We start from the raw sequence: 288,358 nt of genomic DNA, 5'->3' as shown, positions 1-288,358 counted from the left end.
AAACTGCTTGAGATTCTCTCTCTCGCTCTCTCTCTCTCTCTCCCCACTCTGCCCCTCCCCTGGTCTCTCATTCTCTCTGTCTCTCTTAAAAAAATACTTAGGGATAAACTTAACCAAAAAAGTACAAGACTTGTACACTCTGAATCATTGTTAAAATAAGTTAGAGATGGTCTACGTAAATCTAACCACATCCTGTGTTCAGTGTCTGGAGAGTTTAATATTGTTAAGATGGCAATACTTGCCAAATTGATCTCCAGACTCAGTGCAATCCCTGTCAAAAATGCTTTTTTTTTTTTTCCAGAAATGAGCAAGCTGATCCTAAATTTCAAATAAAGCAAGGGACCAAGAATAACCTGTAAAACAGTCTTAAGAAAGGACAAAGCTGAAAGACTCACACTTCTCAATTTCAAAATTTGCTACAAAGTTACAGTAATCAAAATAGTGTGGTACTGGTGTAAGGAGACCTATAGACCTATGGAGTAGAATTGAGAGTCTAAAAACAAACTCATATACTTATGGTCAGTTGATTTTTTAAATTAATTAATTAATTAATTAATTTTTAAAATGTTTTTATTTATTTTTGAGACAGAGAGAGACCGAGCATGAGCAGGGGAGGGGCAGAGAGAGAGGGAGACACAGAATCGGAAGCAGGCTCCAGGCTCTGAGCCATCAGCCCAGAGCCCGACGCGGGGCTCGAACTCGCGGACTGTGAGATCATGACCTGAGCTGAAGTCAGACGCTTAACTGACTGAGCCACCCAGGCGCCCCCGGTCAGTTGATTTTTGACAAAGGTGCCAAGACAGCTCAATGGGGAAATTTTTTTTTCAACAAATGATGCTGGGACAAGTGGACATCCACATGCAAAAGAATGAATTTGGACTTCTATCTTATGTCATCTACAAATCTTAACTCAAAATAGTTCAAAGATCTAAATAAAAGAACTGAAAGTAGACAGCTTTTAGAAGGAAACACAGGTGAAACTCCACATGGTTTCAGATTAGGCAATGATTTCCTAGAACACCAAAAGCACAAATAAAGAAAAAAATATATCAATGCGACTTTATCAAAATTAAAAATTTTTGTGGGTTTAGGGTGCCTGGGTGGCTCAGTTGGTTGACCGTCTGACTCTCAATTTTGGCTCAGGTCATAATCCCAGGGTCGTGGGATCAAGCTCCATGTTGGGCTCTGAGCTGAGCATGAAGCCTGCTTAAGATTCTCTCTCTCAATCTCTCTCTCTCTCTCCCCCTCCACTCTTCCCCCACCCTAAAATAAAAAAAAAAAGTGTGTGTGTCAAAGGACGCTAACAAGAAAGTGACAAGACAATAGAATTAGAGCAAATATATGCAAATCATATATCTGATAAGGGTCTAGTATCCAGAATATATAAAAAACCTCTGACAGCTCAGCAATAAAAAGAAAACCCAAGTAAAAAATGGGCAAGAGATTTGAATAAGCATTTCTCCAAAGATATACAAGGGGCCAATAAACACATGAAAAAATGCTCAATGTCATTAGTTATTAGGAAAATGCAAATCAAAACCTCGAGACACCACCTCACACCCACTAGAATAGTTATAATAATAATAGTAATTACAAAAAGGAAAATAACAGGTGCTAGTGAGAAGGTAGAGGAATCGGAATCCTCTTACACTGCTATTGGGAATGTAAATTGGTTCAGCAGCTGTGGAAAACAGTTTGGCAATTCTTCAAAAGTTTATAGAATCACCGTACGACCCTGTGATTCCATTCCTGGGTATACGCCTGGAAGAATTGATAACACGTTCACACAAAAACTTGTACATGAATGTTCAGAGCAGCATTACCCACAATAGCCAAAAAAGTAGAACCAATACACTGTTCGTCAGGTCATTAATAGACAAAATGTGATATAGCCATGTGATGGAATATTATGCAGCCATAAAAAGGATTGCAGTATTGAGGCCAGCTACAACACGGGAGAACCTGGAAAACATGATGCTAAGAGAAAGAAGCCAACCCTAAAAGACCACATACTGTGCGGTTTCATTGATAGAAAATGTCCAGAATAGGCAAATCCTTAGAGACAGAAAGTAGATCAGCAGTTGCCAAGGGATGGGGGAAGGAAGGAATTTGGACTAACTGCTAATAGGTGTGGGGTTTCTTTTTGAGATGACAGAGACGTTTTGGAATCAGTAATGCTGGTTACATAACATAGTAAATATACTAAAACCTCTGCAGTATATCCCGTAAAATGGTGAATTTTATGTTACATGAATCATATCTCAATGAAAATGTTAAAACAAAACAAAGCCAATCCATGTGACCACCTTTGCCCTCTAGAGTCAGAGGATCTGCTAGGAGTTGGGAGGAGGAAGCAGTTTCTGGGACACGCTGCCTATTTCTATGTGAACGTGTTGGAAAGAATGTAACCTTGGTGACTGCAATTTGAATCACGGTGAAAATATTTTCTACTTCCTTCAACACTGAATTGGATTCAGGAGGCATATCGAAGGCTGTCAGTGGTTCTCTGTGAATTGAAGTGTTCAAACTAGCATTCGTGTGATGCAAACAATAATCACCTTTATTGAGCACTTTCTGTCTGCTAGACATTGTCCTGAGCACTTCGGATGTATTTCTTCACTGACCTTTACCAGAACTGTATGAAACAGGAATTATTATTATGATTACTATCATAACCATTCCCCTTTTTTAGAGGGAAAGAACCTGAAGCATGGAGGAGTATAACTTCTTTCATTACGATTTCAACTTCCTGCCTTCTTGCTCCCGAAGTCAGTGCTCCATCTGTACTAATGCCAATGTGCCTCTTTCATTCACAAAATGATCTCTGGTGACACAAAATAATTTTTCTCTTGTGGCAGGGAAGTTTAGAGGTAAGGAGAACAAAAATTCATGGACTGTTTTGCCACCATACGTGTCGTCTCTACTCTAAAAGCAATGTCACGGTCCGCGTGTCAGGATTTTAGCCAACTCCGAAGAGACATGAATACTAGTGTGCATTCAGGATGGTGACTACTCTTGTATCCCGTTTGCCAGTTATGTGATACCCAACAGTAGTATTTGCTAAAGCTGCTTTCTCTCTGAGTATTTATGTCATTAACTTCACAACTGGTTTGTCTGTCTTCTCTGTTGTGTGACTTGTACCTGTATTTGCTCTGAGGAGTGAGGACAACTTGGAGTGATGTGCTATATTTTTGGTGCCTTTTTCTGCCTTTGGCACAAAATTAAAATTTTATTCTGGGAAGTGCTAGTGTGTGCTTATTTTGAAAAAAAAATCATTAGGCTCTAAGTTTTGATGACTTTGAGCCATGATTTGACATTTCACAGCTTGATAAAGCTTTGGGGACAAGGGGTGAATAGTCAATAAAACCTAGTTTCCAGATAATCTTTGTGGTAGCTCCTATCTGCAGTTTCTTTTTTGCTTATTGTGCAAAATACTCACTCTGACATTTTTCTTTGTCTCAGTACATGTAAACATATTATGTTCCCACTGAAATCCTGCTCACTGTTTATGGATGACATTGTTCTGAGTTGTCAGATCTATATTACTATCTTCATTGCTACTTTTATGACTCCAGAAAGAACTTTGAACCATTAATGACTTTTTTTGTAATTTGGGGATAAAACATAGCACAACAGTCTGAACACATAAAGTACTTTTAAAACCTAAGCAAAAACATGCATAAACTGGTCCCTTGAATGAAAGCAGTCCTGAAATCTTTAGAAATGTAATAATTGTTAACATGAGAGATCTGTGACAGCCATAATCAATGCTGTATTTCAAATTTGTGAAAGATAGGGAACAAAATTGTTTATCACGTTTTCCCCTGAAACTGCCAGTCTACAGTTGATAAAACTGCCCTTGGAAACATTTCACTGCTCCAAGAGATTTTATTTTATTTTTTATTTTATTTATTTATTTATTTATTTATTTATTATGAAATTTATTGTCAGATTGGTTTCCATACAACACCCGGTGCTCATTCCAAAAGGTGCCCTCCTCACTACCCATCACCCACCCTCCCCTCCCTCCCACCCCCCATCAGCCCTCAGTTTGTTCTCAGTTTTTAAGAGCCTCTTATGCTTTGGCTCTCCAAGAGATTTTATTTATTTATTTTTTTAAGAAGTTTTTTTTTTAATGTTTTTATTTATTTTTGAAGGAGAGAGAGAGACAGAGCATGAGCGGGGGAGGAGCAGAGAGAGAGGGAGACACAGAATTCGAAGCAAGCTCCAGGCTCTAAGCTGTCAGCACAGAGCCTGATTCGATGCGGGGCTCAAAACCGCAAACTGTGAGATCTTGACCTGAACCGAAGCCGGATGCTCAACCGACTGAGCCCCCCTCCCCGCCCCCCCCCCCCCGCCCAGGCGCCCCTGCTCCACGAGATTTTAAATTCCAAAGAGATGAGCTGCGGGGATGGTGATTGAAGGATAAATGGTAGACAAAGGCCCCGGGAAGCATTGAGGGTAGACTCCCAGGGTGGATTCAAGCACCTTCCCACCTTCCCAGGAATCATGCATTTCCTCCTCTGGCCTGGGGGGTCCTTATGCCAGAGTTACAGCCCACCACCAGGGGGCACTGTACAACCAGGGACGCCAGCCATGTTTCTTCTTGGGTCTATTTAGAGTTCTTTGTTTTCCTCCAGGCGTTCCTGAACGCTACCCAAGCCTCAGCAATTTAATCATATTCATCTCATTTTTCTCCTTTATATTCAGGGTTCTGAACCTGGGGACTGTGGTCAGGCTTCTGATGGTCAGTGATCATCTAGAATTTATATATAAAATTTGCGTGCCTGTGATGAGCTAGCTGTGTTTTTCTAGTTAGAGGAAAGTTTTATAGTTTTAGTCAAACTTTCAAAGGGATCTGTGACGTTCCCCCACCCCGGACCCCCAAAAAGCAATAGTATTCCCTTGAAGGTGTAGAATGTAATGGTGTCAGGTACTAATTTGTTGACATCTACTAGTGGCAAACACCTAATATACACTTAATATAATGTTATTTAACATAATCCTGAAAAACACCTTGTAAGATATCTTCACTTCACAGATAAAGAAACTGAAGTTCAAAGAGGGGAATGTACTTTGCTCCAGGTCACACAGCTGCTTCACGGGGAGGCTGGGATTTAATTCCAGGCGTGGTTGATTCTCACTGCGCTATTGATACTCTGAGCAAAAAGCAAGGGAAACTCACCAGCACATATGCAGGAGGTACTGGCTTGTGTCCAGTGGTGTGCTGGGTGCCAGGGACAGAGCGGGGAACCAATAGACTTGCTGCTTGTCGTCCTCAAGCTCAGCTGCTAGTGGTGGTCATGTTCATGGGAAACAGACAGTAAACAAATACGCCTTCAGTTGCACATTAAGAAAAGTGCTGGAAAGGAAATAAATAGGGGACAGCGACATAGAAAAATGGGGAAATCTCCAGATAGGTTGGCCAGGGAAGGCCTGAGGAAATAGCATGTCAGCTCAGACTAAAGGGTGAAGGAGCCTGCCTTGGGAAGGGGCAGAGACGGAGCCCTCCAGGGAGGGAAGAGCCTGGCCTGGGTGTGCATCTGATGGATTGCTGGCGTGGCTGAGCAGGGGACCATGAGCAGAGGTGAGGGTGACAGGGAAGCAGAAGTCGTAGTCTCAGAGAAATGAGAGGCCATCGTGGGGTTTAAAACAGGCGAGAAACACCAGCTAATTTATGTTTTTCTTATTTTACTTTTAATTGTAAAATGAAACACATAAAATAAAATTTACTGTCTTAACCACTTTGTAAGCTTACAGCTCAGTAGTTTAAGTGCATTCAGATTGTGCATTCCATTTCTAGAAGTGTTTTCATTTCGCAAAACTAAAACTCTACACCCATTAAATAACAGGCCTTCTCCCACCTACTTCCCGGCCTCTGGCAATCACCATTCTACTTCCTGTCTCTGTGAATTTGACGAGGCTAAGTGCCTCCTGTAAGTGGAATCGTACAAGACACAAATATACGGTATTTTCTAGTGACCGGCTTATTTCACTCAGCATTATGTCCTCAGGGTTCATCCATGTTGAGGCATGTGTCAGAATTTCCTTCCATTTTGACGCTGACTAATCATCTTCTGTATGTGTACCCCGTTAGGTTTACCTAGTCATCTGTCAGTGGACACTTGTGTGACTTCCACCTTTTGACTAGTGTGAGTAATGCTGCTGTGACCATGAGCGTCCAAATATCTCTTCAGGACCATGCTTTCCGTTGTTTTTCTTTTCTTTTTAATTCATGTGTTAGAAGTGATAATATATGAGTTTGACACGAATTTCAAAAGATACAAAATCACTGTGTCTGGGGTGGAGGAGCATTGGAGCCAGTCAAAAGTGCGAGGATGTTATATGGTCCAGGTTGGCCACGGGGTGGCCTGGCCTGCGGTGGTGACCTGCTGATGGAGAACAGTGGACAATATCGGTCCATTCTTAAAGTCCTGGGAGGCCTTCAAGGAGCCACGTCAAATAGGCAGTCTTGTGGGCAGGAGTCGTGGTGACATAGATGATATCTGAGGTTGTGAGGTTGGTGAAGATGGCTGAGGCAGAGCGAACTGGAGAAGACGGGGGCCTGGGACCAGATCTGGATGTTCAGTTGGGTAAGAGGAGGAAGCTGAAGAGGAGACAAAGGACTAGAAGGAGGGGGGGAAGCATGGGCCCCAGGGGGTGAGAGGAGGGAGTGATCAACTATGGGGTCCTGGTGGTGACAATGGGAGGGCAGAGGGGCAGCGCCCCCTGGATGTGAACAAGAGTAGTTCCAGCCCAAGCTGGGGGCAGAGGCCAGCAGAAGCAAGAACAGGGGTGCAGGAGTGCAGACAGCAAGGGCAGACAGCTCTATCAAGAAGCTGGGTTCTGAAGATCAACAGAGAAATGGGCAGTCCTGAGCTAGAGGGATGTGGAGAAAGAGCTGGGTTTTTGGTAGTTGTTTGGGCTTTTAAAATGCCTTCCACTATGGAAAACAGTATGGAGGTTCCTCAAAAATTTTAAAATAGAAGTAGCGTTGGGATCCAGTAATTCCACTGTTGGGTATTTACTCAAAGAAAATGAAAACACTAATCAAAAAGATATAGGCAACCCATGTTTACCACAGCATTATTTACAATAGCCAAGGTAAGGAAGCAACCTAAGTGTCCACCAACAGATGAATGGATAAAGAAGATGTGGTGTGTATATACATACCATGAATATTACTCAACCATCAAAAGAATGATATCTCGCCATTTGCAACAACATGGATGGACCTAGAGGGTGTTATGCTAAGTGAAATAAATCAGAGAAAGACAAATACCATATAATTTCACTTATGTGGAATCAAAAAAACAAATGAACAAATGAACAGAAACAGACTCATAAATACAGAGAACAAACCAGTAGTTGCCAGAAGGGAAGGGGTGAAGAGACACAAACTTGCAACTATAAAATCATGGGGATGAAAAGCATAGGAAATGCAGTCAATATTATCATGATAACTTTGTATGGTGACAGGCGGTAACTATGCTTAATCACGGTGAGCATTCATAATAGAATTGTGGAATTGCTATGTTGTACACCTGAAACGAATACAATGGTATGCGTCAACTGTACCTCAATAAAAATAAAAATAAAAATAAAGAAAATTTAACTAGAAAGCAAATGCATGTATAAGACCATGATTGATGTTGAAGGGAATGATGGGGGTGGCAGAGAGAATGAAGACAGCAGCTGTCAGAGTGGGGATAGCAGGGGAAATCAACAAGATGGATCCAGGGCTCCTGTGGATGGCTGGTTTTGGGGAAGAGGGACTCTTCCCCTGTGGTATCAGGAAAGGAAAAGGAGATGGGGTCCGGTGTTGGTGGGTGAATTTGGTCCCAACAGGTTGAGAAAGCTCCTGTCTGCTGGCTCTATGTTCTGAGGAAGTGAGAAAAAAGCTTTCAGGTGAAATTCAGGAGGGTCAGGGCCAGGAGCAGGTTTGAGGGGCAAGGACAATGCGAGAGGGAGCTTGCTTCAGAAACATCTTAGGATCATTGGCTGCTCCTGGGGCCCCGCTGGAGGGTGGCGGGCAAGAAGTCATAGCAACATCATCCGCCTGGTTGATGTGGTTTCTCCAGCAATGTCTGACTCTGTTTGTGTGGCCTGGAGAAGTTCATCCAGAGCTGAGGTTTTGTTAGCCGAGTATGATGGGAGGAAAAGAGGAGATTGAGGATTTGTGAGTGGATCTAATGAGGATCCATTGACCGTCTCTTGGTGGAGAGGGAAGAGAAGCCAGAGGAGGGGCGACAGGCTGGAGGTCTCTGTGACACCAACGGATTGGTTTGTAGGTAGTCTGTGAGCAGGTGGCCCGAGCTGGGATGACGGCACAGGTGCTTGGGGAGGCGGGGCAGTTTCAGGTTGGAGATAAGATCCAGGGTGTGCTGAGGGGGAGGAATTTGTCATCACAAAGGAAGAGGAAAAGAGAGGCCGCAGTGATGGCAGGTCATGTGTGTGGATGTGGAGGCCCTGGAAGAATGGGAGGAGTGAGGTGGAAAGCAGGGTGGGGACCAGGGGCTGAGCCTTTAGGGAAGGAAGGGGAGTGGCCAGGAGGCCAGAAGATGGCAGCAAGAGGGAGGACAGGGTGCTAAAGCTGGATGCCCAGATTCTTCAAGGACGTTTCGAAGGGGTGGCAGGGCTGGTGGTGGGACATAACTTCTGGAAGCAGCCATGAAAAGCCAGAAGGGCGCCAACTCACTTCTGGCCCCTAACGTATGTGGGGAATGTGAGCATATGTTCAAGGCTGGATTTGAAGAAGAGATTTCTGACCTTGCCGGGCGGGGTGTGTGGCACGAAGACTGGCAGCTAAAGGAGTCCTAGGAGGTGTCTTTTCTTCCAGGACAGGTTGAGAAGCGGAACTGTCCCCACCCCCAATCCTTCATTTCCCTATCTCGCAATCTTTCTGAAGCCTGTTAGGGGCTGTCTGGCCTCATGTGCTGGAGAGATTTCATCCATTCCACACAATTCTACTGAGCCACAGATATGTAGTCTGTTCTAGGCACTGCAGAGACAGAGAAAAAAAAACAAAAACAGAGAAACATAACAGAGAAAAGAAACCCCTGTCCCCTCGAGCTGGCTGCCTAGCAGGGGGATTTGTTTAGTTTTTTTTTTCTGACGCAAAAGCTACCAGCAGGGTAAATTACTCACGAGTTCTGGAATCTGGATGTGGAATGAGTTAAGAGAGTGAGTCTCTTTTGCTTCTGGGGTGTAGGAAGAGATGGGGTGACTGGAGAGACACGGAAAGAGCACCAGGGCTTGGTGTTCCAAGGGCTGGGGGCAGTGCGACCTTGAATAAGTCATTTACTTTTTTTTTTTAAAACTCATCCTGTTGGCTGATCTGCAAAACGGGAATAATCTCTCATTCCTTGGATTGTTGTGGAACTGAACGAAAGCGTTGTCTACATAATTAAGTTGTCTACAAATTGTCATCATGCTATGAAGTCTTTCTTTCTTTCTCCGAGTATGGACACATAACAGCACCTGCTTCACCCAGGGTGGCTGTGGGTATTTAAATAAAATGAGGCACATTAAAAGGCTTAGCAAGATGTCTGGTACATGTGCTGGATCAATGTTGGCCACTGTCATCAGTCCCCAGTTCATCTTCAGAGAATTCTTTGCTGTCTGAGGATCAAGCTCAGCCGGGAAGGGGAAATGGGTAATTGTGCCAGGCTGAGGGCGGGGGTTGAGGATGCTGGGGGCCAGGCGTGGGATCCCCCTGGGCCTGACATGGTGAGCAGATGATGGAGACAAGGGAGCTCAGGGTGGTGTCTCAGTTCCTTGGAGATAAAGGGAAGGGGAAGAGGCCCACTGATGAGGAAGTCTTGTGAGATTTCTAGGGGTAAGGGTAGCTGGAGGAGTGGATGGGGACCCCTGCTTTCCTTTTGCCTGCTCCCTTCTCCCTGTGGGACAAAGTCCTTCACCCATTCATTCATTTGGTACGTTTTCATGGAGGGCCTACTGTGTGAAAACCCTGCGTTTAGAGGGGGGTGAGGGGTGGCCAGCCTGACAAGCAGGCTCACTGTTCTCGCAGGCCCACATCCCGGGTGTGGACAGAGATGGATAGGAGTGGCAGGTGGTAGGCTAGGTCGCTGGTCTTCTCCCTGGAATCTAAGGGTATTTCTGGTCTTTCCTCTCGGAGGTTGGGGTGGCTGGGTAGGCCCCCCCAGCTTCCAGCTCCAATTTGGCATTGGCGTGGGTCCCCGAGCAAGGCCAGAAACTCATCTTTTAAAAGCACAATGTAAAAAAAAAAAAAAAAAAAAAAAAAAAAAAATCACAAAGTGTTGGGAGAGAGAGAGGGAAAGAGATCCCCCCCCCCAACTTTTTATTTTGCAAATGCTCCTCTCTACAAGAAAATGAAGAAAGCCCCACAAGGAACCCCATACAGCCTTCAGTTGGCTTCCCTGGAAGCATCCCGTGGGGGCTAGGTCGCGGGCGGGGCGGCGGGCGCGGGGACCCAGGCGGGGCGTCCCTGCTGGCCGCGAGGGGGCGCCGCTGGCCGGCCGGAGGGGCCAGAGCCCGCCCCGTGGGGCCGCGGCGCCCGAGGGTGACTCAACGCGGCGGTGGGAGGATGAGTCAGCTGTCCTCCGACTTCCCGCGCCGCGTCCGGGCCTCGCTTTCCCCCCCTCGGCCTTCCCTGACCGCGCGCACCAAGCTGACCCTGGGAGGGGGCCGGGCCCCGGGGCGCCGCCCTGTAGGCGTGCCAGCTCTCCGCCCGGGCCTCTGGGGACTCGGTTTGGGCCCAGGCCAGGGGCCCCAGGCCTTCCCCGAGGCCGGGGGTGCGCGCTCGGCCCAGCAGCCCGCATTTTCTCTCTGTGGAACTAGGGCTTCAGGAGGAGACTCTGTGCTTGCTGGGGCCCTGGCCTGCCCGGTCCCCTGACGCCCCCCTCCCTGGATCCCGGGGCCGCCGCCCCACCCGGGTTCCCCGAGGCGCTGGCTGCCCTGAGGGGGTTCTGGGACTGAGCCCAGGTGGCATTTCCTGCGGGGAAGAGTGGCCCTCACCCTCCTGTCGGGAATTGCTTCCCTCTGGAAGGGGGCTCAGGGCCCCGCCTGGGCCTGGACCGGGATCTGTGGGCCTTCTCTGCGTGCCAGGGCTGGGCCGCGGGCGTAGCGCAGAGGGAAACATGCCCCCTGCCAAAACCGCACGGGAAAGAGCCTGCTCTGTTTCTTGGGTGTGCCCGGGTGTTTTCAGCTCTTCTCAGAGCAGGTCAGAAAGGATAGGAGCCCCTGGGTCCTAGCTGCAGGTTGAAGAAGGTGCCCTGGGAGGGTCTCGCTCAGACCCTTAGGCTGCAAAGGCTTCAGGAGACATCGCAGAGCCTGGGCTATCAGCCTCTCTTTGGGGATCCCTCTCAGGGAGGGAAGTGACTTGTTCCAGGGCCTCAGAGAGGGAGCCCAGAGCTCCTGGGTCTGGGCCTCCCACTCACCAGGTGCATGGAAAGTGACTAAAATAGTGCTTGGCACATAGTCAGCCCTAATATATATACCGCTAATCTTTATGGGGCATTTATGGCATGCCAGGTATTGTTCCAAGTGTTCTCCACATGTTAATGATCTTATCTGACCTCACAACTACACTAAGACATAAATACTATTGTGTCCATATGACAGCTGAGAAAACAGAAGCTCAGAGAACTTAGGTAATTTGCACAAGATCACACAGCTAGGAAGTACAGGGTAGGATTAAACCCAGACCCCTTGACTTTAGAGACTGTGTACATGAGACTGACTTTAAATATTGATGGCATCGGGTAATACACTAAATGGTTTGCATTCAGGGTCTCTGAAGAGGAGAGTGTTAAACCCAGTGCCAGAGGGAGGAGCCATTTTCCTCTAGCCTTATTAGCTCTGCCCCTCCTGCCAGAGGCCCAAGCTCTATAGCCTTCTTTCTCTGTAGCCACAGGCCAGAAGAGAATCACTGAGTAGCGCTCTTGTCCCACTGTTGACCATCTGTGTTGTCCCAGTACCTGGTCTCCTGCCTCCACCATTATCCCCGCTGGTTGGGTAGGCCACACTTTCGCCTTTAAGGAAAGGTGCCTTTAGCAGGGTTTCCCAAATACTTGTCAAAAGAGTGAAGTGGACTTGGGGTTAGAATCAGTTGGGGAGCATGTGAAACACACAGATCCCCAGCCCATTGGAGAGCAGAGATTCTCAGCCTTGCTCATATGCTGATACCCAGTGGACTTGAAGAGAGCCTGGGTTCTACCCTCTAGAGATTCTGATTGAATAGATCTGGGGGTCAGCCTGGACGTTGGGATGATTCTGGTGTGCAGAGGACGTTGAGCACCACTGAGTCTCCAAAGACTGAATCAGCAGGGTTGAGATGGCCCCAGGAATCTGTAATTTTTAAGACGGAGCTCCAGCAATTTTCTTGTGCAGCTACGTTTGCAAACCTCTGGTGTAGAACCCACTTTCTTCTAACTGGCTTTCAATAGTGTCCCCGATTTTTCCAATGGAAGCATCTGGGTCAGTCTTTTGGAGTTGTGTCCCTTCTCAACCTCTCCTGGCCCCTACCTCAGTTTATAGAATTTCTCCCCTTAGCAGGCCGGAGCATTCTCACCCCCACTCCCACCCTGGTGGGGTTCACTTCTCACTGGTCCTGGGCCAGGTGGTTGGTCACTCCTCTGAGCTTGTCACCTGGACCTGGGACCCTTGAACTCTGAGGGCTCAGGCTAGCCATGTTGGCAGCCACAGGATGTTAGTGACCTCTCATATCTGTCTTCTTTCCTCAGATCTCCAATAGACTGTGTTATCAAGACATGTGAGCTGGATAAAGTGATTGCTTCTTCCCTTCCCCTGGGTCACATTGTTGATCCCTCTCTTTCAGTGTCATATTCCACCCTGGAGTAAAGTTATATCTGTCATCTCTGAGCTTGATAGCCTTTTTCGCTTGCCTTTGGATCCCGAGTGTTATCCTGGATGTTAGGTGCACATGCTGTATAGTTGGTGTTGAGCTAGGAGACTAGGGACCTGTGCACTGAATTAACTGTGTGCTCTGGGTCATATCACTTCACCTCTCTGATCCTCAATTTCTGTATCTGTGAAATGGTCACAAGGCTTCCCGTGTGGTTCAAGTGAGGTAGTCTGCAAAGGTGTGCTTTTGTGACTGCAAATCAATCGTGACACCAATGTCATCTATATTCATTGAGTTGGATAAAGTGAGCTTTCTCTTTCCTGGTTGGCAGTATTCATAGGGAATGCTCAAGATGTCAGCAGCTGATAGTAGAGTCCTTGACTATGGTACATCCTAGAAATGTGCCTCCCTTCCTCATTGAATCAGAATATACTCACTGAGAGCTTACCCTATGTACCAGGTGTGGAGTTAGGTGTATGGAGGTTCTGGGCCTTTTGTTGGGAGGTAAGGCCATCTACATAGAAAAAGAAGTGGGTAATGCTGGGTAAACACTGAGTACTATAACCTGTGTATGCTTTGGAATTTCAGAGGGACAGTGTGGCATTAACGACCAGAGAATAAATACTCTTTGGGGGGAAGGCCTGAGGGAGAGAGACTGCATTGACAGGCCACCCCTCACCCTGATTTCTATAGTAACCCAGCTCAGGAGGATCGTCCCAGGCATGGAGGCCTCTTAGGCACCAGCATCAAAAAAGGGTGTCATATAGTGGTCACCAGATGAGGCGATGGCCCCTTCCCTGTTTCTTTGCTTTTTATTATCTATCTATTCATTTATATATTTGTTATTTATTTATTTATTTATTTATTTATTTATTTATTTATTTTAATGTTTATTTATTTTGAAGAGACAGATTGAGAGAGAGTGAGCAGGGGAGGGGCACAGAGAGAGGGAGACAGAGGATTTGAAACAGGCTCTGTGCTGATATCAGCAGAGAGCCAGATGCAGGGCTTGAACTCATGAACCATGAGATCATGACCTGAACCAAAGTCAGACACTTAACTGACCAAGCCACCCAGGTGCCCTGCTTTGTTTCTTTTTTTTAAAGTTTGTTTGTTTGTTTGTTTGTTTATTTATAGAGTGTGGGTGTGCATGAGCTGGGGAAGGGCAGGGAAAGAGAAAGGGAGAGAATCTCAAGCAGGCTCCATGCTGTCAGTGCAGAGGCTGATGTGGGGCTCAATCTCATGAACTGTGAAATCATGACCTGAGCCCAAATCAAGAGTCAGATGCTTAACCAACTGAGCCACCCAGGTGCCCCTGTTCTTCTGTTTTTTTATTTTTTATTTTTTTTAAGCAAAATGCACATCCTTCTTCAAGTAGTTTCCTCTGAAGGGAGAGCTGGTGCCATGCTCTTCTAGAATCTGCTGCTCACTGGTAACCTTTTTTGGTGCACTGAAAAGGAATGACAAGTGAAAGCCTTCCTTTTTCCATTTCACTGGCCGGGGGCAGAGGCAGGGAGCCATGGTTTGATATGTCCTTATGTTGCCAACACAGTAAAAGTTGCTTATTGACGACAGTCTGAACATGTTAGGTTTCCAGATCAGCCTTCACAGATGGCTCCCCCATAACCCGCTCTCTTTCACCCTGGGTTCTCGGGCACCCCCTGTGCCACCTCATTCTGTTATTTCTTCTCCAACGTAACATCATTTGTCCCTGCCCAAATGCACCCCCCCCCCCCCCCCCAGAGCTGCCATCCATTGTTCTCAGAAAAACTCTCTTTGGGAATGGATGCAACAAGGGAAATTACTCTGGGACTGAGGAGGAAGGAAAGAAGGACAGGAATGGAATGGGTGGGTGATGGAAAAAGTGACTTCTAGCCATTCCTGGGGCTTGGGTCTGAAAGGCAATGCAGTGGTTGCCGTGGTGACGGCCAGACAAGCACACTGCTGTTTCCCCTCTTCTCAGGACTGAACAATGTTTGTTGTGCCTTTGTCTTGTACTCTAATACCTCAAGCCCATGCCTGGTATGGAGTACGGATTCTCTAGGTTTAGCTGCTCGTGCCTCAGTTTCCCAGCCTGCCCAAAGGAAGACAAAGAGGGTGTGCTAGATATTCCGTTTGCCCCTCTGTACTCGCTTTCCACCCTTCTCCACCTACTCTGCACCCCAGTGGGCTGACCTTTGTGGACCTCTGCTAGTGAGCTCTTGTCTGGCTTCCAGTCAGCCCACTGGAGGCACCCCAGGACCTGGAGGCTGAGATGAGAATGGGAAGGGCACTCATCCCCCTCCCCTGGCTCACTTGCCACTGGGCTGCTGATTGGCAGTGGTTTCGTTCCTTTCCTGAAGGCCACAGCTCCTGTCAGGTAGCCCTCCCTTGAAGTGCCAGGACTTGCTGGCTCCTGCTCCCTTCCCCTTGCTTCTTTATGCCTCAGAGTGGCAGTGGCTTCTAGCTTTTTCTAGCCCCAGAGTGCTTCACCATCTCTCGTTGGTTTTCTTCAGCCCTGCCTGTTCCTCCATGGTTAGCCTCTGCATCACAGTCTTCTCAGTCACCCCTTCTGGATGCATTCTCTGCTTGCCGCTGAGACCCTGGCTGATATATCTAACAATGAGGAAGGAAGGTAGCTGTCTCAGGACTCCTTTCTTTGTGGTCAGGGCTCCTGCAGGCTGGCTGTGTGGGAGGGGTAGCCGCCTCCGCCTCCGTGTAATCTGAGACATACCCAGAAGTCTACCCTGCTCAGAAATAGCCAGGCTGTAATTCTGAAGTCAGAGGCCATTTCTCTGAATTAAAAAGCTTATCTGTAAAGAGGCCACCCTTCCTAGGAAGGTGAGCACATGATCTAGTCATTCATTTCTCAACGTGTCTTCGTTTCGTCAGATCACAAGTTTGACTAAGCTTCATAAATTCAAGGGCTGTGTTTGTCTTCATTGTGTAGACATGGGTGGCATTTGGGCTGGTGAAGGGTAGGCTTAAATAAATATCTAAATATCTGGTGAATAAATGTATTCACCATTCAGTGACTACTTCCCGAGTACCGACTATGTTCCAGGCACCATTCTAGGTGCTTGGGATATATTCATGAACAAAATAGACAAAGATCCCCCTCAGGCAGAGTGACAGACAATAAATTATATGTATATATAATATTAGAAGATGATGGGTGCCATACAAAAAAAAAAAGAGCAGGATAAAGGAGATAAGAAGTGGCTGGGGCAGGTGTTATTGAAGTGTTATGTGGGGTGTTTGGGGTAAGCCTTATTGAGAAGATGACATTTACGCAGACCTGAAGGAACAGTGAGGTCTCTGAAGTTTTTGGAAGAGGAGAGTGATAAACACAGAGGGAAGAGCCAGGACAAAGGCTCTGTAGCTGGAACCTGCCTGGCACCAGTAAGACACAATAAAAAGCCCAGTTTGTTTGGAGCAGAGTGAACAAGGGGGAAGTGATTTGCTATGACATCTCGCTTTCTTTTCTGTGCCTGACCTAACATTTAGGGTCTCTTGTACCAGCCCTTAGGCCTCCAAGGAAGCCTCTGGAGAGCCCCACTGAACCCCCTGACCCCAACACAAACTTGCTCTGCTTCCACTGCTATTAGCAGCCGAATCTCCTATTGTTTCCTTAGTGTATCTGATCTCATGGGTAGTTGATCAGGAAAGCAAAAGCTCCTAATAAATGCAACAAATGTTGCTCCTAGGAGTCTTTAGAGTGGATCTTTTATAATCAATTCCATATTGGTGAAATTGAATGCAGTGTAACATACTGTATTAAGAACAGTCAGGTTCTGTCTGGTCCAAGATGGCAACATAGGAGGCTCCTGAACTCCCCTCTTCCCATGGACTCACCTAATCTACAGTTACATGTAGAGCAGCTTCCTCTGAAAGAAATCCAGAAATCAAATCAGTGACTTCTATACAGTGGATAAATGGGAAAATACCCACCTCAAAATAGGTTGGAAAGACTGGGGTACACTCTTGCTGTAACCCTTACCTCCCACCGTGGCACAGCAACATGCAGATAGAATTCACAACTCCCAACTTCTCTCCAAGGAGCAAAGGGTTTGGACCCAGTATCTTATACCCTAACTTCTAAGACTTCCACTTGAGGGCTAGGGTCCCAAAATACTTAGCTCTGAAAACCAATGGGGCTTGCATCCATAGGACCCACAAGACTATAGGAAACAAAGCAATGGTCCTTAAGGAGAAACCTCCCCTCCCCTCCCCCAGGGCTCAGTGCAGAGGGAGCAGAGAAAATGTCCACCTCCATATTTCCCAGAAAGAAGCATATTTGGATACTTTAAAATCTGCTGCCTGAGGGTCAGCCTTCTAATTTAGCACACATCTGGGAGCTAACTGTTATCCTCCCAGGAAGTGGAGATGGGAACCCTGGCAAGGCTGTCTCGGTATTCTCCCTCTGGCCTGCTCCAAGTAGCCCGTGTCTCCTTGGAAGGAGCTCGTGTACATGTTTGGTGCCCTGGCTTTTGTAGGTGCCACCTAGAGGACCTGGCCATTGATCATTTGGCTCTGGTGGCCAGCGCTTGTGTTCATGGATCCCACAGGACTGTAGCAAAAAAAGAAGAAAGAAGAAAGAAAGAAAGAAAGAAAGAAAGAAAGAGAAAGAAGAAAGAAGAAAGAAAGAAAGAAAGAAAGAAAGAAAGAAAGAGAGACAGTTCTTAACTAGTTATCCCTTTAGGACTCAGAGAGAGCAGACAGAAATGTCCATCTCTCAGTCTTTCCCTAAGGAGATTTATTTGATGCTTTAAAAGCTGCCAATAAGCTTGCATCTAGGTGCTGATTAAAATCCTCCCCTTTGGGCACTAACAGGTCTTGGCACATGCTAAACTACTGGGAGCCACTAAGAGCAAGGAAGGTGGCTTGGAAAGTCACATAATTTTGAGAGACAACTAAAGGCTCAGGCTGGGTTGAACAATAAGGTTCATCTCCTACCTTACCAATCTTTCAAGACTGGGAATGAAGTCTGTTTTATCTAATGTGCAGAAACCAATGCAAAGAGTCAAGAGGAATAGAGAAACAAAGGAATATGTTGTAAACAAAAGAACAATGCAAAACTCCAGAAACAGACCTTAATGAAATAGAGATAAGGAATTTACTGTATAAACAGTTCCAAAAAAAAAAAAGACCATAAAGATGTTAACTAAAGTTAGAAGAACAATGGATGAACACGGTGAGAATCTCAGTAAAGAGATAGAAAATATAAGGAAGTACTAAACATAAATCATAGAACTGAAGAATACAATTACTGAACTAAAAAATTCAATAGAGTGGTTCAACAGAAGACTAGGTAAATGGAAGAAAGGATCAGCAAACTCAAAAATATGACAATGAAATTCATCCAATCAGAAGAGGAAAAGAAAGAGAGAGAGAAAAGAAAAAGAGTGAAGATAACTTAAAAATTTTTTTAACGTTTATTCATTTTTTGAGAGACAGAGAGTGGTGGGGGGGAGGGGTGGAGAGAGAGGGAGACACAGAATCCAAAGCAGGCTTCAGGCTCTGAACTGAGAACACAGAGCCTGACACGAGGCTCAAAACCACGAACCGTGAGATCATGACCTGAGCCGAAGCCAGAAGCTTAACCGACTGAGCCACCCAGGCGCCCCATCTCTGAGTGAAGATAACTTAAGAGACTTATGGGATACAGTTAAGTAAATCAATATATGCATTATAGAAGTCCCAGGAGGGAAAGAAAGATTGAAAGAGGCAGAAAGATTATTCAAAGAAATAAGGCTGAAAACTTCCCTAACCTAGGGAAAGAAACAGACATTCAGATCCAGGAAGCTCCGAAAGTTCCAGTCAAGAGGAATCCAAAGAGACCCACAATGGGACACATTATAATTGAATTGTCAAAAGTTAAAAACAACAAGAAAATCTTAAGAGCAGCAGAAGAAAAAACTGTTGCATACAAGGGAAGCCCCATAAAACAATGGGTTTTTATTTAGCAGAAACTTTTCACACCAGAAGAAAGTGGCATGTATATTCAAAGTGCTGAAGAAAAAAAATTGCCAACCAAGAACACTCTATCCAGCAACAATGTCCTTTAGAATTGAAGGAGAGAGGGGCACTTGGGTGGCTCAGTCGGTTGAGCGTCCGACTTCGGCTCAGGTCATGAACTCATGGTTTGTGAGTTCGAGCCCCGTGTCGGGCCCTGTGCTGACAGCTCAGAGCCTGGAGCCTGCTTCAGATTCTGTGTCTCCCTCCCTCTGCCCCTCCCCAACTCATGCTTTCTCTCTCTCTCTCTCTCTCTGTCAAAAATAAATAAACATTAAAAAAAATTAAAAAAAAAAAATTGGAGGAGAGAGTTTTCCAGACAAGCAAAAGCTGCTCATCCCCACTGGACTGGCTTTACAAGAAATGTTAAAGGGACGTTTTAAAGCTGAAATGAAAGGATGCTAATTAGCAACAGAAAAACATATGAAAGTATAAATCTTACTGGTATGGATAAACATATAGTTACATTCAGAATACTGTAAAATGGTGGGGGGTAAATCACTTATAAATGTAGTATGAAGGTTAAAAAACAAAATTATTAAAAATAACTATAACAACAATAACTTGTGAATGGGTACCCAAGGGAAAATGATGTAAGTTGTAACATTAAAAACATAAAATGTATGTGAGGGGAGAACAAAAATATAGAGCTTTAGTATGTGTCTAACCTTAAGTTGCTATCAGCTTAAAATAGAGTGCTATAAATTAAGATGTTTGAAGTAAGCCTCATGGTAATCACAAAGCACAACTCTATAGCAAAATACACAAAAGATAAAGAGAAAGGTCGCTAAGCATACCACTAGAGAATATCATCAAATCACAAAGAAGTGAGCAAGAGAAGAAAGAGCAAAAACTTTACAAAACAGCCAGAAAGCAATGAACAAAATTACAATAATAAGTCCTTTTTTATCAATAATTACTTTAAATGTAAATGGACTAAATTTTCTAATCAAATGACATAAAGTGGATGAATCGAATTGAAAAAAAAAAGACCTAGGAGGAGACCTATGTTGCCTCCAAGAGACTCACTTTAGCTTTAAGGACACACACAGACTGAAAGTAAAGTGATGGAAAAAGATATTCCATGCAAATGGAAACCAAAAGAAAGTAGGGGTAGCTATACCTACATCAGACAAAAATAGACATTAGGCCAAAGACTACAATAAGAGACAAAGAAGGTCATTATTTAATAGTAAAGAGAGTCAATCCAACAAGAGGATATAAGATTTGTAAATATTTACGGACCCAATATGGAGGTACCTAAATGTATAAAGCAAATATTAATAGACCTGAAGGGAGAAATAGAGGGAAGTATTATAATAATAGGGGACTTCACTACCTTATTTTTAATAATTGACAAATCATCCAGACAGAAAATCAATATGGAAGCATATGGTACCTAAACTACATGTTAAACAAGATGGACTTAACAGACATTTTACATCATTCTATCAAACAGTGTCAGAATACACATTCTTCTCAAATGCACATGAAATATTTTCCAGGATAGATTATATGCTAGGGCACAAAACAAGTCTTAATAATTTGTAGAAGACTGAAATAATCTCAAGCACCTTTTCCAACCACAATGGTAGGAAACTGGAATCAAAAGAAGAAAACTGGAAAATTCACAAATACGTGAATATTGAAAAACATGGTGCAGAACAACCAATGAGTGAAAGACAAAACCAGGAGAAATTTTAAAAATCTTGAGACAGATGACAATGGAAATACAACATGCTAAAATGTATGGATTTCTAAGAGATAAGTTCATGGTGATAAATACCGACATTAAGGGGAAAATAGGCCTCAATAAACAACTTTATACCTCAAGGAACTAAGAATAAACTAAGCCCAAAGTTAGTAGATGGAAGGCAATAACAATGATCAGAGTGGAAATAAATGAAATAGAGACTAGACAATAGAAAAGGTCAATGAAACTAAGCTGGGTTTTTTTTAAATGTTTATTTATTTTTGAGAGAGACAGAGTGCGAGTGGGGGAGGGGCAGAGAGAGAGGGAGACACAGAATCTGAAGCAGGCTCCAGGCTCTGAGCTGTCAGTATAGAGCCCCACACAGGGGTTTGAACCCACAAACTGAAAGATCATGACCTGAGCCAAAGTCGGAGGATTAACTGAGTCACCCAGGCACCCTAGGAGCTGAGTTTTTTTGAAAAGATTACAAAAATAGACAAAGCTTTAGCTAGATTCAACACAAAAAGGGGACTCAGACAAAATTATAAATGAAAGAGGAAACATTAGAACCAAAATAAATGATCACATAAATACAAATGATCATTAAGAGACTACTGTGGGGGGGGCGCCTGGGTGGCGCAGTCGGTTAAGCGTCCGACTTCAGCCAGGTCACGATCTCGCGGTCCGTGAGTTCGAGCCCTGCGTCAGGCTCTGGGCTGATGGCTCAGAGCCTGGAGCCTGTTTCAAATTCTGTGTCTCCCTCTCTCTCTGCCCCTCCCCCGTTCATGCTCTGTCTCTCTCTGTCCCAAAAATAAATAAATGTTGAAAAAAAAATTAAAAAAAAAAAATAAAAAATAAGAGACTACTGTGGGGGTGCATGGGTGGCTCAGTCAGGTAAGCCTCCAACTCTTAATCTATGTTCAGGTCATGATCTCATGGGGTCGAGCCCTGCCTTGGGCTTTGCACTGACAGCATAGAGCTTGCTTGAGATTCTCTCTCTCCCTCTCCCTCTGCACCTCTTAAAATAAAAAAAAAGTAAACTTTAAAGGAAAGGAAAACAGGATATTGAAGAGATTATCTGCACTGTTCACTGCAGCATCATTTACAACAACTAAGATATGGAAGCAACCGAAGAGTCCATCAGTGGATGAATGGGTAAAGAAGATGTAATATATACGTATAGTGGAATAATATTCAGTCACGAGAAAGAGGGAAATCCTACTGTTTGGAACAACATGTATGGATCTTGAGGGCATTGTGTTAAGTGAAATAAGCCAGACAGAGAAAGACAAATACCATATGATATTACTTCTCTGTGGAATCTTAAAAAGAAAATAAAGTCTGAGGAACTGATATGTAGCCATGGTGACTATAAGTAACTATAATGTATTGTATAATTAAAAGTGATAAGAGTATAACTTAAATGTTCTCACCAAGAAAAAAGAAAAGAAAGAAAAGAAGGAAAAGAAAGAAAAGGAAAGAAAAGAAAAGAAAGAAAAGAAAGGAAAGAAGGAAAAGAAAGAAAAGAAGAGAAAAGAAAAGAAAGAAGGAAGGAAGAAATGAAGGAAGGAAGGAAGAATATGTATGTGCAGTGATGGAGCTGTTAATGAACTAGAATGGGGGGGGGTCCCCTCTCACAGTGTATATGTATATCAAATCACCCTGATGATGTACACCTTAAATGTCTTCCAACTTTTGTATCAACTATACCTAGATAAGGCTGAAATAAAAACATCAGGTACTGTATATGTGTGTGTGTGTATCAGTGTCCTTAGTTGCAAAATGTAGCAGTCATTCTTGTTGTGGTTGGAAAAGGAATTTGTTTTAGAATATTTAATTCCCAGGGAACCTCGGGGAGGACTAGGGAAACTAGTTTGTGGGCAACACAGACCCTATCTCTGACCACATCAGAAGACCATATCAGAGACCAAATCTCTGACCACCCTATCTCTGCCCACCACCCTCCCTGGGTAAGGGCAGTGCATCCCATGCTGCCCAGGCTGGCCCCCCCCCCCCCCCCCCCCGGAGCCTCCAACCCTTCCATCACTAGGGCATGTGTCCCACGTGTTGGCTGCCTCCTTAGGCTCTTTCTTCACCTGCACGGTAGTCCTCATTTAGTTCATCTGGTTGGTGGGACGTGGGTCACATGCCTGGTCCCCAGCTGCAAAGGAGGCTCGTAAAGCCCGTTTCCTGACTTCTCCCTTGGAAAAGAGGAATTCCCCAGACACAGGGAGGGTATTCGAAGGTGTTGGGCAGCAAGAAAACATGACAAATGTCCTCCACTGTAAAGCTATGTGGGGCCTGTGAGATGAGGTCAAGAGAGGGTCACAGCCCCTATCAGTCTGCATTCTTGGTCGCAGCCGACAGAAACGGACTGTCCTTCCTTAAGCGAAAGGAACTTATTGCAGGGAAGAAGGAAGAAGAAAACTACCTGCAGAGGGGAAGGGGTAAAGGTCATTTATGGAGCACCTACTATATGCTTTGTCACACGCATTATTTCTTTTAAGTTTCATGTGGACCCTGTGAATTGGATATTGTTACTCCCACGTCACAGGTCAAGAAACTGAGCCTCAGAGGGGTTAAGTGGCCTGAGATGGAAGAGGTAGTAGGTGGCAGATGTAGAAATAAAATTTAGATCTTTCTGATTTAAAACCCTATGCTGTTTCTGTGGCTTATTTTTCTTTACTTTTTGTGTGCATGGATTGTCCAACATCTCCCAATATTTTTCCTACTGCCGGAGCCCGGCACAGGCAGCAAGTGGGGTGGCTGCCTGAGGCTGTGGTGGCGGAGGAGAGAAGAGGGAGGGCTGTGCCTGTGTGGGCCCTTTGTAGTCAGGTATTTATACATCTGGACCTTCTCCCTTGTAGCAAATATCAGAGATATTTCTTCTGGCTCTTAGACTCGGGGAAGGTGTCCACGCCTCTGTTCCCAGGAACACATCCAGGAGAGGCAGTGCTGGGTGTCAGGTGAGGCCAGGCCAGCCTGGAGGTGCTGGAGACCGCCCTGCCCTCAGCCCTTCTGAGAGAAGTCATCCTGAACCAGGGCCTGGACCGGGGCTTTGGTGTCAGGGCTGTGCCCACACGGGAGGTGCTGGTGATGGGCTGGGCCTTGGGGCAGAGGGGACCCAAGCAGGAAGATGCCCAGAAGGAAGAGAAAAAGAGGCAGCCCATGGGAGAGGTGGTCTGGGCTCGGAGCTCCGGGTGCTGAGCACTGTCCCCCCTGCTGAATTAGAAGGCCCACTTATGGCTGTTCCTGGAATCCTCAGTCTCTTCTCGCTGTAAACTCCTTACGAGAGTCCCCTCTTTTTTGATCTAATTGAGCGAGGATGATTGTGGCAACTGGAAGAAATGCATGTGGGGGCGCCTGGGTGGCTCAGTCAGTTAAGTGTCCGACTTCGGCTCAGGTCATGATCTCGCGGTCTGTGGGTTCGAGCCCTGCGTCGGGCTCTGTGCTGACAGCTCAGAACCTGGAGCCTGTTTCAGATTCTGTGTCTCCCTCTTTCTCTGACTCTCCCCTGTTCATGCGCTCTCTCTCTGTCTCAAAAATAAATAAATGTTAAAAACAAAAAAAATTAAAAAAAAAAAAAAAAGAAATGCATGTGGATAGCCCCAGATCACAGAGCCTGATGTGGTCTGCCCTGCCACACTCACAGGGGTCAGGGCCTGGTGGCCTGTGGTGGCCCATACTTGGGTCACTGGCTCCTGTGGTCCATAGGGATGCCTCAGGGCCAGAGTCTGAAGTAGGGGTAAGATTTGGACCAGAAGCCAGGGAGGAGGGAAAGGAAGGACCAGAAGGACCATGGGGTGGAACCATGAATTTCCAGTCATGACATCACAACATAGCTCGGTCGTGGGGTGGGTTGTGATAGTCAAAGTGCTAGTTTGTATTTTATTTTATTTTATTTTATTTTTTATTTTTTTTTTTTTTTTAAATTTTATCCACAAAGACTTTTTCTTTCTTTTTTTTTTTTTTATGAAATTTATTGACAAATTGGTTTCCATACTAGTTTGTATTTTAAAGCATATATTTACTTACTCAATATTTTCAGATTCAAAAGACACAGGAGGGGGGCACCTGGGTGTCTCAGTTGGTTAAGCCTCAGACTTTGGCTCAGGTCGTGATCTCGCAGTTGGTGAGTTCCAGCCCTACGTCGGGCTCTGTGCTGACAGCTCAGAGCCTGGAGCCTGCTTCGGATTCTGTGTCTGTCTGTCTGTCTGTCTCTCTCAATAAACAAACAAACAAACAAACAAGCAAACAAGCATTAAATTTGTTTTCCAAAAGGCACAGGAGGGAATACACTAAAAAATCTCCCTCCTTCCTGTCTGGCAGCTCCCACCCCTGAGGCAGAGGTTTCTGCCTCCCAGAAATGTTTCATGCACATAAGCAAACACATTCACATACACATTCTTTCCCCCCACTTATTACATAAATGCCAGCATACTATTCCCATTGTCCTGCACCTTGTTTTTTTAATGCATGAATAATTAACTAGCTTCTCCCCTGGAGAGAGCAGATTTGAGATCAACCCTACAGCCAGGTGGCCCTGGCTCATTTGCATTCCGAGGCGCCTTTCTGCAACGGTGAGAGGGGGACCGCCCTTACTTAGGGAGGGGTGTGGGGGGGCACACGCACAAGTGTCGGTGTGGTGTGGGAGTGCACTACCAACAAGGCCAGCAGGAGAGAGTGCAGAGGCCCCACTCAGAAAGCCTGTCTCTGTGTCTGGCGTCTCACTGCCAAGTCAGGGCCTTAACCCCCCTCAGGCTGATTCCTTCCCGCAAAAGGGTGATGGGGAATGTTCCTTGGGGTTGCTGTGGGGTGTGGAATGAAGATGAGGTGAGAAATAGTCCTGTGAATTGTCAAGTCCTCTGAGGTGAGGGGTTATTCTCAGCCTGACTGAATCGGAAGTGGTTTCCTCCATTTTTCTTAAGGGCAGGTCTGCCGTTCTCTGCTTCTCTCCCACTCACCTCCTTATTTTGAGTTGGTGGCAGTCACCTCTAGCTCAGGGAGTAAATAGAAGTCCTCCTGGCCCTCCCACCCACACCCACTTACCCATTTATGGGCATCTACCCCACCTCACTTCCCTCTCACCCTCTCTTGGGCATTTGAAACCTGACTCCTCTCCTGCACTCCCCAAATCTTGAAGCCTCTCTCCTCTGGCTCCTTTTAATCAGTATTTCTTCCTGTCTTAAAAAGCAAACCCTCCCTTGCTTCCCCCATCACCTTCCACTGTTTTCCTCTTCCACTCCAAATTAAATTTTTTTTTTTTTAATTTTTTTTTTTTTTTTTTTTTCCCAACGTTTATTTATTTTTGGGACAGAGAGAGACAGAGCATGAACGGGGGAGGGGCAGAGAGAGAGGGACACACAGAATCGGAAACAGGCTCCAGGCTCTGAGCCATCAGCCCAGAGCCTGACGCGGGGCTCGAACTCACGGACCGCGAGATCGTGACCTGGCTGAAGTCGGACGCTTAACCGACTGCGCCACCCAGGCGCCCCTCCAAATTTTTTGAAAGATTAGCTTACACTCAGTACCATCACCTCCGGTTCCATTCACTCCTTAGCCCTAGTATTTCTAGATCAAACATTTATTGAGCTCTATGTGTCAGGGGCTGCTCTAAGGACTTGCATGTTCTGACCCTTTACAAAATTTTTTTTAATTTAATTTTATTTTTTTAATTTTTTTTTTTTTCAACGTTTATTTATTTTTGGGACAGAGAGAGACAGAGCATGAACGGGGGAGGGGCAGAGAGAGAGGGAGTCACAGAATCGGAAACAGGCTCCAGGCTCTGAGCCATCAGCCCAGAGCCTGACGCGGGGCTCGAACTCACGGACCGCGAGATCGTGACCTGGCTGAAGTCGGACGCTTAACCGACTGCGCCACCCAGGCGCCCTACAAAATTTTTTTTTAGTTTTTAAATTCTCATTTAGTTTTGAGAGAGAGAGAGGGAGGGAGGGAGGGAGGGAGGGAGGGAGAGAGACAGAGGGAGAGAGAGATTGAGAGAGACAACCCAAGCAGGGAAGGGGCAGAGAGAGAGGGAGACACAAGATCTGACCTAGGCTCCAGGCTCTCAGAACCTGACATGGGGCTCGAACTCATGAACCACGAGATCATGACCTGAGCCAAATTTGGACACTTAACCGACTGAGCCACCCAGGCACCCCATGTCCTGACCCCTTTAATCCTCACCACAACAAGCCAAAGAGGTAGGTGCTACTACTAGCCCATTTTATAGATGAAGAAACTGAGGCCAGAAGTTAAAGGCAATCACACTGAGCGCAACCCACGTGCAGGAAGTAAGTAATTCTGGTTTCAAAGCCAGGCCATCTGCCTCCAGAGCCGGCACGCTTAGCCACGTCACTACCTGCCTTCTGGGTGCAGTGGCCTAGTAAACCAATTTGTGCAAGGGCAGTGACCTCTGCTAAAAAACAAAATCCAACTGAGTAAAGCTTTATAAGTATTTTATGAATTGGGCAGCATCCCACCTAGCAAGCAGAGGGGAGCTCCTGGGAGTTGTTCAAAATTGAGGGTTTTTATAGGGAGGAGGGTGGGGCAAGAATATTATTAGCAAAAGCAAAAGATTGTTTCAGGCCAGGTCATCTTCCTTCCTTCCTTTATTTATTTTTTTTTAAGTAATCTCTACACCCAACGTGGGGCTTGAACTCACAACCCGAAGATCAAGAGTCACCTGATCTACTGACTGAGCCAGCGAGGAGCCCCCAGATCATCTTCCTTTAGGGGGTAGGGCAGGGGGGGGTCTGACTAGGTGGATTTCCTCATCTTTTGAGGCATGGAGAGGGCCCGTGGGACACATTACCTCATTGGAGCTGACCAGAAAATTCCAGATTGACTGACTTAAAATTCTACTCCTAGAGGGGTGCCTGGGTGGCTCAGTGGATTGAGCATCTGATTCTTGATCTCAAAGTTGTGAATTCAAGCCCTGTCTTGGGCTCCATGCTGGGTGTGGATCTTATTTTAAAAAAGGAAACAAAAAATTCTACTCTGGAGAAGTTGAAACTGCAGTTAAGTCTTGGTTTGCTGTCCTGGGAGCACTTGACTCTGAGTTTGGCCTGTAGCTGGCCTTCTTTTTAACATCTCTTGGCTCGTACAATGGCACTTTTCAGACATTCTCCAATGGGTGTTTCCTGCTGCATCCCCAATGACTCTGTATCCTGCCTCAGCTTGGAAGACTTCCATGACCAACTCCCATCCTTCACCCTGGCTGCCATCTTCCTTCTGACCCATCTCTTGGCTCTCATGGCTACTCTACCTGCCATCCCACTTGAACATCACAGAGATATTCTAAACTGCCCCAACTGAATGTAGGCCATTGTTAAGAAGTTTGGATTTTTTCATTTGGGCCTGGGAGGCCATGGAGGGCTGCTAGTCAGAGGTGGGGGTGGCAGTGTTTGATCAGATACATGCTTTCAAAAGCCTCTAGCCTTGAACATGCTGTTCACTGGCAGGTGCCTTCCCCACTTATGCCCACTTTCTTAGTCAACTCTTGAAATATGTTTGGTCTCAGCTAAAATGTTACTTTCTCAGGGAAGTATTTCCTAAGACCCCCCCACACCCACCCTTATACATACAACCTAAGCACCCTCACTGTAGATTCTAGGTGTCCCCTTCTGTCTCAGATCCCTTATTTTGGACTGTAATTGCCCATTTTCTTGTCTGTGCACCCCTCCCCCAACGGAACTGTTTGGCAAATTTGTCAAGATTTGGCACGCAGCATAAAACACTCCATTAAATGTGTGCTGAATGACATTTTAATAATGTAGATCTTTCTGCAACTGTGGAAGGGAAAAGAGTTTCAAGGCGGTGGTTTGGTTCAAGAGAAGTCAAAGGGAGAAGCATGGAAACAGAAACATGAGAATGGAGACAGCTGTGTGGGTGTGTGTCTGTGTTCAGGATGTCTCTTACCTTCCCATCTAGGGGTGGTCACAAGAGCACGGGTTTCAAAGCATGGTGGAACTGCGTTCAAATCCCAGCTCCACTAATTATTGTGTGGTGATCTAGAGAAAGTCCCTTAACCTGTTTCTCAATGACGTAGGTTACCTGAAACTTGTCGTGATGTCAGTGGGCCAGGGCTGTGCTCCTGGTTCTGTGCCGAACTGTCCTGTGCAAATAGCCTCTCCTCTCTGTGCCTCTGTTCCCCATCCGCAAAATGAGAGCAATGGCCAGTTTTTCCAGGGGCACTTTCACGTTCGAGCCTCTTTAGCTTGCTGTATACCTCTTGGATTTTACACTCTGGACCTTTGACACCGCAGGGAACATTTCTCCTGGAAGAAGATGGTGATGTTTCACCCAACAATCGTACACCCACAAGAAAGCATGCTCCTGCCCACCAGAGGAGTGATCAGGGAGGTTGTTTACGCAGAAGGGCCAGCCCTCATGACAGAGACCACCATGGCCTCTTAAAGACTGCTTCAGAGTCACATGGACTTTGGTTGCATCCCCACAGCAGGGAGGCTGAAGATCTGATAAGACCCAGGGCTGATATGACCTAACTTTTGTACAAAGCTTATCTCCTTGGTTTCACAGCAGCCCTGTAGGCAAGGGTTGTGACTCTACACTTATAGCATATTGGATATGGTGAGGGGTTTTATTAGTCAGGGCTTTCCAGAGACAGGACCAGTAGGATATGTATGTGTGTGTGTGTGTGTGTGTGTGTGTGTGTGTGTATGTATGTATATATGTATGTGTGTATACACACATACATATATACATACACACACACATGCATATATATATATACATACACAGCCATACATATATACATACACATACATATATACATATGCATACATACATATATATACATACACACATATTTTAAAAAAAATTTTTACATTTATTTATTTTTGATAGACAGAGACAGAGCACAATTGGAGGAGGGACAGAAAAAGAAAGAGACACAGAATCCAAAGCAGACTCCAGGCTCAGAGCTGTCAGCACAGAGCCTGACACGGGGCTCGAACACACAGACTGAGAGATCATGACCTGAGCCAAAGTCGCCCAACCGACTGAGCCACCCAGGCGCCTCTTAATATATAAATAGTGATTTGTTTTTAAACATTGGCTCATGTAATTATGGAGGCTGGCAAGTCCAAAATCTGCATGGTGGGCAGTCAGGATGAAAGTCCAGGAAAGAGCCAAGGTTGTGGTTCATGTCCAAAGGCCATCCGCTGCAGAATTTCTTGCTCAGGGAGGTTAGTCTTTTGTTCTATTCGGGCCTTCAGCTGATTGGATGAGGCCTACTCATATAATGGAGGGCAATCAGCTTTACTCAAAGTACACCAATTTTATTTATTTTTTATTATTAATTTTTTAATTTTTTTAATGTTTATTTTTGAGAGACAGAAAGACAGAGAGTGAACAGGGGAGGGGCAGAGAAAGAGGGAGACACAGAATCTGAAGCAGGCTCCAGGCTCTGAGCTGTCAGCACAGAGCCCAGGGCAGAGATGGAACCCATGAACCACAAGATCACGACCTGAGCTGAAACCAAGAGTCGGACGCCCAATTGACTGAGCCACTCAGCCACCTCTCAAAGTACACCAATTTTAATGTAAATGCTACCCAAAAACACCTTCAGAGAAACACCCAGAATACTGTTTAACCAAATATCTGGGTACTGTGGTCAAGCCAAGTTGACACATAAAACTAACCATCATAGGCGCTTTCTGTTTAATCCCTACGACCTGGGAGGTAGATGTTGGAATCCCTGTTAATGGTGAGAAAATGAAGACTCAGAGGAATGATGAGGTTAACTCAGGGTCACAGAGCTACGGTGGCAGGCAGTCATCAAGGGGCCACCTCCTACATAGTGGACACAAGAATTCTTGCTGGGTGGGATACACGAAAACCAACACCCGGGTGACCAGAGCAGAGATGTGTGAAGTCATGGTTAGAACCAGATGGAAAGTATGAGCATGCTTCTTACCAGAAAGGAGGCTGCTGGGTAGCTGAGTCACTCCACCTCTCAGTGGCGGGATAAGAGTGGCTCCTTCCTTCACCCATGTTGTGGAAAGTCCAGAGTATTCCTCAGGATTTCTGAGATTGCCTGGGGTGGAGGTTGGAATGCATTCCCTTGGTCACTTGGCCCCGAGTTCCTGCTTCTGCCCAGGCAGCCATCTTATCCCTCTTGCCTGAGCAGATCCTGTCTGTCAACCTCGGAACCTTTTTCCTTTATTTCAAAACTCACCTCCTTCCCACACCACCAATAAGTGTCTGTGTGGCAGGTTTTACTGATGGCCTGGGGAGATGGAGAGAATTTACGGAGCGTTGGCGATGACTACGAATTGGATATTAGACCACATGATCTCATACAGGCTTCCTGTAGCCATTTATACAGCCCCAGCACTGCAGTTGCTTTGCATTCTCCCTTCCTCATCTTCCTTCCTCTTCCTTTCTCTGCCCTCTGTTGTTGCTATCCTCTCCCTCTCAGAAATAAAATTTACTCCCTCACGTTTTCCTTCACAGGGGAATTCTACCTTCTTTCACCCAGAGTGTTCCTTTTGGCTCCAGGCCTTCCTTTGGGGGCCCTGGGGGTGGACAGATGCTTTCCAAGAATTCTTTGAGAGTCAGCGGCTTCCCCCTCTCAGGTGCTCTTGCGCCGGTGGGGTCTGGCTCCTTCTCCCACGGGAGCTGGGATGAGACAGTGTCTGAGGCGAACCCAGGCACGGCCCTTCCTGGGACTGGCTAGGTGAGGAGGCCACCTCCATCTGTCTAGCTGGTGGCAGGTGAAACTCGGTTGCCAGGGTAGGTCCCCAATCTACTTCAGCTGAGGGCTCTGGGGCTCCCACACATCTCTGTGGTTTGTCCCTTCTCCCCTGTGATTTGTCAGCAGTGTGTGAGCACCCTGGCCAGAGGGCGGGAGGGTCTGGTCTGAAATGGCACTTGACATTTCAGTGTCTGTCAGACTCTCTGCTCAGGTAAACACCCACCATGAAGCCCACAGTTGCCCTCTCCGCTTTGGGCTTTTGTGTTCAGAACCCCTCCTCTGCCTCTTAGGCATCCGCATGTGCCCTGTTACCTGTTAGGGGCTTTGAAGCATGCACACAAAGCACCGTAGAGTCAGGCTTCCCAGGCCCTGGAGGCCTTGGGGCTTCTGGGAAGCACGGGGTATCGGATGCTGGGGCTGTGGGGTTTGGAGGGCAAACACACATGCTTAAGTCCTGACTCCATTTCCATCACTTATTGTGTTGATTTGGGCCAGTCATTTATCCTTCCTGAGCCTTAGTTTCTTCATTCGTAAAAATGAGGATCACAACACCTTTGTTGTGAGACCTGCTGAGAGGACAAGGAAGGTGAGTTATGGCCAGCACTTTGCACGAGACCCCCATGTTCAGGTCAAGGTCCAGGGAGCAGAGAAGCTAGGCCCTGCACTCGATATGCTCTGGTCTCTAAGAGGAGTGGGGCCTCACCTGGTGCCCCCACCCATCCCCCAGCCTGGCTTCCTCAGGATCTTTGAAAAGCCTCACCTTTGGGAGATGTGGCCTGTGGCTCCAGCTAAGGTCCCTAACGAAGGCAGCGGATACTGTATCATCCATGTGAGTGTTGTAAGTTGACAACCTGAACCATGAGGCCCAGAAAACCCATTCGTAGACGTCAAGATGCTCTGGTCCTCTGAATGATACCCTCAGAGGACCCAGCCCTGGGCATGGACAGGGGCCCCTCTGCTGTCCTCTGTGCCTGTCCCTCTCTGTGAGCTGGCAAACTACACTCAGTGGCAGTGAGCTTCTGTTTAGACGAACGCTTACAGTCTCTTAGTCAGAGTTTGGACAGAAGAGAGAAGGAAAAAAAAATCAAGTTCAGTGTATTCATTCAATAATTTTTAGTGACACATTCTGTGTACAAGCAGTACCACCTTTAGACCTGGCCCCGGCCCCCACTGCCCCAGCTCCCACTGCAGCGTGCCCTCTGACCCTCTATGCCATGCATGAACTTGACCTGAGGAGTCCTGGGGTGGGGTGGGGGGGTGGGGGGAGGGCGATTCTGCAGCCAGGCCTTGGCTCCAGGAGAACAACCTGAGTCTGTTTGCTCCTGATGGCTGGTATGGGATCACAGAAGACTGAGTTCTGAAATGGTGCTGACCTGTTGATTTTGTGTGGCTCAAATTGTTTAACTAGACAGCGGCCCAGAAAAGGAACATTTGCCCAGGACTGCCTTGCCCACTGTTGGGGGTGGCCCTGGTGCTGGGCACCTTGTCAGGCACTGGAACTAAACAGTGTCCTACCCTGCCCACCCCCCACCCTCCCCGCCACCCCAAGCTTATGTTCTGGTCAGGAGAGACAAATTGGGGTGACAGGGGCTATGAAAAGAAAAACAGCAGGTTAAGGAAGATAGATGATGACAAGGAGGGCTGGCTGGGAAGTCCTGAGTGAGGAGCCAGCATTTGAAGAGCTGTGGAGGGACACCTGGGTGGCTCAGTGGGTTAAGTGTCTGACTTCGGCTCAGGTAATGATCTCACAGTTTGTGAGTTCGAGCCCCGTGTCAGGCTCTGTGCTGACAGCTCAGGGCCTGGAGCCTGCTTCAGATTCTGTGTCTCCCTCTCTCTCTGTCCCTCAGCCACTCGTGCTCTCTCTCTCTCTCTCAAAAATAAATAAACATTGAAAAAAAATTTGAAGAGCAGTAGGAAATGTGCCAGGGTGTACCTAGGGGCTGGGCTCTCCAGGCAGAAGGAACAGGAAGTGGAGGCGGGCACAGGCTCAGCCTGAGCCAGAGAGAAAATGATGAGGACAGAGATGTAGTGCGGGCCAGGTGGGGCAGAGAGTCTGCAGACCCTTGAAAAGCCTGGCCCTCACTCCAAGAGAGAGGAAAGCCATTGAGGGGTTTGAGCAGAGGAGTACCTGATCTGACTTATGTTTTTAAAAGGGTGACTCCGTTCATTCCTGTTCCCTGCTATGTAGTATTTCATCCTGCAAAGAAAACAATTTAGTTATCTGCTCTCCTGCAATGCCTGCAATGACCTCTTGGGCCATTCTAGCTCTTCACAACAAGAAACAGCACCGTTGAGAACATTATTTACGCATCTCCGGGTGAGCCCGTGCAGGCATTTCTGTCGAGCAGATACCTAGGAGAGGAATCGCTGAGCTGTATAATGTCATGTTGAAACATCGTGGGAAAAAGGCCGAGTTGTTTCTCAGAGTCGTTGTACCTATTTACACTTCTAACCATATACAGGAGAACCTGTTGCTGTATTTAAATAAAACCTCTTCCCACACATGGTCTTGTCAGGGTTCATCATTATTACCAGTCGAATGATGTCAAATGGTACTTCCTGTGGCCTTGATTTGCATTTCCCTGATTACTAAGGAAGCTGAACACCTCTGTCCTCATGTAACTTGACCCACCAGCAGCACTGGGCTGGGGTCACTGCTCCTTCCTTTCGAAGCACTTTCTCTGCTAGCATTCCTGGATCCTCCACTCTGTCCTCTCCCCTCACAGGCTTCTCCTTCCTGGTCTCCTTTGCCCCTTTGCCTGACCTCCTGGCCCTATCCTGTCCTTGTCTCTCTCCTGTTGTCACGTATTCATAGGCCCTGTCATCTGGACTCATGGCTTTAACAGCAAGCATATGCTAATGTCTCCCAGTTTTAGCTGCTGCCCAGACCTCCTTCTGAACTTCATATATTGAACTTCTGACTATGTCATTCTCTACTTAAATTTCTAATTTGCATCTAAAATTCAACTCCCGGGATGCCTGAGTGGCTCTGACTTTGCCTTAGGTCATGATCTCACAGTTTGTGAGCTTGTGAGACTGAGTCCCCTGTTGGGCTCTGCACTGACAGCGTGGAGCCTGCTTGGGATTCTCTCTCTCTCCCCCCCCCCCCCTCTGTGCCTCTCCCCCCTTCAAAATAAATAAATAAACATAAAAAAAATTTCAACTCCTGATTCCTTCACTCCCTGGACCTCCTCCTAATGTCTTCCTGTATTGGTAAAAGGCAACTTCATACTTAATGTCCCTCAGGCCAAACAACCTTGGGCTCATCCTTGACTTTATCCCATTAGCCAATTTCATTAAGTTAACCTTCAAAATGATACCCACTTTTCACTGCCTCCTCTCCTGGTGGAAGCCACCATCATCTCTCAGCTGGATTAATCCAATAGTATCTTAGCCCACCTGCATCCTCCTCCTTGGTTTCCCTAAAATCTATTTTCTAACCAAAGAGACATTTTTTAGACAGAAGTCAGATCAGAACATGTTCTCTGCTCAAACCCTGTAACGACTGCCCATCTCATTCAGGATAAAACCCAAAGTCCTTGGAATGACCTGAAACCACCTGGCCTCTTGCTACCTTTCTGACTTTTCTCATGTTACCCTCCATTTTGCTCACTCCGATCCAGGCTTGCTGGCCTCTGTGCTGACCCCAGGACCTGTGGGCACCCTGCTGCCTTAGGCTTTTGCACTGGCTGTTGCACTGAAATAGCTTCAATGTTCCTGTTTGTTTACTTACTGTCTGCTTCCTCCTGATAAAAACTCTTTGCAGGCTGAGACTTTCTCTCCTTCCTTTCTCCCTACCTCCTTTCTTTCTTTCTTTCTTTCTTTCTTTCTTTCTTTTTCTTTCTTTCTTTCCTCCCTCTTTCTCCCTCCCTTCCTTCCCTCTCTTTTTCTTTTCTTTCTTTCTTTCTTTCTTTCTTTCTTTCTTTCTCCCTTCCTTCCCTCCCCCTCTTTCTTCTTTCTTTCTTTCCTCCCTCTTTCTCCCTCCCTTCCTTCCCTCTTTCTTTCTTTCTTTCTTTCTTTCTTTCTCTTTCTTTCTTCCCTCCCTCTTTCTCCCTCCCTTCCTTCCCTCTCTTTCTTTCTTTCTTTCTCCCTTCCTTCCCTCCCCCTCTTTCTTCTTTCTTTCTTTCCTCCCTCTTTCTCCCTCCCTTCCTTCCCTCTTTCTTTCTTTCTTTCTTTCTTTCTTTCTTTTTCTTTCTTTCTTTCCTCCCTCTTTCTCCCTCCCTTCCTTCCCTCTCTTTTTCTTTCTTTCTTTCTTTCTCCCTTCCTTCCCTCCCCCTCTTTCTTCTTTCTTTCTTTCCTCCCTCTTTCTCCCTCCCTTCCTTCCCTCTTTCTTTCTTTCTTTCTTTCTTTCTTTCTTTCTTTCTCTTTCTTTCTTCCCTCCCTCTTTCTCCCTCCCTTCCTTCCCTCTCTTTCTTTCTTTCTCCCTTCCTTCCCTCCCCCTCTTTCTTCTTTCTTTCTTTCTTTCTTTCTTTCTTTCTTCCCTCCCTCTTTCTCCCTCCCTTCCTTCCCTCTCTTCCTCTTTCTTTCTTTCTTTCTTTCTTTCTTTCTTCTCTCTTTCTCCCTCCCTTCCTTCTCTTTCTTTCTTTCTTTCTTTCTTTCTTTCCTTCAGTTTTATTTATTTAAGTAATCTCTACACCCAACATGGGGCTCAAACTCATGACCCTGAGATCAAGTGTCACACACTCTTCTGACTGAGCCAGCTGGGCACCCCAGGACCTTTGTTGTCTTTACCGCTGTCTCTAGCACCTACAACAGTGCTGGGCACAGAATGGACAACTATTTCTTGAATGAATCAATTACTGGATTATTATTATGAGCTATGTAATCTAAACCAGACAAAGGAAGTTACATCATGAGGGTGAGAGGCGGGGAGAAGGCGATAAGGGCAATGGTTGGGAGGCTCTGGGTAGGTTTGGGAGATTGTTGGATCTGGGCTATTAGCGACAATGAGTTTCAGTGACATGAAGAGATTAAAGAGTGTAATACCTGGGTTGAGTGGGTGAAGTTTCTCCATTGTTCTACCTCCTTGGCTACTTCACCTCAATCTCCTTCATTGGTTTGTCTTCAGCTTTTTGATTTCCAAAATTGGAGTGAAGTAATATAAATGTTTAGGGCAGTGTTTTTCAAATTGAGAGACGTAGCTCACTAGTGAATCATAAAATTAAGTTAGTGCATCTTAAAAAATGAGGTAGAACAGAAACAGCAAATCACGGGTAAGTATCATATTATAAAACTTTATTTAATTTATGTATGTGTAGACCTAGGTGTTAATATATGATGTGTGTTATACTGAGTCGCATGTATGGTTGGGTCGTGGACAAACAAGTTTGAAAGCCACTGGTCACGAGAGTGGCTGAGGAGGCCAAACAACTGACAGGCCAGGTCGTTGGAAGGATTTTATTGTGAATCCTGAAATCACCAAGACTGTAGGGGTAGCACTGGAGAGAAAGATACTTTACCAGGGTCCAAACTCTTCAAGAAATGTCCTGGAAGTCTGTAGATAATTGCAATGAGGTGGTTCTTATTCCTTCGCTAAGATTTCTAGGTCTTTTTTTTTTTTTTAATGTTTATTTATTTTTGAGAGAGAGAGAGACAGAGTGTGAGACAGGGAGGGGCAGAGAGAGAGGGAGACACAGGATCTGAAGCAGGCCCCAGGCTCTGAGCTGTCAGCACAGAGCCTGACGCGGGCAAAACTCAGGAACTGCGAGATCATGACCTGAGCTGAAGTCAGATGCTTAACCGACTGAGCCACCCAGGTGCGCCAAGACTCCTAGTTCTAACCCTTTCCTGCCCTTCCCCAGCCTGGAGCCTGCTGGCTCTTTTTATCCCCACCGGCACATTCCAACCTGCCTCAGTAGCCCTAGCAAGCTGTTTCTGACTCCTGGGTCACAGCCCCAGGGGCCGGTTTCCTCACTCATCTCTCTGGCCTCTCCAAGCATGCTCATTAGTGATAACAGCGGCACAATATCAAAGCCAGCCAGCATTTACGGAGTCCCTCTCTGTGCTCTAGGGCAACAATGCAAGGTACACATTCCCCTTCGTTTTAAGAAGGGGAGATGGGAGTGCAGAGGTTAAGTGACGTGTGCAAGGTCACTCAGTGGCAGAGTCAAGATTTGAACTCAGGTCTGCTTTCCCTGTGAAGCCTTTGCCAAAACCTCCCCCAAAGGCTGATGGATTCACTCTTACAGACCGTCCTTACAGCATGAAATTCAGATTTCATGCTTCAACACAACTACAAATCACTACATTTCATGGATGTTGGGTTCTATAATTCTGACACAAATTCTGATATGTGGCTTTTTCACCCTACCCTGAGTAATTCTCTGACAGCAGTGGGGTGTCCTACAATTCCACTCAATTCTGACACTGTCTACCCAGAGATAGCATCTGATGCCACAGGTTGAAGACTCAGTCCTACAAGGCTGCCTCCCTGTCTCAGACTCCAATCACAAGCCTGGGTTGTTACTTGTGCTTCTGACCAACTGGCTATAAGTGGGAGGTTCCTATGATCCCCTCTGTGGATTCAATTAATTTGCTAGAGCTGCTCACACAACTCAGGAAACCAGTTTACTTACTAGATTACTAGTTATTACAAAGGATGTTAAAGGACACGAATCAAGAGCTAGATGAAGAGGTACATAGGGTGGGGTCTCCAACCAGGAGTTCCTGTGGAGTTTGGGGCCTGGCACAGTGGCACGTGGATACGTTCTTGCTCACCGACCTGGAACCAAACCCTATCCTTTTGGGTTTTTATGGAGGCTTCATTACATAGGCAAATGGATTAAATCATTGGCAGTCGGTGATTAATTCAACCTCTAGCCTTTCTCCTCTCCCCATATGTCAAGGGGATGGGACTGAAAGGTCCAACCCTCCAATACCATGGCTGGTTCTCCTGGCACCCAACCCCCATCCTTTGGTGCTGTTCCAAAAGTCAACCTCATTAATTTAACCGTAGGTGTGGTTGAAAGGGGGTTGTTATGAGTATCAAGACACCTTTATTGTTCTTATCACTAAGGAAATTCCTAAAGGAGCTCTATGCCAGAAATGGGAGTAATATTAGATATATATTTCTTTTTTTTAATGTTTATTTATTTATTTTGAGAGAGAAAGAGAGAGAGAGAGAGTGCTGCATGCATAAGTGGGAGAGGGACTAAGAGAGAGAGAGAGAGAGAGGGAGAGAGAGAATCCCAAGCAGGCTCTGAGCAGCCAGTGCAGAGCCTGATGTGGGGCTTGATCCCATGAACCAAGAGATCATGACCTGAGCCGAATCCAAGAGTTGGCGTCTTAACTGAGTCACCCAGGTGCCCCTTTATATTTCTTATTACAACTCACAATATCACAGGTTCTTTTAAGAGCTGAAGTACAAACATCAAAATTCTTGAATGGCTATTGTGTCTTATGAATGCTAACCTTGCACCCAGAGCTGTGTTGGGGATATAGGGAAAAAGTGAAGGCCGGGCCCTAGCCTCAGGAGGTTACAATCAGGGGACTTGAGACCTTGGAGATTTTCCACATTTAACAACATGAGTCATAATCCAGGAAAGAATTAGAAGCCTTGGAGTGAGGACAAAGAATTTATAAACTCCCGGGTCATGCTTTATCATTTCTCAAAAGTTTTTCATACTTGGTAAAAAGTCTCTCCAACACTATTGCTATAAAATCTTGTTGGCTTCCAGAATCCAGGTCTCCTGTCCAGTAGTTTATACTTTCCACAGGTTGAGATGACAAAAGGACAGTATGGGGCATATATGAATCTGGCTTACAGTGTTAGGGCCTACCTAATCACCAGGTCCTGCCCCATTCTGGGTGTCCAGAGGCCAGGTGCCCCGAGTGAGACTGTGACCCTTCCTAGCCCTGGGCCTGGGCCCTGGGGAATGAGTCTTATTTAGTCTGACCCACTTATGGTAATTCCACTCCACTTGACTTGATTTAAGAATGAGCAAACGAGGAGGCGGCTGGGAAGAGGATCAAAATTGGTGAAGGAGAATGGGAGGTACAGGCTTCCAGTTATGGAATGAATAAGTCATGGGGATGAAAGGCTCAGCATTGGCCATATAGTCAATTGTATGGTAATAGCCTTGTATGGTGCTAGCTATGCTTGTGGTGAGTGTAGCATAAAGTATAGAGATGTTGAATCACTATGTTGTACACCTGAAACTAATGTAACACTGTGTGTCAACTATACTTTAATTTTTTTAAAAAAAGTTTTTAATTGTTAAAAAGTAGGAGCATTGGAGGGGCACCTGGGTGGCTCAGTGGGTTGAGCGTCCAGCTTTGGCTCAGGTCATGATCTTGCAGTCCATGGGTTTGAAGCCCTGTATCGGGCTCTGTGCTGACAGCTCAGAGCCTGGAGTCTGCTTCAGATTCTGTGTCTCCTTCTCTCTCTGCCCCTCCCCCACTTGCACTCTATGTGTGTCTCTTTCTCTCTGAAACATAAATAAACTTAAAAAAAAAAGTAGGAGCATTGGATAGAAAACAATGAGTCTGTAGTCAACTTTGACCAATGAGATGTGAGGGGATGTCTTCTGAGGGAATCTGGGGAATAATTTTCATGTTCTTAAAAAAAGACACACAGAAGAAATATTTTCCCTTCTATTATTTAAATATAGATGCTATGGGAGGAGATGAAGCCTTGAGTTGTTACAGCCACCTTGTGACCATGAAGGGGACAAACACTAGGGCAAAAACCAGTGTACTGAGGATGGTCAACCATGGAGGTGCCCTCCCTCTGAATTCTTTACCCAGGAGTAAGTTCCTTATTGGTTAAGATTTTTTGAGTTCAGCCTCCTGATACTTGTAGCCCAAAGCATCTTAACCAATCGAGGCAAAATGTGGCATCAGGTGGCCTTGGTTCTGAGCACTGGAGGAGGTCAAGCAAAGCAGGAGTCGGTGGCAGCCAGAGCTGTAGGCTGGCTGCTGTAACACCAGGCTGGCTGCTGGAAACCTGTGTTTAATGCAATACAAACTATTTTCTCCCTGTGTCACTGTCCGTACACAGTCTTATGAAGTCACCCTTTCATGTGGTCATTCTGGGACCCAGGATCCTTTTTTCCTTCTTCTCTGTTCTTGAGATTCTCTCCGTTTAGCCTGTAGGCAGGGATGAGGCAGGTGTGCTTGCTTCTTAAGCACTGCAGGCTGGAAGTTACACTCATTGCTTCTACTTTTGTTCCACGGGCTAGAAGTAGTCACGCAGCCCCTCGTGGTTGCAAGGAGACTGGCTGGGCAGCCCCTTCCAGTAACAACTGCAGGGACATTTGACAGTCGGCAGGCCATCTCTGCCAGAAGCTGTGGTGGCTGGGCCTCCAGAGAGGAGGATCCTGGTGAGGGAGGGAAAGAGGGGCTTTCAGCAGGGGATGGTGGACACAGTGTGTATTAAGGTAAAAAGCTGATTCAAAGGGCACCCGGTTGGAGTAAGCCCTGCATTTGGGGTGGAGAGGTATATAGACTTGAGTAGAGAGACTGAGACCAGAATGCAAAAGGCCCTGAATGTCTGTGTCAATCTATTTTGTTTTGTGTTCCCCAGAGTTGAGTTGGGACTGTTTGTTATGCAGATGCGCTTTGTCTGGGTCCCTACCTGGTGAGCATTGGGATTCAGGAAGAATCCCACAATATTCCATGGCATGGATAAAGAAACAGGCTTTACTTATTTATTGAGGGGTGGGGAAAAAAGAAAATTTACAAGTCCATGGTCAACAAAACTAAGTTGTCATATTCTAATAAAGAGACCCTGGCCCTTTTCATAGGGCAAATACGAAAACAACCTTGCCAATGAAAAAACACACAGGCTGCTTGGGGTCAGCTAGTCTGGGTCTGGGTGCTCACTGTTGGCCATGGACCTTGGGTCCTTGGGATGTTAGGTTGTAGGAAACTGAGTTTAGGGCAGCCCTTCCCACTTGGAGAAGAGGAATCCCCATCCCCGTGAGCTCTCTGCCCACACTACCCAGAGTGGGCTCCCAGGGCCATTTTCCAACAACCCTGGTCCTAGCACCGCTGGGACCTGAGGATTTTGTGATCTTTGGTTGAAGATCTAACATTCTTACGTAACAATGCGAGAGGGGTCAGCGCCCTGGGATTCAGCAATAACAAGACCATTTATTGTGCGTTGACTATGTGCTAGGTGCTTTATAATTGCACTTAGTAGGCAGAACAAGCAGGGCCCATGGGTTTTAACCTTACAGCCACTCTCTTTTGTCTCTCCCTGTTCCTAAATTGTGTTCATTGGGAGCAGTTCATCTTTGTCCAGGATGGATATGTGGCAGTCCTGTGACTGTCCTGACTTTTAAGGTAAAGTCCTAAAGTGGCTTCGAGCTGGCAAAACATAGTCTTCATTCCAGAATTACAAGGTTTAGTCACAGGTGATAGTCAAAACTTCCAATTATAGTTAAAGATATGGCTGCTTTCCCTGTGCTTGGGAAGGAATGTGGCCAGCATTTCTTTCCTTGCTTGGTCTGCTCACCTAATAGCATTTTCTGAGGTCCAACTTGGGGAAGGCTTTGGGAATCCCAGGCCAATGATCAGAGGCATAGAGCCAGCCTCTCCCCAGCCCTCCCAGTGCCAGCAGCAGTGGGTACATGGCCCCTTCTCTGAGCTTCTAGGGTCTGATGGCCTTACCCCTTCCCTCTGTTCCCCCACCCTGTGGTTTTTTCTGCATTCCTTCCTTCTCTTTTCTGATTTTTTCAGTCCTCTAAAGTGTGTTTAACCAACTCCCTGTATTCAGTTCTTCTTGATGAATTACCTATTTTAGATTCTGTCTTCTTGGTCAGACTCTGGTTGTACATTGGTTAATGATTTCCAACCAGCCAAAATTGAAAAAAGATGTGAATTGTATTAAATATAAGTCAATTATTTATGGAGAAAATGTCACATTTGCTTATGTCAGCCAGGGTTTGATAAGGTACTGCTCTCCCTGGGAGTGATTCGTATTAACTGAAGTGCTATGACCTTCCTTCTCTAACTCTTCCCTAAACCCAGAGGGTGCCTGATACGTCACTCATGGACCAAACTATGAATACACCTTCCATCACATTAGCATCATCAGGAGGATATGGGAGTGAGGAGCAGACTCTACTCTCATCCAGAAAGAAATGATATACAGACTGATGGCCACTGAATTTGAGTCTAGGTCTTTCTAGGGCTGGTGGGGGCAGGAGACATGACAGAAGAGAAAAAAAAAATGTTCCCTTGGGTCTCTCATGACATCACAGGGTTGGGTTTGTTTTCAAGTCATTCAGAGGATTCGTAACTTTAATTTGCTGAATATCATCTTTACATTTTGTCTTCATTCTCTGGTTCAGCTGGTTCATTTAATTACCCATGACTGTTTTGAAGAGGAAGAAAAGTGGACCAAGGAGAGTTTGCCCTTCTGTATTTCCACACCAAGGCAAGGTAGCTAGGTAAAGCCCGCTGCCTTCTGTCCAAATGCTAGAACACTTGTCTGTTGGGGCCCCCACTCCTCACTGTCTCATTGGAGGTGTGTGCTCCTCCTCCTTCTCCTCCTTCCTCCTCCTCCCATCCCCCCTCCACTCTCTCTCCCTTCCTCCTCCTTTCCTTGCCTTCCCCCCCTTACCTTCTTCCTTTTCTTCTTCTTCCCTCCCCTTCTCCTCCTCCTCCCTTTACTTCCTCTTCTCCCATCCTCTCCTCCTTCTTCTCCTTCACCTTCATTTCTCTAATGCCTTTTTTTTTTTTTTTTTTTTTTAACAGACGTTGTTTTATGTGTTCCACAGTTTTGGTCAGAAGGTTAAAAAATGTTACTGCCTTCAGTGCACTCTTAAAGCTGTAACTTTACTATCAATCTTGATCAAAGCTGTGCATTCCAACTATCAGAATTGTTACTCTGCAGGCATCCAAATTGGCAAGGAGGAAGTAAAACTCTCACCATATACAGATGATATGATACTGTACATAGAAAACCCTAAAGATTCCATCAAAAAACTACTAGAACTGATAAATGAATTCAGTAATGTTGCAGGACACAAAACCAATATACAGAAATCTGTATTTCTGTACACTAATAATAATAAAGCAGAAAGTGAAATTAAGAAATCAATCCCATTTACAGTTGCACCAAAACCAATAAAGTGTCTAGGAATAAACTTAACCAAAGAGGTGAAAGATCTGTAGTCTGAAAAATATAAAACACTGATGAAAGAAATTTAAGATGATGCAAAGAGAGGGAAAGACATTCCATGCTCATGGGTTGGAAGAACAAATATTGTTTGGTTTTTTTTTTTTTAATTTTTTTTTTAACGTTTATTTATTTTTGAGACAGAGAGAGACAGAGCATGAATGGGGGAGGGTCAGAGAGAGGGAGACACAGAATCGGAAACAGGTTCCAGGCTCCGAGCTGTCAGCACAGAGCCTGACGCGGGGCTCGAACTCACAGACCGCGAGATCGTGACCTGAGCCGAAGTCGGCCGCTCAACCAACTGAGCCACCCAGGCGCCCCAGAACAAATATTGTTAAATGTCTATGCTACGCAAAGCAATCTACAGATTTAATGCAATCCCTATCAAAGGACCAACAACATTTTTCGCAGAGCTAGAATAAACAATCCTAAAATTTGTATGAAACCACAAAAGACCTCGAATAGCCAAAGCAATCTTAAAAAAGAAAGACAAAACTGGAGCTATCACAATTCCAGATTTCAAGTTATATTGCAAAGCAGTAGTAATTATAACAGTAAAATAAATAAACATTTAAAAAAAAGAAAAAGAAAAAGAAACCGGTATGGTACTGGCATAAAAATAGACACATAGACCAATAGAATAGAACAGAAAACCCAGAAATAAACCCACAATTATATGATTAATAATCTTTGACCAAAGAAGAATGAATACACAATGGGAAAAAGACAAACAGTGTTGAGAAAGCTGGACAGCCACATGTAAAAGAATGAAACTTGACCACTTTCACCATATACAAAAATAAACTCAAAATGGATGAAAGACCTAAATGTAAGACCTGAAACCATAAAAATACTTGAAGAGAACACAGGCTCTCTCTGACATTGGCCGTGGCAACATTTTTCTAGATATGTCTCCTGAGGCAAAAGAAATAAAAGCACAAGTAAACTATTGAGACCGTATAAAAATAAAAAGCTTCTACATAGTGAGGGAAAGAATCGACAAAACTAAGAGGCAACTAATGAAATGGGAGAAGATATTTGCAAATGACATTTCCAATACAGAGTTTTATACATATACATATATATAACCTATATATAAAATATATAAAGAACTGATACAACTCAACACACAAAAAACAAATAATCCATCTAAAAAATGGGCAGAAGACATGAACAGACATTTCTCCAAAGAAGACATCCAGATGGTCAACAGACACATGAAAAGATACACAACTTCAGGGAAATGCAAACCTCACACCTGTCAGAATGGCTAAAATCAACAACATAAGAAACAAGTGATGGTGAGGATGTGGAGAAAAAGGAACCCTCATGCACTGTTGGGAACACAGACTGATGCAGTCACTGTGGAAAACAGTATGGAGGTTCCTCAAAAGATTAAAAAAGGAACTACCCTATGGTTCAGGAATTGCTCTACTGGGTATTTACCCCCAAAATACAAAAGCACGAATTCAAAGGAATACGTGAGCCTCTGTGTTTATAGCAGCATTATTTATGATAGCCAAATTATGGAAGCAGCCCAAGTATCCATCAACTGATGAATGGATAAAGAAGATGTGGTGTATATATATATATATATATATATACATATATATATGTATATATGTGTATATATATGTATATATATATATACATATATATATAATGGAATACTAGTCAGCCATCTGAAAGAATGAAATCTTGCCATTTGCAAACAACATGGGTAGGGCTAAAGAGTATTACGCTAAGTGAAACTAGTCAGTCAGAGAAAGACAAATATCACATTATCTCATTCATATGTGGAACTTAGAAAACAAAACAAATGAGCGGGGTGGGGGGAAGTGAGAGAGAAACCAAGAAATAAACTCTTAACTATAGAGAACAAACTGATGGTTACCAGAGGGGAGGTGGGTTGAGGGATGAGGAAAATGAGGGATGGAGGTTAAAGAGTATACTTACCATCATGAAAAATAAAGTAAAATGAAAAAAAAAATCATTGCTCTGGCCTGCATGCCAATGAACAGCCCCCAAATTCATGTGGAAGTTCAGGGAAGCTGCCACCACCCAGTACCACCATGGTAAGTAGGCTCAAGAGTCATGTAACTGGTGTTTAAATGAATCCATAGAAAATTTGCACCTGGCACCCCACTCTGACATCTTATAAGATACATCTTGATGTCTTAGTTGAAACGTCCATGTTATCATCCTGTTACATGCACATTGACATTTTAAAATTGTTAAAAAAATTTTTTTAACATTTATTCATTATTGAGAGACAGAGAGACACAGAGCATGAGCAGGGGAGGGATAGAGAGAGGGGAGACACAGAATCTGAAGCAGGCTCCAGGCTCTGAGCTGTCAGCACAGCCCAACGCGGGGCTTGAACCCATAAACTGTGAGATCATGACCTGAGCCGAAGTCGGTCGCCCAACCGACTGAGCCACCCAGGTGCCCCAATTTTAAAATTGTTTTTTAAATTTTAGACTCTATTTTTAGACCAATTTTAGCAACACTGAATGAGAGTTCCCAACTACCTCTTCCTCCCCTCTGCTCCTTACATATATAACTTTACACACCATCAACATTGACATCGATGTGGTACATTTGTTACAACTGATGAACCATTGCTGACACATTGTCATCACTCCAAGTCTGCAGTTCACCTGAGGGTACCATAGTTTACTTGGGCATTGTACATTCCACGGGTTTTGACAAGTGCACAATGCCATGTACCCATTATTATATATGGTACCATACAGAATAGTTTGACGGCCCTAAAAATCTGTGCTCCACCTATTCATTCTCTCTCCCTTTCTAACCCTTGGCAAATTACCTTTTCACTGTCCCCTTAGTTTTGCCTTTTCCAGAATGTCATATAGTTGGTAGCTTTTTCAGATTGGCTTCTTTCACTTAGGGATATGCATTTAAGGTTTCTCCATGTCTTTTCCACAGCTTGGTAGCTCACTTCTTTCTAATACTTTCGATATGCAAAACTTCCCTGTGAGATAGGTTTTATCAGCTCATACTTACACATGAAGAAACCAAGGCCTATGACGATGCTAGCTGAATGCTAAGGGACGTCCTTTGAACATAGATCTGTTTCAGGGTCTCATTCTGACCTTTCCTCCCTAGCCAATGGGTTTCTCTAGGTTTGTTTGAGCTCTGTGGTCCTGGGCAAGTCACTGCCTCTTTTCTTTGGCCCTCAGTTTCCCCATGTATTAAAAATAGAGAGGGGCACCTGGGTGGCTCACGTCCGACTTTGGCTCAGGTCATGATGTCACAGCTTGTGAATTTGAGCTCTGTGTTGGGCTCTGTGCTGACAGCTCAGAGCCTGGGGCCTGCTTTGGATTCTGTGTCTCTGTCTCTCTCTTCCCCTCCCCTACTTGTGCTGTCTCTCTCTCCCAAAAATAAATAAACGTTAAAAAAGAAAAGAATAGAGAATAATCCTCATGTTTCCCTAACTCCTGGGACAGTGCTGAGGGTCAGTTGGACAGCCCAAACTCTGTGACTGTACTTGCAGGGTATGTTGGAACAACCTCACTGGGTCCCTCACTGCCTTGCTTGGCCAGGTCAGCTCTGGCTCCTAGAGCCCTGGAGAGGAGTAGAGATTCCACATTGGGATAAGATCTGATTCTGTCTGCACAGCTAGAGGGGAAGCAGATGGTTTGGGGAAATCCAATTTAAAAGTAAAGAAATTGAATTAGCTCTCCAGGGGTCTGCTGGCCAATGATTGAGTAAAAACTATTACATTAGCTTCTCAGGCATCTCCAAGCTAGCATAAAAACTGAGGGCGGGTGGGGTGGCCTGAGGAGAGGAGAGGAGAGAAGAGAACTTAGCTTGGTGGTAGAAAAGTCCTTAGCCGCTGATGATCCCTGGCCTGGGACTGATGAAGCTGTATCTGCCTCTGCCATTGACTTTTCATGGGTCACAGACTCTTTCTGTAACTTTCCTTTCTCAGAGACCCACACGCATAATCCTACCTCTCTTGGAGTGTGGTCACACCTGCTGAAGGAGAACAACCTCAACAAGTGTAATTACTCAGAGAATCTCATTGGAGATTGACCTTCTTGGTTTTTCTCCCCTTTGTATCCTCAAACCCCTACCCCTCTCCTTAGCTCATGTAAGCATCATGTTGCTTGGCTGTCTTTGGAATTTCCATGTCTCTGTGAATTCCCTGTATGTATGCTATTAAATCTGATTGTATCCTATTAATCTGTCACATGCCAATTTGATTCTTAATCCAGCTGGAAGGATCTTGAAGGGCAGAGTAAATTCTTCCACCCCAACACTGAGTATTTGCTTGGAGACTTACATCTTCATAAGATTTTAGAGATGGGAGGGATGTAGGAGTTCCTCAAGGCCCCACTGGTGCAGGAATTGGCACACCCCATCTCCAGCCTCTCCTGGAGCCTCCTTCACACTTTGGGGCCCACTACTCTGTTGAATAGTCCAAGGTTCTAAGGAGTTTTCTTTGTATTGAGGCAACATCTGTTCCCTGTGAACTCCACACAAGTTCTCACTGTGGCCTCTGGGACAACATATGCTGCTGGACCACCTTATAGCACTTTAGATATTTGAAAACCAAGATTGTTGTGTTGTTGGTTCCCCCCACCCCACCCAGGTTAGAATCCCTTGGTCTTTCACTCTCCTTTTGGATGACATGGTTTTAGGCCCCTCCCTAATAAGGTCTCCCTCATCTCCAGCTGCCTTACTTTTTGAGGAGAGGCCCCCCCCAGACTGGAGCATCATACTGCCTTAGGGTCTGACTGCTGCATTTGTTGTGGCTGTATTATCTCCCTGCATCTGGACACCTATCTCTCCGGATGGAGCCCCAGATAGCCTCACCTCACAGTTTTGGCTTCTGTTAAGTTTGTGGTAAGCTACATTTCCTTGTCTTTTTTCAAATGAGATTCTTTCTCCATCCTGAATTTATGTAACGAGTTATTTTAATCAAGAGGTTCCAGTGTGTTCCAAGGGGTGCCTGGATGGCTCAGTCAGTTAAGCGTCCAACTTTGGCTCAGGTCATGATCTCGCAGCTTGTGAGTTCAAGTCCCGCATCGGCTCCGTGCTGACAACTCGGAGCCTGGAGCCTGCTTCGGATTCTGTGTCTCCCTCTCTCTCTGCCCCTCCCTGCTTGTGCTCCGTCTCTCTTTCTCTTTCTTTCAAAAATAAATAAACTTTTTTAAAAAAAGAAGAGGTTCCAGTGTGTTTCTGTTAAAAAAATCCCTCTTATGATGTTAATCCTGGAGGCACCACTGTGTAAAATGTGCAATAAGACTGGAGAAAAACAGAACTGGATTCAAATCTGTATTCAATATATTAACTGTATGATCCTGGGGCAAATACTTAACTTCTCCAAACCTTATGTCCTCCCAGTTTAAAATGGAATAAAAACACCCGTAACTCATTCGTCCCTTGTCCACCTTCTTTGTATCTAAGATTGGAACAATTAAATACTCATTTTCTCTGCTTCCCTTGTATCTGAGTACTCATGTGACAGATTTTGGTCAATGATGCACACATGGAAGCCAGCTTCCAGTCTTCTGGGGGAAGCCTTGGCATTTTAGATAAAAGGGGTAGATGTAGCAAGTATTTGCCCTTCTCCCCTACTTTCTTCTGTGAATATAGAGATGTTTGGAGCTGTGGCAGCTACCTTGTGACAGAGTGGGAGAAGCCAAGAGAATCACAGAAATGCCATCTTTGATATAGTGCCTCACTGCTAACTCAACACCTGAGGTTGCCTCAAGACTTAATATATAAGGGGGAAAAACCCCCATCATCTAGCCAGCCAAACATGCAATTCACGTATTATTCAGCTACAAGTGTAAGGAGGAGGACCTGTGTTAAAATACATTATGTAGATTGCTTGATTTCATTTACTTAATTACTTCTGTTAAGATATAACCTTTGGGTGTCATAATCCATTATTCCAGATCCTAACATCTCTTTGAACTATAATTTTGTTACTCACATTACTGGGTATTCCTCAGAGCTTTGGGACACCTATAATATTTGATAATATTCCAAGTTATTTAAAACATTGATGGGGATAGAGCAAAGCAGGGCCCCCAGCCTACCAATAGATCTCTGCTCTTGCATGGGAGTGTTCACCCAGCTATGGATCTGCCTCATGGTGCTGTAAGTCCACCACTACTGCTCTATCCTGGGCCCAAGCAGCTCATGAGGTGTCCTAATTTTCAGTGGAACAAAAATACACTGTCCTTTCGGAGTGTCCTAATGCACTGGTTAAAACCTCTTCCCACGGGAAATGGCAGCAGCATGGAATGAGTGCCAGGATGCCTGCGGTCTTGCCTCCACCCTTGCAACGCTCAGCTCCAGCCTAGAAGGCACAGAGTTTGGGGATTTTAAAGCACTTTCAGTCCTTGAAGGGCACCAGGTAAAGTAATAACCTTTAATAACCTTTACTACCCACCTTATATTCAAACTTGTAGCCCCTGCACTGCCTTTCACAGCTGAACCAAGAGGCCAATACACCCAGCTGTGTATTCATTCCTCTTTTGCTCAAGGAGGTTCCTTCTGGACCCACAGCTATTAATGCTGTTGGCAGTCTCTTGCCCTTTTGTGACTAAAACTTCCTAAAGGCCTTTGTTCCACAAGCCCTTCAGGCCCTGAGAGCCAGGACCGTCTTGGTTTTGCCTTAATTGCAGAGCGTCAACTAGACTCACCCACCAGGAGTCAGAGCAAGCTTGTTGGGCTGGATCAAGGGCTCTGTGGACCAGCTGGCTCCTTTCTGGGTGTCTGCCAGCTCTCAGCGATCCCTCCTATTCTGGTTGTAGGCTCCGTCTATAGGTCAAAGGGTGGCCAAGTCTTTACTACACGCGCTCCTTCCCCGAGCTGCCCGCTGAGGAGTCAGGGATAGATAATCCACTGAAAACTGGGTCAGATTTTCTCTCCCAGACGTTGAGAGAGGTCACTGGACGTTGTCTGTGTGAACTTGGGGGTTCAAGCCTAGTGCTTTTTCCAACCCATGTGGACTGAGTAGCAGAGACAAGTATACTTGTCTCTTTGGAGAGCAAAACACAGCACTCAGAAGTGCAGAGCTGCAGGGAATCCTAGTCCACAGTTCCAGGAACCTCCTATGGCTCAACTGTGTTTCCGTTCTTGGGTTCCGTGGGCACCACCTCAAGCTTTCGCTTAAGCTAGCCAATTGGTCCTTTATTTATGACAAACTGAAGAGACAGGATACAACCCTGAAGTGTTCCTCGATTGAAGCAGTAGCAAGCTGTTACACTCTTGAATTCATCCACTTTTCAGCGAGGCAGCAGAGTGGAAAGTGTGTGGATGGGACCCGCTTTTCCTAGAGGGAGCTGGCAGTCACAAACAGGGCAGGAATTAGAGCTAATCGGGGATTGTGATGCCTGAGTGAAGACAGTCTCATTCACACTGTCATAAAAAGAACAGTTGGCCTGTTATTTCCACATTGAAACGGTACAGTTAGCTCTCAAATGCTCAGATTAATAGGGCTCCTGGGGCCACAGAACAGCAAGGAGATGCAAGCCTGCTACGCTGATTTCTCCCCCTCCTCACAGGGGAGGCCTTGATGGAAATGAGGCGGCATTTTCAAGTTCACACAAAACGGTTGCTTTTATGAGGGCTCATGTCTGCTTCTTGAGCTCCTGGCCAGTGTGTGTTTAGCTCCACTACATAGGGTCCTGGCCTCTGTAGGACCCACACCACCATCAGAGGAATAAGAATTGATATAGATTTGTCTGTCCTCATGGGTGCTAACTCATGTTCGACTTCTGGCCTGTTCTTGCTCTCCCCAACTACATCCATCTTCTTGCCTTCCCGACTGTCTGCCCTGTGGGCTTCAAGATCCAGTGTCAAATGCAAAAACAATGGATTTTATTTATTTATTTATTTATTTATTTATTAAACTCCAGGCTGGAACTCACCACCCTGAGATCAAGACCTGAGATGAGATCAAGAGTCAGAAGCTTAACTGACTGAAGCACCGAGGAACCCCGCAAAGACAATGGTCTTTTTTTTTTTTTTTTTAATTTTTTTTTTTTTTCAATGTTTATTTATTTTTGGGACAGAGAGAGACAGAGCATGAACGGGGGAGGGGCAGAGAGAGAGGGAGACACAGAATCGGAAACAGGCTCCAGGCTCTGAGCCATCAGCCCAGAGCCTGACGCGGGGCTCGAACTCCCGGACCGCGAGATTGTGACCTGGCTGAAGTCGGACGCTTAACCGACTGTGCCACCCAGGTGCCCCTATGGTCTTAAAGAAACTGTGTAAGCAACTCCAATGATTGTCCAAGGTCAAATCCCTGTAGCAAATTATACACACAGACACACACACATTATAAATATGTATTATATATTATATGTATTATATATAATGGATATATAGGATGGAAATTATATATAATATTTAACATCAGTATTTTGCTTCCCTGATCAAACCCCGATGTGTATGCTCTCATTTATTCAACCAATGAATATTAATGGATAACAAATACTTACTGAGCACCTACTATGCACTAGACAATAGGTTCTAGGTGCTTGGGGCACAGCAGTGAATAAAACAAAGTCCCTCCCATCAGGGAGTCGCGTTTACTGTTGCCCCCCCCCCAAGATACAACCTAATGCTACAAGGAGGAGTCGTGGGCTAGGTTCTGGTGTGGACTCCACACCAGGCGCCCCAATTCAGAGCTAAATAAATGTTAATAATTGTGTGATCTTGGATCAAAATCCCTTCATCTCTTGCTTTCTTCATTAGTCACGTAGGGAGACCAACCTCCCAACCTATTTCTCATATAAATGCAGTTAGACAAAACAGCAGTTGAAAGACATGTGAAAAATAAATAGCTGTAAAAAAATAAAGGAAGCAAAAACCAAAAACGAGTCAAGGATATTGTCATCATCATTTATTATGTATCAAATTGTCTTCAACATAAGTTACAACCTGATTAAGTTTGATAGACATTTTTTTATCTATTTAAAGACAAAAAAAATTCTCTTTATGTACAATATCTTTTGTCTAGAGTCTAGCAAATATAGTACCTTTCATTGCAGGATTTCTGCTTAACATAATAAGCAAAAACAAACAACCAAAAAAATGTAAACCAAAGCAAACCAAATCCCCAAATCTCTCAACTACAAATACCAATATTGAATAAAGCATTAAAAACACAAACATGGAATAACTTTTGTTTAGCAATGCGGAATGAATACTAACGTTAGTGGCAAAAAAATAAAAAAAAAAACAAAAACAATACAACACCAAAAAAAAACCCCAAACAACCCCCCCCCCCCCAAAACACAATAAAACAAAACCCCAGGAAAATAAGCAACAATTTTTAGGGGTGGGCTTTCCTGCTCAGGGGTACAAGCTGACTCTAGACCATCTCTCGGCTCCTGCGGATAGCACAGCACAGGATCATACTGAAGATCATGCCAAATATCTAGAAGACAGAAAGGAACATGAGGAACAGGGTGGCATGGCTCAGGGAAGGTTGAGGGACAGGAAAGACGGGAGTCATTCGGGCCAAGACAAACGAGAAGAATGGTGACTGCATGGTCAGGCATGTACAGTGTGCCAAAGCAGGAGAGACGGAGGCTAGCTGGCTCTAATGGGGGGAGCCGCTGACTGGTGGATTCTGAGGGTCTGCAGCCACTTGTCAATGTAAACTGCACAAGCAACTTCCCTGAAGAACTTCCAGAGTGTGACAAATAAGCTCAGAGCTAAATTTAGAATTAAAAAAAAAAAAAGTTTTATTTTGTTTTGAGAGAGCGTGAATGGGGTGGGGGGCAGCGGGGGGGGGGGGGGGGGACAGACGATTGGAAGAGGGCTCACTTGCTGTCAGCAGGGGTTGATGAGGGGCTTGAACTTACAAACTGTGAGATCATGACCCGAGTTGAAGTCAGCCGCTCAGCCAACTGAGCCACCCAGGCGCCCCAATTCAGAGCTAAATTTAATGCTCAAATGCCAGACGTTCCGATAATCCACATAGGCTTGTACTTCCCATCTTTGTGAATGTCTGTTTTATATTCTATTTTAAAAGGTATTATTACACGCCTTTTACTGAAAGCTGCCTCAAAGCCTTTCTTAGGTGTAAATAACCACTAAGAAAGGAAAGAAATCTCACTTTCTCGGGATAGTCTTACTGGGGCAGAGGAAGGTCCCTCTTGGGGAATGAGGGAGTAACCCCAGGGAACCTTGTTTGCACTTAATGGTTTCTAGGGCTGATTAGCAAGACAGTAGATTTTTTGAAGCCTGGAATCCTCCCTCTGGTTGTCCACCTTTGCATGCCTTTCAGACTATGGGTGTGATGTGTGTGTGTGAAGTAATTCCTGTCCATGTAACTTTCACTGAACTACTTTCTCTGGGAAAAGAAAAGCAGGCACATAACAAAAACAAGTCCTAAAGATTACCTCAGGATCACTAACAGGGCTGGGTGATCTACACCCTTGCTACTCAAAGCGTGGTTCATGGACCAGCAGGACCAGCATCCCCTCACATTTGCCCCCTGAACCCTAAGGGTTAGAAGAATGCATTCTGGAGACGCACAGAGCTCAAATCCCAGATGCTTCACTCACGAGCTCAGAGGCTTTGATCAACTCGACCTGTCCCTCCACTCCCTGGTCTGTAAAATGGGAATACTAACAGTTCCCATCTCATAAGAACGGTGAGGATTAAATTAGTTGATGAATGAATTGATTCATTAAAACAGTGCCTGGGCAGACTATGTGCTTCACAGATGTTAATCGCTGTGACATCATTCCCTCCCCACGTCCTCAATACTCACCATCACCACGGCAATCCCAATGCCCACTGCGCCGATGATGTGGAATTTGTTGTGAAAGACTTCTTTGATGGCCTCAGGGCAGGGCTTAGGGGGGCAAACCAAGACTCGGGTCACACACAATCCCTGCTCCAGGCACACCTCCCCCCTCCCACAGCGCCTGTGTCACACCAGGACATTGGGGATCCGGGAGAAAGGGCCGAGGACAGGAGTGCTCAGGTGTCCTCACTGGCGGATGGAAAGGAGAACCAAGAGATACGGAGGTGGGTCCTTAAAGTCTGGGTAAGAAATAAGGGAAGGAAGAAGGGGAAACACCTGCTTTGGGGCCTATTTCTTATCAGGCCATCAGGCTACTTCCTATTATTCTGAAGTGTGGACATGAGCTCTAGCTTACAGTCGTGAGCTGTTTGTACGTCTAAGAAGCGGGAGTGCAGAATTCAGAGCACAGGTGGGGGAGGTGGGATAGAAGCCAGCAGCTGGCAGATCCAGGTGCCACTAGAACACTTTGCTGTTTCCCTGGTCTGGCCTTTGTTTTGCTGCCCTGGAGGAAACAGAGGCCCCAGGGAGGGGAAGAAAGACATGGCTGCCACGGAGCTCTTCCGCAGGTGGAAGGCGTAGTTCTGAAGCACTTAGATGCCTGTCTTCCCAGAACGAGAGGGCAAGGTTTCACTTCAACCCTTGTGGGATTTGTCCAGAGCAGCGGGGCCAGGGCGCAACAGTTTACCTTCATTGGGTTTTTAAGTTTACCTTCACTGTGATGGATGACAGTATATCCTTTTGGGGGCAGATGTCGGAGATAAACTGTTCTACTCCACCAGCCAAACCACAGCAGTCCAGCTGCAGGGGGAAGTGCAGGGATGGGGCGAGAGAAACAAACAAAAAAGGATGATTGGAATGGAGATGCACAGGCTGGTGCAACCAGTACCCCGTGTGCACGTGCGTTCTGACGGAAGGTCAGCGAGGGTCGCGGTGTTGGCACAGGTGACATACCGCATAGTGGATGGCTTTCAGGGTGTCCCGCTGGGGCTCGTCCTTGGATTTCAGCTTGTTGTAGGTGTCCTTGTAAAACTCCTGGACTTCCTGAATCACCTACGACGGGCGGACGAGAGCGGGGCAGATATGGCTTTTTCAAGAACATATAAACGTCACCTGTTCCATCTTGTTCACGCTCAGCCAACAAATTCTTGTGCTTGGAAAACGTCACTGAGCAGACTGAAGCCACCAGACTGGTCCTGCCTCTCCCAGCACCTCCGGCGCCCTTCTCGTCTCCTCCCACGTCCCTAGGAACCCAATCCGGTTTTCCCTTCTTCTCTTGCACCTTTGGCAGGTCCCTCCCGCCCCAGTTGGCAACTTCTCCTCTACTTGTGCACCGAATGCACTCTCCTCAATCTAAAGAACAACAATAATAATAAAAAAAATTCTACTCCTGACCGGGCTAGTTCCTCAGGCTTGCAGCTTTTCTTTTTCACTTAGAGGCTGTGTGACTTTTGGCAAGTTACTAAACCTCTCTGTACTTCAGTTTCTGCATATGTAGGATGGAGATTATAAGAGTCCGTGCCTCAGTGGTTATTGTGAGGACTTAAATGAGATGCTGCATGATAAGCCCTTAGTGCAGTGTCTGGCACAGAGTACTGGGTACCTCAGTACACCCTAGTTTAACAAACGCCTGTCCCTCGCCCCCCCGCCCCAATCAGTTAATTAACTGACCAACATCCAGAATTTCTCCAGCAGCTGTCGTGATCATCCCACCCTCTTTCTTCAGTTGTAGCATTTATATCTGGATAATTAAATCTTTTTTTTTTTTTAAACAGGGTTCCTGCATCCAGTCTCTCGTCTCTTCTCTCTCTTGCTAAACATGCCAAGACTGCCTTTCCTAATACACGGTTCTGATATGGCCCATCCTGGCCCACAACTCCTCCCTCAGTGGCTCCCCATCGGAACCCACATTCAGCTGTCTCTGCCGGAAAGTACTGGGTCTCCCACCAACTTTCCTCCTGAAATCCTTTCTCTCATCCAAGATTTAGGTGAGTGTCCCCTTCTCCATGAAGCCAGAAGAGATTTCCTGTTGGCATGCCGCCTTCTCAAACCCCATGGAACTTCTGGATATAAATGACTTCTAGGACACTTCTCCTAGTGCATATTTGCATATATGCATTCTCCAAATGCATATTTGGGTGGAAAGTGCGGGGACCACAGCTTGTGTATCACTGGACCCACACTGGGTCTGGCCAGCACTTGGCTCATGGTGGCACATATTCATAGACTAGGTGAAGGAGCAGGGGGCTCCAGCCCTCGCAGAGGCTCGTTTTCCTAAGCCATCCTTCCAGAGGAGTCGGGGACAGGGCTGCTGAGGTGTGAGACACATACACACACAGACCTGATGAGTATTTCTTGAATATCTGCTGCGTGCCAGCACCATTCAGGGAACTGGAAGCTGTGGCTGGCACCACACCCACATCGCCTGCCCTGGGGGAGCTCACACTCTGCTGGGCATGTGGGAGCGTGGTGAAGTAGGAGCATGTTTGATGGCTGAAAGCTGACCAAAGTGGCCAGCTGAGACACCTGTCACTCTCATCATTCCCACCCCCGAATTCCGAAACCTGTATCACTCCCGAGAGATCTTATGGGAGACACCTACCTCATCTTTGTGGGAATAGCCCCAGATGGCCGCAGCTATTTCAATGGCAAATATCACCAAGAGGAAGCCAAAGAACTAGAAGGCAAAGAAGGGGTAAGATGAGGGGAAATCCCAGCCAGCCAACCACAAAGGGTATTCCGGAGGATAAGGAGGAATAACTCCCTGGGAGTTGGGCATCTGGGGGTGCAAATGAACAGCCTGGAAGGGATGGAAGAAATTTATGGAACTGTGAGCATGGAGCCAAGGTGAGGAGTGAAAGCAGTAGTAGGAAGAGATTCCCATTCAGGAGGAAAGAATGGGGCACAGCTGACCCCAGAATTGATATTCCTAAGGTGTTAATTAAGAGTCAGTGATAAGATACGATCGCTCACTCACGCTCTTTATTTGAGGAAATAAAGAAAGTGAATGCACTCTGGAATTTGAAGAAAATTGTTAACAAATTTTAAAATAAGAGAAGGCGAAGGTACCTGTGGATTCAGGGAAAAAAAGCAAACGTGGTCCTCGAAAAGGGGGAAAACAAAGTCCTGGCATTTAGTCGCCTAAAGGAAGTGATAAGACAGAGAGGCTCCAGAACAGAAGAGAAGCAAGGCATCACTACAGGGGAGGAGGGCAAGATGGCTACCTGGCTAGGAGGCTGGGGTGGGGCCTGGAATGGAGCAACACTGTGGGGGCTGAGGATAGCTCATGCCTTTAAGGTACCCTCTGGACCCCATCCCACCCCATCTGTTCTATGAGATCTTGGGGGCGGGGCCCTTGGGTCAGAGTGGCTGTGGGGAGCAGAAGGGGTACTCACCAATCCCAGCATGCACTGGGACTCTTGCACGGCCCCACAGCAGCCCAGGAAACCCACCAGCATCATGAGGGCACCAGCTCCAATCAGAATATAAACTCCTGAGGACAGAGAGCAGAGGGCAAGGCATGGGGTCATTATTGTTGAGACCCAGACATATGCTGCAATTCTTTTTCCCCCCTCTAAGAATCTGTGCTGCCCCCATCCTTAAAAACAGCCTCCTTGGGGCTCCTGGGTGGCTCAGTCAGTTAAGCACCCGACTTCGGCTCAGGTCATGATCTCGCAGTTCCTGAGTTTGAGCCCCACATCGGGCTCTGTGCTGACAGCTCAGAGCCTGCGGCCTGCTTCAGATTCTGTGTCTCCCTCTCTCTCTGCCCCTTCCCCACTCATGTTCTGTCTCTGTCTCTCTCTCAAAAATAAACATTAAAAAATAAAACAACAACAACAACAACAAAAAACAGCCTCTTCCACCTCTGCTTTTAAGTCTCCTCCCCACCAATCTCTTTTCTAGGACCCCACCCCATTAAGCCCTCACCCCTCTCTTACCCTCACCTTCCTGGAAGGTGCTCATTACCTTCTATAACCAGGACAAAGATACCCATGGGAATCCCTAGGTTTGACTCAGGATGTGAACTGACCCAGTTTGTCAGCTGTTTCCAGCAAGATGAATCCATTCACACTAACTGAAATAGACCCTCCAAACTGGGGCTAACTTCTTGGGACTCTGATGAGACTTCTGCTGGCCTCTACCTGACAGAAGAGTCTGTCAGAGCAAGTTTTCCAAAGGAAAGGGGTTGTGTACACTTAGACATCCATGCTCAGGTGGACCAGCTCTGCCTCATTCCCAGAAGGGATGCCTCTCTGCCCTGCTTCCAGGTGGCGGTGAGGCATGTGCAGTTAGTAACACCCAGGGGCACAGGTTGGCAAAGGTAGGGGTACTTGCTCTAGTGCAAAGAACACAGCCCTGGTGTCAGAAGACCCTTGTTTTGATCTCAACATTGCTACTAACTGCTGTGTGATCATGGGGAAGATGCTCTCCCTCTCTGGGCCTCGGTTTCTTTATCATTAGAATGAGAGGTTGGTGGCTAGAACATTTCAAAACATCCCTTAGAGTGCCCTAAAGAGATCTTACAGTTGCAATTCATTTGCTCCAGGTGAAGGCTGAAAAGGATCCTCCTTTAAAGGGAGGGTGAGTGAATGACCCTGTTTCTAAGTCGTCAGTTTGAGTAACTGATGGGGGGAGAGGGAGGCGGTGAGAAGGGAGTGACTTCTGCCTAGGCCCAACATGAAGCAAACCCCTGGGAGGGGAACACACTGGAGCCTGGCCTTCGTCATCCTATAACCCCCCAGGGGATGCCCAGACGGACCCATCTTGCAGTTATATTCTTGAAAAGCCGCAGCTGTCCTGCAGGGACCACACCCTTTCCCAGCTCCCCAACATGCAGGACCCATGGGGACACTGGCAGAGCAATCCCGTGTGCCTCCCTGTCTTGCAGGCATATTCTGTCCAACCTTGGGAAGGACTCCTGTCGCATGGTGAGAGCATGTCTGGATGTGAAAGCCAGCTCTGTGACCCTGGGGAAGCTGCTTAATCTCTCTGTGCAATAACTTTCTATCTGCAAAACGGGGATGGTACTAATGCCTGCCTCAAGGATCGTTGTAAAGATTAAGTGATCTAACCCAAATGTGCACAACAAATGCTAGCTACTGTTAGCCTTAGTAATACGGAGGATGAATGACAATTATTAATAACCACAGTGATGAATTTTTACATACTCGCGGAACCCTCCCTACGAACTGGGACTAGGCAGACTTCCTTGAAATGCAGGACTGAAGCTGAGAGAGAGTGTCTGCGATGTTTCCACACAATACACAACAGGGTACTGCAGTGAGAACCTTGGCAGGTGTCACAGTGACCTCACTGTCCCACATCTGCACCCCTAGTCCCGGGGCCGAGGCTTTGCAGGCAACAAACCGTGCAGTCTGCCTGCAGCTGAGGTTCACGGGCAGCACCCAGCAGAGCACACACAAGGGAGCATTTGTGTCTCTGCCTTTTCCCCCCACATCTGTCGTGATGTCAGGTCACGTGGGTTTACTGGCAACCCCCTATGTTGTATGAATATGGGTATTGTTCCCATGCATGCCTGGCCCAGACTGGGCAAGGGGACAAATGCAGCCTGTCCTGGAGTCAAGTCCTATCCTCCTGGGCCGTTTGATACTGTGGGGCCACGGGTGCACTGCATGGGTGCTGTGGGAGGGGCGGCCTCCCTCAGCTTCGGGCTCTGCCATGGGGCCACCAGTGAGCTGCAGCAGTCAGTCAGATGGCCCTGGTTTCTCCCCATCTCACTGGGGCAAGACAACGAAGGATGAGGGTCACTCCTTTGAGCTCTGCGGCAGGGGCTGAATAAATAGGGCGTATTAAGAGATCAAAAGGATTTACAAGCACATGGAATAGAGTCAGTGGGAATGAACAGACATGTTTTCTCTAAGTCCAGACCCCAGTTCATAAGCCGGGACAGCCCTGGCAGAAGTCAGGAGAGTTGGATAAGCAGCAGTAGGGAGCTACACTAAAGGAAAAAGCTTTCCCATGCACAGAGAGAGAGAGAGGGAGAGAGGGGGAGAGGGAGAGGGAGGGAGGGGGAGAGAGAGAGAGAGAGAGAGAGGACATTCTCCTCCTAATGGGCTTCTTGGTTAATTATAAACATCCATTTCTTGGGCTCAGCAGATGAAGCTTGTAGGACAAAGGGTCTTGTTGGGTTTAAATCTTGCTCAGGTAGCTGCCAATCTGGGGTGTCTTGGCTTACCCTCTTCAGCCAGGGATGAAGACAAGCAACCCCCTGGTGGCTGTCCATGGGGATTTTAGCACCGGCCATCAAACTGGAGCGGGGGGCTCATCTGCAAGCCACACCTCCCCCCCCCCCGCCCCCCCCCCCCCCCCCCCCCGCCAGAAGCCACAAAACCACTGGAAGGCTTGGCGGCCTCTTACAGGGCCACGCAGGGCTTCCCTTTGGGAAGGCTCCTCCTCGCCTGCATCCTGAGCTTGTTAGCAAAGGCCAGCAATGATAAATGACAACGTGTTCCCCTTTATAAAACAAGTGAATGTTAGCTTTCTGTCTGACTCATGGAAAAAATTATTTGTCACGGAGCCTTCTCCAGGATTACTGTATTAATTTGCTTAAGGGCTGTTTATTCTTCCTTTTTCAGGCTGACAGTGCAGGCCTAGCCAGAGAGAAAAAGCCTTTGGTGCAGCAGAAGCAAATGCCCGGGTGTCCTTTTATACACGAAACTGAGCATTCTTTTCCCCTGTGTATCAGGACTCTGGGCTTCAGCGACAGAGTGACACATCAGACTCTTGGCATCACCCCAAGCCCATCTCACAACTTAGAACAGTTTATTGTCTCCAAAGACTCAGTCGGGGGTTCAAAGGAACCCTACGCGGCTCCCCACTGGCTCTCTCTCTCGGTCCTGCTTCCTTCCACTGATGGCCGTTCACACTAACAAGCCAAGCCCAGTAGGTAGTTCTCTGTCTCAGAGAGGTGTGGGGTGTGTAAGCTCTGCCAGTTTCAGGATGGGAAGAACCAGGCACAGGGCAACAAAACAAACTGTCCGAGGCCGCTAACTGCCCTAGCTCACAGAGGGCAAAAGCCATGTATTCTGGAAATTATCAGGTGCCTTGTCATAAAGAAAGGAATGATCCTGGGGAGGGGTGGCCATCTGTGGCCTCTGGCTGGAGCCCCCAGGTGTCCTCATTTAGTGGTGATGGTTCTGGAAGGACACCAAGGAGTTAAGAAGGGCTGCTGGCCCCGGACCAAGAAAATGAAGTTCCCCAACACGTTTGCGGCCTAGGATTACAGATACTGCTGACGGGCTGAATCTCCCAGGGCCTGAATTGGAGAGAAGGCCCATATAAGGCTGTCAGCTGTTCTGGATTCACTACTGACTGTTCTGAATGTTGGAAAGTTTCATTTTTAACTTGCTTCTCTGCCTGGTTACGTGTTCTTTCTTTATTTTAGAAGCTGTTGCCCCCCTGGAGAAAAGACACCCCTGGGTCCTTCAGGTTTTCTGAAGGGCCAGTTGTGTGGTCAGGCTGGCCTGGGGGCTGCCCCGCAGATGGTTAGTGCCCCAGTGCCAGGTACGGTCACCCCACGATGCTGGGAATATCGGCAGGGGTGGAGCTGACACTCTGCTGGAAGAGGGGCCATGGGCCAATACAAAGGCTGGTGTCACAGCTCAAGGGGGAAGGGGACACACAGAATGAAGCCTCCTTGGCCCTTTGCCCATGGATGACAATGACTCAGTTTCCCAGAGCACTTGGTGAATTGCAAGACCTAGCCAAACCCAGGTGGTCACTCGTCTGACTGATGTTCTAGTGTCACCTGAATTACCCTCCTTTGCTTGGGCTTCTGCAAGCAGAATACAATCACCAAAGTGGAGCCCTTTCCTAGGGAAGCAAAGCGTCAACAGTCCTCTGTTAGATCCGAGGGGGTGATGGCCACTGGCCTCCAACTAGAAATCCCTGAGTGTCTTTGGGACTGTGCCTTCAAGTCACCTTCCTGGTCACTTCAGGTAGGAACACTGGCCTCCTGCATCTTGTGAGATTCCCAGAGGCAGGCTGTGCCTCCTCCACCCGTGTGCTCATCACTCTTCTGCCACCCTGTGCACCTTCTCCACCCCATCTGTCATCGGCTGGCTAGGGCCACCAGCGTTGGTGACCTCTCTCTCCCAACTACAGTTTGGGTGAGGTCAAAGGCCAAGGTTCCCCCAACAGGGAACATCTAGTCGGTGGAGATCACTTCTATTCCCACATGGGGCATCCTCCCCACAATCTAGCATGGGTAATACAAGAAGCAGCTTTTGGGGGCACCTGTGTGGCTCAGTCAGTTAAGCCTCTGATATCAGGTCAGGTTCATGAGTTTGAGCCCTGCGCTGGGCTCTGTGCTGACAGCTCAAAGCCTGGAGGCTGTTTCGGATTCTGTGTCTCCCTCTCTCTCTCTGCTCTTCCCCTGCTCATATTCTGTCTCTCAAAAATAAATAAACGTTAAAAAAAAGGGGGGGGGGCACCTGGGTGGCTCAGTCAGTTAAACATCAGAGTTCGGCTCAGGTCATGATCTCATGGTCCATGAGTTTGAGCCCCACATCGGGCTCTATGCTGACAGCTCAGGGCCTGGAGCCTGCTTCAGATTCTGTGTCTCCCTCTCTCTCTGCCCCTCCCCTGCTCACACACACACACTCTCTCTCAAAAACAAATAAAGATTAAACAATAAATAAAAATAAAAATAAAAAATATTATTAAAAAAAAAAAAGCAGCAGCTTTGGTAGGCCTGGGTTCGAATCCCAGCCCTGCCTCTTAAGGGGTACGAGCTTGGGCAAGTTCTTTAACCTCTCTAGGCCTTGCTTTCTTCATTGAGAAGATGCTAATCATTCCATGTACCCTACGGAATTATGAGGATTAAATCACATAACAATATACATGAGAGTGTGAGCGACACATAAAGGAGGAGTTGTCTCCCTCCTAATATGTCCACTTGCCAGTGAGATTTTTGCTGCCCACATCTAAAAAACACTTAGAATTAGTCAGAGTCCTAGAGACTGAAAGATAGAACCAGGGCTGTGGGGCCGCTGGGAGAGGTGGGGCCACTGGGAAAGGTGCAGCCAGGCACCCTGCCCAGAACGGTGCAGACAGAGCAGGAGGCCAGGCTGTCCTCAGGACAACTGGTCCCAACAGGATGCCACTCGCTTCCACATGTGTGCAGATATGCTCTCCCCTCTCCCCTAGAGGGTTCACAGCTCCCTGGTGCGGCGAGGGGGTGCTCCAGGTCCCCCCCTCAGCACAGTACCCTCGTGCTGCTCTCTCTCCACAGGGCCACATTCCAGGCTCCCAGCCGCAGACCTGCAAAAATGCTGTTGCTAAAACAAGTCAGGGCACTATGGAAACCTGCTTCCTAAAACCTTGTGTGCGTGCATGTGTGTGTGTGTGTGTGTGTGTGTGTAGTTTTTTTGTTTTTGTTGTTTTTTTTTTTTTCAAAAAACATACTTGTGCTTTTCTTTCCTTCACTTTCTTTCTGGAAATAGGGACACACACCCTAAAAAACAACAGCAACAAGCAATACAAGCAGGGAAACATCCAGAGGGCCTGGGTGCGTGTGGCTAAGCAGGCTGGGCAGGCCCGGCCCAGGTGGCCTCTGGGAGGTGGGAAGGGGGTGCATGTGTCCGCCAGCCACCTTGTCCTTCCAGAAGGCCTGGGGAATAACTCTCTTCAGCCTGTGTTTTCCATCTTTTTTTAAAAATAACTCCTTTGGTGGGTGGGAAGGAAGTGACCAAACTTACACTTTGAGCCTGATGACATGACAGTGTAATCCTAAAAATAGGGGGCTCCTCCGTTTCTCGTAAATGAAGTGTTTCCTACCTCCAACACAGAAAGAAGGGCTACGGATTTTGTGTCGACTAGAAACTGGGGGTGAGCCTTGGTGGTGACCCAGCAGGTGAAAAGGACAGACTAATGGTAGAAAAGACAAAAGAATGCCCAGGAGCCATGTGTAACCTGCTAAGCCTATTTGTGTTTAAACTGGAAACTTTTGCCCTAAAGCAAAAGCACTTTAGAAAACACACAAATAGGGGCGCCTGGGTGGCTCAGTTGGTTAAGTGGCCGATTTTGGCTCAGGTCATGAGGTCATGATCTCGCTGTTCGTGAGTTCGAGCCCTGCCAGCTCTTGTGCTGACAGCTCGGAGCGTGGAGCCTGTTTTGGATTCTGTGTCTCCCTCTCTCTCTGCTCCTCCCCCACTCATGCTCTGTCTCTGTCTTTGTCTCAAAAATAAACATTAAAAGGGGCGCCTGGGTGGCGCAGTCAGTTAAGCGTCCGACTTCAGCCAGGTCACGATCTCGCGGTCCGTGAGTTCGAGCCCCGCGTCGGGCTCTGAGCTGATGGCTCAGAGCCTGGAGCCTGTTTCCGATTCTGTGTCTCCCTCTCTCTCTGCCCCTCCCCCGTTCATGCTCTGTCTCTCTCTGTCCCAAAAATAAATAAACGTTGAAAAAAAAATTTTTAAACATTAAAAAAGAAAACAAATAAAACCAAATACCCTGTGGCATTTACCAGCACTAAGGGTCTGACTCTCTTATTAATCCTGACTGTACTATGCAGGAGACAGGTATTTTGGGTCTCAGAGCCCCTATCTGTACAGTGGGGAGGACTCACCCCTCCTACTCCTGGGACTCTGGATCCCCAGGACAAAGTTTTTTGAATTAAAGAAATGATCAAGCCTAAGGAGACATGACATTAGAGAGGGTCAGGGACAAGAACAGAGGTTCTTAAACCCTCAAGAGTGGCAGTAACTTTGGCAAAGCCCATTTCCTATTGGGGGAATGGTCAGAATGCCAGACTTAGTCAGCATGAAGAAACCAACCACATCAGTCCGATGCAAATTTGCGGCACATGCAATACCAAGCATGGCTGGAAAGGGACGTGACAGGCCAGTATGGCCAGAGCAAAAGTCTTTCCCCAGGCCCATCCCTGGATCAACACAGAATCTCCACGGTTGGAGGAAGTACTGTCTCCCCCTGCTCACCTGTGTAGAAGCTGGAAGGTTGACTGTCTTGCTCGAAGATGCTCTTGGTCTGAGAGTCGAATCGGAGCCATAGTCCAACAGCAAGGACCGCGATCCCAGCAAGCTGCAGGATATACAGGATGTGGACATCAGTCCTGGCTGCTGATAGGAGCACAGCCCCACAACACTAAAGGGGACACTTCCAAAGGGTTCTGTGACCACCCTTGGTGGTCCCTGCCTCTCACCGTGCACCTGGTAGTAACAGGGGCCCAGTGTGGGAATCAGTCCATTTGCTAAAAATATCAGCAAGCTGGGAACAATTACTTACTAGTAGTCCAGCCGGTAGAATGGATACTTCATGGACACTAGAATACTCCACAGCAGTGAAAAATGAGCCACTGTAGCTACGTGCAATACTATGAGTGCATCTCATGATGCCAAACAACAGCAGCAAGACACACCAAAAAAACATACAATGTGATGCCTTATAGTTAAGAACTGCTCTGCTTTTCAGAGGTACATATAAATGACCAAGATAAAGAAAAGAATTAACATAGAGTCAAGTGTGCGGTGCCCTGTAGGGGAAGGAAGGGATTTCTGATAAGGGAATAGCACTTGTGAGAGCAGGGTCTAGGGCACTGGCAATATTCTAGCTCTTAACTTCGGTGGTGGTGACGCGGATATTCCCTTCCTGATTATTCTTTAATCTGTTGATGTTTCAGATGTACTCTGTATATGTACCATATGATAAAAAAGAAGCAGGTTGCTCAAGGGGCACAGCCATGCACCAATGAGGTCGATTCCTTACAAAATCACATGGCTCATTAAGTGACATAGACCAGCATCTTCCCTAAGTGGCCGACATTTGTCCCTTCCCTTTCACCCTGGGAAACCTCACAGGCTGACCCCCTCCCATTCCAGGTTTTAGATGCCTGCTTCCTTACGAGTGATCCTTACATAAACATCAGATAAGACACTTCTGAGTAATCTCCCAATCTTCTGAAAATCCCATTTTGTAGGTGGGCAAGTTGAGATACTGGACCCTAAAGGGCAGCCCTTCCTACCAAGGGACAGAACCGAGGTGCCAAATCCCAGCTTGGCACTGTTGAACTAGAGGCCTGTGCAGGCGGCACCCCCTGCCAAGTTGTCCTTGACCCCCAGGGCCAGCTGGTCTCCCCACACTCTCGCTCGGACCAGGGTTTGCATGAGAGTGATTCCCATGGATGCCTCCTCAACAGAGGCGCCCTATGTCAGAGCCCTGCTCCTGAGAGAGCTTGGTTCTCTGCCCTGAGAGCTGGGACGGCCCACCGTGTGGCCAGGCCTCTCTTTCTTTAATTGTTTGTTCCACTTCTTTTCCCCAGGACTTGGTGGTGGGTGTAGACGTGTCGGGTGGAGGTGGAGGTGGAGGTGGCGACGGTGGAAAGGACGACCTAGGGCCTCAGCCTGCCATAGGGTCAAAACTGTGCCCATGCCTCCAGTGGTGTATTTCCACAGCGAGGCTCTGGATTTCCTGGCTCAGAGCCCTATTGCCTCAGTTTTCCCATCTGTAGAACAGGAATGGCGAGATGTGGCCCTTCCTTGCTTTTTAAGTATGGCTAACAGTAAAGGAGATCATATTAGAAGTACTTCCGAAAGAGGAACCCAACGGGCTCTGTGAGAAGAACTTTATCAGCACCCCAGTCACCAGCATCACACTCCTCCCCGCGGAGGAGAGTCATTCCGCATCTCCCCAGATCTCTTAGGCTTCATGTGACAGAAGGCAACCACCAAACATCGGTAGGAAGTACATACCCCCAGGTGCCCCATGGCAGACAGTGCAGGAAAGAAAAACTCATGGTTGCCAGGCTTTCCTTCTTATTCACAGGACACTTGCAGGTGAGTGAGGGTCTCCTGGCCTAATTCCAAGACAGCAGACATGGCTCCGTGGGGAAAAGTAGGAGTCTCCCTCCCCATTTCTAGCCTGGATGCTCTGGCACAGACTGGGTTCTCCTGACTCATGAGTGCCACTGTTGGGGCAGGGACACAGTGGGGCCAGGCTGGGACCTCCCTGTAAACTGAGTACAGGACAAGCACACACTAAGTGGGTCCTGACTCTGGTGGGCGGGCTCTGGCCTAGCTCCCCCCTGGGCTCCTGGAGAGTTAAAAGAAAGAAGGCAATACTTCCTCCTCTCCCCACAACATATGAAGGCCCAGTGAGGCCCCTGGACAATGGGAAACTGAGGCTGCTGGCTTCCCTATGGACATGACAGTGTTAATCTGAGAATGCTGTGGGCAGGGACTAAACATGCACTGGAGGTACAGACAGCACTTGCCACAAACCTTGTCCTCAGTCCTCCCTCTTGTTGACAACACCTGGGACCTAAGGGAGGTCCGTGTCCCTTACTGTCATTTCTGCTCTACGCTTGTGCTTATCAAAGAATTAGCCTTGGGATGCCTGGGTAGTTCAATCGGTTAAGTGTCTGACTCTTGTTCTTAGCTTAGGTCATGATCTCAGGGTTGTGAGTTCAAGCCCTGTGTTGGGCTTCATGCTGGGTGTGAAGCCTACTTAAAAAAGCAGAAACAGGGGTGCCTGGGTGGCTCAGGCAGTTAAGCCACCAACTTTGGCTCAGGTCACAATCTTGTGGTTCATGAGTTCGAGCCCCACATCGGGCTCTATGCTGACAGCTCAGAGGCTGGAGCCTGCTTCAGATTCTGTGTCTCCCTCTCTCTCTGCCTCTCCCCGACTTGCACTCTGTCTGTCTGTCTCTCTCTCTCAAAAATAAACATTAATTTTTTTTTTAAAAAAAACAAAAACAAGTTAGCCTCAATTATTTCTCTTTGGGTATGATTCCATGGATAACAAGAGGGTACCCACCTAAAGCCTGAAATGGTGAGGCCTCTTCCATTTTATAATTTCAAGGAGCCTGAGCCAATCTGTAAAAGTCCAGTCATTTATCTGGTCTATACACACATGTGTCAAAAAGGACACTGTACTGGAGAATTGGAACCAGGAGAGAAAGGACTTCAGGTCTCACCCTGGCTAAGGACAAGGCCAGACAGAGTCGGGAGTCCATGTTTGGACCCCACCCAAAACCTGGCCTCACACTGCTTGGTTGTCAAAGCCACAACACTTTACTAAAAGGAGAAAGAAAAAGCAGCTGGCTCTGGAGAAATGGAAAAAGCAGTAATGATCTCAGTTTCTTACGCCTATAAACTCACCAAAAGAGACAAGGAGGAAGGTCTAAGAAACCCAGGTGGAGGAGAGGGTCAGGGGCAGAACCGGGAGCACATAGTTCACAAAAATCAGAGGAATGAGCCCTGCTGCTCTTTTGGATTGAATTACTCAGTTAATTGGCCTGAGGGGAAGATATGTAAGCCATTAGCTGCCCCATTTTCTGTAATGCTATTGGAGAAATGGCTTTATCGGCCGGGTAACCGATGGATGGTTCAGGGTTACAGGGCCACATATAATGGGTGTCACCTAATAATGGCTCATGGTTGTGCAGGCAGTATTATCTAAGGAGCTCGAGAGTTACTTTCTAGAAGAGTTCACTTTTTGGTGTGGCACTGAGGCGGGTCCCAGGCCCCCACCTGGCTCTCACCCCTAGCTATGTGGAATACTAGGAGAAAACAAATGGCAAGAACCAGGGAGAACTTTACCTGTGACAAAACTGTCACACTGAGTCGCTTATGAAGGGACTCCATGAAGTAAGAAATCGGGGATCTGGGAGGCCAAGAAGTTGCTGGTTTCCTCCCAGGTTAGTTAGCTGATGTGTGGCAGGAACGTTGGCCACACAGTCGTCATGGTGGCCGCCTTGCTTTGTAACAGTGCAGGATCTGAGCAGGTCTGATGTAGACGTTCAGTTAGCCGATTCCTGATCACAGGCCCCCCTCCCCCACCATGTAAAGGACAGCAATCAGCCTCAGACCACCAGCTGGGTGGTGGGGATGGATGTGAAAAGTCCAGAGCCTCTACTCCTAGCCTGAGGCACTGCCCAGTCTGCCTGCTTACCTCATTCTCAAAGGAAGCCAAAGGAAAACCTTCCGGTTTGGCTGAGAAAAGGTCCTTTGCCTTCAGGCCAAAAATGGTCCCATCTATCTGACAGTGCAGGGAAAAAAAGGATAGCCTTTCCCCATTGTTTTATTGGAAATTCTTAAATTCTTCGCGCATGTTCCTTTTGTTTTTAGAAGACAGCCATGAGAAAAACCTAAACTGAGGACATTCTACAAAATACTTGCTCGTCAGCACTTCTCAGAACTGCTAAGGTTATGAGAAACCAGGGAAGACAGAAACGGTCACAAATCATAGACGGAGAAGTATGACAACCATCATGTGGTACCACGGATGGGACCCTGGCACAGAAAGAGGACATGACTGGTAAAACAAGTGAAATCTGAGTGAGTTTAGTTTAGTTGACAGCAACATTATCAGTGTTGGTTTCTTAGCTGTGACAAATGTGATGTGGTAATTAGAGGTGCTAACCACGGGGGAAATTCTTGGGACATAGGGGGTTTGCTATACTGTCTTTGCAAACTTTCTGCAGATCTGAAACTGTTCTAAAACTAAGAACGTATATACATGTGTGTGCACATGTATATACATATTTATCAAGCCGGGGCTTCTCTTCCAAAGCTTCTAGGTCTCTCTATCCTAAAATTCCCAACAGAAATGAACCCTCTCTTCTTCCAGGCTCACTGCTCCTTCTGGTTGCCCTGTGCACTCACCCCTGAGCTGGTGGCTTACCCCTCTCCAGGTCCCCACAAAGTGGTCACGGTATAATGCACCCAGCCCTCCATGTGGACAGCAGCCATGTCCCTGAAAGGCTTAGGTCAGTCGCTCAGTTTTAAGATTTCAGGTGTTAGCTGTGTCTTCATGTATTCTGATCTCTCTGCAGCAGGACACCACGGAACCCTGGATCCCACCTTCTCCTTACCGGCCCCTTAGATGGAATCACTCAGGTTCCCAAATAAGTCCCCTGCATCCTCGCCTCGGCTCATGCCAGCCCTTCCTTCTGGAATGCTGTCCTGGCCACCCGGGCCTGCTGCTTCCCCACCAAGACGTCCTCAGTCTCTGGAGGAAACGCAATCCCACCAGCTGCAGCATCATCACACACGCCCTTTTTCTCGAGGGTGTTCTGGGCTAGGGTCTCACTAGAGTTCAAGTTCCTTCAGGGCAGGGCTGCTTCTCAGTCATTCTGGCAGCTCACCCACCCCATCCATACTTTGGACACAACAGTGAATAAATTCTAAATTCATGAATAAATGGTCAGTCGACCAACAAATAATCATCCGACAAATGAGAGGATTGCTGAATGGGAGAGAGTCTCTGAAATCCACCAGAATCCGCTCTCTCTGCTCCTCTTCTCTTCAATAAGCTTCCTCTCCCTTCTGGCCTTTCCTTCAGATTCAGCTTCTAGTTTCTCGCTAGAAACTGCCAAGTCAGAAACTGCCAAGAACAATAACCTGAGAAAGACCCACCACGGCATGTGATGAGTATCGCAGTGAGATTCAGGGACAAATCCATAGAAAGTCTTTTGAAAACGAGAGTTTATGAAAAGTCCATGAGTCACTGTCCTCACCCCATGAATAAGTCCAGTTCGACACTCCAATCTTTGGTGAGCACACAGGTAACCCCGTCACCCGGGGCTTATGCCAATTCCAGGGGCCATGAAAACCCAGCAGGGCCCAAGCTCAGGCTCACAGAGAACCATTTTCTGGTCACCCCTCTGCCGCCACGGAAAGCACCACTCAGGAAAAAGGCAGCCACGCGAAGCCGAGTGCTTCAACGAGTCACGCCATGAATCTCACTAGAGGGCCAGGCCCAGGGATCCTACACTAAAACACACCTAGAGTTAAAGGAAGTGTCTTTAATTCCAAAGGAAGATTGAAAACAAATCAAAGCATAATGCCACTTAGGGGCACCTGGTTGCTCTGGACCCGGTGCCAAGTTTGCAAAACTGGTTCCAGTTAGGACCTGGGGAACTATTTACATGCAGGCAGCCCCACTGACGGAAACATTTGAATGACGCCTGCAGAAAGATGTGACAAGAAGGGCAGCTGCGTGTGTGTGTGTGTGTGTGTGTGCGTGCATGTGTGTGCATGTGCATGTGGTGCTGTGTCCTACCCCTCTACAGGAAACAGCCCTGTTTGCCTTGGACAAATCCCACTTCAAAGAAAAATCTCATGGCAAACAAACTGGGTGGTCTTGGCTAGACCCCCCCTTTCCTCCAGGTCCCCTTCTTTTGTAATATGACCTGACCAGTCACACATTTTGTTAAAGGACAAAACATTCATCATGCTTTCTCTATCCAACTGCCTTAGAAAGCCCGGAAGGGGGAGGGTGGATCATTCTCCACCAGCAGTTTCTCTCTAAGGCTGACCTCAGATTTTAAGTGGTCACATCTGCACTTTTGGGGGGTTGCAGGTAGGCCGTAGTAAGAGGACAGGGGTAGGGTAAGGAGGGGTGCTGGCCTTCCTGCTTCTCGCTGTCCTTCTGGAAAAGCAATGGCCATGCGGTTACTTTGGTGAGCCGGTGGTCAGTAAGATGCTATAACATTCTTCAGTGCGGGGCAGAAAGAATGACAAAGCAAAGGAGTAGGAGGCCCTGGTTCTGTCACCTGTCATTTGCATGCATGTGCCAACCAGACCTGGTCTACATGGTGTGGATGTCAGAATCACCTGGGGAATTCTACATGTGCATCTGTCTCAGCACCCCCCTCCTCCAGGGTGTTTTCTGGCACACCTCTGCTGAGAAGCCCCAGATTAGCAGACAGCCATGGACTCTGGGTGTAACTCTGGTCTGCCACCTAGATGCTGTTTCATACTAAGCACTTTCCTTAGCTTCTCCAACCCTTAGAGTTCTCATTTGGGCACAAGATTGCAGGACGCCTGTCCTGCCTTTAATCTAGCTTGAAGGGGAGGATAAATGATGTAACCCATGTACTACACTCTGCAGACCACAAATGACCACAATGTGGCATAGCCAGCCAGATTCCGTAGGGAAAATAAGGACGGTAGTAAGAATAATAAACCTTGAGAAAGACACAACACGACAGGGGGGCAATTCATGGCAGTCGGTGGCTATCAGTTGTGTCCCTCTACAATTGGAGAGGGTGGTTGGGCAGGAGGGAACAGGGCAATCTAGGACACTGGGGTTCTGGTTTCTGTGGGTCTGTGCGAGTTGCGGTGCGGTGGAGGATGATGGATAAATTTACCTCCTCCACACCCACACTGGCCACCCGCAGACAGGAATGGCCAAAGGAAAGTGGGGAAGGAAGGTTGAAGGGGACAGTCAGCTCTGTCCCGGGATCACAGGCTACTTCCCTGGGTGAATTAAAAAAGCAGATCAGAGAAGGAGGGGATTTTATCTCTTTACTTTCCTCCTTCAGTAAGATACACATCAACCCTCGTTATTTACTTATTTTTTTTTAAAGGACTAAGCATGTGAGACCTGTAGGCATAGTTCCCCATGGCACCTGGGAAGTCGGTAACAAACTGAATACCAAGGATGTGAGTTTCCCCTACCGGCCTTTTCTGGGCCCCCGAATACCAGTCAAGCTTTAAGAAAGCCTCAGAAGCAGAGATAAGGGCCTCTATGTTCACACAGGCCTCAACATTTAAAAACAAGTCAGGCCACCCAGACCTGTGGGCTCGAGCCTCACCCGTCTCCATGGCAACCCTGGCTCACCGCTGACTGCCAAGCCTCGGATGGGCTGATTCACCCGTCAGGAGGCTGGGCCCGGCGCTGGCAGCATGCACCAACAGGAGTCTAGTCCTCACCACCTCTTCTGATCCTCTCCTGGCACCCTCCGCTCCCACCTCCAGATGAAGGCTGAGGCTGTCACCTTTGGAAGGACAAAGACGCCTGGCAGGAGCGGAGGTTGGAGTCCTCCTGTACCCAGTCCTACCACGCAGGAAAACAATGACAAAAACCAAACTCCACTCTCCTGAGTGGAGAAAAAACTACCATGACTTGCCTTCAATTAAGGATCACAAGTAAAATGTTACTTCCTGGCAGAATTTAAAGATAGCAGCAAGGGACCTGTTATTAACTTTAGTTTTATTAGAGAGGAGTTGAAAAGCTGCAGAGGTGACAGTCCTGGAGAATAAGTCCCTCTGTGAGTATGATCGTCCTGGGGGGTCATCTCGTCCCTCTGGACAACTTCTGCTCTGAGGCTTTGACCAAGCCACTGATCTGGGGGCAGTGCTCAGATTGACAGAAGCTGGGCCACTGGGAAACTTATCTCTAGGCCAGCGGGTCGCCACGTGTGGTCACCAGACCAGCAGCAGCACCTGGGAATTTGTTAGACATGAAAATCACTGCCCCCATCCATCCTAGACTTACTGAATTAGAAATGGGTGCGGTGGGGCCCAGCAATCCCCCCAGATGATTCTGATGCTTGCTCAAGTTTGAGAACCACTGTTCTGGACCTTTATGTAAACACCAAACAATCGGATGACATGGAGAAGCTTTCCTCTGGGCACAGAGACTAGCTTCCTTTTTCTTTCTTTCTTCTTTTAATTAAAAAAATTTTTTTAAACATTTATTTATTTTGTTAAATAGAGACAGAGTGGCAAGCGGGGGAGGCACAGAGAGAGAGGGAGATACAGAATCTGAAGCAGGCTCCAGGCTCCGAGCTGTCAGCACAGAGCCCGACGCGGGGCTTGAACTCATGAACCTTGAGATCATGACCTGAGCCGAAGTCAGACGCTTAACCAACTGAGCCACCCAGGCGCCCCCATGAGCCACCCAGGCACGCCCAGAGACTAGCTTTCTAAATGCCAGTGGTGAAGGTCAGGAAGCCATGGCGTGGGGCGGGGGGTAGGAGCTTTCTCTGGGGTCAGCCCTTACGTGGAACAGTGTTTCGCCATTCTACTTTACACTAATCTGGAGAGTATGGGCTCAACTCTTCCACCTAGTGCTGTAGAGCCATGCGACTGGGCCTCATGCTGCATGGTGATAGTCAAAGGGAGGACACAGGTCAGGTAAGTGGGAAGGAAGCAAGAGGTAAGAAAGAGATAATGGCTGGACAACTCTATCTTGAACCCACGGAGCCTAGGCACTCATAGTAAATGGTTCAAGTTAGAACCTGCATTTGGCTTCCAAATAAGTATTCATCACACAAGCTCAGCCCTGTGAACTCTCCTCTCCAAGAAGCCAAAATGACTCCCACAGCCTCCGCAGCAGGGCGGTCTTGGTAAAAAATTCCTCCTCCTCCTGATTTCTGCAGCCTGAGTTCTCCCTAGGCTGGACAGCCATTAGGTACGAGTGGATTCTTTTCCTCAACTAATTATAAATTTTAGGGGGCAAAACTTTATTTTTTTTTGTAAAGAATATATGCAGAGGCTGATGGTCAACGATGTCATAGGTTAGTGTTGAGTTGACTTCTGGCAGGCTTTTCTGTCCATGAGCAACTCCTCCAGAGGCTACAGAAGGGAAAATCAATAATACAATAATAGGAATAGTTACTCTCTATGGGCGTCCATGCACGTCTCACATTATAGGAGGTGAATGACATACATCATCTCATTTAATCCTCTCATCACCTTTAGAGATAAAACAGGTTCCAAGAGGTTAAGTAACAACTCACTTGAGAGGACATGGCAGCAAGAGGCAACATTCACACTGAACCAGATCCACACAGACAACTCAAAGCTGCCTCTTCCTGACACCGTGCTCTCTCCCTGGCCAGCTGGTGAATGGGAAGACTAGGAACCCCTAGGAACTTTTCTCGGGGAATGAGAAGGTCATCTGGACATGCTGAATTTAGCAAAATGCTCTGACCTAAACCTTAATTTGTCTGCTGTGGTGAAGTGATTCAGACTCAGGGTGCCAACCCCAGCCTAGGGGAAAGCCAAGAGGGACGGAGCTCACTGACCACTAACTTCTCCTTGGGGTTTGTTCTCTCTCTCTCCTTTCCCTTCCCCTCTGTTGAGGCTGGGAGAGGTGGTGGTTTCAATCCACCATCACCGGGTGCCAGGGAAAACGCACCCTTTGGGGCCAGCTCTGCCTTCTTTCCCCTTCCTGTGGGGTCCACATAGAAGCAATGGTGACTTTGGCTCTGCCCCACTCTGAGACCTGGCTTCAAGGTGTCAAGAAAGTTCTAGATAAGAGGAATCTACCTCTTCCTGGGAAGCACAAGAAGTGAACAGGAGAGGTGTCGAGGCTATCCTTCCTGGTTTGGAGGAAGGGCAGATTTCTTCCTCTTATGGCTATTGTTGAATTCCCAGTTCGACTCCACAAGGGGAGGGGGGCCCTCTGCCAAATGGCCCTGATGCTGGGGCCACTCCCATCTATGTGCAAAACTGGTCCCTCTCCTCACCCACCTTTCCCATACTGGGGAAATCTCTAAAATGGGCATTTTGTGGACAGATGGAAAGACAAGTCCTCTAATTCACCTTCTAAAAGGGATAAAACCTAGGGGTAAAGGTTCAGCCTTGAACAATCCAGCGTGATGTGGCTTTACAGAACTGAGGCGAGAAGACATGGGTGAATGTGACTCTTTAGGACAGCTTCAATCTCTGAAACATTCCGAGAGGCAGTACTAACAGTAACTATAGCAGTAGCTGCCGGAACTAACACCCGAGTTCTTGCTTGGAGCCAGGCACTGCGAGAAGCTTTTTACATTAAATATGCCATCATTTCTAACAACCCTAAGACTTTGGGGGTGTTACCTTCATTACTCAAACAAGGAAAGTGTGGCTTAAGGAGAGTCACTGATTTCCCCCAGGAATCTGCATTTCTGAAAGTCAACTCCTCCCACACCCAACAATCGCTGTGTCATAAAGGGCCCTGCTACCATGTGCTCTTCTTTAACACCACACCAGGGCACATCAGAAAGTCAACAACAAGCCCAATGGTCCTGAGAAGCCAGGTCCTTGGGGAGGCACACTGCTGCCTCTTGTGACCATTTACAGCCCTAAATACCGAGGAAATTATGGCACCTACCCCATATAATTCAATATTTTAAAAAATCAGTATTATAAAATAAATATAAAGAAGGTCAGAAAAGTTCTTATTTTCTCCATGATTCCTTGGGCTTACCTGCATTGCTGACATCCTAAGCACCTGTTTGGCCTGCTCACTGAGCTTGCAGGGGTTCACTTTCTGGGGATTCCAGTGCACTTGGAGGGGGGGGGTCTCTTGGGTGGAAGGGTGAAAGTGGTTCAATAGCTATAGCCTATGGGTGCCATCAGTTTGCTAAGAGTGGCTCTGTTGGGCCAGTGTGTGTTCCAGTGTGACTTCAGGCTAATGGGAACGTGCCCTATAGGAGTGACAGTGGGATTTCCCAGGGAGACGAGGAATGTGAGGGAGCTAGATTTCTACAGTAAGGTCCTGCTGCCCCTTGTGAATCTAAGAGGACTGGTAGGACTGCCTTATACACTTAGAGGTAGTTCTGATCATCCCAGTTTGAGATGAGGAAACAGGCTCAGAGAGGTAGTTACTTCCCCAAAGTCACAGAGCAGGTATAGAGCAAGTCAACCATCAACTCTCTCCCTCTGTCACATGCACAGCACGTGCCATGTAGAGGTTAATTACTCGACTGCCTGTCTCATCCCTGGTGGAAGGGAGCTAGCGTGGTCCCCTCTCTGGGGTGTGGCAGAAGGTGAAGGGCCTTGTAAGCTTTTTCTCAGCACACCTTAATGATAATTAGGCAGTGACCTGCTCGGAACAAGCTCAAGAGTTGAGAAATCCTCCCTTCCAAGGACATCACCATCAGTTAAAAACCAGAGCTCTTATTCTGCCCAAGAGAGGAGAAAAATTTCAGCTGATATGATGGGTTAGTAGTAAGGGGATAAAGGATAGAGAGGGAGGGCCTCTGCCCAAGATAACCTCTTTCTAAACAAGAAACCTCATTTCAAGTTTCCACTGCCTGCTTGCCAGACATGCAGCATACATCAGCCAGCCCATAAATCTGTTTTCTGCTGAAAGCAGGCATTCTGATCTTAACCAAAATCATCTGATGTGGGGGATTGTTTGGGGGATGTTTTGCTTTAAATTCCAGAATACCACACATTTGTTTTCCATTGTGTATGCCTAAGACACTTGGTGATTACACACACACACACACACACACTCTCTCTCTCTCTCTCTCTCTCTCTCTCTCTCTCTCTCTCTTATTTTAGCCATGTGGACCAGTTAGCTTTCATTCCATCTGTGGGAACAGTTGCCACTTGCTTGCATGGCCCTGAATGGTGGGAGATGCCCCTTTTTTTTATACCTTTGAAACAATGCCATGTGGCATGTGGATTAGCAGTGTTGGCAAAAGGCATGCCCAGGACCGCTCAGTTAAATGGCCCTCCTTCCCCAACATGGTGCATTCTGAGCACAGAGCCAGGAAACAAGCAAGAGCCAAGGTCCCCAACTGTTGTGTCTGACCTATTATCTATCCTATCCCTTTGCCATGATCCCTGCCTACATTTTAGGTCTCTTAATTATAGCTCCCATTTGCATAACATGGGTTTCAACTCATACACAAGTCCAACCATATGCAGATTTTTTTGATAAATACAGTACAGTCTTGTGAATGTATCTTCTCTTCCTTATGATCTTCTTAATAACATTTTCATTTCTCTTGATTATCTTATTGTAAGAACACAGTATATATAATACATATAACATACAGAGCATGTGCTAATTGACTTATCAGTTAGGCTTCTGGTCAACAGGAGGCTATTAGTAGTTAAGTTTTGGGGAAGTCAAAAGTTATAAAGAGATTTTTGACTGCATGGGGGTTGGTGCCCCTAACCCCCGCATTGTTCAGGGGTCAACTGTATGTCACTGGACAGCTAGCACGACAACACAGCACTTCACCTGTAGTATTTCATTTTCACGGTAGACCCACCAAGTAGGTACTATTTACTTTCATTTTTTAGATGAGAAAACTTGGGCACAGAAGCAGCTTGTCTGAGATCACATAGCAAATAAGTGGCTGGGTTAGAACTTGAACCGTGGACAGTCTGACTACAAAGCCCATATTCTCAATCATTTTGCTAAACTGTCTTTTAGATCAGTTTCATTGATTTCAGAGCCAGAATTTTTCACTTTTGTGCTGTCTCCCTCCTAGCCACATCTGATCCCATTTCAAAAGGGTACCTTCTATCCTTAAAGGTCCCAAGAGAGCCCACCAAAGGGCTTTACCTTCTCAGGACAGACCAACACCTGCAACAGCCACCTGGCCGCAGGTGCCCCGTGAACCTGGCCTCTCTCCGAGGCCAGCTGCCTGATGGACAGTCTAGAGAGAGAATGCACTTCCTCCTGCTGGCCTCTGGCCCAAGAGTGGCGTCCACACCCTTGCTGCACTGGCCAGAAAATCTGTGTGGACACAAGCACTGCTCTGGGAAACAGATTCCCCACAGTAACTTGGCATGTTTTCTTCTTATCCCAACTTCGCTACTGTCACAAACCTGGCAAGTGCAGACACTGTTAGATCTGCCCAGTGGCCACTGTCCTTGCATCCCCTATAGGAATGGCACCAAGGTGAGGCCCAGAACCTCTGCCCTTTCCCCACAGCACCATCCTGCCAGCAAAGGGCACGAGAGGGCATGACCGCAGGCCTGTGTTGCAGCCCCAGCCATGGGGTCCTGAGAGGCACCAGCCACATGAGGATAATGCCAGCTTCCCACACTGATGGTCCCTCCCCAGCACCGGATGAGAATCTAATTCCTATCTGAAATAAGCTTTCTGGGTCTCTTAAGGGTTGTGTCTTAGGGACTCAGAGCTATAATATAGGGGGGGGGGGGACAAGGGAAAGTAGGGGATGTGGAGATGTTCCCAGGCTTGCAGAAAGGAGGCTTTAGAAAGCCTGAGCATAATAGTAACAGATTTAAATGTGCAGCCCCCTACTGCAAGAAGCAACGTGAAGCATTCATACTGCGTGGGGGAGAGCGGGAGACCGTCTTAGTGGGAAGGGTTTCTTGTGTCTGGACTGTGCATTCTGCTCCAGGAGCAGAGCTGCTGTGGGGGGTGAGGAGGCCTGCCACCCACCGGAGGGGGACACCAATGTGAGCTGTGTGTACAATCACTCACCTAGGCGGGAAGAGGTGATTTTGATTTGAACATATAAATAGCTATGTCTGAGTCCATTTGGGCTGCTATGACCAAATACCATCGACGGGGTGTCTTAACAAGAAATTATTGCTCACAGTTCTGGAGGCTGGGAACTCTGAGATCAAGGTACCAACAGACTTGGGGTCTGGTGAGGAGTTGCTTCCTGGTTCACAGAGGGCTGTCTTCTTGCTATAATCTCACATGGTAGAAGGAAGGAGGATGCTCTCTGGGGCCTCTTCTTTTATAAGAGCACCAATCCTATTCATGAGAGTGAGTCAATCACCCTGAAAGCCCCTACCTCCAAATACCATCATGCTGGGTTTTAGAACTTAACATATACATTTTGGGGCGGGGGGGAACACCTTCCAGTGTATAGCAAACTATCTTTTAAAAACACCAAACTTCTGTTGACTTGGAAAGCAATGCGTTCACAATTAAGTAGGGGTTTGCTGATCTTTTCATTTAAAGTTTTAATAAATCAATTTTATCATTTATCATGCTATTGATTTGATCAACGTAGGTTTAAAGATAAAACCGGAGTGTTATATAGAAATTTGTTTTGAATTCAGTGAAACTGTCTGATTTACTTGATTGTATTTTTGAAGCCCTGGTCAAGGATTTGCTGCTACGATCCATGTGTTGTGCTGTTTTTACACTTGGACACTGACATGTAGCTCATGCTGGGAACAGAAGCAAGGGACTGTGTCCTGAGCGCAGGAGGCGAGGGCTTGGTAGAAGTCACGGGCCATTGGCCTGCCCGGCCAGAGAGGTGTTCAGTGGAACCTGGAATCTACGTTGAACATAAGACAAACAGGATTAAGCTTTGGAGGGTTTCTTTTGTAACAGCACCAGCAAGAGTCACTGTTTCAGCTCCCCTGCACAATGCCTGCCAAGAGGATTGAACACGCAGGATCTTTAAAACACAGATTTCTGATTTTTCTCCAAGTCAACAGTTCCCAAACCTCTCTACCCAGGGATCTTTGCTACAATCAAATGAATCCAGTCCCCTCTCCAAGTCAGAGGGCTTCACCCTCCTCTGCTATTCAGCCAGACTGAGTATCATCTCCTCAGGAGTCCAAATCCCCAAATGATCCCCCAGAGATACCCTTCCCTTTCCAAAGTCCTCAAGGGCAAGGCCAGGGAAGGTTGGCTGATTTTAGTCTCCATTGGGTGGGAAGGAGGAGGGGGGAAAGACAGAACTCAGTACTTCCTAAACAAATACAAATCACCCAAGCTATGGGAAACCTAACCCAAGAAGCAAAACTTGGCTAGAAGCTCATAAAGTTGGATTCTTCATGTGGACTAGAAATACAGAACACTCATTAAATTAATCGAGAGTCAAAGCCACTCCCTGGGCAATGATTAAGCTGAGAGTCAGAGCAAGTATGGGTGGGGAGGCTAGCTCTTCAGTCTACACTGTTGTTGATCATCAGGGAACTTAGCCTTTCTCAAATCACCCCCAATTCCCCCACATAGTCCTTGGGCAACCCACTACTCATGGCTGAAACAAGGGATTCAGAATAGAGAAGAGGTTGCTTGGAAAATAAGAGAGAAAAACTAAAATGAGGTGTTCATTACCTAAGGTCCATTGGCCTCCAGAAAAAAAAGCAAAAACAGAAACCAAACCAAACCAAACCAAACCAAACAAAACAAAACAACAACAAAAAGGCCTAACATTTTTCTGGAGGCCGGTCCTACTGATTTTGTGGGATTCCCTAAAAATCTGGTTAAGCTCCATGAATCTAGGACGATAGCACACAGTACTTACAAACTATCTAGAACCAAGTACTTTTTTGGGGTGGTGGTTGGGGGTCGGGGGAGTTGGAATTACGGGTGGATGTAATTGTTATAAAATTATCTCATCTGGAGGCAGGATGCTGCTTTCCACAGCTGGATGCCATCACTTGATGGAAAATGAAAATGTCCCTGGACCAGCACGACTTTTTCCACAGAATGAAACAGGCAAGTGATCTGCAGTCAGACTTCAAAAACATAAATTTAAAAAATGTATTATTGAGATCAGCTCTTCTGGTCTCCTGAATTCCCCGTAGTTGAGAGCACGGGGCCAACAGGCCCTTCCCCAGGTTTTCAGAACCCTAAAACAACGAAGTCATCACCCTCCTGTATGGAAGAGATGGAAAGGTGGTTTCTGAAGGGCTTTGGTTGAAAAGACCTGTGGAAGGAAGTCCTACTGACTCCCACCTGGGGAGGGGGGATCACAGAAAATAAACACGCAGCTCCTCAAACTTCACTGTCTTCTCCCCAGCTGGACACAGTTCTATTGAGAATATCCAGCTACCAAGGAGACAACAGGTTACAGGAGCCACGATGACCCATGACCTGCGGTCCCTTATCCTTGCAGCCGGGCACACCCAGGAAAGAACTGTCAAGGCTGTGTTCTTTAGAAGAAAAGGTGCTTTGGCAAGTTCAAGGTGTATTATTAAGTTGCAGACTGTGTGACCAAAAGCCACACCTCCTTATAAAATTGAATCGAACCGGAAAACAAACACGGTACACACAGCTCTGCGTCTAACAGGGAAGATTCACGTGTAATACCAAAGGGTGTGAGAGCACTGACTTGTGAGGTTTGAAACCACAGATGCCTCATTTGGCAGAGTTAAGTGCTCTGGCAGGGATGGCCCTCCGTGGGGCTGCTTATCAAAGTGGATCCAAATTCAGGTCTTAACCAGCAACCTCTTCCTTGGAGTACAAAAGAGTAAGGTCTGGAACGGTGCCATGGGGCACTTTGAAAGCGAAGGGGGAGAGAGAGACAGACAAAGAGAGAGAGTGAGCGTGTGTGTGTGTGTGTGTGTGTGTGTGTGTGTGTGTAGAGGAATCCCCTTCCCCCCAAATCAGGAGTCAGGTCTTTGTTGTTGACAACCAATGCAGGGAAAAGTGCGGGGAAAGCCATCAAGATTCTGGGCAGGGGACAAAGGGAGAAGTCCTATTTTCCTTAGCAGATGCAGACACCTGGCCTCAACTCACCTCTCCCCAAACCTGCCAGCCTCAGTACAAACACAGCCAGCTTTCCCAGAGCTCTGGCTGTCTGCATGCCAAAGTTGGGGAGCCATTTTAGGGAACAGTCCTAGCTGCTTGCTCGGCCCCACGCTGAAGGTCAACAGCTTCTGGGGGAATTGGCAAGTTGGGTGGGAAGGGCTTCTGCCACCGCCACCCGCCTAGGTCCATACCCCTCCCTGACCCCGAAGCCTGATGTCTTAGGGTTCCTGTGCTGTGTAGTTTATTTTCAGAAGTGGGGTGCCGCCCCATAATCAAACGTGTAGCCACACATAAAATGGAGTGGGTGTCCCAAAGCGGGAATCATTGAGGCGGGGTGGATCATGAGGCTGGCAGTGATGCAAGAAGAGAAGGAAAGGAAGGTGGGGGGGGCGGAATGTGTGTGGATTCTGAATGTGGATTCCTGCCTATGTCCCTGGTTTCAATTTCCACACTTCTTGCTTAGGGAAGTGCTCCCACCCTCCCCACTGCTTCCATCTACCTCCAACAGAGGAGCAACCACAGCTGGAGTAAACAGAAAGTTAAGGCTACTATGCCAAGTGCAGCACATACATTCTCTCATTTTGCCTACAACAACGCCATGGGGTAGACGCTGGCTCCATCCGGTGATGGGGAGACTGAACCCAGGGTGGCACGCTGGTCAGTGGGCAGGACTACCACAAATGGCTGAGGGCAGGGAAAACAGAGAGCCCCCAAACATAGGGACCCCATCCAGGGCAAGAGAGGGGAAAATGTGAGGTTAACAGGAAAGAGACCAAGAATCAGGCTCCAGAGGTAAAGACCCAAATGAAGCCAGGCTCCGAGGACAAGCCTTCATAGCCACTGCACATGTCCATCCCCCAACTCTGATTTTGATTTTGGGTTGTGTGGGGAAGTCCTATTGCTGTAGGTACTCGGGGTGGGGCCAGGCTCATAGACTGAGCTGAAGGGATTTCTGTGACCATTTGTTTCAACCCATCATCATTTCCTCAGATGAGGAAACTGAGGTCTGGAGCACAAAAGCAACCTCCCCAAGGTTTCAAAGTGACATGAGGACAAAGCTAGACTGAGACCCAGGTCCCTGTCCAGGTTCCCACTGTTTTTTTTGTGGGGGGGTGGGGTGGGTGGGTAGGTAGGGCGGTCTGGAGGAAATACAGAAACACTGAAACAGAGCCAAGAAGTTAGCGTTGTGAGGGTGCTGGATGAACAGGGTGCTTGGTCTGGCAGTAAGCACTGGAGGCCCCACTTGGGGAGGGCAGGGGTGCAGGCTCAGCTGTCACTGAGGGTTCCCCAGGGCTGAAGACAGGGCCAGAGAAGAGGTGTACCCTCTCCCCACCCTCCTAAGCCCACCGCCACTGAGGTGGGCTTTTCTCTGGGTCCCTGCGAAGCTACCCCTCTCAGCATCCTTTGTTCAGGAGGTGCTGGTGGCTCCTGGCCTCACAACTCCTATTTTTCAAGGCCCATATCAGATCCCAAATGCTAAGTTTATAAATCTCTGGTCTCAAAAAAAGGTACCTGGTACCTTTCATCCCAGGTAATTGGGATGAAAAGTACATTGGACTTTAGGCCAACCAGACCTGCCTTCAAACTTACTTCTCGTGCTATCCTGCCACATGACCCTGGATAAGTCATTTAACTTCTCTGGGGACTCTTTTCCTGGTCATCAGTACAATGGGGATGATGCTTCCTGCTCTGGCTAGATCATGAGACTTGGAAAGGGCCTTTGCAGGCTGCACAAGTGGATCCTGATACCCCTTTATTCCATCATCTCTACAGGGCCCTTGATACAACACTACTGAACAATAGTTAATTCAGGAGAACGTAGCTATCCCCCCTACACCAGCTCTTTTGCCAGGTCCCCTTGTTGGTTTCATGATGGAGACAGAAGAGGATGGGACTCAAGCAAGGGACACAAGGGTTGTGGTATTGGTTCGGTCTCTGTGATCCTGGGCCAGTCATCCCTCTCTGGTTCTCTGCTTCTTCATTATGAATACTAGGGCCAGACTGGATGATCACTAGAGCCCTTCCTAATTCTGGACCCAAACATTCCCAGAGTGAGTCATTTCTGTTTCAGATGACATAGCTGATCAGCAGCACCTAGCCCAGGCCCGGGCAGCTCTGAATGTGGGTGGGGTGGTAGGCTGGAGACAATAAGAGACAGCAGATCCCAGAGGAGCCCTGGAGCCTCCCATCAGGCTCCTGCATGTGCTACAGGGCAGACGTGGGGTATGAAGGCCCATGGTAGTCTGTGGTTCCTTCCCAGCCTGAAACCCTGATGCAGCCTAGGCAGATAGCTGAGGACTAACCAACAGACGGGCGGGGCGGGAGGGGTGTGTGTGTGTGTGTGTGGTGGAGGTTGTGCTGGGGAGGGGAGAGGAAAACTCCCCAAAGGACAAGGGTGGGGTGGGGCGGGGCTAACCCGCCTTCTCACATTCTTTTCTGGTGCCAGCGGTTAGGGAGAGGAGGAAGCCAAGCCTGGGAGCTAGCTGGCAGCCTGGCTGCTGGGGGCTGGTGGGAACACCGGGAGGAAGTAATGCCCACCACCAGGAGGTCTCCCTAAAACAGGCCAAGTGTTGGGCAGGGGCACATCTATGTGCCATCCTCACTAGAACATGTGTTAGGTATGGTAACTCTTGCAAGGGCAAGAGTCAGCTCCAGAGAGAGGATTAAAATCTCAAGAGGTTTGTCCCAAGGTTCCTGGGGACCCCCCAGTGACCAGCTCCAGGGGAATAAGTACAGTATATTTTTTTGTTACAAGGCTCTGGTGGCATGCCTGTTTCTACAGCCATCTCTCGAGTGGCATAAGGGCTGCCTTTCCAAATCCCCTTCTGACTGCAAAGGAGCAAATATTGCCCATCTGTGTGCAAGGGATGTAGTCCTCAGACTATTCCTTGCTTCTTTTCTGTCTCTGGGTGGTCCCTTAATCCTCCAAGAGAAAGTGTGGAGGGGACATCCCCTTTTCTGCTGCTTCCCTCTGGCATTCCATTTGCAGAAAGGCTGAGTGTGGCCAGCAGTGGGAGTCAGGTAGCTTCCTGGCCTGGTGTCCTCTCCAGGTGAACTTCCACTCTCCGTGGCCCCGCCTTGCCACTGGGTGGGCTGGCATGGGGGCGTAGGCGAGGCCGGAGGCCCTGGGCTGGCAGTGGGCGGCAGGCACCTGATCTTCCCCCGGAAATGGAGAAACACTGGACTAAAAGCGCCAACAGGCATCTGCCCCTCCTCTCCCCAACTCTCCCAGAGTTCTCTCCAGTTCAGATACTTATCGCCTTCGGAAAAAAAAAAAAAAATCAAGACAAGCTAGTCTTTCAGGTAGTTTCGAGACAGTTTGGACTTTCTCACGGTGGCGGCTCAGAATCAAGCCCGCAGGTACCTCCTCGAGGGTGGACGGGGTCCTAGTCCTCCCTCCCTCTCCCTTTCCAGTGTAAAAGTGTCAACAGCTCCAGGCTGAGCTCTCCCGGCGCCGCTGAAGTCCTCAGTGCGCCTTCATCCCCCCTCCTCGAGGCCCCTGCCACTTGTGAGACCCCACCCAGATCACGAACTGTACTGCCCTCCACAGTCCTCCTTGGCCATGGCCCCAAGTTCCCAGAAGAGGGGTGCTCCGTTTCTCTCTGCCGTCTTCCCCCTCCTGCACTCGGAGGAGTTTGGGGTGGGAACAGACACAAACCCCACCCCAAACCCTTGGCGAAAGAAAGGGCTGGGGCCAGTCTCCGCGCCCCAGCTCGCTAGGGCCCCCCGCGTCCCCCTGCCAGCTCGGCTTCGGAGGAGTCTTCTACGATCGTGCCCACCCAGCTCGTCCTCGGACCCCGTCGAGGAGCCAGCTGGCGACCGCAGTGCCTTTTCTCTTCCCGCCCGGAGTCCACCCGGCGCGGGCAGCGCCAGTTACCAGCACTTCCGACCGCGGACGGGGTTCCCGGGACGAACAGGTGGCCCCGCAGAGGAGCGCGCGGCAGTCGCACTCACTCACCCAGAAGATGAAATTAAATCCGAAGAGCAGGTATTTGATACACTTGGTGCCTCCTTTGACCGGCATCGTGCGGGCTAGACGGGCCTGGACCGGACTGGTGAGGGACTGGGGGGACGCGCGGCCGGAACGAGCGGCACCAGGATAAGACCGAGGTGTCGGCGGCTGCGGGCTGGCCTCCGGGCTGCACTTTTAAAAAGTGCCACTCCTTACTGCGCGCGAGGGCTGCGGTGCGCATGTGCCGTGGACCCCGCCCCCGGCCGACCCCGCCCCTGGCCCCACCTGCCCCGCCAATGCCGGCCGGCCGGCTACTGCCCAGGTTCCGGGGACTCCGGCTCAGCAGTCCCGGAGCCCGCACTCTCATTTCTCCTCCCGCCTCCCGCACAGCCCTCTTTCCCCCTAATCGGCCATACCCTCCTTCCCGCCACAGACCTCCCGCTTTCCTCTCAACCGTCCAGGGATCACTCCAGACTGACACCGTCCCCCCTCCCCCCCCACCCCCCCCACTCCCGCCGCTTTTACCTAGGAGTTCTATGGAGGCCTCGCCCTTCGCCCTTTGGTTCTCGCTTTGTTGATTCTGGGCTTCCTGCCTGAGTCCTCTTTGGGGAGATTTTCCTCGGGTCGTTGGGGTAGAGTCCCCTTGCCCGCAGAATGAGGGCTCTTCTTGCTCAGGGCTCCCCTTGAAGAGAAGCTGCCTGGCTTTATTTCTCCTTGAGGTGGCTCCTTGCAAACTTTCATTTGGAGTACACTTACTTGGCACATCATGCGGAGTAGGAGGAATTAGAAGCTGGCAATCCAGGTGGGAAGAGAGGTTGGAGGCTTATGGGAGTAATTTTCAAATATAATCACCGAATGGTAATATGGCTGAGAATCGGGTGGTCTTGGAGTGCTTCCTGGCCTTGAGGTTTAAATGCCCTGAGAGGAGGAGAGTTTGTAGCCAGGCTTCTGTACTTGCCTCTACTCCATATCACCCTCTGTCTTGCCCTTTGGCCTCGGGATGCTGAGTTCTGAGCCTGTCTCTCCTCCACCCAAAAACTTTCAAAAACTTCTCCCCATTCAATGACCCAAGTTGAAATTCCCCATACTGCATTCAGCTACTTGTGCTGAACACTGCTCTACCTGGAACACACTGCCCCATTCACTCCTCACCTCTGCCTGGCCTTGCATGTGGTGTGTGCCCTCTGGTTGGCTGGCCCTGCCCTCTTCAGATGTAGACACTCTGAGGCTCCTTTAACATTCCTTTCCTGTTTCTCACTAAAGGACGAGGAGAGTCTTTTCAAGTCCCAAGAACCCCTTTATTTAAGTTTTTCAAAACAAATTATCGTTTGGAAAAGCAAGAAACATCAGAAAATACCAACAAGCAAAAAAAGAATATAACTCAATTTCACCCACTAGAAACAGAGGGGGTCAGCACTTTGTAGCTCTTATCTTGCTGTTTATTATCACTGTCATATTTGGCTCATTGATTCATTCATTCAAAAACATTCTTCAGTGTCTACTTATAAGGGGGCTCATTAGGGGCAGGGGCTGGGTGTCCACTGGTGGAGGGATTCAGGCATCCAGACAATGAGGGAGAGTGCTATTTGGGTGTCATAGCTCTGAACAGATTGGTAAGTAATGCTGCAGAACCACAGGGAAAGTTGTAATCACTGGAGAACATTGGGCAAAGCCTGGGGCTGGAGCTGTCTGGGGTCTGGGCTGGAGCTCACGGTTGGGGAAGGTACGTGGGAGGTGAAGGTGGAGACCCAGCTGGGGTGAGGTGAAAGGGAGCCTCCCCTCCGCACTTTGCACCCTCAGGTAAGGGGTCGCCCACTGAAGGGTTCAGGCAGGGAATGGGTTCCATCTGTTGTGTGATTTAGGTTGATGGCTACCTGTATTTTAGGCAGCTGGGTGGGGGAGGGCAGGAGGTACAGGCATTTGGCCCCTTGAAGTTAAGGGCTATTGTTTGTGCAGACCTTGGCTCAGAGCTTTGGGGGATTATGTGGAAGGTGACAGGTGACAAGTTGTTGTATGGGGTGGGGGGGCCCTGCAACTGGGTAGTGTGAGGGGAGCATGGGACACAAAAGGTGAGGTGAGGTGAGAACATATGGAGAGCAGTTAGGAGGCTCTAGAATAGTTCAGGTGAGAGACAAAGAAATGGATGGGGGGGGGCGGGGGGCGGCGGGGAGGGGCTGGAGAGTGCAAGCAAAACCAGAAGAGGGGACAGTGTGTGTGTGTGTGTGTGAGCATGGGGGGGGTGGGGGTGGTGGTGCGTGGTGAGGAGAGATCCCAGCCAGAACAGCAAGAGACAGATTATGGAGGATCCATGCATGGGTTCTAGTGCTTCTCAGGAGCCCACTATGCCTTGGACTACACTGTATACTGAGATGGAGGGAGCTCTGATCCTCACAGAAGAATCTCCATGCAGGGCAGGTAAGTGTGAGCTCAGGGAATCTTGGCTCAGGGGAGATGTGGTCTAGGAACAAGGGGCGACACAGGGTGCATCCCCAAGCCTGCTAGAGTCAGGAGAGGCTTCTCAGTGCAGGGAACACAGCAGCAGCTGACTTTGGGAGGCGGGGTGGAGAGAATTCCAGGCCTAAGGAACTGTATATGCAAAGGCACAGAGCAGGAAACTACAGGCGGCTGGCCACTCTGGGGAAACTGCCACTAGTGGATGAGAAGGAGAAGGAAGGATGAACAGGAAGGAGGAGCCAGGAAAACAGGGCTCCCTACAGTTTACACAGGACCGAGAGCAGTCAAGTGGAGGAATTTTGGTAATGCTCTACCTCAGTCACTCACCGTAATCTAGTGTCCACTGAGGATGATTGGGGCAGGGCAGTATGTGGGGGTGGTGAAGAAAACAATGTCCCATTGTGTTGCTCTCAGGCAGAGGCTACCTATCTAGGGAGAACTGGTCTAACGAAAGAAGATTTTATCTTTTTATATTCTTCTCTCCTCGCCTCCCCTCACCCCAACCTGTTCACAAGCAAAGGTGGGAGGAGTTCAGTAAATATTTAAGCTTATAGTAGAAACTACTTCCTAGGGTAATGTGCATATTGAATGAGGTAATCCACTAGGAGGGCCTGGTACAGTGCCTGCCACACAAGTGCTCAAGAAATGTTATCTATTGTTACTATTACTATTATTATTTATACTCAAGAAACAACGGAGGGGGGCATAGTTAAGCTCCCAATTACAATCAAGGGGGTCCTTATCATGTGAGTGTGGAGATAGATCTGAATTCTTCATCTGAACTTTTGGTTTATTTTGGACAAGTCCCTTCCTCTCTCTGGGCCTCAAGTTCCGCACCTGTAGGAACATTTTGGATTAGGAGACGGCGGGGCTCCTGCATTGTGACATGCTATGATGCAACAAGCCTCTGGGCCAAAGTGTGTTTATTACACACAGTTAGTTCTGCAGGCAACCAGGAAAAGCAGAGATGGAAAAAATATGGTTTGCTTTAGCTGAAAGGGGAAAATCTGGGTAAGCCCCTGAGTCAGAGATCACATGGAGGCAGAGAGGGCTTCCAGCCTTTGTGGCGCTGGGAGTGGGAAACTTTTCCTCCCTTCCCTCAGGGCATCCTGTTTCTGGAAAAACCCAGATTCAGGCTGAAGGTCCGCTTTGGCTTTTGTGCGCCCCCTGGTGTTAAGATTGGAAGCCTCAGGGGCGAGGCGAGTTAATGAACCCGCCACACCCATCTCCAGCTGTGGGTCGCAACAGGCAGGACCCACAATCTCTGTCCACTAACGCCCTCCTGGCCGCCAGGATCACACCAGTGATCATTCTGTGGCTTGTTTTCTCCTAGATGCTGCTGTAGCATTTCATGCTGCTGACCATCCCTTCTTTCTGGACATTTCTCCCTTGGTGTTCCTGGTGCTGTACCATCTTGGTTCACTCCCTTCACTTCTAGAAACTTCTTTCCTGCTCCTCTTACTAAGCTCAAATGCCACCGTTTCATGAAGTCTTCCTTGAACATCCCAGTCTTTCCCTCCGTGGATTACCTTGTTTGAATCTTCCTCACGTGTGACTCATTGACCTTTATCATGTTCTCTTGTGGGTACACATTTTGGTGGTGAGCTTCTCTAAAGGATCCTTCACTTGATTAATTTCTGGGCTCTCCATAGCTCCCAGTCCCTTGGTGGCCCATCCAGGTCCTCTGGATACGTGTGTGGAAAAACTGCAGAGGACTGGTTTTTCTCAGGCTTTAGTCCCCTGCCCTCTGCTCCCCTCTAGACTCTCTCTGAATACTCACCTCCCTCACCATTTCTCTTTTGAGCTGACCTCTCCCTAAACTCGTCATGATATCCAAGGGCCTGTTGGGCATTTCTACTTTAATGGCCCCTCACATCCTAATCCCCCAAATCTGTGAAGATGTCACCTTACACGTCAGAGGGCATTTTGCACACATGATTAACTTAGGGATCTTGAGTTGGATTACGCTAGTGAGTCAGGTGTGATCATGAGAGTCCTTACGAGAAAAGACAGGAGGGTCAGAGTCACAAAAGGAGATGTGAAGGTGGAAGCAGAGGTCCGAGTGGCGTGGGGCCACGCGCCAAGGGACACAGGTAGCTGACAACAGCAAGGAAGCCAATTCTCCCATATAGCGGCCAGAAGGAACAGCTCACTTTAGATTTCAGGCCTTAATGTGTTACAGAAGCAAGAGGAGTCTCAAAACTAACATCCAGATCAGAATTCATGACCTCGAGGGCCTCCCTGCACCGGAAGCCTTTCTCCTCACCCTCTCATCTGTCAGCCCGGAAGTTCATGTCACCTGTGACTGCTTGTCCCTCCAGTCCCACACCTGCTTCAAGAATGTGGTGCTTGCTTCTGGGTGTCTCTCATGCCACTGCTGGCAGTTACCACAGAGGCTGTCCAATTTAGAGATACGGAAGCAAGGGTAAGGCAGGAGACAGTGATTTGTGGCAAAGATCAGGCCTCAGGCCTTCTGCCTCCAGCTCCGAGGGGGTTTCTCAGACTTCATTCCTCCTGCCTCCTGTGGGCCATGCCCTCAAAACTCTTCCTCAACCCAACAACCGTCCCACCCTCCTCCAACCCCTTGTCTTCGCCTATCCAGTCTGCACACATTGCTTGACTGGCCTTGTGCTGTCACTGGGCTTGGGCTGCTCCACGCCTATGCCCACCTTCTTTCCATTGCATTAAACACACACACGGTCAACGGGAGACCACCCATGAAGATGCCATGGAGAGTTGGCTGTGAAGAGTTGGATGAGGAATGAGAGCTCACAGGCCAGAGAACACCTTCTTTTATTTTTAAAAAATGTTTACTTTTAGAGAATGCAAGGGAGGGAAGGTCAGAGAGAGAGAGAGAGAGAGAGCGAGCGAGCTACCTGGGTCTCGATTCCATGAACTGTGGGATCACTTGAGCCGAAATGAAGAGGCAGATGCTTAACTGACTGAGCCACCCATTCGCCCCAGAGAGAACACCATTCTAAAATCCCTTTCAGGATGTCTCTTTCTTCAAGCTTGCATTCTGTGGCAGGCACTCCTGCCTTGTCCCCTGCCCCTGGCACAGCCCTGCCAGCCTTCTCTCCATTTGGAGCAATGGAGCACTCGGCATTTCCAGTTTGTAGCCTCCACTCCCACTACTACCCCAGCTTGGCAAAGCAAGTCGTATTTCTCAGGATCTGTCCTCTTTAAAAGACTGGGAGGCGGGGAGGGGTTGTAAGTAATGGATATTTAATCAACTTTTGTCATACTCCTAAAGCTTTGCTTTGCTCTTCCCTACTCATTTTTCCTGCTTGAAAACCTCCCAACTGCCCCTGCGTCTACACTGTTTTCCTCGGCACTGTCACTTTCTAACAGAATGGGGACTTTTCTTAGTGTGTGTACTGTCACTGTCTGCCTCCACCTGCTGGAAGGAATATAAGCTCCAGCAGAGTGGGGTGTTTGGACTGTCCTGTTCGCAGACGTGTCCCAAGTGCCTTGAACAGTGCCTGACACACAGCAGATACTTGGGAAATATTTATTTATTGAACGTATGAAAAGCTAATGTTCCAATTCTGAAATCATCACTAAGGCCCTGGGCCCTCTTAACTGAAACTTACAATTCTGATATTTATAATTCTCTTAGGATCCGTGCTCACTCCTGCATCTATGCCCGAGCTCCCACCTCCTCTGTCCTCAGCTGGGACATCCTCCTCTCTTCCCTTGTGTGCAGCTGACATGGCTTGAGGCCAATGGGGCCTCAGTACCCTTGGTCACCGCAGGCTGCTCTGACCACCGCCCCCCCCCCCCCCCCCCCGCCACACCTCAGTACTCTTGTAGCAGTTTTCTTCTGAATCACCCACTAGACTTGTTCAGACATTGTCCCAGATGGTAATATCACATTTCATGAGTCTTTAAGAAAAATCTCCCAACCAGATTATCAGCTCCTGTGGTACCCACTGTAGGTGCTCTACAGATACTCAGTGAAAAACAGTCCAAAGAATAACTCTTAGATGGGCACATGTGATGTGCTAGGTGCTGTTCTACCTGCTATAGAAACTCATTAAGCCCACAAATAGCCCTCTGGGTCAATAGTCTTATTACCTCCCCTTTACAAATGGGTAAACTGAGGTACAAGGAGGTTAATTAACTTGTTAGGAAGCAGCAAAGCCAGGATTTGAACTCCCATGGACCAGCTCCAGAGACCAGTGGATGTGTTAACACTTTTTGCCTTTGATCGTGGCAGAGGGTGAAGGGGGTGCAGGTGACGCCCCAAGGGCTGGGCCATCCCGAAGGTGCCTCTGAGCAAGCTGACTCCCTGAGTCTTAGGGGCTGACCACAGGTGAAATTTGCACCTTGGCTGGCCTCTGCTAGCGTCTGTCTTTCTGAGCCTCCCTTTCCACAGGTGTGGAGCTGGGCGATTTACTGCTTTTCCTCTGCCATGCGGAGTGAAGATGACTGCTGACTTCTGTTCTGGGTGGTAGTTCCGGATTCAGGAGAAGGGTCAGAGGCTGGACACAGGCTCCTCCCAGAGGAGGTGTGTGTGTGTGTGTGTGTGTGTGTGTGTGTGTGTGTGTGTGTAAGACCTGGGACCCTAGTGTGTGTGGGTTCGGGCAGATATGGGCAGGTGTAATACACTTAAGGTAAGCCTAGGGGTAAGAAGCTGTCACTACTGTCTGCCTGGGGCCTGTGAGAAGGGTTGCGAGAGGGAGAATATTGCCACAGGGTCATTGCCTGAAGATTGATAAAGTCTGGACCCCCCTGCACAATGCAGGAGGTTATCTGGCCTATACTGATGTCTGTCACTCATTTCCCCACTTCTAGAACCTGATGTGCTCTAGACATTTTGCTCTACTTTTCTTTTTTTCTTACTCTCTTTCTTGATAGCCTTTTAAAGTCCGGAATAACTCTAGGGTTACAGAAAAGTTGTAAAAATAGTACAGCTTCCCCCTAATGTTAACATCTTATGTTACCATGGGATGTTTGTCCAAACTAAGAAGTTAACACTGGTACAGTACTATTAACTGAACAGATTTTATTCGGATTTCATCAGTTTTTCCACTCATGTCCATTTCCTGTTCCAGTATCCAATCCAAGATCTCACAGTGATTTAGTATCTTGCATTTCTTTTAATTCTCTGAATTCACTGGGCTCATGCCGGTCTGTTTGCCTTGGAGCCTGCCATTTTCTTTCTCACAGTAACTTTCCTGCTCACAGCAAATTCTTATTCATCCTGCAGTAACCCTTTTTTTTGAGTCAAAAATAATGTGGGGAACTTGGTAGGAGTGGGATTTGGGTATCTGGCCCTTCACAGTACTGAGTGGGGGAAAATGCCACTCCCCTTTCCACGCCCAGGATCTCATTTGACTCTCACTTGGGTTTTATATATCCTTCTTTACACAAATGCAAACAAATACTAACGCATATTACTACTCATTCCCCCTTCTCCCAGCCGTGGTTACTCAAGGTCCACAGGTGACTTTCATAGGACAGCATAGTTGGCCGGTGGCAGAGGGGGAACCTGAACCCAAGTCTCTGAGTTCCAGTTTCATCGGCTGGCTGCCTGGATCCTTCATGCGTGTCCTGTCTCTGCTGTCCTTGGTTGTCCAATCTGGGTATGCCTCGGTATAACACTTGGCACAGTGTGGTGGATGGTGGGCATCCTGTGGATTCTCACCTCTGTGCATATTTAAAGTGATTGTATCATCCTTGGCTTTGGGGACTTTCCTCAGGTTACTCCAGTCTATGTTGTGGCTGGTGTCCCCAACACCCATCAACCCACCTCTGCCCAACAGTCCAGGAAAGCCTCCAGGATGCCAGACCCCTGGGTTCCCTGACTCCGTGTACCACCTAGGGCTTTGGTGGACTTTCGGCACCGCCCCCCCATCCTCTCACCCCCAACGCCATTGCGTGGGGTGCTGTCTCTCACCTACCACCTTTTGGGGATGTTTGGGAGGCTAACTTTTCCATGAAGCATGAGGGGTGTGTTTTCCTCTAAATTTAACTTGAGGTGATTTAACATCTGAAGTTTAACATTTAGATGATTGAAAAAGAAAGATATAAGAGTGGAGAGGGAGAAGTGTCCCTCTTAGAAATTGTTCTAGATTAGGATTTAGGAGTCATATCAACCTTAGGCAACATATGGGCCTGGTTGGGATCCTTATTGAACCAGATCAATTATTTAAAAGATTTTTTTAGGCAATTAAGGAAATTTAAATATTGACTATGTATTAGATGATGTTAAGGAAATACTGTAATTTTTTAAGTGGATGATGGTATTGTGGTATATTTTTGAAACACCCTATCTCTTAGAGATTCATCCTGAAGTGTTTAAGCCTAGAATGATCTGGTTTCTGGGACTTTCTTTAAACTTCTCAGCCCCTTCCCGAAAAGTGGGGAGGCAAAAGAAATACGAATGGCAAAATGGTGGTCATTGTTGATGCACGGTGAAGGTACATGGGATTCATTATACTACTCTCTGTACTTTTGTGTGTATTTGAACACTTCCATAATGACAAATCTTCATCCAACCTCCTATCCCCTATCAGTCTACCCCCCCTCCCAGCAACCAGTGCTGGTTTCTATGCATGGTTCTTTATGCAAATACTAATACATATTATTCCTCACTCCCTTTCCCCACCATTTTTTAGCACCTACTGGTGCATTTGCCTTTTCCCATCTTGATTATGTGCAGTGGGCAGAATAATGCCTCCCCCAAACGTCCACATTCTAGTCCCTAGAACCTGTGCATATGTTACTTTACATGGCAAAGGGGACTTTGCAGATATGATTAAGATACGGACGATTATCCTGAATTATACAGATGGACCCAGTCTCAGCACATGTATCCTTAAAATCAGTGTTGTGGTCCTGGCTATGGTTAGAGGGAGAGGTGATAAAAGGTCAGAAAGACAGGACAGTGCTGGCTTGAAAGCCAGAGGAAAGGAGCCACAAGCCAAGGAATGAGGACAGCCTCTAGCAGCTGGAAAAGGCCAAGAAACAAATTTTTCTTCCCTAAAGCCCCCAGAACTAGGAACACAGCCCTGCGGGCACCTGGTTTTAGCGCGATGAGAGCCACGTGTCAGACTTCTGAGCTCTAGAAAGGCAGTATGATAAATGTGTGTTTAAGTTTATGGTAATTTGTTACAGCAGCAATGGAAAGGTGCTGCCTTCCATCTTGGAGATACTTCTGTATCAGAATAGAGATTGTGCAGCACTGGTTTCCCAGGTTATATACACTGGCTCTGAAGTCTGACAGATCTGGGCTGGAGTCTCAGCTCTGCCGCGTACAAGCTGTGCGGTTTCAGGCAAGTTACATCATGTCTCTGAGACTGTCTGCTTATCTGTAAAAAAGGGAGTAATAAAAGCACCTGTCTCATAGGGTTGTTTGGAGGGTTAAATCATACAGCCCATGCAAACAATGAGCACAGTGCCTGACAATAGTAAATGCACATAAAAGGACAGCTGTCAAAGTATGGAAAGAGCCATAATGTCCATCGAGATGGAAGAATGGATAAAGAAGATGTGATATATATATATATATATATATATGACATACATATGTGATATGTATATATATCACATACGTATATGTATATACACATATATACACACGTATATATACATATACACATGTATATATATACATGTATATATATTCACACAGTGGGTACAATGGAATATTACTTGGCAGTCAAAAAGAATGAAATCTTGCCATTTGCAACTACGTAGATGGAACTAGAAGGTATTATGCCAAGATTAGTCAGTCAGAGAAAGACAAATATCATATGACTTCACTCATATGAAGACTTTAAGATACAAAACAGATGAACATAAGGGAAAGGAAGCAAAAGTAATATAAGAATAAGGAGGGGGACAAAACATAAGAGCCTTATTTATTTTTTAAAATTTTTAATCTTTATTCATTTTTGAGAGAGAAACAGAGTATGAGCAGGGAAGGAGCAAAGACAGAGGGAGACACAGAATCCAAAGCAGGCTCCAGGCCCTGAGTCATCGGCACAGAGCCTGATGCGGGGCTCAAACCCACAAACCGTGAGATCATGACCTGAGCTGAAGTCCGATGCTCAACCGACTGAGCCACCCAGGCGCCCTGAGACTTTTAAATACAGAGAACAAACAGGCTTGCTGGAGAGGTTGGGTTGGGGGATGGGCTAAATGGGTAAGGGGCATTAAGGAAGACACTTGTTGGGATGAGCACTGGGTGTTATACATAGGGGATGAGCCACTGGAATCTACTCCTGAAATCATTATTGCACTATATACTAACTAACTTGGATGGAAATTAAAAATAATAATTTTTTTTTTAATTTTTTTTCAACGTTTATTTATTTTTGGGACAGAGAGAGACAGAGCATGAACGGGGGAGGGGCAGAGAGAGAGGGAGACACAGAATCGGAAACAGGCTCCAGGCTCTGAGCCATCAGCCCAGAGCTGGACGCGGGGCTCGAACTCACGGACCGCGAGATCGTGACCTGGCTGAAGTCGGACGCTTAACCGACTGCGCCACCTAGGCGCCCCAAAATAATAATAATAATAATAATAATAAGTTAATTTAAACAAAAAGGCCAGCTGTTAGTAATACTATTAACATAATTACCATAACAAGGATCTTTCCCTGGGTGCTCCAGGGATAGCTCCAAAGCAGCATCTGAGAGAGGGTGGCCATCACTGATCTCCTATTTTTTCCCAAGTTGAGGCTCCCTCCTTCCCACACAAAGGGCGTGTCAAGGGCCAGTGGATCCTGGCAGGCTCCCATGCTGCTCCCACATGGCGTAGCTTCTCTGAGTGATGGGGACCTCCAGGATCCCTCTCCGTACCTGTGCGAGCTCACCTCCTGCTCGGGCTGGCAGTCTCCTATGGGTCTTTGTGGTTATTGGAAAGGTTTTCACCCTCCCTGTGACCCCTGTCCATGTTCTGCCTTCTGGCCACCACATGGAATGAGTTTGCTTTCCCTTCCACACGGCAATCCTTCTGCTTTTTAGATGAGTGTGGAGTGGAAGAAGGAGTGTCCTAGGCTGGGGGCAGGGATGGGGGCACTTACTTGCTGAATGGCCCTGGGATTATGTGAGCCTTTTCTGTTTCCATCATCTGTAGAAAAGGAACAAAAATATCTATGTTTCAGCATCCTTGTGGGACCCTATGGAAAATATCCCCCACACAGTAAATTCAGCTTCCGTTCTCTCCCACTCCAGGCCACACCTTAACTGCTCCTTGGGGAGGAGGTTTGAAGTCTGCCCCGCCCCCTCTGGCTAGTGGGGAGTACAGGGCCCTGACCTAGAGCCGGCCTCCAGGGATCCATAACCACTTGGAATCTTCTGCTATGGGATAGTCTTTGCTGTCAACCCTTCCCCGCCCCACCTTGGGCCTTCTCTCTGCTTGGCTTCCAGGCAGGAACAGCCTTGTCCTCTTTGGGGTTTGGGGAAGCACTGTCCTCTCACTGCTGAAGATGGAGCCCCCACCCCCACCCCCCAGCTCTCCCTGCTTCTCTGGCCTCACTGTGCCTGATGATGGGCTAAAACTCCTCTCCCTGCCACACAATCCCACAGATGCTAATGCTTTTACTCGGCATGGAAATACTTCCTTATTTTTAGCTCTGGCCCTGGTCCATCCCTCTGCACCCCTCTCTTGGTTAACTTGTCCAGATCTGCAAGTTGTTTTCCCAAATTTGTAGAGTCACAAGAATGCGCTCTGGTCACAACACTTACAGGGCCTGTGCCCACACTTCTCCCAGTCACCTTGTTTACTTGTACATATCTGTTTCTGCCATATACATCCTCAAAAGTGTCTCCCCAGCTTCTTCCTCAATTCCTGTACCTGCCCTGTCCCTCCCTCCAGCAGAGAGGAACAGTCCCAGGAAAACCAGAAGCTGGAGGGGTCAAGGGAAGATGGTGAGAGGGAGACATCATTTCCTTCCTGGCCCCAAGAGGCCAGCTGGGGAGGGTGTTATATACCGTCCTGTGCATGCACAAGCATGCGTACACACACACACACACACACACACACACACACACACTGTGTCCTGCCTTCTGTGGCGGGTGGGGGGGATGGCTGTGGCTGGATTAGCCAGCTTTCCGAGGAAAAGTGGTTAACCCAGAGATTACTGTGCTTTCCCTCCCAATTTAAATTTAAGATGAACAAACAAACAACCGCTGTTGGAACAAAGAGTCTTAAACTAACATTGACACAGAAAACCAGGCTTCTAAATTGAGACATGCAGTGTTTCCCCAGGCCTGGCAGTCCACGTTCCTCTCTCTTGAGGCAAGCTGGGTTCCACATATTTAGCATGAATTCCACCTCTGGGGCTTGCCTTGCTTCCAAACTGAGACTGGAAGTTCCCTGAAGGCATGGGACATTGTGTTCGCCTTCCTTTTGTATCCCCAGGTCCTCAGGGTGAAGCCCAATTCCTTAGGGCCCGCAGTATATGGTGCACCTCTCCCAACACATACACCCTGGACTCTCGGCTGTTCCTGAAATCAACAGACACCCTCCCCCTCCGGCCTGGGCACTCGGTGTTTCACCAGAATCCCTCCTTCTTCTGGGCCTCTGCTCTGAAGCACCCCTATTGGATAGCTTTTCAGCTTTACCAGTGACACAACCCAGCCCAGCCCAGCTCAGTCACCCATTCCCTGTCCTCCTCCCCTGCTTTGTTCCTCCATCACCCTTAATCACCACCTGAAGCACATTGGTTTGTTTTGCCTCTGTCTCCTTCCACTTGAATGTAAACTTCACAGGGACAATGGCAGTCCTTTTATTTGCTGCTCTATCTCTGGGGCCTAGACCAGGCCTTCAGTGGGTGTTAGTACATAGCTGTTGAAAAGGGAGTGCTTCATATATGTGGATGGAGGTGGCTTGCAGTGGATGCTTCTCAGCTGGGACAGCTGGGCCCCTGGATAAGGACCTCATCAAGAGAGAAAGGGGTCTGCTTGGCCTCCCTCTGAGGGCTAAGTGGCCACCCACTGTCCAGGCAGAACACAGAGTGGGGAGGGCTGGTGTGTGGGACTAGGCCTAGTCAGAGGTGAGGTGTCCCTGGCTCAGCAGCCAGCCATTCCTGCCCGTCCCTTCCTGTGCAGTGAGTAAGCCAGGTTGGGGAAATGAGCCAGGAAAGTGGCCCCAGTCAGGAATACAGCGGGGTTAGGGGTCAACAAAACAAGAACTCGCACCCCTCCCACTCTGCCCATCAGAGGCGCCTTTTCTGTACCTCCCATCTCTGTTTTGGTCAGTGTCTTTCTGGGTTGAATCGTGCCCCCCACTCCCGAATTCATATGTTGAGGTCCCCACCGCCGTGTACCTCAGAATATGACTGCAACTGGAAATCACGTCACTGCAGATATAATCAGTCAAGTTAAAATAAGATTACACTGGGCTAGAGTGGGCTCCTAATCCAATATGATTCTGTCCTTATAAAAAGAATGCCACGCAGACAGGGATGGATTTTGGAGACGTGATGCTAAATGCAATTAGCCAGGCACAAAAGGACAAATATTGTACGGTTCCCCTTCTGAGGTACCTAGAATAGTCAAACTCCTGAAGACAGAAGAGAGAGCAGTGGCTACCAGGGGCTAGGGTAATGGGGGATGGGGACAGAGTTTCAGTTTGGGAAGATGCAGAAGTTCTGGAGATGGATGGCGGTGATGATTGCCCAACGTTGTGAATGTGCTTCATGCCACTGAACTCTTAGGCTTCAAAATGGTTGAAATGGTAAATTGTTTCGTTATGTATATTTTACACACACACACACACACACACACACACACACACTCACAAAGGCCCTGTGAAGAGAAAGAGACACAAAGGGAAGACATTGTGAAGACAGGGAGAACACCATTGACAAGCCAAGGAACACCCACAAGGGGGACTGCAAACCCACAGAGGTAGGGGAGAGGCATGAAATGCTGTCCCTCACAGCCTCAGCAGGAACCAACCCTGTCCCCCTTGTCTCAGACCTCTGGTCCCTGGGGCCATGAGACCATACATTCTCATTGTTTACCCCCGAGTCAGTAGGTTCCGGCAGCCCCAGGAAATGGATATAATACCTCTCCTGGTGGTAATGCTTCCTGCCAGGGTCCCTTGATTTCTGGAATTCAGACTCACAGAGAGAAGAGCTGGTTTGTGAGGATTCTTCTGCTTCTGCCTTTCTTTCATTCCATTTGTTCTCTTGGTTGCTCCTTCCCTCCACTGCCTCCTCCCCCTTCTCTACGGTCCCATCACAACATAGGAACAATTACTTGTTCAATGTCTGTCTCCCCCTCTAGACTGTGGGTCCAGGAAGCCAGGGACCTTTTGTGCTCATTCACTGCCGTGCCCTCAGTGCCTGGCCCTTTGGAGCACTGGGTACACATTGTAAATGAATGGGCACTGTAGGAAGGGGAAGGAATGAGTCTTGTCATGACCGCCCTCTACCCCTACTCCCTGGTTCAGTCAGACGTGTGTTGATAAAATGTGCTTATAATGGCAGAGGCAGTAGAATCCCCCTCCTGACCATGCCAGCTGATTGGGATCTCTCCTGGGTGGGTTAGTTGCTACTGCAGAAAGTCCCAGGGGCAGGGCAAGGGCCTGGTGGACAAAGCTGTTTCCTTAGGTCTGCCCAATTCACACCTAGCACTTGTCCAGTAAAAGAAGGGCTAAGGAAGAAGCTGGCCCATATTATGTCAGGCAGAGCCTGGAACCGGATTGGAGAAGAGTCCTGGGTGGATATTGGAGTACGCATTCCTCTTCCTCTTTCTTACTCCTGACCCACTCTGCTTCTCTGTTGTGGGAGCAAGAAAATAGGAGTGGGGGTGAGAAGTAGAAAGAAATAAAAGTCCTCTCCTCATCTTTTATTTTTATTCATAGATTCGATGACTATTTATCGACTGACCATGTGCCTGATACTCTGTTTACGCCAAGGATGGAGAGGTGAATAGACTCGTTCCCCAACCTCAAGGAGCTCACAGCCTGAACAGGGTGATAGACAGGCAAACTGTCCCAGAATAAGGTCACAGCTGCTCTGATGGAGGCTATGTAGGTGGCTGTGGGAGCAGAGGAGACACTCTGAGTGTGGGACTTAGTGAAGGCTGCATCAAGGAGGTGCCCTCAGAGAAAGGACTTGATGGATGAATAGGAGTTTGGCATATAAAGAAGAGGAGACGGTGGGGAACGGGGAAAGCGTAATATAAGCAGAGAGCATAGCACCTGGCAAGGTGGGAAGTCACAAAAGGGCTATGTAGATCTGGGGTGACGGACGTGGGCATGGAGGTGGTGGGAGGTTGTAGGGAGATGGTGTGGCCAGATTGCCTGCTGGCCTGGACTCACCAACTTGGGCGTGCTCCTGAGAGTGAGAGGGAGTGAATCTAGGCCTCGTGTGTGCGCTGGTTATTTTCTCTTTGCTCTCCTTCCTGCTAGCCCACCCACTCACTTCTCACCTTCTCCAAACACTGCTTCACCGAGGCTCCCTGGCCCCCTGGTTGGAGGACAGGAGGAGAGATAGGTTGGGGTATTTATCCCCCGGTTCCCTTGTCACACGCCAGGCAGTGGCTGCGTCCCTCTGTGGCCATAGCTCTGGCTTTCCTTGGCTTCAGTAGCATGGTTTCTCTCTGCCTCTCAGGCCTAGGGAGGGGGAGGCTTTCTGCTGCCCACAGCTAGTCCCCAGAGGCATCCCCACCCCTGTCCATTCACTTAATCCTGCATTAAACTCTCTTTAGAAAACCCCTCTGAGAGTTCCTCTGCTTCCCCCCAGCAGCCTGTCTGATGCAGTAGGGGTGTGGCTTAGTTAGCATTTGGTGGGCAAAATAGCCCTGGTGAGGAGGTAGACAGGTGGGGAGGGACGGAGCCAGGAATGCTGGTTAAGACACTTTTAAAGTCCAGGTAAGTGGGGGAACCTGGGTGGCTCAGTCAGTTAAGCATCTGACTGGCTCAGGTCATGATCTTGGGTTCGCGGGTTCAAGCCCCACAGCGGGCTCTTTGCTCTGGCAGAGCCCGCTTCAAATCCTCTGCCTCCCTCGCTCTCTGCCCCTCCCCTGTTGGTGCTCTCTCTCTCTCTCAAAATGAATAAAAATAAACTTAAAAACTTAAATAAAGTCCAGGTGAGAGACGATGGGCTGGCATTGACCCAGTGACAATGGGATGGACAGGAGGGACCAGAGCTGGGAGGCATTTCTGAATTAGAACTGTCACGTTTTGGTGACTTACTGGGTAGATGGGGGAGGTGAGCGGAAGCGAAAGATGGACCCCCAGGATCTGCTTGGAAGACAGAAAATATCGGTTCACAGTTGCTGCCCAATAAGCCGTTAAATCTATTTCCAATCCAAATTTGGGACTGTTTAGTTTTTGCTTAACCTCTCCTATCTTGAAAACACTTAAGTACCCTTGGAGGCTGTGGTTTAGATACCAATAGGGCAAAATTGTTATCCAACAGGAGGCTGTTCAAAGAACCAGAGACAAAGCCACTGAATCAGAGACAAAGACAAGGTGGATGATGGAGTTTAATTCATTTTCATTTTCACACGTGCGCATCTCAGGCCACTGAGCATCCATTCACCCTTTGGGTAAAAAAGCACCTCACATGCCCTTTAAGAACCTCCCCTTCCTTCCCCCCACCGCTGCTCCCCATTCTGGCACTTATACTTTGGGTGGGATTGATCCCACTCTATGAGTCAGCCCGACTGGCCAAAACCAGTTTGTCTTCCAGGCTTGGGAGGGGCCTGGGCTCCAACCAGAGCCAATGAGACTTTCTGGAAGAGAGGTGGGGGGTCCTCCCCCACAGGCTTGAATCTGGAAGCGTGGACATGGGAACCACTGTCTCCATTTTTGCCATCTGAGGTGGCCTGAGAAGACACCAGTTCAGGGAGCAGATCAAAGACGAGCTGAGACGTGGAAAGAAACCAGGGTTTTGTGGTAGCATAAACCTCAGTCAGGCAACACCAGAAGTGGCTCAGCCCTTCTGCTGGACTTTTCAGTTCTGTGAGCTTGTATTTGGTTTCTGCCTTTTTCTTTTTTTCTTTGGTCACTTGCAGCTGAGAGAGTCCTAGACGAAACAGCAGATGTCATCAAATTGTGTCTTAGATTCTAGTTTTTTAGAGACAGTGCTTCGTGGAAAGTGTAATGGGATTTGGTGAGAACATCACAGTTCCCCACTTAGGCTAGCTCCTTCCATCTCAGGTCTGTGTTTGTGAAACAGTGCCAGGAACGCCTGCCTATTTTGAAGGAAAAGTAAGAAAAAGAAAAACTGTAAGGTGTTTTCAGATTTTCATTACTGTTATTTTTATGCGCTCCTTGTGGGTAGGAACTAGAGTGTTTTTTGTTTTTGTATACCACAGAGACCGCTAAAGTGCCTCACACAAAGCAGGTGGTCAATAAAACTAGAGCTCTGTTTGAATCAAATTGAATGTTCTTCCTGCTTATTCTGTCCAAACTACAGAGGAGGAAAATGGAGTCCCAGAGAGACGAATGATCAAGCCATACGCCAGGAGCAGACTTGGGAATCCTGTTGCTGAACTCAGCTGAGGTCAGAAATCTCAGTGAAGCTCCATCGCTTTGAGATGATGAGGTGACACTTGAGTCGTCCGGTCCCATTGAAAGGGCGGGCCTACGCCGGCCAACTCCATCTTGTTCTGTGTGCTTCACTTTCACCACGCCTCCTCCCCTTGAGTAACCCCCCCAACAGGACTCGGACCCTTACCCAGCCAATCGGCTGAGGCCACAGCCATTACCTCACCAACTGCCCCTAGGCCCCAATACAACCTTTGTCCTTTTGATACTCTCCCCGGTATCTCACCGCTGCGTCGATGCAGGTAGGGAATTGAGCTCGAGCTAGCTCGAATAAAGGCTCTTTTGCTTTTACATCGGACTCGGCTCCCTGGCGGTATTTGGGGATCACGAATTCTGGGCATAACACCATGGCCTCTGTCACTAGCCTGTGGGGTAACTTTGGAGGAATCCCTTTCAGCCCTCTGGGCCCAGGTTCCTCATCATTTGAATGGGGTTAGTCCTCACCTATAAGCCTCAGTGGGCAAATTGACAGGCCACACCCCCCTGCCTCCCCAAGGTGAGATAAGTGTGATATTCCTGGCTGCCCAAGGACAAAGGAAAGGGGAAAAACAAATGGTTAACTGATCAAGACCATAGTCCCACAGGACCTGAGTCTCCATCTATTGACAAATATCTTAGTAAATCACAAGAAAAAGGCAATCTCAATAGCTTAATCTCCAGAAACCTATAGACTCCTTCTCCTGGAGCCCCACCATCACCCCTCCATAGTGATGTGGAAAACGAAGGCAGAAGGAAATGGCAGAACTAAATGTCCTTATAACCTGCAGCCCATTGACAAATACTTGAGGCTGGCAGAGTAAAAAGTTTCTCCAGGAACTCCCTACGGTCTGAATGCTAATGCTTTGCTAGAGGGAAAAACAACGTTAGCCTGACAATAGCTAGGCCTCCACTATCCTGGGAATCTTCTTTAGCATATGAAAATCTCCCTGGAAACTACCCCTGGACTTTATGCCTCCTAACCCCTAACCCCGTAGTATAAAACCAGTCTCTCCTCATGGTCCCCTGGGCAGCTCTTTCTGCCCGCGGGTACTGTCCCCGTGCTTTAATAAAATCACCTTTTTGCACCAAAGATGTCTTCAAGAATCCTTTCTTGGCCATCGGCTCCGGACCCCGCGAACCCCACTGTCACCCCAAAACCTCATCACAGAGGTCTTTTTCAGCAGGTGCTGTATGAGGAAGAAAGCCGTGTGCTGGGGTGCCCTCCAAGCACCCTCGTCCACATGATTTCCTGTGCTTTTCCCCAGGCTGTGAGAGATTTCTCACAGGGAGAAAGCTGAGGCACTGAGTTGAGTGTCCTGCTGAAGGCCATTCAGCTAATCAGAGACACGGCAGAATTCACACCCACTATTGTGACTTTCAGTTCAGGCCTGGCACAGGCCTCTGTGCCACCTGTTGGGAAAGCCAGTGCCCCTAGGGACTTGCTCACAGATGGTGCTCCATAAATGCTGAGGGGTAGGCTCAGAGGAAGCCAGCTTGTCCCAAGGCCAAGACCGGTGCTGGTCTGGCCACTCTGCAGATGGCCTTGCTGAGGCCTGGCTGGTGGGGGCGCTGGAGGCCCAGGTTACCCAGTGGTTTATTTGGGAGGTGGGTGCTGTGTTCCTGACGGAGGTGGGGTTGCTTCAGCAGGACTTGGTGAACAGCCTCTCTCAGGCACCAAGGGAGGCCTGGCTCAGACGCCGGGGCCGGGAATAGCTCTTCCGGCCATTGTGCTCACCAGTGCCCCGGGTCATGAACACAGAGGCCAGGATGCCTTTGTAGAAGTCACAGCAACACCCTGTACTTCCCCCCGCATTCCAAGGAGGCTCCTGAGTTTGGTCACTTATGGGAGGTCTTCCAGACACCCCCTTCCTCTTCCTCTCCTGGACGCCATCCTTTTCGGGACCCAACGACAACTCTTCATGGTGTGATCTGAGGGCTGTGGGAGGGCCTGTAACAACGTGGCTCTCCCCATGTTGGGCAGCCCTCCTTCCAGACGTTATCTCTTGGCTACACAAAATATTAACGTCACAGCAAATATTTTCTGATTTAGGCTCTGTTTAAGAGCTTTACATACTAATTTTGTCAACAAATCCATGAAATAAATGCTATTGTTATCGCTCCCTGCCTGTTGTTATGAAGGCAACTGAAGCATGGAGGGCTCCAGTAACTCCCCCAAAGACACATCAACAGTGAGTGGCAGAGCCAGGCCTCAGACCTCATGCATCTGAGGCCGCAGCCTATGTTCTTAACCACCTTGCCGCATTACCCTCTGTGTTAGCCTGGTAGTTTGTACTTTGGAAATGGGTAAGGATGAAACAGAGACATTCACTCATGAATCTTTTTATTTTATAAGTTTTTATTTTACAATATTTTTAGATTGGGGCACCTGGGTGGCTCAGTCGGTTAAGTGTTCAACTTCAGCTCAGGTAATGATCTCACAGTTTGTGGGTGTGAGCCCTGTGTCGGCCTCTTTGCTGACAGCTCGCAGCCTGGAACTGTAGAGAATGAATTTAAAATTTTGTATGTCTTGCCTATTGTTCGATGTGAGTACCGTTAAATTTTTCTAGACTTAGTTTGCTATACCCTAAGATTATAAAAATACTTACTAACCAGCATTTTCTCGCTTCTGTAATCTTGCTTGCTTAACACATTCCTTCCCTTCCCACTTCCCCCTTCCCCCTTTTTCTCCCGCCACAAGTAACAGACAAAGCCTTCCCGCCAAAGGACAGACAAAGGACGCCCAATCAGAGAACAACAAATGTCCTTACTTTAAAATCAACTAATCAGGCCCCTCATAATCTGAAACCTCCCCTATGCTCTTTGTCTCTGTCTATAAAAACGCTGTACCAATCCTGATCGGGGCCTCTTAGCGTCACCCGCAAGGAGTCCGCGGAGGTCCAGGTTCCAACCTGCAATAAACGACCCTTGCTGCTTTGACTCTGGTGGTCTCTTGTGGGGGGTTTTGCGACCTCGGGCATTACAGAACCTGCTTCAGATTCTGTGTCCTCCTCTCTCTGTCCCTCCTCCGCTCGCACTCTGTCTCTCTCTTTCAAAAATAAATGAACATTGGGGCCCCTGGGTGGCTCAGTCGGTTGAGCGTCTGACTTCGGCTCAGGTCATGATCTCGCGGTCCGTGAGTTCGAGCCCCGCGTCAGGCTCTGTGCTGACAGTTCAGAGCCTGGAGCCTGTTTCGGAGTCTGTGTCTCCCTCTGTCTCTGACCCTCCCCCATTCATGCTCTGTCTCTCTCTGTCTCAAAAATAAATAAATGTTAAAAAAAATTAAAAAAAAATAAATGAACATTAAAAAAATTAAATATTAGAATATTTTTAGATTTATAGAACTGTTGTGCAGATATAGTACAGAGAATTCCTGTTAACCTGTGTCCAGTTTCTCCTATTATAGACCTCCTGCATTAGTATGGCACATACATCACTATTAATGAACCAATATAGATACATTATCATTAAGTAAAGTACATAGTTTATTTAGATTTCTTTCTTTCTTTATTTTTTTACCTAATGTTCCTTTTCTGTTCCAGGATGCCACATTACATTCAGTTGTCATGTCTCCTTAGGCTCATTTTGGCTATGACAATTTCTTAGACTTTCTTAGACAATTTCTTAGACTTTGATGACCTTGACAATTTTGAGGAGTACGGTCAGGAATTTTGTAGAGTGTTCCTCAAATAGGGGCGTCTGGGTGCCTCAGTTGGTTACATGTTCAACTTTGGCTCAGGTCATGATCTCACGGTTCGTGAGTTCGAACCCCACGTCAGGCTCTGTGCTGACAGCTCAGAGACTGGAACCTGCTTCAGATTCTTTGTGCCGCTCTCTCTCTCTGCCTCTCCCTCTTATCTCAAAAATAAATAAACATTAAAAAAATTTAGAATGTTCCTCAGTTAGAATTTGTCTGATATTTTCTCATGATTAGGTTGGGGTTAGGGCTTTTGGGGAGGAAGATCACAGAGGTAACGTGCCGTTTTCATTATATATCAAGAGTACATACTATCAACATGACCTGTGACTGTTGATTTATTACATATCAAGGGTATATACTATCAACATGACCTGTGACTGTTGGTGTTGACGTTGACCACGTGGCAGGGGTAGCATTTGTCCATTGTAAACTTACTCTCCCTTTCCAGTACTGTACTTAAGAGGTATTTTTTGAGCTCTAGGAGGAGATGAAGCTGGTGACTTTCTTAGAAGCAGGGACAGGGGAGGGAGGGCAGAGCAGGGTGATGGCTGTTCTTCTGCATCAGAATTAAAGAATTTGTACTTGCCCAGGAGGAGAAGCTGGCCAACTCTGAGGCAGCCTTGATGTAAGAGTCAGATCTGGGGTTAGAGCCAGAGCAGACACTTAGCACAGCCCAGGGTTAGGAGAGGTACCTGGCCATTCCCTGGAGAATCAGAACAGACAGGCCTCGCCACTCAGCTTGGGTCTCATTTTCATGGACCTCCTCTCTCAATAAGTGATAATCAGACACAAAGACACACAGTGACAGCACACAAAAAAGATACATGCTGTTCAACTCTAAACTCGCATCTATCTTACCATTGGGCCATTTTGGGTAAGAGTTCAGGATCAATATTTGTTATAAATCCTGAAATGATTTTGTAGATTTACACCATAAGATTGTATTATACTTTCAGGCTGAGGGTGTAAATTTTGCATTGTAAATATTTGAAACAGATCTCAAGTTTTATAACCTTGTTTGGGTACTTCCTCATTTTATAAAATATATGTACTGGCAATCTAAAAATATGGCAGTGGTCTGGGCCCCCTCCTGGGACCCCTGAGAGATGCTGCCTCCTTCAAGCACCAAGGGCTAGTGAGAGGTGAACCCCAAGCCTAGCAGACTCAGAGGGACAGCTGGACCAGAGCTACACAGAACTCTGTGGCCAAGTCATGTGCTTACATTAGTCTGTCTGACGAGTTACATTTGTCTGTCTGAGCTAAACGTGTGACATTGAATTTGACATTTAGTTGATCTGAGAGGCAAGGCCCTGGCAGGCCAGATTTTGGTCCCAGTGTTGGAAGGAATGTGGGAAAATAAAAGGATGCTTTGCATGGAAGTGGCCATCTATGATTTCCAGAATAGCTCCAAAAGCCTGTCGCTGTGCGGACATTACATAATTAGAGATAAAGATCCGTGGATATTTGGGGGTCTAGGAGTTACTCGTTAAATGAAAATGCTCCTAGGATATGAAATCCCTGTGGCTGTTGGCAACAAATATGGCAGAGGAGGTTAACCAGCTTCCTGAAAACAGCCAAGTCCTATGAGAGAGGAGGCCCAAGACAGAAGTCTGGAGAAGGGTGACAGGCAAAGTCGCAAGGGGCAGGGGGTGAGGAGACACAGACTGGGGCAGTGAAGGGAGGCTCCAAGGACACTCATGAGTCTGTGGAAAGCTGTCTCTGTGACATCCTATTTATATCTGTTTGACCTCAGATATGTGAGTCACTCCCCCATTGCTTCAGTTTTCCCGACTTCTCTGGAACATCTCTGTAATGGTCCCGTGGTCAGGATGGGACCCTTTCCCTCATTTTCCCACCACACACTGTGCCTTTATCACCCCTGCCATGGCCACCATCAGCTAACTACACTGTCCCAAGTGGGATTATACCTGATTTAATTCTCACAGCCCTGGGGCATAGGGCAATAGCCTTCACTTCACGGTTGGGGAAACAGCTTTTTAGAGGTTAAATAGCATACGCAATGCCACCTCCCAGCGATGGGTGGGTGTAGGGCCTCCATGGCTACGTCAATCTGGTTGGGGGCTGGCAAACTTTTCCTACAAAAAGTATTTTAGGCTTTGTGGGTGACATATGGTGTCCTGTCCTCTACCTTCTCCCACTGTCTTCAACACTTTAAGAATGTGAAAACCATTCTTAGCTCATGAGTGGTACACAGACAGGCCACCAGCTAGATTTGGCCTGCAGGCCATGGCTTACTGACCCCTGGTAACAGGTAAATGGCAATGCAGAATCGTACACCCCCCCCAGATTTCAGAGGGGGTCTAAAACCCACTCAGAGAATCCTGGCCCGGGAGGGTGGCAGGGTGGAGTGTGGCAGGTGGACCCATCTGGTCCAGATGGGTGCTGGTTTGCTGAAGACCGACTGGGATGTCGGCTCTGGGGCTTCGGTCATTGTCTGTCCTGCTGGGCAGTCATGCCCCTCACACATGCCCCTCTGCCTGCCCGACCTCCCCTCTGCTCCCTACTCTGTGGAAAGTCTTGTGGGGGTCATTGGGCCCGGGAGTCTCCACCTCCTCCCCATCCTGTCATCCTCTCCTTTCTCCTGGGACTTCTGTTCTTGGCTGGGTAAGGCCAGCTGAGAAGATCCATAATCAGCCACTTGTCCCCAAGCCTTTTTGCCAGGCCGCCTTGGCATGGGGTGGGAGATACTGAGGCAGAAGAAGGAGAAAAGGCATGGGAAGGCTGCTGCCAGAAGGGAGGAATGCAGTGGCCTGGGCAGGAAGATTGGCAACCTCTTTGTTCCCTAAGGCGTCTCAGAGTTAAGGAGGTTTGGGAAAGGAAGCTGTCATGTAAACACAGGAGATTCTGTTTGTGTGTGGCGGGGGGTGGGGAGTGGGGGGGGCGGTGGAGGGCTGTCTTGCATGTGTATCATGTTCAGCCAGTGCCTGTGTGCCTGTGCAGAGGCCACATGGAAAGAGCAAAAGCCTCGGGCTCTAAGAGGCATAAAAAAAGAGTTAGGCCAGGTCTATACCTGAGTTCAAGTCCTGATGCATCAGTGGCCAACTATGTGACATGGACTCAGTCCTTCAACCTCTCAGACATTCGCTCTCCTCGTCTATAAAATGGAAATAGCAATAGTGGTCTCACAGGCGTTATAAAGTGTACACAATAACACTATTTGTTAAATGCTTCCTACACACCAGGCGCTATTCTCAAAGGCTTTCGGTATTTACTTTATCCTATTTGTGGATTCCACATTTGCAAATTCACCTCCTTACTAACACTTATTTGTAACCCCCAAATCAGTACTCTGGGGGTTTTCACAGTCAGTCAAGAACATGTGCAGACCAGTGAAACATTGGAGTCGCCTGGTACGTGTGTTGCCAGCTGAGGTCAAACAAGGCGACGCTCTGCCTTCTTGTTTCAGCAGAGACTGCCCTTTTCATGGCCGATTTGGTGCCATGTTTTTCTTGTTTTGGTGCTTTTTGTTGGTGATTTCACCATTTAACATGCCCCCCAATGTTGGGAAAACTGGACAGCTACATGTAAAAGACCACTGTATTACATCATACACAAAAACAAACTCAAAAGGAATTAAAGACCTAAATGTCAGACCTGAAACCATAAAACTTAAAAGAAAACACAGGTAGTAATCTCTTTGACATCAGCCATAGCAGCATTTTCCTAGATATGTCTCCTCAGGCAAAGGAAACAAAAGCAAACATAAACTACTGGGACTACACTGAAATAAAAAGCTTCTGCACAGCAAAGGAAACCATCAACAAAATAAAAAGGCAACCTGCTGAATGGGAGAAGATATTTGCAAATGATATAGCCAATAAGGGGGTTAAAATCCACACACACACAAAAGAACTTCTACAACTCAACATCAGAAAAAAAAAACCCAAACAATTTGATTTAAAAATGGACAGAGCACCTAAGTAGACATTTTTCCAAAGATGACAACCAGATGGCCAACAGACACGTGAAAAGATGCTCAACATCACTCATCATCAGGGTGATGCAAATCAAAACCACAATGAGATGTCACCTCACCCCCGTCAGAATGGCTAGAATAAAAAAGACAAGAAATAAGTGTTAGTAAGGATATGGAGAAAAGGGAAACCTCATGCACTGTTGGTGGAAATGTAAATTTTTGTAGTTACTGTGGAAAACAGAAAGGAGGTTCCTCAAAAAATTAAAAATAGAAATACCACATGATCCAGTGATTCCACTACTGGGTATTTACCCAAAGAGAATGAAAACACTAATTCCAAAGGATATACACACCCCTATGTTTATTGTAGCATTGCTTAAAATAGCCAAGATATGGAAGCAACCCAAACGTCCGTCGACAAATGAACGGATAAAGAAGAGGCGATATATATATATATATATATATATATATACACGTATATATATATGTGTATACATATATATATATACACATACATATATACGTGTATATATATTTATATATACACACACACAATGGAATATTTCTCAGCCATAAAAATGACATCTTGCCATATGTGATAATATGGATGGGCCTAGAGGGTGTTATGCTAGGTGAAATAAGTCAGACAGGAAAGACAATATGTGATTTCACTTATATGTGGAATCTAAACAAAACAAATGAACAAACAAACAAACAAGCAAACCAATGAGACTCTCAAATACAAAGTGGTGGCTGCCAAAGGGGAGGGGGATGGGGAGACAGATGAAATAGATAAAAGGATTAAAAGGTACAAACTTGCAGTTATAAAATAAATGTTGAAGAGGTGAAAAGTCCAGCATAGGGAATATCGTCAAGAATATTGTCGTAAGTATGATGACAGATAGTGACTATGCTTCTCGTGGTGAGCCTTGAGTAACGTATAGAATTGTCAAATTTATGTGTAGCACCCTGAAACTGATATAGCATTGTATACCAGTTATCTTTCAATAAACAAAGAACAGTGCTTTTACGTTCAAGAAGTCTGTAATGCACCTTATGAAGAAAGATGTGTTAGATAAGCTTCATCTGGGCATGAGTTGTAGAACTGTAGGCTGTGAGTTCATGTGAATGAATCAACACTAGACGTCAAATGAAAGCATGACTGCTTGCAGGAAACTAACCATCCTGTACTTCCCCAGGGACAACGGTTTAATATTTGCTAATTCGCTGTGCAGCAACTTTATAGAACATCACTTCCCTGGATGCCAAGAATCAACTGTAGTAACTCAGGTCATCATCACGACCCTACTAGGTAGAGCTCTCGTTATCATCTCAATTTTGCTGATGAGAACGTGGAGGCACAGAGGGGTTGCCTAGTTTATTAGAGGCCATACAGCTCTAGGTAACTGAGCTGGCATCAAAGCCAGGCTGTGGCTTCAGAGTGAAGTAAAGCAATGTGCAGAGAGCCTTTGGCAGCGTCCCACACATCATGTGTGCTCATCAAGGTTCTGCCACTCAGGGCCACTGTGTCCCCTGGATTAGATGGGCTCTGAAGGCCTTTCTGCTCTGATATTCTAAGGCCTTTGATTTCTGCCAGTTCTTCCAAGTTTGCAGGAGTGGGCTGGATCTGCAGGCTGGTGGGTGAGGAGCTGAAGTTTCAGGAGTAGAAATGGGGGTGGACAGGCTTTGGGCATGGGAGGGAACATGCTGGGGCAGAAGATCCCATGGGCTTAGGTGGTGTCCCAGAGAAGCCCAGGGAGAAACTTGGCTGTCACCTCTCCTGGTTGTACCAATGTCTTCAGAGCTGGCTCCTCACTGAATGGGGGTGGCTGGGAGGGGTACGATAGGCTCTTTCTCTTTCACAGAAGAGTCACTTGAAGCTGAGAAGGCTCTCCAAGATGACAGAACACTTTGGGACAGACCAAGAACAGATTTCACGAGGAATGATATGAAAAGTATTCAACAACTGTGTAACACAAGCCACTGGCCAAAATTCCCAGATGCTGCTGTAGACAAGGAGGCTGTCTGCACTGGGGATGTCCTGCCTGCTCAGTTCTGCCTCCTCTGCCTCTGTGTCACATGCACGGATGTGCGGAGGTGGGTGGATTTTTCCTCTTCAATAAGAATGGTACCATTGTCTGTGTTCTATCATGTCACATGAATCTTTAGCAGGTGCCCTTCCTGGAAAATTCTAGTGGTGGGGGTATTAGTGGTAGGGCTCACCTCTCCTGCACATCACAGTAATTATCCATTAAGTGCCCTGTTAGTGAAGAGGGAGGACCAGGAATCTGGAGAGAAGGTCTGAGCTCAAATCTGGGGTGTTCATCAGCCCGTGACCTGATGCAAGTATTTCTGCCCTTCTAAGTCCGGTTCTCTTTGGGGTAAAGTCAGATAAAACAACCCACCTCACAGGGTGTGGTAAAGATTGAGTACAGTTTTACAGGTGACCACACTCCATATGTTGAAAAATTCTGTACATCAGATGAAAAGAATTGAGCTGGGCTCTATCCCAGGAGGCTCACGCAGGGGCTCGACGTGTAGGTCAGATGGAACTGCTTTGGATACCCAAGCGTCAGAACTGTGACCTGTCCCCACATTCTCCTTCCCTTCTTCCATAGTCATTAGATTTGGGTTGGAAACATGACTTCCCAGAATAAGGGATCTTTCCCAGATCCCTTTGGCCCCACAGCCAAGTTCTGGCCAATGGATGTGCACAGAAGTGGTGGGTGCAGCTTCTGGGCATGTCCTTAAAGGGCAGGACTCTAGCTTCTACAGCCCTCCCCCACCCAGCTCTTTCCTTCCTCTTCCTGGCTGTCCAGAGCCCGGATGTGGTGACCAACTGCTGAGGCCATGAGATATGGCTTGTCCCCCACCCCCACCCCAGGGATGGCAGAGCAAACATAGACGGTGCCGGGTCTTCACCATGAGGAGTTGTAGCAGCCTGGACTACTATGTACAGAGCAGTGCACGAGGGAGAAATGCTTTCTATCTTGTTTATATCACAGTTATTTGGATTGCCTGTTACAGCAGTTAGATCCATAGCCTAACCGTGTGAAGGTGAACCTGATGGTGAAGTCAAAATGGTAAACCAGTTCTCAACAGGCTAGTTGCCAGTGCATTGCTTTTGTTTAAGGATGGGTGTTGGGCTGGGAAGGGCAGGTGGATATAAGAATTCCCTGGAAGGGTGCCTGGGTGGCTCAGTAGGTTCAAGTTCAACTCTTGATCTTGGCTGAGGTCACGATCTCATGGTTTGTGAGTTCAAGCCCTGTGTCAGGCTTTGAGCTGACATCCTGGAGCCTGCTTGAAATTCTCTCTCCTTCTCTCTCTGCCCCTCCTCCACTCTCTCAAAATAAATAAATAAACTGCCAGACATCTTCAGGTCATCCTGGGAAGAGTTGATCACCAGGCAAGACTTTACGGATATCAATGGCATAAATACTCTTCCTCCACCTACCCGTTCCCTCATGTCTCCCTCTCTTCCTGGCTCCCTTCCTCTCTCCCTTAACATGGGCCATGCATCATACCCACTCTATATCCCAGAGGATCCAGCAAGGAAGAATAACATACAGTTCCTGCCTTCAGGGCATGATATAATGCCGACTTGAGCCACTTAGGTCATGAACGTCAGGGTGACCCTCAACCCTTCTCTTTCTCTCGTACCCTGCAAGGAATTTATCAGCACATCTTGTCAGACTTATTTTCAAAATATAACCAGAATCACTGGGAGCCTGAGTGGCTCAGTCAGTTAAGCATCTCACTTCGGCTCAGGTCATGACCTCATGGTTTGTGAGTTCGAGCCCCACATCGGGCTCTTTGCTGTCAGCACAGAGTCTGAAGATCCTCTGTTCCCTCTCTCTCTCTCTGCCCCTTCCCTGCTTGCTCTCACTCTCTTAAAAGAAAGAAAGAAAGAAAAAAAAGATAAAATAACCAGAATCCATGCTTGCACTCCTACTATCTTGGTCTAAGCTACCACCGTGAGCTCCCTAGCAGGTTTCTACGCTTTTTTACCCTCTCACCCTCTTACCCATAGTCTGTTCTCAACAAAGCACCCAGAAGAACCTTCTTAGAACATAAATCAGTTTGTGTCACTTCTCTGCTCAGAAGTTTCCAATGGTTCCAGAGTAATCCTCACATTCCTTTAATTGGTCCACAAAACCCCAGGTAATGCGGCCCCCGAGTCTTGTCCCTCGTTCACTTCACATGGGGCTGCCATGAGCACCACTGGCATGTTTCCACCTCAGGGAATTTGTGTGCAGCTCTCTTTGCCTTGAATATTTTCCCCTGGATAGCCCATGGCTTTTCTGTCATCCAGCCCTCTGCTCTCACATCACCTTCTCGGAGAGGACCTCCTCACTACCCTCCATAAATATCACTCTCCCTATCACTTGCTGCCTGCCTTACCCTACTGCACTTGCTTCCTGGCATTTATTACCAACTTACATTTGTTTCAGGTGCTGGCAGAGTGAGATCTGGGGGAGGACTGTCTTCCTGGTTTGCCTTCTATCCTCACATGGGCTTCCTTGGTATTCACACAAACGTAGAGATCTCCTGTCTCCTCCTCTTCTTATAAGGCCACTATCTCATCTTGGGGGCCCCACCCTATGGCCTACCTGAAGCCTAACTACCTTTCAAAGGCCCCCTGCCAAATGGACATCACAGTGGGGCTTAGGGTTTCGACATGTGAGTGTCAGAAGCACACAGATGGTTTAGCCCATGGCACTTTTCATTGACTTCCTCTCGCCACTGAGTATAAGCTCTTTGAGTGGATCGTCTGGCACTCCGGATCTCCATCGCCTGCAATGATGCCAGGGCACAGTTGGGGCTCAGCATGTTTGCTGGATGGGGAGCAGAGAGTGCAGGATGAACTGCTCTAACAGCACAGAAGTAGAACTGCCTCCTCCAGGGTCCAGAGAATGCAAATCGATCTGGTCCTTGGAGGCTGACAGGGTGGGGGTGCTTGGCCTCCGTCCACTCAAATGGCCCAGCAAGCCAGCCAGGCCACTGCTCCGACCTCCGTTCTGGAGAGTTTGGTGACCAGGGAGCCATCAGGCAGGAGCTGGAGGGATAGATGTTTCCATTAGTCAGGAACTATGTCCAGGGTGGTCAGCAGAGTGAGAGGCAGGGGCAGGAACCATAGCTGGGATAAGAGAGAGGGTTCTGGTGGCAGGGGAGGGGCAGGAACAGGGGTGGTGGTGGGTGGGCCGGCAGAAGGGATCGGGGTGTGGGCCCAGCCTTTTCCAGACCAGCTGCCGGAGTCTGCTGCAGCGCCTGCTGTCTGCATCCAGGCCTGGCTGTGTGTTTACTCGGCCAGAACTTTGGGCAGCCTTGGCCTTTCCTTGCAGAATAGTTATTGCTGAACTCTGGAGGCAGAGTTAAGTAAATACTGGCTCCCAGATACGGGAACTAAAATCATACAGGAAACGTTGAGGTGGGAAGGGAGCAAGAGGGCCAGTGTTGGGCCTCTCCTGCCAGGGGCCCCCAGGAGCACACACCCAACTCATTCATCCCCAGCCCTGTGAGAAGTGAAGGGGGTCATCCTGTGTTTTCCAGCGTAAACTTTTCTTCATGGCATTCATTCGTTCCTTTGTCTGGCAAACCCTTACTAAGCAGTCCATGCCACTAGCAGGCTAGGAATGCAGGAAACCTGAGTGTGCCAAAATTTGTATCCAATGTTCACGGTGGTCTCCCTCTTCTGCAGGTTCCCCTCTCTTGCTCTTGAAACTTCTCCCCATGTCAATTCCAAGCCCTAGACTGGTGCTGTCTACCTGGGAGATGCTGGTAAATGTTATGGTATGCTAGTAAATGTTTTACATGTGACTCTCTGGAAATAAAGCCCTGATCTGTAGCTGATTAACATGGTGTAAATATTCTCACCGTGGCTACATATGGCTACATTTTCATGCTGCCAATGTGATGTCACTGAATTACAATGTGATGTCACCGAATCACAATGTGATGTCACTGGATGCAAAATTGGGCAGAGTAGCCCAGAGTAGATGGTATGGCACATCCACCATGCAGATACACTAGTCTGTCTGTATAACCTCAAGAGCACAGATAATAATAAAATACAAAATAATTAGGAAATGAGTTTTGAGTAGTTATTGTCTTTGTGTTAAATATCATTTAATTATAAGCTTATACATAATTTAATTTTAAATAATGAGTGTATTTAATAATTGTATTTAATAATTGAGTCACCAAATTCCCGAAAATGTAACAATCCCCTTTGCAAGCCCCTTATCACTGCCTGGGAGCTTGGGCGTCACAACAGATCTACTGAATCACAGTAGGAACTTTAAACACTTTTAACAATGTCCTAATAATTTGTGTGCATGTCAGAGTTTGATAAATGTGGCCTTAGAGGTAATCACTGTTTACAATTTTGTTTGCATCTTTTAGAACTTTTGCACAGTGCAGATGCATATAATTTTTTATATTTTTCCGGCTTTTTCTTTAAATATTTTTTTATTAGATGTTACTTTTTATTTTATTTTTTTATTATTTTTTAATGTTTATTTATTTTTGAGAGACAGAGAGAGACAGAGTGTGAGCGGGGGAGGGGCAGAGAGAGAGAAAGACACAGAATCTGAAGAGACTCCAGGCTCTGAGCTGTCAGCACAGAGACCGACGTGGGGCTCGAACTCATAAGCCTTGAGATCATGACCTGAGCCGAAGTTGGATGCTTAACCAACTGAGCCACCCAGGTGCCCCTAGATGTTACTTTTTAAAGCAGCTTTAGGTTCACAGCAAAATTGGGCAGAAGGTAAGAGATTTCCCATATATTTCCTGTCCCCACACAGGAATATCAACATATCCCAGCAGGGTGGTACATTTGTTACCACTGAAGAACCCATGTTGACCCATCGTTATCACCCAGAGTCCATAATTTACAGCAGGGTTCATTCTTTGTGTGCACATTTTACAGGTTTGGACAAACTTATAATAACCTGTATCCACCATTGCAGTATCACACAGAATAGTTTTATTGCTTTAAATAGAAGCATATCATTTTTGTTTTGTTTTATTTTTGAATAAAAATAGAGTCATGTTGTAAATGTTTTGCAGGTTTTTTTTTAAGTTAATATGTCTGATAGCTTTCCATGTCAGTCTATAGAGATCTAGTTATTTTTAAGGTCTCCACAGTCTCTTAGGGTATGAATGAATCATAATAAAAAAATAATCATTGCTCTGAATGGACACATAGTGTTTTCCCATTTTGCTTCAAGAAAAATTTTTTTTTACCTTTTTTTTTTTTCGAGAGAGTGAGAGTGAGTGCAAGCTGGGGAGGGGTAGAGGGAGATGGAGAGAGAGAACCTTAAGCAGGCTTTAGGCTCACATGACCATGGGATCATGACCTGAGCCAAAATTGAGTCAGATGCTTAACTGACTAGCCAGCCAGGCTGCCAAGGCTGCCCAGGAAACCTCTTCATTAAATCTTTTCCCCTTAACTTTCTCTCAAATTATCAAACTCTATCTTTAAAAAACCCTGAAAACGAATTTATACTAAAGGTTAGAGGCTGAAAATAATGGTTTATTTTATTATTTTTTTTTGAAAATACTAGTTTAAAGTATCTTTCTTCTTCCCTAGATTTAAAATGCTTAGTTAAAACTTGTCAATAGTTATTGATATATTTATGCATAAGTTTCTAAGTAAGCTGACAGGGAATATGAAGAAGCTAGATACAGCACAACCTTAAAATGCTGATAGCCCAGGGGTACCTGGGTGGCTCAGATGGTTAAGCATCCGACTTTGGCTCAGGTCACGGTTCATGGGTTCAAGCCCCGCATCAGGCTCTGTGCTGATAGCTCAGAGCCTGAAGCCTTCTTCAGATTCTGTGTCTCCCTCTCTCTCTGCCCCTCCCCCACTCACGCTCTGTCTCTGTCTCTCAAAAATGAATAAATGTTTTAAAAAATTAAAAAAAGGAAGGGCTAAACTTTTAAATAAATAAATAAATAAAAATTTTAAATGCTGATAGCCCAGCAAAGGGAGTACAATCTGTGGACATATATATAATCACAAAATGAAGTCGAACATATACTAGGATCTGTTTCTACCCACAGAACACTTCTGACACCAGTAGGTGGGTTTTTTTCCCCCCTGCTAACCAATTCTCTGATACCAGCTGAGTGTCCTACAATTTAATTTGATTGTGACACAATCTACCTGGAGTTAGCAAGAGATCTCACAAGCTCAAGGACTCAGCCTCACAAAAATGACCCTACTTCAGACACCGATTGCAAGTCTCAGGCTTCCTGTACTTCTGACCAAAAGGCTATAAATTGGAGGTTTCCATGACCAGTCTTGCCCTCTGGCTTGATAATTTGCTAGAATGCATCACAGAATTCATGCTTCATAGAAAATCACTTTCCTTGCATGTACCAATTTATTATATATAACTCAGGAAAGCCAAATGGAGGAGATGCGTAGGGCAAGGTACGATAGAGTTTCCAGGCCTGATACGTTCTCCAATCTGAAAGTTCTCTCGCTTCAACTGTTGAGGGTTCTCATGGAAATTCCATTACACAGCACAACTGATTAAATCACTGGGTATTGGCGGTTAGCTCAATCTCAGACCCCTCTCCACTCCCTAGGGGTGTGGGGTGGGACTGAAAGTCCTAACCCTCTGATCATGCCTGGGTCTTTCTGTATGTAACCAGCCCCCATCCTGAAGCTCTGTAGGGACCCAGCCACCGGTCACCTCATTAGCATACAAAAAGGCACCATTATCACTCTGGAGAATCCACGGATCTTAGAAGTTCTGGTGTCAGGAACCAAGGACCAAGACCAAATATAACAAAAGGATCAAGACCAAATATTATAACAATATTATAATTGTATCACCCCCTCACTCAGGAAATTAGAAGGCTTTTAGGATCTTGCCAGGAGCTGGGACTAAGATGAAATATGTATTTTTAATTATATCACCATATCACCACATGTGATGGAGACAGGACAGTTACAAGCAGCATTGGTACTGTAAGAACATAGAAGGAGGGAGAAAACTTTAACTAAGAAACTGATGGCATTAGAGACATTGACCAGTAACTGGGGAAGCGCCCATGTGTCCCGGGCCCTCAAACAGCATCGTAAGACAGATGAGATGGTGCCGTCAGCCTTAGGCTCATAGGGTGGGATGGGAAGAGAGTCACAGGGGCCAGGGAGTACTCTTGCCTGGTGCAGGGGATACAACGTTCACGACCATCCTAAAGTGAGGTTTTCTTCCTCTCATCCTTTTTTTCTCCAGGTCTAGTCCCTGGCTCCCGTATTTTCCAGGAACCCTGATCTCCAAAGATGACGGACATTCTAGTTGGTTCCTGCCTGAGGCTCAGCTCGACCTGTGTGGTGGCTCTGTCTGGGCCCTGTTCCTTTGCTCCAACAGGAATCAGATTGTGATCAGTCTTGGAATGCATTCCAGAGCTGGCTGCAGCCCCAAGCCTTGCCTGGCTGGACAGCCTTGGTGCTACACATCAGTCCTCACGTCTTCCTTCCCGGCTCCTCACACACCGCCAGTGGGTCCCTGAACCCTGAGTTTCCATTAGTGGGCTGTGTGACACCAGGCAGGTACCAGGCAGGAGCCTTTGCTACTTCCCAGGGTACAGACCAACCCTCCACCCTTGGCTTGATTCACCTTCTTGTCTTGCCAGCCCAGGCTTCAAGCCCAATCTAGCAGCCCGGGTCAAATTTGGCTGGAAATTTTTGCTTCAAGAACTTAAGTCTTCCACCCTCTGTAACAAGGCTTATCCGTTCCTTAAGAAAGGGGTGGCGGTTCTCTTTGAGGGCGGTTTTTGTTTTGTTTTAAAATTTCATGCATAAAAAATAAATGTAAAATGCATGTGATGAAGCAAATTTACAAAATGAACATCTTTGAACACATTAGCTTATCGAAGAATTAGAACGTGATCACATGGTTGCATCTGCCTCCATGCCTCCTTCCCTGCTCTGTTGGCCGGCCTCCCACTATCCTGAATTTCGTGTTTATTATTTCCTTGTTTTTAAGAGCAGCTTCATATACATATGTGTATATCCACAGAGTATTTACTTTTGCTTATTTTTGAACCTTATGAAAATAGAGTCATATTTATGCAGATATTTTGCTGTCCTAGATAATATTGTTTTTCATCAAATAAAATGGTGTTCGGAGTGATCACATCAACTTATAATCCTATAAGCAGTATGTACGAGTTCACATTGGTTTACATTCTAACAACCACTTAGCAGTAGCAGACTTAAATTTTTTGCCAAACCCGTTCATGTAAAATGGTATTTTATTATGGACTTAGTTAATTTCCTTGATTATTAATAAAATTGAGCTTCTTTCCATATTCTCATTTACCAGGTGGGTTTTCTTGTCTTTGAAACACCTATGCTTGGGGCACCTGGGTGGCTCAGTTGGTTCCAAGTTTCAACTTTGGCTTAGGTCAGGATCTCACAGTCTGTGGATTCGAGCCTTGCGTCAGGCTCTGTGCTGACAGCTCAAAGCCTGGAGCTTGCTTCGAATTCTGTGTCTCCCTCTCTCTCTGCCCTTCCCCCGCTCATGCTCTGTCTTTCTCTCTCTCTCAGAAATAAATAAACACTAAAAAAAAAGAGAAAAAACCCCAGAAACACCTATGCTTATCTTTTGGCTATTACACAATTGCATTATTTATCTTAATGATTTGTAGAAGGTCTTTATATATTCTGGGTAATAGTTCCGTATTGGTTATATGTTTTATGGATATGTTCTCCCAGCTTATATCTTGTTTTTTGATAAACAAAAATTTTACATTTTAATGTAGCTAAATACACTAATTGTCTTATGATTAGTATTTTTACTTGCTTAATAAATCTACTCTGTGATCACAAAGATATTTTCTTCCCAAAATTTTAAAGTTTCACCTTTCATATTAAAAAAATTTTTTTTAATGTTTATTTATTTCTAAGAGAGAAACAGAGCATGAGCAGGGGAGGGGCAGAGAGAGAGGGAGACAGAATCCGAAGCAGGTACAGGCTCCGAGCTGTCAGCACAGAGCCCGATGTGGGGCTCAAACTCATGAACAGAGAGATCATGACCTGAGCTGAAGTCAGACACTTTCTGACTAAGCCACCCAGGCACCCCTCACCTTTCATATTTAATCTCCTAATCCACTGTGAATGATTATTGAGTATGGTGTGAGCTAGGGATCGAATTTCATTTTCTTTCCCATATGCATAACTGATTATTCCAATATTATTTATTGAACAGTCCAACTTTACCCAATTGATCTATGATGTCAACTTTGTCATTTATAAAATTTCTGTATATCTGTGGGTCTGTTTCTTGGCTCTTGATCCAAGTCCTCTGATCAATTTGTCTAAACCTGCACTAATACCATTCAGTCTAAAATGCAATAGATTTATAATAAGTCTTGATATCTTGTAGGGTAAGTCCTCCCATCCCATTCTTAAGGAGTATATTGTCTATTTTTGGCCAATAGCACTCTTATCTATCCATCTATCGATTGATCAATTGATAGATAGATCAGCTTGTTGAAGTCCTCAAACAGTTTGTTGAGATTTTGATTGGCATTGTATTTGGTCTACATATAAATTGGGGAGAACTAATGTTGTTGTGATATTGAATCTAAATATTCATAACATAACTCTCAAATTATTTAGGTCTTAATTAATGTCTTCTAATAATATTTTGTTATTTTTTCCCTACATGTATTGAACATCTTTTGTTCAATCTGTTATTATGTTCTTATAGTCCTGAATTACATTAAATAAGTTTCTTTTTTTTACAATTGTATTTTCTTTTGCTAGTGTATGTAAATGAAGTAGATTTTAAAACATTGATCTTATATTTGGTTGCCTTGCAAAAGATTTCTATTGATTTGTAATATTTTGTTTGTAGATATTTTTGAGACAATTATATGTGATTAATGATAAGCTTGTTTCTTTAAAGACTTCATTCTTTATGACTTGAATTTATTTTCCTTGTTTTGTTGCATTGGCCAGGGTTTCCAAGTAGTTTAAACAGATATGGTGAGTGGGCATTCTATCTTGTTATTTTAATGGGAATGATTTTACATTTCTTATACATTCGCGTTAGAATGATGAGGTTTTTATTAATCTTAGTTAAAGTATTTTATTCTATTCCCAGTTTGCTGAGTAAATTTGCCAAATGCTTTTTCTGCATCAAATGAGATGCTAATATTTATTAATTAATTATTTTATATTGAGGTATAATTGACATTATATTAGTTTCAGGTGTACAACATAAATGATTTGTTATATATATGAATTGCAAAATAATCACCACCAAAAGCCTAGTTAACATTAGTCACCATAGATAGTTAACAAATTTCTTTTCTTTTTTTTTTTTAAATGTTTATTTATTATTGAGAGACACAGAGCATGAGCAGGGGAGGGGCTGAGAGATAGAGAGACACAGAATCTGAAGCAGGCTCCAGGCTCTGAGATGTCAGCACAGAGCCTGACGCGGGGCTTGAACTCACAAACTGTGAGATCATGACCTAAGCCGAAGTCAGATGCTTAACCAACTGAGTCACCCAGGCGCCCCAGTTTTTTTTCTTGTGATAGGAACTTCTAAGATTTACGCTCTTGGCAACTTTCAAATATGAAATGTAGTATTATTAACTATAGTCACCATGTTGTACATTACATACCCATGATTTATTATAACTGGAAATTTGTACTTTTTGATCATTGTCACCCATTTGACACCCCCCTCCCCCCCCCCCCCCCACACTCCCTGCTTCTGGTAACCACCAATTTGCTTTCTCTGAGCTATTTTTTTTAGACTCCACATATAAGTGAGATCATACAGTATTTATTTGTTGTTCTCTGACTTATTTCATTTAGCTTAATGCCCTCAAGATCCATCCATATTGTTGCGAATGGTATGATTTTATTTTTAAAGGGCTGAATAATATTCCTGAAATAAACATTTTCTTTATCCATTTATTCACTGATGGACACTTGGGTTGTTTCCATATCTTGGCTATTGTAAATAATTCTGCAACGAACATGAAAGTGCATATATCTTTCCAAGTCAGTGTTTTTATTTTCTCTGGACTGTCCAGAAGTGGAATTGCTGGACCATATGTCAGTTCTATTTTTCTTTTTTTGAGGAAACTTCCACCAGTTTACATTCCCACCAAAATGTCTGAATAGGTATTTTTCCAAAGAAGACCTACAAATTGCAAATAGGTACATAAAAAGATGTTCAACGTCATGATTCATCAGGGAAACGCAAATAAAAACCACAATGAGATATCACCTTACATCTGTTAGAATGGCTTACTACCAAAAAGATAAGAGATATCAGGTGTTGGCCAGAATGTGAAGAATAGGAAACACTTGTATCCTGTTGGTGGAAGTGTAAATTGGTGCAGCCATTCATATTTTTACCCTTTAATTTGCTAGTGTGGTGTTTCATAATCTATAATAATAGATTTTCTAATGCTAAACCACTCCTAAATTTCTGGAATAAATAAAACTTGGTCATAATATATTATCTTTTTTACATACGGTTGGACTCGGTTGCTAATATTTTGTTTAGGACTTTTCACATTTACTTTTTACTCTATGTTCATGAGTAATCTGACCAGTGATTTTCTTTTGTCACTTTTCATTTCTCATATTTGGTTTTGTCATTAAGGTCATATTGGATTCATAGTCCTGAATTAGGGATAATTTTCTTCATGGAAGAGTCTGCCAGTGATTCTCTAATAGTTATTTGGTCCTTCTTGAACAGAATGCCAACTTTCACCTGGCAACATAATTAAAGATGATATTTCCCAGCTTCCCTCATAGTCCCCCATGTGATTAAGCTTCGGTCACTATCTCTTTATTGGTACTATAGTAAGTCACTTCTCTGTAGAGAAGTGATTATATTCATAGCCTTGACCTCTGGGATTTATTTATGCCTTGCACTGAGAAATCGGTCTTCAAGGGCATTTATTTCTAATAGTGACTAGTTTCATTAAACCTAAAAATGTGATCTAACATATTTTAAATATTATCAATAGTTTAAATAATACTGATATTATAAATATTAATAATCAAATATTATAATACTATGAATATTATTGAATATATTAATATATATTTTTCTACCTTGGGATAAGATTTATGTCTTCATTGTTTCTTGATACACATTTTTAGCTTCTCTAGATACCTTAACATAGTGGAAAAAATATCAATTCTTGAAGTCACTAAACCAGCAACCATTTGCATGAAAGGATGTCAGTTATGAAACATTTTCAGCTTTTACAAAGATTTTTAAAGACTTTTTCTCTGATGGTAAGACAGCTTGCTCCTAAACATATGAACCAGTGCAACTTTTGTATTAAACTAATAACAATAATTAAAAAATGAATTATCATGGGGTACAGCATGACTTACTGACCCATGAGTTAGTAGTATGCTTAAATTTTTCCAGGCATATGGAAATTAAAAAATAATTAGATTTTTTAATTTACTTCCAATTAATTGTGTTATACTGAGAAACATCTTAATATTGATTCCTTGAAATTTTTTGAGACCTGTTTTGTGGTTTAGTACTTGGTAAATTTTTACAAATGTTCTAAGTGTATCCTCTCTAGTTGTTGGGTATAGAATTCTATATATGTCCAATCAAACTTATTAATTGTATTGTTCAAATTTCTTCTTTTCTTTTCTTTTCTTTTCTTTTCTTTTCTTTTTTTCTTTTCTTTTCTTTTCTTTTTTTCTGTCTCTTTGATCTAACAGTAATAGAGAGAGGTATGTTGTCATCTCCCCCATGATGGTGAATTTGTCAGTCTCTTCCTGAGTTCTAAACCAATTTTTTTAAAGTAGGCTTAATGCCCAGCATGGAGTCCAATGTGGGGCTTGAACTCACAACCCTGAGATCAAGACCTGAGCTGAGATCAAGAGTCGGAAGCATAGTCAACTGAGCTACCAGGTGCCCCCAATCTCTCCCTGAGTTCTATGAATTTTTTGTTTTATATATCTTGGGTCTATTTTATTATTTTGTTAGGTTAGTGATAATCATATCTTCTTAATAAATTGAACTTTTTATCATTATTTAATCTAATCTCATTCTCTATCTGTAATAGTACATTTTTTTCAAAAGTCCATTTTGTCTGATATTAATACAGTCATCCCAACTTCAACTATTTCCATGTGCTTAATTTTAGGTTGCCTCTCATAAACATCATAGAATTATGTGGTATCCAGCTTCCAAGATAGACTACTATGAGTCTTGCCCCAGTATTCACACCCCCAATATATCTACTCCAACACTAAAAAGGGCTGACCTGTGGAAAATATTGTGGAAATAACAAAGTTGGACTCCCAATGTTAGGTCATAAAAGGCAGTGTGTCTTTCATTTTGCTTTCTCTTGGATCACTTGCACTGGCAGAAGCCAATCACAATACCATGAGTACATTTAAACATCCCTATGGAGAAGTTAACACAACAAGGCACTAGGATCTCCTGACAACAAACAGCGCCAACTTACCAGCCTTGTGGGTGAGCCATCTGGGAAGCAGACTCTCCAGCCCTAGTCAAGCCTTCAGATGACTGGGGTCCCAGCCGGCTAGCCAAATGCAGAGGAATATTTCTTAGCATCCACAAAGAGATATGGTTTCTTGTTTTCTTGAAACTCAGCTTTCTTGGTGTATCTTATTTTTTTCACTTTGATAGAGAAATGACTACAAAGAAATGTTTCTATACTCTATACACAATGACAAGGCACTTGGTATGGCAAAAAATGGCAACTGGATTGGGGCTTTATTGTTGGAGACATGATAGCATGTGGAAGGGACTGGAAAGTGGGAGGGATCACGCCTATCTAGAGCACACCATCCTTTCCAGCTGATTTTTCCTTTATGAGAATGTGGCCCTGTGATGTAAGATGAGCCAGTCTTCCAAGTGATGCCAGAAATCCATATCTTTTAGCATAAAAGATCCTGAATTTTTAATATTGGCTCAAGATTTAGAAATGCATACAGAAGTGAAGCACACCCACACACAGAATCATGTGCACAAATGGCTGATACTTTGGGACTTTGGGGCAGGTGAGGGCCAGAGACTTTTAAGCACTTTCTCAAGGCCGGGTACTAAGCAGGTGGAGACTCTGACGCTGAGATTCTGTGATTAAATATATGCAGGTTTTCATTCAAATCAAGGTGATTTGATCTCACTGTTTGCTTGCCCCAAGGGCAGTTCCTAAGTGTCTGTGGCCTTTGCTTTGAGCAAGAGGCTCCATTCTCCATGAATGACTTCAAGGAGGTGGGGCCGCTTGTTCAAGGCCCATAGTTGAGGACGCATTAAGTTTTCCATGCGAATTATAGCAGGTAATTCAGTTTCACAGAAAGGGAGAGAGGTTGAAAACTTAGGAGGACAGAAGAATTTGGGGAAGCAAAAAGAGATACCTGTTTTTTTCCTAAATCAACAAAGGCTTTGTAGTATGGGAGAAGCCATTTCATGCAGATAATGATTATGTTACAGGAAGCTGAAAAGATAAGAGGCAAGTTCCCATGGTGTGTGAATGTGGGCATAAAAGCCTCCGGTGAGAGGGCGTGGCCTGGTTTGCAGAGCCATTTTCTGGGTCTCCAAGCACATGCCTGGACCTGTGGACTAACTGAATTAAAAGCAGGGAGTGCTTGGTCCAGCCAAATCATCCTATCCCAAAGCTCTTTCCTACCAGTGAAGTCTCAACTGAGGGGATTCTAACCAGTGCTTCATAGTCAACCAGAGAGGCCTTAGCCAGAGATTCTGGGGCCCATCAGCGCAGTCTGCCCTTTGGGAGAGTCCTGGGGAAAGTGCCCAGCCCTAAGACTTCCTCCACCTGTGAAACCTGATGCCTCTGTTTTTGGGTTTGAGGGCTGAGCCAGCAGGAAGTCTCCGCTTGGACTAGACAGAGGGGAAGGCAGTGATGGTATCTGGCTGAGAGCACTGAACCAAGAGTCAGAGGGCAAGGGGTGAACAGGGACTTTTCCTCTCCCTCGCTGTGTGGCTAGTGGCAAGTCACTTTACTGGGCGTTTACTTCCTCGTCTGCAAACTGGGAACAACACCGCCTGTTCTTGCTAACTCACGGTGGTGGTAGAAGGCTCTGAGGAGGTCGTGTCCGTGAAGGTATCCTGAAAACTAACAAGCAGTACAGAAAGGATTCATGTTGCATCCAGCACATTTATACCTCTCCAGCCCTATCACCTACCATGTTTCCGCCTGTGTTCTGTGTTCCAGCCACGCAAACCATCTTTCAGTTTCTTTGCAGGCAACTCCCTTCTGCCACTGGGCCTTTGCACCTGCTTGTTCCGTGGCCTGAAGTGTTTCTTGGCTTGGTTTTTCTCTTACTCGTCACATAGAACTCAGCTCAGTTGGCAACCCCTCCATCCTCCGCCCCCATCAGTTTAGGTTGGAACCCTCTCTTACACGTGTGCCTCCACAGCATCACTATCTTACTGACATGGCTCTTATCCCTGTTTGCAGTTCTAATTTGTATAGATTTATGTCAGTTCTTGTCACTAGACCATAAGCTCCATGAGGTCAGGGAATGATGTGTTTTTGCTCATCTTTGTATTCCCAGAGCCTAGCCCAGATCCCAAACAAATATTGGTAACTGTAGAGTATGTTGAAGAGTGTGGGTAGCAGGGATTCTGGATATAGGAGCCTGGGTTAGGAATCTTCATAAAGAGGGAGAACAGTCAGGAGAGTCTCCTCTCTGAATAAGCTCCGTGTTAGCACTTTTCTTCCCCTTCCTTTACGCCAGGTTGTGCCCCACTTTGTGATGACGTGTTGCCCGTATATATTGTATATATCAAATGATGGCAACTAATTGTTCACGGTAAGCAAAGAATGCCTCTGTGTCCATCAGGACAGGCAAGTACCTCTGGGTCCAGAGAACAGCCCGCTGGAGCAAGAAGTGGGTTTCAGAACAAGGAGAACAAAATCTGTTAGTAGATGCCACTCTGTCTGGAACACTGCTTGGGAGACTTGAATTATTAATACAAATTCTAGGAAGTCTGCTAGCTTTTCAGGAACCTTGATCCAATTAAGGGAAGATAAATTCCAAATACACTTCCAAGCACCATTATTATTATTTTTTTCATTTTGAAAGCCTCATATTGATGTACAATATTCATAATGAAAATACACAGATCCTAAGTACCCAGTTCAGTACTTTCTCACAAACTAGACACTCCTTGTCATCACCAGCACCCAGGCTCAGAAATTCCACATCACTGGCACCCCAGAAAGTCCTCTCATGCTGCTTTCCAATCATTCCCCCCTCCTCCAAGGGGAACCACTCTCCTGACTTCTAACAGCTTAGATTTGTTCTGCCAATTTTTGTGTTCTATGTAAATGGCATATCCAGTAAGTACTTTACTGAATCTGGCTCCTTTCACTCAACATTATACTTTTGAAATTCATCCACATTGTTGTGCGTGGTTGGGGATATTTCTCACTGCTATATAATAACCCATTGCGTGAACATAGGACAGTTGTGTTTATCCGTTCTGCTGTTGATGGGCATTCGGGTTGTTTCCAATTTGAGGCTATTACAAATAGAGGCATTGATAAGTTTGATTAACTGTAAAGAGGTATTAAAAGGTAAATCAAGCTGCTTTTCACTGTGCTTGTTTCGCAGTTTTGTTTTCAAAATTGTTTTCTAGGGAAGTGAAAATCTGGGTGAAGAAAGAGCATATCCCTTTTCCTCAGAATTCACAGGTGACTTCTCCTTTCTCCTTCTCTCTTCTGAAACTTTACTTTGTAAGCTGAATTCTCCATGACTTTCTGTGTTTGGTTTCCCCCCTCACTTTTTTTAACACAAAAAAAGTGCAGAACATCTTAAAGACATTAGGTACTATCATAAGCGTATTGTGAAAAAACCGGAAAATACAGAGAAGTTTAAAGAATAAAATGACAACCTCCTGCCATCCAGAGATAAGTGTAAATATGTTAGCATATTTTTAAAAAAGATTTTACTTTTTTTTTTTTTTAGTGTTTATTTATTTTTGAGAGACAGGGAGAGACAGCATGAGCCGGAGAGGGCAGAGAGAGAGAGAGGGAGACCCAGAATATGAAGCAGGCTCCAGGCTCTGACCTGTCAGCCCAGAGCCCGATGCGGGGCTCGAACTCACAGACCACGAGATCATGACCTGAGCTGAAGTCAGATGCTCAACTGACTGAGCCACCCAGGCGCCCCCAAAAAAGATTTTACTTTTAAGTAACCTCAGCACCCAGTGTGGGGCTTGAACCCATGACCCCAAGATCAAGAGTCTCCTAACGCTACTGACTGAGCCAGCCAGGAGCACACTCTGTGTTAGCCTATCTCTTCAGTGTTTTTTTCTCCATACGTTTTACATAGTTGCAATTACATGGAATATGCATATTCATCTGTCCTGTCATTTAAAGATTATTCCACAAACATTTCCCCATGTCATTTGTATCTGTTCTTCAACACTGTTTTTCCCAGCTACGTGATAATTCATCCCATGTGCGTGCCAAAAGTTATTCGACTAATCTAAACTGGGACGTGTAGGATGCTTACACTTCCATTTTGACAATTAGAAACAATGCTGCAGTGACTATCTTGGATGCAGATCTTTGCCCTCATTGTAGGTAGTTTCCTTCAGTTAATTCCTAGAAGTGGACTTAACCGGATCAAGAGTTGAACACGTTACAGGAGTCTGATACATCATGTGTTCCCAAGTTGCCATATTTATACTCCCACTAGTTTGAAGAGCTGAGAGCACGAAAGAACACATTCCATTGCATCTTTACATTCTTTGCATATCGCTTCATATGGGGTATCTTCATATGTTTGGTTTGAGGTATTTTAAAATTTCTCTTCTGATTTATTTTTTGACCTCCAAGTTATTTGGAAGTATGCTTTGAAATTTCCAAATATACGAGGATTAAAAACATTTTTTAAGTTGACTTTTCAATGTAAATTGTAGTGTGCTCAGAGAATATGGAGTGCATGTTACCTATTTATCCTCTGAAATGTGCCGGAAATTGTGCATAATTAATTTTTGTAAATGTTGGGGTGACTAACCATCTCTATTTGTTTGGGACTGAGGGGTTCCTGGGATGAAGGACTTTCAGTGCTAAACTCAGGAGACTCCTGGTCAAACAGGACTGTTATCTTCTGTGTACCTGAGGATACTGTGGATCCTCCAATTATTGGTGCAAAGTTCCAAACAGATACATTAGATCAACCTTATATATTGTTTTTTAAAAACAATTTTTAGTTAAAATCTTTATTTTCAGAAAATTATAGATTCATGTGCAATTGTAAGGAGTGGTACAGAGAGATCCATTGCAATTCCCCTTAATGGTAACATCTTGCAAAACCATAGGAAAATATCACCTCCAGGAAACTGACATGGATGCAACCCACCCATTTTATTCAGAGTTCAGTAGTTTTACTTGTGTTCGTGTGTGTGTGTGTGTATTTAGTTCTGTACAATTTTATCACATGTGGGTTTGTGTCTCCACTACCATGTCAACATACGGCCATCACAACAAAGACCCGTCTCATTGCTCTTTTATAACCACAAGCACCTCCTTTTTGTTTTTTTAATTATTTTTTATGTTTATTTTTATTTTTGAGAGAGAAGAGGAGAGTTAGAGCACGAGCAGGGGAGGGGCAGAGAGAGAAAAGGAGACACAGGATCCAAGCAGGCTCCAGGCTCTGAGCTGTCAGCACAGAGCCTGACGTGGGGCTTGAACCCATGGACCGTGAGATCATGATCTGAGCTGAAGTTGACGCTTAACTGACTGAGCCACCCAGGAGCCCCAAGCACCTCCTTTTTGTACCCCACCTCACAAACTCCTCTCTTCTGCCTCTAACTCTTGGCAACCGCTAATGTGTTCTCCATTTCTGTAATTTTGTAATTTCAAGAGTGTTACATAAATGGAATCACACAGTATGTCAACTTTTGGGGTTTTGTATGTGTATCAGTGGTTTGTTCTTTCTTATTGCTGAGCAGTATTTCATAGGTGGATGGACCACCATTTGTTTAACTATTAACCCAATGAAGGACAACTGGGTTGTTTCCAGTTTTTGACTATTACAAATAAAGCTGTTACAAACATTCATGTACAGGATTTGGTATAACCTAAGTTTCCATTTCTCCTGCCTAAATGCTCAAGAATGCAATGACTGGGTTTAATTGTTTAAAAAAATTCCTATTTTACCAGTTTGATCTGCTTGACCTATAGATATTTGAGAAAGGCTCTTAGGGGCACCTGGGTGGCTCAGTCGGTTAAGTGTCTGACTTCGGGCTCAGGTCATGACCTCACAGTTCATGGGTTCAAGCCCTGTGTCAGGCTCTGCGATGACAGCTCAGAGCCTGGAGCCTGCTTCAGATTCTGTGTTTCCCTCTCTTTCTCTCTGCCCCTCCCCTGCTTGTGCTCTCTCTCAAAAATAAATAAACATAAAAAAAAAAAGAAAGACTTTGAAATTGACTTAGTGACTTATGTATTTTAGAAGCTATTTTATAAGATGTCCACAATGTGAGAATTGTTATAACTTTCTGACTGTAAAGCTAGAACCCCAGGGCCTGGGATAGTGGTTCTGGGTTCAGGAATCCTTTGGTGCTGTGTGGATCAGAAACTCTACCAGATGTACTGGTTTGCGACTCTCTAACTCTACAGCAATAATAACGTGGTGTCGTAGTTACCAAGAATGTGAGAGAATTAGTTTGAAGTTGTGCCACCCCTTTGACATTGGACCGCAGGCACGTCATGACCATGATGATGACTGTAGAGGAAGGAAGTGAGCATACTATTTCGCCCCCACAGATGTCCCTAGGAGACAGGAAGTAGAGGAGGATGGCTTCCCTTCAGGTGCTGGCAGTATATGCTGGAAGCTGGGAGCCTGGTTTGAAAAGTCTACTGTGTTTGTTCATTTGGCGTGAACTGCCCCAGAGGAAGTTCTCTAACTTGTGGAATTTGCACAGAAGAGATATTTCAAATACACAAAGAAAAGGCAAATACGAGCCCTGCTAGGAAATCTTTCCTTCTGGAGGTTCTTTTGCATTTGTATTAGTTACACTCTGGAGAATTTACTGCAGGTAGGCAGAGGTCAACTCCGGCATTCCCCCCTGCCTCTGGGCAGCATTCCCGGAAGTGCCTTCAACAGTCACACCTTCCTAGGTGTGCAATTCTGCTTAGCATCAGATCCAGGGATCCCACTTCCTTGAGCCCCATAGCACCCATTGTCCTCTTAACACTAATTTAACAAGGCTGCCTGGAGCAAGGGCTGTGCAGCTCTGCCTGTGTTAGTTTCCTATTGTTCTCGTACCAAATGGTCACAAACTTAATGGCTTAAAACAACACAAATTTGTATCTACTAGTTTTGGAAGCCAGAAGTCTGAAATGGGTCAAAATCAAGGTGTCAGCAGAGCCGTGTTCCTTCTGTAGGTTCTAGGGGGAGAATCTGTTCCTTGCCTACTCTGGCTTCCAGAGTCTGCCCACGTTCCTTGGCTCATGGCCCCCTACCACCCCAAACTCTGCATCTGCAATCCCATCTCCTTCCCTGACTCTGACCCTACTGCCTCCTCACGTTAAGAACCCTTTGGATTAGATTGGACAATCCAGGATAGTCTCCTCATCTCAATTTTTTAATTTAATCGCATTTGCAAAGTCCCTTTTGTCAAAGGGTATCTGCTGGCTGTATCTGCTCAAGATCCAGGGCCCCGTTTAGGCCCTCATTGTGTATCTTCTGGAAGCGTCCATCAGCCACCTGATCGGTCTCCCTTTGTCTATTTGGCTCCTCTACAATCCATGGCCTCTGCAGCTACTGTGTCTTACCCAGAGGCTACTGGATCAACACAAACCCCTGACCCTGGCTCAAGGTTCTTGATAGATTGTCTTCCCATTTTTTATCTCCTACAAGTCTCGTTTATTTGCTTTAACTACCAGCCTATTTTGTCACATATGTATTTTAACATGCACAGAGTTTTCCTGCTTCTCTGCTATTACTTCTGTCTTTGCATCTGAAATGCCCTTTTCCCTCGTTTTCACCTGTTGAAATCCTGCTCGACCTTATCATCAAAGACCTTAAAATGTAGATGACCATTGATCCAGAACTTCCATAGGAATTTCAGGCAGTGGAATAATCCTGAGGGTTGCGCATAGATACAGCTTCAAAGACGTTCACTGTAGCACTATTAATAAAAAGAAAAAGTAGAACCAACCTAAATAGATATCCAACTATATGGAACTGGTTTCATAAATCGTGGAATATCATGAAGAGAAACATTATTCAGTGAACAAAAGAAAAAAATACAAAACTGTTAGTGAATTGAATATTTATGATATATTCAAAAGCAAAAACTCAGGTTATAAAACTATCTGTATAAAAAGATTTTGTTTAAAAATTATATCTTAGTGGTGCCTCGGTGGCTCAATCGGTTAATCGTCCAACTTTGGCTCAGGTCATAATCTCACAGTTCCTGAGTTTGAGCCCCACGTTTGGGTTCTGTGCTGACAGCTCAGAGCCTGGAGCCTACTTTGGATTCTGTGTCCCCCTCTCTTTCTACTCCTCCCTGGCTCTTATTGTCTCTCAAAAATAAACAAAAAAAGATTATATTTTGTATGTATATAATATATATATTTGAAAAGGAAAGTAAAATGCTTAAACTTTTTTTTTAAATTTTACATTTATTTATTTTTAATTTGTTTTTAACATTTTAAATTTGTTTTTGAGAGACAGAGCATGAGTGGGAGAAGGGCAGAGAGAGGGGAGACACAGAATACAAAGCAGGCTCCAGGCTCTGAGCTGCCAGCACAGAGCCCGACATGGGCTTGAACCCATGAACTGTGAGATCATGACCTGAGCCTATGTCAGACACTTTAACCAACTGAGCCACGCAGGCACCCCACGTTTATTTATTAAATTCAAATTAGTTAACATACAGTGTAGTATTGGTTTCAGGAGTAGAATTTAGTGATTCATCACTTACATACAACACCCAGTGATCATCCCAGCAAGTGCCCTCCTTAATGCCCATCACGCATTTAGCCCATCTGCCAACCCACTCCCCACTAGCAACCCTGTTTGTTCTCTGTATTTAAGAGTCTCTTCTGGTTTGCCTCCCTCTCCATTTATATCTTATTTTTCCTTCTCTTCCCCTATGATCATCTGTTGCATTTCTTAAATTCCACATATGAGTGAAATAATATGATATTTGTCTTTTTCTGCCTGACTTATTTCACTTAGCATAATACCCTCTGGTTCCACCCATGTTGCTGCAAATGGCACGATTTCATTCTTTTTGATCACCCAGTAGTATTCCATTGTATATACCACATCTTGTTTACCCATTCGTTGTCGATGGACATTTGGGCTCTTTCCATATTTTGGCTATTGTCAATAGTGCTGCTATAAACATTGGGGTGCATGTGCCCCTGTGAATCAGTACACCTGTATCCTTTGGATAAATACTTTGTAGTGCAATGGTTGGGTCGTAGGGTAGTTCTATTTTTAATTTTTTGAGGAACCTCCACACCGTGTTCCAGAGTGGCTACACCAGTTTGCAAAAGTGTTCCCCTCTTTCTGCATTCTTGCTAACATCTGTTGTTTCCTGAGTTGTTAATTTTAACATGCTAAACTACTGATGGTGGTTGTTTCTGTGTAATAGGATTATGGGCGATTTTTATTTTCTTATTTTTATTTGTCCATACTTTTGTCCATACTTTATAACCATATGCTGCTTTTATAATAATAAAAAAGTGATTAACGTTGTTAAAATATCACTCTACCCACCCTCCCCAGGTCAGTTCAAACTCCATCCATTCCTGTAGGGAAGGTGTTGGTTGGCCATCATCCCCGACGAAGGTGAATGCCCTTTCCTTTGACTCTCCATCACAGTTTGTAACCACTTAGTGTACTTCCTGTATTTTATTTATGAAATTGCTCCAGAGCAACCTCTGGGAATAGAACTTCATCACTGCGGTGTAAGGCTGACAGCTGCTCTCCTCCTTAGGGAGCACGGCCCAAGTGGGAGCACTCATACATCCCATACTCCACACCCCATGGCAGGCAGCCAGCCAGGATGCAAGGCAGGGTGACTGGAGGTTAGTGGTTTGGTGGGTCACTTTTGCTAAGGGTCCTGCTCTTGTGTTTGGAGGTGGGGTGGAGTCTGGGAAGGCAGGCTGCTTTCCAAATTCCATTCCCATTCTCATGGAACTGGTGGTCTGATTAGGGAGATAAGGCATCAACATATCACGTTCATAAAAAAAAAAATACAAAAATTGCCAACAGATATCTTGTGAGTAGTATGAGGGGAGAGGAAGGAGAGGTCACACAGGTCATGGCAGAGGGACGTGCTCCGGACTGTTAAAACATCAAGCCAATGCGATTAGATCCCCAGGCTATATATAAATGTATCTCAAACACTCACGCAGCTCAGGGCCATTGGTGAATGTCTACAGCTTTCATTTCATAGAGCGTGCTTTTTTTTTTTTTTTAATTTTTTTTTCAACGTTTTATTTTATTTTTGGGACAGAGAGAGACAGAGCATGAACGGGGGAGGGGCAGAGAGAGAGGGAGACACAGAATTGGAAACAGGCTCCAGGCTCTGAGCCATCAGCCCAGAGCCTGACGTGGGGCTCGAACTCATGGACCGCAAGATCGTGACCTGGCTGAAGTTGGACGCTTAACCGACTGCGCCACCCAGGCGCCCCTAGAGGGTGCTTTTATACACAAAGAACTTCATAGAATCCCAGGAAAGCCAACAACCTCAGTGGAAATATTAACTCAGAAAAGGCTCCCTGGACAATTTTCAAATTTATTAACTGATCAACTGGATTTAATATGTAAAATTAAAGTCACTGGGCTTATACTGGCAAATGTAAAACTTGGTGGCATGGTCTACGACTTGGGATTTCCGTAGGTAATGATTTTAGTGGCAAATGGCCCAATTCTAGGTGTGCTAAGAGGAGTCAGGGGTTGCAGGGCTGAGGGCTCCACAGCCTGCACCTGCAGCCCCGGGTGCTCCTCACACTGTGGCTGCTGTAACTTCCACCCCAATGCGGTTTATGCGGCCCTTTGTGTGGCCAATCAGGAGTCCCAGCTGCATTCATCGCTGTTCCCCTGTAGTTAGAGAAAATAGTCTTTTAAAAAAATGTTTATATAATTGAGAAAGGGAGAGAGAGTGTGTGTGAGTGGGGGAGGACCAGAGAGAGAGGGAGAAAGAGAATCCCAAGCAGGCTCCTCACTGTCAGCGCAGAGCCTGATGTGGGGCTTGATCTGATGAACCGTGAGATCATGACCTGAGCCAAAACCAAAAGCTGGACACTCAACCGAATAAGCCACCCAGGCGCCCTGGCACTGCCTATTTAGATATGACACTGGAATTTCTATTTTATCAGAGTATAACACTCTTGACTGGAATATTAAGACTATAATGGGGCACCTGGGTGGCTCTCTGCAAGGGAGGGATGTGGAGGATGATAGCAGAGAGGAGTGGGAGAAGAGGAAGGTCTTTCAGAGAATGGAACCAGTGAGCCAAGCACAGGAGGTGTCTGGGAGTGATGCCGGTGGGCAAGGAGCAGACATTCTGGGGTACACGGTGACGCCAGGGTTGACAGGTGCACAGCAGGGCCCTGGAGGCAGTTAAGTGCACTGACTATGGAGCATGAGGCCCCAGAAGGAGGGACCTACCGAAAAGGAAGAAGTAGGGGTTCTGGGACTCTCTCTGCTGCCTTCCTTTGGTGGCTTCTCTGTACTTTGGCTGCTTCTGCCTTGCCTACACTGTCTTGGGGTTGAGGAGGGAGCAGCAGCATCCCGGGGAGTCAGAGGTCATGGAACCTGGACGTTGGGGGCCACTAGTCTTTAGAGGAGTTGTGTAGGCTTGGGAAAGAGGAAGTGCAAAGGGATGGGCTAAGATTTCAGAAACTTGACCTTGCTTTCTGAGCACATGGCACCCCTTGGATTTTTGTGTCACCTTGCCTTGAAGAAGGTTGCATTTAATTTGATTTAAAACAAATAAAAGTATGTGGCATATCCCATGAATGCAAGTTTGTGGACTAAGATTCGTAGTCCCCACAACAGATTTGAAGATTCAAGTTGACAACTTTTGTAATATTTCTGGAAGGCTTATCCAAGAAACTCGTACCAGTATTGCTTCTGAGAGGGAAATTAGGGGGCCGGTAGGGTGACCAACTGTCCCAGTTTGCTGAGAACTGTCCCAGTTTTAGTAATGAAAACCCCATGTCCCCAAGAGTCCCTCAGTTCATAGCGAAGTAAGATCATTGTCATCCACCTGGGAGGAAGGGAGGTTTGACTTTTCACTGTGCACCCTTCTCAACACTTTGTGTTTTGTACTTTTACTTTGGATCTATGGAACCTAGCACCTCCTCACCACGACAAAAGCCTTAAATGATTCCTCAAACTCCTGCACATAAAAAAAAAACAAACAAAAAAACCCTTCATAAATAAAGGTTAAAGGTACAGGAAGAACAGGGAAAAACATTTGCATACTAATGTGAGGAAAACGGAATAATATTCTTTCTTTTTAAATTTTTTTTAATGTTTATAATTTATTCTTGAGAGAGAGAAACAGAGCACGGGGTGGGGGGGGGGGTGGTGGGCAGAGAGAGAGGGAGACACAGAATCTGAAAAAGGCTCCAGGCTCTGAGCTGTCAGCACAGAGCCCGATACGGGGCTCCAACCGATGAGCCATGAGATCATGACCTGAGCTGAAGTCGGACACTCAACTGACTGAGCCACCCAGGCGCCCCAATAATATTCTTAATCTATAAAGAGCTTAAACAAATAATCAAGAAAAGACAAACATCTCAGTTGAAAATGAGCTAAAGACACAAGAACTTCACAACGGAAGAAATACAAATGGAAATAGTAGAAAATATTTCCCAATAATGAAAGGAATGAATATTCAAACAATAATTGCATACCAGTATCTGCCAGTGAAGTTACCAAATAATAAAAAAGAATCGTCTTAGTTCAGGCTGCTGACTTAAAAAAAAATTTTTTTTTAGTGTTTATTTATTTTTAAGAGACATGGACAGAGTGTGAGCAGACCAAGGGAGAGAGGGAGACACAGAATCTGAAGCAGGCTCTAGGCCCTGAGCTGTCAGCACAGAGTCTGACGTGGGGCTTGAACCCATGAACTGTGAGATCATAATCTGAGCCGAAGTCAGATGCTTAACCAACTGAGCCATCCAGGTGCCCCAAGCTGCTGGCTTTTTAATGGTATTTCGCTATTTAAAAACCCCCCACAGCCTGGGTGGCCTTAGCAACAGATACTATTTCTCATGGTTCTGGAGGCTGGAGGTCCAAGATCAGGGTGCCAAGAGATCCATTTCTTGGTGATGGTCTGCTTCTTGGCTTGCAGACAGTTGCTTTCTCACTGTGTCCTCACATGTCAGAGAAAACTCTCGTGTCTCTTCCTCTTCTTATTAGGGCACTAATGCCATCACGGGCCCCACCCTCATGACCTCTAAGCCTAATTATTTTGGAAAGGCCCACCTCCTAATACCACCACATTGAGAGGGAGGGCTTCAACATATGAATTTTGGAGGACACACACATTCAGTTCACAATAATAATAAAATGCCCTGGGGGGCATCTGGGTGGCTCAGTCGGTTAAGTGTCCGACTTCAGCTCAGGGCACGATCTCACGGTTTGTGAGTTCGAGCCCTGCATCAGGCTCTGTGCTGGCAGCTCAGAGCCTGGAGCCTGCTTCAGATTCTGTCTCCCTCTCTCTCTGCTCCTCCCTCACTCGCACTCTGTCTCTCTCTCTCAAAAATAAACATTAAAAAAACGAAAACAAAAATAAAATGCTTTGGAAGTGTAGATTGGCATAATTCTTGGCAGAATATATAAAAATCTTAACAATTTTTGTGCCTTTGACCCAGTGATCTTTTTTTTTTTTTTTTTTTTTTTTTTATTGCAAGGACTTTGTTTTAAGGCCATAGGCCATATGCGCAAAAATGTGTGTGCAAGGATGCCAGTGACTCTGCTGCTTGTAAGGGCAAAACCATACGCCAAGGTCCCTGGCCTCAGGGCTTTACTTAAAAAAATTTTTTTTTATTTACATTTACTTATTTTTGATAGAGAGAGACAGAGCACAAGTGGGGCTGGGGGCAGAGAGAGAAGGAGACACAGAATCCAAAGCAGGCTCCAGGCTCGGAGCTGTCAGCACAGAGCCTGACACGGGGCTTGAACTCACGTACCTTGAGATCATGACCTGAGTTGAAGCCAGAGGCTTAACTGACTGAGCCACCCAGGCGCCCCCAGGGCTTTACTTTTAAATGAAAATTTCAACCTTACAGAAAACTGAAGAGGATAATATAGTATAATAGTTACATAGATAATACAGCCAGATTGGTCCCATCTCAACATGTTTCCATATTTGCCTCATATTTTTGAAATGATGAAATAAATAAAGCATATACAAAGAGGAATACCCCTGTATGTACTGTTCTCTGGATTTCATCTTCTTTGATCCCCCTAGAAGCAGCCACTATCTTGAATTTACTGGTCATCACACCGTGCATGTGTATGTTTAGTCTATTGGCAATTAAACATATTTATAAGCAATAGTATACAGTTTTCTTTTACATGGTCTTTAACTTTACAGAAATGCTAGCTCGCTGTAGAGACCCTCTGATAATTGCTTTTATTTCTTGCTCACCATTATTTTGGGGGATTTATGCATGTTGGTACACAGAGCCCAGATTATTTTTTGACTGCTATTTGGCATTTCATAGGATGAATGTATCGCAAGTTATTTATGCACGCTGTTGAAATATATTTAGGTTGTTTACACATTTTTGTGACTACATTCACTGTTGCAGGTAAACATTCTGTGCAAATTGCTTTGTGCACGTGGATGAAAATTTCTCCAGGGGATATGTCTAGAAGTACAATTGCTGGATCATGGGGAATTGCTATTAAATGTAATAGCTATTTCCACATTTTTCTCCAAAGTGATACACCATTTGTCACAACAACAGCAAACAGGAGTTCCAGTAGCCCCACATCCTTGCCAATCTGATGGGTAGATAACCAATTGTGGTATTATTTTGGATTTTCCTGATGACCAGTGGGGTTGAATTGTTTTTCATATGTTTACTGGCCAAATGGGTTTCTTCCTTTTCTGTGAATTGTCTTTCTGTATCACTTATCTATTGCCACTGGGTTGTTTGTCCATTTTTTTTTTAACTTAAAAAAATTTACATACAGGGAGGGATTCCTGGGTGGCTCAGGCAGTTAAGCGTACAACTTTGGCTCAGGTCATGATCTTGCAGTTTGTGGGTTTGAGCCTCACATTGGGCTCTGTGCTGACAGCTCAGAGCCTGGATGGAGACTGCTTTGCATTCTGTGTCTCCCTCCCTCTCTGCCCCCTCCCTGCTCACGCTCTGTCTCTCTCAAAAATAAACATTAAAAGAATTTGACATGTAAAATTATATTAGTTTCAAGTGTACAATATAATGATTTGATATTTATATATATTGTGAAGTGATCACCACAATACATCTAGTTGACATCTGACACCACCCATAATTACATTTTTTTTTTCCTGGTAATGAGAACTTTTAAAATCTACCCTCTCAGCAACTTTCATATGTATAATATAGTATTATTAACTATAATCACCGTGTTGTACATTATATCCAATGACTTATTGATTTGATAACTGGAAGCTTGTATCTTTTTACCCCTTTCACCTCTGGCCACCACCAATCTATGAGCTTGCTTTTTAAATTTTGTTTTTCTTTTAGAGTCCACATATCAGTGAAATCACATCGTATTTGTCTTTCTTTGACTGACTTATTTCACTTAGCATAATGCCTACAAGGTCCATCCATGTTGTCAAGGATGAGATTTCCTTCTTTCTTATGGATGAGAAATATTCCTATAAATGTACATACTACCTCTTCTTTATTCATTCATCCATTGATGGACACTTAGGTTGCTTCTATGTCGTGACTATTGTAAATAATGATGCAATGAATATGCATATATATTTTTGAGCGAGTGTTTTCATTTCCCTCAAATAAATACCCAGAAGTGAGGTTGCTGGGTCACAGGGCAGTTCTATTTTTAAGTTTTTGAGGAAGCTCCCATAGTGGTTACACCAATTTACATTCGCACCAACAGCATACGAGGGTTCCCCTTTCTCCACATCCTCGCTGACGCTAGTTATTTCTTATCTTTTTCATACTAGCCACTGTTCATTTCCTACTGACAATTTTAAATTTCAAGTTGTCTGAAATATCTTAATCTTTTGCTTTCCATATGGATTTTGATCAGATTGTCTAATTTCATGAAAAGTCTTGCTACATTTTGATTGGCGTTGCATTTAATTTATAGAGTAATTTGAGGATAATTGGTATGTTTACATTATTGTGGTTTAGTATGTATGAACACAGTGTACCTTCCTATTATGTTTTCTTTTATGTCTTGTAACAAAATTTATGATTTTCTGCATAATGGTATTATACAGATTTTATGGAATTTATCCTTTTTTTAATAACAGTATCCTTCTTTTTATTTCTGATATTGTTTCCCTTTGTTTTCTTTCCATTGTTTTTTCTTTTCTTTTTAAGTTTATTTTTTTTAGTAACCTCTACACCCAGCTATGGGTCTTGAACTCATGACCTCGAGATCGAGAGTCATGTGCTCTTTCCGACTGAGTCAGCCAGGAGCCCTTGGAATTCATTCTTAAGTGCCTTACAGTATTTCTTTCGCTGACAGAGTCACTTTAAAGATTGCATTTTATAATTATACAGGAACATAATAGATTTTGAAAATTCATCTTGTTTTAGCAAACTGCTGAATTCTTAATAAGATTCTTTTATGTCAATTCTCTGAAATTTTTCTATACCGGTAGTCTTATCTTCAAATAACTATTTTGCTTTTCCTCATCAAAGTTACATATATGTCCTCGTGTTTTGCTACTGTACTGGCCTGAATGTCTGATTCAATGTTGACTAGCAGTGATGATACAGGACATCTTTGTCTAACAGGTTTTAAAGGGAAAGTGGCTTATAATTTACTGTAATTGTGAAGTTTGTGCTCTTTCTTAGGTTAAGAACATTCCTTTATTTTAGTGGCTAATGTTTTGTTTGCTTGCTTTCCTTAAGTGAATGTGGTTCACTTTTGCCTAAAGCCTTTTCACTTTGCCTTATAATTTGATAATTTTTAAAATACTTTTGCAGTTTATATAATGAAGTGCACATAAATCTATAATTATCTCTTCCTGGGGTGTTCATCTTTTCACCAACTTTTTATCCTCTTTATGTCTAAAGATGACCTTTATCCTATGTCTGTTTTGTCTGATGGTAGTATAACAATCTTTCTCTTGGTTACCATGACCTTTTGCTTTTTCCCCCGTGCAGTCTTGTGTCTTCATGTTTTAGGTCTCTCTCTTGAACGTTGCTGGATTGTGTGACTTTTAAAAGAAATCCAGTCTGAGAATCTTTCTTTTTACTGCTGATTAACAATGTTTAGATTTAAAAAAAATTTTTTTTTAAGTTTTGGGAGAGAGAGCAAGCAGGTGAGGGACAGAGAGAGGGAGAGAGAGAGAGAGAGAGAGAGAGAGAGAGAGAGAGAATCCCAAGCAGGCTCTGCACTGTCAGCATGGAGCCCAATGTGAGGCTTGAACTCATGAATTGTGAGATCTTGACCTGAGCTAAAACCAAGAGTTGAACACTTAACTGACTGAGCCACCCAGGCACCCCACCAATATTTGGATTTTTGTGTGCTTTAAAAAAATTGTTTCTTCAATGTTTATTTATTTTGAGAGAGAGAGAGATAGAGAGATAGAGAGCCAGAGCCAGAGCAGGAGAGGGACCGAGAGAGAGGGAGACACAGAATCTGAAGCAAGCTCCAGGCTCTGGGCTGTCAGCACAAGAGCCTGACATGGGGCTCCAACTCATGAACCAGGAGATCATGACCTGAGCTGAAGTCAGAGGTTCAACTGACTGAGCCATCCAGTTGCCCCTGTGTGCGATCTTAATTCACGCTATTTTCTCTGCTCTTTTCATGTTTTTTATTTATTTATTTTTTTCTAGGTTAATCTAGTTTTATTTATTTCTTGTTTTTCCTCGTTGGTTTGGAAAAGTACATTCAATTCTATTCTTTTAATAGCATTTCTTGAAATTTTGGTATTCATGGTAGATTTAACCAAGTCTACAGTTATTACGTCTTTCTTTCTCCTGAGCAATTCTAGGACATTAATATACTCTCATGCTCCTCACCTACTCCTCATCTTAGGTACTATTGCTGTCTGGTATTTTGGTTCTATCTTATTTTTTTTTTAACTCTCTAATTAATCATTGTGATTGTTATTATTTGTTTTAATTTTGTTTTAGCGTTTATTCATTTTTGAGAGACAGAGCATGAGTGGGGGAAGAGCAGAGAGAGAGAGGGAGACATAGAATCTGAAGCAGGCTCCAGGATCTCACCTGTCAGCACAGAGACCAATGCGGGGCTCAAAGTCACTGACTGAGCCACCCAGGAGTCCCTGATTGTTACTATTTTATGCAATCACTGCCTACTCCTGTTTGCCTCTGTATTTGCCAATTTCTTGGTTTGCCTTTTCTTCTGGAATATTCTTTCTGGGTTTAATTTCCTTCTTCCTGAAGTACTTTCTTTAGTAGTTCTCTCAGAAAAGACTCTTCTTTCTTTGTTTCTTTCTTTTTTTAAGTTTATTTATTTATGAATAAATATTACGAGAGATCACAAGCGGGGGAGGGGCTGAGAGAGAGGGAGACACAGAATCCGAAGCAGAATCCAGGCTCTGAGCTGTCAGCGCAGAGCCTGACCCGGGGCTGGAACCCAACAACCACAAGATGGTGACCTGAGCCAGAGCTGGATGCCACCAACCGAGCCATCCAGGTGCCCCTCCAAAAGGACTCTTCATGTTAAACACACTGTCATTTTTCTCAAAAGTGTCTCTACTTTCCCTTAACTCTGAAAGATAATTTAATTAGGCAGAATGCCTCTCCCATGCCCCTCTGAACTTTGTATGTTTCTTCTAGCCTGGCGGAGTCAGCACCATTGTGCCTGAGGATCAGAGTGTGGAGGAGTTAGTGCCCCTGGGGAGCAGCCCTTGACAATTAATCACCCGTGTAGGTTTAGAAATGCCCGTGCTCTCTTGATACAAGAGTGGGTTAATTCTGAGCATGAGACTCACCCTTTCTCCAGACTTTCCTCACAGAATTAAGCTCAGATGCCCACGTGGCGGCTGTTTCAGAAACATCTTCTGCTGGCTGCTCTCCCTTCCCCATATCATGTCCCCACTTCCCTTCTGGTGTTTCCTGCTCTGCCAAATAAATGATCTGCACTAGAATTCTCAGGGCCTGCTTCCGGGGAGGCATGCAAGCGAAGGCACAGCATATAGACATCTACATTGAAGGACAATCGCTCAGCATTTCTCTTTGGATTTTCTCATTCTGTTTCTTAACCCATCTCTCATTTTTCTCATCTCCTTATCTCTTTGAATAATTTCCTCAGCTCTATCTTCCAGCAGTTTGTTTTCTTCAGGAATGTCTTGTTTGTATTTGGAGTTTTCAATGAATTTACTATGTATTCTCATTTCTTAAAGTTCTTTTTCAAGCCTTCCTGTTCTCTTCTCATTATGTCTTTTTCCTTTGTGTTCTCAATTCCTGTTCTTTAGTCTATGATAATTTGAAACACTTTGGTTTTTTTCATCTCTACGTGATCACTTTATTATCTGAAGTTCTTACAGGATCTAATCCTGCTTTCGGTTGTGACTGCCTATTCTTGCTCACGGTGGATTGTTTTATCAAGTGTTTTGACATTTGTGATTGTGAAGTGATCCCTTAGAGAACTTTATCTGTAGATATCAGATATCTGTGGATAACCTAGGAAGAAGGTTTATCTTTCTTATTTTTTTATTTATTAAAATTTTTAAAAATGTTTGTTTATTTTTGAGAGAGAGAGACAGAGCATGAGCCGGAGAGGGGGCAGAGAGAGAGGGAGACACAGAATCCCAAGTAGGCTCCAAGTGTGCCGACAGCTCAGAGCCTGATGTGGGACTTGAATTCATGAACCATGAGATCATGACCTGAGCTGAAGTCGGACGCTTAAATGACTGAGCCACCTAGGTGCCCCAGGTTTATTCTTTTAGTGTTTATTTATTTTTGAGAGAGAGAAAGAGAGAGAGAGAGTTCGAGCAGGGTAGGTGCGGAGAGAGAGAGAGGAACACACAATCTGAAGCTGTCAGCACAGAGCCTGACGTGGAGCTTGAACTCAGGAGCGGAGATGTCACGACCTGAGCCGAAGTTGATTGCTTAACCGACTGAGCCACCCAGGCTCCCCAGAAGGTTTAGCTTTTTAGATAGATTTTTTAAATTTGTTTCTGCCAGGAGCCCCAGGTACTGGCTTAAAACTAACTTCTGTGTCAACTTCTCAACTTGGGAGTTCCTGGACCATGTGGTAATGTCAATTTGAACCTGAAACCTGCATGAGTGTAGGCCTATGGCTACAAATTCTAGAGAAAGACTTTACTTTTCCATCTCCAAAACCAATGGAGATAGACAAACTCCTTATCTTCTATGTTGATGGCTGGAATTTTTCCTGGCCCACCCTTTGGAAGGTTTCTCTTCAAATATCAGCTTTATACAGGAGTCTTGTCCAGCTGTCTGGCTGGGTCAGGCCCAGAGCCTCATTTCCTGTTCTTGCAATGCCTGGCCTCAAGCCTGGAGTGGACCTGGACTCACTAAACCTGTGGGCTTGCGCCACTTCCTGCTCTTGGGGATCCTAGATCCTCGGAGATGTCCATTATTTTGCTCCCAGTTTAGCTGTGCATTCAAAAAGCATTTGTCTTATTTACATGGCATTTACTTACTTATTTATTTATTTATTTAAAAAGTTTATTTAATTATTTTGAGAGAGAGCTTGCGTGTGTGTGCACGGGGGAGGGGCAGAGAGAGCGAGAGAGGATTCCAAGCCTCCACATGGTCAGTACAGAGCCCGATGTGGGGCTGGAACTCACGAACTGTGAGATCATGACCTGAGCCGAAATCAAGACTCTGACGCTTCACTGACTGAGCCACCCAGGTGTCCCTAACACGGCATTTAATGATACTTCACAGTGGGCAGATTTTCAGGTATCAAGTAAAATAAAACAAAACAAAACAAAAAACAAGCTAGAAATGGAAATCCTTAAGTACCTTTGCTACTCTATCATACTAATTCTGCCTCTACTGCCGTTTTCTTTCTTGGGAACATTCATCCTCCTCTCCTGGGTGCGAAAGGGAGTGGTAGAGCATGAGGTGTGGGAAGTGGGGAAGCTGGGGACTAATGGTCTCCCAGAGTCTTAGGGCAAGTGGTAATGATCCACGAGAAGCAATGATGTGGGCTTCTTCACCTAAATCTGTCTTCGGCTGCCTGTCGCCGTGCCTGGAACCCCACGATGAGAGAGTCATCTTCCTCCTCTATTTTATCAGCCACGTCTTTTAGCAGGAATGAGTTTAGCAGATGATGCAGAGAATTAGGCTCTTAGGAATGGGAAATTGGGAAGAACGACTGGGGTATACGTGTGCGTGCGTGTGTGTATGTGCATGGGGTATGTGTAGTGTGTGTGGTTTTGTGTGTGTGTTTGGGGTAGGTAGTAAATGTGCTATGTGTGTGATGTGTGAGGGGTGAATGTGGTGTGTGTGGTGTTGGGGTGTGTGTGTGTGTGTGTGTGTGATGTATGTGATGTGTGTGCATGTGTGGTGTAGGTGTGGTATGTGTGTGTGGTATGTGTGTGGTGTGTGTAGGATGTGTATGTTATGGTGTGTGTGATATACATATGTGTATCCACCTGTGTGGTGTGTGTGTGTAATATGTGTGTATAGTGGGGGTGTGAGTATACGTATGTGGTGTGTGTGCATGTGGGGTATGTGTGTTGTATGTGAGGTGTATGTATGTGGTGCTTGTGGGTGTGGTGTGCGTGTATGTGTGGGGTGTGTGTAAGGTCGGGGAGGAGTCAGGCTCCAGCAGTGGGAGGAAGAGTCCTTGGGGGAGGATTAGACTTAAACCATCCCGGCCACCATTTTCCAAAAGCCTGGGCTTGTGTCCAGGCCCCTCATCCTTACCTTGTCCCTGGACACTACCTGTGAGTCAAACGGCCTGTTTTTGTCAGGGCCGGGACTGCATCATTCATACCTTAGCGTGGAGAGGAAGCATCATTCTCTTCTTTCTCCAAACACAGCCACCAATTTGGCTCACGTTGAGGTGTTTTTCCAAACTTCCCCGGTGTCTGGCCTTGGAAGCCGGATCCAGAAGCTGTGTTGATCAGGTCTGGATTCTTCCCTGGCCTGGGCCAGCCTGCCCTGGGCCGGCCAGCGTTCGTGGTCGTCCCCTGTCTGTATGGAATCCTGTGTGTGGGCAGGATCGTGGTTGCGGTGTGGGGGGCGTGGGGAGGGCAAGGCAGCCCATTATGGCAGCTGGCCGAGGTCTCCCACCAAACTCTTCAAAGCCTTATCGGCTTGGAGGTATTTCTAATACCATTTCCGCTCATTGTTTCCTTCTGGTAATTAACAGGAGGCCAATGCCCTGCTGTGGCAGCTCACAGCTATTGTGGTGGGAAAGGAGGGGGGGCTGGTGGACGTCACAACTCGGCCTTTATCTCCCCCTGGCCACCGGGAGTGCGCAGCCCCTGGGTCACTTAACAGCAACAGTCCAGAGCTGCGAGCAGTCCCATCGGCCTCAGCTGCTGGGGAACATGGCCTAGGCTGGCGGCACCATCGTGCGGCACTGGGCTTCCTAAGGGACCTTGGAGATACCTGCAGCCTCCGCTTGCAGGGAAAGGTCTGGGCTTTTGGGAACAGGGCTGGCTCAACTGGGGGAGGAAGATCAGGACTGGGCCTTACCCTGGGGAACCGGGGTCCTCTGTCCCGGGGCTAGAAGGGATTGTTTGGAGGGAGCCAGGGACCTTCCTAAGGCCCACTCTCCACTTGTCCCTGGGGAGTCCTGTGGCTGCTTCTGTTCGTGGTGGTGCTACTGCTTGTACTACTTGACGAGGCAAGACTGGAAGGAGTTCTGCCCTCACCTCTGGGTGTATTCTGAGAGCAGCCTGACATACCTGTGTGTTGGGAGGTTTTAGAGGGTCACTCGTTCTGAGACCAAGACGTGGCCATATCTGATGTCATCCAAGTGTTACTTCCGCAGGTATATAACAGACTGGGTTTGTCTCTCTTGGGTTGGATGAGGCACTGCGTAGGAAAGGAGTCACCCCCAGTAAATCTCAGGTGATAAGAGTCTATACCTGTTTAACAAGAGGAGAGGGCTGTGGCGGGGGCTCTACGGGATTGGGGTGGGCTCTGAAGTCCGGGTCGATTCTCTCTTTCTGGAGGGGGGCACACAATGGGAGCCTTTCCTGGGCCTGGGCTACTGGACTCCTGTCCATTTAACAGCTCGGCCCAACACACATTGCCTGAGCAGGGGTATAGTGACGGGGACTGACCTATAAACGTGGTTGTTGAGCATTCTCCACATCTGGGTGCCTGTGGTAGGAACAGAGCATAGGATAGCTTCTTCTCCCCAGCTTGCTGCCAAGCATGGAAGGATTAAAAGGCAGGAGGGAATCAGGTACGCATGGGCTCCTAGCTGTTGCAGGAGTGCAGGGGAGTGAGAGGCCAGGCTGGCCTAGTTCCTCGCCTGCCTGGGCTCTGGGACTGCTGGTTGGGGAAGGATGCCTGGGGTCTGGCTCACAGTGATTGTTACTTATGGGCCTGGGCCTGGCCAGGGGCTTTTTTGGGGACCAGTCTTCCATATTCAAGGGCAAACAGGGGCCGGGAAGGATCAATGTTTTCTCTTGCTTAAAAAAAAACTGTTCTTCCCACTTCACACACGGACAGTAGTACATCCCAGCAATGATCTGTGAGGGCAGTGATCACCAGTCATTTCTCCTGCTTCTCTGCAGATGTTTCCTGCCAGACCTGCGAGAGTGCTGCTTGCTCTGGCCCTCACCTTGCCAGGTGGGTACTAAAGTGCTTCCATTCTTTACTCCTGCCTCAGGGTCTTTTGGAACAACTCCCTTCCAGGAATCAGCAGGTGCGTCTGGAGCTCACCTGTGTGCCAAGTCCCGTGTTAGGCTTGGGTTGGGCCTGCCAGAGTCACTGGTTAATTCTTCCTGTGAAGGTTCTTCAGAGCCCCTTGCCCCTGACTTGTATTCCTCAAGGAGCAGATACCTGCAAATGCCTTCTCTGACTGGACAATTAAGAAGCACAGGGGTCACACAGAACAGTCTTCTATGATGCGGCTGCTGGATGGGGAAGAAGGAACCCAAGACTTGGACAGATGACTAGTTTTAGAAGGGATTTCAGAGGTCATCTAGTGGAATCTCCCATAGTACAGATGAAGAGACTGAGGGTCAGAGAGGAAAAATGAATGCTCCAAAGTCACATAAAGCAAAGGTCAGAGGTCAGTTCTCCTGGGTCCTAGACCACCACTCGCACTGGACTACAGTGCCTTGCTTCCCTTGCTGAGATACTGAGTCTGTGAATGGTGAGAGGGACCCTTTTCTGACTGTGGCTTGTCCCCACTTAGATCACTCAGGTCAGCAGAATCCAGCCTGTTGCTCACAGTTTAGTGTGGCGGAAAAATGTATATTTTTCATACCCTCTACATCTTCCTACTAGATGGTTCCTGTGCCAGGGGATCCAGAAAACTTAAAAATTTACTATTGTGGTGCCCCACCTGACCACACACACACACACACACACACACACAGTGTGAAGGTGGTAAGAGGGTCTCCTGGGAGGAATTAGCTTATGGCCCTAAAAGAGTTAACACTCCATAGATTCTGTGTGTTAGACACACCAGCTAATTTGTTTGAATGTAAACTGTTCAAGATATAGTAGATTAATGTAAAAGGTTGCTCATTACAATCTTTTAAAAAATTTGGAAAAATGCTAAGCACCTAATAATAGGGTTAATATTATTATAATGTATAAATGTATACATTTAGATGTGAAATATGCTATAGTCACTGCAAAACATGTTTTGCAAGGATACACAATGGCATGATAAATTCTTTACAATACATTGAGAAATAAACATGTTATAAATAGTTTGTATGGGATGATCACAAATTTGTAGAAAACCTGTAATTATATATCCATATGCTGTAAAACAGAAGGATAAAACTAAAATGTTAAGTCCAGTTATCAAGGAATGTTGGTTAATGATGATTTTACCTTGATTGAATTTTTTCTGTGTTCCCCAAATTTTCTCTGATAAAGCATGTATCACATTTTAAATTAGTAAGTAAATGTCGTTAAAACAAATAGATATTCTGAGAAGCTGTTCCTCTGTTATTGCTGCGAGTCCTGGGTCATTTTTGAGGGCCAAAAGCAACACTTTTTTTTTAAAAGTGTTTATTTATTTTGGGGGGGGGGTGCAGAAAGAGAAGGAGAGAGAGAGAATCCTAAGGAGGCTCCGTGCTATCAGCACAGAGCCCGATATGGGGTTTGAACCCACTAACCATGAGATCACGACCTGAGCCGAAATCAAGAGTTGGACATTTAACCGACTAAGCCATCCAAGCGCCCCCAAAAGCAACAGCTTTAGTCTTGCTTGGGATGGAAAATACTTCCCTACAGCCCAATTTTTATTAGGCACAAGGCTGCAGTGGCTGGATGGTCCCAGCTGTGCTCACCTGTAGTCTCTCCCTCCAGGGATCCTTTGTGCAAAAGAGACTGTTGGCAGATCGTCGATGGCTCGATGCAGCCTCTTTGGAGGTGACTTCATCAACACCTTTGATGAAAGCATGTACAGCTTTATGGGAGACTGCAGTTACCTCCTGGCCGGGGACTGTCAGAAACACTCCTTCTCGCTTATTGGTGAGTCCGGGGCACTGAAGTGAGGGATTCAGAGCAGGTATAGGCTAAGCTCAACCCTACTGTGGGGCACTAGGGGCATTCTTCTGGCAGGGCCTGAGCTTGCAGATCCTTGTGGAACCATGGATGGAAATGGCCTTTCATGACCAAGAGCTTCCCTTAGCCTGGCCCTGGGTCTCTCCCATCGGAGCCTGGTGGGATGAAGCAAATATTTTTCCAGTGGTCATGTCCATTGCTTTGGGTCCAGGCAGCACTTTGGGAGCTCCAAAGCATCAAAAGAAATGGTGAACCAGAAGATGCTTTGTAGTACACAGAGCCCCTAGAAAAAAAGGAGGGGTCATTGCTGTGTTCTTGGTGGAATTCAGAGTACCTACCTGATGTTGAGCACCTCCTGTGTTCCTGGGAAAGTGCTGGTATGTGCCTGGGTTATCGCTGCACCCCACAGTGGCTCTGAGGTGTAGGTACAGGTGCCGAGCCCAAAGAGGTGGTCTGATCCTCCCAAGGGTTGACAGTAAAAGGAAGAGCTGGATTTTGATCCTGGGTTTGTCAGGTTTCAGGAACTTCCCTCTGCACTAAGGAGAGATGGCACTCTCCAAGGCCAGGAGTGGGGCTGCAGGCAGTGATGGGGGATTGTGGTTTGGTGACCTTCACACTCTGAGAATGAATCAGATGTGTGCGATGTGTGAGTGAGGCTGCTACAAAACCTAGCAAAGACGGGGTCCATAGCCTCGGGGAGATGACACGACAATGGACAGATCCACATTGTTAAAACAAAATCTTTCATGACACTTGGTATAGACAGTGAGGAAAGCTTTATTCAAGAGGGGCCACTGCAATGGGGGGGGGTTGCAGTGGGGCAGAGACATGGGGCTCTACTTCTCCACTCCAAATATAACAAGGATGAGTGGGGACTTTCAGCTGGGTGGGGGTGGAGGGTCAGTGGATGGAAAATTACCAAGGGGAAACATCAAAGGTAACATCTGGTTAAGCCAACGTGACAGGGTTCTTGCTGAAGTCAGGCCAGGGTAATAAGTATTGATGGAGGGGCATGAGGAATTGGTCAGATATTGAGGCCAGGGGATTTTCGATAAACTAACCCAGCAGGATTCTTGCTAAACTGAACCAATCAGACTGAGGACAGACTCTAAGGTGGAGACCTGATGGAGAGAAGGGCTCAGAGGAGACTGATCCAGGTTTGGCCAAAGACAGTTTTTGGCAACACTCAGACCCTTGCCGAGATGCAGGCAGTAGGGCCCCCGGAGAGGTCACTCCACCGGTCTCCAGGGTCTCCCAGGTTGGATGCAGCCCTCAGTGCTCAATGTGGGGCGAGGCTGTTTGGGAGCTACATGAGCTGATAGCTGCCTTAATTTTGAGGCTCCCCTGCTTCTTTGGCTGTCACCATCCATCTTGCCTCTGCTGGAAACCCTGTCACAGTGTGACTTCAGGGCACTGAACTTCGCCAGACTGCCATTTGTCTTCCTCCTCTGTGAGCCGCCCCCCCCCCCCCCACGGGGCAAGGACCAGGCCTTATGCATCTTTGTTTTCTGGTGCTTGGGTGACCAGGGTCTCTGGCAGCACTGAAGGTGAGGGAAGGGATGGGGATCCACAAAGCACGGGGCTCTGTTGTACCCAAGAGCCGATTTCGTGAAAAGCATGGCATGTGAGGAGCCCTGGGTGAGGAGTTTCGGTTGGGCAGAGAGGACAGGGCAGGGGATGTGTGCAGTGGGGATAGCCTAAACACAGGGAAGAGGCTGGAAGGAATGCATGTTCCTTCAGTGCAGCGTAGTGGGGAGGTCTGTGTGGCTGGTTCAGTAGTTCTCAAACTCCAACTTGCATCAGGATCTCCAGGAGGGCTGGTTAAAAACAGGCTGCTGGGCTCCATGCCCAGGCTTTTGGAGTCAGTGGATGTGGAGTGGGGCCTGAAAGGCCCATTTCTAACAAGTTCCTGGATGCTGCTGCTGCTGCTGCTGCTGCTGCTGGTGGTTTGGGGACCAAATCTTGAGAAGCATGGGGCTGAGGAATAGTGGGAGGTGAGGCAGGAATGAGGCTGACAGACTGATGGGAGAGTTTGTTTCCGGAGTCAGCAGCAGTGAGGAGTTACTATAGAGGCTTGTGCAGTTTGAAGGATTAAGAAGGAATTTGCTACTTTGCCAAAATGGTCAGAAAGGGAGAAAGACAGGAGGCTGGGTGGTCTTGGCCATGATAACCAGGCAGGGGTGAAAAGGACCACAGACATCCCCAGGGCATGACAAATGGTGGAAGCCATTCTGAACACTGAACTTGGGGATCCCCTTTGCTTCAGAGGCAACAGCTGGGGAGTAACTTGGGAGAGCAGCTGCAGAGAAGAAGCACCCTGTCACCTTCTCTGGGAGGCTGAAGGCTGAGGACCTCCTGTCCAATGTTTACTTTAAGTGGGTTTCTCTACCTTAAAAATCACAGTGCATTTGCAACAACATGGATGGATCTTGAGGGATTATGCTAAATGAAATAAGCCAGACAGAGAAAGACAAATACTGTGTGATCTCACTTTTATATAGAATCTAAAAAAGAAAAGAAAAAGAAAACAAAACAAAACCCAAACTCTTAGAAAAAGAGATCAGAATTGTGGTTATCAGAGGTGGGTAAGGTACAAACTTCCATTTGTAAGATAGATCAGTCCAGGATTTGGGAAGTACAGTATGGTGACTAAGGTTAACACTGCTGTAGGGTATATTTGAAAGTCTCTAAGAGAACAGATCTTAAAGATTTTCATCACGAGGAAAAAACCGTTTCTCTCTCTTTTTCTTGTTTCTCAAAAAAAAAAAAAAGATCCATTGTGGATTCTTGTAACTCTGTAATAAAACCCAAAAGTTTTGGGGATAATATGTAAGATTTATTTTTTATTTTTTAAGTTAAACTTTTTATTTTGAGATTAGATTCACATGCAGTTGTAAAACACACAGACACACACAGACACACACACAGACACACACACAACACACACACACACACACACACACACACACACACAATCTGTGCACCCTTTACCTAGTACCCCGCAATTGGTAACATTGTACAAAATTATTCTCAAATATTACAACCATGAAATTGACATTGACATCATCTACTGATCTTTCTTTGTGTACTTAGTTCTTTGAAAAAAATTCATGTTTTTATTTTATTTTTGAGAGAGAGAGAGAGACAGAGAGACAGAGAGACAGAGAGAGAGGGAGTTGGGGAGGGGCAGAGAGCGAGGGAGACATGGAATGCGAAGCAGGTTGCAGGCTTTGTGCCCTGATGCGGCGCTCGAACTCATGGACCGTGAGATCATGACCTGAGCTGAAGTTGAATGTTTAACCAACTGAACCACCCAGGCACCCATACCATTTTTTTTAAGTAGGCTTTGCACCCAACGTGGGGCTTGAAGTCATGGCCCTGAGGTTAAGAGTCGCATGCTCTACCAACTGAGCCAGTCAGGCACCCCTTGTTCTATGCATCTTAAAAAAAGCCGTGGTGGGGTTCCATACAGACGCCCTACTTGAGATGACTCTGGGGTATCAGTGAGAATGGAGCAGGTTAGGAGTGACAGGAGAAAGATTTCAAAAGAAGACACAGTGACATCCTTTCCACTGTGTGGCTTTGCGCTTCAGGGGACTTTCCAGGGAGGGGGACCCTACGGAGACACTGGGAGTTGCTGTCTTGATTCCTGCTATAGACTCCCTACCCTCAAGGTGGATTTGTAAACAATGTGTAATGAAATCTTAGGACCAGGCACAGAGCTCATCTGGACTCAGGGAGGCAAGCAGCATGTTGGAAAAGTCCTCTTCCCCTACCTAAACCCACTCTAGACTCTTCCCTGCTAAGGGTAGGCTTTGAAGACAGGGAAACTCAGGCTGCCTGGGTGCCTCTGTGCAGTCACTGTCACCTCCTCCAGGAAGCCCCACCCCACCCCCCACTACTCTGGTCCTGTCTAGCACTGGTCTCATCAACTTGTGGGGATTGGATGTTTTCCATCCTCTAGGACCAGGTGGCTCTGCTCCCAGTGCCCCTCTGCTCAGAAAATCAGAGCCCTTGTCTTGGCTCTTCCTCTTCAATGAGTGTCCTTAGGGAAGTGCGCAATGTCTCCCAGCCTCCATTTCCTTGTCTTCAAAATGGAGATACAGTGAAGATCAAGGGAGACAAATCATTTACAAGTGTGAAGTGTTACCCAAACCTTAGTGATTGAAAGCCGTCACCTTTAACACATGGTGGACACAGGAGCTGCTGGGCCCTTGGGACCGTTTCCGTCAAGGTCAGGGGAACATTGCTTGGGTTTGTGTCAGAGGCCTGGCCTTTCTGGCCATCCTTTCTGGGGTTTCAAGGGTCAAGGGGAAACCGCAGGGCTGTGTTAAGCCTCTGTTTCAAAAATCTTCTTGGGACCCCCGCCCCCACCCTCACTGGGTCATTGTTCTTTTTTTTTTTTTTTTTAATGTTTAATTTAGTTTTGAGAGAACGTGAGTGAGGGAGGGGTGGAGAGAGAGGGGGACAGAGGATCTGAAGTGGGCTGCTTACAGCAGAGAGTCTGACGTGGGGCTCAAACTCATGAACTTGAGATTGTGACATGAGCTAATGTCGGACACTGCAACTGACTGAGCCATCCTGGCGCCCCCGGGTCATGGTTATTATAACAACTTGTCAGATGTCAGTTTTCTGGCGGGTAATTGGCCTAAGCCAGATTATGGGTTAATCATACTTTAACTGAGATTGGTTTAATTCCCATCCCGAATCATCAGAGAGAATGGGTGGCTACTTTTTGTGTTTTTGGTGCTGGTGGCATGGGGGGCATTGGGAAGAGAGGCATAATCTGAGGAGGGCGGGCCTGGGGAAGGGTGAGTCAGTGCAGCTGCTTCAGGAGCCTGAGACCCCAGGGTCCATCCTGCACGCTTGGACACAGCATCTCCAGTTTACATGTGCATGCCAGCAACCTCATATACTCCTCTGCCCCATTGTTCTCCAATGACATCCTGTTTCCCTGCTTCGAAATCCCAAATTTCCATTCCTCTCCAGTGCCTGTGGACCTTGTTCACATCCTGGGGAAAGCTGTTTATGTCCAAGCGTGAAGTACCACCTGGTGTGAAGGGGAGGGCCCTTTCCTTGATCCTGGCTCTTGGTGGGGCAGGTCTGGGCAGGCCAAAGCTACTAGGGGTTTCCTAGCCCACCAGCACGAGGACCAGGGAGAGAGAGCACTGGAGTCCTGGCGCCCCTCTGCTCAGAAAGGCTGCTTTTCCTAAGCCATGCTGCAGGGTCTGGTTCCCAAGCCAGCCCAGAGAGAGCCATAGAATAACCAGACAACGTGCTGAGTCACTTACTCAGCAGGGGGGCCTTCGTTTCCACATCAGTAACTGGCGCTGTTAGACCAGATCCCTGGTTTCTCAGTGTTTGGAAGATGATCACCTGCATCAGAATCACAGGAGTGGAGGTGGAGCGTCTGTTAGAAATGCATAGTAGTGAGCACCACACTCTAAAGTCCGGGAAATCACCCAGACCTGATGCTGGCTCCAGCTGCCAGCCTGCTCCCCACTCCTTGTGGGGGAAGACTTACTCCCTCACCTAGTCCCTTGGTCACTGAGTTCAAGAGGCCAGATGAGAGACAGAGCCTCCCTGGGGAAGAGCTTGCATGGTTGGCTCTGGCCTTTTGGGGTGGACACCTCACCCACCTTCCGCCAGCGGTTAGAGGAAGTGCTAACGTGCACGTCTGTGGAATGTGGGAGACCCTTTTGGGCTCAATTTCCTAATAGCCACACGTCATCAGATTCCCCCCTGAGTTCTGCAGGGAGGGAAGGAAGCAAATAAAACAAGCAAATAAAATCTAGAGTTCTCTTCTGCATCAGTGGCTAACTGAATCCAGAGCACTCAGATGCCCCGTTAGGCAGCTTTGTGTTTCCAAAGGAGGTTTAGCCTTGGAGTTAGAAAACCTGTGTACAGGCTCTGCCTCTTGATGACAGGGTAAAGCAATTGTTCTCACCCAGGGTGATTCCCCCCCCCTCCCCCCCCCCCCCCCCGAGGACATAAGGCAGTGTCTGGAGACGTTTTGGATTGTAACAACTTGGAGGGAGATGCTACTGGCATCTAGTGAGTAGAGGTCAGGGATCCTGCTGATCACCCTACCATGTATCAGAAGGCCCCCACTACAAAGAAGTGTCTGGTCCCAAGTGTCATTATTGCTGGGGAGGACAGACCCTGTTGTAAATGTAGGCTTCAGTTTCTCTAACTCTAAAATGGAGTCAGTCTAGTTCAGTGTTTTTCAAACTGAGTTGTAACTATGGATTTAAAAATAATTTAATGAGTGTAACCAGTATTTAAAGAGATTACATGGAATAGGATAGAAAAACCTCAGAAAGTAGTCAGGGGGCCTGGCTCATGGGAAGGGCAAGTGGTGTGAAATGTGTGAGTGTGTGCATTCTGGGTCATGCAGTAAACTGTTTTTACTCTGCTTTCGGGGCAAAAGTGTTTTAAAGCCACCTGTTCTGACCATCCCCAAGAGCCTTCCTGTTGTCCTACTGTGTGTTTTTTTCTGTGATGAAGTCTTCTCCAGGACACAGTTTCCAGAATCTCCTTGCTGCCCTGCTGCTTTGGGTGTGGAGTGACTGCTTTTAGGGCCTCCCTCGCCGTCCAGGGTCAGGAGTTGTGCAGACTCCTCACAGTTCAGGCCTCGTCAAGGATCCCAATCCCAGCTCCCCAGGCTCAGGAATTCCACAGACTCCTCACAGTTCAGTCCTCCCCAGGGCCCTTGGACAAGTGAAGGTCCTGGGCAGCCAGCCCCACCTTCCCTGAACAGGGTGCTGCCTCAACCAGTGCTCTGCTCAGCAGGTGGTGAAAGGTGCTCCCTGGCTTCCTCATGGTGATCCCAGCCCCTCAAATACTTAAACCAGCGCCTGGTCTGAGTCCTGACTCTCTCACTCCTCACTGGCTCTGTGATGATGGGCAAGTTACCCTGAGTGTAGCCATCTGGGTGGACCCAAGTCCCTCAGTCTGTGGGGGCAGGCTGCCTTTATCACTTACTTGCAAAGGGTTGGGGGTCCCATGTAGCCCCACACAGTGGGAGCCTTTCAACCTTACAGGGATGATGAGCTCTAGCTTTCCTATGGCACCTGGCCTCTGTGGAGCGAGCGACTGGGGGATTTTACATCCCTGAAAGCTCTAAAGAGTTGCAGATCTGCATCTGCAGGGCAGTGGCTCACCCCAAGTGGCCTGGTTGCATGCGAAGCGTTCCCTACTCACCCTCCAGCCACATGCTCCCTGCTCCCTGGTTGACTAATTCTCCTGAGCCCTTTTGAATCCCCATGAGAGGCAGGGGGACTCTGCAGAGGAGAGGCACAAAGGGACTCTTCTCGTTTCCAGGAGGGAGAGGTCTTTGGCTCAGAGGCAACATACTGGTTGAGTTACCCAGTGAAGGAGGTGTAGGAGCCCCCGTCCATCTGCTCTGTGACACTGGGCATGGGTGACAGGGAAAATTGTACTGATGAGGAGACAAGTTTCTGTGGTCATAAGGGAGCTGGAGCCCCTGACTTCTTGGGCTCATTGCCCACCATCTCCAGCAGGCAGGTGGTGACTGGAGGCTTGCCCTGTCCCATGGATTCAGCCCCAAGAAGGGACCCTGGAAGGAAACTGGGTTTTGGTCCACTGTGCATGCCCAGGGGCATGCATGGTTCGGGGGAGGGACTGACTGCCAACCGGAGGTTGTAGTGGGGCTATCCCATTTGCTTGTTTTCTCAACATTTTACTACGCAAATTTCCAAACGTTTAGAAACATTGAAAGAATAAGACAGTGAACGCCCGTATGCCCACCACTCGGATTCTACCATTAACATTCGACTCTATTTGCCTGATCACTTATCTGGGGGTTGTGTTTATTTTTCTTTGGCTAATTTCTTGCTGCCAGAATGTTTGCTTAACTGTTTAAAGATGTGCTTGCTGCGAAACTGCTCTAAGTGAAAATGCAGGGCAGGCAAGACTACCAGGACAAAAGCTCCTCAAGCTAACAGGACAAAAACCCTTTGATGTGGCTGGGATCTCATTTCCCTCCTGACAGTGTTGGTCTGGAGCTCTGCAGAATGCGGTTTGTGGTCTGTGGGTGGTCTGTGGGCCTTTCCTGGGCCCCCCATCCCCCCACCCTGAGCTGCTAACAGTGTACCATTCAGGAATCTATTCTTAGAACAGGCCAGTTATTTACATGTGACTCCCTCACGGAAATGTCACCAGAAAGAGTCTATTTTCTGGTTGGTGAGTGCGCGCGCGCATGCGTGTAATAGCTAATCGCGGTCCTCCAGCCTCTGGGTCTGGCCCAGGCCTCAGCTGAAATCCTCCGCCAAAGACTCAGTGGCCCAAGCCATGGCAGCAGCACCTCTTGCCAGCGTCTCCTGCACTTAGTTCCGCAGACATTCTTGCCTCCTCTTTTGCTGAGCGGCTGGAGCTCACGCTCTTCTAGGGGAGGGAATATTTCCTCATTTCCAAGGTTAACCTTTTCAGCTGGGTCCTTTGCCGCATTTCTGCAGGAGCCCTCAGGCACTGAGTCTCATATTTGACCCCCTTTTCTCCAGCACTTTCTATCTCTGTGTTCATTGCTGCCCTTCATCTTCCCTGTTTTCATTAACTTCTTAGTCTCCAAGGCTTGAGATTCAGACTCCACATTGTTCCTTCTGGTTCCTTCACTTCCTGTGGCCAGTCGGTTATCTCTGGAGACCGCCAGTTCTCAGGGCCTCCTGGTAGGATTAGTCTCCATGGTGCTGTGGAAAATGGGTCTTCTGCTTCTTTCCTGCTTTTAGGACACCGCCCCCCCCCCCCCCCCCCCCCGCCCGCCGCCTCTGTGTTTGCCCCTCACAACTGAACCCTTGTTCACAGACTATTTTCTTATGTGTTGACCTATTCACACATCTCAAATGGCAATACCAATCATTTATTGCATCCTGACTTCCTTTCTCGTGCAGAGTGAGGCACTTTGCCGACAGGATCTCTAAATTTCTCCCAGAAAATCAAATTCAGTAAACTGATTTCATGAACTCATAAATCTTCATTTTCAACAAAGAGCCTAGGGATTCTGGTTTGGGCTGTCTTAAGAGAACATTATACTGTCCTAGAGTACCTGTTACCAATAACTCACAATGTTGCTTTTACTCTCTTTTTGACTGTTTATCTTATTTAGATCATAAGCTCCCAGAAGAAGGGGTCATGCTTTCATAGTTTTCTTTGGAGAAATAGAAGAGACTATTAGTGGGTTATGTATCCAGAAGGCACTCAATAAATATTTTTAGATGAATGGAAAAATGAATGAGTAAATGATATTTTGGGGAAGATTTTTGTGGCCCATTTGATAAGTTCTTGGGGGGGGGATTTCCCACTGAGATAAGATTAGTGATGTGTATAAGATGATGAGAATTAAACATATAATTTTTTTGATAATAATCACCACTACTGACTTTTTTCTCTTTCAGGGGACTTCCAAAATGGCAAGAGAGTAAGCCTCTCTGTGTATCTCGGGGAATTTTTTGACATCCATTTGTTTGTCAATGGTACTGTGCTGCAGGGGGACCAAAGGTAAATCAGAAGCCCAGAATGCCAGAATGAAAAAGGACCCTGGGGATCCCTCTTGCAGTCCTCCTTATTTTTTGAGATGAGGGAACTGGAGCCCAGAGTGAGGAAGTCAATATGCCTAGGGACAGTGAGTGGCAGGGCTGGGCAAGAGGCCAGTCTCCTGACTCCTGGTCTAGGTCCTCAGAGACTTGGCACCAAGGTCCCAACCCTGGAGCATGGGGCTGGGGTTGAAAGGTGGGAGGGACATCCAGGAAATTCATGAGAAGCATACTTCCTGAGTTCATCCTTGTCCTTCCAGCATCTCCATGCCCTACGCCTCCAACGGGCTGTATCTAGAGACTGAGGCTGGGTACTACAAGCTGTCCAGTGAGACCCACGGCTTTGTGGCCAGAATTGATGGCAGTGGCAATTTTCAAATCCTGCTGTCAGACAGATACTTCAACAAGACCTGTGGGCTCTGTGGCAACTTTAACATCTTTGCTGAGGATGACTTCAGGACTCAAGAAGGTAAGCTTTTCTGAGATACCTTTTCCCTCAAGTTGTGGTTACACATGCAATTTCCCTGCTTACAAACCTTCACTAAGACTTCTCCCCTGCCATGTTATATTTATCCTACCAACCTTTTTTTTTTAAAGTTTATTTATTTATTTTGAGAGAGAGAGAGAGAGAGAGAGACAGAGAGAGCAAAAGCAGAGGAGGGGCAGAGAGAGAGAGAGGTAGAGAGAGAATCCCAAGCCCCTGATGCGGGGCTAGAACTCACGAACTATGAGATCGTGACCTGAGCTGAAATCAAGAGTTGGACACTTAAATGACTGAGCCACTCAGGTTCCCCTCCTGCCAACCTTATCTCTTAGCATTCCACCCCACTGCCTGGACCACCTGGCAAACCACATCTTGGAGCTCCTCAAAGCTGACTTGGTTCAACTTTGAATTCCCCATAGCAGCTTACACATGGTAGATGGTTGGTAAATGCTGGATGGTTTGGAGACTTGAATGAGTGCAGTAGAACTTTATGGATGAAATCTGTAAAGGATGGCCTGCTGTCCAAAAAGGCCAGTTTATGTGTCTGTTCATGAGCAATAGAAGGTAATATGGACAATGTGGAAACCATTACTAATCTTTACTCTTCTTTAGATAATTTCAATTACATAAACATTTATTAGTGATGCTCCCTTACAAAAGCTGAACATTTGTACATTAAGTTATTCTTCTTCCTTCTGACTCAACTACCCTCTGATTAAGGGAGAAGTGTCTAGAGAACAGTTGACCATTCCTTCCATTTCACTGTATGTGTTGGAAAATAGTGAGATCATTTGTTTTTGTCTTTTCCAGCACCAATTTCTCAAACTTTATATTGTCCAATATGTACATTTTGTCCAATGTGTACATTTAAGGCTGTAAGTTTTCCTCTAAATGCCATCTTAGCTACACCACTTTTGATATGTAACATGTTTTCATTTTCATTTAGTTCTATGGATTTTCTGATTTCCATTGAATTCTTTCTTAACTTATAAAGTGTGTTCAAAATGTTCAGATGTTTAGACTTTCTAAAGTTATCTTTTATAACTAAATTGATTTCTAATTTAGAAGTTTGGGGAGACTTGTTGGTGCCCACCTACATGATCTTTTTTGCAATTGTTCTATGTATGTTCCAAGAGAATGCATTCTCTGATTGGTGCAGGATTCTATATATACTTTTTGAATTAAGTTTGTTAATTGTGTTATGCAAATAGTCTATACACTTACTACTTTTTTTGTCTGCTTCAACTACCCATTACTAAGGGAAGTGTATTAAATTTTTTTATGATCGTGATGAATTTGTCAATTTCTTCATGTAATTCTCTCAAGTTTTGCTTTATCTATTTTGGGCCTTTGCAGTTAGATTTTAGAAATGTTGAATGTTTCTAGTGAACTGTTCCTTTTATGTACTGACTCGTCATTTTTCACAATACCTTAAAGTCTGTCTGACAATAATATATAGTCACCTCACCTTTTTTAAGTCGGTATTTACTTGATCTTTTTTCATATTCTCAACCAGTCCATGTGGTTTTGTTTCAGATATATTGGATGAAAGAAGCACATAGCCGGTTTTTATTTTATTATTATTTATTATTTTATTTTATTTTATTTTATTTTATTTTATTATTATTGTATTATTTTATTTTGTTTTATTTTTATTTTATTTTATTTTATTATTTTATTTTGTTTTATTATTTTTATTTTTATTTATTTATTTATTTTATTATTACTATTTTTGTTTTTTTATTTTTTTTTTATTTTATCAAGGTGTCCTTTACATATAGTAAAACCCACGCTTCCTGGTCTATGAGCTTTTGTGAAAGTGTCGAGCCATGTAACCATCATAAACTATGGAGCAGTGTCCTCGCTGCCAGAATTCTTGTGCTCCTTTGTAGTTGAGCTCTCCCCCAGCTCCTAGCCCTGGTAGCTCCTGTTCCTAGAGTTCTGATTTTTCCAAAATTTATATAACTCTAACTCTTCATACTGTACCAAGAGTACTTTGCCTTTTAGTTCTGGCTTCTTTACTTAATATCATTCCCCCAAGGATCCATTTGTGTTGTTTCTGTAACAGTAGATTGTTCCTGTTTATAATTGAAGAGTGCTACCACGATTTGTTTATCCGTTCACCAGTTGAAGGACATTTTGTCATGTCTAGTGTTTGGCAATTATGGATAAAGCTGCTATAAACATTCATGTATAGAGTTCCCCCCTCCCCATTAAAAAGAATTTTTTTTTATTTGAGAGAGAGAGAGTATGCACACATGCAGGGGAGGGGCAAAGGAGGGGGGAGAGAGAGAGAGAGAGAGAGAGAGAGAGAGAGAGAGAGAATCTCAAGCAGGCCCTATGCTGAGTATGAAGCCTGTAGTGGGGCTCTATCCCACGATCCTGGGATCATGACCTGAGCTGAAATCAAAAGTCGGACGCTGAACTGACTGAGCCACCCAGGCGCCCCACTCTACCTATTTAAAAAATTGTGGTAAACACACATAAAATGACATTTACTATCTTACTCATTTTTCAGTGCGCACCTCAGTGGCATGAAGTACGTTCACACTGTGGTGTAACCAATCACCACTATCCATCTCCAGAACTCTTATTATCTTACAGACCTGAAACCCTATACCCATTAAACCAAACTTCCCATTCTTTCCTCCTCTTTCCCAGCCCCTGGCAACCATCATTCTACTTTCTGTCTCTATGATTCTGACTGCTCCAACTGCCTCATATAAGTGGAGTCACACACAGCATTTCTCTTTTTGTGACTGGCTTATTTCACTTAGCGTAATGTCTTTACGATTCATCCATACATCGTAGCACATGTCACAATTTCTGGTTGTTTTTTTTTTTTTTGTATTTAAATCAATTATTTCAACACGGCATTGTTTTAAATTTGCACCTTGTTTGGTTAACACATTTCAGCATCTAGAGAACAGGTTTGAGAACAAGAACATAAAAGGATTATTTGTCAACAATTTAACAAAAGTGCTTAAGCCCTGTTTATTTCGGAAGCACAGATGTGCCAGTCATGAAGAGTTGCGAAGTTAAGTGGGGATATACTTACAGATTTGCTTGGAAAGTAAAATATTTACATACTCACACTGTACATTGAAATGGGATATTCTGAAGCGGTACTGCTATTATTAATAATAAACTCTTAGGAATAAGTCTCTTTTTTATTGCAGTATAATTAACACAGTGTTATATTAGCTTCAGGTGTACAGCATAATCATTGAACGATTCCACATTACTCAGTGCTCATCACCATAATTATAGTCACCATCTGCCACCAAACCATGTTTTGCAACCTCATTAGCTGTACTCTCGGTGCTGTACTTTTCATCTCTTGTCGCAGACTTTGAGTCTGGAGTTCTCTCTTGTCCAGCAAGAGAGAAGATGCAGAATTAACTGCGAGAGAGGCTAATGTCTGGGAGGAGACAAGAGTCCTGAGTAAGGGTCCTTGCTCCATATTTATTAGGATCAGAAGGCTTACAAACGTGATGGATGTCCATGAAGAGGCAATGAAACTATGAACAAGGGATTTTGAAGATATGCAGTGTTAGGGGTTTGGGTCAGTAGAAAACAAAATCTCAGCGCCTAGCAGAGGGTTGTTTACTTTATGGCAGGCACGAGGCACCTGTCTATCTTAACTTGCTTACAGCATAAGACGGATAGAGCAGGCTACCTCAGGGTCAACAAGGCACGTTTCTTCTGCTAATTAGCTCAGGTCCTGGCAGTTTCACCCTGCTGCAGTGGTCTATAGCCCCACTTACCTGTTTACCTATTCTGGACCTTCTGTCCTGTGAAAGCAGCTTTCTGCTTTTGTACTGTGTTGGGGTCGCTTCAGTTCTGTTTACCTAATCTTGGATGCTTTCATCCTAAGACTTGTTAACCCATTGGTGCAAGCTCAGGGAATTCCTAAACTTATTCCCCACAGTCTTTGTGACTTATTTGTTTTGTAGCTGGATGTTCATACCTATTAATCCCATTTATCTCATAATTCCTTCATTTAGAATGTACATTGTATGTATATACCACATTTTGCTTCTCTATTTATGCAATGATGGACACAGGTTGTTTTCATGTTTAGCTAGAGTAGATAATGGTGCAATGAACATGGGTGTACAAATATTTTTTCAAGACCCTGATTTCAATCCTTTTGGGTATATACCCAGAAGTGGAATTGCTGGATCATGTGGCAATTCTATTTTTAATTATTTTTTTAATTAATTTTTTTGAGTTTATTTATTTTGAGAGAGTGCACACACATGAATGGGCAAGGGGAAGAGAGAGAAGGAGATAGAGAGAATCACAAGCAGGTTCTACACTATCAGTGCAGAGCCTAACATGGGGCTTGAACTCACAAGCTTGAGATCATGACCTGAGCTGAAATCAAGAGTCGGGTGTTAACCAACTGAGCCACCTAGATGCCCCTATTCTTAATTCTTTGAGGAGCTGCCATACTGTTTTCTACAGTGGCTGTTCCATTTTCCATTCTACCCACAGTGTGCAAGGATTCCAAATTCTCACAACCTCACCAACACTTGTTATTTTTCTGTTTTGTTTTGTTTATTTTGTTTTGTTTGATAGTTGCTATCCTAGTAAGTGTGAGGTGGTATTTACATACGGGTTTTTGTGTGGAAGTACACTTAATTTCTTTGGGAAAATATTTAGGAGTGGGATTAGTGGGTGGTATAATGAGCATATGTTTAATATGATAAACTGCCAAACTATTTGTTAAGTTGGCCATGTTCTCTGCATTTGTCCCAGCAACGTGTGAGTTCCAGTTGCTCTGAGTCATTACCAGCATTTGGAATTGCCACATTATTATTATTATTATTATTCTCTTAGCTATTTTAATAGATGTGTAATGGTATCTCACTATATCTCATTATTGTTTATTTATTTATTTATGTATTGGGAGAAAGCGTGAGTGGGGGAGAGGGACAGAAGGAGAGAGAGAGAATCCCAAGCAGGCTCTGTGCTGTCAGCACAGAGCCCAATGTAGGGCTTGATCCCATGACCCTGGTATCATGACCAGAGCCAAAATCAAGTCAGACACTCAACTGACTGAACCACCCAGATACCCCTCATTATTGATATTTTAATGTAAATTAATCATTTCTGTCTTCTCAATGTAAAGTTTGGCTTCTTTTCATTCATTTTATATTCAGTTGTGTTGATGTATTTGGACTTCTATTAACCATCTTATTTTGTGCTTTCTATTATTACTCCTTTTTAAAATGCTACTTCTTTCCCTACTACCTCACTAACCTCCCAATCTTGTTTGAATACCACTAAATTTGACATTACTATGATAGATTTACACAATCAGTGCTTCTTTAGCTATATCCTCATGCTTAACAGGTTCTTTGCTCATAATTTCTCCTTGCATCTTATTCTTTTTTTCTAGGTTCAAGTTCTATTTTTCTAAAAAATATCCCTTAGTACTTCCTTCATTAAGGGTCTGGTAGTGGTAATAGTGATAACTGAAACAAACAGCCATGCATTCTTATATGATACTTTAGCTAGGTATAGAATTCTAGGGCATCAGTCATTTCTCACAGTGCTTTGAAGATGCCATTCTATTGTTGCTGTTGAGAAGAAGGTTGCCAGTCCAATTGTTATTGCATTGCATATAGTATTCTATCTTTGTATGTAAGTCATCTCTTTGTTCTTGTATTCTGAAATTTTACTATGTTGTGTCTAGATGTGGGTTTTATATTTATTATCTTACTTGAGACTGTGATGCCTGAATCTCAGGACTTGTATTTTCCATCAGATTTAGAAAACTTCCAGTCATTTTGTCTCCTGTTAGATGTATGTTGTATATTTGTATTGCATCCTTTTTTTTTCTCATTACCTTACTTTTATTTTGCTATCTCTCTATTCCTCTCTGTTGCTTTTTGGGTGTGCTCATGCTTGCTGCTAAGAACGGATTGTGAGCATCTTTTCCAAGTCTGCATTCAGTACTGTCATGTTGGTAGCTTGAAGTTGGCCGTGGTTGGAGTATTTGCACCATGGAAATCAGCAAATCCTAAAAACCAGGGCTTTGCTTTTCTCCAGATGGCTGGCTCATCAGCACATCACATCTTAGGTCTATCTTCTATTTCCCTAATTTCCTCAACTCTGTCTAATCTCCAGATGATGTCTAACCCATCAGTTGAGTTTTCTTTCTATTTCCTTGACGATATTTGTAACTTTAGAAGGTAAATGCGGTTCTTTTTCAACTCTATTGTTTTTTTTCTTATTGTCTTGTCCTTTTATCAGGCTTCAATTTCTTCATATTTATAACAAGAATTTTAAGTATATTTATTTTTTATAACCTCTGTACAAGAATGAAATTATTTGAAGTTTTTTGGAGTTCTCACGGTATGTTAGAAAGCAGATAAGCCTGTGTGACATGGTGACTCAGAACCCAGAGAGCACTTATCATAATGCCTGGCACATAGTATAAACTCCATAAATTTAAATTCCCTTCCTTTTGGCTTCTCCATGGCTTAAAACAACAGAAGTCTAATCTCTCACTATTTCTGGAGGCCAAATGGCTGAAGTCAAGGTGATGATAGGGCTCTACTCCCTCCAGAGGCCCTAGGGGAGAATCTCTTCCTTGCTTCTTCCAACTACTGTGAGCAATCCTTGATGTGGCTGCATCATCTCGATCTCTGCCTGTAATAACATTGTTTCCTCTCTCTCTCTCTCTCTCTCTCTTTCTCTTTCTCTCTCTCTCACTCTCTCAGTCACCTCCTGCTGCCTTCCTCTTATAAGGATACATGTGATTTCATCTAAGGCTGACTTAGGTAATCCGAGATAAGCTCTTCCTCTCAAGATCCTTAACTTAATCACGTCTTTTGCCCTATAAGATAATTCATAGGTTCCAAGAATTAGGAAATGAATCTTTGGAGGGGGACATTTTCCCTGCTTACCCCACCCCAGATGTCAACTGACAGTACTTCCAATGTCCTGCTTTTCTTTCCCTCAGGATTTTCTATTTTGTTTTCTTTTTTAATTTTTTTTTTCAACGTTTATTTATTTTGGGGACAAAGAGAGACAGAGCATGAACGGGGGAGGGGCAGAGAGAGAGGGAGACACAGAATCGGAAACAGGCTCCAGGCTCTGAGCCATCAGCCCAGAGCCCGACGCGGGGCTCGAACTCACGGACCGCGAGATCGTGACCTGGCTGAAGTCGGACGCTTAACCGACTGCGCCACCCAGGCACCCCTATTTTGTTTTCTTGAGTATATGATTTGACCTTGAAACATGCTTCACTCTTTTGGACCTGGCTATGCAAAAGGACTACTTGCCTCAATGCTTCATTAGTCTGTTTGCAGTGAAGACTCAGCAGTGACATTGGGTATCTCCTTTGTCGTGTAAGCCCATAGGTCCTTGCTCTGTTGTGGGAGCCAATGGTGGCATGGCTGGTATGAGACCAAGCCACAGATGCTGTGAAAGCACGGGGGATGTGGTGACTGGGGGCTCAGTTTCCGTGTCACATTCTTACCTTCATTCTGCAAAAATGTTTCAAGTGTCTACAATGCCCCAGCTAGGAATTCAGAGATAAGAGACACAGCCTGTACCCTGAATTAGGGAGCTCACAGTTGAATGGAGTATGACTATAAACAAAGGAAATACCAACACAATGGAGGATGAGGGTTTTGATGGAAGGGTGGCCATGGTGCTGAGGGAGCACAGGCTGGGGTGGGGGGCAGGGAGTAGAACTAGTTCAGAAGGGCTTCCTGGAGGAAGTGGCTCTGGAGCCGCATCTCAAAGAATGAGCGGAGAGAGTCAAGGTAATAAGGGGGTGCAGAGGGGAAAGGTGCACAAGGGCATGGAGACAGAGTGAACAGGCATGTTCCTCATTGTCTTCCATGTCATCTTCCTCACTGTACCCCACCCCCCACAAACACTGACCTCTGAGTGCCCGTGCGCTATGGTGTTATGCTGAGCACTGCACAGAAGTTACTCCCCACCCAGACGCCTAAGTACCGATCTAATGGAAGGTTGATTCAGGTGATGACAAACCTAGAGTTTTCCCTTAGAAGTCCTGGGTCAGGCTTAACTGTGAATTCATTCTCCTTGAAACTTTCTCCACAGGGACCTTGACCTCGGACCCCTACGACTTTGCCAACTCCTGGGCCCTGAGCAGTGGGGAACAACAGTGCAAACGAGCATCCCCTCCTAGCAGCCCGTGCAACATCTCATCTGAGGAAATGCAGAAGGTGGGTATAGCCCAGGCTGGATGTGGTCTGAATGCAGTGGGACTTCTGGAATTGAGAAGAAGAAAGTCATCTGTTCTCTAGTCCTCCACTGAGACGCAGAGTGGGCCTAACTCTCCGGGTCCCTCTGACTCTTCAAAGAGGGGTTCCCATGGGCCCCTTTTCTCCTGAAAACCAACTATGGCTGGAGTCAGGTTGGTTCTAGTCTAATACTGCTCTGGGCCTGGAGCTCTAAAATGTCTGTCCAGTGAGTGGGTATAGTGAGCAAATAGACTTTTCTGTTTTTGTTTTTAATTAAAAAAAAAATGTTTATTTTTGAGAGAGAGAGACAGAGACAGAGAGATAGAGCATGAATGGGGAGGGACAGAGAGAGATGGAGACACAGAATCTGAAGAGCAGGTTCCAGGCTCTGAGCTGTCAGCACAGAGCCTGATGTGGGGCTTGAACTCACAAACCATGAGATCATGACCTGAGTGGAAGTCAGATGCTTAACCGACTGAGCTACTCAGGGGCTCCTAGACTTTTCTGTTTTGTACTCCAGTGCCCTCTCTTGTGCCCAAATATCTCCACCATTGCCTGCCACCTGTCTGAAATTCTGTGATAGGAAACAGTTCCTTTTTAGGTGTTCAATAAGTGGTTGTTCTAAAGTATAAATAGGAGGACAAGGCCCCTAGGTCTTATCAGCACGTCAGCAAGAAGAGGGTTACTTTATAATTAGGGAAGCTGAGGGAAGAGGAGGGCCTGGGTGTGATGGCAAATTAATCTCAAAATTCGTGGCTTACAACAATAGGAAGGTATTCTCTTATATTTCCGGAGACCAGAAGTCTCAGTGTGGTTTCCTTGGGCCAAGATCAAGGTGTCCGTAGGGCTGCTCTCCCTTGGGAGGCTCTAGGGGAGACTCCTAGTTCCAGTGTCTGGTGGCTGTGGCATTCCTTGGCCTGTGGCCACATCAATCCAGTGGCTGCCTCTATGGTCACAAGGCTTCCTATTGTCTGTGTGCCTCTGCCGTGAGACTCAGTACCGATGGTGGTACCTCCCATCCCTTTCTCTGCAGCTCATATTTCTAACCATATGGTAGCTCCTCAGAAGCTTCTTCCCTTTCAGAGTTGCCTCTTAGGACCCCACTACCAGAACCTTCACCTTGGAGGAGAGGGGGTCTGGCGGGAGGGAGTGCACAGGACTGAATCCTGCCTCTACCTTCTTCAGGTGGTAGCCTTTGTATCTTGGTGGTTAGGGTGCTGGGAGGGTGATGCTTTAGGTGGGGAAAGACCTCCCTTGATGGACGACCCTACTTCCCCTTGGAGTTGGGCTGCTGGGACTGAGGGAGGAGAAACAGCCTGTCACTGGGGTGAAGCTGGGCCCTTGTCAGCACAGGGATTGTCCTAGTGAGGCAGGGACTCACTGTCTGGGGGGTTTTCTTGGAGGTGTTGTAAGTCAGGCCCCCCCTGTGCAGGGAATGACTGGGGACCTGTCAGGAGCAGCGTCTGTAGGGGGAGAGAGAGGCCATGCTGGGTGTGGGGAAGGTGAACAGCCATGTAGTTACGACTGGGGCCTCAGCTGATCCTTCAAGGAGCTCTGAAAGCTGGGGTGGCCCCGCTAGACAAGCCTGTACTGACCCGCTGGTCACTGGATATAGGATTCCTTTGGGCAGGGAGGCTTGGGCTGAGGACAATGCCTGCAGATGACTCCGCTGTGAGTCTTTACCAGCCAACCCTCTAGGCCGTGAGTGGATGAGTCCTTGGCTTTGAAGGGCATCTACGCTGTACCCTACAACCCCTGTGGAGCCGGCCACTTAACAGCACCATCTCCCAGCCTCCATCCAGGGAGCAACCACCCTGTTCCATCCCACAGGAAGAGGGTGGTCCCTGCTTCTGTCCAGGACCACAGCCATGACAGGACTTGACAGGCCACAGTGGGCCTGTACAGTTCTGCAGGGAGATGAGGAAATCACAGCCATGGGAGGTTAAGTAGCTGCCAAAGTCACCAGCTAACAAGCTTCAGAGTCAGAATTCACTGTCTCTGGTTTCACCCCCCTCCCTCCTCCCTTGTTCTGGCTGCATTGCCTCAGGCTGCTTGTTATCTCTGCCTGTGGCCCTTGAGTTTTCCCTTAGGAGTTGGCTTCCAGGATTCTTATGGTTCCTTTCAGCTCTAAAACTTTGTGTGTTTCTGTGGATTGGGCTAGAAAGTCGGTTTATAATAAGTTGCAATAAACATTCAGTGGGAATAGGCGGTGGTATGTGTCTGGAGATTGGGACAGCCTCCATGGTATTAACCCCCAGTCAGCCCTTGCAGAAGTCTGATCTTCCCCAAGTCTGCACAAAAGTAGAGAAACTCCAGCTCTCTCCTACTCCAGAAGCAAAATAAACAGACACACACACACGCACACACACACACACACACACACACACACACGAGAGAGAGAGAGAGAGAGAGAGAGAGAGAGAGAGAGAGAGAAAGAGAGGGAAAGAGAGAGAGAGAGAGAGAGAGAGAGAGAGAGCACGCTTCATTACTGGCTGGTTACTCACGCAGTGAGTCTTTTCTGTTTTTGTGGAATAATCTGATCTCCTGAACCAAGGACCGTGTCAGGCACAGGAAAACTATTCTAACTTGATGTTTCATCCAGCTGCCTAGATTGTAAACACAATTTCCAATTTATAAACAAGCACATTCCCAATGCCTCTTTTTTGTGTTGCCAGTGTTTCAATCGTGCTAGGTTTCTGGCTAGCCCACGAACATCCGTGGCACCTGGAACATAGCCCAGTACCAGCCACTGACCGAGGCAGACCAAGTTCTAACAACTGAGGGGAGGGTGAGGTTGTGTGGAAGAGAGTAGCTTCCTCTTCTTTCCAGGAAAACTTTGAAATATCTGGTCCTTGCCCTTGGTAGTTCCTTGATATTCTCATCCGTGGGCCTTAGCATTATGCTAAAGATATGGGTGTGGGGTCAGGCCACTTCCTGGCTCTGTAACTCTGAGTGAGACATGAACTTCTCCAAGCATCAGCTCCTGTAGAGTAAAATAGGCATAGGAAGAGTGGCCGCTGCACAGGACCACAGTTCAGGATGAGAGAGAGAGACTATGGGTAGGCTGTTTAGCCCAGTGGGGCTCAATCCTATGAGCTGTTCTTGTTATTATTATCATTATTTATTGGCTCCTGATGTTCTCCCGCTGTCTGCTCACTGCTGCAGCATCTGTACTATGGGATGGGAAGAAGCCAGACACACTCAGGACTTTAAGCATAAACTCCAAAATTAAATTTTTCCCCCCACCCTCCTCCCAGTTGTAACCCCGTTCCTTTTGGGGAGCTGAGCCCAGTGCGAGGTTAGGAGAGAAGGTGTCTGGGGGCGCCTGGGTGGCTCAGTTGAGCGTCCAACTTTGGCTCTGGGGGCACCTGGGTGGCTCAGTTGAGTGTCCAACTTTGGCTCAGGTCGTGATCTCGAGGTTTGTGAGTTCAAGCCCTGCTTCTGGCTCTCTGTTGTCTGCAACAGAGACTACTTCGGATCCTCTGTCCCTCTCTCTCTTGGCCTCTACTCCGCTCACACTCTCTCTCTCTCAAAAATGAAAATTTAAAAAAAAAAAAAAAAGGAGAGAAGATGTCTGAACACAGCCACATCAAGGGATGGGGAAGTGACAGAAGCCAACTTTTCTTCCAGAGCTGCTTGGTAACCCAAGTGAATTTCAGATTGAGTGCCCTCAAGGATCATGTGCAGTGAGGGGTAGAAAGAGAGAGTTTTTATCATTTCTGTCTTTTATGTCCTAACTTACCATTTTGTGGCTGGCAGGTGGTTCACTCTCTCCACCCTTCAGTGTTTGCTAGGCAGGGGTGGGATTAAGGCAGGGGGTGCTGCAGTGGTGAGGTCGTGGTGGGGCCACATAAGTCCTTCTGATATTGAATGGCTCTTTGAGGGCATGGGTTTTGTCTTACGTTATTTTGCAAACACAGGCCAGCACAGAGTAAGTGCTGGATGAATATTCCCCCACCCTCGGAGTACAAAGGAGTACTCCCATTTATCCATAAGAAGTGGGAGATGAAGACAGGGTTTTCACATGGAGAACCTGATACTGGGTTGAGTTGAGGAGGGAGACCGGGCACTTTGTCTCCTGGAGATGAAGGGGAAGGAGGGACAAAGAATCCATGAGAAGCCTTGTTTGTCTCCCTGCCAACCCCCCCAACTTTTGGAGGCTCCAGCTGCAGGCTTGCTACTCACTTTGTCTCCTGGGTGCATTAAAGTCCTTACTAACCAGCCCCCTGGGAGCAGCCTGAGAAATTGGTTACCAAGTTCTTAGTGCTGGGCTGGGGCCCCCAAACGCACCAGACCTCCCGAGGCACAAGCTCCTTCAAGCTCAGAACTAGCTTCAGGGTTGTTTACCTGAGAAGGGAGACCTGACTTTGTCTCAGCCAATCAGGTTGTGTTCACTCAAGTCTGGGGTGCTCTCATTGGTTGGGAAGCACAGCAACTCATCTCCTGGGAGGTGATTAGTGCCATCTTTGGAAGGAATTGTTCACAGCCTGCTTAGTCCCCTGGGCCCCTGGGTTCAGAAGTCAGGTCTGGTAAATGGGCATCATTTACAAGTGCTTGCCATTGTGGCTCTAAGGACTATTTTGTGGTGGCAGAATGTTCTGTGGGGAAGACTGCATTGACCTAAGAACTTTTCTTGAGAGCCACCAGAATCTATTCTCCCACTTCTCTGGGGCGTACCTTCTTTCCAGGCTGGTAGCAAGGAGTTAGCTTCTTCTGAGGCAGGTCATATTACGTATACCTAGGGGATGAATGTTTCCTTGTTATGCCAACAAAACCCAGCGCCTCTCTACTGGGACTGAATAATGGCTTGTTTGATTGCATGCAAATTTACAGTTTTTTCAGCTTTAGAAACAGAAGGCAGGGCTGCTAGAGTCTGGAGCTCAGAGTGGCAGACCCAGTAGTAAGAAGCCCCAAGCTCTAAATGCTCAGATAATTAATGATGATTTCAGGTAACTCTACTACACAATTAACATTTTAGAAACATTCTTAGGTTGCCTTTTTTTTTTTTAATTTACATTCTTTCAGTTTGGGTACTGTCTGCAAGGGCTGAATCTTATAAAAGGATCCTGTCTTTGTCCTCAGTGCTCACTATAGCATGAAGCCCAAGGCTGCAGCTGGTCCATCCAATGCTCTTGCTAGTTAGAAAAAGGTGCCCCTTCCTGAAGGCACTTTACCGCTGCCTATTGGGAAATCACCATAATAATCATTAGAAATGTACATAGAATGTACGTGGACATGTGTGGTGTCCACAATGTGAACGATAACCCCGTGGCATATTGCCATTGTATACTGTATGACCTGCGGAAATATATTTGATGGTCATGACCTTGGCCTCACTTCTGCTGGGAAATGCAGTTGCTGCAGCCATCCTCCTCCCCAGGATCACCTCTCCCAGACTGGGAAGGCCATCTCCCGCTTTTGCTGCTGCCATCTGCATGTGAGGTTGCTTTCGTGGCTCCGGCTCCAAGGATTCTCTCTGTATTCCCCAGAGTTGGTCCTCAAGATGGCCAGTCTTTCTTGAGAAGACCGAGTGCACCATTTATCATTCAGCCTTCTGGTGGTGAATTTTCTAGCAGCAGCAGCAGCAGCCTCAGGCAGGTGTCTGGAGCAGAAGAAAATTTTTAAATCAACGTCAGGACTCTTAGGCTTCTCATAACTCAGAGTGGCAGTGAGCCTATGTGCTTGTGGTGGGATGGGCATGACCTTGACCAGGGTGCTTTTGGGGGTTTAGCCTTATAGCAGAGATCAGAGGCTGCCACAGGGTTTCAGAGATTACCCTCAAATCAAGCAGAACACGACTTTTTAGTATACTTATTTGACGAACCCTTGAGGAGGGTCAGATGAGGTTTTAGTACTCAAGCTTTCAATTCAAAGGCCTTCCTAACATAAGAATCTCAAAATCCCTTAACAAGTGGCTTTCTTTCCCTTTTCCTTCCCCTCTGGCGAGGAGGAGAATGAGCAAGAATCTGATGGTGCCTATTCGAACATATTTATTGAGGTATTTTGTATGGCTTGGGCGATACCAAACTATGAAAGTTGGATTGCAGTCCTGTTCAGGGGACAAAACACATAAGACAAATTGAACAACCATGAAAGAGAAAATGCAAATGCCATCTTGGGTCAGTAGAGGACGAATTACCAAAAGAATGGTGAATGGTATCACAAAGCTGATGATCTTTCCTTACTGGGAGCAGGATGAGTAGAGTGGTTCCACCCCCAGAGCTTGGACAGACCCCAAACTGGGAACCTGGGGATGGTGTTTGGCCCTTCTCCCAGCCAGCCAAGCCCTGCCCTGATCCCTGACGATTGCTCACATGCCTCCCAGAGGACCAAGGCACAGGGTGAGGAGGGTCCTTTGGGATACAGGGACTTCTGTGACATATCCAGTTACCCTACTTCTCATGAGGGCTGTACCCCAATCACCTCAGAAAGAGAAATGTCCAACTCCACAAAACAAAACAAGACAAAACAAAACAAAACAAAACAAAACAACACATCCATTTGGTAGAAACCTATCAACCAGTTTCACGGGGGCTTTGTGAGTCAGATCTTGGAATGTGGGTAGGAATCCCAGGCCAGCCAGAAGATATAAATAGAATCAGCCACCCCCCCCATCCATCCTTGCTGGCTGACCAATGACAAACTGTGCCCCACCACAGGGGTGAATTCTTGAACCCACTACTCTGGGTCAGTTCAGGCGCCATGCGCCCCCATACCTCCCCCAGGGGCAGCCACAGGACACCCACCCCAGGGCTGGAAAGATCAGGGCCTGGGTGAACAATCTTGCACTTTATTTATTAGCTTCTCCTTTCTTTGTTCACTTCAGTCCTAGGAATGCCCCCTCCCTTGTCCTTCGTCAGCTGTTTGGGAACAAACACAATAGCTAAGCTTTAGATCTCTTGCCACTGCTTTTTCTCTTCCCCGCTGTCTGCCACTGGGGAGATGAGCTTCTTTTCTGTCTCCCTCCCTCGAACCGCCTTGGCATCTCCAGAGAAGAGGCCTGGACTTCTTTAATGAACTGAAAATGTGATTATGTTGGGCTACAATTGGGTCTGCGCACCCACCCGGGCAGGATGAAGTCATGGGCTGATGGAGCTGGGCTAGATATCTCTTGACAGCCTCTGGCACCACAGACAAGAGATGAAGGAGTATAGAAGTAGCCGATGCCGGGCACTGGAGCCAGGGAGATGCTGGAAGTGTGCAAAAGAGCTGACCATCGTATGTCTCTGCCAGAATGGTTCAGCAGAGAGCTGAGGAGAATAACTATTTTCGAACTGTGTGGCTAGTATGGACAACAGACCGATGATAGTAGTTCTAAGCCCTTGATTGCCTTTCCTGTGTAACCTCGTTTAGTTTTATTTTGCAGCAACTGGCTTCGATAGGTATTGCTGTCTGTGTTAGGAGTAGGTTCCTCTGTGAGTGACTGTACATCCAAAGTAACAAGGGTTTACACAACATAGAAGTTTATTGCTCTTTCTCAGTGTAGAGAACTTGGGTGGAATGTCCAGGGCTAGCACAGGGTACCACGGTGTTGAGATCCAGGGTCCTTCTGTCTCGTTTCTCTGTTGTTGTTGACGTGAAGCTTCCAGTTCATGGCCCAAGATGGCAGCTCATGCCTCAAGCATCACAACCATATTCTAGCAGTGGGGAGAGAAGGAGCTAAGAAAGAAGCACCCTCCCTTTTTGGGGATGTTGCCTGGAATGTTGCCCATGACCCTTCTGCTTATGTCCTAGTAGGCAAAGCTTAGTTATGTCCATTCCTGGCAACTGGGGAGGTGAAGAAATAGAATCTTTGTTCCCAGCAGGCATGTGCCCAGGAGACAGTTGAAATTTGAAGGTTCTATGACTAGGAAAAAAGGGAAGAACAGATCCTGGGCAACTTTCAATCTCTGCTACACCCTGCCTTCTTTATAGGTGAGGAAACAGGTGCAGAGGGGCAAGATAATTTTCCTACACACACACACACACACACACACACACTATGGAAGTGACAGGGTTGGGACTGCAGTCCAACCATGCTTCTAAAACCTGTGCTTTATCTGCTGTACTACACTGTTGTCTAACCTGGTTGTGAGGAAACAGTTGGCGAGGTGTGGCTCGCCAATGTGGCAGTTTCCACATTGAGGGTGTGGAAAACCATGTAAATGGTGGTTTGGTGACAGGTGACTGACCTGTGGGATGGAATCAGGCTTTGAGCCCTGCTTCATACAGCAGTTTGTAAATTACTTAGCTGACACTCTTAAAAATGATAGAGGATGGGAAAGAGATTTTCTGTCTCTCTATTTATTTATGTATTTAAAGTTTATTTATTTTTGAGAGACAGAGACAGTGTGAACAGGGGAGGGGCAGAGAAAGAGGGAGACACAGAATCTGAAGCAGTTTTCAGGCTCTGGGCTGTCAGCACAGAGCCCGATGAGGGGCGTGAACTCATGAACTGCGAGATCATGACCTGAGCCAAAGTTGGACGCTTAACTGACTAAGCCACCCAGGTACCCCGGGAAAGAGATTTTCTATGGATTATCTGTTGATTATGGATTTGGATTTTCTATTGGTACATACTATATTAGACAATAAAACAGAAATGTAAAACATATTCACTTAAAAATAATAAACACATTATATTTAACATGGATGCCATCTTTTTAATAAAAAGAACTATAAATTCCAACAGAAAATGTGGAGAGAGAAAAATGGCATTGTTTCACAGTTTTGCAAATCTCTTTCCTATCTGGCTTAAGAGAAATCAGCTGGATTCCCATGTCAGCTTCTGTAGTCAGTCTGTTGTGATACCACATACCATGTAGCCTCTGGAAAATTCCACTGGACACTCATGAAAGAGTGAGAGCATAAAGGTCAAATAACATCTTAGTATTATTATAAAAATATTTTTGATCTTATGGAGCCCTGAAAGGATCTTGGGAATCCGTAGGAGGTTCCTGGACTACACTTTGTGAACCACTGACCTAGTTAATGTTTTACTCTCTCTATGCCTCAGTTTCCAAATCTGAAAGACTGTCTCTCTTGCCTTTCTCCGAGGAGGTTTGCATTCTTTGAAGGTGTTGCAGGCTCATGAAGGGCAAGTTTGTGGGAGCAAGTGCTGAGGTGGTCTCTGAAATAACTGTTTGCTCTGGGGACATGGGTGATGCGAGAGAAGGGGCGTGGGGGGGGGGCCGGAATGAGCTGGAGTCAGATCCTAAAAGGCCTGGCCTTACTGCCTTTCTAAGGAGCTAGGACTTTGCCCTTTAGGCTGTGGTGGGACACCGTCAGATTTGCCTTGTATCCTGACCTAGGCATATGGTAGAGACCTAGAGACCACATGACCAGTGCTTGCTGAGTGAAGGTTTGGTCACCTCCTACCTGACGACGTCTCTCTCCAGGATCTGAGAGGACACGAGGTCGGCTCCATCTTGGACTTTTTTCTGTCTTGGCACCTGGCCTGGCCTGGCAGGGCTACCTGTGGTGGAGTGGGGAAGGCTGGGGGGAGAGGCACCATGCTGCACTGGGGGCCCTCAGACGGTGGTCATGCTACCATGACCTACTAGGCCAAGTTCAGGCCAGAGCTGACCGAAGGAAGACTGGAGGGCAAGATGGAAAGACAAACTTTCCCTTTTGTCTCTGTTGAGGAAGAAATCCTAGCCAGATTTTCAGGTGCAGACACAGAGGGCAAAGGCATTGTTCTAAGAAGGGAGGTGGCTGTTTCTGCAGAAATCCACTCCCATCCTGCAAGCAAATAGTCAGAAAACACCCTTCTTGCTGCAGCTTTCTATAAGCCATTTAGTATCTCAAGGGACCTCCCAGGAAATGTGCTGAAATACTGGTCCCATTCTTCCTCTGAGCAGGGAACAGACATCTTTGGGCCAGCTGGAGATGGGTCATGCCGGCCTCTGCCCCACATCGCTCTCAAAGTGGGAGGAGATGTCTAGACTCCTGGGTCTCTTCTTTCCTCTGGTTGACACTGTGCTTGGCTGGTGAGAACCCTAGGTATCTGGTCCCTGTGCCTGTGCGAGATGTCCTGTGGGCTGCTCCAGACCCTGTCCTACAGCCTAGGTGATGACACTATCACTCCTGTGGAGTTGCCTTTTTGGGTTTTTCTCTAGTTGTAAATTGTAGGTGAGGAGAAAGGTAGGCAAGAGCCTGAGCATCCAGTCTTCTCTGGGACACCCTTGGCTGCCCTTTAAGGGTCCAGAAACCTCACTTTCTGAGGGAAATTTCTCATGGGGCACGCTGTGGCATTTCCATGGGGGCATTTCCATGGCAGAATGGAAAGAACTAGATGCAGGCCTCAGCCTCCTCCCCTGAGCCTGAGGAGAGTTGTAGACCCGCCTGGTGCAAAGAAGAGTTGGTCCTTCTCCCATCACCCCACTTGAAAGAAACCCACTTTGTTCCGGAGGAGTATGAGCCTCTCAAATAGCAGATGAAGGAGAGCAGCCCCTCTGTTCACCTCAGAGTCTCCAAGATGATAGTAGTGTGATAATGTTGTCATGGCAACCATTCATCCCTGTTTAGCCTGGGGAGATGGAGATGGGGGGAAAGGGACAAAGATATCCTTCTGTCCTGCTGGTGAGTTGCCCACCATTCTGGAGGATAAGCCTATTGGCAGAAGGGACAGGAGGGACCAGGATTCTCTGGTGACCAGGAGATCCATGATGATAATATGGAGTCGCCATTTATTAGGTGAAACTTTTACATGGGTTATTTCATTCAGTCTTCACTACCATCTCATCAGATAGGAGCTGTTACTATTATCCCCATTTTGTAGAGGAGGAGGGGTTAAGCAAATAGCCAAAGGTCATACAGCTAGCAGGTGGAAGAGGCAAAACTCACATCTGGGGCTGTGAAGTCATAACAAGTCCAGGGACTCTTCCTGGCATTGTCTTCAGAGACCTCAGTTTCCCCTGTGTAAAGGGCTCAGGGTAGCAAATGGAAGGAGGCATGCCATAGCCCAAGACCTCAGCGGTCACGGGTGACCCTACTGCCATCTTCATTCATCGACTGCTTGCTCAGTGCCAGGCACGGCAGTGCCTTCCCACCACCTGCGAGGCAGCGCCTGTTGGTATCATTCCCATGTTACCCAAGGACACCCTTCTCCAGCGAGGCAAGGAGGTTTGCCTCAGTCCCCACTGCCAGGAAGTGGCAGAGCTGGGCTTAAGCCAGAGCGAGCTCTCAGCCGCACAGTGGGTGTGGAGTCTCCAAGCTGATGGGAAGGAAGCCAGAAAAGTGGAGTCCTGGAGGGAGTGCCGCTCTCAGCCGTTGGCTTCCAAGACGTGGGGCTGCTAATTGTCTGGGCAGGCAGGTCTGCAGCTGTAGCTTCGCAGTTCAGCAGCCCTCACAGCTGCGGCTTTGCTAACAGGCGGAGGGAACCAGCCACACCCAACCGCTTGGGCCAGCTGGCCCTGGACCTCCTTCGGAGTCCCTCCTGCACCCGGGCCGGTGTGATCAGGTGCAGCTGTGACATTCCTCCCTGCTGCCTAGTTCCGATGGCAGACTCTGTGCAGGCTCGGTGGGGTGCGGGGGCCCCAGCTCAGGGCCCCTGTGGGCAGGATGTGGATTTTCCCTGGGACCACAGCTTGTCCCTGGAGCTGCCAGGGCGGGTCTTGTGGATGGTGAGCAGTGTTGGGTCAGATTTCTATTCCTCTGGGCTTTCCATGTTGCCACAAAAGACCCCCCTCCCAGCCTGGCTCTTGATTTACACAGGCTTGCTCTGGCCATCCTTTGGTACAGTTTGAGCAGATTGGATTTCCTTCTCTTCAAACCTATCATTTCTTCCCTCTTTTTTACTGTCCCTTTTGTGAACACTGATTTGCTCTGGTTTATCCTTCAGGACTCAGCCTTCCATTGAGATGCTCTTGTAGTTCTTTCTTTTTAGATGAAGGTTTTTTTTTTTTTTTCAAGTATTGATTTATTTATTTTTAAGTAGGCTCCGTGCCCAACAAAGGGCTCAAACTCACGACCCTGAGATCAAGAGTCGCGTTCTCTACCGACTGAGCCAGCCAGGCACCCCTTGGCCGAAGGTTTTAAGTCCATGTACTAATTCTCCAGTCTGAGAGCATGTCTATGCATGAAAAAGCTGATGCCCCAGCAGGGAGCACCTATGGTGACCATACTGTATTGTCTCAAGTCCAGGACATGTCATTGTTCCATGTATCACTAAGAAAGAAAACCTGAGGAACAAAGAGAAGGAAAGTAACTGGGAGTGAGAGGCGGAGAAATCACACTGGGGAAGCCTGTTATCAGGGCCAGTGATTATTCAACTCAGTTAGTTGCCTGATTTACTTTGAAAATAGTGTGAACAAATTAAAAACAAATTCTTTTATGTGCTCTGTACATTCTCTTTGGGTTTTGTTTTGATCAATATTCTGACACAGAGGACAGATGCCACTCTAGACAATTTGAATAAAAAGGATTTATTACACCAGGTCAGATGGCTTAGCGGTTATTAAGACGGCTGAATGAAACTCTGTAGGATGAGAGTCCAGAAGACATTCTCAAGTCAAAAAAAAAAAAAAGCTGCCAATTGAAGTTATTATTGATTGTAAGATGCACACTAAGTTCAGAGATTTTATTTTATTTTATCTTATCTTGTCGCAGAAAGAAAATTTTATTTGCAGCAAAGAAGGAGCTCATGGGGAATGGCTTCTAAAGCTGTGCCTCCCAACTTCAGAGGTTTTAAACTGCAAAAAAAAAAAAAAGTACATTTAGAATCATTAAGACACAGAACACAGAGATGTTTACAAGTACAATATATAGGGATGTTTGTGCTAACATGTTACTAGAATAGTCAATGATGATTCTGAACCTGCCCTGTGTTGTTGGGTTGAGGGTATCAACAAGGTGGCAAAATCCAAGGACAGCCCTTGCCTGGCAGAGGATCTCAGGGACATTTTCTAGAATCCTAGCTTGTTTTTGCGGGTAGGAGCTGGTTCCGTCTGGCCCCAGGAATCACCTGGTGAATGCCCGGAAAGTGTACTGCACCCCGATATGCTGAATGTAAATCTCAGCAGTGTCTGCTTTATGCAGTTCCTGGTGCCATATCCTCCTGTATGGTGGGGAAGACCCAGATGGGGAGAGGGGGCTGCTGGGTCAGTGCAAAGCAGACCCTCGTCAGCATTCCTGATGGCCCGACTCCAAGCTCAGCACCCTTCACTCCCCTCCCTCTGCTCGTTCCTTTCTTAGGACCCCGCCTGTCACTGCTGTTCAGAGTGTCAGTGCTGTGGGTTCTGCATGTTCAGGGCTCAATCTGGGAGATAACCTGAGTCTCTGTCCATCTCTTGTAGCATGAGTTCAGGATTTTGCCTCTGAAGGCTGGACCCTTTAATCTGACAAATGTTGATAAACACCTCTTAGATGTCAGGAATGAAGGAGCTCCCTCGGTTTTCCCGGCGAGAGTGGTTCTTCGTGGAGCCGCATTCAGGAAGCCGGGACTGCGGGGTGCTGTTCCGCACTGAAGTGGTGTCTCATTCCTGCAGGGCCTGTGGGAGCAGTGTCAGCTTCTGAAGAGTGCCTCGGTGTTTGCCCGCTGCCACCCCCTGGTGGACCCCGAGCCTTTTGTGGCCCTGTGTGAAAAGATTCTGTGCATGTGTGCCCAGGGGCTGCGGTGCCCATGCGTGGCCCTCTTGGAGTATGCCCGGGCCTGTGCCCAGCAGGGGATGGTCTTGTACGGCTGGACCGACCACACTGCATGCCGTAAGTCAGCACCCACCCTCCCAGCTGGGCATGAGTGGTGTCTGTCCTGGAGTGTCACTAGGGAAGACCTGGGACAGTGTCACGATCCTCGGCCTTTGCCACACCCCAAACGGCCGGTGCCTGCAGGGCCTCCAGTGCCTGGGCCACCTGGTCACAGAGGGCTGGCCCGCAGGCAGAATCCCCTCCCTTGAAAGCTGCAGCTGAGAAGACCTTCCCATGCCTCTGTTCTGTTCCATGCCTCCCCTCCCCACCCCCCTGCCCCCCGACTCCCTCGGGAAATCTGTTGCCTGGACTTGAGAAACATCCTCCTTCCCTCATGGGACCCTCAGCCATCCTGATCCCAATTCACATCTTCACTGCCTGTCTGTCTGAATTGACGAGGAACAGGGCGTTGTCCCAACTATCCATGGGGTGATCTTGGAGAGCCTGGCAGGCTGTCATTACATCCTTCTCTTGTATTAACCCAGCCTTCCTTCCTCTGGCCACACTGCTTATCTGTCCCTCCCCCCCCCCCCCACCTCACTTGGTGATGCCCGGGGTTTGGATCTCCCAGTCTCAGTGGGCCCCTCATCATTGTCATTGTCACCATTCCCACATTATCGTAACTGAGTAGGAGCTTCTCTGGTTACCTTGTAAAAAGCTTCCTCTCTCTGCAGACTTTCCCTAGATCAAAAGCCATGCAGATGGACAGTCTGCGCTAATCATACAGGTCATCCCGGCTGATAGAGACAGAGCGGGGAGCCGGATATTTACACCACACACATGTTTCTCAGTGTGTGTTTTTCAGTTTATAAATTAGAGCTTTTATCTTTGCTGTGGAGGTGTGAGAAGGGGGTAATTAGCAGCTGGTTTCTCCTCTGTGAGGTGGAGCGGCTGAGTTTTTAGTTTTTTGAAGATAGGGTAGGGGGAGATGCCTGACGTATCTTGGAGGAGAAGGGGTTGGGGACAATCGTTTGGTGTTGTGAAGCCCAGAAAAGAGCGTTGGTGTGTTCCAGTTCTTCAGCTACTCTGAGCCTCAGTTAGCCACGAGGTCGAGAGACTAAAGAGAGCCAGGCCCTGCCCAGGAGGAGCTGGGTCCAGCGGAAGGGGACAGATGCTTAGGCGATAAGGCTCCGAAGGTAGTCTTGCAGCACAGTGGAAAATAAATGTGGAGTGAATGTCACCCACGTGGGGAAGGTGGGCATGAATGGCGTGCACCCCGTGCTGGGTGGGGCCTTTGGTTGGGGCCAAGTTCATGAGGAAAGTGGGGCCCTTAGAGGAGGGGTGTGATGGAGGACACATTTACCTCTTGTTTGGCCCCAGGAGGACATTTATTTTCAGCTTAGAGGAGTTTGGTATTACTTTGAGATGGTTTTAGGTGAAAGGGACCAAAAAAATCCCAAGCTCTTCATGGAAAACAGATGACCAAGGGGAAGGGGTGGTGGTCCCAGGTGACCCTGTTGAGTCTTGGCCAGGCCTTACAAGATGGAAGATGTTCCTTCAGGGGAGGGTGGTTGGCAGGATGGTCTTGGAGGGCATGTTGGCCATTTGGGTGCCATTGGGGTGAAGAAGGCCCCTGGGGCCCTGAAGACAGAGGGGAGAAGCAGAAGAACATGAAGGCTCTGAGTACATATGAGGCTCTCTCTGGGAGGGAGCTGCTCTGGGGAGACCCCTGGCTTTTCCATTTCAGGACCGGCATGTCCTGCTGGCATGGAGTATAAGGAATGCGTGTCCCCTTGCGCCAGAACTTGCCAGAGCCTGCACGTCAAAGAAGTGTGTCAGGAGCAATGCGTGGACGGCTGCAGCTGCCCTGGTAATAAACTCATTTTATTCACAAATCCGAGACCTTGCCAGTGCCCTGGGCTTGGGGAAGCCAGATGAAGGCTACTTGTGTTTGCTCCCCATTGCTAAAATCAGAAGCCTTTTATTTATTTTTCAAAAGTCTTTGTACTGAGTGATCAGGATTGAGCTGGCGTTTATTTGTAATTGATGTTTTCCTGTTGTACTGTATCCATGAAAGCGCGTGTGTCTAGGAAACAGAAGGATGGTCTGGGCTCCAACAGTGACTTTGTTTGGGGAGCATGTGACCCAATCTGAGCTGCGGTTTTGTTTTCTCAGTGAAGTGTCAGGGAAGCGGTCTGAGTGAACGATCTTTTTTTTTTTTAATTTTTTTTTTTTTTCAACGTTTATTTATTTTTGGGACAGAGAGAGACAGAGCATGAACGGGGGAGGGGCAGAGAGAGAGAGGGAGACACAGAATCGGAAACAGGCTCCAGGCTCTGAGCCATCAGCCCAGAGCCCGACGAGGGGCTCGAACTCCCGGACCGCGAGATCGTGACCTGGCTGAAGTCGGACGCTTAACCGACTGCGCCACCCAGGCGCCCCTGAACGATCTTTTAAAATGTCTCCTGGGTTTGCCACGTGAGCTCAACTGAAAGAGAGCTTTGCACTAGAAAGTTTTTCTCAGGAGAGACTGAGCTTTGGTGAAAAACCCCGTTTAATTACAGACAGTGAGGCCTGTGTGTTTGGACTCTCCTGACTTGCCCACTGGGAAGACCTTGAACAAAATTCTTGCCTCCTTTCTTCACCTGTGGAATGGAGATTAATAATGCCCTCTCTTTCATTGCATTAATGTGAAAGGTCAACATCACACAACAAGTTTTTGGAGCTTCCGGGGAGAAGCCCTCAGCCTAGACTCCTGAACCCCTCACTGGTAGACCTTGAGCAAAGCCATTTCCCCCATTTCTTCAGCAGTAGAGAGGAGATTCATAATCCCCCTCTCCCAGGTTGCACAAACGTGGGAGAGCAACAGTGCAGGACAGGTTCTTTGAGCTTCCTGGAAGAAGCCCTCGGCTGTGATCATTCGTGGGGATTCTGTAGTTGGGAGATGAGCAATGATGGTAAGTTGAGTCTTTGCCTCGATGCCCTTGAACACAGAGGGACAGCTCCTGGATGAAGGCCGCTGCGTGGAAAGCGCTGAGTGTTCGTGTGTGCACGCCGGGAAGCGGTACCCTCCGGGAGCCTCCCTCTCGCAGGACTGCAACACCTGGTAGCTGGGGCTGTGCGCTGTGGGCTGGGGCGGGGGAGGGGGTGCACTGGGTAGTGGCAGGTGCGACAGGACCTGGTTGGGCAGAGGGAGGAGAGGCAGAGATGAGGTGGTTTGGGAGGGTGGAGAAGTCGATGAGGAGCAAGGATGGTGTTATGGATGGGCCTAGAGGAGGGGGTCAGGGAGGGAAGGACGCTTTAAGCGCAAACATCATCTCTAGCTTTCCCCCCAAACTATGCTTTAGTTAATGGCTCTCTCTGAAGAAGGACTGTATGACAGTCACCACGCCACAGGCAGTTTTCTCCTTGAATACATAACCCTTTGTTCCACATCCAGGCCTCTTTCTTTTGCTGTCGTTTCCTTGCTTGGCTGTCTCCCAGGAGTCCCCATGGGCTGCCTGGCGTGGTCCTGGGTTGTCATTTTCAGCAGCCCCCCTGTTCTCTCTTCCCCTAGCTGTGTGGGGGTAGGGAGCAGTTGGGGGAGTAGGAATTTTCTGGGTGGCTGGTGGATTTTCAGGGACATTGGGTCCCCTAGGTTTTCTTCTTCCATCTCTCCATCAGGGCTTCTTCCCCTTGGCATGATCTCCAAGATTCCTCTGTGGCCACAGCCCTGTGCTGTTCATCTTTAACCTCATAAAGATCCCCCCTCACGCCAGCTCCTTTCTCTTCCTAGATCCCTTCCTTTTGGGGGCTGTGGTATCTGTGACGAGCTCTTGATCTGTTCATGTACCCTTGTGTTTCCACAACTACCCATGACCTGTGCTGCTCTCCCCAACAGCATTTGCCGAAATAGCCTGTGGGTCTGCAGCAATGAAGAATGCCCAGGTAGGTGACCTTTTGCTCATTCCCTCCCTCCTCTGAATGGAGAGGTGTGTCATCCTTGCCAGACAGGGAGGGCCACATCTCAAGGCAGGGAGGAGGTGGCCTCTGCACCACAGCTGTGGCCCCCTGACTACAGCTGTGGTTTCTGATACCAGCTGTGCTAACCCACTCATGGGCCAGCAGAAGGACATCTTGTGTAGCTGAAAGGGCAGAATGCACCTGGTCTAAGGTTTTATTGTTGTTTTCTGGTCACCTGTTTGCTCAAAGGATTATGGCTGAATGAGCTGTAAGGACTGTGAGGTCACAGTTGACTAAACAAAGATGATGCAAATTCTTTGGAAATTAAGAGGAAGAAGGGCCCAGTAATTCTTTAAGCTCAGAGTGAGAAGTTTCTGGAATGCCTGATAGGAAGATCTTAGAATGGCCCAGGAGCTAGGAAAATCAGATCACCAAATGATTTCTTCTACTCCATCCCCTCCCTGGAAAATCTCCTTACAGGAAAAGTTGCTGTATAATCTCTGCCCTTTACTTGGTCTTCTGTTTGGCCCTAACTCTATTCTATTTGCTGCAAACTTTGCCCATTAGAAGCTCCCTTCTGCCTCACCCCTCCCCTCCCCAATAACACTGGCTCTTCACTTGATAATTTTCCCTTTTGTGCTCACTCACGTGGTGTTTGCTATGTGTTAGGCTCTGTGCTAGGCGTTTTACATGTGAGTCTGCGAGGCAGGTGCAGTTTATTCTAGGTTTACAAAAGAGGAAGCAGAGCCAGAGAGGTTATATAACTTGCTCAGTGTCACACGGCCGCTAAGAGACAATGACAGGACTCATACTCCAACTATCTGATTTCTACTTTTCTCCTTCCCTTTACTCCCCTTCCTGGTCATCAATCTATTCCTTTGCAAGAAGGTCTTTCCATCCTTCATGAGCTCTGGAGAGACCCCACATTTGGTTAAAGACCAGCTCAGCCTCAGATCATATGCTGGATACTACTTTTTGGGTTCCCATGGTTTGTACAGTGGAATAAAAAACTGAAGACAAATAGCCAGATAACAGGCTCCCCTCTCTTAGGCCCCAAGAGGCCACATTGGCTTTGGTGGGCTACCAGGGGCTTGAGCTTGGATACTAGGATCATATTTGGGGCCTATGGCTTTAGGGTCATTTAGGAACTTACTCAATGTCCACTATACTGGAAATATTCTGAAACTAGATGGAAAGTGGGCACTAGGGCTAGGTCAACTACTCTGGCTCACGGATGGCCAACCAGCCAGTTTATCTCCTGTGCAATTTAAAATAAATTTTTTTTTGATGTTTGTTTATTTTTTAGAGAGAGAGGAGACAGAGCGCTAGCAGGGGAGGGGCAGGGAGAGAGGGAGACACAGAATCTGAACCAGGCTCCAGGCTCTGAGCTGTCAGCACAGAACCTGATGTGGGGCTCAAGCTCACAATCTGCGATATCATGACCCGAGCTGAAGTTGGATGCTCAACCGACTAAGCCACCCAGGCACCCCTCTTCTGTGCAATTTTTAAAGGAAGCATGAAGGACAAAAGATTGTTCTTGCCACTGATATCAGTGCTCCAATTTAACATCATCACACCCTGTGAAAGACCTAAGGAATCCTTTGAAAGATAAAAGGTTGCTGCAAATGACTTGTGAAAAAACTTTTAATATCTAAATCATAAGCATTCACTGTATAAGATCTGTTGAGCCACAATGGATGGAATTAGGAATTTACTTAACTGTGTTTTGTCAGATTGACTACCAGATTAAGAATTCTTTAAAAAATTTTTTTTTAATGTTTATTCATTTTTGAGAGACAGAGAGAACAGAGCTTGAGTGGGGGAAGGGCAGAGAGAGAGGGAGGGAGAATCCAAAGCAGGCTCTAGGCTCTGAGCTGTCAGCACAGAGCCTGACGTGGGGCTTGAACTCACTAACTGCGAGATCATGACCTGAGCTGAAGTCGGACACTCAATCACCTGAGCCACCCAGGTGCCCCCCAGATTAAGAATTATTAATTACCACTTTCTATAGGGAGCATCTTCCACCCACCCATCCACTCATCCATCCACCCATCCAATCAACCATCCATTCATCCCTCCATCCCTCCATCTACCCACCTACCCGTCCATCCATTCATCCATCCATGCATGCAAACATCATCCATATATCCATCTAACCAACAATTCATCCATCCATCTGTCCATCTACCATCTGTCCGTCCATTCATCCATCCAACCATCCATTCATTCATCCATCCATCCATCCATCCATCCACCCATCCACCATCCATACATCTATCCATCTATCTACCCATCCAACAATGACTGGAACACTCACTGTGCACATGATGGAATGCTTGGTCTGGAACAGACAATACAATTCCCTGGTCTTCAATTCAAAATTTAGAAGCTAGCTTTGCTGAGGATGAAAGAAATTTTCTTGATGCTTTAATGGGAAGATAACGAGTTCCAACTCTGGAGTCTACTGGGTAGTTTGATATTTTGCCAACACAATCACTAAGCTTTCGTTCTGTATATTCAAAGCCTCAGCTCTGACCCTCTTTTTCTAGTACTGGAGTTTAGTTGGTCATCTCCCACTCCGTTTTTACCTATAGCGCATAGGCATATTTCTATTCCTTGCCATGATTCAGCTGGCAGTGGGCCTGTCTTATGCCCTCAGTGTGACAATTGCTGGTAGAGCTTCTGATGGAAAGGTTCTGGAAGGGGATATACTTGGCTTTGCTAGTATAGCTAAGAGCAGGCTGTGGCTTTTCCACAGTCCCTGGAAGAGCTGACATTGTGAGCCTTAGAAATAGAGAGCTGGGTTTTGATTCTGTGAGATAAGATGAGAGTGTACTAGTTGTTTATTATTGTGTAACAAATTACCCCAACTTAGCAAACAACAAACATTTATTATCTTAGAGTTTCCGTATGTCAAGTATCTGGGTGTGGCTGAGTCTGGCCCAAGGTTTCTCAAGAAACTGTAGTCAAGTTGTTGACTTGGGCTATGGTCTTATCTGAAGGCTCTATAGGGACTGAGGAGGACACGTTGAAGCTTAGTCACGTGATGGTTGGCAGGCCTCAGCCTCTCACTATGTGGACCTCTCCTTGGGGATGCCCCATGACATGACAGCTGGCTTCCTCTAGGGTGAGTGATGTCAGAGAGAGTGAAGGAGAGCAGTCAAGGCAGAAGCCATGGTCTTTTAAAACCCTGATTTCCGAAGTGACATCCTTCACTTCTGCTGTATTATATTTACTAGAAACAAGTCAACATGTCTAGTCTACACTCAAGGTGAGGGGATCACACAAAGACATGAATATAGGAGGTGGGACCATGGCAGGGGGAGATTCTTAGCGGCTACCTGGCACAGCGCATATGTATAGGGAGTGGGAGGGAGAAGAAGTTGCCCAGGAGAGCATCAGTCTATATAGAGAGGGGCTGGAACTTCTGTTAAATGCTCCTTAGGCCTTCACTGCTCATTGTATCCCTCTGTTCTGGTTAAGAGTTAGGGCAGCTCCAGGCATAACTGTGGTTTCCCCATAGTCTGCAGACTTCCCTTTCTGTAACCTCAAGCTTCCCTTCCCATCCTCTGCAAAACACACTGCCCAGAGAAATTCTGCTAATTTGGCTCCCATTGAACCATAAATGTTTGGTTAGGATCAGTGAGGAAGGAGTATGCCTATTAATAGGGACTATTCCTCAAACACATAAAGCTCTGGTTAGAATTTCAGACTCCTGATGGAAGAGCGTGGAAGGTTCTTTCTTGCAGCTGGGAAGGTGGGAGTGGAGGGCTTCTCATTTGCCCATCCTGTGCGCATGGACGGGTAGCATTGCAGGGGGCCAAGGGAATGGGCTGTGCACTCAGTCAGCCTGGCTGGGATTCCAGTCCCACCACTTACTAGCTGGGTGACTTCTAGCAAACTGTCTGATCATTTGTAGCCTCAGTTTCCTCATCAGCATCCTAACACAGGGATGATAACAGCAGCTTCATCTCATGGAAGCTGTTGCTTGAGCTTCCAATAAGCACAATAAGCACTCAATAAGCACTCAATAAATGTTAGCCATTTTCATCCTCGCAGTCATAACTGCCTCATTAAGCGGAGTCAGAGAAGGACTGAGACACAGGCACACATGCAGAGGTGTCTGGCACGGGAAAGGGTGGTGGGAGGCAGGGTGTGGCTGGGGCCGGCAGGGCAGGAGGGTAAGACAGAGCCTGGGCCTACCTTGAGCTTGGCCGTGAGACAGGGGAGGGCCTTGACGTAACTTGTTACTCATTTGGTTCTGGATAATTTCTGATGCATTCTAACACAGCCTTGTAAGTCAACCTTAGGATTCAAGCTGTCTGTTCTGAAGCTTTCAGGAAGGAAGACAGACTTCCTCATTGGCTAACAGAGAGTGATCAGGGCCAATGCCTGTCCAGGGAGAGCAAACTTTCCTAGGTGCCTGGGCTTGCCTGGGAGATCTGAATGCCTGAGTTCATGCGAAGTCTCCTGGGGCCTGCCCCGGCCAATACTGGGGTTTCTGGAGTCACGCCGGGCCACTGTCAGGACAGGCCAGTGCACCCCCTTTAGAAACCGGGGCTCCCTTCCACTCAGTCTCCATATCCAGACTCAGTCGTACCTATGGCCCTTGGCATGGGCCCATGTGTGCCCAGGATCAGAATGATATCGGGCTTAGCTCTCACAAAATTAGGCTTATGAGAAACTGCAGGAGCATAGCCATTAGGCGGTGTTGGGTGGTGTGAGTGCTTTGAGCTCTGGAGGCAGACAGAATGCTCGTGCTCAAATCCCCATCTGACCACCTTGTGGCCGTGGGCGAGTTTCTCTCTGTGCTTTAGTTTCCTCATCTATGAACTGGGGATAATGAGGACTGCCTCCTGGGAGCAGTAAATGAGATGGTACCTACGGAGCACTTAGAAATGCATCTTGTGCATTTGGAGATTATGTTATTGTGATTTAGAGGCAGGCTTTGGTGAAAACTTAACGTTGGGGGAAGTCTGTGTTCCTTTGCTAAAGGCCTGTGGGCTGGCGTTTCTGTCGGGTGCGTGGAAAAGCATGGAAGCAGATGGGCTGAGCAGAGAAGCCCCTTAGAGGGCTCACTTCCTGTAAACAAAAGGGTTTATTTTATTATTATTTTTTTTCAACGTTTATTTTTTTGGGACAGAGAGAGACAGAGCATGAACGGGGGAGGGGCAGAGAGAGAGGGAGACACAGAATCGGAAACAGGCTCCAGGCTCTGAGCCATCAGCCCAGAGCCCGACGCGGGGCTCGAACTCACGGACCGCGAGATCATGACCTGGTTGAAGTCGGACGCTTAACCGACTGCGCCACCCAGGCGCCCCAAAAGGGTTTATTTTAGAAGAGGTAATGTGTTTCCATCAGATGAGAGATATCTTTTCCTTTTCCTTTTTTTTTTTTTTAAATCAGGGAGGATCTTTACTCATGTAGTGGGTCTGCTTTAATTCCTGGCTGTTCAGGGGTGCGGGGGTGGCTCAGTCAGTTAAGTGTCCGACTTCGACTCAGGTCATGATCTCATAGTTCATGGCTTCGAGCCCCGTGTCAGGCTCTGTGCTGGCAGCTCAGAGTCTGCAGCCTGCTTCGTATTCTGTGTCTTCCTCTCTCTCTGTTCCTCCCCGCTCACACTCTGTCTCTCTCTCTCTCTCAAAAATAAATAAAGCTTAAAAAGAAAATTCCTGGCTGTTCTACTTTTGGTACTATGTTAAGAATCACCTGTTCTTCATCCATTCACCAAACTTCTATTGCCCACATGGCCTGTTTGGTGGTGGGCTAGCTGTTTGCTGGGAGCTGCCTTTTGCTGGCTGACCAGCTGACTGGGCATGTCCTGGCTGTCCTGCTCTGGGCAGAGTGGGTGAGCATTGCACCCTGTGGCCCATTGTTCTGGCTAATGTCCCAGCCTCCAGGGCTGAGTGCTACCTGGCAGCCTACCCATCTGTGTTCCCAGCTTACCTGCCTTGCAGCTCCATCCCTCAGTTGTACCGAGGCAATGAGCTGAATGTAATATTTAGGCTTTGGATTCCTGAGAAACTTCAGAACACAGACCAGCGGGGGGCAGAGCAGGAAATCAGATCGGAGGATTAGATTCTAGCTCTGGAAGTTTTGCTTTTGAATGTTTGTACATTCTCTCGTTGACCCCTCTTTTCCTTCGCTTTGTTAGAGATAATGCAAGTCCAGTTTCATACTTAGATAAGAGCGCTCCTGAGAAAACAGAGAAAGGTCAGGGGAGGAATTCCCACCCATTTTATTGCCACAGGGTCAAGACATTTGACACAAAGTGCCATATCACTCTGCAGAATGGTGGTGGGTTCTGAGAAACAGCCATTTGAGAAAGGCTTTCCTGTGACACCAGTGGATTTGGAATTTCATACATCAGCTGGGATAACCCTTGCCCCTACCTTATTGCCTGTTCTGTTCTGCCTTCCACGAACAGTGACCCTCACTCTTGCCCTTCTTTGGGGTCGGTGCAGTGGGAGGACATGATCTGTTCCTACTAACAGCACTTCTGACACCAAATTTGTGTGCTTTTTCCCCAAGCCAACCCATTCTTTGACTTTCTGGATACCAACTGAGTGTCCTGCAATTCAGTTCTGACACAAAGACCTGAAATCAGTGCAGACCCAACAGATTAAGGGCTCAGTCCCACCAGACTGCCCCACTTCAGATGCTAATCACAAGTACTGGGTTCTCATGGTACCCGCTTCTGTTTGACTTGGCTACAAGTTGGGGGCTCCCACAATGCCTTCTTCAGGTTCAGTAATTTCCTAGAATGGTTCACAAAACTCCGACACTTTACTTACTGTTACTATTTATTATAAAGGCTATTATAAAGGGTACAGATCAACAGCCAGATGAAGAGGTGCATAGGGCAAAGTCCAGAAGGATCCTGAGCATAGGAACTTCTGTCCCCATGGAATTGGGGTGTGCCACCCTTTTGCATGTGCAGACATTCACCAACCCAGAAACTTTCCAAACCCTGTTGTCTAGGGATTTTAATGGAAGTTTTATTATGCAGGCATGGTCAGTTATTAATCCCCAGCCTCTCTCCCATCTCTGGAGGTTGGAGGGTGGGGGCTGAAAATTCCAGCTCTTTCATCATGCCTGGGTCTTTCTGGTGACTAGCCCCCATCTGGAATCTATCTAGGAGCCCACCAAGAGTGGTTTCATTAGAACAAAAGATGCTGCTGTCACCTAGGATATTCCAAGTGCTTTAGGAGCTCTGGGTCAGGAATCAGGGAGAAAGAACAAATACATATTTCTTGTTATTGCAGAGGGTGATGCCGATAATGATCTGGGCCTCCCTATTTTCTCCTAATTTCTTCTGGGCTGAGTGTAGCTTCCTGGCCCATGCCATTTTGGAAGGGTCAGCTGCCCTGGGGACTAGTCAGAGGACACTCAGTAACCTGAGGCTACTCTCCCTTACCCCTGCCTTCCAACACATACCAAAGGCAGGGCCACACCTGGACCAAAGCTGTGCCTGCTGTACCCTTCAGTGAAAATGCAGGCATGAGAGGCAGGAGGCGGTGGCGGGGGGAGGGCGGGTTGCTGTGGAACTTGTCTTGGGCAGATGGGGAGCAGAGATCTCCCTGCAGTCTCTGGGAACCCACTGATCATGCGACTGAGCCCAGCATCAGCCCCTGGGGATGGGTCGAGGTGGGACTGGCTATAAGATCCTTGTAAGAGGAACTTCAGGTTTAGACAGGATTAGTGCTGTGGAGAACAGATGTCTGCTGTTTGGAGGTCAAGGGTGACTGAGTAGGAAGGAGGGCCCCCTACTTTATGGAATGGCCATGGTGTCTATATTTATTTTTCTAAAGAGTAGAAGGCACAGATGAGAGGAAATACATAAAAAGAGATTTGGGAAGAGATCCAGATCCACACTTTAGCTTCAATGGGTCCATTGTGGGTCCCGGAGATGGGATTGCCCTGAGTTGGGGCGGGGCCTGTAGGGAATCACTGGAGACATTGGCAGAGTTCCCCCTTGCATGGACACTTGCCAGGATGTGTGATCTCTGGTCTGTGGTTCACTGGGCCAATGGCATGGCTGGATTGTGGTCTGGGGGAGGATGGAGGGGGGTTCAGGTGGAGGGTGAGCTGAGGGCTCCGAGTTGCGGGGCAACAAAGGGGTGTCCTCGTACCCACCCACAGATGTGTCAGCCTGAGCTAGGAAGCTGGCTTGGATGGTGGTGAGATCATGGGCAGATGGCCTCCTGGCCCCCCATTGGCCCCAACTGAAGTCACAACAGGGGACTTGCCCACGAGGAGACCTTAGGGCCACCCCTCAGCTGCGGGGTGAGGATGGCACCTTGGTCTCTGCCCTGCTGAGCTCAGAGAATGCCCGCCTCACCCCTCCTCTGTCCCCCATCTGGGCTGGCCTTTTAGCCTGCTTGCTTTAGGGGACTCTCGTGGGTGGGGCTGTGCCCTGTGCCCCCCCCCCCCCCCCCCCCCCGCCACAATACCAGTGCAGAGAAAGGCCTGTTCCTGGACCAAGCAACACCTGACCCCAGCAGAGCCAGATCCTGTGGGGCGGCTGTAGGGAAGGGCTGGGAGTCACAGTGAACTGAGAGCAAGGAGCTGCGGGTTCTGGGCTGGGCTCCACCACTGACTGCATGTGGCTGTCACTTCCCTTAGTCCTCCCTTCCATAAAGTGAGACATTGACCCAAAGATCCTACTGTGACCTCTCACGGACTGAGGAGAGGGACCCGAGTTAGAGTCCTCCTGTGGAACACGTTTTCAGACTGGTGTGGGGAAAGAACATCTGGAGTTTCCACTTGGGGTGCCTGGGTTGCACGTGCATTCCACCTTTGCCACCTCCGAGGGGCTTCCACACCTCCTCCTGCTCTTACCTCCCTCCTCTGTGTCCCTCCAGGGGAGTGTCTCGTCACAGGACAATCCCACTTCAAGAGCTTTGACAACAGGTACTTCACCTTCAGTGGGGTCTGCCAGTATCTGCTGGCGCAGGACTGCCAGGACCACACCTTCTCTGTTGTCATAGAGACTGTCCAGGTGAGCTTGCCTGCCACGAGTCAGGAAGCTGTGACCGGGGTTGGGGCAAGGTGGTCCCGTTTCCTTCGTGAGCTGCCGGGGTACATGCTCCAGAGACCGAAGCAAGGAGGGGAAATCTAGAGGGCACAGGGCTCCCTGCTGAGGATTGAAGTCCCAGACTGGCTTTGGAACCATAGGCCCAAGAGTTCTTTATAAAGACTGGAGCAGGACTGGGAAAGGGTGTGGGGAGCTGGGCTCAGGGCCGTGTTCTGGCACACCTCCAGGGGCCCACTCACAGAGACCGCTCCGTCAGAATGGAGCTGCTTCTCCTAAGAAGGCCAGACGCTGTGTGGGGCTGTGCTCTTTCTCTGAGGAAATGGGTCCTGGGCTGGAGCACTGGGCTGGGGTTGTGGTGACATCACTCTGTGTGCCGCTCTTGGCAGTGCGCTGATGACCCTGATGCTGTCTGCACCCGCTCCGTCACTGTCCGCCTGCCCAGACTGCACAACAGCCTTGTGAAGCTGAAGCATGGGGGAGGAGTCTCCATGGATGGCCAGGACGTCCAGATCCCTCTCCTGCAAGGTGTGCTCCCTCCTCCTCCAGGCCTGGGGCGGGTGCAGCTCACCTACAGAGCTCCTGCCCCTCAGCAGTGCTCACTGCCCACCTCTTCTGTGAGGAGAGCTAGCTTCGGAGGGGTGGGTATCCTCTATCTTCGGCATGCATCCTTTCAAGAAAGGAAGGCTTCCTGGAGGAGGAGGAGGATGGGTGGAGGAAGCTGGCTGGAGGCAAGGGAGCTGCTCTCTGGCATGGAAAGGGCGCAGAGGGGGAAAGGGGACCAAGAAGGTTTTCACTTGGCTTGAGCCAAAGGGGCGAGTTGAAGGTTGGGCACGGTGGTTGGAGCTCTCCTTTGAGGTGGGAAAGGAGCAGAGGCTGACGTGGAGAGGTTAGGGGGTGGCTGGTGATGGGTCAGACCAGAGGATATCGTGGGGCAAAGCCAGGTGACCCTGTGACCTGTGGGAAGAGCCGACCTGTCCAGTGACTTTGCCAGTTGGCACCACACCCTTTTGAGCAGCGTAATTGCCACCTTCACCCTCAAAGTGGCTGTCAGATCCTTCCTATTTCTTTCCCATGACCTTCATGGACCATGTGGCCCATTATCCTGGCATTGACCACAGCACGTCCACCTGTGTTTAATGCTGTCTGAGTCTCCCCATGAGGTACCTTCCTCCAGGGCAAGAGATTATGTCTCCTACCTCGTCTCCAGTGAGAACTGCTGTATTCAACCACACAGCATCGCTCAGACATGACGACTGAGTAACTCAGCCTAGAAGTGGGGTGCAAGGCCAGAAGGGCTTGGGGAATTCTCAGGGGTCAGGGGTTCAATGGGAGGCAGAGCCTCAGAAGCCAAGGATGCAGAAGCCTCTGCCGCCTTCTTGTGGCAGTGGAGTGAATGGCAGGCTACGGCCAGGGTACAGGGGCACCTTTCTACGGCACCCAATTTGTACTACATCCTGATTATCCTTTCTCCTGAGACCCCGTTAAGCCTCATGGACATCCCCATCTGCCCCCAACTCCTTGATTTCATTGTTACAGTCCTTCGTGAGATACCCAGTCTCTTCCCACTATACATCTGCCTGTCACCACCCTGCCCTCTCCCCATCTCAGCCTAAATCCTGTCTCTGCTCTGTTCCAGGTGACCTCCGCATCCAGCACACCGTGATGGCGTCCGTGCGCCTCAGCTATGGGGAGGACCTACAGATGGACTGGGATGGCCGTGGGAGGCTGCTGGTGATGGTAGGTGCCCTCCCAAACACTGCTTCCCTGTAGCCTGGACCTTACAAAGTTCTTCTTGTGCTCTGGCAGAGCTCTGGCTTTATGTGGTGGGAGAAGAATTCCTCTATCCCCAGGCCCTACGCCCCCAGAATAAGGAACAGGCCTCTCTTGTTTATGAGAGGCTGGTGTTTGTTGTCTGGACACCCCTTGTTTGCCCTGGGGGTTCTCCCTTCTGGGGCTCTGGTGCCCCAAGGCCCTCCAGACTGGGCTGGCTCCTGAAGGGTAGGAGGTAGCCTTTGGCACCCAGCCTCCTGGCTGCAACAAAGCTGGGGAGCAGGGGGTGTCTCTCAGGGGGTGCCCGCTGTGGGCAGCAAGGGAAGAGCCCATCTGGAACTCGCAGCCGAGGTCCCCTGTTGTGCATCCTGGGGGAGAAAGCCATCCTACTGCCCAGTAAGTTTGCCCTGGGAACTGCCAAATCCCTCCCCCTGTCCCTGGGTCTCTGTGGTCTGGGGGGCCACTTCCTTGTGTTCTCCGTGGCCCCAGAGTCACATTTGGGTAGCAATCCATAGATTTCAACAGGGCTTCCTCTCTGGAAATTTCCCAGAGCAGATGGACAGTGTGATTGCCACTGCCATTTTTATAAATGAAGGAACCCAGGCTCAGGTGAGTCAGGACATGTGCCCAGGACTACACACGTGATTGGTGGTGGAGCGGGATCAGCTCTCTGGCAGTGTCATTCCTGCTGGACCAGAGCTTCTCATTTCTTGGTCTTCAGATGACTTTGTACTCTTAAAAATTATTGAACACCCCAAGATCTTTTACAGAGGTTGTATCTGTCAACATTTACCATGTTGGAAATTAAATTAGAGAATTAAAATACATACTTATGAATTCACTTAAAAAATAACAATAATAATCTATCGTATGCCTGGAACTAATATAACAATGCATGCTAATTACACTTCAATTGAAAAAAACCCAAACAAAAATAACAATAATAAATCCACTACATGTTAACATAAACAATAATTTTTTTTTGAAAAATAACTATGTTTTCCAAAGGAAAAATAAGGAGTGAGAAGAATATTATTGTTTTACATTTCTGCCAATTTCTTTAATGGCTGGCTTAATAGGAGACAGCTGGAGACTTGCATCTCCTTCTGCATCCAGTCTTTTGCAACATTATGTGTCATGTAGCCTCTGGAAAATTCCACTGTACACTTGTAAGAACATGAGAAGGAAAAAGCTGAATAACATCTCTGTATGATTAGGAAAGTAGTTTTGGCCTTGTGGACACCTTGAAAGGGCTTCAGGGACCTCCGTGCCCCAAAGGGTCCCAAGACCTCAGTTGAAGGCCATAGCGCAGGAAGATCTCGGAGAGCTTCTTGTCAGCCTCTCCTCTGCAGTTAGAAATAAAACCCATCATTTCTGGAGCAAGAAAGAACTCACCCTGGTCTCATGATCTTTTGGTTACAGAGTTAGGATCAAAACTCAGGTCTCCTGACCCCCGACTAACTCACCTCCTGCACCCTGGTCTTCAGAAAGGGTGCCTCCCACCCTGCCATTGGCCATACCACCTTCTCTAACCTCTCATGTCATAGTAAGGGTGCTCTTGATCTGAGGGCTGAGCCTATCTCTGGAACAAGCCAAGGGGACCCAGGGGACAGAGGAAGATACTGCCTTAGTGGGGATAGTGTGACAGCAGGCCTGGGGGTGACCAGAGGGACTTTGTGGGGGAATGAGGGTACTCATGGTCTGGGAATGAGGAGGAAAGAGAGGATGCTGAGGCACAGGTGGAGGTGAAGACATCACCTGTTTCGCTGCTCAGGTCAGGGCTGGCCTTGACCGCAGGCATTGCGTTTCAGCTTGTGTCCTCAGAAGAACCTCATTCATTCACGAACTTGCTCAGTCATTTGTTCAACACATAGTTAGTGAGTGTTTAGAGGCACCATTCTAGAGGACAAGGCTACAACTGTGAAACTCCGCAGACAAGGATCCCTGCCTCACTTAATTTATGTTGTACTGGGGGAAGACAGACGATAAACCAACCAAACCAGTAAATTATATTGTATATTAGAAGGAAGTCCTGAGGAGATGAATAAAGCAGAGAAAGGGACAAAAAGTGTCAGGGTCTGAGCATTTACATTTTAAGTAGGGATGTTAGGGGGCACCTGGGTGGCTCAGTCAGTTAAGCATCTACAGCTCAGGTCATGATCTCATGGTTCACGAGTTCAAGTCCCGCTGAGCTGTCAGCACAGAGCCTGGAGCCTGCTTTGGATTCTCTGTCTCCCTGTCTCTCTGCCCCTGCCCCACTCGTACTCTGTCTCTCTCTCTCTCTCACAAAAATAAAATTTAATTTAAAAAAATTAAAAAAAAATAGGTCAGGGAAGGCCTGGGTGCCTAGTGTGGCCAAACTTGAAATTTGTAAGGCAAACTGGGAAACGTTACTTTATTCTCTTCTAATGGCATTTCCTTGGGTACATTTTATATGGGTCTGGAACCTTCCACTAGATTGTTCATCTTGCATCCTGTGAAGTCATAGCTGGAAGCTGGAAGGGGCTCCAAGAGATGTCCGTAGGAGCTCAGTTCTAGCGCATGATGGTTTCAACACAGGGAGGTCATCTGGCTGTGTTAATTACATGCAGAGCAGGAGTCAGGATTCTGGGGTCCCAGACCTGTTTCCATCTTTGAATCAGGGCCGTCTCAATAGAAACCAGCAGCTGCCCCAAGCTGTAAAGTGTGAAAGGCAGGTTTAACTCCCCAGCTTGTCTGTGAGTATGCACTTTGGGCTCAGAAGGACGGAGAACAAGCCACATGCTGATGGCCTAGAGTTTGACCCCCAGAACCATCCTGGTCACCCATAGTGGGCTGCCCCAGATTCCTTGCTGACCCTACCTCCTCTGATCACACCACCTAGAGTCCTCCTTGGTCATGGTCCTTTCTTCCCAATGACACTCAGCGGCTGAGTCAAATTGAGATGGGAAGGTGTTGTTCTTTGTCACTGGGACTACTTGGACCATAATGGACTCAGCCTGCTTCACCCACACGTGTGACCGATATAAGTGTTCAGTAAAGGGGTGCTGAGTTTGCACTTGATTCCATGGGTGTCAGGGCTACCATGTCTCCTCTGACAGGCGAGGGTGCCACAGAGCCCTCTGGACTAGGGCTCAACCTGGCTACTACTTCCAGCTCTGCCACCACCTCTGACCTTAGGCCAGTCATTTTCCTCTCTGGGACTCAGTGTTGCCATCTTTAAATGGGTAGATCTCTAAAATGCCCTCTGGCAAGACTGCTCTCTGGGGCTGATTTAAGAGCAGGGATGTTGCTGGTGGTAAACTTACACTACAGTTAGCTTTTCTTCCCTCTGCAGCCTCGGACTTGGCTACGGTTTATTAAGTTCGTATTTATTTTTCACCCAGGGAGCTCTTTTTGATTACAACTATCTCATTAGTGACTGGAAGCTGTGGCTGCTTTGGCCGCCACCGCTCCAGGGTAATCTGCCTCTCCCTGCAGCTGTCCCCCATCTATGCCGGGAAGACGTGCGGCCTGTGTGGGAATTACAATGGCAACAGGGGTGACGACTTCGTCACGCCCGCTGGCCTGGCCGAGCCCCTGGTGGAGGACTTCGGGAACGCCTGGAAGCTGCACGGGGACTGTGAGGACCTGCAGAAGCAGCACAGTGATCCGTGCAGCCTCAACCCGCGCCTGAGTACGTAAGCCTGGGGGGAAAGGAGGCCTCGCAGAGCCCTGAGGTGTCTCCCGGGTTCCAGTGCATTCCATGGCACCAGTGCACCCACTTTTGGGGGACAGGGGCACTTGGCTTTTACCATCAGCATTTGATTATCTGCATCTGGATCATTTATTCTTCAACGGCCCTTGATTGTGCACCCTCCATGGGCCGAACCCTGGGAAAGACGAGAACAGTACGTTTCCTGTCCCTGGACCTTCGCAGTCTGTTGGAGCAGCAGCCACACAGAATTAAATTATCGGAGGATAAATGCACTGGGGTGGCCATTTGCAGGTTGATCTGTGTGACATCATTTCAGCCCTGCATTCATTTCCCTCTTACCCAACCCATCGTGGGACTATTTGTCCCGTCTGTCCGTGGGTGGTGTGCTCTGGAAATGCAATTTATTATGTATTTAAGCCAAACGTAAAGTTTATTGGTTGCAGGAGAAAAATCACAGTGATTTCCAGTCGCTTTGCAGCGCGTGCTGCCGAGGGGGAAGCCGGTTGGGGGATTTCAGAGTGGGATTGGTCACTGCCGTCCGGGGGCGGGAGCTCCGAGGGCGGGGGCGGGGCCCCGGCCAAGCCCGTGCGCTGCTCTCTCTCCCACCACAGCCAGGTTTGCGGAGCAGTCGTGCGCTCTGTTGACGTCCTCCAAGTTCGAGGCCTGCCACCGCGTCGTGAACCCTCTGCCCTACGTGCAGAACTGCCGCTATGACGTCTGCTCCTGCTCCGACGGCAAAGACTGTCTCTGCAGTGCCGTGGCCAACTACGCCGCAGCCTGTGCCCGGAGAGGCATGCACATCGGGTGGCGGGAGCCCAGCTTCTGTGGTGGGTGCCCTCCCTGTCCGCCAGCTCTCGCACAGCCCAACCCCGCACAGTTCTCCTCGGATGTCCTGTGTGCGGCTCGTTCTTTTCACGGCAGTGTCTCTGCATTATTGCTTTCAGAACCGGGCCCAAGCGCATTTGGCAAGCATGGGTAGTGAGAACTGTTTATTTGCAGCCGCCCTCTCCTCCCCCACCCCCCCCCCCCCAACTCCTGCAGGACAGGCGGTGGGGACTGGCTCTCTCACAGGACAGTGTGATTACTCTAGCCTGTTCCCGGAGGGCGAGTTGCATCCCTCTACCTGGTGGTGGTCTAGAACCTTGGAGTTCCTGGGAAGCAGACATTTCATGTGGCTGCTGCCACCTAGTGTTCCATAAATGTATGGCCAGGTGGAGGAATGAGTGAGTCCCAGATCCCAATGGGTCTCTGCACTCAGGTGTGGGGAATGCACCTGCGGATCCTTTGCTTGTAACTCCAGCCAGATGATCAGTAGACTCCTGGCCCACATCTCTGGCATTGATAGAGTTATGTAAAGTTGAATGACATCAATGTCCCCAGCTGACTTTGGAGTCTCACTCTGCCATGTTAGATTTCTGCCACCACAGCTGGTATCTGCTCCACATTCTGGACCCTCGAACAGCTAGATTGTGCTCACTCTGTTGTTGGTGGTGCTGCACGGGGAACATGTGCCGAGTGCCCAGCATGGTCAGGCAATGCCAGTGGTGTAGAAACTGCCTCCGTACTAGGTGACTGTCACACTGAGTAAAAGGATAATGAGATTAAGGCAGAGGCAATCAAGGAAGGCTTTCTGGAGGTGGTGTACTCGACCAGGCTTTAAAAAGTCACCATCTTGGCAGAAAAGAGTTGTTCCACAGGCGGATAGTAGTAGTGATGCATGGAAATGAGGAGGATATTCTGGGAGGATGAGGTGTCGTGAATATTCTGATTTTTAGGGTGAAGTACATGTGCGTGGAGACTAATATGCCCGTGGTCCTGGCAGAAGCAGGGAAATAGGAGCTATGAGAGGCGGAGAAAGGTCCTAATATATATCACATATTTGAAGAAGCTTAGGTACAGGGCTCTAGAAATGTCACTATTGGGGTCTAATGAGCCAACTCATGTTTCAAGTCTAAGCAGTGTCCTAAAAAAAGAGGAGCAGAGACAGAAGTGAGGATGAAAGGGACCACGTGTATGCATGCATGCAGTTGTGCCTCCCTGTCCCTCTGGGTCGGGGATGCCAGAGTCATGGCCAGCAGCCGGAAGAGCAGAGTCTGAGGCCTTGCTGGAACTTGCGGGTGACTTCCCCGCCCTGCGGCCTTGAGCCCATCATCTCCCCCTCCACACCTCAGTTTCCTCATCGGGGTTTGCTGTTTAGAAACTGGGCAAAGTAATGAGGAAATGGCGTGCTGTTCATGACTATGCTTTGGTTGTCCACCAATATTAGAAATACTGCATTATCAGTGTGCTACAGCATCTGAAGGATTTCCTCATTTAGGACGTTCTCCCAGATCACTGAGGGCTTACCGGCACGTTCTGTAATCTCACGAAAGCTGCTGTCCTTCACCTCCTGAGAACACAACAAAAGGGAACAGGCTGAGACTGTGGGAGCAGGGACTGAAATTTGGAGGCAGAAAATGTATGGGTGGTGGGAAGTTTTCTGTCTCTATGGGCTTATGTGGAGGTGAACCAGAGAAGAGGCTGGCCAGATGGTCCTGGAGGCCTGAGCCCCGAGGAGGGTGGGCAAGACTCCTGGGTTCCTGACTCCATCCTGTACCTCATTTTCTCCCTGAGAAATGAACAGAGCTCCCTACACCACTAACTCCATCCTTAAGAAGAGCCCCCATCAGCTGGGGATGCTCATGAAGCAAGGACTGATCATGCTGTGAGGAGATTGGGAGAAGCATGCTTTGTTTTGCTTGTTACTTGGTTACATTTCCTTTGGGAAGAAAAGAGCATAGGCTTCTTGTAGATGGGGACAAGTCTTAACCACTTCTGCCTCCATGAGCCTAGCACAGCCCCTGGCACACAGTGGGAGCATGAGAAACGTCTGTTAAACTGAGGTGGCCACTGCTCCTTCTGGGGAGGAAGCCCAGAGGAGAAATTCAATACGGCTCGAAGCCAGTTCTAGAGACATCTGTCAGAGAGAAAAAGCTCTCTGCTCCAGCTGCTCCTTAATGGGTGAATGAATGTGCCCTTAATATCACAGGTTCAATGGATTGAAAGAGAGTTGCATTTTTATTGCCCAAAACACCCCATCTTAACACACCCTGCTCTCAATACTCATCCACTGACCCAACCTCTCTGCTGGTTCAGAGAAAAACCCATGTCTAATATGGTTACGGAGCCCCCTCCCTTCTCAGATCCCTTCAAATACTAAACCCTGAGCAGGTGCAGGAGGGGAAGCCTACAGGGGCTCTCCAGGTGTTCTCACCCCCATGTCTGAGGTTCACGGCCAGGGCTTCCTTTTACACTTTCTGTGACACATTTTGCCAGTGGGTGTCCACTGTAGAAATGGATTCTAACAGAGAGGGCAAGGGTTCTAATGGTCCCCACGGGAGTGTCCTCAGAGTGAGGTGGTCATTTCTTGGATAGGAGCTGATTAGCAAGAAGAAAGCCTTTAGAAAGGGCAAAGCACTTCCCACACCCCCAGTAAAGGGTTTCCTCATCGGGGTGCTCACAGTGTTGGCCAGAATCCAGGAGTGCTAGGTCTTCTTAGGCCTGGGCCTTCATCTGGAATACCCCTCCCATCTGGAGCCCCCTGAGCTGGGGCTGTGTTTCCGCAGTCATCATCATGATAAAACAGCAGTGAGCATTTACCATGTGCCAGGCATTACTCTGAACTTGTTAGCTCCCTTAACCTTGACAACAATCCAGGTGGGTATTAGTCTATTCCAATGAGGAAACTGCTCAAGGTCACAGCATAACTAACTAATGGCAGAACCAAGGCTCGAACCCAGGAATTTGGGAGACAGAGCCTGTCCACTTCCCTGTATTGCTGCGTCCTTTTGGGTCTTGTCTGCTGTGCTGTTTCTCTGTGGGAGGAGGCCAGGGAGAGTGAAGGTGGGGAGCAGACAGGGCTGCCCACCTGGCTGAGGCAGGCACAAGAGTGTCCCCGCACTTTGTGGCTGTCCTCAAAAGCATGGCTCATAAGGGGTTGCTTCCTTTGTAGAGCATAATGGTTAAGAGCATGAGCTCTTGGTCCTAGAGAGCTGGGTTCAAATCCTGCCTCTGCTTCTTCCTGGGAGGCATGACCTTGACAAATTACTTAGCTTATGTTTGAGTTTTCTTACTCGTAAGAAGAGGGCTATGAGATCTAATTCAATGGGAGGTGTAAAAGGCACAGAAGCTGGTGAAGAGCAGAATATTCAGTAGATGCTCAATTATCATCATCCCAGGAGAAATGCCCTTGCCTGCCATGCCCAGTTCTTTTTAATATTCACAGTGTCAAAATCCACCTGATTTCTACATGTCCCAGACTTCAAGGATTCAGAGACCACTAAAGCAGGATCCCTCTAGTTCAGCAGAGGGGAAACCGTGTGCATTCATTATTATCATAGGCATTTGTGAGCATGACAATACAGTTTTGCTCCTAGTAGGAAAGGAAGGTAGTGATTGTACAGATATAATTGGGGTTACAGGTCCTAGAAAGACAGTCCTTGTCATCTTCATGTTTCCACTGAGGCCTTCCTTTCCCTTGCCTGTCTCCCAGCGCTGAGCTGCCCACAGGGCCAGGTGTACCTGCAGTGTGGGACCCCTTGCAACATGACCTGTCGCTCCCTTTCTTACCCGGATGAGGACTGCAATGAGATCTGCCTGGAAGGCTGCTTCTGCCCCGCAGGGCTGTACCTGGATGAGAGGGGAGACTGTGTGCCCAAGGCCCAGTGCCCCTGTTACTATGACGGTGAGATCTTCCAGCCCGAGGACATCTTCTCAGACCATCACACCACGTGGTAAGTGCATGCAGCAGGACCAGGGACCTCGGGAATGGCAGGGCTTGAGAGGAAAATGGTTCTCCAAATCCTTCATTTTGTGGGTGGGAAACTGAGGCCCAGGGAAGAAAGTGACTTGCCCAGCAAGTCAGAAAGAAAGCTGGGATTTCACCCAGCTTGAGTGGCTTCCTTACTCATGGCTGGCTGGAGGACTGCTTCAGCTTCATTGCCAACTCTCACGTGTTGAGCCCCATTTCCCTGCAGTAGGTCTTAGTTTCCCTGTTTGAGAACAGGAAATGGGAGGGCTCCCTGTCCCCTCCTCTGTAGCCCCCTGGCAGTGTTCCCAGGCGGGGGCATTTGAACCAGCAGAAAATAGACTAAGGCAGCCTCACCTCAGTGGTTCATTGCTACCTTGACTTGCTTTACATACTTCCCTGAAAAATAGCTCCAATCACACTTGCTTCTTTTGGCCCTTTGCCCCGTCCCTCTGTCCTGGTCCATTTCAGAGGGGCTGTCACCGTCACAGGAGAAATTTATGACATTTCCTTGTCACCTGCTCTGGCCTGGGTGCTGGCTTAGAGACTGGTGATCTGAAGGAGAACAAGACACAGTGTGCGCCCCAAAGAAGCTGATGGTTTACTAGGGAGACCAGTTAAAATGTCCTGTGGAGTATTTCAGACATAAAAGTAGAGAGAATAGAGTGAGGAGCCCTAAGGCATCTGTCCCCGGGTTCAGTGATTATCAGCACTTTGCCATTCTTGTTTTATCTATTCCCTCCTCCCCCTTTTGGCTGGAATAAAGAAAATCTCAGATATTACATCATTTCATCTGAAAATATTTCAGTATGTGTTTCTAACAGATAAGCACTTAAAAAACCCGATCTAACCATAATACCATTGTTCAGATAAGCACTAGCAATGATTCCTGATAACACCTAATATTCCATCCATGTTAGCTTTCTTGACTGTCTCAAAATGTTTTTTTATATATAATTGGTTTGTTCAAATCAGAATCCAAACAAGGTCTGCACACTGTGTGTGGTCTGAAGCTTTTCCTCCTCACTTAGTGAGATAAGTTTGTGGTCCTTCACCATCTCTTATGCCCAGAGAAGGTTGGTTATGCTTGGATGGAAAGAATGGTTGTCATTGGACTTGGATTTAAGCAAAATGTGTTGTATCCCCCTCTGGACTGTGACCTCCCCAAGAGTAGAGACCACATCTTAGGTCCTGATTCCCAGCACCCAACACACTTATGGCAGAAAATAGGCATAGTCAATGTTTACTGAGATGAAATAACAATCATATTTGGTAGGCTCACCATTTTGTAGACATAAAAATCTCTACTCAGAAAAGGTCAGATTGCTTCCACTTGGGAGGAGCTGGAGAAGACCCAGTGCAGGAGGTAGCTTTGGGTTTGAGGAAGATTCTAGCAGTGGGCGTGGGGCGGGCCTGTGGAGGAGGGCTTTGGGGTGGAGCCGAGGCCCAGGGCCAAAAACACACAGGGAGTACTCACCAGTCACCAAGGTAAGTCCTCTGGGGGGGCATATGTTGCATGAAGGGAAGATAAGCCTGGGAGGATGTTGGGCATCTTCGAAAGATGGGGAGGGGGGGGACTGGAGCAGTAGGCAGGGAGGACCTCAGAGGTTTTGAAAGAGCAAATAGGTCAAAGCGTAGCTTTAAGGAGTGGGTTCTGGAAGCTGCATGAGGTGTGGAGGCAGGGAGATCAGTTGTGGGAAGAAGTTGACACAGTCTGGTCAAAAGGTGCTAAGGCCCCAGGCCAATACTAGCAGTGGAGATGGAGCAAGGGACAGAGGCCAGAGACCCCAGGAAGTAAACAGACTGGGGGGACATGTAGGGGGATGAGGTTGGCTGAAGACGGCCCCGGGGTTCTGGACTGGAGTGCCCGGGAGAACAGGAACAGCAAGAGGGCTCCTTGTGGGTAGGGGGAGGATCATGAATTTGGTCTTAGCCCGGATGGCTGAGTTGCCAAGAGCGCATGCTGGTGAGTGAGGGGAAACAGTCACCGGAGGCGTGGGTGTGGGACTCGAGTGAGAGGTGGAGGCTGGACAAGATTTGCGTGGAGGTGTTCTGTATGGCTGCAGGGGCAGCCGGGCCCACGAAGGAAGTGGATTGAGGAGCAGAAAAGGAAACTGAGTCCAGAGCTTGGGGGGATGTTCAGAGGGCCAGGGGAGCAGAAAGAGGATCCTGTGAGAGAGGCCAAAGGAAAAAGGCAAGCAAAAAGGCACAGCGAATGCCGGGCCATATGGTGGAGGTGAGGAGAGGAGGAGAGTGTCAACATCTGTTGGTCTGAGCATTGGGCCTTCACCCAAGCGGTCGTTTTACTCTGCTTGTCCAGCTATGATTTTCAGGGTGTTTCTCTCTGGGACCTTAAAACAATGCCGTTAGAAGGCAAGCATCGCTTTTCTTAGTAAGGAATTTGAGGCTTAGGGAGATTATCACTTTCCCAAATCATCTAGCCAGTGATAGAACCCAGGGACTCTTAGACTCTTCATATTACATGGAGAGGAGGCTGTTGAATTTGGCAATCGGAAGGTCATAGTGGCCCCCATGTTGCAGTAGTGTGGTGAGGAAAGAAGCCAGAGGGTAGGAGTCTGGGGTGACTTGGAGGGCAGCACGTGTCCCTGGTCATTTTACCATATTGGAGGCACAGGGAAGGTGGGGAGATGAGGTGCAGAGGGCCCTGGGTGAGCAGAGCTGGGGAATAGCCCTGGCTTCAGGCTTTCTTCAGGATTTGCACATCAGTGACCTCTCCATGATATGTTCCCGGGCTCTCCTTTGGGTACCAGGGCTGAAAGCTATTGTCTGTCCCGTCTCTCCACTTCATTTAGAAAACTGGATTTCATGGAGAATGGGAACCATCAGGAACTTGGGGCTTGTTTTGTGGCTCTTTATTTTTATCCCCGCACACTGAAAGGTGAGCCCCATGGAGCAAATGCTGGTGATGCCCACAAGAGGTAGTAGGAAGGTACAAACACATGTGTGTAGAAGTATCTTTAGGCTGTTTGGTCACCAGACAGGCATCATGGTAGAGCACTTACACTATTGCAAGCCAGGTTCTGGGCCAGGAGTTGATTATAATCCTACCTACAAGGTTTTTCTTCTCTTTTCTTCTTTCTAAAAATAAAATTAAGCTTTTGGGTCATGTCCAAATGACAGACAGACCATGACATGAGGATATTTTAAAATCAGGTGTTAGTTAAAAACCAGAGGGCGCCGTTTCTGCATGTGCCCAGAGAGGGAAGGGCTGATTCTCTTTTGCTCATTTAATAAATTTTCATTGAACAGCAGCCACATTAAAAATCATTCAAAATCATTACTGTTAGAGAAATACAAATCACAACAACGAGTATTACTTCATATCTACTAGAGTGGAAAAATTTGAAATCTGGATAATGCCAAGTGTCAGCAGGGCTGTGGAATATGGAGCCCCCGCTCTGCTACTGTTAGGACATACACCTGTTCAGACACCTCAGTATCTTTCCCAAACCTAAATCTGATTATGTCGTATCCCTGCTTGGAATCCTTAATAGCTTCCCCTCAGTAGGCCTTAGGGTAGAGACCAAATCCCTATGATGGCCTCCCAAGCCCCATGCGATCTGACCCCTGCCTACCTCTCCTTTCTCCAGTCTCCTGGCCTTCTTTAATCTGGAAGGTGCATTGCTCCTGGCGCCTAGGAAAGCAGTTGGCATGATTTATGCAAATTAGATACCCACACTTGATATCTCCGCAGTCCTGCTCTCAGGCATATACACTAAAGAAACTCTCACACAGGCTCTTAAGGGCACATGTATGAAGATGTTAGTCACAGCTTTGTTTGAGGTCTGTGTCCATCCCTGGGAGGGTGCATGGGGAAAAGGCAGTGGATGCACACAGTAGAGGATCATGCAGCCTTAGAAGCACCGGGAAAGTAGGTATGTATTAGCAGGGTTCAATCTTGAACACGTGGTGGTAAAGAAAACGACAAAACACTGTGATATATGAGATAGTACCACTTATACAAATGAAACATACAGGCATGCGAAAGAAATACATATTTTATGAGAATATATGCAGGCAGGTCTACACTGAACAGAATAAGATTGTATTAGTTTTCTGTGTCTATTGCTGCATAAAAAAATTAACCCCAAATTTAACAGCTTGAAAGAATGGACATGTATAATATCACATGGTTTCTAAGGGGCAGGACTCCTGGAGCAGCTTGGCTGGGTGACTAGGTTTGCTCATGCGGTTGGAGTCAAACTGTTGACCAGGGCTGCAGGCTGAGTCATCTGGAGACTTGCCTGGCTCTGGAGGCTCCATTCCCAGCTCATTCACACAGCTCTTGGCAGAAGGCTTCATTCAGTTCCTCGCCATGTGGGCCTCTGCATTGGGCTGCTTGTGAAGTGGTTCCCTGGAGTGAGTAATCCAAGAGAGTACCAGGACAGGAGCTGCAGTCTTTTATAGCCTAATCTCAAGTGACACATGGTATGTCACTGCTGCCACATACTGTCGGCACACAGATCAACCTTGGTGCAACGGAGATGACACAAGAGTTTGAACACCAGGAAGTGGGGATCCTCGGGGGCGCTTTAGGAGACTACATGTCATAAAAATAATTGCCATGTTAGGGGAGGGGATTGGGATCGGAGGAGAGGAATAAAAGAATATGTAAAAAAAATATTGGATACTTTATGCAGAGCCTTATGCTGCCTGCTGAACAGATAATGAGCAAAACCGTCTTTGATCTTATAGTCCAGTGACACAGAGAGAGATGTTAACCAAATAATAACTCCAATACATGCAGAGTCACAAGTGTGGAAGAAAGAGAAGTACGTGGTCTATGAATCCTTGAAATGGGCTAGAGAAAAGGTAGTCAGGGGTCAGATCGCATGCAGCCAGGGAGGCCATCTGAGGGATTTGGTCTCTTTCCTAAGGCCTCTTGAGGGGAAGCTACAAAGGAGTCCCAGCAGGGAGGTGACATAATCATATTTAGGCTTTGGAAAACCCTTGGGCTGCCAGGAGGAGTGTGTTTTGGAGAGAGGCAAGAATAGGTGCAGGGACATCAGTCAGTTAGGAACTTCTGCCTTGTCCAGGTGACAGGTGGTGGTGGCTTATGGCAGTGAAGGTAGAGAAGTGGATGTGAATGCCAGAGACGTTTAGGCGACAAGGTCCAAGGGCTTGGTGATGGTCAGACGTGGGGGTTGGGAAGAAGGCAGTATCAGGGCTGACCCCTCGTTTGCTGGTTTGTGAAACTGGATGGTTGGTGGTATCATACAATGAATCAGAGCCCTGGCGGGGGACTGGCTTTGGTGGTGGGATCATGACTTCAGTTTTGGGCATACTGAGTTTGAAGTCTTTGTTATGCCAAGATGGCTATCATGTGGGCACTTGCATACACGGGTCTTGGGTTCAAAGGAGAGATCCCAGCTGCTGGTGTAAATTTGTGAGTCGTCTCTGTCATAGAAGCTGAGTGTATGGATGGCAGCCTAGAATGAGAGCCCAGGGTGCAGCCAGCAGAGGGGTGAGCCTGAAAGAGCAACTAGAAAAGTCGGAGGAAAACCAGGAGAGATTTGTTTCTTGTCCTAGAAGAACAGGATAGTCACAGTGGTCGAATAATGTCGAAAGGGATCAGGTAAGGAAAGAACTGAAGACGTTCCACTGGGTTTGGTGACATAGAGAGGGTGAGTGGCCTTAGCGGGCTGTGTTTCAGATGAGTTATGGGACCACCTTGACTTGGACGGGGAGACGGTGAGTGGGAGGTGAGGAAAAGGAGCCAGCAAGCATAGCCGCTCTTACGAAGCTGGGTTCTGACTTTCCTCTCTGCAGCTACTGTGAGGATGGCTTCATGCACTGTACCACGAGTGGAGCCCCAGGAAGCCTGCTGCCTGACACTTTCCTCAGCAGCCCCCTGTCTCACCGCAGTGAGTACTGTCCCCCTGGAAGGGCTCTTCACCTCTCCACTGGGCTGCTCTGTCTGATGTGCCTGTGCATTCAGGCACATGTCAGGGTTGACACCATTTTTATGTTCATGTGAGTGGTTTTCAGGCCTTGACATGCCTTTGCATGTGTGCATCCAAATTATTGAGGCAGGGAGGAATTTTATTTCAGGGGAAAAATTGAGTTATCTGCAAGATGGATTCAGTGAGACCTCTGTTTTGCCCATGGTGACCTTAACCCAGTGAGTAGCTGTAAGTTGGTCACCTTGATTGTGGTGAAGACCACCCCCTTCATTAGCCTCTTTTTACTCAGGGACATACTTACAAGGATGTCTGTCTGTCTGTCTATCTATCTGCTTATCTATCTAATTGTTTTATTTTATTTATTTTTCTTTCTCAGGATAAGTGTACTCTCTTTAATCTCCTCGTTCCCCCATCCCCCCACACACCTCCCCTCTGGTAACCATCCATTTGTTTTTTGTAGTTAATAATCTGTTTCTTGGTTTGTTTCTCTCATTTCCACCCCCCTTCGCTCATTTGTTTTATTTCTTAAATCCCATATATGAGTGAAATCATATAGTAGTTGTCTTTCCCTGACTGGCCTATTTTGCTTATGATTGTACTCTCTAGCTCCATCCATGTCATTGTAAATGACAAAATGTCATTCTTTTTTATGACTGAATAATGTTCCATTGTATATATATATATATATATATATATATATATATATATATCACATCTCCTTTATTCAACGATTTATCCATGGACACTTGGGCTGCTTCTGTAGTTTGGCTATTATAAACAATGCTATTTAAAGGCAGATGTGCATGTATCCCTTTGAATTAGTGTTTTTGTAATTTTTGGGTAAATACCCAGTAGTGTGATTCTTGGATTGTAGGGTAGTTCTATTTTTAGCTTTTTGAGGAACTGCCATACTGTTTTCCACAGTGGCTGCACCAGTCTGCATTCCCATCAACAGTGTACGAGTGTTCTTTTTTCTCACCTCCTTGCCAACACTTATTGTTTCTTGCATTGTTGGTTTTAGCCATTCTGACAGGTGTATGGTGATAATGCATTGTGGTTTTGATTTTCATTTCCCTGATGATGAGTGATGTTGAGCATCTTTTCATGTGTCTGTTGGCCATCTGGGTGTCCTCTTTGGAGAAATAGGTCTTCTTTGCAGAATGTCTTCTGCCCATTTTTTAACTGGATTATTTATTTTTTGGATGTTGAGTTGTATCAGTTCTTTGTATATTTTGTATACTAACTCTTTATCAGATATGTCATTTGCAAATATCCGATTCTGTAGGTTGTCTTTTAGTTTTATTGATTGTTTCTTTCACTGTGCAGAAGTTTTTTGTTTTGATGTAGTCCAAATAGTTTATTTTTTTATTTTATTTCCCTTGTCTCAGGAGATTTATCTAGAAAAATGTTGCTTCAGCCAATGTCAGCAAGATTACTGCTTGTGCTCTCTTCAAGGATTTTTTATGGTTTCAGGTCTCACATTTAGGTCTTTAATGACAAGGGTACCTGTTTAGAAAGCTTCTCAGATGGATGTGAAAGAGGAGAGTTTGGGCATATTGTTCTCAGTTTGAAGGTCCTAATAGTTGCTACACTGTTGAAGGACAAGGCACAGAAGGGAGAAGGGGCTGACCTAGCTTTGAGGGAACCATATTCACACTTATGGATCAGGGAAAACTAATTGGCTTCCAGATGGATCCTTGCTTAGAAAGGACTGTCCCAGTAGGAGGGAGAGGGATGCTATTAGGCAGATAAATGAGCTATTTTCAACATCTGGCTTGACCACCTCTCTCTGCCTTCTGCTTCCCTCAAGACGCCATCTCTCCAAGTGACACAGATGTGTGCCATGCATTGGCTTTCCAGTTTGTCCTGGTGAGAAGTCAGGCTTCCCTGTATGACTGATTGGGGAGCATCTCTCAGCCTTGAGCTGGGATAAGATCCTAAGCATGTGAGTGGCTCACAAGTTGAAATCAGAACTTGTGACCTTGTCTTTTTCTGTTCAGGCGGCTATAACAAAACACCACAGACTAGGTGGCTTAACTATGAGAAATACAGGAATGTATTTATATATGGAGGCTAGAAGTCCAAGATTAGGGTGCCAGCAAGGTCAGGTAAAGTTTGCAGACTTCTCCTGTATCCTCACAGGGCAAGAAGGGCTGGGAGCTCCATGGGTTGTCTTCATCAGGGCACAAATCCAATTCGTGAGGGCTCTACCCTCATGGCCTCATCACTTCCCAAAGGGCTCATTTCCTATTACAACTACCTTTGGGGTCAACACATGAATTTACGGGGGCACATTCAGTCTGTAGCAGACCTCAGGGTCACTAAATCCTTCTCCTCCTCTCTTTGCCGATTGCTCATGTCCCTGCCCTCTCTTGGCTTTTTTCTAGTTGATAGTTCCTGGAAGCGGTCATCTTTTGTGAAGTCAAGAAGCTCCTAGAATTTTGTACGATTTGGAAGAGCCACTTGACCTTTTAGGGTTTCAGTTTCCTAACAAAAGTTTCCATATAAAATTAAGACTGGGGGGGTGCCAATGTGGTTCAGTTGGTTAAGCATCTGACTTCGGCTCAGGTCATGATCTCACAGTTGGTGAGTTCGAGCCCTGCGTTGGGCTCTGTGTTGACAGCTCAGAGCCTGGATCCTGCTTTGGATTCTATGTCTCCCTGTCTCTCTGCCCCTCCCCAGCTCATGCTCTGTCTTTCTCTCTCTTAAAAATAAATAAACATTAAAAAATAAAAAAAAAATAAGGTTGGAACCTGTTCACAGGAGACAGTAAGTGCTCTATGCAGTAAGATAGAAATGCTGTGAAGTGCATCTGGGTTTTTGAAAGGAAAGTGCTGTATCAATCATCTGATGTTATCATTTATTCAATCAGCCATTGATACCTCCCAACTGTCAGGAAATATGATACATCCTGAACAAAGGAGACACAACCCCTGCTTTCAGGGAACATTTATTCTGGTATTCTAGTTGGCAATGGGTGGGCAATCAACAAATAAGTAAAACAGACAGTATATCACAGGGTGGTATTGGAGGCCATCCGATGGAGGCTTGACAAAGCAGGCAGGGCGGGAAGGGGTGTCAAGGGACAGAGTGTAGCAGATTTAAATAGAGCGGCTGGAGTGGCCAGTGGCTGGGCAGAAAATGACATAGAAATCTCCCCTTAAGGTTTTTGTAACTAAATTAGCATGACCATTTTAGGAATGGTCCCCTTGGGGCCCCCAAAGGTTACTTTTTATCACCCAAATGCAGGTCCTATAAAGCCTAGGTCTGGACATTTCTGCAGTGCCTCCCGATTTAATGCAACCTGCTATGGCAGGCTCAAGGGGATGAGGAACGTGGGCAGTCATAAGGTTGTGGAGAGCCAGAGAGGTGCCTTCAACGTAGGCAAAGGTCAGGGGCTCAGATGAATAGATGAGGTGGCCATCTAGTCCCACTTGGGGAACCTGGCTCAGTGCTGGACCTGCTGGAGGTCAGGTCATCCCAGGGAGGGGCAGTTGGGTCTCTGGGAGTGAGTGGCTGCACCTGGGGGGACCAAGGACAGTGTGGAAGGTAGATTCATCCTTCATGGGTCGCCTCTTTGGTTTTTCTACTTCCAAGGCAAAAGGAGCCTGTCCTGTCGGCCCCCCATGGTCAAGTTGGTGTGCCCTGCTGACAACCCGAGGGCTGAAGGGCTCGAGTGTGCCAAGACCTGCCAGAACTACGACCTGCAGTGCATGAGCACGGGCTGCGTGTCCGGCTGCCTCTGTCCCCCGGGCATGGTAAGCCACCACAGCCACAGAGGTGGGCAGCCTGGCGTTTCCCTGCAGGCGGGCACACATGAGGCGGCTCTGGGGCAGAGAGAGGAAAAAATAGGAGCCAAACAAGAATGGTAATGGGGGCGGAAGCGGTGATGGGGTCAGGGGTGGGGGAGCACCTTCTGTGGCTGACTCAGCCGCCAAAGTCGGGAAGGGAGATGGTGGGAAAGTGTCTAGAGTCCATCCTGATGAGATCTGACAAAAACACAGGAACTTAGGGCACAGAGGTACCGGAGGAAGCAAAGCAAGTATTTCCAGAAAATACTTACAAGTGACAACAGGCATTTCCCCTGGAATTTTCCCAAGGGCCACATTCTACTTACTCAGAGGAAAGAGCACACATGTATTTGGATGTAATTTGCATATATACATATGACTTTCTATTTCAAGAGATGTTGCTGTTGCTGCCCTTTCACCAGCAAGGACCTGCCCAAGTCCCTTCCCCTTGCTGAGCCTTGTTTTCCTCATCTGTAGAGTGGGTCACAGTCTTGGCCAGCTCTTGACATTCCATGATTCTGGGGCTGGGGCTTCAAACACCCAATCTGCGGCCAGAGGTTCCTTGGATGCCTTGCAGAGTCCAAGGCATGCTGGTTTGCAATTACCTGGCTCTAGATTGCTGCTGGCGGCAGTGGTGTGAGCGGGCCCCTGCCCCTTACCTTCCCCCCAAGTCTGGTTGTCGGCCGGTGTAGTGTAAACATATGACAGTAGTCCCCCCATCCGTGGTTTTGTTTTCCAAGGTGTCAGTTACCCACAGTTAACTGTGGTCCAGGAGCAGATGCTCTTCCTTCTGACATCTTGTCACAAGGTCAATATCAGCCTCATGCTTTGTCTCAATGCCTGTGTCATTGACTTCACTCCATCTCATCCCTTAGACATTTTGTCATCTCATGTCATCACGAGAAGGGTGAGTGAGTACAGTACAGTAAGGTACTTAGACCACATTCGTAGAACTTTTACTGCAGCATATGTTATAACTGTTTTATTTATTGTTGTTAATCTCTTACTGTGCCTGATTTATAAATTAAACTTTATCATAGGTATGTGTGTATAGGGAAAAAAAGAGTATATATGGGGCTCGGTATTATCTGCGATTTTAAGCATCCCCTGGGGGTCTTGGAATGCATCCCTGTGGATAAGGAGGGAATGCTGTAGACCTGTTATTCTTGTCATCCTGAAAGAAGCAACTTCTGGGTTCTTCTCTTTCAAAAGCATCAGGTCTTCTTGCTTTCTCTGACTCCAATTCCCCACACCCAAAGTGAGCAGTGTGTGTCTGGGGCAGGAGTTGTGGACGCCAAAGTGGGAGGGGGCAGGATGGCTCTCATATGGTTGTAAAGGGCATCAATGATGCCCAGGCCTTGACTTGAAGGTCAGGGTTCTGGGCAATGGGAGATGCCAATGTTCTATAGATGCAACGGGGACTCATCATCGGTAGCCCACAGGAAGGCTGTGCATTGGGGTGTGTGCAGGGCAGATGATTTGTCTCCTTTCCCTCTAGCCCTCCTCCAAGACAGAGAGACTACCTGTTCATTCCCCCCTGGGTGTTCCCCTCTGCTTTAGCCTCTGATGATTCTAAACTGTCTTCTAATGGGGGAGCTAGAGATTGGCCGGGGAGCACCCCCAACCTGGATGGTCTTGTTTGATGCCTTCACAGAAGGTGGCTATTTAAGGAGGGGAAACTCAGAGCTGGGTAGGGACAAGAAATAGGCCAGGGGAGAGGAGGCTTCTGTATTGCTCTTTTTATCCTAAAGGATTCTCATTTTGACTGTTCCTTCACTGTACCTGGAGGGGAAATTCTCCAGACATCAGAGAAGGCTCTGGCAAGAAAAGGGGCATCCCTCAGGGGATTATGTCAGCATCAGAGACTCTTCTAAAGGAACCTTTTGTTTTTTTCAATGAAAACAGTGCAGATCATCTGAGATAATAAGCACAGTACTTGCGTTATGGTCCCAAACCCCCGGTGGAGAGCAAGACCTCAAGTTCAGGATGTGGACACACGGTCAGGAGCTCATTTGCATTCCTGAAGCCTCTGGCATGCGCTCTGAGGACAGTCTGTGGATGTCTGTCCCATAAGGGGGTGACTCTAACCTCAACCGCAAGGGATTCTAAACTCAAAAGCTCAGAGTGTAAGAGATTGGCTTATTTTCACAACTGCTTCATTACGATGCCGACTAAGGTGCAAATCGTTGAGACCAGATTCTGCAGAGCAGCAAAGCCCATGATTTATGAAGTGTGCAGTGTGCTGGCTGCTGCATGGGACACGTGTTCTTGGCTGAAACACAAAGACAAAGGAGCTGGAAACACCCTGCTTGGGCCCGTGTGACGGTGTAGACATCCTACCCAGGGGTGTTTCTCTGTGTGGCCTGTCCCCTGTGGGAGATGGTGAGGATGTGGTGTGTGACTGAGGGTTTTGGGGGAAGAGGTTGGAGATTCTATATTCTGGGGACTTGGAAGAGGGCGGTGGGGGGCGGGGTGAGGAAGTAGCTCTTTGCTGGGGGCAGATCTGTGAGAGTAGAAAGAGCACCGGAGTAGGAACAAGGCAGAGGGCCAAGCCCTCTGTTCAGGCCTTGCTCGCCCTTGGGTGAACATTCATTCTTTCTCTGAGCCTCAGTTGCCTCATCTGTGACATGGACACATAATTCCTGTTATGGGCCCAAAGGGGTTATAGGTGAAAGGGCTACAGAATTGTAGGGATAGCTTTAACTCTTTTCAGAAATAACCAAGGCGCAGTCTCAGAGGCTCTGCTCACCTCCTGCTTTCCACAGGAGAGATCCATAAAGGGCCTGTTTTCTTAAAATTTCCATCTGTTGTGGACCAAAGCTTTTGTAAATACAATAGAAAAGAATGATCAGAAAAAAAGAAACAAAAAGTAATGACATGCAAAATATGAGTCCCTCCCCCATTTTTATTAGATTCCACAGATAATGTATTACTCAATTGCCATATGATTTTCCAAACACCTACCCAGTTTGTGTACTTGCATCATCATAGGCCCGTACTGGCCCTGGACTATGCTTTGAGCAGCACTGCTCTGGGTTGAAGATTGCCTCTCCCCTTACAGGGCATCTCTCAGTGTCCACTGTAAGGCCAGCAGCAACTGTCTGAAAATGTTGGGAACAGGTTGGGAGTCGCCCTCTCTGTAGTTTGTTTCAGGCTTGGCACCTGCTTACAGCCAGGTTTTCTGGGCCATATTACCAGTCCTGGTACATATGCCTCCTTGCATGGAACAAAGTGTGTGTGGGGGGTGTTTTTTATAAGTGGTCAACGCCCTGGTAAATGGTATGGAAAAGACATTGGATTGGAGTCCCATACTTCCAGGTGTGAATCGTGGCTCCTGAGATTTACTCAGCTCTAAAACTGGGTTAAAGGGCTTTTGGGAGGCCTGGGGGGGACAGTGACAGGGACATGGAAGTTGCTTAGTAAGTAGTAGTTTAATGACCACTGTTATAAGAAGTTTGTGGGGGAAAACCGTGAATCTACTGTGAACAGAGAGATATGCTGTAGGAAGTTAGCACACAATGGGGGCAATTCTAAGACCTCTGTATCCGCACCCAGAGGCCCACTAGATCAGTAAAATAAGGATGTTGCACTGGAAAGATTCCCGTCTTTTTCTTTAGTTGAGAAATTCTGGAGTGAACTTCTTGCCTTTGTCAGAATGTTCCCCACTGTCACAGCAAGGTGGCAGCAGAGCACAACCCACTGCCCAGCTCCCTCCTTCCAGCCCGAGGTAGTAGTAATTCTCTCCAGGAACACCATCCGGTGGTAGAGTGAGGAGGAGCCCTAAAGACCCAGGATTTCAACCTTCTATCCCCCAGGAGTCTGAGCAAAGATAGGAACCGTTGAAGGCTGGAAATCCTCGTCTCCTGAGTCCTAGACTGGGCTCCTTCAGCCCTACTTGCCTCCCTCCCTCCCGTGAGGTGGTTTTGGAAAGTTTGGCACCCCCATCTGGGAGACGCTCACTTATCCTCCAAAATCTAGTAGTTACACTTTCCAAGCTGGTACCTAGTTCTGCTAGTAGGAAACCTCTTGGTAGCTGGGAAGCATGTTCATTTCCCTGGTCCTTTGATGCCTGGCTTTATCACTGGCCCAATAGGAAGACTCAAAAGACTCTGGCATTGCTTTTTGAAATGCAGAGCTTGGCTCTGGGGCCCGTTCAGGGTCAGCCTCACATGTGGGCACTGTATATCCTATGAGATGTCATTTTAAAAGGCCCAAGAAAGCCATTCTGTCTCAAAAATATCTCCTACCCCTTATGCGATTTGTCACCTAATTAGGCTTACTGAAGTATGAGGAGCATGAATTCATTCTGGCTAACAAGCAGGGGTTTTAGAAAAGCATACGGCCTTATAAATCCTCATAGGAAGCCATTCACGCCTTAGTATGAATTATTCAATCAGATTCTTTCCTCCTAGCCAAATACCTAGTTGAATTCAGCTGCACTGATCTGGAGGTATTAATGGGAACAAAAGAGAGAGAGTTGGAAGGCAAAAAAAGATTTTGGAGCATGGGTCTGTATGGTGTTTATGTATGAGGATTGGGTCAGGGAAGATGAAGCCTTTTCAGAGAAGAGTGACAAAATCACTTATTTTCTACTTCATAATTTTTCTTGTGGCTGACCAAGACCTAGTACCATGTTCTTGGCATGAGCCATTCTTACTCAGGATGTCCCAAGTTGATGGATAGTGACAATGATTTCTGCTTGTTTGCTTCTGAAGTCTTGGCCGTTTGTCAACTTTACCTTATTATCCTCTGGTGTCCCAGAGGGACAAACACGAGGCAGAGATGGTTCTCTTCATTAAAAAAAATTTTTTTTTAACATTTATTCATTTTTGAGAGACAGAGTGTGAGCAGGGGAGGGGCAGAGAGAGAGGGAGATGCAGAAACCAAAGCAGGCTCCAGGCTCTGAGCTGTCAGCACAGAGCCTGATGTGGGGCTTGAACTCACAAACTGTGAGATCATGACCTGAGCTGAAGTTGGATGCTCAGTTGACAGAGCCACCCAGGTGCCCCGGGTTCTTGTCATTTTAAATACGATGTTCAAGTGAGTTTCCACAAAGTCCAGTTAGGGACCACTATCCTGGCTTACCCTACGTGTCTGAGCAGTCCTCATCTTGATCTTGTTCATCCCCTGAGTTGTGCCTTTATCTCTCTATCTCTAGGGATTTCTTTAATGCTTTAGGGCTCTCTGGGTGTTTTTTTGCTGGGCTGGTGTTATTTGATCTCTCCCAAGTCAGAGCTGGTACTGAGGTGTGGCACGAGAACCCTCTCCTTTCCTTTTAAGGTTATGCTTTGTCCCCTCTCCAGCTGCGACTTATGAATCTAACCCCACACCTCTGTTGTCTTTATAGCAGTCCCCATCCAGTATGAAGGTCCTATTTTAATCCTGTAATCCATCAGTAAGTCAGGGCGGAGAGAGCCATATGGCTTGTCAGTGAGAGTGCAAAAGGAGGAAGGGGGCACTTGTGGCTTTATCTCATGACCAAGCTGGGGTTTGAGTTTATATCCATTGCAGGAGGGCTGGGACTCACCCCTGGGCCAGGGGAGGGGCTACCTGAGCCATGGGGGTGCAAGACTCTTTGTCAATGGGCTGAATATCCTGGAGAGAGGTAGAAACATCCAGCATGCAGACCAAGAGGCATGGGAGCCCTCCAGCCAGCCTGCTCAAAGGCAGAGGGGCAGTGCACGTTCTGCTGAAGTGGGGTGAGGTGAGCAGGGCTCTGCCTCCTGGAATCCACCCCTGTGCATCCTCATCACTTTTGTCTCACATTGTTACGTTTCCAACAAGGAGACTTACTGTCTGGTCTCCATCAGCTGTAGGTGTGGGTGTTGGAGAGCGTGTCAAGCTTCCCCAGTAAATGTATCGGTCTTTCTTAGAGTAGCCATTAGGTGGCAGGCCTCGGACTTAAGTTAGAAGTGATGACGCTTTGAGGGGGGGATGTGAGAATGAACCCTAATTGTGATAGTTTCTGAAGACTGTGGTAGAGAGACATTTGTCGCCTCCTCCCTGATCCTGCCAAGCTGTCATCTTCCCTACTGGGTGCCTAAGCTCCTTGTCTTCCAATAACAGGGCTTGGCTGACCTGCCTCTTCCTCATACTCTGTGCTCCCACCCTCCTCCTTCACTTAGGTCTTGAGGACTTGGGGTTGGGTGAAGGTGGTGGTTAATTGGAGGTTATTCTTCTGATCCTGTTCTAACACACACACACAGACACACACACAGACACACACACAGACACACACACAGACACACAGACACTACTTTAGCCTATGGTCCCCAACATGAAAGCTCTTTGTTTAGGCCAGGACTGCCCCATTCCCAGGGCTTTGTTCAGTTCCAAGCCCAGGGAACTCAGGCTTGTCCGGGGAGTAACTGGAACTCATGGATCCTGAACCAGGAACTTCTCACCCCTTAGGTATCTCTGGAACCAATGTGCTGTGGTCCTTTCACCTGAAGGTGACCCATGGCTCTTTTAGATTACCCATAGCCCACACCAGAGCAGATGTCCAGGGCTGTCCTACGGGGCTGGGACAGAAGCATATCTACGTGCTGGGGTCAGAGTAGGTTTGGAGAGTTCCTTCTGAGCCCACTGTGGCCAGTGGGTCTTAGTTCTTTCTTCCCTCTGACCCCTACAGGCCTGAGGAGTACAACATGTTCACATAGTACTTTCTTCCTGGGTTGAGGGCAGGGAAACAGAGCATACCCCCATGGAGGGTGTATCAGAATCCCAGGGGACTAGGCGAAGAGCAGGTATGTGGGGCTTGAACAAGCCCCAGACTCTGGCTTTGGTCCATCCCTGTCTATGGGCAGTATGCAGCCTTCATCTCCAGGGGCTAAATGCATTTAAGTTTTATTAAACATATTTTCCATCATTTCCACTGTAAACATAATATATGCTTATTGATGAACATGTGGAAAAAAAATTTAAAAACCAAAAAAGAAAATAAAAATCCCCTATTTCTCTGTCTCAGGCTTCTATCTGGATGGAACTTCTGTAATTCATTCTAGTCTTTTTGTGGCATATTTTGGATTGTGTGTGTGTGCGTGCGTGTGTGTGTGTGTGTGTGTATGTATATGTGTGTGTATATATATATATATATATATATATATATATATATGGACTGTATGTAAGTACAGTCTTTCCCTGTTTTAAAAATTAATAGTGTCAGTATTTCTCACATCATATAAGAGTTTTCCAAAGGGCCATTTTAATAGCTACAAAGGATACCATTATCTGGGGATTCCTTAATGGAGTTAATCATTTTCCTGTTGTTGAACAGTTGGTTGTTTCCATATTTTGCAATGATAAATGATTCTACATTAACCTTCGTCCGTAAGCCTGTTTGGTTTGGAGACATCCTCTGCGTGGTGTTACTGGGTCTAAGGAGATGCACATCCAAGGGCTTCTGCCACACGTTACTACAGAGTCTTTGCCACTGTCCCAGCAGGGTGTGAGGGCAGAGGGTGGTCGGAGTGTCTCTAGCTGAGCTGGGGGATCAGTGTGTGGATGGGGGCCCGTGTTTGCCGAGCCCCAGCCTGGGTGGGCATGGGTTCCCTGGACTGGCCTGTGGCCAAGGCCATCTTCTCAGCAGGGCCTACATCACTTATTATGGCCCCTAAGACATTTGGATTCCTTTCCCTTAGGTCCGGCATGAAAACAGATGTGTGGCCCTGGAAAGGTGTCCCTGCTTCCACCAAGGCAGAGAATACGCCCCAGGAGAAACGGTGAAAATTGACTGCAACACTTGGTGAGGCCCTGGGAGAGGCTTTCCTGGGGCCTGCGCCTTTGGGGTGGGGTGAGCAGGAGTGGGGTCGCAGTGGCTGACGTGACCACAGGACTCTGGCACTTGCCTCCGGCACCCTGTGGGAACATGGTTGTTCTTTTCCTTTTCTCTATGTCTCTGTTTCTCGAACTACAAAGTGGGGAGAATCTTTATCCTCTCCTGTGCTCACCCTGCATCGACCCTGTCCTGGAGAGTAGTGTTTCCAAGATGGACTTTGGCCCATGACTTTGGTCATGGCATGTGTGACCAAGCTGCCAAAAGGCATGGATTTTGGAGGGTCCTTCCCTGGCCTTATACTACCCCCTAAGCATTCTGCAAGTGTGCGTGGCATGGCTGGTTCTCTTCTTCCTTCTCTGTGCCCGCCATTCACTAGCCCTTTTCTCTGTTCACTCACCCTGCCTGTGACAGCTTTAGAGGAAGGTCCCCAGGAACAGAGGCAGGAAGGGCTGGGACCCGGAAGACGCTTAGCTGTCTTTTGGGCCTGAGGTCTGAGCTTACCACCTCTGACGCACAGAGTGGGCTCTCTGATGTCAGCTCTGGTTATGGGGTAGGGTGGGGGGATGAGTGTTGTGGTAGTGGACACATCACTGTGGATTGAAACATAGCTCTGTACACACAAAACCTCTCCTGGCAGAAGTTCACGGTTGATCACTATTTTCCCAACTCAGAACTTTCCTGCCGTTGTGTCTTTTTCTCCCTGTTAGTGTCAGAGGGCTCTCAACTTCAGTGTCTCTGTTCTGTAGAGACCCCATGGCCACTCTCAGGCATCTTCCAGGGAGGCTGAACCTCAGCAGATCCATAGCAGGTGGTCTACAGAGGAACTGGGCTTCTTCCCCTGGCTGCCCATCACCTTAGATGACCTGTTTCCCCCTTTGCCTCACTTCTCCCTTGAAGCAGAAGAGCAGCATGGCCTTCCCTTTCTCCCCCTTGGCCCTGTGCCCTGCAGTGACAGTTTATGGGGCGCCTGGCTGGCTCAGTTGGAAAAGCATGTGACTCTTGATCTTGGGGCCGTGAGTTTGAGCCCACATTGGGTATGAAGCCGACTTAAAAGAAATATGACAGTTTATGACTGCAAACTGCCCTTCCCCATCCCACCCCACAGGCAGCTGGTCCTCCACTTCTAGAGGCTTCCTGGAGGGTTGGGTGGCACCCCAGAGTGATCTGCATTCTTTCATTGTCTTTCATTCCCCAGGGCCCAGAAGGGCCCCTCACACCACAGTACCCACTGGTCATCCTGGCCATTATTATTCCTAGTATCTGTCGGGACCGGAAGTGGAACTGCACGGACCATGTGTGTGACGCCACGTGCTCTGCCATCGGCATGGCGCACTACCTCACCTTCGACGGGCTCAAATATCTGTTCCCTGGAGAGTGCCAGTATGTTCTGGTGCAGGTGAGAGCGAGGGAGGGAGGGCCTGCTGTCTGTCTCCAGGAGGCACTGGGAGATGCTGACTGCCCTTTGGGGTTTTCCAGATCAGATTCTACTGTTCTGTCTGTAGAAACAGCTCTGGGGCTGGTTTCTACTGGAGCAATTTTCCAGCCCCTAAAAGAGGTGCCTGAAACCCAGAGTCATGGCCCATCTTCCTTCAGCTTACATGGAGACGTACAAGAATAGGGCAGAAGCTCATTTGTTGACTGGGAGTGGTGTGGGGGCAAGGCTACCACCAGCCTAAGGTAGTACCAAAATGGAATTAGAAAAACACATCTGTTCTTTTTGGCAGGCACAGCCTCGATCAGGATGCTCAGTGGGGAGGGCGGGATCCCAGGCTGGATCGAGCCCCTCTCACCCTCACCACCAGTGCCCTGGTGGGTGGCCCAGAACAGGGGGCTGGTTGGAGTGATCCCTGGAGTTGGCTTCCCACCCTATGATCCTATTGCGTTCTCTACCATTTCCATTTCTAACCTAGTGCAATTCAGAAAGGGCATCACAGAAAAGTCATACTGCCCAGGAAATCCTAGGTGGTGAGTGAGGGCACCGGCCTCTCTGCCTTTCTCTCCCCACTGGGTGGATTCCTGTCAACTTCTTTTGCTGGTTGACACCAAAGTGAGTAAGCAAGGAGGTATAAGTGCTTTTCTCATGAGGGATGACACAGCTTGACTCTGTGAAGCTTTAAACAAATGTGGTCTCACTGTCTCCATTCTCAGGAGGAGGAGTAGGGACTTGGCGTGGTCTGAAGGGAGGACCACAAACTGGTAGGAACCTCAGCCTCAGAGACAGAACTGCAGGGCCCGTGAGTCAGGCAGTGAGGGTACCTGTAGAGCGTGCTGGGAGTGGGGCAGAACGAGCAGCAGCACTGAGAGGCTGTGCACAGGGCATGCTTGGAGTGAGCAGTGGCACCAACTAATGGAGCCTCCTACCTCCCATGACCCAGTCTGGCCCCAGAGAGGCATGCAGTGTGCTAGAGAGACAGGGCATGCACATGATAACATGGTTTTACTGACACTTAGGAACCTGGGGTGTATCCCCCTCTGGAGCGTTCCTACAGATTACATATGGCAGCTTGTCTTTTGATTATCTGCCTCCCAACCTTGGTAACAAAAGATGAGGTGACACCATCTCTGGCATTCAACCACCCAGCCAGTATCAAATGCAAGTGTGCATCCAGAAAACACGACTAGACTGATTCTGTGCAATGAGAAGCAGCTGGTCAGATCCACTGCTCCCCGGCTTTCCCTGCCCAGGCAGAGCTTTCCCAAGCGGGCCACTTTTAGTGTCCCTTTCAAATTGTCCCCCTTTGTAGGTTGCTTGTCTTGCATCACAGCCAGTTCTGTTGTCTCCTTCTGATATGTTGTCCCAGATCCTCCCCTTTCTCCCTTCTTTGGGAGGTATCATCAAGACTTAACTCTTTTTAGCAAAATCTCAGCTGGTGACAAGAACCATTTATAAAGCACCTGTACCTTTGTTCCCTCTTTTGTCCTTCACCATCCCATTGACTCAACATAGATCCATTTAACCTAACAATCCCCACTAAGTTGGCTGATCCTGTGTTTTAGAGGGGCTGATTGTGTGTGTCTGTGTCTGTGTGTGTGTACGGGCGTGTCAGAGAGGTAAGTGACTTGCTCAGTGTATCCAATAACTGGCAGAGCAAGGCTCACACCTAGTTTTTCTTTTTTTTTCTCCTACCATACCACAGCTATAGCCACCATGGGGAGGTATTTGCTAGAAGGTGTCCCCTTTTTGTTAATTTTCTATGAAATTGCCGGCAAGGACCAGCACTCCGTCATCCTCTGTTCCCAGCCAGAGGTGGTAGCTGAGCATCCGTGGAGCTGTGTCAGACGACCTCTGGTTACGTTTCTGGGCCGGCAGTCCAGAGGGATTCAGCTAGAATTTAAAGCCACAAAGTGCCATGTGGTCAAACTGTCCTAGTTAGCTGGGTGAGACTAAGCACTAACAGGTTCTAGGTAGGGGTATTTAGGCTGATGTGTTCAGCAAAGCATATCACGTGCCACTTCTCCATCTCCCCTCCCCCTCTCCCTGCTTCTCTACCTTGTGCTCACTGACTCTGGTTCATAGGTAATGGCTGAAGATGACACACCTGTCCCTTCTCCCCCTAAAGTCATTCTCTCTCCCTCTCTCATTCCCTCTCTCTCTGTCTCACACACGCCCATGCATGGACACGGTAACATCCTTTAACACATATCCTTCGATGGTCTGAGATGGTGAGATGCCAATATTCTGATCTGGGGAGAGGTAGCAGGGATAATATTTCTCTCCCTTTCCCCAGGATTACTGTGGCAGTAACCCTGGCACCTTCCGGATCCTGGTGGCGAATGAGGGGTGCAGCTACCCATCAGTGAAATGCAAGAAGCGGATCACCATCCTGGTGGGAGGAGGCGAGATTGAACTGTTTGATGGGGAGGTGAGTGCCAGCCTCATCCCCTCTACGCTCACACCCCTCTGTTCTTCTGTCAGCTGATTAAGAGCATGTATCAAGCGCTGTTTAGAACTTGTGTGACAGAATATCGTACAGTGAGCATGAGGTAGAGCCGTATCGTCTGACCTTCATATATTCTATGAGAAGAACAAGTTGCAGGTGACCATGGATAACACGATCCCATTTTAGTAAAATAAAGTTCAGATATGTGAGTGGACATAAATGTGGGACTGTATCCACAAAAGTGTAGGAAGAATCAGGAGGGTGGGGTGGAGATTGGAGGGCAGGAGGCCTTTCCCTTTTATATACATATGTATGTGTGTGTATATATTTATGAAATATATAGATAGGAATATATATACACACACCACATATACACACATGTACACATATACTAATGTATACACATATGTACCTATATATGTGCATATGCACACACATATGTAGTGTATAGACATAAATATCATGTATACACATATCATATGCATACACATCATATATACACATGCACACATACACACATATACATAATATATACATATATACACATCTGTCATATGATATACGTGGGTATCATTACTACACAATACAGATATGTATACATATATAATATATATGCACACATGTACATATAATATATATACATATCTATCATATATGCACTAAATTATATAGATATATATTATATTTACACACACTTAAACATTTATTTTGGGAAGTAATGATGTTTTGGGTATTTTTACTGTATGTTTTTCAGTTCTTTTCAGATAAAATCTTTTCAAAAGAGTTCAAAAGAGCAGTGAACATATTTAGTCCTTGTATACTAAGAGTTTATGAAGTGGTTCTCAGAAGAGTACAGAAGAACCACCTGGCATCTGATTTAAGATCCTGATCCCGGGGTCCACCCTGAGATTCTCATAGGTCTGAGGGGGACCCCAGAATCTTTATCTGGAGCTCCAGGTAACCTGGAGACCACAGTTTTGCTTCTGTTGGTCTTGTACTAGGGAGAACAGGGCCTGGGCTCAAACCTGTCCTGGTATCATCATTTTATTCCATGGTCTCAGCCCGCATCCCTGACTTCTTGGGAACATGCACCACCGATATCAGGAGATGGGGAGTGAATTCCCCATTACTGGCTGTGGGTCAGCAGTGTCAACTCTGTGTCAAAGGACAGATGACAATGGTGATGTCGAATAGGAGGTGAGCACTTATGATGAGCTCTGCACGTGTGTGTCATGAAGGAGAACCTTGGCAAAGGGTGACAGGTGCTTTGCAACTACTTCAGTTTTATGAATTAGATAGTCAGCCAAGCACGCTGAGCTGGGCTCTGAGGGCTCGCACAGGCAACAGTTCTGCCAAGTCTAGGGTCCAGGTTGGAGTCCTTCTGGAAACTGAAATCCATGATTCCTGCCACCATCGCTGAGCTTTTCAGTCTCTCTGTTCTCTGTCAGCTGACTCCTGATGACAGGGACTCTGGGGAGCAGGAGATGGGGGAAGGAAAGGGAAGAGTCTAGTGCTCATTTATATAAACGGATAGATTTTTAAATGAATTGCTTAGCGATATTTAAAATCATTGCCATGGTTTTTAAAAAAATTTTTAATGTTTATTTTTGAGAGAGAGAGAGACAGAGTGTGAGTGGGGAGGGGGAGAAAGAGAAAGGGAGACGCAGAATCTGAAGCAGGCTCCAGGCTCGGAGCTGTCAGCAGAGCCTAACACGGGGCTCGAACTCACAAATCATGAGATCACGACCTGAGCGGAAGTCAGACGCTCAACCAACTGAGCCACCCAGGCGCTCCTAAAATCATTGCCATGTTAAAACCTGATTAGGAGACCTCGTGCATTTAATGATCAAGTATAAAAAATTATTTTTGTGAGGTGATGGATATCTTCCACTGGTAGGTTTCATTGTATTTTTGATCTTATAATTACGATTTTGCTGCCATCTCTGCTATGATCCCTGAGTCATAGGATTCTTGGCCAGTGATAGGCAAGACTGACGCAGAAACATCCAGGCAGGGTGTAGGCCCCAAAAGGGCATGCTTTGACCAGGTGGGGCAAATGACTTGTAGTTCTGGAGACAGGCAGGGGTGTGGGGTGGAGGGGGTCTCTCATGTCTGCCCTTCACTCCCTCTTCTCGTGCTTTGTCATCCTTCAGGTGAATGTGATGAAGCCCATGATGGATGAGACCCACTTTGAGGTGGTGGAGTCTGGTCACTATGTCATTCTGCTGCTGGGCAAGGCCCTTTCTGTGATCTGGGACCACCGCCTGAGCATCTCCGTGGCTCTGAAGCAGACATACCAGGTTAGTGGCTCTTCTCTGTTTCCTCTTGGTCTTGTCTGTGACTTGCTGTTTGTGCCTTTCTCAGCTTTCTGAGCAGCAGCCCACTGGCCCTGCCCACTGCCACGGGGGAAAGTGGCTGGTCATCTCGTCTTGCCTCCTTTCCCAGACAAGTAAGACCATTGATTCAAGGTGTAGAGTCAGCCTTGGCTGTTTCTGGAAACCAGCTGCATGTAGGAAGGACTGTGGCTGGCCCCAACCCAGCAAACCATTCCTTGAATGGCCTTGCTAGGCATGCAGTTTATACCCCCCAAAGAAGGAAGTGAAAGATGAGGCAATAGCTTTTCTTAAGGTTTCTTGACCTAAAGAGGCATACTGATCACGCGCCATATTGTTAAAACACTGTGAAACATTCTGGGGTGTTGCCTTGCCATTTGAACCATAGACCAGTACATTCTGAGAGCTGTTTGTAGAACTGCTGACAGCCTAGTTTAGAGAAAGTTACGCCGTTTGTGTCCAGGTTCCAACAGTTTGTTTGGACTTTGTTTTTCTAACCGGCAAGTGTGGGACAAGTACTCTGTCTACTCTGGTGGCTGATTTAGCCTCAGTAGCATCTCTGACAGCACCGTTCATTTCGGCTGTACTGAAGTGAGGCTGCACTGCCCTTATTTCCTGTGGTGCCCACTCTACTTCCTGAACACAGTAACAATTCACTCATTCATTTATTCAACAAATCCTTACTAAGCTCTATTATGTATCAAGCCCTGTTCTAGGCACTGTGGCTACAGCAGGGAAAAAATTACATATGTATATGCACGTATGTATATAAATATGGGTATGAATATGTGTATGTATATGCATATGTGTGTATGTGTGTGTGTGTGTGTGTGTGTGTAAACCCTTGTCTTAGTTTCCTATTGCTGCTATAACAAATTACCAAACTTCGTAATTTAAAACAACAACATAAATTTATTTTATTTTTAAATTTAAGGTTTATTTACTTATGACAGAGAGAGATAGAGAGTGTGAGCATGCACGCAAGTGGGGGAGGGGCAGAGAGACAGGGAGACAGAGAATCCAAAGCAGGCTCTGCTCTGCCAACACAAAGCCTGATGTGGGGCTTGAACCCACAAACCATGAGATCACGACCTGAGCAGAAGTCAGACACTCAACCGACTGAGCCACCCAGGTACCCCAGGAACATAAATTTATTATCTGAGGGTTCTGGAGGTCAAAAGTATGAAGGGCTGCATTCTCCTGGAGGCTTTAGGGGAGAATCCGTTTCCTTGCCTTGTCTAGCTTCTGGGGCCTGCTTGCATTCCTTGGCTCATGGTCCCATCCTCCATCTTCAAAACAAACAGCACAGCATCTTCCAATATCTCTCTGCTTCTGCCAGCTCACCCTTCTCTGACTCCTCCCGTGCACCTTGTAAGACCCTGTGATTATACTGGGCCCACTTAGATTGTCCAGGACAACCTTCCCATCCTGAGATCCTTAACCTAATCACATCAGCAAAGTTCCTTTTTCCATGTGTGGATTAGGGCATGGACATCTTTGCAGGGGGGGCACGGTGTTGCCTGACACAACCCTGGTGGAGATTGTATTCTAATGGGGCTATTATTTTAGATTGGTTGGTCTGATGAGACCTGTCTGAAAAGGTAACATGAGCAGAGTCTTCAGGGAAGGGAGGGAGTGAATCATGTAAATATCCAGACAAAAGAATTTAAGCTGTTGGAATATCATGTTCAAAGGCCCTACAGTGGGTGGCCTTTGGGGTATTTGAACAATGAGGCCAGTGTGGCTGGAGAAGAGGGACTGGAGTGAATGGTAGTTAATAAGGGCAGGGGCCGTACTATGAGGGGCCTACTATGAGTAGGCCTTTCATCCAATTATGTGAACACTCTTCTTATATGTTTCCCAGTAAGTTCATCCTTGTACCAAATAGATTCTCTGTATTGAAACAAAAAAGAGCAAGTCACATCTCAAGACAGGGCTCTAAGTATGTTGTAAGAGCATAATATGCTTTGTTTTCCAGGCTAGATATTTCTAGTTCTTTACATAGTTTTTATGTGATGGTTTCCATTCATTCAGCAATCACTTGTTCAGGACTCGTAGCTGCCCATGCTTGCATGTTGTATACATGATAGGTGAACACAGAGACAGATAAGATATTATGTCAACCCTGGTGGCATTTGACATACAGCAGAATCTTAGCCAGCCTGTTCTGGACAGGCTGCAGTTGTCCAGATAATGGGCTTGCATTATTACACTGTCCACAGTAAAGTATGACTAGAACGTTCCCTCTTTGGATCTGTACACTCTCATTGATGTGATGTTGAACTGGCTCCTCTTTCTGCTCAGCCTGTTGCTGGGGAGAGTGATGGTTTATACTGGAGCAGGTTGTCTCTCTTTATGAATGACCTCTGTTTAACTTGAAGATGGGGGACGTGAGGAAGCCTGGAAAAACCTTGGCAAGGACAAGGCTTTGCCGATTATCCTGGTCTGCTTCTGGGTCTCCGTCCCTGTCCTTTTCCCAGCCTCTCCTTCTTCTGATGAACCTGCCGCCTTTGCTGCCCAGAACTCTCCTTTCCCCGAGTCAGAGAGTTTGCTCCGAGGTTTACAGTGCTCATGATCTCATCTTGTCTGTTAGGAGAAAGTGTGTGGTCTATGTGGGAATTTTGATGGCATCCAGAACAATGACTTCACCACCAGCAGCCTCCAAGTGGAAGAAGATCCCGTGGACTTTGGGAATTCCTGGAAAGTGAGCCCGCGGTGTGCCGACACCAGGAAAGTATGTCTGGGGTCTCTGTGTGGACCGAGCCCAAGAAGCGTGCTTCCTGGAACGTCCCCATCAGTTTTATGGGGGTTGAAGGGGGGTGGGGTGGAGGGGGGTGGTATGAACTTCAGTGGAGGCATGGCTCCAGAGGAGGGTCTCTTGGATCCTTCTGGGCTGTGTTTTGGTCCATCTGTGTCCTCTTGCCCTCTTCCCCAGGTACCACTGGACTCATCCCCTGCTACCTGTCACAGCAATGTCATGAAGCAGACAATGGTGGATTCCTCCTGCAGGATCCTCACCAGTGATATTTTCCAGGACTGCAACAGGCTGGTGAGGGCTGTGGGGTCATTGGAGGCAGAAGACTGCTAAGGGTTGGCCGAGTGGCTTGGGCACTTGGAGCATGAGCTTCTAATTGTGGACACCACCTTGGAGGCTTTGATTGGTCTCTATCAAGTCACCTCTTTACTCCCTTTCTTGGCTTCAGGCTGGGAAACAGAAAGCATAAAGGACAGTGTATGAGGAGAGCAATTCCTGGCGAGCCATTTTTCTTCTATGCAAGGCAGAGCTCTTCTGGGCATCTGACAATGCTTCTCTTTTGGCCTCAGTCTTAGAGCTTATGTGCACATGTATGTGGGTGTCTGTGTGGGTACATGTGTATATATGTATACGTGCACGCACACAGCCATGTACACACGCATGCGCTCTGTAGCACCACATGTATGAAACTAGTCTCAGCAATCCTTTTATCCATCCAGTGACTTTTAGTTCCTGAGGATACTTCAGAGAGTACCTAGGGTTGGCTAGTTGGGTGGACACCCTGGGCATCTCGGTTGGAGGAAAGAAGGTAGTGAGGCAGCCAGGGAGATCAGGATTGTTGGAATGTGTTGGAAACAATGATGTGCTTAATGTCTGAATTCATTCCTAGCACAACTACCTTGGAAAAGGCCAGTGTGTGCAGCAGTGTGTGGGGGTGGGCAGGGAAGGTGAGAAGGGGTTACTGAGATCTAATGTGGGTAGTGAGTGGGAAGCTTGGGGGGCAGAGTCTGGGAGGCCCAGGCCGGTCCGGTCCTACAGTCCAGCGGAATAGCCCCACAGCGCCCCAGTGAGGCAGCATGAGCAGTCCTGATGTGTTCCTTCCTTCGTTTTGAGGCAAAGGAAGAAGGCAACCAGCATGTATGTGTTTATGAGAAACAGCTAACACCTGTGAGGTTGAGTGTGGGTTATGGGAATGGCTGGCTGGCTGAGCAGGTATGTGGGAAGATGGATAGAAGAGAACGTTCTGAAAAATTCTAAGGCATATCACATCCTATGAAAGGCCAGCAACACTCCTCTATTCAGCTTTTCTTGTTGGAATCCAGATTAGGACTAGGAATTAGTATGCCTTTGTACCCACTCCCTGTTGGGGCCACTGACCAGCATTTCTCCTTCTACCCTGGAGCCCCAGTTGCCTTACTCTGATCACCAGAATATTTTCCCCCAGACCAAGAGCCAGGGTTCCTGAATTCTGCCCAGGCCTAGGCCACCCTGAGACTCCCTTGCAGGTGGACCCTGACCCATTCCTGGATGTTTGCATCTACGACACTTGCTCCTGTGAGTCCATTGGGGACTGTGCCTGCTTCTGTGACACCATTGCTGCCTACGCCCACGTGTGTGCCCAGCACGGCAAGGTGGTGGCCTGGAGGACAGCCACATTGTGTCGTGAGTCCTGATGTCCCTCAGACACCATCCCTCATGGATCTAGACTTTAACACCCCTAAGTGGGGTGTGGGAGGACTCCTTCGTGGGAGAGAACATAGAGCTCCTGTATGGGGACAGATGGCTGAGGGTTGAAGGGAGTTAAGACATTGATGGGCATGCCTGGTTGGTTCAGTCAGTTGAGCATCCGACTCTTGATTTCAGCTCATGTCATGATCTTGCCACCTACTTGGGATTCTGTCTCCCTCTCTTTATTTTCCCCTCCCCCATGCTCGCTCTTTCTCTCTCTCTCTCAAAAGAAATAAACTTAAAAAAAAAAAGACATTGATGTGAGTGAGTAGGGAGAGGGGACAGTGATTGAAGGCATTAATACATAGAGAAATTCCAGAAGAGGGAGAAGATGAAACAGTGATGAAAAGAAGAAGGAAGTCAATATTTTAATTAAATTCAATATCTTTAATTAGATGCTATTATATTTGCCAATGTGAGTGATCAATGCATACATTATTTATAGAGAGTCTTCCTTGAGTGGGAGCAGCTGAATGTTTTTATATGGAGAACAGATTCAGAACCATTAGGTTCCTGGCTTAGGTGCTTTAAAACCTGGGCAGCCTCTAATACTGGTGACTCACATGCTGCTTAGTTCCCCACCGGCATCATCACTTCCCCCAGGGCCGTCACCACCATGGGTGTCACCACCATCTCTTTGGGGCCTTTGGTGCCCTCCCATCTTCTCGGGTGGCACAGGGTGCCTGCTCATGTTCTATCTACACAGCCCAGAGCTGCGAGGAGAGGAATCTCCACGAGAACGGGTATGAGTGTGAGTGGCGCTATAACAGCTGTGCCCCAGCCTGTCCCATCACGTGCCAGCATCCTGAGCCACTGGCGTGCCCGGTGCAGTGTGTGGAAGGCTGCCATGCACACTGCCCTCCGGGTAAGTCAACTGTCCTGGGTCGGGAAGGGTTGGAGGGCGGGGCTGGGCTGTCAGGAAAGGTGCTTCCTGGTGGTACTCAACTTCACCCCGCGGTGTCCTGTCCCTGTCCTTACCACCCTGGGTTCTGCTTCCAGGTGCCCTTTCATCCAAGCCAGGCCAGCTATGATTTTTGTCAAGTTCAGCTCCTATACGTGCTTGTGTCTGCCTATTTATGGGCTTACCATTAAGAGCACTTTCTGATAGAACTTTCTGGAATGGTGGGAAAGTTCTGTGGAAAGGTAGCTCCTGTGTCTGAGGAATTGAAGTTTCAATTTTATTTAGTGTTGGTTTACATTGAAATTTTACTAGCTGCCTGTGGTTACTGGCCACTCTATTGGATAGCACAGATCTAGAGTAATCAAATATATTCTTTGGTCGAGTGAAAACAGCCTTGGAGATAAGATTGTCCTGAGGCTCGGGCGTGGTGAGTTAGGGGGAAGGAACATCCCCTCCCCGTCTTACAGAGGGATACACCAGGCCCAAAGAGAGTTGCTTTCTAAGTGGTGAGGTGGCCCTTGGGGGAGGCGGGCAGAGCTAGCTTCTGGTAGAGGCTCCTTTAGCTAAAAGCGAGTCTTCCTTGTGGGAAAGGTGAGAGTTTTTTTCCTAATGGGGGGTTTGTCATGCAGGGAAAATCCTGGATGAGCTTTTGCAGACCTGCATCGACCCCAAAGACTGTCCTGTGTGTGAGGTGGCTGGTCGTCGCTTGGCCTCAGGGAAGAAAATCACCTTGAACCCCAATGACCCTGAGCACTGCCAAATTTGGTAAAACAGACCCTCTGGTGTTTGAAGTGATGTTTTCTGGGGCCTCTTCAGAGACGTAGGTTTGGGAAAGAGCTTGCTATGTTAGTTGAGAGGTTGAGTGCTTGTTTTGTTTTATTTCTAGAGTTTGCTTCTCTCTCTTTAAGGACGGACTACATTGCTTCCCCAGAAAACACTTCTTGAGAGACTGAAGTATTTTTGTTTCTTCCATCTTGTGGAAGGATATAGTCTCTTACTGTTAGAAATAAGCCCATCGACCCAATGAAAGGAGGGACGTAGAGACTCAGAGCACAAAGAAGCGAGGTTTTAATCAACCTTCTTGCAAGAGTGGGTATCTGACGGACAGGAGCACTCGGGGCAGTTACACAGACAATTTATCTCCTAGCAGAAGTCCCTCCCCCAATTCTTCATTGGTTTGAGTACTACAGAGGTTACAGCCTTACCTGGATGTCTCCTATGCACATGAAGGGCAAAAAGTAGTCTGGTAGGAACAAATGTTCATTCCCTGAGGTGACACAGAGACCTTCAGTCCCTCCTCCCTGTTTCCTTTGGTGCATGCTCATTGCCAAGCCTGCAAAAATAAGCCTGAGAAATGGAGAGGGGAAGACCTAGGAAGTGAAGTATCTAAGGGTTTGGGACTCCATTGTGGGGGTCAGTTGTACGTATTTCCAGTAGGTTGTAAACTCATTGTTAGACAATACAACTTTTATTTGGTACTTTTGAAAATGAATCCTCTCCCTTATTTCTCACATTATTGTCCCTGGAGGTCACATCTAGTCCAAAGACAGATACCTATGGAAGTCAAATTGCTTTTTACTCAGAGCCCCGACCCCTCAGTGTGACATAGACACCTTGGGGCCACAGCCAAGGTCCCAGGATGGGGCTTTTGTAGTTGGGAGGGAAGACACTATCACTGCACCCTGGGTTCTCACTTGGATTACCTCTGGGAACTGGCCTTTGGGGAGGTGAGAAGGAGTCCTCAGGGTGAGCTCTGAACTTTCTGAAGCTCTGTTCCCAAGTAGGGAACATGTGTTCAGATGTTGATGTGTTTAACACCACGCCCTGACACTGATCGAGCCTTGTGGGAACTTGAACTTGAGAACTTACATTTTCTGGGGAAGGGCTGTGGCCACAGCTGCCAGAGTCAGACCCCACCACTGCCATCTGTACAAACAAGGGGAACACTGTCCGTGGTTAATTTTCTAGCAGACACAGGAAACTAGAGAGTATGGCACTCACGCATTGTTAACCAAGAATTGAAGCAATAAATCGTGTGGACCATGGGGGAAGTAAGAATTAACTTCCCAGTACGATTCTGCCTGCCCACCTTCCCCATGCTGAAACGGAGACCGTAAGGAATGAAAAAGGGGAGAAGCCGACACTGACTTGGGGTTCTGAGCCACACAGGCATGAGAGCTTAGAGCCCTCTCCCGGCCTCCCTCTGCTGTCCCATGGGGAGGGCAGCTACCAGGGTACACACTGTGGCTTCAGACAGCTGTGTGCAATAATTCCAAAACAGGCTGGGGACATTGCATGAGAGGCAAGGCACAGGGGACGTTTCTCAAGGCTCAGGGAACTGCTGCCTCTCAGCTTTACTGGGGTTGCTGAGGGCAAGTGGCCTCAAAGGCGGAGAGTACGTATAGGGGATGGTCCCAACCTCTGTGGGTCTCCACCACGGGGCAGCTTGATTTCACCTGTGGTTTGGTATACCTTGCCATCTCTAGGACGCTGGTGAGGAGTGACCAGAAGGGTCTGAAAACTTGGTTTGTTAGTGCAGGAATTTGTATGAGGGTAAGGGCTCTGCTGCAGACTTGTGCTTGGGGCTGGGTGCAGGGCCTAGCCTCTCCCTGGCACATGACAGGTGTTCACCGCATGGCCCTTGGAGGAATGAATGAACAAGCCACTGTCTTTTCCCCTAACATCTTGGACATTCCCAACTTTGTTCTGGGATAAAGTTGGGATTTTGAATCTTTATTCATCTTTCCAAAACGTTTTTACTCCACTTTTTTCTCTTTTTCTTGAGGCCCAACATATTATACAAAATTCGTACAGCTTAAATTGTCACAGAAAATACTGTAAAGCATTTATCTTCAGTAGGACCTTTACCAGTCTTGGTCAGCATCATTCTTTTAGATCATTATTTGTCTTTGGAGACACTTGGAAGAAGGTTTGGATTATAATTAAATATTTATGCTATTAGAGATGTAGGTTGAAAAGACATCAACTTTGAATGGCAGTGTGGATATCCTAGAAGCAAGAAAGGTTCTTCCTCAGGTGCTATGATGGATTAAAGCTTTGGCTTCTAGAATAAAGGGAGGCTTGTTGCTGCATGTATAGAGGTGCTATTTGGGGACATATGTTAAAAAATGCTGTGTCACTTAGGTGGGGAGTGATTCATGGGACCTCAGTTCAGGCAGGCCAGGCAGGCAGTTCTAGGGGAATATATGTGGGATGGTTCTAAATAAGGCTGAGGAGTGCCCAGAAGTTTTTCCTGAACCACTCCTGGTTTTCTCTCTCTACCAGTCATTGTGATGGTGTCAACCTCACCTGTGAGGCCTGCAGGGAGCCTGGAGGCCTAGTGGTGCCCCCCACAGAAGGCCCGGTCAGAGCCACCACCCCATACGTGGAGGACACCCCGGAGCCGCCCCTCCACGACTTCTATTGCAGCAGGCTTCTGGACCTGGTTTTCCTGCTAGACGGCTCCTCCAAGCTGTCCGAGGCTGAGTTCGAAGTGCTGAAGGCCTTTGTGGTTGGCATGATGGAGCGTCTGCACATCTCCCAGAAGCGGATCCGTGTGGCCGTGGTGGAGTACCATGACGGCTCCCACGCCTACATCCAGCTCAAGGACCGGAAGCGGCCCTCAGAGCTACGGCGCATTGCCAGCCAGGTGAAGTATGCAGGCAGTGAGGTGGCCTCCACCAGCGAGGTCTTGAAGTACACTCTGTTCCAGATCTTTGGCAAGATTGATCGCCCTGAAGCATCCCGCGTTGCCCTGCTCCTGATGGCCAGCCAGGAGCCCCAGAGGCTGGCCCGGAATTTGATCCGTTATGTGCAGGGCCTGAAGAAGAAGAAAGTCATTATGATCCCGGTGGGCATCGGGCCCCATGCCAACCTCAAGCAGATCCACACCATTGAGAAGCAGGCCCCCGAGAACAAGGCCTTTGTGCTCAGTGGTGTGGATGAACTGGAGCAGCAAAGGGATAAAATTATCAACTACCTCTGTGACCTTGCCCCCGAAGCGCCTGCCCCTACCCAGCATCCCCCTATGGTACCAGTCACTGTGGGTCCAGGGCTCATGGGGGTTTCATCCTCGGGACCCAAAAGGAACCCCACGGTTCTGGACGTGGTGTTTGTCCTGGAAGGGTCCGACAAAATTGGTGAGGCCAACTTTAACAAGAGCAGGGAGTTCATGGAGGAGGTGATTCGGCGCATGGATGTGGGCCAGGACGGCATCCACATCACAGTGCTGCAGTACTCGTACATGGTGACTGTGGAGTACACCTTCAGGGAGGCCCAGTCCAAGGGTGAGGTCCTGCAGCAGGTGCGGGAGATCCGGTACCGGGGTGGCAATAGGACCAACACTGGACTGGCCCTGCAGTACCTGTCTGAACACAGCTTCTCAGCCAGCCAGGGGGACCGGGAGCAGGCACCTAACCTGGTTTACATGGTCACTGGAAACCCCGCCTCCGATGAGATCAAGCGGATGCCTGGAGACATCCAGGTGGTACCCATCGGAGTGGGCCCTCATGCCAACCTGCGGGAGCTGGAGCAGCTCGGCTGGCCCAACGCCCCCATCCTCATCCAGGACTTTGGCGTGCTCCCCCGAGAGGCTCCTGATCTGGTGCTGCAGAGGTGCTGCTCTGGAGACGGGCTGCAGATACCTACCCTCTCCCCCACCCCAGGTATGCGGGCACCTGGCCTGGCGAGAGAGCTGCTGAGAGCTGGCGGGGATGCAGTTCTTGGGTACTAATCCGCTTTTCTGCTCTTTTCAGTCAAACCCTCACCTTTAGAGTATGAGCCTTTTGGGGAAAGGAGCTTATAAATTCAAAGGTTATACAAGGCTATTGTTAAAATATAAACAATACCAACGATGTAGAGTACAAAAAATACAAGTTTTGGTTTATCCCACAGCCTCATCCCCACCTAATCCCACTCCTTGCTTTGGAGATAACCTGTTCAGTCTGGGGACTCTCAGCTTTGACCGCACTGGATGGGTAAAATTACTCTAAGTAATTGGTGTTCTTTGGGGCAAGGCCAGAAGTTGGGTGACAGGCGGAGGGTTGCATCCTCAGATTCTGGAACCAGACTGCATTAGTTTGAAATTCAACTCTGCCGCTTACTAGCTGGGTGATTTGGGGCGATTTATTTTTGGTAATGGTTTTTGGGCAATTTTGAGCAAATACCTCTGTGTATATGTTTCCTTATCTGTGAAAAAAAGTGGGGATGACAATAGTACTTGTAAAATGCTTAGGGCAGTTTTTGGGCAATTTTGAGCAAATACCTCTGTGTATATGTTTCCTTATCTGTGAAAAAAAAAATGGGGATGACAATAGTACTTGTAAAATGCTTAGGGCAGTACCCAGGACATAGCCAAGCGCTCAAAAACTGGTTGCTACTGCTATTGTTGCCTCCTTCTTAACTGATACTAATGTCTAATCAGCTCCTAGTTCTAGAGCACAGGAATGTTTAAGACAGTCCTTGGTGTGTTTGGGACCATCCCAGAATAACTGATTTCTTTTTTTCCCCAAAGAACTTGATTTTTTTTTTAATTAAGTGTAATTAACATACAATGTTAGTCTCAGGTGTACAACACAATGATTGAACAATTCTATCCATTTCTCAGTGCTCATCACAATGAGTGTACTCTTAATCCCCTTTATTTCACCCATCCCCCACCCACCCCCTCTCTGGTAACCAACTACAGTTTTTTTCTCTGTATTTAAGTCTTTTGTGTGCATGTATTTTTTTTTTGTTTGTTTGTCTCTTTTTCCTTTGTTCATTTGTTTCGTTTCTTGAAGTCCAAAGATGAGTAAAATCATATGGTATTTGTCTTTCTTTGACTTATTTCACTTAGCATTAGGTCTACGCTCTAGCTCCATCCATGTTGTTGCAAATGTCACTATTTCATTCTTTTTTTTTTATCGCTGAATAATATTCCATTGTGTGCATGTGTATGTATGTATGTATATAAACCACATCTTCTTTATCCATTCATTTATGGAAGGACACTTGGGTTGGTTCCATGTCTTGGCTATTGTAAATAATGTTGCAGTAAACATAGGGTGCACATATCTTCTCAAGGATGTGGAGAAAAAGGAACCCTTGTGCACTGTGGGTGGAATGCAAATTGGTGGAAAATAGTATGGAGGTTACTCAAAAGATTAAAAACAGAATTACCACATGATCCAGTCATCCCACTATTGGGTATTTGCCCAAAGAAAATGAAACACTAACACCAGAGTAAGTGTCTCTTAGTTAATGTCTCTTCATTCTCACACTTGTTTTAAGTGCCTTTTTTTTTGTTTTAACCAGAGCCACAGGTTTATTTAAATTCTTGTGATATTTCTGCTGAGGAGAATGGTAATAGCATTATCTGATCAAATCTGGAATGGCCTTCAGGCCAGAGGTTGTTTCTGTGCTGTGATCATGACTCTGTGCCCAAACATTACCATGCACACTGGTCATTTATAGTTGGAATACCTTATAGCACATTCACCAGCCCATAAGACTTGAGAGCATAGAAGTCACTCTCTAGCCCCATGCTGCCGCTCCATTTCCTTTGGCCATCTCCCTGTTATTCTTCAATATTTTGCTCAATTCTAGAAGAGTTGTAGCCTCCAGTTACTGAGGGAGCAGATGCATCTTGCTCTCATCTATAGGCATTTAAACTACCTTTGGGTGGATTTGGAGTCTTCCCAATGTCTGCCACCCTGGGGCACTCCTGGGTTCCCTTCCCCCTTTCCCGGCCCATGTTACCATCATGCAGGACTGGTGGAGGCACCCTCCCCTTCATGGTTCCTCATGGTGGGTGGCATCCTGCATGTCCTTGGGTGCTGTGTCTGCTGCAGTGGGCCTGGTGTGCTCACTTGGGTGCCCACCCTCTTGGTGTCTTTGCAGACTGCAGCCAACCCCTGGATGTGATCCTCCTCCTGGATGGCTCCTCCAACTTGCCACCTTCTTATTTTGGTGAAATGAAGAGTTTTGCTAAGGCTTTCATTTCAAAAGCCAACATAGGTGAGCGATGCACCTGTTGAAGCAGTTTGGGAAGGAGCTCTTTCTGAGGCTCCACCTGATCCAGAGTGCGATTTCCACGTTGTCTTTCCTGTTAGGGCCTCGGCTCACTCAGGTGTCAGTGCTGCAGTATGGAAGCATCACCACCATCGACGTGCCGTGGAATGTGGCCTATGAGAAAGTCCATTTGCTGAGCCTCGTGGACCTCATGCAGCAGGAGGGAGGCCCCAGCCGAATTGGTAACCTGGTGCTATGGGCTGGGAGGCAGGAGCTTCGTCTGGTCTTAATTCTTGGCATATGTAACTAAGTGACCTCGGCCAGTCACTTTGCTCTTTAGGCTAGTTTCCCTCCCTGTAAAGTGTGGGCCTGGATGCTCTTCCGGATCTGATCTGTGTGTTTCTCTGTCTCTGAATCCTTCTGTTTGGTTGACCTAAGGATCTGCCATGAGACAGGATGCCCAGCATTTCCTGCGTCAGGACTGACTTGGTGTGGACTGTTCTCCATTCTCAGGGGATGCTTTGGGCTTTGCTGTGCGATATGTCACCTCAGAAGTCCACGGTGCCAGGCCTGGAGCCTCGAAGGTGGTGGTCATCCTGGTCATGGATGTCTCCATGGATTCGGTGGACGCTGCAGCCGATGCAGCCAGGTCCAACCGTAAGTGTCCAGTGTGCAGTCCCGAGACTCTCCTAACCTGCTAGAAGATTGAAAGCAGCTGGCGGGATTGCTTTTGGATGGCCTGATGGTTGTGAATGCTTAATAGCCACCCGTGGCCTGGTTCCAAACAGCAGGAAGTGGACCAATCCCTGTGTTACTTAGAAACCAAACAGTAATAAATATGCATTTGTCCTTCATTTGTCTGCTTGCTTTCAACTGTCACTTTTAAGGCTTCCCTTTGTGTCCAGGGCTGGGGCTGGGTCAGACCTCCACACCTTTCCTTTTGGCAGTGGTGTGGTGTCCTTGCCCTGTCCCCAGTCTCACCACCTCACCACGTCTGAGGCCAGAGGGACTCATTATGGGGTGGTGAGAACCATCAGACCTTCACATGTGCCAAGCCCTTTTCCAGTACCTGCCTAATGGGTTAATGATTGATGAGATGATGACCTGAGCCGAAATCTAGAGTCAGACACTTAACCGACTAAGCCACCAGGCGCCCCTGTAATAGCTTTCTGATGGAATCCCAACTGCCATCCTTGTCCCCTGTAGTTCATAAACAACATGGTGGCTGTAGCCACCCTTTAAAAACTGGTCAGCCCATGTCACTCCTCTGCCCCAAAGTCTTGACTGGCTTCCCCTTTCGTTCAGAGAACATGTTATGTCCTTGTGTGGGCTGTGAAGATTTGCATGGTCTGTGACCCACTTCCTCTCGTGTTTGGTCTGCTCCAGCCACCCTGGAGCACACATTCAGACTGCTGCTCAGAGCCTCTTCGCTCATTGTTTACTCTGCTTGGGACATCCTCTTGGCTTCTTCTGTCCTCACCTCAGGTCTCTGCTCAAATGTCATCAAATGCTTATCCAGCCACCTTGCATGAAACAGTAATTCCCACTTCTACCCTGGGCACTCCCATCCTCATATCTCATTTTGTTTTTTCCTAAGCACTTACCCACATCTGAAATACTAGAGATTTCCTTATTTTTGTGGGTTTTTTTGTCTGTCTTTGCCCAGTGCAAGGTCCACAAAGACAGGGACTTCATCTGCTCGGCTCACTGTATCCCCCATTGCTTAGAATAGTACCTGACACAGGGTGGTGTCATTAAAACTGGTTGACTGACTGAATATTTGCTCACGGGGTCACTTTATGTGACCCATCTAGGAAGCATGAGGCTCTGTACAGATGCCGGGGATAGGTTCAGGTCAGTCCATTTTGGACCCACCTGACCAAAGCAGGTTAACACAGACCCTTTCTTGTTCCTCTGCTAACCCCAGGAGTGACAGTGATCCCCATTGGAATTGGGGATCGGTATGATGAGGCCCAGCTGAGGATCTTGGCAGGCCCAAAGGCCAGCTCCAATGTGGTGAAGCTCCAGCGAATCGAAGACCTTCCCACCATGGTCACCCTAGGAAATTCCTTCTTCCACAAGCTATGCTCTGGTGAGTCTTGTAATGCCTTTCATACGCCCTCAAAAGGAAAAACCCCATTCTAGAGACCCAAAGGTATGCATGCACAAGATCTGGCCTTGAATGAAGATTGTTACATAGACCAGGACCTTTAAGTTTCTGCTCATGGAAAGTTTGTACTAAAAACATCCGAGGGACCACCAGAAAGTTCTCTGTGTAAAGCCCTCCTTCCATCCTAACTGTCCATCAAGACTTTAGCAGAGACAACCCATGCTTGCTGGCGCAGAGTGATCTTGAACAAAGAAGTGGAAGACAGATGCAGGGAACCCCAGCAGCCTGCAGAGCATGGTCTTCTTCCCCATGCCCTATATTCGCCCTCAGCCTGAGTATATAGGGCCTTAGAAAAACAGTAATGTAGACTCTAATATCAAAGTGCCATGGCTTAAACTGACTTAGGTTAGAATTTTTATTTTTGCCTCATATAATTCTTTTTAGCTGATTTTATTTATTTTCCTAATGTGATTAGCTCTGAGTCAAAACCTACTAGAGTTATTACCCTTTCCTGCTGGAAGATAGCTCTCCTGGAAGGACTCTTAAAGGTCTCTTTCGAATTTCTGGGACCTTGCCTCATTTCCTCCCCAACCCCTCACTAGGCACTGATCTACACATGAAATGGGAAAAGGAGTTTCTGGCCTGAGAAGCTTCATGCCCTGTAGAGATTGCCATGTTCTTACTGTTGTTATCACCATAGTTATTGAGAACCACAGAGCATGCCTGAAGAGCCACAGGGTGACCACCTCTTAACCTGGTGGACCTGCATATACTCAAAGTCAAACCTGGTCAGACCCTTTTTGCTGAGTGAAGTCCCCTTCCGGGACTAGCCCTGGGGCCACACAGACTTTGTGATGGCTTCTGCTGCAGGTTGGGAATGGGAACTCAGATCTTAATTGTGTCTGTTTCAGGGTTCCTTGGCGTTTGCGTGGATGAGGAAGGGAATGAGAAGAGAGTGAGTTCCTTTCAGCACTGGCTTTGAAAGAAAGATAAGAATGAGTATTTGGGGTGCTTGTTCCCCCTTTTTCCTCCTTTGGTCTTGGTCCAGTTCTCCCTCTTATATCCTGCTTTTGTGCATGTGTGTGGATGTGTGGGGATGTTCCACCTGTAAATCTTGTGTTCTGCATCCTTGCTGCTTGAGCCCATGTCCAAGTCCTAGTCTCTGTGTCCTCAGAGGGGGTCAGTTGCCCAGTTGATGGGCTTAGCGCAGGACTGGCTCATCCTATACCTGCCTGAATCTGCTTCTTTCTTCTGTAGCCCGGGGACATCTGGACCCTGCCAGACCAGTGTCACACAGTTACTTGCCTGCCAGATGGCCAGACCTTGCTGAAGAGTCATCGAGTCAACTGTGACCGAGGCCCGAGGCCATCATGTCCCAACAGCCAGCCCCCTCTCAGGGTGGAGGAGACTTGTGGCTGCCGCTGGACCTGCCCCTGTGAGTCCAATGCTTCATCAGCCTGGGTGGTGTTGCAGGGGCAGTGCCTTTAGCGTGGCTGTGCAGAGAGGTAGACCAGAAGCCCCTTTCCCTCCTCACTACATGTAGAATGCTACTTTCACCCATGTTCCCTCCCTCTTGTGTCTTTTGGATGTATGTTCATTCAGTCCCAGGGATCGGTGTTCTCCTCCTGTGTCTTTGGAAAGCACCTCCCCAGATAATGCATAACCAGAAGGAAGAATTAATTGTTTCTTTCTCAACTTGGCTGTTGGCAAGTCATTAGAAGTCTATGCTGTAGAAGTAGAACAGTGAGAGGGACACCCCCAGAAAACTCTCCACTCACACCTGGAGCTGGATGGGAGTTGGGTGCCATGGTACATCGTCACAGTGGCCTGGTTTATGAGGAGGACATAGTAAACTCCATCTTATGCAGCCCTGTGGAGGGCATTCATCCGTGGGGGGAGGGTTAGCCCCCGCCTCATGGTTGGGAGAAATGGCTGCATAGGTAATACGTACCCGGCATATAATTCCTGTGTTAAATAGATACAACCAGTGGGATAAAACCAAAACTGTATTTTATTCCTCGGCCTCCCTTGACAGTTTATTTAGTAGGATAAATTATCTCCCTGGACTGGATGAGAATGCTACCAGACCTGTGTCATCTCTGTTTATTCATAAAGAGTTCTATGGTTACTTTAAGTTATAAAACAAAGGCTCAACTTGGTAATTAGGTGCCCACTCCTGTGTAATCACCAAAACCTTAACCTTGAGTTAGAGTTAAAACAGCTCCCTACTCCCAGTTTGTGCTGCCTGCCCCCAAGAAAGGGGTGTGTTCTGCCTCTCCCCCAGCTTGGGGAACCTTCTGAAGAAGGTTCTCCTGTGACTGGTGCTTCTGTGAGAGGGCTCTGTGCTCTCTGGCCTGGCAGGTGTTTAAGGTGACCACTTTACCTTGCCAGCTCTCAGAGGCTCCAGAGGAATAGAATAGGAATTATTCTATTCCTCTGGTACTCAATCTTGGGGTGCAGAAGGATTCTGTATCGTTGGGCTGCCTGCTGCTTCCCCAAACAGCAGCAAGCCACATCTGGGCAATAGTAATAGCTTCTTTCTTTTACATTCTTCAGGTTAAGTTTCAGACACTGGTCCAGGGTCCCTGTAACTTCGTGATACACAAACCCATCTCTGGGAGTGGCCTCTTGAAAGTCCTGTTCACAAGGCTTGGTTGTCCCTAGTGGGGCACCTGGGGGTGTGAGACCCACAATGCAATAGGAACTCTGTACAAACAAATGTCTTCTTAAATCCAGTCCCTCAATACCCCTCTTGACTCCTTTTATAACTTTGACTCTTTATACTCTCTTTTATCAGAAGCAATAAAACTAGATTTGGGCTATTTTTTTTAAACATTTAAAACATTTTAAAATTGGGGCACCTGGGTGGCGCCGTCGGTTAAGTGTCCGACTTCAGCCAGGTCACGATCTCGCGGTCTGTGAGTTTGAGCCCCGCGTCGGGCTCTGGGCTGATGGCTCAGAGCCTGGAGCCTGTTTCCGATTCTGTGTCTCCCTCTCTCTCTGCCCCTCCCCCGTTCATGCTCTGTCTCTCTCTGTCCCAAAAATAAATAAAAAACGTTGAAAAAAAAATTAAAAAAAAACATTTTAAAATTAAAAATATTTAAAACTTTTTATTTTGGACAATTTCAGGTTTACAAAAAAAGCTACACAAATGATACAAAGAATTCCTGAGTATCTTCACCCAGCTTGGTGTATCTTATATAATCACAGTATAATGATCAAAATCAGGAATTAACATCCATAAAGTACACCTGTAAACATCTTACTCAGTTTTTATCAGTTGTCCCACTCATGTCCTTTGTTCAGAGGTAGGATTCAATTCAGAATCTCACATGACATTAAGTCGTCATGTTTCTGTAGTCTCCTTCAATCTACAACAGATCCTAAGTATTTCTTTGATGTTTATGACCTTGACATTTTTGAAGAGTTCTGGCTAGTAATTTTGTAGAATGTCCCTCAATTTGGGTTAGATTTAGGTTACACATTTTGTTAAGAATACCCCGGAAGACATGCTATATCTTTTTTGGTTTGTCAAGAGGAGACACAGGATATCAATGTGTCTCATTACAGGTGACGTTAAGTTTGATCACTTGGTTTAGGTGATATTGACCAGATTTTTCCACTGTAAAATTACCGTTTTCCTCCTCGTAATTAATAATGATCATATACAGAGATATTTTGAAACTATGGAAATATACTTTTACCCACTAAGTTTACCATGCATTGATGATCCTCACCTGAAACAGTTTTTATTGTGTTTGCCAGATAGTGATTTTTGATTTCCATCATCCCCTCCACATTTACTAGTTGGAATTTCATTGAAAGGAAGAACTTTTCCTTCTCTGTCATTGATTAATTCAGTTAATTATTTGTATCAATATGGGCTCATTGGTTCTTATTTTAATCTATGGGGTATAATCAATTACTAGCATTATTTATTTTCTTGGTTGATGGTCTCAGATGTGGCTAATGGGAACCCTTTCAATTTGACTCTTGTGTCCTTTTGACATGTCTACCTCCCTCTCTCACACGGTAAGGAGTCTGGCTCTCATTATCCACGATATATTTATACATTGGCTTAATCCCAGAATACACATAAAGTAGTTTCAGAATTGCTAACCAATGCCTGGATGAAAAACAAATCTAACAAGAGTACAGTATTCATATGCAATTCTTTTTGTCTTTTGCCTTTAGTACCTAGTACATTCCCCCCAACCCCACCTGTATCATTTAGATTAGTTTCTCCCCTAACAGTGTAGTTATGTTATTTATTACCATGATTTCAATTTGTTTCTGTTTGTATTTCGTTTTGGGTTTCCCTCATCCCCATCCTTGTTGAGTTTATTCATTTGTTCTTGTACGTGAATTACTAACATTGCCCCAAATGTGAGAATGTACAGAAAGGTTTATTCAGAGTGTCACTCCACTCTTCCCATCCCTCCGTGCTTTCTACTAGTTTCCACTTATGTTCCCTGCAGGTAACCAGTCTCATTCATTTCAGGTTCATCCTTCTTCACAAATGAGCTTTGCCTTTTTTGCTTACAAACATAGTCCAGAAATCCTCCCTACCAGTTCAAAGACAGCAGAGGGCATAGGAGAGGACCACAGAAGTGAAGTAATTTATCCAAGGTCACAGTATAAGCACAGGGTGGAACAGAATTCAGTCTTGAGTTTCTCTGGCTCTGAAGCATCCACTTCATGGTAACAGTTTATGTGACGCTGGGCAGAGCCATTCTCACTAGCTTGCCACGTGTGAGCTAATACTTCTTTGCCTGTAACTTGTGACATCCTCATAGCAGAGGGGCTGATCTCCTAAAGACGTGACACTTTCCATAGCTGGAGTGTTGGGAACCACTTGCTGCACGGGCATCAAGTGCCCCTCGGGAGTGACTGACTGCTCCGGGTCTCAGGGGATTTTGAGTCGAAGAGCTCCAGGCAGGCTGCTCAGCTCTGACAGATGGTACATCCAGGCTCTTCATTTGTTAGTGGCTGTGCTGCTTGACGCACAGGCCACGGATGCAGGTGGAGGTTGCCTGGACCTGGTATGAGCTAGGGACATCAGTGCAGCCTCACAGACCACTGAGCCTGCCTCTCAGTCCTTGGGCTTTTATTTACCCACCACCATAGCTGTGGTCACAGATGCTCTGGAAAGCTCATCTCCAACTTCCTTTAGGTCTAAGATTAGCTTTCAAATAATGCATGGCAGTGGTGCCTTCCATGGGAGGGTTTTACAGAATCATCTTATGCAGATGCAAGATGATGAGTGTTTCCAAGTGGTGTTTTAACAGGACCCTTGAGAATTTGCTGATCGTGTGAATGAATGAGTGGCAAATGAGGGAGTGTGGAGACCCAATCATTTGTTTTGGCTTCAGAAATATTTCTCTCGTGTGATCATCTCTTAAGGGATCAAGTCAACATGGCCACTTGTACAATTAGAAACTTGGCAGCCGAGAGGACACATGTGTCTTTAGGTGAACTTTCTTTACAATGAGCTCATAAGCTCATGATACGCTTAGATCCTCATGATTTCAACAAGTCATAACAACCCTGAAACTTAACTTTGTTTCCTGAGCCAAAGCATCCCTGTAGAGGAGATCATTCATTTTACACGTTAACATTTTTTGGAAGTATGGTTGTATAATTTTCCATGTTTTTTTGTGATACTTGTCCTTCTAAACCTTCTCTAGAAAAATATTTAATGGCCAAGTGTTACTTAGCTAAGCCGCTCTCTCTACCTCTCATAATTTCAGATTCCTAATCTGTAAAAAGGAGGAAGTTAGACTACATGACCTCAAAGGGCCCGTTCTGTGCTCAACTCTATTTATCTGTTTGCAACATGGTAACATCTGCCTCTTTGAATGTGTGGGAGTTTGGATAATGTCACATCCATCCTTTGCTCTCCCCTGTTCAGGTGTGTGCATGGGCAGCTCTACCCGGCACATTGTGACCTTTGATGGACAGAATTTCAAGCTGACTGGCAGCTGTTCCTATGTCCTCTTTCAAAACAAGGAGCAGGACCTGGAGGTGATTCTCCATAATGGTGCCTGCATCCCTGAGACGAGGCAGGCCTGCATGAAGTCCATTGAGGTGAAACATGACGGCCTCTCAGTTGAGCTCCACAGTGACATGCAGGTGAGAGGTGCTTTCTGTGGGTCCCATGCAAGGCAGCAATAGAACCCCCAAGAAGCCTCTGGTGGCAATTGGTTTTAGCTGGTGTGTCTGTTAGGGACACACCAACTTCTGCCCCACCAGCAGAGCACCACCTTCTTAGGAGAAGCTTATTTTCATCTCCCTTGTGGCATGATTTCATGTTGTTCTGGGCCCAGATTTGGAAGAAAGGATCCATTTTAGGTAGCATTACATTACAAATCTAGTGCTGGTTTCTGGTGCTGGCAGAAAATTGGGAGAGACACCAGAGCTGTTTACCCAGCAGGCACGATGAGCCCAGTGCACAGGACCTGTGCGTTTTCCAAAGGAGAATATTTAGGATCTACATTAGGGCCTTTGAAAATATTTAGGGCCTGATCAAAATGTATGGCTCCAAAATTTGAGAGGAAAGCTGCAACACTGATAAAAATAAATGTTTGTTTACAAAAGGCTACATATGACAACTTCTTGTTCATTTAGAAATCACAAATATTTCATTATGTGAAAGTAACTTGTAGTAACCTTCTCATTTTGTAAGAATTTCTGAATATGTACATTCATTGCTGAAAAATCATAGCTAGTCCTATATTAAATGAGTAGCTGAGCCCAAAATTTTAAAATCAAAAGGATAAAAAGCCTTCCAAAACCTTTAACAGCAAAAATTATATTCACCCTGGGACTTTTAGTATGTTTGATATGATGTATAATGGGGCCTCCAAAGAGCTGGTGACCAAAAATACGCATATATACATACATACGTACATACATACATAAATGGACTTAACATAGCCCTGTGAGATGCTCCTGGAGACACCGCCCTGATGAACTGACAAAAGGCAACTTTCTCAGTGTTTCTGGAAGGGGTTGCCCTTCCCTGTTGAATGTACACAGACTCAAGGCTGGCTTTAACCCCTGGGCTTTCAGGCCATCTGTATAGGATTGTAATGCTCTGTTCTCCCATCAAGCTCTGAAAAGCCCCTTCATCTTAGAAGAGCTGCTGTCAGATATCAGAGTTTGTGGATGACACTGGAGTTGAATGTGGCAGAAGCATAGGGACTATCAGTAACCTCAGGAAGAAGCGAAGATGAAATTCTAAGATTCTTTATCGTGATGACCACTGATGAGTCATTTTCTTCTTTGGGCAGCTGACAGTGAATGGAAGACTGGTCTCTGTCCCATATGTTGGTGGGGACATAGAAGTCAATGTCTATGGCACCATCATGTATGAGATGAGATTCAACCATCTTGGCCACATCTTCACATTCACTCCACAAAACAATGAGTTCCAGCTGCAGCTCAGCCCCAAGACCTTTGCTTCGAAGATGTATGGTCTCTGTGGTGAGAACATTCTCCTGACTGTCCCCCCTTTGCATTTATAAACCTTCGCTCTAGTCTCGGGACTCTTGGCTGCTTGTGCTTCTGGGTCCGGTTGGTTATAAGTTTCAGACGCTGGTGGGGATGGAGAACGGCCAGGTCTCTAGCATCAGTAGGTGGGCACCCAGGGCTAACAATCTTGTCTTTCCTCGTTTGTGTAGGGATCTGCGATGAGAACGGGGCCAATGACTTCATGCTGAGGGATGGCACAGTCACCACAGACTGGAAGGTGCTCATCCAGGAATGGACGGTACAGCAGCCAGGGAAGACGTGCCAGCCTGTTCCTGAGGAACAGTGTCCTGTCTCCAGCAGTTCCCACTGCCAGATCCTCCTCTCAGCCCTGTTTGCCGAATGCCACCAGCTCCTGGCACCAGCCACCTTTTACGCCATGTGCCAGCAGGACAGTTGCCACCAGGAGCAAGTGTGTGAGGCGATTGCCCTGTACGCCCACCTCTGTCGGACCAAAGGAGTCTGTGTTGACTGGAGGAGGAGTAATTTCTGTGGTGAGTCTCCACATGTGTCCTCCTGAAGTCGGGAAGACCAACTAATCATGGGCTTGCTCAACCTCTTGGAGCCTCAGATTCTTTTTCTGGGTGATAAAGATAAAAATCCCTGCTTTTCCTATTATGTAGGATCCCATTTAGGATCAAATAAGATGGTAGATGTTTAAGTCATTTGAGTGCAGGATTTCTGTGCAAATGAAGGCATTTCTACAGTTCAGACAGATGTGACTTTAATGTATCAGACACCTATAGGCATCAGCAAAGTACAGAATGACCAGCCATATTGAGTTTGAAATTCCACCAGGTTTAGCAAACGCTCACAGAGTAAGCCATGCCTGAGCAGGGTTTTGAAGTGTGAGTGGATTTTGCCACTGAATATTAAGACATGTCTTAATAACAGATACCATGGGATTGCTAGTGTAGATACCTCCCCAAGTTCAGTTCCCCTACTTGGACTTGGCATTTATCATTTAACATGTGGGGGTGGGTACCATGATGAATCAGATGCCTCAGGGGGTGCTGGAGTGACAAGAACACTGAACTTCAGCATCCTCAGTTACTGAATATGATCCCTGACTTTTTCTGGAGGGAAATCAATATACGCAAACATCTCAGAGTCTCGGAGTTTATTATCCTAGAGCTGTTACAGATCTCACCTGTGGCTGGAGGACTTGGGCACCCTAGTCCTGGCTCAGCAGGTGACCAGCTGTTCTCTATCTGGACCTTGCTTTCTGCATCTCAGAATAGGATCATGGGCCTAGACAATCCCTGGGTTCCTTCCAGCCCTGGTGTTCTGAGTCCATTAGATGGTAGTGTCTCCTTTCAACCTGCCTATAGATCAAGGAGCAAATGATAGTTTCTGAGTTAGCCACAGTCCTTTTCTACATACTAATTTCTTTGTCTACCCCTGGCTACTTATTGTGCATTCACAGGAAAATGCTTGGTGCTCTAAATCCTTAGTCCTGCCCCCTGCCTTGGCACCATGAGAACATTAGGAAGGGGTTGAGCAGGGCCAGAGTCGGACAAGTGAATCATCTTGTAGCTTTTCTCCAGGCAACTCTTCATAGCTGTGGATTCCTTATTTAATTTAAGAGGATTTTTAAAGGAATAAATGCACCTATATTTAAAAGAAAGACCCATAAGACTTCCCAAGGATATACAGGCTAACATCATCAGTTAGGGCTAAGTTTGACTCAAGTAACAGACAAGGAAAATTCTGTCACACAACTGATCAGAGGGAGGTGGCTCCAGCTCTTTCTGGGTCTCAGACTGGGCTCTAGTTTTTTGCTCTGTTCTCACTTGGGCGTGTTTTTTCCCTATGGTTAAAGATGGAGCTCTAGCTATCACATCCAGGTTCCAAATGGCAGCATGAGGGAAGAAGGGAAAAAGGACAAAGGATATGGAGAGATGTCTTTTTAAAAACATTCCTCCTGAAACCAATACTATACTATATGTTAACTAACTTGAATTTAAATAAAATCTTCGAAGAAAAAAAAAGGGAAAAGAAGATGTGGTATGTACATATATAATGGAATATTAGTCAGCCATCAAAAAAGAATGAAATCTTGCCATTCGCAATGATGTGGATAGAGCTAGAGCGTATTATGCTACGTGAAAGAAGTCAGTCAGAGAAAGACAAATACCATATGATTTCACTTACATGTGGAATTTATGAAACAAAATAGAAGAACATGGGAAGGGAAAAGAAAAAGAGGGAAGCAAACCATAACAGACTTAACTAAAGAGAACAAACTGAGGGTTGCTGGAGGGGAGGTGGGTGGGGGGGTGGGCTAAATGGGTGGTGGGCATTAAGGAGGGCGCTTGTTGATATGAGCCCTGGGTGTTATGTGTAAATGATGAATCACTAAATTCTAGTCCTGAAACCAATATTACATTATATGTTAGCTAACTACAATTTAAATAAAAATTTGAAACAAACAAAGTTAAAAATATAGAATAGAATAGGATAGAAAATAGAGCACATTCTATGCAGTATTCTGTGAAACTTACTTGATATCTATCTATCTATTCCTGGTCTATGATGTAAAATGTATTTCTTACTATATTCATTGTCAAAAAAGTTTGAATGGTACTGAATTAAGTGATTCTCCTTGAAAAAAAAATCAGGACTTAGTGACATGACTACGTTAAGCTGCAAGGGAGGTCGGGGAATGTAGTCTTTATGCTGTCGTGTGTCTAGCTTAAAGGTCTATTTCTATGGAAAACAGAGAGAATAAAAATGGGTAGAAATAGTCATTTCCACCCCAGCACATTTGTCAGATCATCAACCTCTTTGAATCAGCTGTGCCTCTGTTTCCTGTTGGTGTGGGCTGAGTGTGACCTCATTCTCTGTTTGTAGCTATGTCATGCCCACCATCCCTGATGTATAACCACTGTGAGCGTGGCTGCCCCCGGCTCTGTGAGGGCAATACGAGCTCCTGTGGGGACCATCCCTCAGAAGGCTGCTTCTGCCCCCCACATCAAGTCCTGCTGGAAGGTAGCTGTGTCCCCGAGGAGGCCTGTACCCAGTGTGTCAGTGAGGATGGAGTCCGGCACCAGGTAGGAGCCCTGGCCTTTTACCTCCTGTGGGGCTGCTTCTGTCTCGGGTCAGTAGGGTGAAGTGTTCACCAGTGATTGTCCACACCACCCCCCAAACTGTGGCAGCAAGGGTCAACTCTTAAGGGGATCATTGAAGGATAGGGAAGCAGTTTGGCATAATGGCTTTGGAGCCAGATACATCTCGGTTCAAATCCTGGGTCTGTCATATAGCAGCTGTGTGAAAAACCCCCAGGGTATTAACAACATATTACTACAAGTACTCCTACTGTTATCGTCATTATATTCATGTAAGGGGAAAGCTATAGGAACCCAGAAGGGGATGGGGAGAGAATATTTTACATGGTGATGTCTGCTATTATGAAGATATATTGTATACCTTGCATTGTACTAAGCACTCTATATTCATTATCTCGGCATTATTTCAAGGTGTGTTTTGCAGGGTATTAACAGTTACCTGTGGTTAAGAGAGCTTAAAGAGCACTAGCTAAATAGGTTTCTTTATTGTAGGACTCGGTAGAGCTTTTCATGCACTAATGTATAGTGCCAGTGGTTTGGAAGGATTTTGCTTCTCAAACTTATCTGACCATGGAACTTGTGTGAGTGGCCAAGTGAGTGAATGTGTGTCTGTGTGTGTATGGCATCCTCTTGGATCAGGGTTCCACAGAACACACTGGGATGTCTTACATCATCTTATAAAGACTTAACAAACATTTTAAGAGAAAACCAAGGCTTAAAGAGCTTACTTTGCCCATGGACACGGTTTGTAAATGATGGAGGTGAGAATTAGACTCAGTATTTAAAACTCTGGCTCCAAAGAGCGTGCTCTTTCTGATGTATGAAAACGCGTTTTTGCTAGGTCTTCTTTGGGCTCATTTGCTTGGGAATTGAGTAATTGAGTAATTAATTGAGTAATTAATTCTTTTAGCCCCTTAGAATTTGTCGAGTCCATTTTGAAAGAATATTTACCAGAGTCTCCCCCATCTTGGCCTGAGATGGCGGTCATGTCTTCAAAGGTGACAAAATGTACATTTGTAGTATCTGGGTAGTGTCTGTCTGTGCGCATGTGAATGTGTGTGGTGGTCCTGTCCTTCATCTCTGATAGTGATACTACAGAGCATGGTACAGGGAGAACAGATCTGGCTTCCAGCAAAGGAGAGTGTATTCTCTGATCAGGGACTACACCCAAGATCTAACATCTCCATCATTACCAGGGAGGACTTTTATCACTGAGTGGACCAGCTGAGGTGACTTACTAGATTTAATCACAGCTCAGAGAACTCATGGTAGAGCTAGCTGACCAATCTAGAGAATGACAAAAACAATAATTTCAATAACTACACTATTCTCTCCCTGACATTGTAAGACAGGAAATGGACCATTTCCCTTGATTCTCCCCCAAACCCCATAGGGTCATTATTACATGTACCATTGAATAGGTGAGGACACTGAGGCTCAGATGGCATGAGGAGATTATGCTGGGATTCCTACCCACCACACTAGGTCATCCTATAATGTTCTAGCCCTGCCATTGATCCCCTTGGAACTGCGAGCTACACTTCGAGCTAACTATGTTTCATGTATGCTTGGGTGATCATCCAGCTATTACTGGATGGCTCTCATCTGCTCTGTTTTCTCACTGGGCTTTATCTGAGTGGACCCCATTTGTTCTCATCGTGAAGTAGATGAGTTAGGAGGGTGAAGATGGACCACTCATCCTGTATTGCTGTATTTGACCTTGCCGACTGAAGTAACTACCTGTATCATCTTACTCTCCAAAACAAGTAAATAAAACCTTACCTTGCTGTCCCTGATCTGCACAGCTCCTGGATGCCCTCCTGCTGGGTTCAAAGGTTACGAACCATTTATGTGTGGTGCCAGCACCCGGTGGTAGTTTCAGGCCAGATTTGCTGTTAGTGGTAAGGTACTCTCAGAGGGAGGCAGAAATGGGCCCTACCCTCTTCTTTGGCATTCTGTGATGAGAAGGAAGCTCAAGTTTGCAAAGCAGTTCTGGCTCTGTGACTGTCCTTATGCTGTAGGGTGTGGAGAGCTAGAAGCTTGTGAACTTTATCTTAGTGTCTCCACCTACCCCCTCTGACTCTATTTCTCCTCACTGGTCCCCTCACCTTCTGCCCAACACATTGGAATATGCATTTGAGTTGTGTGAAGAATGCTTCCAAATAGTGCGATATTTTGGACACAGAAACAGTCTCTCAAATATATTTCAGAACCAAGGGACATTAAAATTAGTTAATCAAAAACTATGAAGGGAACAAAGCCAGTTTCAGTTTATTTCAGAAAATACAGTTTAAATGGATGAAAACAAATATCTTATTAGGCTCCTTGCAATTTCCATTTTTCCATGCAAAGCAGGGAAAGAATAAAAATCTAACATGAAGGACATTTCCATGAAATGAAATTTCTTTAACAGAAAAATAAAGCCTAGACAACTTTTCTTCAGGGAAATAATCCAGGGTATAAATCTCTGGTGGTAACTTCGAAAGGGCAAAATATTTACCAGTTTCCATAGCTCTTGTTTATTTTACAAAACGCAGTGTAAACACGTGAGCCTTTGTGGCCGGCTCAGAGGGGATCCAGGGCCTAGCACCAGCTGTCCCTCTGTGGTTGGGGGCTGTGCGGGGCAGCAAGGACTGCCTCCATCGCCCCGGACGGAGCTCCTGGAGCCTGCCTTTCCCCCCTGGTCTCCCCTGTTCCGTGGCAGCCCAGCGCTTACATTTTACCTGCATCTCCTCTCAGGTCCTTGGCTGTGGTGGATGGTGCATGGTGACTTGCTGTGTCCCTTCTCTGACCTGGGGCTTTGAAGACTTGAGTTTTCTCTTACCAGCTGGCTCACATGCCTGTTCTGTCCTGGAAATAGTCACGCCCCACCCTGGAACCCTGTCGGTGAGACAGGACTGGCTGGAGTTGGCCTGTCCTGGTGCAAGAGTGCCCCCTGGTGCCGTGTTTGCTGCATAACCGGACAGGTTGGGCAGCTGCGGGGGCTGCTGGCGCTTTTAGTTAAGCACTAGCCAGAAAGATCTTTTTCAGGAGCCATAGACTCTGTCCCCTGCCTCCAGCACGCCTCATTAAAGCTTCCTGGGGAAATTAAAATCTCTGGAAAAGGAGGTTTAACACCTGATTTTGGTCATCTATTGTGGTGTTGTCCACTCTCAGGATCATGGAAAAGTTGTATTATTTATTCTTGACTTTAGATGTCTAAAGTTCACATTTAAAAAGAGGAGGGGCGCCTGGGTGGCTCAGTTGGTTAGGTGTCCGACTTTGGCTCAGGTGATGATTTTGTGGTTTGTGAGTTTGAGCCCCACATCAGGCTCTGTGCTGACAGCTCGGAGCCTGGAGACTGCTTCGGATTCTGTGTCTCCCTCTTTCTCTTTCTCTGCCCTTCTCCTGCTTGCACTCTGTCTCTCTCTCTAAAAAAATAAACTTAAAAAAAACTATTAAAAAATTAAAAAAATAAGGGGAAAAACCCCAAGACATATAAAAAAGATGATCCTCTCCTTTCTTCTTTCATCACCTGTGCCATTTAAATGTGTAAACAGGGGCGCCTGGGTGGCGCAGTCGGTTAAGCGTCCGACTTCAGCCAGGTTGCGATCTCGCGGTCCGTGAGTTCAAGCCCCACGTCAGGCTCTGGGCTGATGGCTCGGAGCCTGGAGCCTGTTTCCGATTCTGTGTCTCCCCTTCTCTCTCTCTGCCCCTCCCCCGTTCATGCTCTGTCTCTCTTTGTCCCAAAAATAAATAAAAAACGTTGAAAAAAAATTAAAAAAAAAATAAATGTGTAAACATAGATCCCTTGATTTGCCATTTTCTTTGCATCCCTGTCAGTGCAAAAAGCAGGAAAGAGGCAGAACAGAGAGAGAGGCCTGGGGAGATGTGAGAGGTCCCCCTCCTCCTTCCATTCCCAGGCCTCTGAGGCCAGCACCCTGTGCCTCCTGGGACCTTCCCAGCCCCTAGGAGAGCCCTGGTTTCCTGTGCTAGTCCCTCCCTTTTCCATCCTGCTCACTGTCACCAGGGCTGTTCATATTTGACACTCTTCTCTTTGAGGCGGGGTCCTGCTCAACAGAGCTTCCGGGCTGCAGTTATCCTCCAAGTTAAACACAGCCCCCTGGAGCCGACAGTTAAGGCCTCTACGGTTGTCTGGTGATTGCAAGGACGTTCTGTCTTCTGTTCCCACCTGGAATCCCTTTTCCTTTTCTCTGCCCGGGTCCTTCCCACTCAGCACAGGTGCATCTTTGTGGGGCCTTCCTGGAGCACCCCAGCATCTGTGAACATTTCTTTTGCACTGCTGTGGCTCTTCTATTTCTCATTTTTTTTCTATTTCTCATTTTTAAAAGCAGCTTTATTGAGGTATAGTTTACATGCAGTCAACAGTACCTATGTAAAGTGTACAATTTGATGAGTTTTGACGTATGCACACACCCATCACCACAATCAAGGTAATCAACATTGCCATCAGCCCCAAAAGTTTCCTTATACCTCTTTTTAATACATCCCCAACCACCATCTCCCACCCCCACGCAGCCACTGCTCTGCTTTCTGTCACTATAGATTCATTTACATTTTCTGGAATTTTCCATAAATGGAATCATGCAAGGGGTGCTCCTTTTTTGCCTGTCTTCTTTCACTCAGCATGATACCTTGGAGATCCATCCATGTTGCATGTTTCCATAGTTTGTTTCCATGGCTGAGTCACATGCCATGCTGTGAATGTGTCACAGTTCTTTTATCTCATTCAACTTTTCATCGGTGAGTCTTATTTCCTCAATTTGAGTGTCAGCCATTTGAGGCTGGGAGCGTGTGCGTATTTGGTCCCCACCACTCCTGCAGTGCCCCCCCGGCAGTGTGACCTGCCCATGGCAGGCAGTGTGATTACCAAAGAGAGAGGCAGCTGTAGTTAGTACAGAAAGCATGTGGTGTCTGGGGCCAGAATGCCAGGCTCAAATCCTGGGATGTAGCACCTGGTCAAGTTCCTTGTCTGTGTCTCCATTTCATCGTTTGTAAGTGTAGATAATGCCAGTACTGACCTGATAGGGGTATTGTAAGGAATATAAAGTGAATAAATGTTAAGTTCTTAGAAAGATATCTTCAACCTATTTAATGCTGGTTCTTGGTGGGAGGCAGTAGAGCATGGTGTTAAAAAGATGGGTTCTGGGTTCAAATTCAAGCTCTGCAGCTGTGATGGTGTGATCCTAAGCAGGTGCCAACTTTCTCCTTTGACAAGTGGGGATGGTAAAAATGTCCTCACTAGAGGGCTGCAGTGAGGATTAAATGAGGCATTTATAGGAGCGCCTGGGTGACTCAGTCGATTGTCTGACTCTTGGTTTCGGCTCAGGTCATTATCTCACGGTTCATGAGTTCTAGCCCTGCATCAGGCTCTGCACTGACAACGTGAAGCCTGCTTGGGATTCTCTCTGTCTCCCTCTCTCTCTGCCCCTCCCCGCTCACACTGTTCCTGTCTCTTTCAAAATAAATAAACTTAACAAAATAAATAAAAACATTAAAAAAAAATAAGTCATTTATATAAAGTACATAAAACCATGGTACATAGCATATGCTCTTTAGATGTTGGCTGTTATTACTTACTGAGTGAAGGGAAGGTATTAAGGGTCACAGGTAAGAGGGTTACTCCTGGAGGAGGACCGGCAGCTTGGGGGAAGGGTGTTTTCCTTGAAGGCCTCTGATCTCCCTTCTTCTCGGCTGACTGATTGCTGGCCATGGAAGCAGATGGAATAAATAAAACCTTCTTTTTTTTTTTTTTTTTTTTTTTTTTTTAAATTTTTTTTTTTCAACATTTATTTATTTTTGGGACAGAGAGAGACAGAGCATGAACGGGGGAGGGGCAGAGAGAGAGGGAGACACAGAATCAGAAACAGGCTCCAGGCTCTGAGCCATCAGCCCAGAGCCTGACGCGGGGCTCGAACTCACGGACCGCGAGATCGTGACCTGGCTGAAGTCGGACGCTTAACCGACTGCGCCACCCAGGCGCCCTAAAAAATGTTTACTTTTAAGAGAGACAGAGCATGAACGGGGGAGGGGCAGAGAGAGAGGGAGACACAGAATCGGAAACAGGCTCCAGGCTCCGAGCCATCAGCCCAGAGCCTGACGCGGGGCTCGAACTCACGGACCGCGAGATCGTGACCTGGCTGAAGTCGGACGCTTAACCGACTGCGCCACCCAGGCGCCCCAATAAAACCTTCTTGACCTGGGAATTTGTTAGAGGTCTTTGAGCTACTGGATAAGAGTGTGTTAATTCAGGGGCAGGTAATTTAAGGTGAATTTCATTTTAACTCTGAATGTGACTCACTGGCTGAGTGTAGAGGGATGCCTGCTCCCGGCTCTGTGGTCCGGTCCCTGTCCGTGCTGGTCACAGTCTGCCCTGCCATAGCCGTCCTGTGAGGAGGCCTGAGTGCCCTCCCTTTCGTGGGTGGGAAACCGGCCCGGGGAGCGAGGCCCACGTAGGAGTTCAGGTCTCCATGACCTCATGGCCCTCCTGCAGTGGGGCCGCCTGCCAACTCTGGGAAAGCTGCTTCACAGGCTGTGGGAACCCTCATCTGAGAGACTGCCCTCTGGTCTCAGCCACTCCCAGTCCCAACGGCATGACGAGTCTCAGAGTCTTGCTGCCCTCCCCTCTGCTCTTCCTGCCCCGTCCATGTCTTGTCAACTCCACAAGTAAATGGAGTCTGTTTCTCAAGCTACACCCCAACTCTGGCTGGGGAAATGGCCAGCTGCGTGGCACGGGAATCCTCATCTTCTCACCTTGCTTAGTTTTAGCGCAGCCGCCGGAGATGGCCGCACTGGAGGGTTTTCTGCAGTCTGTAGTTCGTCATCCCCAGAGTTTGTGCGGTGGCAGGGACCGCCTCTCCCAGAGCCTCATACTGCTTTTCAGCCTGTGTGTGTTCAACTGTGCGGAGGCCGGGCTCAGGCACTGCTCTCTGAGGGGAGACCGAGCCAGAGGTGGGGGGACCGACTTCTATGGCCTCCGAGGCCTTGTGCCCCCAGTGTCCTGGGCCCTCCCTGAACCGTGTTTTCCTTCAGTTCCTGGAAACCTGGGTCCCATCCCACCAGCCCTGCCAGATCTGCATGTGCCTCAGTGGGCGGAAGGTCAACTGTACGACACAGCCCTGCCCCACCGCCAGAGGTGAGCTCCCCACTCCCGGCTGCTCTTGGAGGAAGGACTCCCTTGGGCCATAGCCACCTGTCTGCAAACCTGGTGGGCCAGATACAAACATCCATTTCCTCACCCTGCCCCACACTTCTTTACCTCACTGGGCTCAGGGTCCCCTTTTCTGTACCTGGAGTAGATATGCTCAGAGGTTAACCCTGCCCCCCTGGCCCCACCTTGGCCTTCAGATGCAGAGTCTCCTGGAAGGCACATTTGAGGGGCCACCAGGACACCCTGGGGAGACTCATTTGTCCGAGGCCCCTTGGCCTGATTCCTGGTGAGCCTCCCATGCAGGGCCTGTGCTGGTTTTCAGGGGACGGGAGTCTGTGACTTTTTGCAGGCTGCAGGCTGCAACATTATTGGTTTCTCTGACCTCTGTGACATTCTCTCTCAGCTCCCACATGCGGCCCCTGTGAAGTGGCCCGCCTCCACCAGAGTGCAGAGCAGTGCTGCCCGGAGTATGAGTGTGGTATGTGCCCGGCCCCAGGGGACCCACCCAGCAGGTGCCGAAAGGCGCGTGTGAGCTCAGGCACAGGGTACTCGAAAGGAGGTGGATGAGGGGTGATTGGATTTTCCAAAAAATGGCAAAAGTGACTTCTGGAAGGTAGCTTCCTGGGAAAATTCTGCAGTGAATTATTAAATGTGAAGTTTGAAAGCATTAAAAAAAAGAATGGAGTCATCACTGGCGGGGGGCGGTGCAGAGATTTACTGAAGAAAAAGCCATGCCAAAGTAACCCATTTGCCTTTTAATAACATTCTGAGGATACTAGACACAGAAGGCCACCCACAGGGCACCTTGATTTCAGCAAGTTATTCGTCAAAGGGTTTCATTATAGGCTTGCAAACTGCATGGTGAGTAATGGGCTGAATAAATAGTGTAATGAAACGAATCCAGAGCTGATGGAATTATGGTTAACATGACAGGAAATCTCCAGTGCCCCGCCGCTGTCCTGTCCAATGTGTTTATTAATTGTACGGATGAAGACATAAAGTACAGGCGTGTCAAATGTGCAGTGGTGCAGATCTTTGAGGGAGAGCAAACAGAACAAGAGACAGCCCAGGGATCTAAAAAAGAATGAAATAATCTGAGACATTTATTTATGCTGATGAAATTTATCAGGCATAAATAGAAGTCCTACGTGGAGGGAGACGTGTCTTGAGAAAACTTTGTGTTGTAAAATAGGTCTTAGAATGTTAACAGGAGAGAGAACTGGGGCCTCATTTAGTTCAAGCCCCTCATTTTATGGATGTTATTAAGCTTCTATGATGTGCCAGACACTTTGCCTTTGCTATTTCATGATATCTTGAGACTGACCCTGGATGGTAGACTTCCCACCTTGCAGAAGACCAGACAAGGCCCAGAGGGTTTGAGAGGGCTTGGCTGAGATCTGGAAGTCCCAGCAGTGACAAGAAGAATCAACATGAGCTTATAATATGACTCTAGATCTGTCTGTCTGTCTGTCTATCTCTTCCCCCCCTTCTCTATCGCCACCTATACCTCCTCCTTCTCTTCTTCCTCCTTCTCCTCCTCCTCCTTGTCCTCATCCTCCTCCTGCACCCAAAGCAGTAGAAGTCTGTAGGAATAGAAATGTCAGGTGCCACTCACAATAGTGAGTGACCTTGCTGACTTCTGAGTGGGCATCTCTCTTTTCTGGCCTCAGTGTGTGACCTGTCGAGCTGTGATGTGCCACTGGTGCCTCCCTGTGAAGGTGGCCTCCAGATGACCCTGACCAATCCCGGCGAGTGCAGACCCAACTTCACATGTGGTAAAGCCTCTGCAGATGACGAGGGGGTGGTGCGGCCACTCTCCCCTGGCCAGGGGAAGGCGTCCTGTACTCCAGTTCACTGAGTCTGGGCTTCAGGTACATCTGGAGTGGAGGGGTTAAGGTCACACCAGGATTGAATCTCCCCAGCCGTGTGCTGCTTGCAGGTGAACCGGATGTGGGCACAGCAACAGGCACCTCCCTCTTGGGCTGCATGAAGACAGTTGGGCAGATGGAGAGGCCTCCAGATTCAATCTTTACTCGCTCCCATTCTCCCAGACACCCCCGAGGGGTGGGAACGTCCCTTAGTTTGTCCTTACCACTGGATCTTCTTCCCAAACAAATTCATTCATCCCCTCTTGTATGTTTATCCACAGAGTTGGACTAAACCAAGGCATGTTAAGGAACAGAATTCCATATTTAGTCTGTGAGAATACCCACTTTATGTCCAGAGGAGTTCCTGTCCCCTTGTTTTAGAATCTCACTTGAGCTCCTAGATGTAAGGCCTGGAGGGAGGGAGGGGACCTCATCCTATTTGAAGGAAGTTGGAAAGACGCAGAGGACACAGGGATGGGATTGGGATTTATAAAATGACACTGTGGATTTGACAGGATTGCTAGCATTTTTTTGTTCAACATTGTTGGAGGACCCGGAACTGCAGGGTACTGTTCTAGGTATGGAGGTGGGGAATGGGTCACATAAGCTACCAGCACATAAGAATTTTGGGGTGCCCAGGTGGCTCAGTCGGTTAAGCGTCCCAACTCTCAATTTTGGCTAGGGTCATGATCTCATGGTTCATGAGATCAAGGCCTGCGTTGGGCTCTGTGCTGATAGCATGGAACCTTCTTGGGATTCTCTCTCCCTCTCTCTCTGCCCCCGCTCTCAAAAATGAATAAATAAACATTAAAAAAAAAAAAAAGAATGCTTACCAGTGCATGGTATGCCCACGCCTGTCTGGGTCTTGGAGACTCAATGTCTGATGTCTCTGAGAATCAAAAGCTGGAAGGACCCTACTTCTTTATGGAATGGAGACCAAGCAGCCTTTACTTCTCCTCCATTAGAATTCCTAGCTTCACATTTCTCCTTTTGATTAATGTTCCTATTTTTTCTGCAGACTAACTGCTTTTTGGTATGATTGAACATCTTATAGCCCCTGGGCTGGGACTTAGTTTCTGATTTAATTTTGTGGGTCTGGAGTTCCCCGGGATCTTCTATCATAGCTCAAATACTTAGGACCCCTGGCTATGTGCACTGCCCCGTGTGGGACTGGAGCCTCACCTTGTGCCCATCACTCAGCCTGCAGGAAGGACGAGTGCAGAAGGGAGTCCCCGCCCTCTTGCCCCCCACACCGGACGCCGACCCTTCGGAAGACCCAGTGCTGTGATGAGTATGAGTGTGCTTGCAGCTGCGTCAATTCCACGGTGAGCTGCCCACTGGGGTACCTGGCCTCCACTGTCACCAACGACTGTGGCTGCACCACGACAACCTGCTTCCCTGACAAGGTAGGGGCCACTGAGTTCTGGCTGGGAAGATGGCCAAACACTTGTTCCTTAGGAAATGTTTGCCTACCTGAGCCTCCTTTCCTGCCCAAACTGAGCACTTTAATAGTGGGGAGCTGCCAGCATTGCATCACAGTCTAAACGGACATTTAATTAGTTTGGGAGATATTTATAGAGAACCTAGAATGTTCTCAGCATGACGAGGTGCTAAGGTTACAAGCAAGGTATAGGACATGGACCCTATCTTTAAAGAGCTTATTTTATAGGTTAGCTAAGGAAATAATATGATTGCATGAATTATTTAGGGACTAGGTATAGTTTACTTATTTGTTAATTGCTATCAATTCATTCATGTGACCATCCGTCTACCAGTCTTTCCTTCCTTCCTCCCTCCTTTCCTTCCTTCACTCCCTCCCTCCCTCCCTCCCTCCCTCCCTCCATCCATCCATCTATCCTTCCTTCCTTCCTTCCTTCCTTCCTTCCTTCCTTCCTTCCATTCATCTTTCCATCCATCCTTCCATCCATCCTTCCATCCATCCATCCATCCATCCATCCTTCCATCCATTCTTCCATCCATCCATCCATCCATCCATCCATCCATCCATCCAATTTTTACCGAGCAACAACTATGTTCTATCAAAGCTGGTGCTTTGTTAGGTGTTATGGGAGAAATGTAAGACTCTCTTATGATCTCTTATGATCTTGCTAGCATATGGGAGACAACAGTCCAGAAACGGAATACAATAAAGTGTCAAGGGATGGTACAGCTATTAAATGCAAATGGCAGTATTATGGGGACAGATCCACCAAGATGAGCTATCATGAGCCAGAATTGTCACAGGGAGACCTGGGCATAGTTGCAGTGGCTGGATTATTAAGGGCGAGTCCCAGAATGAATGCCAGAGAGAGGCCTCGATTATCTTTCCCTGGATGCTTCCTGCTTGCAGGGTGTCATTGCCTCCAGACTTTTTGGTGAACAGAGCGTGGAAATGTATTTTTAAAGAGGATGAAACTCATGCATTCATTATGATATTTTGGATTCCAATTCTATTCTAAGGTTTTACTTAACTTCTTCGATTTATACTTGTACCACTTCTAAGTTGCGGTTTCCTAGCATGATTAACATAATTACTTATTTGCTTTCTGTTACAATATGCCTATAATAATCTCAAAAATAACAATGCCAGTATTACTGCTAACACGTTCTTTATCATAGGAATATAGCCGATCAGGGATATATGGTCAGAATACTGGGTTTTAAAGTTATTTGAAATAATTATTTCCCTTGTGTGATTTTCCCATTGCTCTAGTGGAAATATCTAATCAGATATTTCAGCGTGTTTTCCATTTTTAGGGGTTGCATTTACTTCCTTTTTTTTTTAACATTTATTTATTTTTGAGACAGAGAGAGACAGAGCATGAATGGGGGAGGGTCAGAGAGAGAGGGAGACACAGAATCTGAAACAGGCTCCAGGCTCTGAGCTGTCGGCACAGAGCCCGACGTGGGGCTCGAACTCACGGACCTTGAGACCATGACCTGAGCTGAAGTCAGACGCTTAACTGACCAAGCCACCCAGGCGCCCCTGCATTTACTTCCTTTTTGGTTTGGTATTTTGTTATATGAAATACCATGGCAGAGTAATGTATTTACTAATAATGCTGTAACAAATAGCCTTGAGCACCTGTCATTTTGTATTTTGGGCATTGCATCTTTTGAGATAGATTCCTGGAAGTGAATTTTTGGGTGGTAACATTTTCCGGTAGGCTTATTGCTAAAAGAATCAGGGGTTCCATTCCGTAAGTTCATTATACAGAAGCTGGAAGACAGAGTAGCTAAAGGACAAGGGCTTATAAATACTTGTACGGCTATGATATGAATGAGGGTGGAGACCTGTTCATGGCTTCAAAGGGAAGACTTGGGATTAATGTCAAAACTGTCATTAAGTGTCATGATTCCTTAGCACCTCATTCCTACAGAGTAAAGTCTGAGTACTGTGTAGCATGTACATCCCAGGCTTTACATATTCTGATCCCAATCTACCTTTGTAATTTCATTTCCCACATCCCTTCTGTAGCCTATAGTTCTTCCGAGCAGGATCCCTCGTCTCTCAAATGTATTCCCATTCTCTGTGCCTCCTTGTTATGTGTGGGCCTCAAGGGAATACCCATTCATAGCCTCCACTCACCTCCAGTCCACTCCTGATGGGAACAGAGGGCTATGTGTGGATGGGTGCTAAGTCCAGCGACTTTACTGGGTCTGAGGATTAGGGAACAGTTTTCTGTGCGACATAGGAGGGAATTAAATGCAGTTAAGGCAGTGATAAAACTGGATTAAGGCAGCCAGTGAGTTATTTCTGAGCCTGTGGTCCAAGAAGGACCCACCAGGGGCCCCTCCCAGGGTATGCCAGCCACGGCTCTCTAAGGCTGGTGGGCAGGGAAGGGAAGAGGAAACGTACTTGATAAACATCCCTCCAGGTGGGCAGAGACCATGTTGGCTTTATATATTGCTGTTTTCAGCACCTACGGCACCTTCCAACACATAGCAGGTGCTTACTAACCTCTTGTTTGAACGAACGGAACGAGCTTGCTCACAGAAGCCTTGTGTCTGCAGGTGTGTGTCCACCGAGGCACCATCTACCCTGTGGGCCAGTTCTGGGAGGAGGGCTGTGACGTGTGCACCTGCACCGACATGGAAGATGCTGTGATGGGTCTGCGCGTGGCCCAGTGCTCCCAGAAGCCCTGTGAGGACAACTGCCGGTCGGTAAGGGGCGCAGAGGGGCTGGGCATTGCCAGGAGCAATCAGGGTGAGAGATAGGGGCGGGGGGATCCCAGAAAGGAGCAAGAAAGCCCCTTTACTAATTGGACAGAGGACCCAATTCATAGGCTGAGCTGAGCCCATCAATTTTCTTCCTGAGAAGTTAATCTATGGAAAACAAAGACTGAATAAGTCAGATTAGACAGGGATGAACCCCGGACCTGCAGAGCCGTGTTGAGCTGCAGCCAGACTCAATAAAGACATGTGCAATCAAAATTTATGAGAAAGCAAAACTTCCTCCCAGAGGCAGCCTGCGGGCAATGAGGAGCTGGAACCGATGGGCAGAGAGAAGCAGAGATGGGGGCTCATGGGACAAATGGAGAGAAACACTGTATGACCACTGTGCCCCCTTGCATCTCCTGCATTTCATTTCTGAGAGACTCCCTGCCTTTCCCATAAACCTGCTTTCATTTTAGCTAGCTTAAGTGGCTTCTGTTCTTTGCAGTCAAAACCCCCTGCTGACACACAAAACATATTGGGTGCTGGTTTTATTAAAATGACCTCTAAGCAGCACTCTCTTACTTTACTTTTAAAAAATTTTTTATTTTATTTTCAAGAGCAAGAGAGACAGAGCACGAGCAAGGGAGGGCAGAGAGAGAGAGGGAGACACAGAATCCAAAGCAGGCTCCAGGCTCTGAGATTATCCGCATAGAGCCCGATGCAGGGCCTGAACTCATGAACCATAAGATCATGACCTGAGCCAAAGTTGGACACTCAACCGACTGAGCCACCCAGGCGCCCCAGCAGCACTCTCTTGCAAGTTGTTTCCATCCCCTTTCATGGCCTGTGGGAGGAGATGGAGACTGATGGGTTTCCAAAACTTAGCGTTCCCAGTGGACACACCTGGATACCACCGCATCATCCTCTCCCAAGAGTGCCTCGCAACTCCGCTCCTCCTCAGTACCAGCAAGGCAGGTAGAGGCAGACAGACTGAGGAGACTCTCCCACTTTGGGATTCGCACTTGGGTCCTCCCTTCCATCATCAAACCACCCACTTCCAAACCAGCATCAAGAGCATTAGCCTCATTGCTGTCGTGAACACAAGCACAGGATATATACACTTGTCTGCTTTTTTGTCATCATCATCTCCAGATAACATTAAAGGAATGATGATGATGATGATGATGATGATAATGGCCCTAAACCAGAATTTTACCCACAATTCTCCCTGCACAACCATTGCTCCCTTTTTTCTAAGGTCTGACCAGTCTTAACTGACAAGAATAGAGTGCCCCAGAACACACAGGAGCCTTAGGGGCCGGCTACTGCAAGAAGAATTAAAAACTGAATTGGGACAGCAGTGATCATGTTTTCTGTACTGCAAATTATAAATGTGGTCTGAAAAATCAGCAATCGTTGTAGACACATTATGGGACAATGAAACTGGGAGCACCTCCAGAATCAGACTAAATTGTGGCTTTAGGAGCTGTGTTCTGAGGGACTAAATACAATGCATTATATTTTATTTGTCCTCATGATTCTCCTCCAGAAGGAAGAAGAAGTAGGGTTGTTCTTCCCACTTGCCAGATAGGAAGCAGGGGCTAGTACAAGGAATGAAGTTGCGGGTAGTTTACAGCCCTTTGAAGCCAGTAGAGGGTCCTGACTCCTGGCCTGCGGCACTTGTTAGGCTAGTATCTTGGCAACACCAGCAATGCAAGAGCCAGTTCGATCCAGCAAAGAGACAAAGCACCAGAGCTCCAGGCCTCCCACCTCCCATTTTAGCTACGGCAATTGTGCTTCAAGGGTTAGGCTGTTAGGGGTGCCTGGGTGGCTCAGTCAGTTAAACATGCAGCTCTTGATTTTGGCTCTGGTCATAATCTCAGGGTTTGTGAGTTCGAGCCCAATGTCAGGCTCACACGCTAGCACGTGCGCGCTCTTTCTCTTTCTCTCTCTCTCAAAATAAATAAATAAAAACTTAAAAAGAAAGGATTGGGATGCTAAATAAATTGGGAATTTATCTGCAGGGACATATCTGTCTTCAGATTGGGTGGATAGTAGATACACTTAATTCCATTCTTTTTTTTTTTTTTTAATTTAAATTCAAGTCAGTTGACATACAGTGTAGTCTTGGTGTCGGGAGTAGAACCCAGTGATTCATCTCTTACATATGATACCCAGGGCTTGTCCCCAAAAGTGCCCTTCTTAGTGCCCATTACCCAGAAAACAAATAACCAGTGAAGAAATGGGCAGAAGACATGAATAGACATTTTTCCAAAGAAGACATCCAGATACACATGAAAAGATACTCGACATCACTCATCATCAGGGAGATACAAAGAGATACCGCCTGACACCTGTCAGAATGGCTAACGTTAACAACTCAGGAAACAACAGATGTTGGCGAGGATGCAGAGAAAGGGGAACTTTTGCACTGATGGTGGGAATGCTAACTGGTGCAGCCACTTGGAAAACAGTATGGAGGTTCCTAAAAAAATTAGTTCCATTCTTTTTTTATACTTTAAAAAAATGTTTATTTTTGAGTGAGAGAGACGAGCATGAGTGGGGGAGGGGCAGAGAGAGAGAGAGAGAGAGAGAGAGAGAGAGAGAGGAGACACAGAATTCAAAGCAGGCTCCAGGCTGTCGGCACAGAGCCCAACATGGGGCCCAAACCCACCAACTATGAGATCATGACCGGAGCCACAGTAGGATGCTTAACTGACTAAGCCACCCAGGTGCCCCAAATTAGTTTCATTCTTAGTTGGGGAACCAGTGCAAACAGGCTGGAGAAGAGTAAGAAGAAGGGTGTGAGATGTACCTTTTGAGCAGATATAAGCCATAGGATTTGGAGGAGTATGGGAAAAGAAGGAGAGATGACATATATAGGCTGAACCCCAGTTGCTCAGCAAGAAATGGGGATGTTGGAGGTGTGGTGGGAATCTTAGAAAGATGGCAGCCAGGAAATTTGGTGGCATGGTGCGAGAAATGGGTGGGGTTTTGAGAACAAGGCCTCTGGTCTGGGAGTCAGTCAACATACTGATGACCACGTTTGCAGGTGAGGAGGGCAGCAGCAAACAGGAAGATTATGCAAATCCACATGACTCAGCACTCTGAGGGAGGCACACAAGAGTGACTCGAGGCCCTAAAGGGATTAATGACTGTCTTCTGTGCTCCCTTGAGGCTTTGTTTCTTTCACAGCGCTTTGTGTATTCTGCTTGTAGTGGACGGTGTCTAGATTGTATCGCCCTAATTTGTTGGCTCCTCCAGAGTATCTAGTACGTCATAGATGCCCCATGAACGTCTAGAATCCCAGCTGATATAGGACTGGGGACAGCTCCGTGGGCACTGCTATGACGCAGGTGGGGATGTAAGTAGGTCCTGTGCAGATGGTGTAAAGTTGAGCCAAGTCTCTGGAGTGCCCGAGTTCCCCCAGAGAGAGGCACCGGCGTTGTGTGCATCTTCTGACTTGGCCCTGCTCATCATGAGTGTGCCTGTGGAGCAGAGCAGGCTGGGCATCCACACCCACCCTGGACAGCTACCGTCATTCCTTGTCTTTCAAGGACAGAGCTCCAAAATGAAGCATGGTCCTGGGTTCTCTTTCCTTGGCTCCCGGGACAAACACACGTATCGGTGATTTGCCTGTTCTTTGTATATGGCTTTGGAGTTTCAGAAGATTTCAGTCCAAGTTCCTAATGCTTTGGCCATTAAGATGTGCTGGCAGACTGCAGGACACTGGTCTCCCTGGAGAGACACTGGTCTCTCCTTTCTGGGAAAGGTCAATCTGTGCACTTTCTTATCTTACTGGGCCCCATAAGCTGCTAGGTAATATCAAGCAATGGCCAGGGGAAACCCAACTCTGTATGTTGGTGAGAGCTCTTGGGATCAATGTGCTCATCTTATATAGGTAATTATCTCTGTTACAGCGGAGACTAGATCCCAGGCATCCTGACCATTCCCTCCAGTAAATGAGGGGCCCTGGAGTTGGCCATGATAAAGATCAGGCCAGGTGGCTGCTGCTGAGTGGATTTTGGACTGTCTTTAATACTCCTGTGGACTGCATCTTGGTTTGAAATTGGAAGCTTTCAGAGGGCATGGTTATGTATCTTCAGCTGGTATAGGACCTAGCTTAGTGACTCAGTGGTTGGTGCCTCTTACCCACTTCTTAGCAAGATCCTGAGGCTGTGGATGACAGAGATGAATATGTTCACTCCAACTGGTCTGTAAATCCCCAGGGCTCAGTGCACATGCAGAGTAGATAAGAGCACTTGTGTTTTTGCTGCTGGGCTGTCCTTACTCGCTGTTCTTTGTATTTTTCCAGGGCTTCACTTATGTCCTCCATGAAGACGAGTGCTGTGGAAGGTGTTTGCCAACTGCCTGTGAAGTGGTGACTGGTTCACTGCGGGGGGACTCCCAGTCTCACTGGAGGAATGTAGGTCTGGGGCCCAGGCTGGTAGTGCCTTACCAGCTTGGTTGTCCATTCTGTGGTCCAGTGCTGAATTCTCCGCCTTTTGGTTTCCCCATAGGGAGTTGCATCTGGCTGTGGTATTATCCAGATGTCGGCTGGGATTACTTTCCCCTTAGGAATAGTTGAGATTGCCTTAGACTTCCCATTTGGTGGATTTGGGGAGAGGCCCAGTTCCTTCCCTAAGAGTTCTGTGAACTCCTCGGGGATTCGTGTCCTCCTGTTTACCTGTGGATCTGAGGTCGGCTTCCCCCAAGTGGTTGGTATGGGATGGCCTCACCATCCTGCATGTGTTGTGGGCCCACCACTGCTCCAAAGCTCCACAGGCTATAAGTACTGTTCTGCCATGAGTCGGGCCACTCATCCACAGGCCTGGAAGCCCCAGGGACAGATTGCTGGGCTGTAGGGGCCAGATGCTAGCATCCCTCGTCTCTTGCTTTCTCCCTGTAGGAGTAAGTGGGAAGTAGCTCCTGGCTAGCAAATGAGTGGAATTTCGCTTCTACATCCCCTCTGAGTCAACCCATGCTGCTGCTTCTTGGTCAGAGTGCCCTAGAGCCTCTGAGCTTAGCTCACATCCAGGGCTGAGGGTGGAGGAGAGTGTCCCCAGGCTTCCCTAAGGGGCTCACTCAGTGCTGAAGACTGTGTCTGTAGGACACATGGTTCTGAGCTAGGATCTTAGGATGACTTTGACCTAGACTTATTGAAAGACTTGGGATGAGCCCCATTTACTCCCTCTGTGGGCCTTACCCTGTGGGTGGGATTTACATATTAAGCTGGGGCTCACCCCCAGAGCCCAGATCCGCTCCCTGAGAGAACAGCACACCCCACTGGGCCCTCAGCCCAACCTTGCTCAAGTCTAATGTTCTAACCACAGGTTGGCTCTCACTGGGCCTCCCCTGACAACCCCTGCCTCATCAATGAGTGTGTCCGAGTGAAGGAAGAGGTCTTTGTGCAACAGAGAAATGTCTCCTGCCCCCAGCTGGACATCCCTACCTGCCCTGTGGGCTTCCAGCTGAGTTGTAAGGCGTCAGAGTGTTGCCCCACCTGTCACTGCGGTAAGGCGTGTGTTCAGGGGCCCCACCTCCAAGCCTCTCTTTCCACTAAGAACTCCTGAATTCTTCGTCTTTTCAGCAACTCGGGGAAATGGGCAGGATCAAACTCCTCGTATCTGTTCGTAATGCTTTTGTGGGAAAGCAAATACGATGAGAGAAATATTATAGTTTCCTAAAGGTCATCACTGTGCCCAGTGGTAGCTTTATATCATTCCACCTCCAGTTATTTGTCCGTGTGTGTTAGTAGTGGTAGAGCTCCCAAACCCCAGGCTTCTCAAGCATCCACTGTATTGCCTCTGCTGGGAAAGGTGTTCCACCTTCCCACCCCCAACTCCACCAACAAAAAAAATAGCATCTCTCTCCACCACCTGCTCTGAATTCTTTGTGTGGTTTGAGCTTGGGACTTAAAGTTTCCAGAGTAGAGTTTCATTCTTTCAGAAGCCCAAGTGCCCTCCCACTCACACTTAAAGTGTGAACCATTTAAAAAGGTTGTCCCTTGAGGCTGAGGAGGGGGAGGATCTTCTTACTGTGGGCTGCATGGTAGGACACAGGCAGCCTGCCCTTCCTCTGCAGGCCTGAGAGGAGTGAGGCCACTGTGGGACCCACAGAGCCTGGGGTGGGGTGGCGAGAAGGACTGCAGATGGAGGAGAGGGGCGCAGATGGGGAGGAGAAGACCCTGAGGGGATCAACCGTGCACCTTTCTCTCTCCCCCAGAGCCACTGGAGGCCTGCATGCTCAATGGCACCATGATTGGGGTGAGCCTTCTTCTCCAGGGCGAGTTGTGTGGGTGCCGTGGGAAGGATGGGCAGCTCAGTCATTTGAAGTGGAAATAAAAGGAAGCAGGGAGCCCTATCCCCCACTTTCCATTGCTTCCAGGGCTTCCAGGGCATCTGGCTGCCAGGCTCCCGCCATCTTGCTGACTCTGTAGGGCCTCACCTTCCGGCCCCCCCTCGGGCTCCTGAGCATCTCTTCTGTGTGCAGAGAAGCACTCTGATGGCATCACACACATTTCAATCCGTCTCCCTCTCTCACTGCTCAGGCTCACTTTCTGGCATAAAAACTGACTTACTGTTAGCATACTTGAGGTGGAAGGCAGGAATGGAGCGGGTCCCTGGACCCAGGAGGAGCATCAGGGTGATGGCTCATCTTTTGTGGGCAGCCGGGCCCCCTCTCCTAAGGCAGATGGCTGAGGTGAATGGGAGGGTCAGGGGCGGGGGGACGGTGTGCTGGGGAGCCTGATCCTGGTGCCTCTGGTTTCAGCCCGGGAAGAGTCTGATGATTGACGTGTGCACGACCTGCCACTGCACCATCCAGATGGGGCCCGTCTCTGGATTCAAGCTGGAGTGCAGGAAGACCACCTGTGAGGCCTGCCCCCTGGTAAGAGGGCTGTTAGGCGCCCGGGCGATGGCCTGGGTACTTGTGGGACCCAAGCAATGGGACCTTACTGGAGTCTGTATATAAAGCTTTTGTTATTTTCTGACTATGGACAATATTTGACAACTATAATGAAGAGTCTAGTTTTGGAAATTTAAACAAACACAATATTTGCAAGACTTCTGAAGCCATATTTACACTTCTTTATTATTTTTTTATACAACATTTTAAGAAGCCATCATTGCCATTCTTTGAAAACATTAAAAATTATTTAACAGTTATCAGACACTAAATGAAAAATTCTATACAGTATTCCTTAAAACGGATGTACGTCATCCTGTACCTTCATTATTGGGCACTGAATTGGCTGAAAATATTTCACCCTGTTTCTGCCAGGTCACAATGACTATGCTCACTCTGAATCCCTCCAAGGGTGGATTCTGAGAAGTGGAATCATCATTTCTAGTTAGCCAGATGAAAACCGGCATTTCCTTGTCTTCACTGTGACCCAGCCCCACCTCACGGATCTAGACCTAATGCTTCTTCCTCAAACTGCCGTCTGTGCTGGGGGCTCCTGCTTTGTTCAAAAACACAGTGAGTCAGATGAGCTTCTTGTGAGCCAGAGGCACAGAATAGAGTAATAGCACTTTCAGGCAGTGCAAGTGGAAGGCATCCCCCCCTCAACTGTGCAAGGGAGCAGGCAGGCTCTGGGGTGAGGCTGGGGAGGAAGGAGTCCTTCCTGTGAGGAGGAGTGTGGCCAGCCAGAGCAGGAGGAAACATCAGGAGGGTAGAGATGAAGGATGCTGGAGCAGGTCCCGTATACAGAGTGTTCTCCATCTGTAGAACTGTTCTTCATGGCCCTTGGCACAGAGCTATACTCTCAGTAGGAGCTTAGTAAAATCTATGTGGAGCAAATGAGTCTATAGGAGACACAGCTATTTTTTTAAAAAATATTTTTATTTATTTTTGAGAGAGATAGAGCACGAGTGGGGGAGGGGCAGAAGGGCAGAGCACGAGCAGGGGAGAGGCACGAGCAGAGAGAGGGACACATAGAATCTGAAGCAGGCTTCAGGCTCTGAGCTGTCAGCACAGTGCCTGATGCGGTACTCGAACTTGTGAACCGTGAGATCACTGCCTGAGCTGAAGTCAGATGCTTAACTGAGCCACCCAGGCGCCCTGAGATACAGCTATATCTGATAGAATGATTCAGAGAACATTCCAGCCTCAATGAGGATGAAGCTAACGAGACACATATTTTTGCTTTTTGTTGCTGTTGTTAAATCCTAGTTGCTTCTCTAAGGTTTTGGGTGTTGTGTGTATGTATGTATGTGTAACAGCTCCCCTGGAACACATCTGGACTTGAATAGGGAATTAAATAATGCTGCACGGAGTTTGTGGCATCTCTTCCACCTTGGATGTCCACTGACCTACAAATCAGCGCAGCAAGAGGTCCACACCAGAGCAGTCTTGAAGCAGCGCTTCCTAGAGGGGGAGCTACTAACTCCCTAACAGCGCCCTCTAGTGGCCAGAAGGTGGTACAGTAAAGTCTCTACATCCATAGAAATCCAGCAGTGGAATCAATCCAGTCTAGATACATATGTTTCAGTATTCTTAAATCCATGGCCCCTTTTGGTACTCTTCCTCCTTTCCTCCCAAATACTAATATCCCCCATGGCAGTGTACCCACTTCCTCCCTGTTGAGAACTTCTAGATTAGTCCTCCTTCTACGTGTCTCTCAACCTTTGCTGAAAACTGCCTCAGTTGTCCCCTTTCTAGCTCAGCATCCTTAACTGATCTTGCCACATGCCTCTGCCATGAAGGTCAGAGAGGTCTCCTGAGGGTGGGAGCTGTGGTCAATAAAGTTTAGGTAGGTGTGCTTGAACTGCCTACATCAGACTCAAGTGTTAGTGTCACTGGAGATGTGAGTCCATTTCCTCCCCGGGAAGGCGGTGCTCATACCTTAAGGAGACCTGCAGAGGTTGGTTTGTGCTAATGGATAGTAGACATGAAACTTAACAGGTGAAGGCCTGACGGAAGCATGAGGAAGAGAGGTCACCCTGACATGGAACACTGAGAAGGCAGCTGGAGGGGCACGACCATGAGCTGACCTTGAGCAGTGAGTTGAATGTAGAATAGAGGACCTTCCAGGGAGGGGAATGGGGACCAGACTGGCAGATAGAAGTAAGAGTTAGAAGAGGTAAAACTAGAAGGCTTTGAGCAGCCAATGCAATTTATGGAAAGTGCTATGGGACACAGGCAGGGCAATGTTAGGGGCATGAGTGGGCAGGGGCAGGACTTGTGGCTGCTCAGACCTACACAAGTAGACTCTGGCTAGTGGGAACTTGGCTGGCAGGCAGAGGAAGCAGTTGCTTCTGATTGGATGTTCTGGGGAAAGCCCATTCAGCACTGCCCTTCTGTGTGTGTGTGTGTGTGTGTGTGTGTGTGTGTGCGCGCGCGCGCATGCATGGCATGTGCCTGCCTATGGAACACACTGTACTGCCTGGCGTGGCCAGGAAGCCTTGCAGGGCTTGGACAAGCCCTGTTACCTGGTGCAGCTGTATTATGCCTTACAGGACAGGGGACATGCAGAAGGTCTGTTTCCTTGTTTACTCCTGTAAGTGGCTCCTGTCAGGCTCCCCGTGCACCTCCCTCCCTTGTTCCCAACTCCAAAATCATTGCCCCTCTCCTAGTACCTTCCACCCTCTCCTCCTTTTCTTCCTGTTCTTTGTCCTACCATAACACCCTCTGTTTTTTCCTGTTCTTAGCTCAGTTGTGGCCTCTGCCTCTCTGGTGTGTGGGTTTTGTCTCCACCGCCCCGTCCCTTCACTTAGCAGTCCCCTCCTCCCTTTGTCCCCTGCCTACTCATTTCTCCTGTAAAGATTTTGTCCATTTTCCTCTCCTTGGGCCTGCTGAGCAGAGTGTGTTTCCTAGTCTCTTCTCTAACACTCACTGAAAAGAAAAACACCCAAATCTATGCTCCCACGAAATCCTGCCTAATTTAAGCCCTGTTTAATCTCCCCCTTCTGACTATAACCACCCACACTCACTCATACTGTTTATTCTCTTTCTTCCTGTTCCTTTACCTTGGTCCTACACCTTTAAGGTATTGTATGCTTCTGAAAACGCAGTTTAAAGCTTACAGTAAACAGCAAACTGATGGCCTCAGACTCCAGCAGTGTCTTTCCCAGTGTGGAAGACTGTGTGGCGTGGGCCCAGTAGCTCTGATGCTGTGCTGAGCTCTGTACTCACTGGCTTTCTGCACGGCCTGCTCCCTGATGACACACTGAGTTCAGAAGCTTGGTTTACGAGTAGCAAATTGCTTAAATTCATTCTGAGCAGGCTTAGCGACTCCTAACCTTGCCTGCTGATAGGGGCATTGAGCCCATGTGCAGTGCACAAGGGGGCATTGCAGAGAAGCCCGTGTTTTCTGTCTGAGGCTCCAAACTGACTGGCTAGAGATTCATATGCGGAAAACCTCGGGGCCCAAATGAATGAATCTCTAAGTGGTTATCACTAAATGAGGCAAAATGAGAAAAAGACTGAAAAAGAATGACATTGTGGTTGGTTTCTCATATAAATCAAGTTATTCTTTAAAAATATTGTGAGATTATGTTCTTCCTTTGTTTTTTTTTTTTTTTTGAGTGGTGGGTAGCATTAAAAGAGCTTTAATTTTGATGCAGTGATGAAGCAGCTGATGGTAGCTTTTTGATTTTTGTTTTATTAACATTGTTGAGAATACTCTTACTTTGCAAGATAAAAAGTGGTTGCCCTATGTTGACTGCTAAATCTGGGGGCATTTTTGCAAAGACTGTGAAATCCTGCTGTCTGGAAGCTGCTGCTTTTTCCAATGCAGATATAATGAAGGACTGTCACTTAAAGCCACTGCCAAGGAGTTCCCAGCTCAACTCATCTCAGTGAGTGTAGGAGGCCTACTAAGGGCCAGGTGCTGGGATACAATGACACACAGCATAAACTGAGTTTGGAATTCACATGCTTCTCAGGGAGAACAAATGAAATTTTCAGATTGTGTTAAGTGTTATGGAGAGTGTGTGCATATGTTGTATGTTGTATCCTCTCTGAGGATTGATATTTGAAATGATTACTAAAGGATGAGAAAGAGCTAGTCATACAAAATGTGGGGAAGAACATTCCAGGGAGAGGGAATAGCATACACAAAGACTCTCAGGTGAGGAGGTTGGCATGTTCACGGTCCTAGGAGATACACAGGGGTAGATTGTTGAAAACAAGGGGATGGTGGTAGAAGATAAGGTCAGAAAATTAGGAAGGAGCCATGTGTGGCCTTGTAGAACATGCTAAGAAGATTGGGTTTTATTCTAAATGCAATGGGAAGCCATAGAAAGTCTTATTTTTTCCAGGGGGGGGATAGTTTACCTAAAATAAAATGCACAGATATAAAGTATATAGTTTGATGAGGTTTGGTAAATGGACAAGCCTGTGTAACCACTAAACTAGTAGTCGAGGAAGTGCAACTAAAAGGCCAATAGGGGAGAGAAAATGAAATTCTAAATAAACAACTTGATTAAACCAAAATACTATGGAAAAAAAAAACATGGAACAAATAACAGAGAAGACAAAAAATAAAATGAATAGTATAATGGTAGATTTAAACCCAGCCATATCAATAATTTCGTTACTGAAATCATTGTAAATGGGCAAAACAAAATCCTGATAACAAGGATAAAAGCTTGGATAAAAAAGCAAGACTCAATCAGTATACTGTTTATAAGAGATGCGCTTTCAGTTTTATTTATTTATTATTCTTATTTTTTAAAGTAAGCTCTATATCCAACATAGGGGTTGAACTCATGACCCCCAGATCAAGAGTCATATGCTCCACCGACTGGGCCAGCCAGGTGCCCCAAGATGTGCTTCCTATTTAAAGAGATGAAGAGATTGAAAAGGATGAAAAAAGATATGCCAGCCAATGCTAAGAATAAGAAAGCTAAGATGGATATATTAATTCCAAAATAGGCTATAAAATGAGAAATGTTACCAAAAATAAAGAAGATTCTTTCATAATTATAAAAGAGTAGATTCATCATGAAGACATAAGAATCCTAGATGTGTATGTATCTGGTAGCAGAGTTTCCAATACATGAAGCAAAAACGGACAGAACTAGAGGGAGAAATATAGGCTTGTCTACAAACTTATTTTGTAATTTTAATGTTTTTTCAGCAATTTATAGGATAAGTAGGAAAAAATCAGTAATGATATAGAAGATTTGGAAAACTGTATCCACCAACTCGACCTAATTGAAAACAATAGACTACTCTATTTTCAAACTGCAGAGCACACATACTTCTCTAATGCACATGGAATTTTCAGTTATTTGGATCAAATTCTGGGCCATTAAAAGGTCAATACATGTCAAGATTTTGATATCATTTAGGGTATATTCTAAGACCACAATTTAAATTAGCTTGAAATTAGTAACAAAAAGGTATTGAGAAACATGCCCCCTCCCCATATTTGGAAATTAAATAAAATACTTTAAAATAATCCATGAACCAAAGAAGAAATCACAAGTGAAGATAGAAAATATTTTGCTAGAGATAATAGCAGTTACTCTAGAGATTCCAATATGCACCCTTGACTTACCATAGTCTACTTTGATCTGATAGTATACATTTTGTGTATGATGTACTCTCCGCCCTATACTTTGTGATATTGTTGTCACATAGTTTACTTCTATGTGAGAGAGAAATTCACAAGATGTTATTGGTTTTGCCATCCAGTGCTTTTAACAGTTGTTTACAAATATTTTGTCAAGAATTTATGATCTACAGAGGGCCAGTCTGATATAAGCTGCTCTGCCATCACTAGAACCACAACTCCATGGATGGTTTTTAAGCAGGAGAGTGAAAGTCATTCTGGCAGATGTGTGGAGACTTACAGTGCAGGGTCAAGAGTGGAGGCAGGAAGACCAATTAAGTCTATTACCAGAGTCTAGTGGTAGATGATGATGGCTTGGACTAGGTGATGACAGAGGACACTGGTCATGACAAGCAGAGGATGAGTTAGAGAGGCATTTTGGGCAAGATTCAGTGATGAGTGGGGGGTTGAGAAAAAGAAGTAAGTCAAGGGTGACTCCCCAATTTCTGATTTGAGCAACTGGGTAGTGAAGTCATTTATCAAGGTAAGGTGAGGCAGGAGAAGGACGAAATTTGGGACAAAAATCAAGTTGCATTTTGTATATGAGTCTTGAGAAGACAGTAAGATAAACAACTGTCAGGCGAACAATTGAATTTGTAAGTCTGGAGCTCAGGGGAGAGGTCTGATTTAATAGGTGTGGCCGCTGGCACTTGAGCAAGAGGTGCGTATGTGGAGGGAAGGAATGCCATCTAGAGAACAGAGAACTGACAAAGGTTAGCTAAGAGGTGGCTGTTGACTTTCTGAACTCCTGGTAAAACTGCTGGATGGGAGAGATGAGAAGCTGGAAAAGTAAGCCTCCTTATGATTGGGGTGCTCTGGGAGGTTCACTAAGGCTGGCTTTTCTCCTGGGTACAGGGTTACAAGGAACAGAAGAACCAAGGTGAATGCTGTGGCAGATGTCTGCCTGTGGCTTGCACCATCCAGCTAAGAGGAGGCCAGACCGTGATGTTGAAGGTAGGAGCAATTTGAACTCAAGAGTTTCCCCTCAAGTCACCACTGTGTTTCCTACTTGGAGATCTCCTCTCCAAGAAAGAGGGACTACGTTTGCATCAATACTGGCTTCCCACCTACTTCTGATTTTATAGAGAAAAGATGGATAGTCTATAGAAGGTATAGAATTTTTCTCTCTGATTTAGCAAATTTTTCATTCTTATTGACATGAGTGTCCTTGGCGTGAGGCCCATGATTTGGAGTTGGTTGATCTCTAAGATTTCTTCCAGCCTATTGTCTGTAAGGCTAGATGGGCAATCAGGTGTGAAACAAACTGATCCATGAAGGCGGGAATTCATTGCTAGGGCTTGGAGGTGGTGCCCTGGTTCATCTCTGGTTCCGTTGTTGATTTGCTAATTTACCCTCACTACCTCTTAATGTTTTTAAGCTTCTAGGTGGTCAGAAGAGTTTAGCGATTCTCTGCATTGATGCAGCCGTATTCACAGTAAATAAGTTGTAACACTGGGGCTCATCTCGTATGCTCTGGGTGTGGAGACTATAGATATTGTCTCATTCTTGTTCCGTAGTCCTCCAACCTGTTTCAACAACTTCGAGGTGTCAAGGTCATGGTTTGAAGTGTCTTTGCAACACAAACACTGCCTTTGGATTTGCTCTACCCATTTCCCCTCTTTCCTTTCAGCGTGATGAGACACTCCAGGATGGCTGTGATAGTCACTTCTGCAAGGTCAATGAGAGAGGAGAGTACATTTGGGAGAAGAGGGTCACAGGCTGCCCGCCCTTTGATGAACACAAGTGTCTGGCTGAGGGAGTGAGTAGCTGGAGCTCAGGCTCTGCTTTCCTCTTGACTGCCCCATCTTTGACTCTAAGAACAGAGTCCTCTGAACAGCATGCAGTCCCCACTGACATGACGTCCCAGTGTCCAAGGGAGACCCCTGACCCAGTTTAAAAAATCACTGAGGTTTCAAAATCAAAGCCTGTTGGAGAGATAAAACTCTCCGCACTATACAATGCTTTCATTAGATACCTTCTTCTTGGGGGAGCTTGTTTGATGGAGAGGTGAGAGATCAAATGATTTCTAGTCTCCCCTGAGAATGATGGTCCTGGTGAGCCAACTGGGAGAGAATCCAGAATACTCAGAGTTGTTACAGGCTGGTCAGGTGGGGGTGGGGTCAGTCTGCTCACATTTGTGATGGCATTGCACAGTTTATGTCTAGAGACTGAAGCTCGGGGCTGAGTCCAAAGCCAGGAATTGGCCTGGAGTGACCCGACAGCATCCACTGTGTACTATTTGTGCCTAATCTGGGAATTTGTTGTTTTCTTAGGGGAAAATCATGAAAATTCCAGGCACCTGCTGTGACACATGTAAGTACATGACCACTAGCTTGTCCCTTGAAATCCGTCAGACCAAGTCCAGGGACTATTCTTTGGAGGAAGCTTTATTCTGGAAAGATAATTCTTAATTATTGGCCAGTCGCTAGGTTCAGTTCTGCAGGAAACTGCCACCTTCCCTGAATGTTCTTAGACTGCCTCCTTCTCAGATCACCATTCAGACGCCTGTGAAGCAGTTTCTTCCTTTTTTCCTCTGAACTCCTAACTATTACTTTCCTCTTATCTGCCTTTCCTCTCCCAGAGGTGTGGGTGGCTCATATCTTATTTTTGCCACCAGAGCTCCTGGAAGGCACCCTTGATCCATGATCTTGACAGAGCAGACACTCAATATACATCTATTCTTTGAGTGTCAGACAGCCACCTCCCAGAGAAAGAGAAGCCACCAGCTGGCTAACATCAGCTCCCCACCATATGCTGTGGGAGCCACAGAGAACACAGAATCTTCTCAAGGATTCACAAGACTGGTCTACATGTATTAACCTCCCCTTCTTCACTCTCGGCCCCTCTTGACCTTGCAGTTATGTCAGCCCATAGCTCACAGCAGCAGCTTTGGGGATGGACCCCTGCAAGGCTGCCTGTCAGGCAGCAATCTCCCCACACATTCTTGTGTTCATGAGCACAAGTAACATGCAGAATCCTAGTGTTAGTGCTGTGTTCTCTGAATATAGAATTACTTGCCTGTGCTAATGTTTTTTGGTTTTAGTTTAGTGTTTTGTTTTGTTGTTTTTGTTTTATTTTGGGTTCATGGGCCCATGTTCACCGTGTTCAGTATTGGGTAAAGAAAGAAAGAGTGAAAAGTGTGAATACCTTCCATGCTTGCTTGCTTGTTTGTTTGCTTATTTATTTGTTTATTTATTTATTGAGAGAGAATATGAGCGGGGGGAGGATCAGAGGGAGAGAGAGAAATCCACCCAGTGTGGAGCCCAACTCTGGGCTCAATCTCTGACTGTGGTGATATCATGACCTGAGCAGAAATCAACAGTCGGATGCATAACCAACTGAGGCATCCTGGCACCCCAGTCATTCTCTTCTCGATGGCTCACTCTGACAGTCCCTGCCTTTGCCATAACCAGGTTGCAGATTGCAGAAACACACTCTGAAAGCAAGTCTTTCTATGATTCCTGTCTGCATAAGCTTAAGAATATGAAGTCAGGAAACCATCAGAGAAGATGACTTCTCTTTGGGCACACTTTGCACAATGGAATTTGGTCAAGAGGCTGTTATTTGCAAAGCTAGCAGGGAGGTAACAAGAGGCCTTTGTTGGTCAGTACTTTTAGGAGGCAGAGACCCTTCATAAGGAGAGGGAGCCAGGCTCAGGATTTAAACCTACAGCAAAAGAATATAGTATGTTGGCCTAAATATGTTTTCCTTATTCATTCTTTTAATGTGGTTGGCAGGCTTTCACTGTACAATGGAGTTATTTGGAAGTTGGGAGGCAGGCTAATATGTAGTTAGGGTTGATTTAGTTTGGGAGCCATTCAAGAATGGAAAACTCCCAGTGTGCAGATGGGGAATGGTGAGCTGGCATTCAATCTTAAAAATATTGGTGGGGACAAGTAAAGTTTCAGGTCTGAACGCCACTAATCCCTGCCATGCCAGAGAGCTGGAGACAGCTATTCCCAAAGGGAGGCCTCCAGGGCTCCCAGGCATCCTCTTAGCCCCTTGTGTGGCCATGACATTTGCCTTTCCTCTTTTCCAAAGGCAGAGACAGATAGATAATAATTATATTTATTGACTACTTCATTGCCCATTAGCTTCCGGATATAGTTATAAGCACAAGAAGACTGCTCCAGTCATTATAACTTTTAGAGTCTACAATTACATAAAAGCAAGTCTCATCCATCTACATCACCAAAGTGCAGTGAATCTAGGCTCCTCCTGTGGTTAAAATTGTACCATTAAGTGAGTTAAACCCATCCATAACTATATCTCTAGATTGGAGGGCCAGGAGATTCTGAGGTGAACCAGGATAATTTAACTCCCCTCCTTGAAGCTGGCTTTGGTGATCTGGCCACTGTGAAACTGACCTATTTCCAGTAAAGTGAGGGAACTGGGCTGGAGAGTGTCCTACAGAATCCCAGCCAGGTCCCAGGTCCCATCTCTCTCCTGTCCCGTAGGTGAGGAGACAGAATGCAAGGATATCACTGCCAGGCTGCAGTATGTCAAAGTGGGAAACTGTAAGTCTGAAGAGGAAGTGGACATTCATTACTGCGAGGTAAGGGGACCCTGACTTCAGTGAGGCCTAAGTGGGGAGGGGTGAGTCTTCTTGTTTGGACACATCTCTAGTAACCTATTAGAAGCACCTGGAATACTCACAGGGAGGAGACGTGAGTGGAACCAGAAGCATATATTTTTAAGCAAATATTGTATTGAAGTACCTGGGAACTTTTGACCCCAGAAGAAGAAAAAAAACAAAAACAACTGTACACAGATTCAAGTCCTCTAAAGAGAATGGAGAGTTCTTTAAGGGGAGCTGGGCATTATGTTTCCTGATGGAATACGCATAGAAATTGCGGCTAGCGGGATTTGGATGTAATAGTACCATAAGGAGAGTGGATATGCCAGACTTTCCTGAGATCTACCTTTACAAAGCGCGCAGCAGGACTCTCCAGCATTGCAACTCTCGCCTCTCTCTGCCCCGTCACAGGGTAAATGTGCCAGCAAAGCCTTGTACTCCATCGACATGGAGGATGTGCAGGACCAGTGCTCCTGCTGCTCGCCCACTCGGACGGAGCCCATGCGGGTGCCCCTGCGCTGCACCAATGGCTCCCTCATCTACCATGAAGTCCTCAACGCCATGCAGTGCACGTGCTCCCCCAGGAAGTGCAGCAAGTGAGGCTGCCTCCCTGGGCGCCTCCTGTCGCCTGCCTCACTGGACCTGACCGGCCGGAGTGCTGCTCTGCCCTCTCTGTGCTCTGCTCTTGTGCCCTCCTGAGCCCACAATAAAGGCCAATCTCTCACCTTGCAAAAGGCTGATGGTTCAATGCGTCTTCTAGGCTGACATGACAGTGGTAGGCTGGGCCCAAGCCCTGAACCTGGTTCTGAGGGAGAGAGCACAGGCTCCATCTGAAAGTGCCCCAGCCCCAGGCACGGCCAATCTCTGGGACAAAGTGGTGTCTTTGCCTCTGTGGGGTGGGGAGGGTCTCTGCCCAGTGCCCTAAAGTAAAAGGGATTTGCTCAGCAACACTAGGGTCTCCAAGCTCTGGATCCAGGGGCTTCTGAGCAGAGCAGAGCAGAGGGGTGGGCCCTGGAGCCAGGCTCTTGCCAAGACAGACATGGTTATTGGCAGTGTGGCTGACCTTGTGGTGAAGGAGCTTGAACAGGTGTGAAGGGGCTTTCTCTGAGCCCTTGGCTCTCTAAGGTCCTGTGTACCCTCAGGGGTCCCTGTGGGAGGGAGGGGTGCTGAGGGCTGAGGGGACTGGAAACAGTGTGCTGGCAGGTGCAGAAACAGGGTCCCATCCAGCATAGGCTGGGCCATGGCAGATGACCCCCAAGCCTTGGGGGCAGGCCTGGGTTCTACACATGGTCCTTGTTCTATTGCATGGTCCCAAACAAGACCATTAGTGGTTCTCAGACTTCATTTCCTTGTCTGGAAAACAGGAATGTTCGTCTCACTCAAGGGATTGAGAGGGTAAAATACGGCTGAAAGTCTGGGGATAACTGTAAATTGCTCTCTAATAATATAATAACCTAAGAAGTGACAAGAAGAAACATGGGAGGGACTCAAGTCTCAAAGCAGGGAATATGTGTCTCTATCATCAGTGGCAGAGAATTAGGGATTTACTTTATCCTGAGGGGTGAAAGAGCTGAGTTTCTTTTGGGCTGGATGCTGGAAGCCGAGGGTCTGTCTACTCCAGACATCTTTTAGTGGAAGGTGTAGAT

The 288,358-nt window shown here is 46.9% G+C and overlaps 2 protein-coding genes across 2 annotated transcripts; one reads left to right on the top strand and one right to left on the bottom strand.

Moving 5' to 3' along the window:
- Positions 1–52,253: 52,253 nt before the first annotated feature.
- Positions 52,254–86,300, bottom strand: CD9 (CD9 molecule). The gene is made up of 8 exons (XM_047866998.1): positions 86,101–86,300; positions 65,138–65,240; positions 57,578–57,675; positions 56,785–56,859; positions 55,137–55,235; positions 54,894–54,983; positions 54,150–54,233; positions 52,254–52,805 (listed from the first exon to the last, which is right to left on the bottom strand). Exons 1-8 carry the CDS (start codon positions 86,164–86,166, stop codon positions 52,740–52,742), a joined length of 681 nt encoding a protein of 226 aa, XP_047722954.1. The 5' UTR covers positions 86,167–86,300; the 3' UTR covers positions 52,254–52,739.
- A 62,919-nt stretch (positions 86,301–149,219) lies between these two features.
- Positions 149,220–287,446, top strand: VWF (von Willebrand factor). Its single transcript, XM_047866328.1, has 52 exons — positions 149,220–149,463; positions 150,578–150,632; positions 152,334–152,498; positions 161,945–162,047; positions 162,343–162,551; positions 170,655–170,779; positions 184,264–184,480; positions 186,150–186,272; positions 187,397–187,508; positions 188,283–188,329; positions 197,209–197,345; positions 197,768–197,906; positions 199,018–199,118; positions 202,611–202,806; positions 203,439–203,654; positions 207,359–207,599; positions 213,404–213,498; positions 217,135–217,295; positions 224,969–225,072; positions 226,363–226,501; positions 228,834–228,968; positions 231,140–231,286; positions 233,913–234,053; positions 234,255–234,368; positions 235,580–235,736; positions 236,509–236,667; positions 237,333–237,468; positions 239,989–241,367; positions 243,583–243,699; positions 243,795–243,935; positions 244,207–244,350; positions 245,621–245,785; positions 246,715–246,758; positions 247,061–247,238; positions 251,715–251,935; positions 253,096–253,288; positions 253,486–253,827; positions 256,187–256,386; positions 263,434–263,536; positions 263,955–264,029; positions 265,222–265,326; positions 266,620–266,825; positions 269,434–269,583; positions 273,893–274,003; positions 274,911–275,091; positions 275,803–275,843; positions 276,349–276,465; positions 282,992–283,090; positions 283,767–283,895; positions 284,410–284,449; positions 286,594–286,691; positions 287,124–287,446. Exons 2-52 carry the CDS (start codon positions 150,578–150,580, stop codon positions 287,310–287,312), a joined length of 8,442 nt encoding a protein of 2,813 aa, XP_047722284.1. The 5' UTR covers positions 149,220–149,463; the 3' UTR covers positions 287,313–287,446.
- Positions 287,447–288,358: the final 912 nt, after the last annotated feature.

This window comes from Prionailurus viverrinus, chromosome B4, assembly GCF_022837055.1.
Source record: "Prionailurus viverrinus isolate Anna chromosome B4, UM_Priviv_1.0, whole genome shotgun sequence".
NCBI lineage: Eukaryota > Metazoa > Chordata > Mammalia > Carnivora > Felidae > Prionailurus > Prionailurus viverrinus.
The sequence above is the reverse complement of the archived record's forward strand: the minus strand, read 5'-3'. Positions and strand labels throughout refer to the sequence as shown.

What these genes read in the sequence shown, in the direction of transcription:
- CD9 (XM_047866998.1), bottom strand. Translation starts at nt 86,166, where the DNA reads ATGCCGGTCAAAGGAGGCACCAAGTGTATCAAATACCTGCTCTTCGGA. An exon ending in GATTTAATTTCATCTTCTGG is followed by an intron (nt 65,241 to 86,100) that starts GTGAGTGAGTGC and finishes TATATCCTGCAG; the next exon opens with CTTGCTGGGATCGCGGTCCT. An exon ending in ACCTTCCAGCTTCTACACAG is followed by an intron (nt 57,676 to 65,137) that starts GTGAGCAGGGGG and finishes CTCTGTCCTCAG; the next exon opens with GAGTTTATATTCTGATTGGA.
- VWF (XM_047866328.1), top strand. Translation starts at nt 150,578, where the DNA reads ATGTTTCCTGCCAGACCTGCGAGAGTGCTGCTTGCTCTGGCCCTCACC. An exon ending in CAGCAATGAAGAATGCCCAG is followed by an intron (nt 188,330 to 197,208) that starts GTAGGTGACCTT and finishes GTGTCCCTCCAG; the next exon opens with GGGAGTGTCTCGTCACAGGA. An exon ending in TCCAGGACTGCAACAGGCTG is followed by an intron (nt 234,369 to 235,579) that starts GTGAGGGCTGTG and finishes ACTCCCTTGCAG; the next exon opens with GTGGACCCTGACCCATTCCT.